This window comes from Ammospiza caudacuta, chromosome 21 (genome assembly GCF_027887145.1).
Source record: "Ammospiza caudacuta isolate bAmmCau1 chromosome 21, bAmmCau1.pri, whole genome shotgun sequence".
In the NCBI taxonomy this organism is placed as follows: Eukaryota; Metazoa; Chordata; class Aves; order Passeriformes; family Passerellidae; genus Ammospiza; species Ammospiza caudacuta.
This window is the reverse complement of record NC_080613.1, coordinates 3,350,853-3,595,543: the sequence shown is the minus strand read 5'-3', so window position 1 is coordinate 3,595,543 and position 244,691 is coordinate 3,350,853. Positions and strand designations below refer to the sequence as shown.

Sequence of the window (244,691 nt, the reverse complement as noted above, 5' to 3'; positions counted from 1 at the left end):
ACAGCCAGCAAACACAGCCACCCCCACGCTGTGTTTGCTCATTGGGAGGGGGGATTTCATCAGCAGCTGCTCTTGCTGGGGGAAAAAAATCAGAATAATAAATAAAGCCCCATGCCTGGTGTGTCCCCATCCTCCTGGGACAGGCCAGGGGCTATGCAGGAAAAAAAATCAGGATAATAAATAAAACCCCACGCCTGTGTGTCCCCCCAATCCTGGGACAGGCCAGGGGCTGTGCAGGATGGAACCAGCTGGGCTGGCTGGGGTTTATCCTGCTGTTACTGGCCCTGGAACGCTGCTCCTGCTCTGGTTACTGCACCTGGCCCTGCTGGGAACGCTGGATCAATGGCCCATTCATTCCTGAGCTGTCAGACCCTGCACTGAACAACCCCCAGCAGCAGATTTTGGCACAAAGCTGAGAAAAGCCACCCACCTGCCAGCTCCAGCCACTCCCCAAGGCTGAGTGTCCCCAACCTGGGCTGGCAGGGATGTCCCCAGAGGCAGCACAGAATGGGAACAGAGTTTTGCACTGCCCAGCTCTTGGCCGCAGGCTCCAGGGCTGCATTTGTGCCATCTCATCCACCCAGGGCCAGAATGGGGCTCAGCAGCAGGCACCCAAACCTGGTATTTAATCCATGGTGAATGTTGAGAGATGCCCTGAGCCCAAACAGCCACGAGGACAGGGCTCATCCCAGGCAGGGCCAGCACCTGGACCAAGGCTTAACATCTGGCTGGGCAGCACCTTCCCACACCAGCATCCCAAATTCAGTGCCCAGCACCTTCCCAAAGCAGCATCCCAAATTCAGTGCCCAGCACCTTCCCAAAGCAGCATCCCAAATTCAGTGCCCAGCTCACGTCCTGATCCTATGATAAAACCCCTCTGCTCACTGTACATCCCCTTCCAGCTGAACCTGGGAAAATGAAGCACTGGGGACTCCAATGGTGGCAAAAATTAATGTTGTTAATTAAATGACATGGCAGCTCACAGGGACAGCACATCCCTGCTCAAGGTGAGGCCTCCTGAACACCTCAGGGGTTTTATGAGCAACTGTGCAGCTTTTTTATTGCTCTGGAACATGCTGCTGCCTGCAGGGCCAGGTGGATTGTGGAATATGATATCCAGGAGTGACTAAAAGCCATGGAAAATCAGCTTCTTTCCTTCACCCTGCAGGGTTCAGCTCAGAAAAGGAGTCACAGGGAAACTCCTACATGGGACAACTGCACGAGTGGCAGCTGCTCCAGGAATGAGAAGGAGCCTGGCAGGAACAGGAGGGATCTACTCCAAATTTTATAGGGTAAAAGCACTTACTGTTCATGCCAGGAGTCAGGAAGGATCCATCCCTGGGAGCACCCATCTTCCCTGGATGGGCCAAGCCACCCCTGAACCAAGGGATTTTAGTGACAATGACCCTGACACCCCTGGCACATTAAAAACCATGGCTGGAAAAAAACCTATCAGCAAAATTACACTTTATTTTGGTTTTTGTTTGTTTTTTTTTTTTTTTTTTTTTTCTGTTGGAGAATTTACTTTGATGAATTGTAACTTAAAAAAGGCCTGGAAAAACCACATGCAAAAGGGTTTCTAAGTAGCAGCTAAAGTTTCTATTCCAGCATTACAAGCTATTCCAAATGATTTCCAAATTCCCAGCTATAAACTATTCCATTAAACAAACAGTTTTATCTTTAAACCCCCCTCCACCCTACCCCAGTTAGTGCAGTGCAAAGGAAAAAACCCAAGGAATTTACATATTATTTTCCAACTTATCCCATTGCAATTCCCAATGATCTTGAGACGACCTAAAATAATACATCCAATTTTCTCGCCATCATAAAAAAAAACATTTCCCTTTCTTATTCACAGATATATTTGTGGCAAATGGCTGAATAATTACTTACAAACAGAACAATCTCTCTTTTTTTAACAAGTTTCTTACACCAGTAAACACAAAGAGGGAGAGCTCTCTGGGGGAGGGGACTTGGCAGGGCAGGCAGAGGGTGGGGGTCCCTTTGGGGTCCCTGGGACAGGGCTGTGCTCTCCCAAGGTGATGCCCTTACAAAATTGGCCATGTTCAAAAGGAAGGGCTGTAAGGCTTTGGGATGTGAGGAAGAACAGGAGCCACCAGGATTTTGTGTGTCCCACCCACCCAAAATGCCCCCTCAGCCCCTGCAATGGCAATGGGACCCTCTGCCCTGCACAGGGGCAGGGAATTGTCAGCTCCCTGCTGGCTGCTGCCCTCAAACCGAGCATGGAGGGGCTGGCTGGGAGGGGATAGCACCAAACAGTACCTTGGGAATGCCCTGAGCCCCCCTCTGTGTCCCTGTCACCTCCCCTCTGCCCTGGCCAGACCCCGCTGCACCCACCTCACACCCCACGAGTGGGGCACTCCCAGAGCTCCAGCAGGAATGGGGAGCAAAGCAGGGGGGCTCTGGGCTTGTCATTGTGTAATTCCCAAGTCAGCATCATTCCCTTGTTCTTGAGAGATCCAAACTCTTTCATTTCTTATCCCAAGCACAATTCTGCTGCTCTGTTTGCAGACCCCCATGGCAGGGGCTGAGGGCAGCAGCACTGCTCACCCAGCCAGCACTGGCATCTCCCAGACTGGCAGCAGGGTCCCACAGCAGGAACCACCCCAAATGCCAGGGGAACAACAGCAGGGCATGGAAGCACCAGCTCAAAATGCCAGGTTTTCAGAGAGGCAGCTCCTGGGGCTCACACACAGGGAAGCTGTTCCCTGCCATGCTCCCACACGTGGCTTTTGTTTGTATTTGCACTTTGGGAAGGACAGAGGGTGCTCAGGACACAGTGGGAATGTCACAACACACGGACCTTTACTTGACAGCAGCAGCAGGAACAGCCTGTGGGAGGAAGAGGAAGAGTGGGGGGCAACGCTGCCAGCCCCCAAAAGTGCACACAGCTGGGAAGAGGAGATGCTTTCACAGCTCAGGGACAGGATTCAGGACTTGATAGCATAGCCCTTGTTCAGGTGGGTTCATCCTGAGCTCATGAGGTGGGAATTGTCACAGCTGCAAGGAAAATCAGGCTGGCTTGGGGAGGACAGACCCATGGACACATCCTCTGCATGTACCTGGTGCCTTGGTGGCCTCTGAAACCCTTGTGTGGAGAACATCTCCAGTCCTGCAATGCACTGGGACCTCCTGCTCACCAGTGGCACCAGTCTGCTCCCTGGGCACCTCCCTGCCTGCAGCAAGGCTGGTGGGACTGAGGTGACTGTGAACAAAATGGGCTCGGGGGTGCCAAAATGGCTTTGTCCCCTCCTGGCTGACCTGGAGCTCCACTTCCAATGGTCACAGCCCTCTCCAGGCGTCCCCACCCTGCCCCTCACCCTGGCCACAGCACAGTGCTGCCCATGGCTGCCAGGGCCACTGCCAAAATCCTGACCTGGGCAACCCCCTGAGTGCTGTGGCAGAGGGTCTGCACTGCCTCCTCAGGGCTCCCTCCCCTGGAACCCCCAAATTCTCACCCAGGCACAAACCCTCCAGCCTCAGCCTCCCTCCAGCATCCCCAGGGTGGCTTTTAGAAGCCCCTGCCACAGGAGGGGTGCAGTGCCCACGCCCTGCAGGGCACCCAGAGTCTCTGAGCTCTGTCCATCGGGGAGAGCGCGGCTCTCCAGCGGCGCCGTCCCACAGCCCAGCAATCTTCTGTACACGGAACAGGGGGCCAGGCTGGGGCAGCCTGCACGCAGGGGGGGTCCTGAGGGGCTGCAGGGACAGTCCTGGGAGGTGTCCAGCACGGGGACAGTGTGCTCAGGCTGCAGCTGCTGGCTCTGGGCGCTCAACGACTTCCAGCGGCCACGGCCGCGGTCACTGCACGCCCTCCTCCTCCACGTAGGTCGAGGGAAACCAGCCCACCTGTGGGGGGACAGGACAGGTGAGATGGCTGGGAAACTCAGGGGGAACAGCACAGAGCCTGCTGGAGCTCAAGGATTTGGAGAATTCAGGGTGGAGTTGTTGGGGTGTGCTGTGCAGGGCGAGGAGTTGGATGTAGCCACATTTCACAGAGAAAAACAAGGCACAATTCTTCCCAAGAATATTTCTGTGATTCACATTCTGTGAACCTCAGAGAAAGGAAAAACACCAGTAAACTGGTGTTTTTAATGAGATCAATTCTTATCTCATTTGCTGTGCCTGTGTTGTGCCAAAGTAGAATGCAACATGGAGATTATTTACCCAAAGTCATGGTGTTTTGTTTCCTTGGCCTGTCAGGGCCAGGTGTGTGTGTGGGGACTTGTCGGGTGACAGTCACAAGATTCTGGGCAGTTGAGGGCCTGGCAGATTCAGTTTAGGTGTAATGTAATATAATATAGAATAATATAGTATAATAAAGTAATTAATTAGCCTTCTGATAAGATGGAGTCCTCCTTGTAATTCCTCTCCTTCATTGGGGGCAAAAATACCAATTATAGTTGGACACCATGATCCTTGTGGGGCCCTTCCAACTCTCTTTTTATAAGGAAGCTCCTGTCCTGTCACTGGGATTATTGCCCTGCCTTTAAATGCTGTTGCCAGTCCTGGATGTGGCAGATCCTGATGGTGTGAGCCCTAATCACCCTAATTTGGGGTGATGTGATCACCTTGGACACACTGCCTGCGAGGGATCAGGCAGGAAGAATCTGTCTCCAGTGCTACAGAATCTGTGGGATTCCAGGCCAAGCCATCAGGCTGCTGACCCTTCCCCCTGCAGGGCTTGCAGACATCCTCCATGGGTTTAGAGAAGATCAGACCATCCCACCACATGCTCCCACCCACCTGTGTGCTCTGGAGATCACAAAGCACCAAATGGCTACACAGAGGTGACTCTCGTGAGGTGACAACCCACCCAGAACCCAGGAAAGAGTGAGAGGACATGGGACACACCCCCTTCTGTCACTGTCATACTTTCTGGAAAAATCCCCTTGCCCAGGATTTTGCTCCTGGGAAGCTGAGAAGCCTCAGAGAAAAATAAAAACAATAATTATCTCATTTGCTTCTCCTGCGTTTTGCTGCTTTGGAATGTATTTTGAGATTGTTTACCAACAGGTGGTTGTTTCACTGGATTCTGGTGTGAATTGTTTTTAATTATTGGCCAATCAGTGCCAAGCCGTGTCAAGACTCTGGAAGGAGTCACGACTTTCCATTATTATCTTTTTAGCTTTCTGTAAGTATCCTTTCTATATTCTTTAGTATAGTTTAGTATAGTCTTCTTTTATATAATATAGTATCTTAAAATAAGACACTATAATAATATAAAATATAATATAAATAATATAAAATCTTAAAATAAGATACTATAATATTAATAATATCTTAGAAAGCTAAATTAGCCTTCTCTGAGAACTGATGGAGTCAGATTCATCATTCCTCCCTCATCTGGGGAACCCCGCGAACACAAGACCCTTCCCTTTGCCATCCTGACAGCAGGGAGGACACCCCGCTGCAGGAGTTGCCCTGGAGGCACTCACCCTTCCGTTGGTCTCCCCCTTCCACCATCCCTGGTCCCCTCCAATCCTGCTGTAGATCTTCACCACGTCCCCCTCGCGCAGCGACAGCTCCCGCATGTCCCGCGCCGCGAAGTTGTACCGCGCCACGGCCGTGCCTATGACCCGGGGGGTGAACACTGCCAGGGGACAAAGCACAGCCTCAGCAGCGGCCCCGCGCTGGCTGAAGCCTGGGGAAAGCTTGCAGAGGTTCAACCTGGGTTTTTCACCGTGGTACTAAGAGGTGGAGCTGCTCAGAGGGAGGGGTGGTGTCACCCAAGCTGCTTGGGTAGGGTGGTGGGGTTGAACTGGGTTCCTGATGGGTTTGAAGGGTTCTGTGGGCTTGGGAAGCTCCTCTCTGGTGGGGATCACTGGGGTGAAGGGCACTTTTGGGAGGTGGTAAAAGGAAGGATTTCAGAGGATTACACAACCATTAACAAATCATGGGGAAATCCTGTTCAGCTCTCAGTGTGAGCTCTGGGAGACTGCCTCATGGAGCTGCCACCTCCCAGCACCTGATGGAACCACTTTGTGAATCAACTTGGATTTAAGCTACCTCAAAACCAGAGTTACTGGGAATGGACTCTCCTAGAGGTGTTGAGTGAATCCTGTGTGCTCTGCCATGAGGAGGAACCAGCTCCTAACCTGGAACCTCCCTGCTCCTGTCCCTTGGTCCCATTAGAGACCAAATGCTGCCAAACCTGACACTGAGCAGCACCTTGGGATGAGGAGATGACCCCAGGAGCCATCCCAGGAGCTGAGCTGCACCAGCAGCCCCAGGGATCTCCATCGCTTCAGGAAAGGGATGCTCAGGGGAAGCACAAGGAGGGAAAAGGCAGGGACAGCACTCAGCATTCCTGCCCCAAGGTCTGGGCACAGGGAAAAAAGGCTGGAGAACCACAGTGGAGGGGAGGGATGGGATGGGCAGAGGAGGAGAAAAATGCACATCCTCTGAAGTTCACCAAAAAAACCCCAAAAAAACATCCTTAGGGGATGCTGCACTTCACTCCCCTCTTTCTCCCAGGATTTCCAAGGGTTAATTTCAACTGTAAAAGTGTGCAAACCAAGGTTGAACAAAGTTTGAGGGAAAGCTTTGCCCAGGTTTTCAGCTCTTGAGGTGGAAGGAGATGAGGATGATGATGGTGTTGGACAAACAATGTGCAACCACTGGAGGGTTTGTCCATCCTGGCCAGGCAGCCAGGCTGGAGGATGGACAGAAATCATGGCAGCTTTGAGCTCTGTCACCAGGAGCTTGCTCAGAGCCCCTTGCTACACAGAAAACTTTCAGCGCAGGTAGAGAATCTCAAAATCCCACATTTGTGCTTGAAAAATTCAGTGCTCTTCCCAACCACAGCACCAAGGAAGGCACATGTGGCTTTGCTGGTGATTTTCTCTGTCAAGACTGAAAGATAAAAACTTCAATGGGAAGAAACTCTGGCAGGATTTTGCTCTGATCCCATCGGGAAGGAGGATGACAGCCTGGAAAGGATGACCCTGCACTCCCTGTGGGGACACTGAGCCCCAAACCACACCTGAGAGCACAGGTGTGACACTGTCCCCTCAGCAAGGGGCTCCTGGGCAGCCCCAGACAGCAGAGCTCAAACCCTGGATGTTCTCCTGGAGCACAAGGAGGGGCAGGCTGGGACAGGGTGAGATGCTGATGCTCAGGGTGACACACATGGGATAAGAGGTGGAGCTTGAAGTTCATCATGAGATCCCAAAGTGCTACATCCACTTTTTTTGGGTTAATTTTAGCCCCTTTTCTCAAACAGCAACAAGTCCATCTCCTCCCTGCCTTCATTTTGGGGAGTGCATTTTGCTGCCAACCAAGCCAGGGTTAATTAAGCTAATTAACTGATTTCCCAGGGCAGCACTGGGGACCTGTGGGGATGGAGGGACAGGGGGGACCCCAGAGGTCCCACTGGTGATGGCTTTCAAGCTGGGGATGGTGGCAGGGCTCTCCAGCAGGGAGAGGCACTGGTACCTGACCAGAAGGGACTGGAGGAGCTCTGAGAAGAAAAGTTGAGGCCCTGAGGACTGAGAAAAGAAAAGTTGTAGGAAGCGCAGGAGGCTGCAAAGAGGTTAGAGAGAAACAGAAAGAGGCAGAACACGCATTAAAAAGGAAATTAAAATAAAATATTATAAGGCACAATGCTTTAAAAGCTGATGGAGGGATACAGGGCAAAGCATGCAGAGGGTCTTGTGCAGGGGCTCCAGGCTGGGACAGCTGAGAAAAGGTCTGGCCACAGCCCCACAGCCAGTGGGGGCTCAAAATTCATCCTAAGGTTGTATTTAATGCAAAAAGGTACTTAACCAACTTTTAAAACCTGTCTTACTTTGATATTCTTTTCTAAATATACCAGGGAGAGAAATATTTAGAAGATATTTTTCCCCACAAAGCAGTGGGGAAAAGTTCTGCACTCAGGCCTTTGGATAAAACAACATCTTGCATTATTGCACTTTTTTTCTTCCCATTTATTTTGATTTTTCCTTTCTTTTTCTTTTAGACAGACTTACCCTTTCACCCATCACCTCCATTAAAGGAGTCTCACTGGGATTCAAACCACCACAAGTGACACTGGAACCAGATCCATTAAAACACAAAAATCTCACGTGGGTGGGAGAGACAGGATAAATCCCGCATCACATCCCTGCTCCCAACCAGAGGATGGGCAAACAACAGGGTGGAAAACCACAGGAGAGGAACCAGCCTGTCCCAGCAAAAACTGTCCCTTCAGAGAGCCCCAGCTTGGCCAGACCCCATCACCTCCAGTGAGACCCATCCTGAAATGCCATCAGCCCTGAAGGACTTATCTGCAAACTGAGCAGCTCAAACCCTACAGAGAAGCTGTCAATTCCTTCACCCACTGCTCCTAGAGCTGGCAGGAAGGGAGGGACAGGTTTTCCATGAGAGCCAAGGGTGTTACCTGGGGAGCGAGTGAAAGTCCTGGAGGTAGAGCGCTCCCGCGATTTGTAGGGATATTTCAGAGTCGTGTCCAGCTGCTTGAAGCTTTCCTTCAGAGAGTGGCTCTGGTAGTACTCAACCAGCTCCTGGGGAGGAAGGAGAGGCACCTGGCTGTCTCTGCCACCCCCTTGTAGCAGACACAGAGCTACAAAAGGGAACAGAAACCCACCAGCAAGCTCTCGAACTTCTTGGCTTCCGTGATGTGGATCCAGTTGTCCTTCTCCACCACCTTGATGTGCTTCACCTCCTCATTGAACCTGCCAATGACAGCAAAGGCACTCAAAAACAACACAGCCACGTGCTCCAGCTCTGGCTCATCCTCTGTGGGTGAGAAATGTTGAATTATTGAGTTCCTAAGTGGGGAATTACTCACTTAATACTGATGGCAAAGCGCTCGGCCTCGGCCGGCCGCTCCCGGATCAGGTAGGTGCCACTGACGTGGGACTTGAGCAGGTTGTCTGTCTGGTGCCTCTCCATGTTCCCTGCAAACCTGAGCCCAGAGGTTAATTAGTCAATTTAATTCATTAAAATGAACTTGTATCTTTGAACAGGCATGTTTTTAGATAAAAAGAGACATCTTTTTAAAGGCATGAAGGATAGAAGGCAGGTGGAACAATATTTGAAAAATCCTGAGCAGGAAGGGAAGTGCCCTGAGATATACAAGAAGCTGCTGAGCCATGAAGCACACACAGAGAGTGGCCTCTTCCCTTTGAAGTACCTGACACCTGGAAAAACCCACTAATTGGGAATCAGCCTCCAGGTTAATGAGGCCTCAGCAAGAGCTGGAAGAGCAGGGCTAATTTATATCCATGAATTCATAAACCTGGCTGGAGCTGGAGAGAAGGAGCAGCAGGCAAGCCAAGCACAGCCTCTCCTGCCAAGGCAGGCGTTGCCTCCTCCCTCCCACAATCACTTTCTGGGCACAGAAAATGGGAAGAGAAACCAACATCTCCCTTTTTGCCTCCTCACCAGTAGAAATCCCCATAGCTGCTGCCAGGACTTTCAACACCCCCAAACCACCACCGTGGCAGCTCCATGGCCACAGAGCAAGCTGGATGCAGAGCTCTGCATGAGGAATTCCTTGCTGGGGTGGACTGCTGAGCCAGCAGCACCCAAAAGGCCAGGCTGGGCTGTGTCTGTGCCCACTCACCAGGGGTAGGCCGTGTAGTCGATCTCCCGCGAGGCTGGCCGGCTGTTGGGGGGCTGCAAATGGAGAATTTGCTCATTAGTGCAGAGCCAGCAGCTCCTCAGGCTGTGCAGCACGTGTGGGATGCTGCTCTCCACGGGAGCCTTCCCTCTGCCAAGCCATTCCCAGATTCTGGGCTTGGGCAGAGGAGGGCAGTGTTGTAGCTGAGCATTTCCCTCCCTGCTCCCAGCTGTGTTTGTTCATTTACCTGAGTGGTTTTTAATTGGGAAGCAGCTGACAACATTACAGCAAGCAGCTAAAAGCAATTAAAACAAACCAAATGCAGTTCTGCTGCACTGGGCCTGCTCTCCAGCACTCTGCTCCTGGGTCAGAGAAGGAACAGAGCTGGAAATGATGATGCCAAGCCCAGCCTTGGGAACAGGGCTGCACCATGGCAGGAGAGATCCACCTCCACTGTGAGGCAGAGGCCTGGCTGAAGGCCCAGGGAAGGGCTGAGGCCTTGAGGGGAAGGCTGAGAAGAGTGACAGGGACAATCCCACCCAGCTGGCAGTGCCAGCTCCATCCCTGTCTGGCACTTACCCTGGCATCCACGGGGCAGGGCTTCACTGAGGAGCTGGGGAAATAACCCGACTTCTTGGTCTGCAGCAGCCTCCCCTGCAAGGCCAAGCTGGGCATCAGGCTGGGGACAGGCCCCAAAGTGCCTCCCAACCCCCAGCACACCCCTGCACCAGGAAAGCCCCAGAATCAAAGGGATAATGTGGAAATCACTGGTTTAGGAGTTTCACCCTCACCTCCCACCACGGCGAGTCGGGGTCCCCCCTCAGCAGCTCCATCACGTCCCCAATCTGAAAGGTCAGCACTGGCTTCCCAGGAGGGGCTGGGTTCCCATGGTAATTCTGAACAGCCACCATTTTAGGACCTGGCAGAGAAGCACAACAGTTTCACAACCTTGTCCCAGCTGAAAAAACCCCAAAGAGAATCCCCACTCCTGAACTGCTCTCCCCATCCCTGACAGGGCACAGCAGGCAGGATTGAGGGGCAGGAAACATGAAAGCAGAAAGGAATGGTGTCCACAGTGAGTGTTCCTGGCTCCTGCAGTTACATGCATGATTGAGTTCCCTGAGCAAAACAAACCCAGGGGGGACCCAGCCAAGCTGCAGCTCCAGTTCCCAGCCCTGCACCTGGATCTGAGCCTCACCAAGGAGCTCAAACCCAGCAGAGGAGTGGGAAATCAAGGAGAGGAGCCCTTGCCAGGCAATGCCTGGCCAGCAGTGACCCCACAATAGCAAAAGGGAGCAGTGAACACTCAGCTAGCCCTGAAAATCAGCTGGACCTGGGACTCAGAACGCCCCTGAAGCTCCCAGGCAAAGTCCACTTGTCTCGCCAACAACTGCACATTAAATAAACCTCCCCCACTGCACCAAACCCACAGTGTTTATCCTCAAAATGCCTCCCCACCTCTGCCTCTCCCCTCCCAGCAAGAGCACTCTGTGCTTGTTTTGTTGGCTTTTGTTGTTTTTTTTTCTCCTAACCACAAATTTGATTCAGGTTTCTTTTTGCCAGGCTTGGCTTTCCTTCCATCAGAAACAGCACAAAAACAAATTGTTCTTCTCCTTTGAGCCACAGCAGGGGCAGGGCAGGCCCAGAGCTCCGTCCAGGCAAGTTTTAAACACAGGAAGATAAAAAGTTCTTGCAGGAACCTTTGTGACTGGTGGCACATCAGAGCACACTGGACATGCCAGCAGGAGGATGCTGCCCATCAAATCTCCCTGCCAGGACATGCCTGCTCTGCCCTGGAGGTTGGTTTGGCACCAGGATGTTGTGCTAGGCTCTCCTGGGTGTGATGGGCAGCAGCTTTGCTGGCCAAGGGGCACGAGAGCACCAAAGAAATTGTGGGGCAGCAGGGATAGAGAGACCCCAGTGCCCCATGGCTGGCCATGAGGGGGCACAGGACCCTCTGCAGGCACTAAAGCTCTCTGCTGGCTTTGGAAGGAGCCTCCCCCTCTCCCACACACCCAGTGTGGGGGGTTCCTGCAGCCACAACCTGTCCCTGCCCTCTGTCCCACAGCAATGCCCTTACCAGGTCCTGCACCCACTGAATCCTGCAAAGAAAGAGGAAAAAAACTCAATGAGGACACACCAGCCTCAGGTCTCCCCACCAGCACCCACCCAATGCCTTTGGGATGAGAAAAATCCCTCCCCAAATCTCCCTGGTACCCCCCCAGCCCATGGTGCTCACCCCAGCTGGGTGCTGGCACCTCCTGAGGGCTCTGGGGCTGCTTAAACTGGGCCAGTTCTGGGCTGGAGAGGAGGCCACTGGTCCCAGTCCTGTCCCAGTTGTCCACAGTCCCGTCCCACTGGTCCCAGTCCTGTCCCACTGGCCCCAGCCCTGTCCCACTGGTCCCAGTCCTGTCCCAGCTGTCCCCATTCCTGTCCCACAGGTGAGACCCCCCTGAGGCCAGGGCTGGCTCTTCCCATGAGCTGGACAGGGACCCAGGGGTGAGGAAAGGCCAAAGCACGTACCTGGTCTGCTGAAGAACCTGCAAGAGAAATGGAGGGTAAAGGGTTAATTTCACAGGAACAAACCCCATTTTCTGCTTCTCCTGATGCTCTGAGTGTCACAGAGCAGCACCAGGGGGTGAAGCTGAAGGCCAAAGCAGAGTTGGGGACACTTGGGTCACTGCTCTGCTCTGGGAGGGACTGAACCAGACAGGGCCATTCCCTCATTGCCACCAAGTTCTGCAGTTCTGTTCCTTCCTCCCTCCATTCCTCACCCAAAATCTTTCCAAAGCCCCCCTGTGACCCTTCCTGGAGCATCACCATGGTTGTGCCCTGGTTTGGCACAGGGGAGTCCCAGCTTGGCCCAGTTCAGAGCAAGGACACAAATTTCTGCTGTTTGGGGAGCTCTCTGTCCATCAGAAATGCTCTGCCTGCTGCAGACCCTCCTGCTTTCACTGGTAAGTGATGAAGAACTGATCAAAATGAGCTTCATCAGTTCATCTTCATCAACTGATGAAGAACTTCTCTCTTCAATTCCCACCCACAAGAGCTGGAGATCCCACCCTGCACAGAGCTGCTGGGATTCCCTGCCATCCATGGGATTAACTCTTTATTTTGGAGAATTTTGACTGCTTTGTTTGTATTTTAAACCACCAACCAACGTGAATTACAGCCCTGGCAGGTGGGCTGGGAGCATCCTTGTATTCTTTTATGCATTAACAAACATCATTGCTTGATAAAGTGAATTTCTCAGATCATTCAATGAGCTGCTCATGAAATTACTCACCCATCTTGCAGGGAGGAATAATCTCCAAGCACTCCTTGTGAGCACCTGCTCCACATTTGGGGCAAAGATAGCCCTGGTAGAAAGTTCCTCTGTGCCACCAAAAAAAAAAAAATTTAAAAAGTCAGAAAATCCTAATCCAGCCTCAGCTTTGGGATTTTTCTTTCTGTGTTTTACTGTAGAAGGTTGCTGCTCACCTCAGGAACATCCTGCAGGCTTTGCAGTTGGTTGTCTTTTCGAATGTGTACATCTGGAAGTTGTGGTGATTTGCATTGGCTTTCTCTGGCTTGATGTTGGACCTGAGGGAAAGGACCTGGGGGTTATCAGCCTGTGGCATTGCAGTCACAGCCTGGACACCACACAGACATCAAATCCAGTGTGGGAGGAGATCAGGGCTTGGTTGTGGAGAGGATTTTGCCCATTACCTTCTCCTGGGACAGGAGTCATGGGTTTTGTTTGAGTTAACCATCAAGCCAAGCCCTGCTGTGCTCAGGACCAGGTCCTGCAGCACCACCCTCCCTCCCCACCCTGCTCCTGCTCCAGGGTCTGGTGTCCTTCCAGAGAACCACAGAAAGCTCTGGGTTGGACATTTAAAATCATCCTATCCCATTCCACTATCCCAGGTCACTGCAAGCCCTGTCCAGCCTGGCCTTGGGCACTCCCAGGGATCCAGGGGCACCCACAGCTGCTCTGGGCACCTGTGCCAGGGCCTGCCCACCCTCTGGGGAAGTGAAGGAAGAAATTGGGAAGGATTCCTGCCCAATATCCCATCTCAATGTCAGAAATGCTTTGCTGGGGATGCTCAGAGAACAGTTCCAAGCTCCATCCAGCCCCCATGATCTTCCCCAGCCAGAGCTGCTCTGCAGTGCCCTGATGGCCCAAAACACTTTTAGACACTTTCCCCCCACTCCTGGCGACCGCACCCAGGGCTAGAGCAGCCACCCATGCTCACATGGCCATTTCAAACTGCTCCATCCACTTCCTCTTCATCTCCTCAGTCTTGCAGAAGAACTGGAAGCCCTGTTTCCCCTGCAGGTGGATCAGGTAGAAGCCGTAGGACCACTGCAAGAGGAAAAGAGATCTGATCTCCCAGCAGAACACACCACAGCTCCACTCACACAGCTCAGGCACTGCTCTGAGTGCCTGTCCCTGCCCCCTGAGCTGAGCCATGGCCAGGGACAGCAGGAGGAGGAAGCAGAGCTCCCTGTTTCTCTAACACATCCCAGTTAATGACGCCTGCAGCGCTTTGGGCGCTGTGCACTTGGAGCAGGCAGCATTTCATGGTGGCAGATGAGAGAAAACCCAGATTCTTCTGCTCCACTGGATCCTCCCCAGCCATTCTGTCTGGGGCTGACAGCAAGTGACAGCCCAGGAGGAGCATCTGAGCTGCCCAGTGCACATATGCTCAGCCTGTCTCACAAACACACCACAGCCACAGGGATGCTCTGCTTACCATTTTTCCATGGGACTGGAAAGCATAGGAGAGCAAAGTGGAGAGAGATTTCATTAAAACACAAAGCCAGGAGAGCAAAGTGGAGAGAGATTTCATTAAAACACAAAGCCAGCAGCATTCCCTCAGCAGCTCTTGGCTGTTCTCACCCCCAGTGTCCCTTATCCCACCTGCTCTCCCCATGGCATGGGAGTGCATTCAGCTAAAGGGGCTCAGTCAAAGCAAAAACTGGGAGGTTTTTCATCCATGGCTGCAGAGTGAGCATCAAAGCACAGGGAAATGATGTTCCTTCAGTGCTTTGAGTGCCAGTTTTGGCAGCCTGGTGTGCAGAGCTGCCTTTCCAGGCTCCTCCACCCTGCAGCTTGTGGGAGAAAGAACATCGTGGACCTTCCCTCCCTCCTCCCTGCCCTCCTCTCCTGCCCATCTGATGTTTGCTCCCTGACACTGGGCCAGAAAGCAGACAGCAGCTTCCTCCCTCCTAACTCCAACCATCCCAGCCTCCTCAGGGCTGCTCTGCCAGGACACAGGTCAAGGATCCAGCCCAGCCCCACATTAATAAACATTTCCCAACTCTATTTAAGGCTGCCTTGAAAGTTGAGCATTTATTTTCCAGCTTTTTTTCCTCTTTTAAAAGGCTAATGGGAACATACTACCCTGAAACAGCTCCAAAATGGTCTCCAGAGCTAATCCTTAGTCCACCTACCTTCTTAATGTCCTTGTTATTCATGGGGTCATCAGTCATCTTGTGGAAGAGCAGCTCAATAATTTCCTTCAGCTCATAATTGTATCCTTTCCTCTTGCAGACGATCACCACTTTATCAAATAAAAATAAATACCTGCCCAAAGCAAGCAAGCCAGTCAAACACATCATTAAAAAATCCAAGGGGAAAGATTTGTAAAGTTCTGAGGAGCTCCCCAGCTCAGCGTTCAGTGTCTGTGTCCTGCTGTGATTTCACACTGATGCTGGGCTATGGCAGTGAAATTCCAGGCAGTAATAAAAGAAATGAGCTCAAGGGGAGTCATTAGATGAGGGCATTTTGGGGACACTGGGGACAGGGGCCACTCACTCACCTGTCCTGCTTGGTGTGGTTCACTATGGAGCGCACCTTGAGCTCCCCGTCGATCTTCGGCCTCCCAAACTCCTCCAGCTTCACTTGCTGCAGGAGCAAAGCAGGGCTCAGGGCCTGGAACGCTGCCCTGGGCAGGGGGGAGCCCAGAGCTGGCTGGATTCACCCCCCAGCCCTGCCCAAGCCCCTGGGAGCAGCAGCACCCCCAGCCAGGGGAGGGAGGATGCTGCAAGGGGAGCCTGGCCATGAGAACAGCACCCCAGGAACCCCCAGAGCTCCAGCACTGGCACCCAGGACAAGGCCCAGCACTCTAAGCATTTTTTCAAACCCCTCCCCACCTGCAATCAGCTATTTTTCAGAGGCTTCCATAATAATTAAGGATTTTGTCTCTGTTAAATAGCCATCAGTTAAAAGTTCATTGTTTCCAAATGAAGTCAAGGCTTAAAGCCCCCAAACCCAGCTCCCCTCCAGGTCTGCTGAGGCACAGCAACAGGGCTGAGTGTTTGACACCTCTGCAGTTTGGAGGATGAGTTCTCCTTAAAATACCTGGTTGAAATTTTTGGGGATTCGGTGCCTCTTTACATGAGCCCTTCTCCTCCCCTTTCAGTTAACCTCTGTCCTCTTAAAATCAAAAGAAAAGCTGTTTTTAAACAGAAGCCAGACAGGCATCTTGAGGAACTTCTGTGTCCTCCCTACACTGATAATGTGAGAAAAAGCTGAAGAAACATTTTTAGGGTAACACCAGCAAGAGAAGCCACCCTCCAACCCAGCCAAAGCTGGATAGAGCATCCACTTCTGGACCATCAGCAAATCATGAGAGTCTGAACACATGGGGATCTTTCAGCACATCAGAACAATTACCAAAAAAACCCAAATACATAATAATAATAAATAAATTAATTAATAATAATCAATTAATTAATTAATAATAATAAAATTAAACTGGGTTCAAGAGGAACCTTACCAGGTTTTCTATAGAGCTCTGAAATTCACTTATTTTCTTCAAAGTCTCTTTGTCCCTCTTGACCTCATTGATGTACATGGCCAAGTCCTTTATAAAATAAAAGGGTGAATAGTGATTTTTACTTTACAGGAGAACAAACATGAGCCTGGCTCCCTGAATCCCTCAGGAATCTGAGCAGGACCCCACTGCAGCCTGGGACAGAGGCAGGCAGGTGCTGCAATGTTTTCCATTTCCCAGAAGATGGCAATGCATGAATCCATGGCAATGCAGGAATCCATGGCAGCACAGCGACCCCAAACCCCAAATTTTCATCCATCAAAGAGAAGGAACCATCCCTTCCACTGGAACAACTTCTTGCACCTTTCAGAGTGGATTTGCTGTGCCTGTTTGCTTCTTATCTGCTCCCTCCTTGACCTCAACAACAGCTCTTGTCAGCTTGGATTAAATCTGAGCAGGGAATTTTTTAAGACATCCCCCCCAGGTCAGACCTGGCTCAGCTCCCCAACACAAGGAGGGTTAATCACATCCCATAATCAGAGATCTATGTGACAATACTTGTAAAATCACCAGGCCAAGGGCTGGCAGGGATGGTGATGAGAAATGACACAACCAAAAAGATTCTGAAGCAGGGAAACACAATCCCAGCATCAACCAGGACTTGAAACAACAACATGCAAATGTTGGCTCTGGAATTTCACTGGGAACTCAGTCCTGCATTCTCAAGGCAGAGGATTGGTACCAAACCAAACCCCACTACAAATTTTTTTTTTTTTTGTGCCCTTTCCTTGCAGAACCAACTATTCCAGCAAAATAAAAGGGAGCTGAATCCCTTTGGGAATGTCACTGCATCCACCCCAGACAGCAGCAATGTCTGCTGCCTGCCAGCACAGCAGACAGAAAGGCTGGACTTGTGATGAAAGACATCATTTGGAAGTTAAGCCTTGGTTTACAGATCAATTAAAACCCAACTGAATGGCTCCCAAACCCCCCGAGCCCAGCGCGGTCGGAACTGCTCCCACACTCTCCTGTGATGGGGAGGAGGAGAGAGAAACCTCCCTGATGCTTATCAACATCTTCCTGCAGCAAATGCTGAGTGTGCAGCAGAGCCAGAGCAAACACACATTTATTTTTCAGCAGTGCTGCTGGGTGATGAGGCCACGAGTGGGGTTTAGCTGCTGTCACCAGGCCCAGCGTTCATCTGAGGCCACGGCAGCAGGCTGGGAATGCAACGTCCTTGAAAACACCTCAGCTCCACAGAGAGCCCCAGAGCAGCCCTGCATCCCTGGGCTGGCAGCAGAATGGCTGGAAAGGTCACCCAGCTTATGTAAGGGCCAGGAAATGCAGCCCTGTTACAAAAGCTGCAGCCCAGGGGTGGAAAACAAAGCGACCACGAGCACAGGGATGGACCCTGAGGTGCTCCCCAGAGCTTCTGCTGACAATGAATCTGCTTGTGTGGGGAGACATAACCCAGCCAGAAAACGTTTGGATCATTCTACAATTTTTTTTTTTTTTTTTTTTTTTTTTTTGTTGCTGATGGTTTTTCTGAGATTTTGGGGGCTCCAGCTTGTTGCAGACATCTTTTATGAAAAATCCTTTCCTTAGGATTTTTCCTCCTGAGAAGCTGAGAGGCCTCAGGAACAAAATGTAAACAATGGAATGCAACAGGTGCATCTGGGATTGGTCTCATGTGGTTGTTTCTAATTAATGGCCAATCACCGTCAGCTGGCTCGGACTCTGTGTCCGAGACACAAACCTTTGTTATCATTCCTTTCTATTCTTAGCTTAGCCAGCCTTCTGATGAAACCTTTTCTTCTATTCTTTTAGTATAGTTTTAATGTAATGTATATCATAAAATAATAAATCAAGCCTTCTGAAACATGGAGTCAACATTCTCATCTCTTCCCTCATCCAAGAACCCCTGAACACCGACACATCAGCTAAAAGCTGAAAAAAAAACAACTTGAAGCAAAGTGCTGATGCCAAAAGTCATCAATTGTTGAAAACACATCTTCCCTTTAATAAAATAAATATTAAAAAAAAGGTGGATGAAGGATTCCCACCCAGCACCTGGCTACCAGCACCCAGGGAAGGCTCCCGTGGCTGCCACACTCCCTGACTCGCTGATTCCTCTGGAGCTCCTCCAAATCCCTCCCAGCAGAAACAAAAGGCGGATCTGGCACAGCCTCTGCACACACAGCAGCAACCAGGGCAAAGTCCTGGCTTGTCAACAAACCCCAGCTCCCCCTCTGCCCCAGGGGGGACAAGGGATCTGCTGGGAGGCCACCACACCAAGTGACAGCCAATGCACACAGGTGTGGCCAGGAGCAGACCTTGCCTTCCCTTCAGCTGCTCCTGGATGGATTTTCCATCCAAAATTTTGTTCCACAGAGCAGAGGGATGCTGAGTTCTGCTGCAGCCCAAAGCCAGCACAGCCCCCTCCCCACTCTCACCCTCCTGTACCTGCATTGCCTCCAGAGCCTCCTTCAGCTGCTGCTTCTCTGGCCTGTCTGAGGAATGGCTGAGCAGCTCCTGAAAATAAAAATAAAATAAAATAAAATAAAATAAAATAAAATAAAATAAAATAAAATAAAATAAAATAAAATAAAATAAAATAAAATAAAATAAAATAAATGCACAATAATAAGAACAATAATAAAAGTAATAAAAATAAAATAAATATGTATAAAATATATAATTATATAAAAAACATAATATAAAAATAAAAATAATATAGAAATAAAAATAACATTAAAATATATAAAATATTAAATATATTACGATAATATATAAAGATATAATATAAAATAATAAAGAATAAATAATAAAACTAAAATATAAATAATAACATATCAATAGAAATTAATATAAATTCAATAATAAAAGTAAATATAAATTAATAAAAATAAAGAGTTTGAATGTGCTAGGAAAGGTGCCCAGACCCTGCTTGCACCGGACAGGGTTTGCCTGAGTGTTGGCAGGGTGGTGACAGGGATGTCAGGGTGGCTGCAGGCACTCCAAGGGTGACTGGAGGCGTGCCAGGGAGGTGCCAGGAATGCCAGGGATGCCTGGGTGACAGCAGGAATGCCAGGGAGGTGCCAGGGATGCAGGGATGCCCAAGCTGTGGCTGCAGGACAGGGAACACACCATGGGCTGGTGCTTGAGAGATCTGTTACATGGAGCTGTCTGGAGGAATTTCACACATAATCAGATTATATGCAAGCTTATTTTATATTCATTAAGTGCCTCTCGTGGGTAGCAAGTGCAGAATTACCCTGGGTCATTGTACTTCAGGAGACAGCACAAATATTATGTTGTGTTAAGTGGCTCTAGTAATTATTTTATTTGAAGGGGTATAAAGATCCCAACCCTTGCTCTGCATTTGGCAATGATTCACCCTCCACTGACAGAGGTGAAAGATGCTACAGCAGAGAGAGAAGTGCCAGTGCTGAAAAACTTACTTTTAACAGGAGGTGATACTTCAAAACCCTTTGCATTGGAACCACCAGCAGGTCTTGCAATTTGAATTTCCCATCCTGGACCTTTAGTGTGCATTCCTAGGAAGGAGATCAATAAATCAGCAGTGAGAAAACAACAGCTTCACGCCTAAAATAATGTTTTCAGAGACTAAAAGAAGTCTCTGAAGTCTTGAGAATGTTTGTTTGGCTCCTGTAAGCTCAGTTCTGATGCCCACAGACCTTGAAGCCACCCAGCCAGGGCTGGGTCCCACCACAGAGGTCATCAAGGGATTAATTCCAAGGGCTGGACCCTCAATTCCAGCCACTGCCATGCAAATGAGCCACTCCAGCCTAATGAGATGCTGCTCATTAGGGCAGTGCATGAATGCTCCCAGACCTGGGGAAATGTCAAATGAAACCCATCCGCCTCAGCCACCTCCTCTCTGGGCCAAGCTGATCTGTGAGGGGCTGGCACTGAGCATGCAGCCTGTGCTCTGGAGTCACTGATGAGCATTAACTCATTAAGATGAGCTAATTGTGGTTGCAGGAAGTTTTGTCACCATTACTTTGCCCAGACCCATTTTCAGCCTCTCTGTGTGACTTGACAGAGCTGCCACAAGGGAGGGAGAGACAGCAAAATCAGGGAGCAAAGGATGCTCCAGCCTTGGTGTGAGACACAGAGAGCACATTTTACACAATTCCCAACTGCAGTTTTACCCCTGAATTGGGTTCACACAGGGAATCAAAGCACATTTGCACAAGGTGAGGTAACATGGACAGACAGCCTGGCAAATTCTGATTAGCATCAAGAGCAAAGCAGGAATTAGAGCTGGGTGAAAACAGCAGCTCGAACAATGCAGCCCTTCTGAGGCTCCTTTGATTCCCTTCATGTCTGGATCAGACTGAGGGGGCCAGGGCAGGAATTGTGGTGTTTGCCTGGGGATTTGGGTTTGCCTCTGAGGGTCCCCAATGCTGCTGGTAGCTTTGGAAAACCACATGGGTCCTGCTCTGGGGATGCTCAGTTGTTCTTTGCACAACTCACAGCCAGTCCCACTCAAATAAAGTCACTGGTTTAACTTGGATACACTTGTGGAGTGTAACTACCTTATATCCACAAAGTAAATTCATAATTACTGTTAGTATTCTTGTTACCAACTATTTCCTAACTACATTATAATACATTTTAAGCGTTAAATACATTATAAGTGTTTCTTGGCCTATCAGCTTTAGTCACACCATGCTGTAAATGCCTTAAACCCAATTATCTAAAACTACCCCTGGTGGGTCCTACTCCAGTGCATCTTTCACAGTTCTATTTCTCCAAAGTATCCAGTTTTATTTGCAAGGCCACCCTTTGAAACTTTTTTTCTGGTTCCATTCCTCTCTCAGCAATGTCTGTCCCATTCCAGGGCATTTCTAAGTCAGCATTTCTCATCTCAAAGTCTGCATACAGATGCGAGCTTTCTGTCAGGCTTTGAGAATTCTCTACAAATCCATTTCCCCCAAATGAGGGTGTGGAGTGTCCCAGGAGCAGATCAGTCCTTGTGGCAGTGTTGCAGGACAGAGCAGAGCCAGTGCCACCAGCTCAGTGTGACAGACAGGCCACACACACTGCCCCAACCTTTCAGAATTTCAAAATTTAATTACACCTCCAAATCCATAAAAATTGCTTTTTTAAATAAACCACTTGTTACTGATTTTGATTCCCAGAGAGCAGTTGGATGCAGGGTGCTTTGTTGGGAGGAAGGACAGAGTGAGGGTCTCATGAGGAGAAAAGGGAAAAACGAGGGGTCAGGACAGCACAACCCCCAGCTTTGCCCCCTCTGTGACAGCACAAACACACTCTGACACCCTTCTTCTCTTTTGGTCAATCAAACATTCCCCAAGCACCGTGCTCAGCTCCAGCAGGTCCTTCCCAAAGCTGTGACAGGGCTGGGGACAACCCTCAGCCCCCTGCTCACCTCCACCTTCTGCCTGACGTCCTCCCGGTTGGCAAGGAGGTGGTTCAGGGTGTTCTGGGCATATTCCATGTGGCTGCAGTACTTGCCATAAATCAGCAGCCTGGAGGGCAGGAAAATCACAGGTTTAACTGGAAATGCTGGCAGTTATAAGCTGTTATAAAAGATATATAAATGTGTGTACAGCAAAAGGTGAGGCAAACAGCTATTCCCCCTTTTCCCTGCTTAGCAAAGGATAAACACTCTTTTATTGTGTGGCTTTTTGACATTTAGATTTTCAATGTTTGAACATTTGGAAGCTTCCAGACCCTATGGAGGTGATGCAGCTCATGATGAACAGAAGGGGCTGGGTGGCCAGAGCAGAGGAGCCTGGGTTTGGAGAGGTAGATGAGATAGGGGGATGAAATTCTTTCTTGTGAAAGTGCTGAGGAGCTGTCAGAAGTTCCTCAGAGAGTTCCTGGAATTATCCAAAGCCAGGCTGGATGGGGCTTGGAGCAACCTGGGATGGTGGAAGGTGTCCCTGCCCATGGCAGGGGGTGGAATAAGATGAATTTTAAGGTCCCTTCCAACCCAAAACCATTCAGTGATTCTATGATGGTTCCATGTCACATTTTAGAATCACATCTTCTTGAGAGAGCCACAGGGACCTAGAGATCAAGAGTCTGGGTAAGTGGGAAAAGAATGTTGTCACAGCCCTGGGAAAATCAGAGGAGCTCTGCATGGACACCCTGGGCTATAAATTTAAACCCTGACAAAATAGAGCAGTTTTGTCATGGATTCCCCCCTTTCCCTCATTAATCCTGCCTGACAGGGTTGGGTTTTCTCCCCCTTTCTGGCTGTTAACTGTGCTGCTGCTGCTAAGACACATCTTCCATCACAACCTGCACCTCATCCATTATTATCTGGGGGCCTCATCTCTCCATGGAGATGACCTGGGAACCACTGACCCAGGTGCTCCATAAACATGGGACATTCACACCCTGCAGGGAAGAGAATAAGAGATTTATGGAGCCACAGCCACTAAAGATTATTCTTCCATCTTTTCCCCCTGACAATTTCTGCACAGGCACAATAATATCCACCTTGCCAGCATGGGGAGAGCTTCAAAAAGGCTTCAGGAGCATAAATTCAAACCTGTGGCTTCCACAGGAAGAGATTTACAAACTATTTCCTTAAAAAAGGCCCCTGCAAAGCCAAGGAGCGATGCATCATCTTGCCAGAATGTCTCGAAGGGTGTGGAGGAGTTATTTGTCATGGACTGATCTGATGGAGAAAGGTCTCATATTCAGGGACCAAGAAGGGACTCTGGAGGTCCATGTTCCCTTCTTGGTGGGGCAAAACTGTCTCCCCAGTGAGTTCATCTTTTCCTCCTCCTGCACTGAAATTTTCTTGCTGTAAAATGTGTTATTCCTGACTTTCCTGATGGAGGAAAGGACTCTGCCTGCTTACATCAGCTTGCTCCAAACTCCTCATCCCCAACAATCTGATTTTAGGGATTTCTCCAAGGCAAACCCCTCCTCGAGCAGCAGTTTCCCACAGCACTGATGTCCCCTAAAATCTCCATGAACTGAGGAGAGCTTCAGATCCACCATCACCACCTAACAGCTGCTTTTTCTCCTCCCCTCACATCTCTTTCAGGTTCTCCCTTAGGAAGGGGGTCAGCTGCTTCACCCATCTGCAAGGAACTCACCAGCTCCAAGCATTCTCCCAGCTCCCACCAGCATGTTAACAGAGGAAAACATTGATTTAATAGCTCAAAACCCAGCCCTGTGCTCCTGTCTGGGCAGCAGTGTCACCTCCAGAACCCCTCCTGTGCCCACAGCCCTGCCCCAGGGATGGCACTGCATGCAGGGGGCTGAGCCAGGAATCAGGAGATCAAAATCACCTGAGTGACTTTTATGAGTGTTTTGAAATTATTTGCATTCCTCTTTGGAATATTTTTGTAATTTAAGCCAGAAATAAAAAAGCCCTTTATAAGGAGAGGCCCCCAGAATGATGGAAGATGTGACCTCACGGTGTGTTATTAATGCAGATGGTATTTCTGGAGTTATTGACTTCTGAATGGCATTTCTGTGTCTAGACACTGGTTTAATCACAGTGAAATAACAGCCTGGCACCGTTCCACAATGAATCACCCTTTGATTAGTATTAAGGATATTAAAGGCTTTTATCAACCTTATCTCTGTGTGCTGGGGTGCTCCTGCTTGCAGCTGCCAAAAGCCAGGATTGATTCTGTTTGTGAAAGAAACTTTTACATTTATTCATCGTGCAGAAGGTGCAGGATGAGCTCTGTGCCAAATATGAGATTCTTTGAGGGTGAGGAATCACTTTGATCAGAGCAGGGCTGATCTCCCCTGCACAGGAGTCACCCCACCACATCACAGCCCTTGCAGAGACCACACAAAACCCCTGGAGGTTTTGCTCCATTCCAGCTCATCTTTGTCCCCACAATCACATTGGGTATTCACTCTCCTACAGGATGCTGAGCTGAAGGAAAATCCAGGGGTTTGCAGGAGCAGGGATCCAAGGGATCCTGGTGGTCACAGGGGAGGTGTCCCAGTCTCTGCCCCGGGTGACCTGAAGTTGTGGCTGGGTTTTGCTGCTTAATGTCAGCTCTCAGTGATGTTTCAGCTGCCTGAGAGCAGTTTGCTATGGAATATGCAAACCTGGGCTACTGTGAAAGGCATCTCTGGAATCACAGAATTATTAAGGTGGAAAAAGACCTCTGAGTCCAACCATTAACTCAGCACTGCCACTAAACCACGACTCTAAGCACACAGACACACAATTTTTGGACACTCCCAGGGATTCTGACCCCATCACCACCCTGGGCTTGACAATCCTCACAGTGAAGAAATTTTCATTAATATCCATTTAAAACCTCCCCTGGTGGAACTTGAGGCCATTTCTTTTTGTCCTGTTGTTACCTGGAAGAAAACACAGATCCCCACCTGGCTCCAACCTCCTTTCAGGCAGTCGTAGAGAGTGAGAAGGCAGAGAACAACAAAAACTGTGTTTAAATCTCCCAAAATAACCCAAATCTGTTCAAACTGGAGCTGCCTGAAGCCTGGCATTCCTTTACCTCTCTTTGAACTCCAGGAACACTTTTGCCAGGCTGCTTCCTCCAGACATCATCGAGACATCGATGGCTCTCAGGAAACTGAAGTGCACTTTAATGAGGTCCTAAAACCAAGCAACAGCCAACACTTTACACACATTCAAAGCAGGTGGGCAAACAGAGCCCAGAGAAATGCACATTCCTGCCTCCACCGGGCAGGGGTTTCGCTCTTTCAGGTGTTTGTAAAGAAAAGTTGTTCTGGTGAGGGGCCTGGAGGACAGGGTGTAATTCCAGCAGGGAGAGATGCCCCAGGAGGGCAGGGAGGAGGATTTGGGATGGAAGAAATGGAGGAGATGAGGTTTGAGAAATGCCCCAAGGAGGAGAGGGAGGAGGATTTGGGATGGAAGGAGTGGAGGAGATGAGGTTTTGACCTAGACCCTATGCAAACCACAGTAGAAATAAATCCCTTCATCACCCTGTGCCCAAACCAGCTAAAATCCAGAGTCCTAGCCCTGAAACACACACTAGATTGAATTGTTTTATTTCCTAGAGTTCAAATATTCCTCTAAAACTGAGTGTTAAAGATTGTCTCCCAAAGCAGTTTAAGCTCCACACCACACGAAAGGCTGGAGCTCTCCAAGTGAATGCACAAATCTAACAGGAAATCAGAAAACCTCCTCCTAAGCAGGGAGAGGGCTGAGCTGCTGTGAAAAGAACAAAGATCTGAGGCACAATGCCCACGGTGTTACCTCCAAATTGATAAAAATAGCTTCCATGTCTTGGGGAGTCAGTACCAGCCTCAGGGGGTTCATGTAGTTCTGCAAGAGAGAAATGGAAAAGGGGTTGAGGCGCTGGAGAGCAGGGAATGAGGCTGTGTGAGGGATTTATTTTTATTTTATTTATTTATTTATTTGGTTTTATTTATTTATTTTAATTTCTGCTTCACCAGCTGAGCTCACCTGGGCAGGTTTTGATGAGTTTAACCATTTGCAAAGGTAGAGGATGAGCAGGGATGGGAGTGGGATGCAGGAATTCCATGAGTGCACCATCCCTGAGCTCCCACAGCACCTCCAGGGGTAGGAAAGTGCCAGACCCCCACCCATAGGTGCCCACAGCCCCTTCCCCTGCTAAAGCTGCAGCAGGGGAGGGTGAAATGCCCTCTGCAGCCCTTGGCTGCACTGAAGCATCTCCACAGCCCTTTATCTCCCTGGAATTCTGCCCTTGAGAAGGCAGCAATGATGTGATTACATGGGCAATGCCTTTCTGAACAAATACATATTAATAACAACATCTACTGTTCTGTTGTGACTTGGAGCTGCAAAAAACCCCAAACACAACAGCCCAGGAGGGGAAATTCCACCCATGACACCACCAGGACCTGCAAAGCTTTAATTTATATGAAAGCAATAATTTAACTCTTCATTCTCCTGAACCAGACAGCTGTGGCTGTTTCCAAGGAAGAAGGATTCCTTGGAAACATAAATGACAAATATATTGGGGCATTTTCCTGGAAAATGGGAAATGTCCTTCCATTTTTCTCCAGTTTTGCTCACAGCTTCTTTGGGGGAACTTTCAGCAGACAGACAGAGGGAAAGAATGGCAAAAGGGGAGGAAACAAAAGCATCAGGGTGATTAGAAATGGCAGCTTGATTTTCATTATTGTTCTTCCTTCCTGCTGCTTTCCTGGGAGCAGGAACCACCTCCAGGCTCCATCCATTGCTGAGGTGTTCCCTTCCATTTGTTTTTAAAAGAAAAGGAGCCACAATAATTCATCAAAACCAATTAAACCCCCACGAATTTAGGCAGCAGAACGTTCCTTTTAATCCAATTAGCTTCAACGGCAAGCCAGCACAGCCTCAGCACTCGGAATAAAGGAATTATTCCGTGGCAATCAGAGTGATAAGAGATATCTGCAAACACAGCTCTTATCAGCAAACCCGGCCTGGCTGAGCCAGGAGTGGGGGATTCTCACCCCAGGATGGGGGGACACAGCAGGAAGGTTTTCAGCCTGGTTCTAATCTGAAGCAATCACAATAAAAGATGCTGGTTTTGCCTCCTGCACATTTCTGCTTGTTAAGATTTTGTGGATTCCCCTCCTCTCCCATTTTCCTCTATCCTGCCCCTCGCATCTCCCAGCTTTGGGAGCAAGAACCAACCCAGCACAATTGATGTGGGATCCAGGGCTGCAGGGATCAGCTCTCACCTTTTCTATGTCTTCAAGGGTTTTGTAGTATTTGGCCTCAGTTTCTTGGATTTCTAGCAAACAGCAATTCCTTTTGTCATCTTCTGTCATTCCCATTTTCTAGGGGAAGGAAAAATAATTCATGGTCAGATGGTCCTAAGGGTGGCAACCTGATGGGGCTCCAGTTACAGCAACCAAGCACAAGTTTGGCAAATCAGGAGAGAACCACTACTGGTTTATGCTAAAGGGAACTATTTTTATCCAAAAAATACAAGGAGGAACCCTGGCTGTGTTATTAAATATGTTTCAACATGGAAAAACTGCATTTTTTGCATTTATTACAGCCACACCACCAAAGGCTATCAGCTGAAGAAGAATAATAAGAGATAAAAGCTGATTTTTTTCCCTTTTTAAATTTTTTTTTATTGCTTAAGATGAAACTCACAACAGATCCTAAGTGGGTCACAAATAATACATCAGACTCATACAAATCCCTGGCCAGGGTTGCCAATTCTCCTGATTTTAGGTCAAATCTGATAAAATGTGCTTTTCCCAAAGCCCCAGCTCTGTAAAGCTGGGCCCACGTGTTGGGAGCTGCTGCACTTGGCAGGGCAGAACGTGAATTTGGGAGGGAGTTCAGTTCTGGGATTTTATGGATCATGCACAGAAACAGAGCCCCTCTGTCCTCCCCCTCAGGACTCACAGCTGCATGAAACCCCAGATTTTAATCAATTCATCTTACCTGCATGTATCTAATCTGAAGCATGCAGAAATACAAGAAGCCATTAGCATCACACACTTGCTGTTGCAACAAATGTTACCCAAAACTGTTCAATTTTTGGGGCAGATTTATTAAAAATAGGCTATTTTCTTCATGGAAGGGAATGGGAATCACAGCTCCCAACTGCCCAGCAGAAAGCATAAAATAATGTGGAGGGGACAGTGAAAAATTGCCAATTCCACTGACCTTAATCCTTTATTACCTGGCTGCTGGAGCTTTCCCCAATATTTCCCATTTATGCAAGAATTTAGAAATTCCTACCAAAACCTTCCCCTGGAGCACTTCTTGGGCCAAGTAACTTTTGCAACTGGTGGCAAAAACCACTGGAGCTGTGCTGCCTTCAAAACCAAGCACTTTGGCAGCATCAGGGGAATATTTTGGGCCAACTCATTGATCCAGAGGGGTTTTGGTGCACAGGGAGCTCCTGCACACCATGGAATGAGGAGTTTGTGATCTTTGAGGAACCAGAGCACATCCACGGATGCAGCCCTGCATTCCCAGGCTCCAGCCCTGCCAGGGATTGAATTGATCACTGAATTTGTCCATTGATCCTGCTTTGTTCCAGGGAGGGGTGAACAAGGGGAGAATAATTAGTGGCTGAACAAAGCCCGGGGGAGGCAGATATTGGAGGGAGGGGAGGAAATTTGGAAGGTCACGGGTAAGGAGGTGGCTGTGGGCACCTTGGGGAGGTGCAAGGGCCACCAACACCTCCTTGGCTCATCCATGGAGTGTGATATTTGCAACAGAGCCCTTGGAGACATCCATGATGCTGTCCATGCCTCACACTCAGGCTTGTTAGAGGTGACAAACGGGGTGTCCCCAATGCCACACTGGTCCCTGCTGCCCCAGAAAGCTCCACTGTAAACATTTTCCTGCTCCAGGGAGGAGCAGCAGGCCCAGAGAGCTGCTGGATCCCTGACACACAGATCTGTCACCCTGCACTAAAAATACCAGCGGCACCTCTGGCTGACGGAGCAGGCTGGAGTGACACAGCCTCAGCAGCAAAATCCTATTTTTAGCTTTTCTTTTAGGGCTTATTAGGTCTCCCTTTCCCCTCCTTCCTCCCCACCTCCTGCAGACGACAGGCTGGGCTGGGAAACTCCTTGTAGAACCCCTGTGGGCTGGTGCCATCCCAGTTCGGAGGAGCGACTCAGCAATTCCCTTCCCTGCAGCATCACCTGCCAGTGGCAGGGAGTTATTTCCATCCTGGAGCCCCCTCCCTGCCCCTCCCAGCGAGGTGCAGCTGTGAGAACACAGCTGGGCTGTTACCATGGGCTGCTGCACCTCCACTCTGATGATATCCTCGTAGATATCATCGCCCTCATCCTCGCAGGGCACGCAGTCGTAGATGTCCTCCCCCAGGTCGTGTTCGCTGCAAGGAGAAGGAAAAAGAGTCAATGATAACACCCAGGGGATTTCACTGGCACTTCAGCAGCAACAAGGAGGGAGGAGAAAGCAAGAAAATCCTGTGGGAATTGAGCCCTGCTCTGTTTTTCCCGGATCAGTGCCTGCTGCACATTTCTTTCCGCTGGCTGGAGGCTGGAAAAGGCAGAACGCTGCTGGACACGAGCAGGGATCACAGCCAAGAATGGCTCTGTGCCCCGTGCCAGGCTCTGTGCCCCGTGCCAGGCTCTGTGCCTGTGCCAGGCTCTGTGCCCACCATGCCCACAGCACCACGGGCTGCCAGCTCTGCCCCTGCAGAGCCTTTTGCTCAGCACTAATGGGCCCACTGAGATGGATCTGCTAGCCAAGCACCCAGAGGGACCATCTGAGCCACCAGAGTCTCCAGCTCCAGCTCCACCTGCCCCAAAGGTGCCCACAACCTCCCCTTCAGCTCCTCTTCAGGAGCAGGACAGATCTTGCCTCAGTGATTTTGTATCATGCTCAGAGAATTCACTCTAAGGTTGGATTTTGGTCTGCTTAAGGCACTGTGTTTGCTCTTGATTTGATTTTTCTTTTTCTCCTTTGTGCCAAAAATACCATCTCCATCCCCCAGCCAGGGCTGCAAAGTGCTGTAGGAGCCCAGATTCACTCCAAGCAGGAGCAGATATTATATTAAACACTCAAGCAATGTCTCTGAGCAGTAGGAGAAGCATCCCAGCCCTGATGAGCCAACCCTGGGCTGTGCAGGGCCCACAGCAACGCCAGCACCAGCCCTGAGTATCCCACCCAGGTTTAAACACTCTGCATCCTGTTTCTGAGTGATGCACAAACCCCCACAAAGCCCAGTCCCTGTCCTGATGGGGAAGTGGGTGATTTTTAACCCAGCATTTCCCGGAGGAGCAGGAGGCTCTCCTGACCACCACGAAACAACCTGCTCGGTGGGCAGGGGCCAATAACAACATTTACAGCAGGGAGAAATTAAGCAGCAAAATGTCACATTTTGAGGACCAGCCCCATCACTTTGGAGCTGCCCCTGCATTCCCAGGCTTCAAAGGCATCCCAGGGCTGTAGAGCCCAGTTTGTGCAAAAGGTGATGCTGTTCAGTAATTAATTATCATCTGAGCCTCCACACCCCTCCCAGGGGCTCCTCAGCCTCGGAACACTTTTGAAAATTCAGCCCATATTAAACACCAATTAACAATAATAATTCCAGTGCTTAGATCTACAGGTGCTGGCTGCTAACAGCTCCCACTGAAGTCAATCCCACAGGATCAGGACAGTGTGAAATGCTGGAATATCAAACAGCGCTCGCATATTTTACGAGCTGTGCCTTTCAACAGCGGCATTAATTACACACAAATAAATTTAGGTGTAAAGCTGTGCTCCAAGTGTGACACTCAACATCTCTCTATTACATATCAGGGAGCAGCAGAGCACATCTGCCTGCAAAACCAGGCTGCTTAAATACGGCCCTTTCTATTTATACAAGCAGATTTATTCAATAAAAGTTTGGGGATTTTAAATAAATACACTGGCATGATGTATCAATCCCATTCTTCCCGGGTGATGCATTGCAGCTGCTGCAATAATGCCCACTAATAGCTGGTGATCCATCTTCCCCCTCCCAGGCATCACTGTTATTATCTGCACCAATATTTATATTCTCAGCTCTGCTCCTCTTCCAGAGCCAGTCACTCCCAGCTCCTGATGAATCTCCCTGCCCACACCTCTTGGGTTGCTGGCTGCCTCTCCACACATCACTTCCATGGCTGGAAGGGTTTTGGGAATGTGTGGTTGGGTTAATGGCACGGGCAGGAGCCCAGCTGGGTGTGGAAATGATGCCTTGGGAAGGCTGAGATAGAGCAGAGGCTGGGCAGAGTTAAAGAATAAAGCAGGGATTTATTAAAAGGATCTCCTCAAGGGATGCACCTTGGGCAGCACAAGAGCCCAGCCAGGGCTGCACCTAAGATGAACCAAAATGGGCACAAAATGAACCCAAGATGAACCAAAATGGTCACAAAAATGAACCCAAGATGAACCAAAATGGGCACAAAAATGAACACAAAATGAACCAAAATGGCCCCAAAATGCATGACTGCTCATGGGGTCTCTCACTTTGATCAGTTCTGCTCCATTTGCATCTTGCAGTTCATTGTCCAATTCCAGATTTACCCCATCAAGTCCCATCTTGCTTGTTTTTCTCTCTCCAGCCCACGGTGTTTGTGCTCTTGGGGCTGAGATTTGGATCATTTGTCCTTGGTCCCAGCTGGAGCAGGAATTGTTTTGTCTCCCTGCTCTGTGCACAGAGCTCACCATCCCCTCATATGAAGCTCAGAACTACACACCAAAGCAGTACAGAATAATATAATAACATAATATATCTGAAAAATATAAAAGCTAAACCCTGAGGCATCATTTCCTCTTAAGGCATCAACACAACCAGGGGTGTGCTGCTGAAGTGACTCTCACAGAATCACCAGGGTTGGGAGAACCCTTCAAGAACATCTGGTTCAACCTGAACCCAGCACCAGCAGCCCTCAGCCATGTCCCCAAGTGCCAGATGGGTTTTGCTCAAGGGTGGATGCCCCAAGGCCTTTCCCACCAGGAAAGAAACACCTCCCAAAGGACAATCCAGCAGATTTGCCCTCAGAAGTGCCAACAATTTGGACACAAAGGCTGCCCCCACCACGTGGGGCCACATCCTGACAGCTCCATTCCCCTAATGAAGGGGCTGAGCCTCGCTGCTCCACCCCTTCCTGGTGCTCCACAGCACAACAAGCCCTTCTCTACTCCAATTTCTGGTTTTAGGAAAAAAATAGGAACTATTCCCACATCCTGGGGACACCCAGAGAGACACCTCCACTCCAGAGCTCTGGGGGGATGCAGCAGAGCTCCTCAAACCCAACAGCCGTGGCAGTATTACAACATCACCATGGTCCAGCAGTCTGTTATTTATTAAAACACATTCTCAGTGCATCTCTGAGAAACACCAGAGGCTGGCAGCTTTTATGGAGAGCAGTAAAGCATGAGGATCAGCCTCTCCTGGAGCAGCCAAGCTCCTGCAGGGCCCTGTGGATGTTGACATCTCTGCTTTGCACATATTGATCCTCACCTGTCCCCACCTTGTGAAAATACACACCCTCCCTGTGCTTAAAACAGGGATTGGGATGATTTTAGCCAGTGGAAAGCTCAGGACACACCGAATTCAGGCAATAAATTCAGCATCCCAGGCGTGTCACTGGCAGAAGGAACAACTTGAGCAAGGAAAGCCAGATCACCTCATTCCTCACAAAGAAAAGCAATTTACTCCTTCAATAAAAGCAGCAGAGTCTGTGAGCTACCCGTGGGTATCAGAGCCTGTGATCTACTGCCTGGATTAGGAGATTCATTGACAGCTCTGGGGTTAGGAAAGGGATTTCAGCCGCCCTTCAGAGGGAACACCAGCACGTGCAATTACTGTTATTAGGATGAATGCAACCAGCTTTGGGCTGGCAGCCTCTTGCCGAGCCAGAAAAGCTGATAATGAATAAAGCTTTTCATATCTGAGGCAATTTCAGGCTAAAACAATGCTTTTGGCTGAGCTCTGCCTCACTCTGCTGTGCACTGACACCCACCCAGGCAGGCAGAGCCGTGCCAAGGAGCAGCTCCCAAAACTGAGGGAATGGTGCCAGGATGCTGCCTTGGAGTAGGGGAAAATGAAGGATAAATCCATAAAATCACAGCTTGTTTGGGGCTGGAAGGGACTATGGGAACAAACAAATTGTGATCAATAAATGTGCCCCATAAATGACATGCAGCAGGTCCTCCACGCTGAAGGAACCCTGCACTCATCCCTGCAGCGACACTGGGGAAGCCCTGAGGGATTTCAGGGCCACTGAAGAGCCTCTCCAGCCATAAAAGCTGCTGTGGGGAGTTGATGAGTTTGTACCAGCCTCAGGAATTCAAGGACAAACCCTCATGACAAACCCACCACAGCAAAACTCCGTCCAAACCACGCTGAGGAAAGAGCCAGAACCACCAGGAACAGCAAAAGAAAGAGCAGCAGGGGACAGAAGGAGCTAAAATAAGACAACCAAGAGACAACCCCAAATTTCCAGTCCTGTGACCAGGGTAAAGAGCCAGAAGATCTCAGAGCCACCACAGGTCCAGGCTGGGAGATTTGCAAGGTCTCTGAGGCAGCTGTGAGGCTCCAGCCCATCCCAATCCCCACTTTCTCATCCTCACTCTGCACTCACAGCTATAAATACACAGTTCCTCCAACCAACCCCCTCATTCTGTCAGAGAGGACAAGCAGAACCCTGAATCTGCAGCACATCTGGCAGGTTTAGGTTTCAGGGTGAGGGAGTGCAAGATGTGCAGCTGGAGGACTCGAGATCTTACAGGGTTTTAATTTCTCAGATTGGACCTGGATGGAGACACAAATCTGGAAAGAGCAGAAGCTTTTTCCCATTTATTCTTGGGTCTTACATTCCCCATTCCAAGTGGAATTTCTCAGGCTCTGATCCTAAGAAAAGTGACCAATATGATCCAAGAAATGGCACAAGCAGGACATGTAAAAATCAATAGGAGTGACACACAAGGGACAGACACATTTACAGGCACTCTGGCTCAAGTGCCCTGCACCACAGAGCCATTTATTTGAGGGGCTGTCTTGCCTGCTTTGTCCAACATAAAAATAATGGGAAAAGTGGCAGCTCACTCATCATCTCACCTTGGCTCCTGTGCTCGTAACTTTTTTTAATGCATTTGAGAAATTCTGCTGATCACAGCACTATTTTGGAAAATGTGAGGGGGACAAGAAGTCAAAGAAGCAGGAGAAACTTCAGCAAGAAGCTGAGCCCAGAAGAGGCATCACTTGAGAAACTGTGGCCTAGCAGATCTCCTTCCCCTCTCCTCTAGGATGGAAAGGTTGGGAATACACAATTATCCCAATAAATTTGTCAGGGATAAATTGCTGCAGCTTGAAACAAGAGCAGGGGACATCAACATCAACCTGTGGGACAAAGCTCTCCAAGGGTAGGGTTTGGAGGGGACCTGCTTTGCCTAAAACACTTTTTTGGTCCTTTATGCAACACTACAACTCCTCTCCTCACAAGAAATTATTTTCAGAAGAGAAAACAAAGGTAAAAGTTATGCAAATTAAATGTTTCACATCAAACCATTCACAGAACTTCTGCCTGATTCTGAATTCTTCAAGCAGCCAACAAAGAACCCAAAACCTGCCCTGTGTCATCTACTTAATTGTGCCAGTGCAGAGGAGAGGGTTCATCATAAAGAAGGCTCTGGGGCTGCAAAGAGGGCCAGGATTAATCACTGCCATAAATTTAATGAGACAAAATAACTGGAGAGAGCTCAAGTGGCAGCGGAGAAAATTTAGGTGAGATGTTAAATATAACTCTGAGGTACCAGGATGGTTTGGAGCAGCTGAAAGAGCCATAAAGGGGGATGGAAAAGCAGTTGGCAGGGCAGCAAGGTGGATAATTGCCTCCTGCCATCAGCTGCCAGCAGCCACAGCCATGTGGGAAGCAGCAGCTCCTCTCCCCAGGGACCTGCAGGAGCATCCTTGGGACAAGGGTCACTGACAATCCCTGATTTGGGGACACAGAGGATGAACCCACTGTGCTGCTATTGTAAAACCCAGCTCATTTCATGGACAAACACCCCCCAAATGGCTGCAGGAGCATCCTTGGGACAAGGGTCACTGACAATCCCTGATCTGGGGGCACAGAGGATGAACCCACACACTGCTGCAGCAAAACCCAGCTCATTTCATGCACAAACTCCCCCCAAATGGCTGCAGGAGCATCCTCAGGACAAGGGTCACTGACAATCCCTGATTTGGGGACACAGAGAATGAACCCACACTGCTGCTGCTGCAAAACACAGCTCATTTCATGCACAAACTCCCCCCAAATGGCTGCTCCAGGGTCTGGCATGGGGCAGGCTGGAATAAATCAGGCAGCAGAGGCCAATTGTCCCTTTCCAGCCCCTCACAGCATCGATCAGCAGCACTTGCAATGCAAGCAGCCCCTGCCATCTGCCCAGGCTGGCTGCAAGCTGCCATCTGGCCCAGGGCACAGCAAACTGAGGGGCCAGAGGGCTGGAAACAGGGAATTTGAGAACTTCCCAACTCCCCTGATAGCCTTTTAGCTTCCCTTCCCCTTCCCATCACCAATTGTTCGGGGTTTTTTTTTAACTAAATAGCTGTTTCCAGGCAATTATGTGCCTTGATCTGTCTGGGGCTGGGATTAATCCCTGCACCACCCCAAAGGTGAAAGCACAATGGGGTCAGCAAGGCTTAAAACACCCTTTAAACACACAGAACCCTGTGGATGCCCCATGATTTCATACACAGCTTGTTCCTGCAGCCCCTTTCCAGGCCTGGTTTTTGTCCCACAGCTCCTCCCTGCTGGGACAGCTCTCAGGATAAAGGTTCTCACTCTTTAGAGCATCATGGGGACATCAGGGACAAAGCCTGGTTCCTTCTGCTCCCCAAATTAGCACCTCCATCACAAACATGTTCATATTTTAAAGGCTCTGCAGCACAGGAATTCAAAACCTCAACCCGAGGACACCAAACTACTCCACTCAAGCTGAAATGAAGCATTCTGACATTCTCCTAAAAAAAACCAACTCATTTACCCCTCAAAATATCTTGTTAGAACCAACTCAGAGTTTATCCTGAGCTTTTTCTCCAAAGAGAAAAGGCTGAGGGGTTCTCAGGGAGTTTTTGGGGTTTTTCCAGCTATGAGGGGATTCTGACACTGTTTTGTAGGCCGTGTTTCCATGCACAGCAAGGGCAGGCCTGCATGAGGGAATCTGTGCAACCCCTGCTCATTTCAACATGCCTTTCCCCCACTAGTCCTAAATAAGATGTTAAAAAGAGGATTTTGCAGAGAATGGGCAAACAGGGAAAGTTAAATTTGGAGATCTGGGACAGAACAGGGAAATCGGTGGAAATAAACCTCCAAATTATCTGAAGGGCATCACAGCCCCTCTGACCATGGGACAATTTGGGAAGTTTCCATCTGGACACCTTGTGCCCAGCAGACTGGAACAAAGAACCAGTTTGGGAACCCACTTCCAGCACCAAATGACCAAAAAAGCTGGGAACAGATTCCCAGCACCAAATAACCAATAAAAGTGGGAACCCACTTCCAGCACCAAATAACCAATAAAGCTGGGAACAGATTCCCAAATAACCAAGGGCAGCACCCCAAACCCACTGAGCTTTCCAGGCCAGCACTGCCATCCCCACCAATACTCCTGTGAGAGTCCCCACACAAATCTCTCTCTAATTAAAAGCACATCTATGTGTGAGAAAGAGGAATTTTAAACTCCAATATTAAAGGGATTTTGAGAACTTTCAGAGAGGGGGCACAAAAATTGCTATTCTTGAAAAGATCCCTTTCTGAGTTAAAATTTTATTAAACTGCAGCTGCTGGGAGCCAACAGCAAGCAGGGAATTCCAGGGCACTCCATTCCCTCTGCTGGTAATTTATGATTTACTTTTGTAATAACTGAAGCCATAAGGAACTCATTGGATTAAGGAGCCTTATTATTTATGTTGTGGAACAATAATATTTAACTGCATAAAGCCACACATCCAGCCATGCACTCCATCCCTCCATATGAGGCAGACAGAGCCCTGGCTCGATGGGAATGCTGCCATTGAATTCCAATAGTGCCTGCAGTTCAAGGTTGATTTTAAAAGCCTGTTACATCACCACCACAGGCACAAAAACCAGATAAACACACACAGAGACAGCAGCAGCATCACCCCATGTCCCACCAAGGACAAGCAGGACGGGTGCCACGGCAGGACGCGGCTGCCACAGCCCTGGAAATGTCCAAGGCCAGCCTGGGATAGTGAGAAGTGTCCCTGCCCATTGCAAAGGGGTGGAATCAAATGGTTTTCAAGGTCCTTTTTCAACCCAAATATTTTCTGATTGCCCCAGGGCCAAAAACACACATGGGGATGCGGCTCCAAAAAATGCCATGGGGGCAATAAGTACCTCACTGCCTTGGATCACCTCAGAGGATGAAGGGGTTTGGGATTCAGGATCCCCTGGGTTTGGCCCCTTTCACCCCACACCAAGCCACTCATCAGCTCAACCTGATTAGAAGTGACATCTCCCAGGGTTTTCCCACCAGAAAAAGATGGACTTTTGTCAGAGCACAAAAATCTCCTGGCCAAAGGATCAAAGCAGCCGTGCTGGCTCTCCCAGCCCTGCTGTCAAACTTTATGTGCCTCTGCTGGAAAAGCCACAGGAGCTTTTCCCTCAGCCCTCCCAGGAGGAGAAGGTGAGGCCACTCACTCTGCCAGCTCCTCCAGGCTCCGGTACACGTCATCGTCATTCTCCGTGGTCTCCTCTGAAGGGAAGGGCCTGGCAAGGGAAGGAATGACAGGGTTAGATTTTATTTTAGTGCCTCACCCCTCACAGCAGAGCCCCTGAGCTCAGCACAGCCCTGAGCATCCTGCTGAGCAGCACAAAATGTTCACTGCAAAGCTGGTTTGGTCCCAGCCCTGCTGCTTCCCAGGGCACAGATGGCAGGGGTGCAGGTGGGGAGGCTGCTGGGCACACAGGGCACACTTGGGCACTAAAATGAGCAGCTGCATGGGCTGACAGCACAGCACCTCAGAGCCCCTGTGGTGCTGAGCCTTGCTGCTGAGCTGGTGCTGCACAGACAACTCAGGAACCTTAATTCCAGCCTGGTGCTGGATTTGTTGGGATGGAGAAACACCTTCTCCTGCAGCCTTTGCACCTGTGAGCTCCTTCCCTGCTCAGGAATCTTAATTCCAGCCTGGGGTTGGATTTGTTGGGATGGAGAAACACCTTCTCCTGCAGCCTTTGCAGCTGTGAGCTCCTTCCCTGCTCAGGAATCTTAATTCCAGCCTGGGGTTGGATTTGTTGGGATGGAGGAACACCTTCTTCTTCTCCAGCCTTTCCACCTGTGAGCTCCCTCCCTGCTCAGCCAGGCTCTGCACTGCCTCTCTGGAAGCATCTCCCAGCAATGCCAGTGGAATGACTGAGTCCCTATGAACCCCAGGATTCCTCATCTCAACAACTTTGTGGCAGCTGAAAAAAGTTAAACCCCTGGAGATGAGGGAAAGGACACCAAAAGGGCAGAAAGAAAGGAGGGGAGAAAGCAGATGAAAGGAGCGAGGGAGGGAGTGGGGGGAACGCAAGAATTCCTTGGCTCGTTCTGAAGCAATAACCAAATATGAAGCAATAACCAAATAATGTATGAGGGAGATGAGAAATACTGTTTTAATTAAAGCCCACGTATTATTGCTGGCACAGGGCCAGGCTGGGCTGGGGCTGGAGCATCCTCATGGGCACAGGGACAGCACAGGGACACAAAGGGGTGGCAGCAGCTCTGCCCATCCCTCCTGGGCATCCTAGAGGGCAGGTGGGGCTCCCCAGGCTGGAACCACTGTGGAGGAGCAAAGCTGGCCACATCTGAACCCCCAACTACCCTCAGGAGCAATTCCCTCCTCTCCCCTCCCTGCCCATGATAGATTGCCTCTCCTGAAAGATTTAATACATGGCCTGGTTAGCCCCTGAATTTGCTATTTCTGGATGCTTTCACTGGCATTAATTTGCTTTCTCTCCCCTGCTACACCTCAGCCTTCCTCAGGTGAGCAGCTCCACTCCAAGCAGTTTGAAATAGAGCTGAGACCTGAAGCCAGCTCAATTAAAACCCTGACCAGGAGGGGAAAGAGCTGTGCTGAGCCCAGCCATGGAGCAATTCCAGCCATCCCAAGGTGTGTCCATGGCCAAAGTGGCAACAAGGGAGGGAGGAAGGCAAGGATGCAAAGCTCTGGCAGGAATACAGAACTCAGAGGTGACTTCTGGTTAAACATCACTTGTCACAACAACAATAAAAAATCCACCACAAGGCACAACCTCCTTTCTCCCACATGCGTTTTCTGCTCTTATTCTCTGAGTATTTCCTTCCCCAGCGCTCGCCACACCAGAGAGAAAGGAGTAAAGGAGCCATAAAAAATGCTAAAATCACATGGACACATGTCCAGCCATAAATCTGGGCTTGAGGTGTAATTGGCTCCTGTGACACAGCCCCCCATGTAAGACAAGGAACAGAAAAGGGAGAAAAATGTTTTCTAATCAGAGTTTCATGGGGATGCAGCTGCCCTGGCCCTCCCAGCTTCACCTTGAGTGCTGGTGAAGGCCCAGAGTGAAAGTCAGGGCAGGGGAGGAATTAATAACCTGTGTCCCTGCAGTGGCAGCTAATGGCTAAATAAGGACTCAGAGAATGCAATTAGAGGGAGAAGTCACACCAGGGTGAGGATTACTAAATGGACCATCCAAAACCCAGAGCTGAAGGGCAGCTTTTGGGACAAAGCCTTGGGTTTTTCCTTTGTTCATCCCTTGCTCTTCCCCAGGAGTTCTAAGTGGAACGACACAATTTAATTTAGCTCTACCAACAGCCACAATTTGAAATATCTCCCTACTTTTGACTTAAGCTCCCTTTCACATCCATTTAGGTTCTTTTTTTGACTCTGAACACACCTGAGCTGGCTGCAAAATCAGATTGGATTTTGGTAGGGACAGAGTGGGTGAGAGGAACTCTGCTCTCACTCCCACCCCATCAAGGGAACACAAAGAAAAGCCAGCTGGGAGATCTTTCAAGCCAGTATTTGTCACCAGCACAGGGTTTTTCACTCAGAACCATCCCACAGGTCCTGCCCTTGGCCCCAGCCATGCAGGGAGCAGCATCTCCATCCAGGTGATGGATCTGCACCTTCCCCAGCCACGAGCTCCCCAACAGCAAACTCCTGCTTTGGGACCAATCTCTGTATCCTCTTTTTTTGTTTTGGTAAATTGAGGAAAAATGTTGTCAGTCACAAGAAATAAAAGCTCTGGGTTCCCTGGGAAATTGTCCAAAACCCTCAGGCACATTGCAAATCCTTACATAGAGCTGGGAATGCCCAACAGCAATGAGTACTGTGAGGCCACTGAAACCCAACAGGTCTGCAGAGGCCCCAGTTTATTAAAATTCATTTGAAAACGTCTCTTATTTCATATCTTTAGCTGAGCACCAGCTTTCCTTCCTCCACCACCATGCAAATCCACCTGCTGAGCCATCCATCCTCCCAGCCCGTGCCAGGCTGCTGCCAGCCCCACCCTGCTCAGATGAAAAGGAAAAGCCCCCAGTGCATCAAACAGAGCTGGAACAGGCTCTTAGGAGATAATCAAGCTCCCAAAGTGGACTCCTGCCCAGACAGACCCCACAGCAGTGCACAGCATCACTGCAGAGATCAAAGCAGGGAAGCGAAGTGGGATCCATCTGATGGGTTTGTTCAGGGCTGAAAAGGGAAGAAAGGACCAAGCAATTTGTTCTGGAGTTTGCAGTGAGCTGCTCCTCTGGAGGGCAGGATTACAGCACACGTTGATGCCAAGCACCCCCTCGATCTTACAAAACATTTTTTGGTCATTTCTGGATCTCCCAGAGGACACAGGCAGAGCCAGCCACAGCAATCACCCACAGGGACAATTCATTAATATTTTATGAGGCAACTCATGCAAAAAACCCTCCCTTGCTCTCAGGTTGCCCTGTGATCCCTCCCACACCCCATCCTCACCATCCACCCTGCCCAGGGAACCTCTCAGCACTGCCTGGCTGCTCATTGCTCTGAATTATTAAATGGGAAGAGCCAGGTAGGCTGCAATTCCAACAGCAATAAACAGGAGGGTTTGTTTATTTATTTATGAGCATATTTCAGCATCTGGGCTGCCTTGTCCTGGCAATAAAGCCAGCTCCTCACCTCTGCAGGGAGCAGAGGGGCAGGGATGAGGCAGCAGCTTCAGTCTGATCCTTTTGTACAGCAGCACCTTGGCCTCATACAATAAATCCATGCAGGACAGAGCAAGGACCCAGCATAGTTTATTTACCATTTTTCCACTCTCCACTCTGATTTCTCAGGGTCAAACACCAGCTCTGGGAACAGCAAGCTTGGTGAGAAGCAGAGAGGGAGGAAATGTCCCGCTCCATCCCAAGGAGCTGCTCCCAATGGAGGTGGTTTGCCAGGCAAAGAAGCTTTCCCGACTTATGCAAACCCCCTGAGGAGGGTAAAGGAGGTGATTTATCCCTTCCTGGAGGGGGATTCCACCCTGCCAGCACCAGCAGGATGATCTGCCCCCGTTTCCCTGAGCCCAGGGATAACACTTGGGTGTTTTGCAGAGCAGGTGGAGTGTGTGACACCCGGGAAACCTGAGCTGCTCCCATCTGCTGTCCCTTCTGCGAGCCATTTCTGCACTAATGGCAAGGAGCAGAGCCTCAGGCTGGTGCAAAGGAGCTCCTGCAGCTCTGCTGGGATGGACAGGGCTGTGCTGGATCCTCCTGGCACAAAAATATTCCCATGGTGTGGAGCCTGAAACTGCACCCCGCAGGATTTCCAGCACCCCTGGTTGGGTGTGCAGACCCCCTGATATCCCTGCTTTGAAGGCAATGCACAGAAATCCCACAGGACACTGATTTAATCAACATTTTAGGCTTCAGGCTGTGTTCCCATGGGAGTTTGGGAGTGGGGTTCTCAGCCCCACACCTCCCATACTTCCAGAAAAGTCCTTCTGTCCCACTGCTGAGGTTTAATGCTGCTTCAATCCCAAAATTTCAGGCTTTGGGTGTTCCCAGCACATTATTTTGGTAGCTCCAACCTTCCCCTTTTTCTTTTTTCCTCCTCTTTTTCTCCAGGAGGACGAGTCACTGGGGTCACCTCATTCCTGTGCCCTCAGTTCTGGAACCCTGAGCACTCCTGGAGCTGCCCAAAGAAAATCAGGGATTGTTCCAACACTTTTACACACCACTGAAAATGCTCCCCTTGTTGGCTTAATGGAATTAGGCAGAGTAATTTATATAAAAAGCAGCATTCATTTACCAAGAGGTGGCTGGGAGCTGACCTGGAGCTGCCCCTCCAAAATTTGGTTCCCACCTGTGATAAGGAGCAGCACCAGGCAATGATCCTGGTCCTGTGAGGTAAAACCACCCTATTAATGCCCCCAAAATCCATTTATATAAAGCAGAATAGAATCAATTCTCCCTGTGCAGAACAAGATCCATCAGAGCATACCAAAAGCTGCTGAATTTAATTAAAATCACACTTTTCTGTGGCATTACTCATCTCTGGAAAGAAGCACTTCACAGGGAGCCAAATTTTAGACACATCCTCTGAAAAATTACAGTTTGCTTTTATTTGTGGTCTGGAACTTGCAGAAATTCTTGCAGGATGAATTCTGATGGAAATTCAGCAGGGAAAGAGTGAGTTACATCACCAGCTAAGACAAAGATGAGGATGATGATGATGATGATTTTGCAGGAGAGCACTCTGAGCAGTATCAGCACCCAAGGGTGAGCTGCAGGCCCTGCTTTATCCTCAGCTCCAATCTGAACTGAGCATTTCTGGAGATGAGAAGACAAGAAGATAACAGCTCGTAGAATTTTATGTTTCGACACATTATCGCGTTTTTAAAAAGCCCTCGTGTACCAATGCCTCACTCCAGCAAGAGAAATTATTTTCTCCTCACTTCAGCTCCACACTGAAGAGAACAGATGGATAAAATCAAAAGTGGAATCCAGAAATGTCTTTCTTGAAAAGAAAGGAATAAAAAAGATCCAAACTCTGTGGGGTAACAGCACAACCAACCAGCAGGGAATGATTGGCCCAGTAAAGACCTGGGATGCATCTCACCAACAGCATCCCCTGCCTCACACTGGAAAACACCTGAAATCCTGAAATTCCCATTTTTAACTTGCAGCAAAGCAGCACAAGGAGATCTTTCAGCACTCTGAGTTTTCCTGCTGTACCATCCTGTGAAACGTGTGCCAATAAACAGAAATAATTACCAAAATGAACCTTTTTGTTTGATTCCAGCACAAGATAAACCCTCTTGCAGCACAAACAAGCTCCAGACAGCCCATCCTGAGGGACACCAGGAATCCCTGCCCCAGGGAGGTGCAGAGACACCTGGGCTGTCCCAGAGCATCCAAGTGCCCCTCTCCAGGCACATTTATCCTCATCCCCCAGTGCTGGAACCTCCCAGGTCCTCTATTTCAGAGCCTGGAACCTTCTCCATCCTTGGAGCATCCTTGGGACAAGAGCTGCATTTTGGGGAGGTGCTGGAAAGGTCCCACAGGGTGGGCAGTGACACAGGAGGAGGCTGAGGGAAGCACCAGTGACACAAGAGGTGACCCCAAAGCCCAGCAAGCCCCAGCTGAGCCCAGCTCATCAGAGCTGAGCTCATCAGAGCCGTGCTCATTAAGCAAAGCTGCTGCTGGGAAGGGACAGAGAAGCTGCCTTTGCTTGTGAGCAGATGCTTGTGGGGTGACCTCAGCATCCCCCCAGCCTACAAAGCAGGCGTGCAGGAAAACATGTCAGGGATATTTTTTCAGGCTTTCTGTGAGGATATAAACTTGCCAAAAAAAAATCTGTTAATTTTTTTTTTTTTTCCTAAAGTGGGAAAGGAGCTGCTTTTCAGCCAAGGATTCTGCTTATCAACAAATGGAGGAGCTTTATGGTGACTCCTAAAGGTTTGGTGGGGTGAGAAGAAACAATCCCCACCTGATCTCCTGCTTGTGGGGTTTGTGCTTCCACTTCCACTCTGAATTTGTGCCAAAACTGGTCCCAGTTCCAGGAGAGCTCTGCAAAACCAGCAACTGCACCCATTTCCAGACACAGATCCTCCCTCAGCCTTCTCCATCCATTTTATAGCAACACTTAAAGTGTGTACAAGGAAAACACAACGGCAGTAAAAGAATAATGGGCCGAGTGCAATTCCAGAGAGCCCTTGGCAGGGAATAAAACAGGCCTTGTAAAACCAACCTGCAGGAGAAGAGGAGCCCTAACAACCTCCCCATCAGGAGACACTTGAGGACTTAATTGTCAGTGCCTTTAATTGCTTGCCATTTTCACACCCAGCTGGATCTGCCTCCCATCCCCAGGGGAAGGGGGAGCAGAGACCAAATCTGATCTGCAGGAAGCCTGAGGATGCTGGAGAATCACTGCAAAGGCCATAAAAATCTTCCTCATCTCCCTTCTCTCCTTCAGGACAGCGAGGGGAATTTCCTGATCAGCTCCAGCTTGTGACACCACATCTTCTGCAAGATGGGGGCTTTGATGGTGGGATTGCTGCCTTAAGTTTTTGCTTTTATGTTTTTCACATTCTGTGCTGCTTTAGTGTGTAATTCTGAGCTTCATATCAGGGGATGGTGAGCTCTGTGCACAGAGCAGGGAGACAAAACAATTCCTGCTCCAGCTGGGCACCAAGGACAAATGATCCAAATCTCAGCCCAAGAGCACAAACAATGGTGGAACGAAGAGAGAAAAACAAGCAGGGTGGGACTGCATGGGGTAAATCTGGAGCTGGACAATGAACTGCAAGATGCAAATGGAGCAGAACTGATCAAAGTGAGAGACCTTGCAAGCGGTCGTGCATTTTGGGACCTTTTTGGTTTTTAACTGCCTTTTATTAACTGTGGTGCCTTCTGAGGAGAGCCATTGAGAGGTTCAGTTCATAGAGAAAGGATTTACTCAGATTTAGGGCCTCCACAAAGGCCTCTGAACATGCAAACCCCTTCCCGTCCTCAGCTGGGCTCTGCTGTGCACACATGAAAAATGCATGCAGGCAGCACGAGCCAATATTCCTGAACCTCCTGCTGGGCTTGCAGAACTCTGCTTCCAGGAAAAACACAGATCTCAGGGAGATGAATAAACACGTGCCCCCTGCTCTGCTCAGAGCTCCCTTTCAGCCCCCAAAGCACGAGGAGGATGATGGAGCCCAGAGGACGCCAGGATGTGCCACAGGCAGCAGGAACAGCAGTGGCTGTGGCAGGAAAGTCTTAGGGGAAAACAGGAAAAAAAAAAGCTTTAAAAATATAATTATAATCCTGGTTTATTGGGACCTGCAATAAGAAGTCTTGCTATCCTCCAGAGAGCTGAGTTTGCTCAAGAAAACTTGGAATGAAAATGCAAAAAGGGAATGAGAATGCGAAACGGGAATGAAAATTCTGGCTCCAAAGGCCAGGAGAAGCTTTGCACGACATCCCTGTGCAAAGAGCAAGCTGCTGCAGGATCCTGCAGGCTGGCTGGGAGGTGCCAGCCAGCGTGGGAATGGGGTAATGGAATTAGGGCTGCAGTGGAAAATCCTAGCTACATAATAAAGGCTCCTTGTTCAGGGATGGAGCACAGTGGAACTTCTCCCTGGAAGTGCTGACAGTCTTCCAAAGAGATGGAGAGAAGGATGAGAATCAATAACAAATAAATCTCCTCTCCTGAGAAATGATTTTTCAGATTCTGTGCTGCTTTGGTGTGTAATTCTGAGCTTCATATGAGGGGATGGTGAGGAGAGCAGGGATTCCCTTCACAGAGTAGGGAGACAAAACAATTCCTTCTCTAGCTGGTGACCAAGGAAAAATAATCCAAAATTCAGGCCCAAAGAGCAGAAACAATGTGGGCTGAAGAGAGAAAAACAAGAAGGATGGGATCTGCTCTTTGTGACTGTGTAGAACTATTTGGGACAACAGAGGGATCAAAACCCCAGCAGAAAGTTCCCAAATTATCCAAATCTCAGGCCCAAAGAGCAGAAACAACACGGGCTGAAGAGAGAAAAACAAGAAGGATGGGATCTGCTCTTTGTGACCATGTAGAACTATTTGGGACAACAGAGGGATCAAAATCCCAGCAGAAAATTCCCAGCCCATCAGCACAGAGCCTGCAGGGTTCTGCTTCCTGCAGGATTTGTGCAAGCAGCCCTGGGATGGGGACAGGGCAGGCACAGAATGGTCACAGCAGGGCTGGAGCTGCAGCTGCTGCACATTAGGCACATTGCAAATAAAACACTGCATTCAGGATGGAGTTTCTGCCCTGGTTTTGCTGCTTGTTTCTTGGAAGAAGCACTCTGTCATCTCCACAGAGTGCCCTGATAGCTATCTGCAGGACTCTGGGAAACACAGCTCCTCTGCCAAGGTTCCTGCAGCCAGAAATTATTAAGATAGAAAGAGTGGATTTCTTTTTTACACTGAACAGCACACAAGATTGATTTTTATTTTTCTCCATGCCATGAAACTTGTTCAAGGACAAGGAGCAGGCTTTGGGATTTATTTCACTGTTAATTTGTGTGATCCTGATTCTCAGGCCCCTAAAACAGGGATTGGAGCAGAGCCACATTCATGCTGTGGGGCTGAACACCATGCAATCCACCCAGCATCCAAATTTCACTGTATTTACCGTGGTTTTAAGCACTGTGCCTAAGCCAACAAGATTTTTTCCCAATTCCAAGGGAAGCATCTTCACTGGGAGAGGGAAGAGGATGGACCCAATGAACTGATGCGAGCAGTCCCTTCAGGGAGCCAGAGATGCTGCTGGTTCCCACAAGATTAGATTAACTCAGATTCATTCACTGGAGATTAATTTGTGCCATTGAGGGGTTTGTGATGGTGCAGCAGCAAGAAATCACCTAATTTAAAGGAAAGGAGATGCAGCAATGGACAAAGCCGGGGCTCTGTGGCTGCAGGGGACAGTGAGATGGCAGGGAACACTCCCAGGAGGGCATTTTCCTGGAATTACAGAATTCATTTCCAGTCTGTTCCATTTTCCAGCTAAAGGAGTGACAGCATTGTCTGTTCCTGCAGAGCTGGAGGAGAAACAGGGTTAACACACAGGAAAACAGGGTTAGAAGCAAAGGCTCATAAGCTCTGTGCTATTCTTGTGTAATTACGGTGCCAAAGGCTTCCAAGATAAAGGATTTTAGTGGGAACTGTAAATGCCAGCTGTAAAATGAATGAGAAAAAGCCACATCCCCACAAGAACAGCAAACATCCCTTGTCTCTGCATCCCAGCTATGCCCAGCCCTCACACAACCAACAGGGGCTCAGCAAAGCCTTCCAGCGGATGGAGCTCCATCCTCTGAGCTGGATCCAGGACCCCCCTCCCTGCCTTGGGAAGGGCTTTGCCAGGGGTCACACCTGGAACCATCCCAGGGATGCCCCAAGCTTTAAACCCAGCTACAGCAATGCTGTGATGGCCCTGCCAAGGGGAGGGAATGATGAGGAGGACTCCATGGATGTCAGAAGGCTAATTAATTACTTTATTATACTATATCATTCTATCTATTATAATATTATACTATATTACACTATATTATAATATTATAATATAGTGTGATGTAGTATAATATTATAATACTATTATACTATTATATTATAATTATTTATTATTATTATTATATTAGAATATTTTTAGTAGTAGTAGTAGTATATTATATGATATTATTCTATTTAAAACTGAACCTGCCATGCACTCAACCTGCACACAACTACCCAGAATCTCATGACTGTCACTCACAGTCCTGACACACTCTTGGCCCTGACAGGCCAAGGAAACAAAACACCATCACTATCGGAAGGCTAATTAATTACTTTATTATACTATTTTAGTCTAGCTATTATAATATTATACTATATTACCATATTATAATAATAAAATTATTATTATTACTACAACTACTACTACTACTACTACTACTACTACTACTACTACTAATAATAATAATAATAATAATAATAATAATAATATTTCTATCTAAAACTGAACCTGCCAAGCACTCAACCCTGCACACAACTGCACAGAATCTCATGACTGTCCCCCAACAGTCCTGACACCCACACACACTCTTGGCCAAGGAAACAAAACACCATCACTGTGGGTAAACAATCTCCATGTTGCATTCTGCTTTGGCACAAACACAGGCACAGCAAATGATAAGAATTGTGCTTTCTTTCTCTGAGGTTCAGAGAATGTGAATCCCAGAAGCAGTCTTGGGAAGAATTGTGCCTTGCTTTTTTCTCTGTGAAGGGCAATGTGGGGCTGCACCCAGCCCTTGCCAAGGCACTGCAGTTTGTGAATCCCCCAGCCTCCAAACCCCTTGGATGTTCCTTTCCCTTAAAACAAAAACCACTGCAGGACTCAGGGCTATCACCACAACAAACACTCCTGAACTCACAGCACATCTTTCTCCCCCAGACCCTGGGCCCTGCCTCTCCCCCAGCCCTGCTGGGATCTGTGTTTAACAGATGGGAAGGCTCTGAGCTGGTTTTACACGTGAAAAGCTGTTCCCCTCCAGCAATCTCAGCACAGACAAGGCAGGGAAAATATGTTCCAACAGTGGGAATGGTGGCAGGGCTGGGTGGCAGGGCTGGGAGTGGGGCAGGGATCCCATCCTTCCCTTCATCCTGGCTATGCCTGCCTTGGGATGCACCACAGATCCCCACCAGAACAGCAGCGGGACACATGTGGAGAAAATCCAATGTGTTCTGTAGCTGGGGGGTGAAAACACACACATTCCATCCCCAGAAAAACGAGCAGAGGTAATTTAGGCTGCAAACTCATCCCTGTTATAGCCGTGGCCCTAATGAGATGTTCCCAGATTAATAATACAAATGCACTCTAACAAGGAAAAGCAATTGCAAAGCAATTTTGCAGGGAGCTGAACAAAGAGCAGGATAACAGCTCTGCTTAATAGGGGCTGTCTGCTGCTGTTAATTCCTTCTGCACTGCTCCCTCAGAGGAGGAGCAGGCAGCACACCCTGCAATCCCACACCAAGGATGTGCTGTGACACAGCCAGGGGACATTTCCCAGTTATTAGGGGCAGAAAGGGCCCTGGGCTCTCCTGCACAGGGGACAGTGGGGACACTGGGGTGATGCCACAGCTCCTGAGCACTGCTGGCTTTCCTGGGATCCCTTGTGGAGTTGAGCAAAACCTCCAGATAGAGACAGCAAAACTCTCCCTGCTGCATTCGCCAGCACGAACAATTCCTCATGTTTTCACTTATTTCATCTGCAACTATTCCTACCTGCATCCCAAAGGTGTCTGTTTAACCCCATTATGTGCAGCTTCTGAAGAGTGTGAGGTGATTAAATACAAGGAATATGGAGAGAGGGAGAGAGAGATGTTATTTTAAAGCATCGTATTGAAAAGATCTTACCTAATTCCTTTGGTTTGAGCAATACTGTGGAAGGAGAGCCTGGATACTGCAGACAGCAAAACTCTCCCTGCTGCACTCCCCAGCACAAACAGTGTACACAATTCCTCATATTTTCACTTATTTCATCTGAAACTATTCCTACCTGCACCCCAAAGGCATTTTGGTGTCTGTTTAATCCCATTATGTGCAGCTTCTGAAGAGTGTGAAGTGATTAAATACGAGGAATATGGAAAGATGTTATTTTAAGGCATCATATTGAAAGGATCTTACCTAATTCCTTTGGTTTGAGCAATGCTGTGGAAGGAGAGCCTGGATACTGCAGAGATCACCTGGAAATGAGAGAAAAAGAGGCTGGTGTGCTTACTGAGTACACAGGAAGGTTTGGTGGGAGCCCAAGGACCCCCAGCCTGGTGCTTGGAGCTGGGATGGAAATGTTCCTGTCCCCCCCTCAGTGTCACAGTGTCACCATCAGCACCCTGCTTTAGCTTCCACCACTGAGCACAAAAGACATTTAACCCTCAGGATATTACTGAACAGCTTCATCTGAGGAAATTCCATCCCCACACTCATTTAATGAGCCCAGACCTGCCCTGACAGGTTTCATGCAACACTAAGAAGCGTTGAGAAAACCCTCTTATAGTTTGTGTTTTATTACAAAAGGATTACAACTCCTTCCGTGGCTCTCCTCGCACAAAATGATCTTATTGAGGCAAAACTTGCCAAGGCTGAACAGCTCTGGCTTCTTGCAATTCAATAAAGATGCATCATCAGTTTGTCAGAGGTGGGTGCAGACCATCGCCCTTTTCTGGCAGAGAACAGCCAGGGGTGATTCAACACCAAAATATTCTCATCAGCACTGCAATCAGAAGCAATAAAACCACCAGGATTTTCAGAAAAACTCCCATTTTTTGATGGAAGTTTTAATTGCTATGGGGAATTTTCAATGAAGAGGAACAAAGAATGGGTTTGAGCTGGATTTTAAGTGTGTTTTACCCTTGTTCACATTCACCATTTCAAAGCTGAGGTGGTAAAAACAAAGCTGTTGTTTTTGGGCTGGTTTCCAATCTCCTGGGATGGGACATGGATAAAGGGCTCCAGGTGTACAAACCCAGCCCCTGGGGGCTGCTGCTGCCTGGGGCTGCCCTGCTTCCAACCCTTTATTCAGGAATTTTGCTTTGGGATGCTCCCCTGGCTTGCTGGGACCACAACCCAGGATTTTCCCCTGGGATGAACTCAGAGCCACATTTTTATCCCAGGACATCAATGACAGCCTCATCTCACACCATCCTTTCCCTCCACACTTTTTTGCAACTTTCATCCCTCTCATTTTTCATGTGCCATGAATGCCAGCCTGGCTGTCAGCTGTTGGTGTGGAGCCAAAGCCAGGGCAGCAACCAAAAAACTGGGAAATCACCCGAAAAAAGTGGGGGATTTCCACATGGAAAACAGGGAATAGAACATCCCTGAGAGGCTCCAGGGCTCAGAACACCTCGAGTGGTACCTGGAACACCCAGCCCAGACAGGGCACAGAGATGGAAACTCCCCTGGCACTCCCAGCCCTGCTCCAGGGGGCTGAAAATAGCACCAGGGAAATCCTAGACTGACTGAATGAGTCTCTCCATGCTCTATTTTTAGCCTTCTGAAGCAAAAATCCAGTTTATGAATCAGACAGTGCCACCGCGGGGTTTGACTTCCAGGGAAATGGAAGAGAAAAGTTCCCAGTTCTCCTCCCCAGCAAGGCTCCCTCTGCTCTCTGCTCAGCCTGGCACATCAAACCTGGCTCTGCTTCCAGTGAGGAGCCAGCACAGCCCAGTGGGGATCCCAAATCCATGGATCCCAAATCCACTGATCCCAAATCCACGGATCCCAAATCCACAGATCCCAAACCCAACCCACGGATCCCAAATCCACATTCAGGTGAGAAAGTCAGGAACCAGTGAGAAAGTCAGGAACCAGGACAGCCAAGTGAGGATCCCAAATCCACTGATCCCAAACCCCAAGATCCCAAATCAACAGATTCCCAAACCCACACTCAGGTGAGGAAGTGAGGAGCCAGCACACTCCAGTGAGGATCCCAAATCCACTGATCCCAAACTCACAGGTCCCAAATCCATGGATCCCAAATCCACATTCAGGTGAGTAAGTGACGAGCCAGCACAACCCAGTGAGGATCCCAAATCCACACTCAGGTGAGAAAATCAGGAGCCAGCACAGCTGAGTGAGAATCCCAAATCCGTGGATCCCAAACCCACAGATCCCAAACCCACAGATCCCAAATCCATGGATACCAAACCCATGGATCCCAAACCCACGGATCCCAAACCCACGCTCAGCTGACAAAGCCAAGCCACCCAGTGTGAGGGACCAAGCACAGAAAGCCTCCTTGAAGCATCTCCAGAAGGGCTGTCCCAATATCAGGAATATTTTTCCCAACATCTCCTAAGATCAAAACAAGCCAAGTGCCAGCCCAGCTCCTCACAAAGCCCAGCCCCCAGCCAGGGAAGTGTTTAGGATCAGTAATCCTCTCCATTTCTACAGGATTAAACAACATTATTAAAACTAACTCAGCCCTTAAGCGTTTGCTAAACTGTGTCTCATTTTGCCCTGTAAAAAACTTCTTATTTGCAGGCAAACCCAGGCCTGATTCTGGCTCTGGGGTTAGGTCAGGACCTGTCCCACACCCACAGGGCAGCAGGAGGGTCCCTGACCCCAGCTGAGGCTTTTCCCTGCTCCTGGAATCCCAGGACACACCAAAACAACTCAAACAGATATTCCAACCTGAATTTTGCTTTGCCCCTGAACACTTTGGGCAACTTTGCCAGGGCCTCACCACCCTCACAACCAGAAATTCCTTCCCAATATCCACCTAATCCAAATCTCTGTCAATTTAAAGCTATTTCCCCCAAAAGTCAACCTACAAGTCATTTGAAGATGTTGTTTGGAAAACTGTTCTCTTATCTGTGCATTTTTCTTCAGGAGATGTGGGGCTGTGGGTTTTAACACCAGGGGCTTATGCAGATTATTGCTATTATTATTACTTCTTCACCCATTTCTCAATGCAATTTCCTCCCTGGAAACTGCATTCAGCACACAAAATTACCATAAAAGCTATATATAACAACCCAGTGACAATAAGGTGGCAGGAATATAAATAGGAATATAAAGGTGCCACATGCAGGTGGTGCACAGACACTTTTCTCTACCAGTGACCTGCAAAGGCTTCATGGGGATATTTCTGGTGGTTTTGCCATGAAAAGTGAGGGATGCCCTTCACATTCCTGAAATTCCAGTGAGTTATTGTATTTATGGTTCAATCCAAGCACCCAGCTGATCATTTACTGACCAGAGAAATCATTGCTGCAAAACAACAGCACCACAAAGTCAGGCACGAGCCCTGCAGGTGAGTTTGGGTTTAAAGAAGCCCCTGAGTTCTGCACTTCATGGGAAAAACAAAGAAAGAAAAGAAAGAAAAGAAAGGAAAGAAAGGAAAGAAAGGAAAGAAAGGAAAGAAAGGAAAGAAAGGAAAGAAAGGAAAGAAAGGAAAGAAAAGAAAGAAAAGAAAGAAAAGAAAGAAAAGAAAGAAAAGGGAAGGAAGGAAGTGTCGGAAGGAAGGAAGGAAGAGAGAGAGAAAGAAAAGAAAGAAAGAGAGAAAGAAAAGAAAGAAAGAAAAGAAAGAAAGAAAAGAAAGAAAAGAAAGAAAAGAAAGAGAGAGAAAGAGAGAAAGAGAGAAAGAGAGAAAGAGAGAAAGAGAGAGAGAAAGAAAGAAAGAAAGAAAGAAAGAAAGAAAGAAAGAAAGAAAGAAAGAAAGAAAGAAAGAAAGAAAGAAAGAAATTATAATTATAAAATAAAAATAAAAATAAATCTAGAAATAAAAATAAAAATTATAACATAAAATTAAAAATGAAAATAAAAATATGAATAAAAAATTAAAATTATAAAATAGAATTAAGATTAAAAATAAAAATAAATTAAAATTAAAAATTAAAATAAATAAAACAAAATAAATATTTTAAAATATAGAAAATAAAATAAATAAAAATAAAAACAAATAAAATAAATAAATAAATAAAATTAAATAAAAATATAAAATAAAATAGATAAAAATAAAAACAATCAAAATAAAATAAAATAAAATAAAATAAAAATCAAGACTTAAAGTGGAAAATTTTGGTCATTGGTCATCACTGGTCATTTTGGAAAACACCAAAGTGAGTAAAGAAATGGGATTTTTGAAACTAATTAAATAAAAACCACAATAGCCACACTACTTCAACAAAAATATTCACCACTTTTCTTCTTTACTCCCAACACTTTCTTTTAGGAATTGCAGATTTTAAAATAAACCAAAGCCAAATATAAAATAAATTATTATGTTCACTGCTCTTCTACTTCCTCTGGCATTGTTTATGGCTGATGGTATCTTTGAGCATCAAGAAAACTTTAAAATAAACTTTTTTTTTAATTTGATAAAACAAACTGCCCCAGCTGGGCTGGAGAACACTTTGCATAGGAGGAACTTTCCAGCTCTGGGCACTGCAGGGAGCAGGAATCGCGGAGGGCTCACAGCCAGCACGGAGCATTTCCAGAACAGATTTCCTTCTAAGCAAACCATGAGCTCTGCCCAAAACTGATAACTCTGGGCAGAGATTTCTCTGTGCCAACACTGATAACTCTGGGCAGAGATTTCTCTGTGCCACCTCTGCCCATGCCCTGCCAGGGAGAGGGGTTTGCAATTACAGGGAGTCATTTTCTGCTTTGCCCCTGAACTCAGAAAGGGCAGAACAAATCCTCAGGCCAAACATCCCCAGCCTCAGGCAGAAACTTGACCCCAAAATCAGAAATAAACTGATGGTATCTCTGAGCAACCAGAAAAATCTCTCAAATAAACTCTGTCAGGTCTGGAAAAACAAAGCAGCTTGGCATGGGAGGAAGGCAGAGAGCACAAACCACAACCTGCCTGCTCTGGATCAGTCATGGGTGCTCTTGTCTGGGGCTAAACCTGCAAGAGCTGATGTCTTGTGAAAGCTGAGATAGAACAGAGGCTGGATGGAGTTAAAGAATAAATTAGGGAATTATTAAAAGGATTTCCTCAATGGATCCACCTTGGGCAGCACAAGAGCCCAGCCAGGGCTGCACCCAAGATGAACCAAAATGATCCCAAAATGCACCCAAGATGAACCAAAATAGTCACAAAATGAACCCAAGATGAACCAAAATGGCCCCAAAATGCACGACCAGTCATGGGGTCTCTCACTTTGATCAGTTCTGCTCCATTTGTATATTAAAGTTCATTGTCCCATTTCAGCTTTAGCCCAGGCAGTCCCACCCTGCTTGTTTTTCTCTCTTTGTTCCACCATTGTTTGTGCTCTTGGGCTGAGATTTGGATCATTTGTCCTTGGTGCCCAGCTGGAGCAGGAATTGTTTTGTCTCCCTGCTCAGTGCACAGAGCTCACCATCCCCTAATGTGAAGCTCAGAACTACACACCAAAGCAGCACAGAATCTGAAAATACAAAAGCTAAACCTGAGGGATCAACCCCAAGCCAGCCCTTTTCCCTGGACACAGAGCAGCCAGGACTGCTGCTGCTGCTGCTCCAGCAGCCCAGGAATTCCCTGGGGAATTCCTTCAATCCCGTCTCCTGATGGCAGCTGAGCATCAGCCCTGGCTGGGCAGGAGCAATCCAGGGTGTGATGCTTTCCTGGGCTGCCAAGAGTGGGCACAGCCCCATGAAAGGATCCAATCAGATGGATTTTCAGATGGATTTTCCTACACCCATCCTCTCAAACCCACATCCACCCAGCTGCCTGCTGAGGATGAGGCTGCTCAATAATAACTGGTTTGGACAATTGGTTTGAGCCCTTCCAGTGCCTGCCTGGGTGATTTCCCCTGTGGCTCCACTTCACCTGCCCAGGTGTGCCACAGCTTCTCCTCCCACTCCCTCTCACGCCAGGTGTGGTGTTTGCTGGCATCCAGCTTCTGGAGAGGTGCCAGCTGAGCTGATTTGTGCTGATACACATTTGATAAGGATTTCAAATTAAAGCCAGTGGGGTTTTCCTGTGATGGCACATCCAGGCTTTTTGTCCCGGTATTTACTGCAACAGATGGGGAAGTCTGGGCATGGCAAAGCCTCTTCCCTCCTCCAACAAACACCAGGGATCCTTCCCTGCCACTTCCATTTGCTTTATTACTGGTCCCAGAGCTCTGGCAGCTCCTCCTCTTCCCCAGCCCCATTAGCTGTAAAGTGCTTGAATGGGCTTTTAAAAACAACGTTATTAAACCATCACTACTTTGCATTAAACCCATGATTTGGCCACATTACGCGCTGGGGATGCAAATATTAAATCACTGCTGATTTCTAGTGGGAACAGGACTCATGCAGGATTTTAACAGGTTCATTTTGGACTCTTTCGGGCTGGCATCATGTCTAAAATCACGAAGCCTTTCAAGAGTGAGCAGTAGTGCAAAACCAGCATGATTCCCTTATCAGGAGGAGAAAAGAACAATTCAGGTGGATTTATGGCTACTGCTCAAAAATCTCTGCACTCTGTCACACCACCATAAGTTATCCAGGTGCACACCCCACATCCTCCATATTTAAGACACCAATTTGTCTTTTCCCATCGCAGACCAGCTGAGGAAGGAAGGGAACACTGCCACACATTTTTGGTGTCCCTAAACCACGATATCTGTGTGTCAGAGGTGTCCATGTCCTCTGTCCCCACCTGGCCAGGGCAGGTCCCTCACCTTCCCAAGACGCAGAGAAGATCCAAAACCAACAAGAGAAGAAGGCAAAGCAGCTAAACACAGAGAAACAGCCACAAACCAGCCCAGCCACAGCCCTGCTAAGCTCCAAACCCTGGAATTAATGCCCTGGAACTCCAGTGCCTGCTTTGTGCTGCTGAGTTCCTCTAATACAGCAGCAATAAAGAGTTATTCTGCTCCTTAATGGGCTCTCTCCTCCACTGAGGCACTGCCTCGTTCAGGACTTTTATTATCTCTCTGTGATAGCAGCGAGGAGCTGCCTTTGATGGGACTTTAAAAGCCTCAGGGGAGGAAACCCAGCAGTTTCTCAAGTGAGCCAACACCAAAATCAACACAGATGAGCTGGGAAAGAGCCTCCAGCTGAGCAGGGCACAGAGATTGATCTGATGGCCCTGGAATAGTGGGAGCAGTGAGCTCAGCAGCACCCATGGGTGCTGGATGTGCTCCCTCCTGATTAAAGATAGTACAAAATTGGCTCTTAAGGAAAAAAAGAAATCCGGGGTATGACTGGAGAGGTTTGCATGGCTTTGTGATGGTTACAAAAAGAGCTTAACTCCTGGTGGTAGAAGGTGAGGCAGGGGCAAGGCTCTGCTCACAGCTGTCACCTGGGCTGTCCTCATACCTGGAATTCTGCCCTGGCCTGGCACAGGTCATCAGAAAAGCTGGGGCTGCCCCATCCCTGGAATTGCTGAAGGAGCTTGGGCAACCCGCACTAGTGAAGGTGGCACCAGACGGGCTTTATTGTCCAAATCCTGGGGTTTTATCACTTGTCCTTTGGGAAAGGAGGGTAATGAGGCAGGGGAACTGGGCTTTTTCCTGCAAATTACAGGGGAGAAATCCACAAACAAAACTGGCTTGGCTTGGAGCTGGGCTCAGGTGAGCTCCAGGCAGAACTTCTCACTCCCCACCCCGACACAGCCCCTCTGCTCTGTCCAGCCCCTTCCCCTGCCCCTAATGAGCTGTTCCCTAATGAAGCTGGCAGGATGCCCAGCTCTGAGCAGCAGAGGAGGGGGCTGCAGCGTGGGAAGGTGTGGAACACACCCGTGGGCAGGACGTGGGCGCTGACAGTCCCTGCTGAAAGCCACCAAGCTGTGCTGGGCACTTGGCCCGGAAAGAGGGGCAGGAAAGGGGGGAAAAATCCTTAAAAATCCTAAAAAAAATCCTTTAAAACTCCTAAAAAATCCTAAAAAAAAAAAAAATCCTAAAAAAAAAAAAGATCCTAAAAAATCCTAAAAAATAAATCCTAAAAAAAAAAAAACAACATAAAAGCACTAATTAGCTTCAAATGCTGGTAAATGGGTTTATACAGGTGCTGTGCAAACCCTGAGCTGCCCCAAGGACACCTCGTGCCCAGGTGTGGGAGCAGCAGCAGGACAGGTGGTCCAAACCTTGGCCAGGATGCTCTGGATGGGTCTCTGCAGGCTGTGGAGAGCCTAGAAAAGGCTCAGAGCCCACCCCATGCTAAGCATGATATTATAAATATCATACCTGTGCTTGCCATGGATGTAACAACCAGGAATAATCAGGGAAAGGGTCCTGCAGACAACTCCTGACCCCACAGCACTGATGCAAAAGGAGAAGATGCACAGACAAGCACAAAAATGGCCCCAATATTTGTCTTATGCCATAGGGAACACCAGGACAGGCTAAACTTTGTCAGAAATCAGCTGCTCCTGCTAAACATTTGAATTCAGTGAGATTTAATTCAGTTTACTCCCCACATTGTGGGCCAGCTGCTCCACAACTTTGTGCTAAAGGGCTCCAGGTCCTTCTCTGACCCCAGCCCATAAATCAGGGTGCCCAAATTGATGCACCTAACCAAAATTCTCACCCTGTGACCCAAAAAAAGCCACCCCAACAAACTTTTCCAGGGAAAAACCCCTGTCAGAGGCAGCCAAAGTAAAAAACTGCTCAGACAGAGCACGGAAAAGGAGCAGCTCACGTTAATTCCTGGTGGTAGAAGGTGAGACAAGGGCAAGGCTCTGCTCACAGCTGTCACCTGGGCTGTCCTCATACCTGGAATTCTGCCCTGGCCTGGCACAGGTCACCAGAAAAGCTGGGGCTGCCCCATCCCTGGAATTGCTGAAGGAGGCTTGGGGCAACCTGGACTAGTGAAGGTGGCACCAGATGGGCTTTAATGTCCAAATTCTGTGGTTTTATCACTCCATGACCAGACTCTAAATTAAAAAGCTGCCAGCCCAGCCCATCCCACCCCTCTCATCAGCTCCACCCTAAGATATTCCAAGTGAATTCCAGACATGGGGACTTCCAAGGGTTCCTTGCACTAGGCTCTCCTGCAAAAACATCCCCCCCTTTCCCCCAGTATTGATTGGATTTGTTGAAACAGATGGAGAAAACAGCTAGTCAGATGCAAAACACGGATATCCAAACCTGCTTCCAAGAAACTGGCTTTAATCTGTATTAAATTTAATCCCTTTTGATCAAGGCCTGGGATGGAAGCAGAAAATATTACAGATTTTCACATTCCTCTGGGTTCCCATTTCCTCTTGGCCCCAAAAGGGAGCTGGGAGGTCAGAGCAAAACATGTGGAGCACCAAAAAAAAAAAAAGAAAAAAGAGGTTTAGGAAGGTTTTTTGCATGTGCAGGAGAAATTGGAAGCATCCATATGAAACCAATCCACTTGCACAAAGAGGAATTTACCTACAGGAGAGAGAGAGAGAGCTCAAAACTCTCCTTGCCTGATTTCCTTCATCATTATCCCAGGTGCTAAAGGAAAAAATGCAGCTGTGTGTAAAAACAACACAAAGGAAAGTGTTTAAAAGCTTTTTTTTTTTTTTGCATTTTGCAGAGCCCCCAGTTTCTGGAAGGGCCAGAAATTCAACTTTTCTGCAGAAGCCTCCAGGTTTTTGCAGAAAAGTTGAAATCTTTTCGAGCCCCAGAGCTGTGGGAGATGCCCAGGCCACCTGCAGATGGACAGAGCAAGGTTGGATTTCTGGATGGAAATTTCCCACCTCAAGGGACTCAGCTGCAGTTTAACCCTTCACAGGCTGCTGTGCTCCAAGCCCTGAAGCTTTTCCATTGATCCCTCAGGTTGGATTCTGCATCCTACAGCTCTGCTTCACTGCCCCCATCCCATCCTACCTGCAAAGCATCAGCTCTGCCCCAGGGAGCCTCAGGGAAGCCAAGTCCCTCCTAAAACCTCACTCTCCATTCACTTAAAAAGAAATTTTTACAATCGTGTCGTTTATTGCTATAATATTTTTGCTTATTATTATTATCTGCTTAAAGCATTTTCTTGCTGGCACTAAGCATTGCTATATTACAACAGTAATTTAATGCTGTGAAGGTTCAGTCAGTGGAAAGGGCATAAATTACACCTGACAATAGTTACAAGTCATAGTACAATAGTCACAATAGTTACCAATACTGCACAATCCAAAAAACACAACTCCTCCTCTATCCCTCTTAACAAAACTCCCAAAAAAATGTAATCCTTAAGTAATATTACTACCAAAAATTCAAAATTCTCTTCACCCAGCCATACTAACAAAACTCCCCCCAAAAAATTTGTTACTATAACAACACCCCTACCAAAAACTTCCACAAAAATATCCAAAACCAAAAATATCCAAAATCCAAAATTCTACACTACATAGATAATTTACTCCAAGGCTCCTGCAGCAGCAGCTTAACCATCCCAAGGATGTTTGAGACCAGCTGTGTTTTACAAATCACAGAAAAACTCGTTTAAGCTCAAAGGAATTCCTGTAATTCCAAGGTACACAAAAGAGGCAGGAAGCAACCAGGAGCGTTTTAAGTGCACTGTAAAAGGCAGCTTGCAGAATTTGCCTGGGATTTGCTGCTTTGATTTGCTCAGAACCTGGCACTGCTGTGTTGGCAGGGATGGGAGACCTTTCCCAATGAAGTTTTTCTTTCCCTGCAGCTGCTCAGGGCTTGTAGCAGGAATCCCTCTTGGTTCTACAGATGGAGGGGCTGCTGCAGCTTCCTGCACAAGCACAGACCCACCTGGATGAAATATCTTCACTTTGGGTTTAAAAAAAGGAGGGAAAAGGTTTAAGTTTAAAAAAAGGAGTGAAAAAGGCCCAGAAGAGAAGGAAGGAGCAAAATAACTCGATGTGCCCATGAGCTGTGGGAACACACAACCAGGAGAGGGATGGAGCTCTCCTCTGCCTGTCACAGACATCTTTTATGGAAAATCCTTTCCTTAGGGTTTTTCCTCCTGAGAAGCTGAGAGGCCTCAGGAACAAAATGTAAACAATGGTTATCTGCTGCTGTGGAATGCGACAGGTGCATCTGGGATTGGTCTCATGTGGTTGTTTCTAATTAATGGCCAATCACAGTCAGCTGGCTCGGGCTCTCTGTCCGAGACACAAGCTTTTGTTATCATCATTCCTTTCTATTCTTAGCCAGCCTTCTGATGAGAACCTTTTCTTCTATTCTTTTAGTATAGTTTTAATGCAAATAAAATAATAAATCAGCCTTCTGAAACATGGAGTCAGATCCTCCTCTCTTCCCCAATTCAAGAACCCCCATGAACACGGTCACATCTGCCTGCACCCCTTTGCTAAGCACCTCAAAACAGAGTGACACTGAGCAGAAACACTCAGGAAGGAGAACAGTAGGAGGAGAAGCACAGGAAAGCAGGATGAAGCTCATTTCCTTAGCCCTAATCCTCTCCCAGACTCCAGGGAGGAGCAGCACCTTGTAAACATGTGGGGTTTGTTATCATTGCAAACAGAATTCCCCCAAAGGCAGGGGAGGTCTGAGCTGCTCCTTGGCCCAGATCAACACTAAATGCCTGTTGAATATTGTTAAATATCCACTTCTCAGGCACTGGGGACACTTGGACACAGCACCAAGGCCCATCACATCACCAGGGGCTGCTCCAGGACCCTCAAAGCTCCTCACACTGAGACATCTCCTGGTCCTACAGAGCTCCACCCTGGATTGTTTGCAAGTGCCAGGTCCTGGTTTCATGAGTCACTAAAAACCTCTGATAAGATCACCTCAAGCATCCTACAGCAGTTCAAGTGTGGGGCACAAGGAAGCAAACTTCTCCTTTCTAAACCCAGGAAAGTTGAGCTCAGTTATGACTTCAGGTACAGCAGGTACAGCCCTTCCTCCCGAGCTGCAAGAGGCTCCCAAAGCCACGTTCAGACATGAAATCAATCAGGGAATCATTTACCCATCCCCTGCACCACTCTGAGAGTGTCTGCAAGCATCCAGCAAGTCTGGAAAACAACTGACATGAAATTCAGCCCTCCAATATTACCAATTTAGCTGCTCTTATTGTCCCTCCCAAAGTTTCTCTAAGGAAAGGAGGAGTGATGCAGGCTGCCACTCATGGAGGCAGGCAGGAGAACATTCCCTCTGCTCCCTCCTCCTGTCCACAGGGAAGATTTCACAGCAGAAAAATGCCCAATTTCTCCAGGTTATTGAGAGCCATCACAGGGATCCACTGCTCTTGACACAGAAAAAAAAAAATATTCAAAGCTGAGGAAAGCTCTGGTTGAACCTTCAGCTGGAGTAAGGAGAAATTCCTCATCTATTTTCACCAGGCTGTTTCTATCCACTCATTTTCCCTGTCCTGAGCACCTAAAGCAGAGGGATGAGCCAGGATTCTGCTGCTGGCCTGACCCTTCCCTCAGCATCACCCAGCTGGACACCTCTGTCCCCTCCTGTCAGTCCCCAAAGTGTCACCTCTGGGTCTCCTGGAAAAAAACTGTGTAAAATTCCCAATTCCTAGGAAAATTTGTGTTAAATTCCCAATTCCTAGAAAAACAGGCAGCCAGCAGGAGCTGAACCAGGATGTTCAGAAGTCTCAGGGTAGGGAGGAGCAGAGAGGAGAAATTCCCAGCTCCTGAGGTGAGGTCAGATCACCTTTTTCTGTGAGTTTGCCTCATTTTTTGGGAGAAAAAAAACCCAACCAAACCTACAAATGTTTAAATTCTTATTCTGTAAGAAGGGGCTAGTGTTAAATATCAGAGCTCCTGATCTGTGTGTTTTGTTCTTCCTCATTGCTCAATTCCTGCCCAGTTTTCCAAGAACTGTTTCAAAAGGAAGAGGAAGGGAAAGGACAGCTCTACCAGGCAAACAAACACCACCAGGAGCTTTTCTCTCTGCAATTATTCCACGTTTGACACAAATGAAGCCTCTCCAGACTGCCAAGACATCCCTGTGCTCTGGGTGCTGCTCCTCCTCTTCCCTGCCCTCCCTGAAGGAGATAAAAGGATTGGGTTTTATTTTATTACAGATTCTGCTTTGCTGGTGAAATACCTTCCAGAAATAAATGTTATTTCAGAAATTAAAAAAGGGTTTTCCATCAATCATAGCCTGAGCACAGAAACAACCCTCAGTTCCTCTGTGATTCAGTTCTCAAAATAGCAAGCCCTGAATTTCCCAAATCCGTGATTCACTGGAAGCATCAAGAGGTTTCCAGACAAAACTCTGTCTGGAGCAGCCTCCTACTCCTGGGCAGGCAAATTCCTGGCCTGGGCTTTCCAAAGAGAATGGCACATGGCATAGAGACCTCTGACACTGCCACATTTTTTCCTTTAATTAATCCTGTGACATCAATTAATGCATTTCCACCTGCAGGAAGGCAGGAGGGAGCAGAAACCCACAAGGCATTTTCCAGAGATGCCCAGAAACCACCTCCCTCCCTCTCATCCTGTAACAGAGGATAAATACACCCACAAAGTGCTTTGATTTGACTGAGGATTTTAAATTTAGCTGCTGCTCTGCCTCTGCAGACAGCACATTTACTGCTCTAGGGGGACTGAAATGCACTGAAATGTGCATCACTCCCAGCAAAAGGGCCCAGAAAAGAACTGCACTGAAAAAACATCCAAAATTGGCTCCTCTGGCAGGGTGTCAGAGCTCACAAATGACAGGGTGGAAGGGGAAGCTGGATGCATTTCCACAGTCACTACTGCACAGAGGGTGAGACAAGATGATCGAAGGGTCTCTTCAGGCCTAACAAATCCATACAGCTGTAAAAAAAAAATAAAAGGAAAAAATATCATAGATTAGATCTTGTCTGTCTCCAAGAAAAAAAAAAAAGGAGTCAGGCATGATGTTTTCAGGCAGTGATTTAAGGAATGCAAATGGCTTTGTCAAGGATGCTCAGGCAGATCCTCCAGTGTGAGCTCAGCTCTGCTCAGGACCTGCAGGGAGCCAGGATGGTGGGAAACAGCAGAGAGAGCAAAGACAGGGCCGGGGAGCCCCATCCCCACATGGAGCAGCACACGGGGGGTGTTGGCATCCCCAAGGAACACCATCCCCACGCCCTCAGCATCCCCCAGCTCCGTGTGCAGCCTCACAGCAGCTCCCCGAGTGTCACCAGCTGTTTATCAGCTGCTAAAAACGCCTTTAAAAATTAATAGGAACAGATTGAGCAAGTGTGGAACACGCAGAGAGATGAAGCTTTGAGGGATTTCGACATGAGACGTTCAAACCCAGTGGGCTGGGGAGAGCCAGACTTGGTACAGGAGAGAAAATTACAAAAATACACTCACATCATCACACAGAGAAAGGGAAATGTAGCTTCAAGCACCTCCTCCCTGCCCTTTAATCAGAGTTTAGAGACAAAGAGCAGCTGGGCTGTGCACTGTGGTCAGCCAGGGGTTGTAGGGGAGGGGAAAAAATGGGATTTATCCATGTGTGAGTACAGGCTCCCATCACCACAGCCCCCTGATGGTTCTAAGGGCTCAGGTTTGAACACACAATGCTGATAAAGGTCATCAAGATGGATGAGAGTCCTTGAAAACACCCTGTGCAGGAGGGAATGAGGATCCCACCAGCCACAAAGGGAAAAAAAACAGTAAAAAAGGAACAGGAATTGCTGGTGCCAGCATGGCAGAGCTATCAATTAATGTCAAAACTCAAAACTGCATCCCAAAGGCACTGATGCAAATGTGAGGATGAGATCAGAGAAGTGACTGCTGTCACCCCAGGTCTGAGCAGGTCAGAGGGTCAGGGAAAACTCCCTGGAGCTCCTGTCCAGAACAAAGAGATTGTTGTAACCAAACAGGTAAAACTGGTTTCTGTCCCATGGAGCTCCTGGAAATGCCTGGCAAGTATTTACTTGTGGGAAAGGAACAGGAAACTGGGATTTTTTTTTTGTTAGCATTGGCATTTTCTAACTGCCAGGAAGAGCACTTTAAAATCTTACCACTGCACGGGGCATTTCACAGAGCACAAAATCCCCAAAAATCCCAGGTCAGGGTGAGCCTCTGCTCAGGTGTCCTCATGTGGGGCATGAAAATCCATGCTGCAAATAACTGTGTGTGCTTAAAATGGCAGCAATGTCTGGAATTCCCAAAGGAAAAGCTCAGCCTGGTGTAAAATTCAAAATTGAGGAGTGGGATAGAGAAAAGATAAAGAGCTTTTTGTTCTATCCATATTGAGGAGCATTTTGGTTTTGTCCACTGAAAAAAGGCAATGTTTCCTGTACATCCACAAACAAACAAAATATTTGCGAATTTTAGATTTAAAAAAAAGCCAAAAAAGGTCCCTGAAAATTGAGTCTTAATGACTTTTTTTCCATCTGCTATTAAGGCTGGTTTTTTATACAAAACATCTTTTTTTCATGCCATATTCTGGCCAGATGTAGACGATGTGCTTGGACTGCAGAAAAGTGCCTTTGATAGCATTACCAAGAGATAACCAGGCTTTGCAAAAAGCAAAACCCTTTTATTTGACATCAGCCCCTCAGCTCCTCACCAGCATCATCTCAAACCAGTCCGCGGGGAGGGACCTGAAAGGTTTGAACAATTCCCCATCAAAATCAACTCCGCTCGGCTGATGAGACTTCTACCAAAGCATCAAGACAAGCACGAGACAGGCTGTGAAAGAGGGAAAATCCATTCTTGTCAAAATGACATCCCCCTGAGGAGCGCAAGCCCCACAGAAGCGTTTGCGTCGGTTTTGGGTCCTGCGCTATGGCGGGGATAGGAATGATCATGTTTGACTTCTTGAACAATTTAAAATTCACATGTTTGGCTTTGCAGCTGGAGAAATCAAAATTACATGTTTGAGGGGCTAAAAGGGAAAAAAAAGGGAAAAAAGGGGGAAAAAGGGGGAAAAAAAAAGGAAAAAAAGAGGTTTGACAATGTATGGATATTTATGCGTGAATTACATCCGTGAAAAGAACGTTCAGCTGAGCAAATTCCCTCCCCATTGCTGGCTGGAAATGGGGTTTGGAGTGCTGGGACTGGTCAGGGAGGAGCTGCAGTGGTGGGTTTGGGTGCAAAAAGGAGGAGCAGCTGCTCCAGCTCGGAATTCACTCATCCAACCCCACCTGAAAGGAAGAACCACCCCAGGTGTGATGTGTGCTGACCTGGAAAGGGATCTGGGCTCTCCCTGGGGGAGAGGTGAAGGTGCCAAAGCACAAACCCAGTGGCTCTCACATCACCCACACCCTGGCAAAGGGTCACCTGAAGCAGCACAAGCTCTGCTGGGTTTCACCCTGCACACAAATGCACATCCCACAGCTGAGGAGAGAATTTTAAATGGAATATTAGGAGAGGAAGCCCAGCCAGGCCCATCCATGAATCCCACAAAACAAGCTGACATCCCATTGAGTCCTTCCAACAGCATCTCCCAAATGATCCTGGAGAGCCTGGTGCTGCTCCCGGCCCTGCTGCAGGATTCAGACCCGTGGAAATGCCCATCTCTCCTCTCTGGATGCTGGCCCTAGCAGCACATCTGTGTTCCTGCCTTTGTTTGCCTGGGGCCACATCTGTCCCCAGAGCTGCTCCTGCACTGCACGGTGCCATCAGGCTGTAAGTGATCCCTCACTGCAGGAAAAACTTCAAATAAATACAATTACAAATCAAGAAACAACGCAGTGCAACCTGTTAAGGGAACAGCTGGGGTGCTCCATGCCTGTTGTCGCTGGGATTTTAACTTCAGAGCATCTCCCCACGCTGGACACAGATGAGTCACTGGTGAATCTGCATTTGGGATGTAAAATGTGGAGCTCTGCACTGCTCCATGTGGCACCCCCCTTCCCAAACCCCCTCTAAAGCTGCGTGACACTCAGACAACAGAGTGGAAATGATAAAAGCTTTGATGGGGAAAAACTATGCAGAAAAAGGGCCAGCACTGTATTAAAGTATATTAAAAAGCCAGCACGGAGAGCAGTTCAAACAGCTCCCTGTAAAGCAGCTCAGCTCTCTGGGGCTCTGTTTAACAGACATCCTTTTATTAGAAAAAGTCGCTGAAGAAGGTGGTTTAGCACTTCCAATAAAGGATAGGTGGATGGGGATGGAGTTGTCGTTGTTTTTATTTTGGTTTTTTTTTTTTCCATTAAGATTACAGAAGGGTTTGGGGCTGGAAAAAAGGGAAAATCTCCAGATCCAGGATTTTGTTTCTGCCTCATTCATGAATGCATCAAAATCTGAACTTGGGGGTCTCTGACTTGGAGGGTCCACCAGTTATCCAGGTGGTTTTAGCTGAGGAACAGGCACTTGAATGATGGAAATAAAGAAGGAAATACCAAAAAAAAAAATAAAAGAGTGATGAAAAGAGAGACTCTGCAGCCAGCCCAGCATCTCCCCTGCCCCACACACTCCTCTGGCACAGCTGGACACAGCTGGCTGGCACATGGGGTGAAGAACACAACATTTCATCCCAAAAATCCATATTCCATCCCAAAACTCCTCAGACTGGAGTGCAAGAGTTTAGCAGAAGCTTCCAGCTGCACCATTTTGCAGAAAAAAAATCGATTTTATGAGCTCCACAGCCATTGCAGCAAACAAGGAAGGAACATCTTCCCTGGCAGGGCAGGAGGGTTCCTGAGCTCTCACAAGTGGTGGCTGAGGCTCCTCATCACACAAGAGCTGCCAGTAAAAATCCAACCCTGCTCCCTCCTGCTAAACCTTGGGTCTGCTCCAATTTCCTCACTGTGGCACGTTATTAGTGCTCATTACCATCAAGATTTCAGAGTGCAAGAGTGAGGTTGGGTTTGTTTTCCACCCAGTTGTGCTTCCCTCAAATCTCAGCACAGCAAAGAGATGGGGAAAAAGGCAGGAAAGGAGAGAGGAAAATATCTAAAGGATTATGGAATAATCTTGGAAAGACCACGGGATTGTCCAGGCCCTGAATAAGGCAACACCAACATGCACCCCAGTTTTTCATCAGAACATTAAAAAATGATGCAAAATTGCCTTGGAGATCAGAGAAGGATGACCAGGGAGGACATCTGGCTTTAACCAGCTGATGTTTGCTCCACACACCTCTGTCTCCAGGGCACACCTCAGATCTAAGCTCAACATTGCATTATCTAAACTCAGACATGGCAAAAACAGGCTGGAGGTTTTAACACCAATCTCACTGCTTTGAGCATGAAGAGAATGGGAATTGAGACATGTAAAAAATAGCACTGTTAAAAATAACATTAAAAATGCTCCTATTTGGGCCCTCAGGCCTGCAAAGAAAGATGTTTCATTATCCAAGTTGAAGAAATTAATTATGCTTTAATCATTTTGTCACTAAAAAAGGCAAGTCTTTTTGGCTTAATTTGCTCTTGAAGGGAAACCCTGAGCCAAGCTCCACTCCTCCTTGTTCATCTCATCCAGGATCCAGCCCAGAGCTCATTGGAGCATCTGGGATCATGCCCTGGACCAGCCCCCCAAGCTCTGCACCCCTCCATGTCCCAATTAATAAATAACACCATTAATAAACATAGCATCAGGTCTGTGTGCAGGCAGCAGCTCCAAGCATCTCCTCTCTCCATCCAAAACAAGCGAGATCCTAATTTCAGACACAAAAATCAAATTATTGTCACTTTTAAAGGGATCAGACAAGTTTGGCATCACAGGAATGAGTTCAGCATCACAGCAAGAAGCTGCCCTGTTGGGGAAGATGGAACAGGAAAGCCTTAGAAATATGATTGTCTGGCAAAAGATTTGGAGAATATGGAAACTATAAGTGAGATTGAAATGAAAGCAAGCTTTGAGATATCTCAGTTACTGAACAACTGGAAAACAATGGTGTGGCCAGAATGAAGGTTGATGGAACAACACCCTCTGCTTGCAGACAGGTCCAAGGGTCAGAGCAGACCCTGCCAGCTTGGCAGAAGGGGTCCAAAGAGGAGTTTTTAGGGTTTAAAATGTAACACAGTATGGTAATGTAATGATTATTATAGGCTGTATGTAAATGCTATAGGATTTGTGCATTGTACTAGATTGGTTAGTGAGAATCAGAATATTCAACACAGAAGAAGATTTATTGTATTGTAACGGGAACCTCGCTCTCTTACCCCTTTTACTCTCTCACCCTCTCATCCTCTCTCCCCCTCTCTTCTCTCAGTCTTGCTCTGAGCTGTGGCTGCAGCTCCCAGCAGGGCCCTGTACCCAGGCCCTTTGCAATAAACCCCAAATTCCACAGCCAGAAGAAGATTTATTGTATTGTAACAGGAACCTCGTCCCCTTTTACTCTCTCTTTACCCTCTTTACTGTTCCTCACTCTCTCATCTCTTTACCATGATCCTGCCTTCTCTCTCTCTCCCCCTCTCTTCTCTCAGGCCTGCTCTGAGCTGTGGCTGCAGCCCCCAGCAGGGCCCTGCGCCCAGGCCCTTTGCAATAAACCCCAAATTCCCAGCCCTGGCTGCAGAGATCTCTCATCTCCGTCCATCCCCACCATCCTACCCCCGATGCTCCCACACTGCTCCCCCTTCCTTGGGGTGCTCCGGGTGTCATTGGGACCCCCCTGGCCCTGGGGTGGCCTCCAGAGCCACAGCCTGTGCTGGATCCACTGCCTGGCACTGCAGCCTGGTTTCCATAGAAACAGGGGGATAGCACACGGCAGCTAAATCTTATTTACTGAGTTAAAGGAAAGGGCTGCACAAGCTGTAATTTAGTCCTGGGGTAAATATGACATTATGAGAAATACAAAGGTTTTCACCATGGCAAGGAATGTGGCTTTTCACTGCTGGTTTTTCCCTTTAACATCAATTATTATAATAGGATTAAGATAAATCAGTGCACACCTCCTTTAAAAAGTTCCGCTGCCTGAATTTTCTAATAGATACTTACATATAATTTTTTTTATTAAATGCTAAAATTATTTCCTCTTCCCCAACCAGAAATAATCCCATTAACAAATGAGGAAATCTGCATTTAGTAACAGATTCTACCTTGGCCGTAACCATCATTTAAAGCAAACATCATGACCCCAAGTCTAACAGGATGCTCTCAAACTGCAAACTCTCACTTTTTTCCCAACAGATATATTTAGACCAGACCAGAATTTCTGTAACAAACCACTTATGGACACCTGGTGGAAATGTTGCTTGTAAACATTTAATTTTGGGTGCATCCCTTGCTCTCTGCTAAAGAGGAGGATTCCTTGTGTGTCCCTCAAAAAAACACCCCCACAAAATCTGTCAATGCTTTGAATATTAAGATTTATAGGTTGGAGACATCCCTCAAATCACTCTGCCTTGCCCTGCACATTGACAGGCTTGGAATATGTATTATTTGGGATGAATAATACATGATGGCACTGAAAATCCAGTCCCAGCTGAGCTCCAGCAAGAAGCTAGGAAGGTTTCTGGGACCACACTGAGCTGGCTGCAGGGAGCATTTATCTCCTTGCTAATGAAGGGAGGTGCTGCTCCAGCCTGGAAAAGGGGGCTGGAAAATCCTAATTAATGAATGGTATTCAAACCCCAGCACGTCACTCTGTGTGACAGCCCCAATCTCATCCCATCAGAGAGCCTGGGGCTCACTCCAGCCCTGGCTGATGGGAACAGGCACAGTTTAAAATAAATAAAGCAGTGGAAATATTTCCTTATTGGGGGGGACAGGAGGGTGAAGTGAGGAGAGGTCACTGAATAAAGGGCACCTGCAAAATTTGGGGAAGGATTGTTTAATCCCTTTTAACTGGGCTCAGCCATCCTAAAAAAGCCCCAGTTTTGGAGGGCAGTGGAGGCTGCCCCCAGCCCAGCCCTGTGCCACATTTTCCATGTCACATCATCCATCTGATCACAACCAGAGCAGCCCCAGCCCAGCATTTCCCTGTGCTGGACCAGCCCCACAGCCCAGGCTGGGCTTTCCAAATTGTCCTTTTTAAAATGACCATGGCAGTGGCTCTTCAATGCAGCCTGACAGAAGCAGCTGATGTTTTCTCATTAGCTGAGCTGGGATGACATTGCTCATGGCTCTGCCAGGGTAATAAAGGAACCAGCCAGCAAACAAAGCAAAAATCAATATGGATGAGTGTAATATTTGTCATAATGTCTTTATTGTGCACAGCCTTCCTCGTGCAGCTATTCATAGACACATTTTCTCCTCTTTTTTTTTTTTTTTTTTTTCACAAGGAATGAATTGATGGGAAATATTCTTGTTCCACACCAGAAAACCCAACACTGATTCATCACCCCTGAAGAGCTCATAAATTAAACCCAAATATGAGCAGAATAAACCCAATATCCAGCCTAAACTGGTGGAGCTGATTTTTCAGACCCATCCTGAATGCCCAGGTGCTGCTGGTGGCACTGGGGACACCCAGGTGACACTGAGGACACCCAGAGCAGGGAGCAGGAAACCAGCTGAGCCCCTGGAAGCAGCAGAGGAAGAGAAACCACATTCCAACAGGAAACCCTGCAAGCAAACACAGCAGCAGCACATCCTTTCCAAAGGCATCCTCTCCATGGCAGCCCTGACCCCAAATGACCCAAAGGGAGGGGAAATTGGGAGCTCTGGGGGTGAAACACAAGGGGTGAAACAATTGCAGCACCTCCAGCAAGGATCAGCTCACCCAGAAAGAGGAAAAACTTCCAAATCTCACCAGATGCATCAGCCAGCACATCCTGGCTTTGCTGCCTTTGCATTATTTTTTGGTCAAGTTAATGATTCAAAATTAATTGATTTTTGGTAAGAGCAAATCTTTTACCAAGTCCCTCAATCCAAACCTCACCACCAAAAGACACCTGGACACTTCAGAGCACCTGGCTGGATGGAGAAAAAGCTCTTTTTATTTTAAAATCTCCATTTCTGCTGCTGCAAGGCTGAGCTTGCCTGCAAAATAACCCAGAGCCAATCCCCAGCCCTGCACCAACAACCAGCACCCACTTTGATGCTTTTGATTTTAATTAGTCCCAACCATGGCACAGCTGATTGTCCCCAAAACAGGAAAATCATGGCTTTTTTCCAAGCAACTGGTTGGGTCTTGGTACCTCCAGCAAGGGGTTTTGAGTTTAATAAAGGAGAAAAGGAAAAGCAATGATTCCTCTGTGGCTTTGCTGGTGGTGAGTAAGCAAAAAGGATTGATTAAAAATGAGCAATGAGAAGAGGAAGCACCTCTGTGCTCCATAAACACTCAGGATACAATGGTTTATACTGTGCAGAAATGGAACTCAGGGAAATAAATGAGATCCTTCTGAGCCAAAGGATGAAGCAGCAGTGCAGGAAGAGACCCCTGAACTAAACAGGAACAAGATAACAACGAGAAGGATGAAAAAGAAGATTTTACCTGGCTCAGAAGGATGGAAAAGAAGATTTTACCTGGCCCAGAAGGATGGAAAAGAAGATTTTACCTGGCTCAGAAGGATGGAAAAGAAGATTTTACCTGGCCCAGAAGGATGGAAAAGAAGATTTTACCTGGCTCAGAAGGAATCAGGCTCTGCAGGACATTCCCAGCTGCTGCCTTTCTAACACAACACATATAATATTCATTTTGGTATTTGTGATAAACCAATCATAAAATAGGCATTTTTCACAGATCCATGACCAAACCCCCATGCAAGAAACAGAAATCACCAAACTCCCTGTGCATGGAGGTGGGGGAGGTTTGGGGAGGCTCTGGCAGAGCTCAGGTTCTGCTCCTGCACCAGCACCAAGCCCTGGTTGGGGCTCATCCCAGGGGAAGGAACAGCTGGAAAATGATGGATTTGGGTCTGGAAACAGCATCTGATCTGGGGGGACTGAGGGGGGCACAAAGACAGGGCAAAGCAGAGGGTGGGAAAAGGCTGGGGGTGTCTGAGCCCAAGGTTCTCTCCAGGATTTACCCCAAAGCAGCTAATCTGCACTAACAGGAGTCAAACAAAGAGTGATGTCACCAGCTCCATCTGCTTCAAATTTGCTCTGAGCTTTCAATCTCCCTAATTAAAACACAAAACATAAAAAAAGAGAGATAAAAAAACCCACCAGCATTTGCTGAATGAACCCAAAGCAAAGCAAACATCCCTGAAATGCTCAAAACATTGGCACTGGGAAGCTGAATGGAGTTATTAAAGGTTGTAAAATACAGCAGGGTGGCATGGCACAGGTAAACAGGTAAAGTAGTATCATAAGATGTAGAGCTTATAAAAATAGTAAAAAAAAAATTAAAAAGGCAAGAACAGAACTCATAAGGCCACAGCAATTTCCATTATATTCTATTTAACCTATTCATGACTGTTTCAAGATAACCAAATAAAAATTCTATTCAAAAGAAGGAAGCCTGCCTGGCAGAAATAAATAATAAAGAGACAGAAAGTATTGCTTTATGTACCCTGCTGGTTTGGGAGGTGAGCACCCAGAGCAGGGATCAGGGATCTGCTCTGGGGGCTGATGCTCTGCTCCCCGTGGCCTTTCATGGCTGTGCAAATGGAAAATCCAATGAGGGTGACATCACATCACGTCGTCACCTCCAGTGAGGGCTGGGGTCAGGTCAGAGATATTTTTTTCCAGTGAGCTCTTGAGCAGAGAGGAGATTCACTGGCACCCTTGTCCTTGCTTTTCTATATTTTACATCATTTTTCTGCTATCTCATGTCTCCTGCTTAGCCCTTATCACATTTCTGCTGTCTCTGAGGCCTGCCTTTTGCAGCTTTCCCAAAACCTTCTGAATTTACAGATTCCCACAGCCAGAGATATTTTTTTTCAGTGAACTCTGGCAGCCAGGTCAGTGTCTGCCACAGCACTGGAAAGCTTTGGGCAGCTTGGGATTCCCCCAGGAACACTCCTGCAATCAGGAGAATCAGCCCAGCAGCACCTGGCAGGCTTTGCTTTGATTTTTTTAAAGATTTTCTGAGTTTTCTAATGTCTACATTCTCACAACGAACTTTTTTACACTCTTGATGGAAATAACTTATTGCTCTGCATTCTTTTACGGAGGAAGATAAATTGGATGGATTGTTGGTTTGTTCAGTGTCATTGGAGAGGCGGCACTTTCACCCTCCAATCCACTCTTTGGGAAATCTATAAATGTTAGAGTTAGAAAAATAAAACCCCCTTTTTTACCTTGGAAAGAGCAGCAAACCCACATTGTGCTGTTTTGTGTCCCACAGTGACACCCGGGCAGCACCTGCTGAGGAGCCACCACGCTGTTTGCCCACAGAATTTGCCCCAGTTTCACAGCAATCCTGGCAAAGCCCAGCTCCAAGGTGCATTTCCCAATTTCCACAGCTCCCTCCAGCCCCAGGAGTGCTCCCTCCATCAGGTGCTCACACCTCCCAGTGCTGAGGCTGCAAATCCAAACAAGACCAAATCTGCCAAACCGTCGGAGCTCTCACAGCCTGAGGCAAACCCTCCTGGAGATCTGCTGGAGCATCAATATTCTCCAAAAAACTCAGCATGGGGCTTGTTTCCTTAAATCACAAACAATTCCAGGCCCTTGCCTCCCTAAAATTTTAAACCTATACAATTTTAAAATTTCTTTATTATGGACACACCTGAATTTCAGCAGCTGGTTCTTCTCCCCAGATAAAAGCCCCTTTCCCAAGTTTATCCCACAAAACCTCTGGGCATCAGCAATATTGGGATACAGAGCTGCTGCTTCACTGCTTTAATATCCCACAGCTCCTTGGGATCTGATTTATAACTACAGCAGAAAACCTTATTGGAATCAAAACTAATTTATAGACTCAGGAGGGGGGAAAAAACCAAAAAAAACTGACATCTTCTAGATCACACAGCGTCGCTGTAAATCAATTTCCATTCTGTGCCCCTGGTGCAAGCTGCTTCCAGCCTGGGTGAATAAATGCCAGGAGTAATGAGTTTGGAAACAACCAGGAACAAAGAAATGACAGCCACTGAAAAAATCCTCCTCCTGCCAGGAAAGCCCAAGTGCAGATTAAAGCAATTACCAAAACCCAAGTGATGAGGCAGAGGAGACGGGGAATTTCAACAAGGAGCTGATTTTCTGTCTTTTTTATTTTTGTCTATTTTACCTTCTCCTTCCAAACAAAGCCACAGCAGATGCTCAGTCCTCTCCTCCACAGGAGCTCCTCATTGTTGGAGGGGCAATTTTGATGAAATTTGATGAAAAGCAGCAATTTTGGATGTGGGTAATGAATGTCCCAGCGATTTGGGGCACGGAAAGCTCCTGGAAATCAGGAGAGGGCTGGACATGGAAAGGAACAGCAAAGAGCCACCCCTAAGGCAGCCAGCACTGCCAAATACAGCCTGGGCTCAGGCAGCAAATTTCCTGCTGGAAATCTTTTCCCTCTGCTTCTTTCTGCCCTGTCCTGCTCCAGTTTGGAGATTCACCTCACCAAAACTGCCTCATCTCCCTGAAGGTTTGGGTTTTGGAGGTGAAAAATGTAATTTCACAGTCAAATCCAGCTGGGGAAACACCAGAGCAGGGCACGAAATGCACCACAGCCACCTCCTCACACAGCAGCACCGGAAATATCACCAAAATATTCTAATTTTTCAATTTTCACACAGCAGTACTGGAAATCACATTTTTCAATACAGCAAAAGTGGATGAGCAGTGGACAAGAAGTTTTGTGGTGCTCTGTATCCACAGGAGCACAACCAGCTGAGAAACACAGCTTGCAAACCTTGCCCAAAAACCTGAAAATCCTCCCAGTGTGAGCTCCTGGGTGCAAGCAGCCCTGCAGAAGGCCTGGCTGTTGCCAAGAAGATGCTTCCAGTGCCATCTGCTCCTCTTTGGAAGCCTCATCTCCATGGGCAGAGACAAAACCCTTTGTTCATCAAACCTGTGCTCCTCAAGGCATCTCCTGGTGCTGGCAGTGCCTCCCTCACAGAGATTTCCACTCACAGAGAGGTTTGGGATGCTTGAGGATGAAGAGAGAGGGATGTAAAACCATCCACTTTTACTATTTCCAAAGATTAAATCCAAACACAAAGTCTGTCCGACAGCAATCAGCTCAGGAACAGCCAGAAACACTGAGATAAAAACTGAATAAATTCCCAAGAGTTTATTGAATAAACTCCCAATCATGGATGAAAGCAGTGCCCAGGTGAGACTTTGATGCCCAAAGCCCTCCATGGCAGAGGACACTGGCACTTCCAGAGGCACACATCCCACCTGGGGATTATTTGGGGCTGTTTCTGTCAAGTTTCCAAAGAATTTGGCAGCTGCAGCCAAGGATCCCAACAGCCCCTGATAAGGAGCCATGCTCTGACCACTGGAACCGCTTGATGTATGGGACTAATTTGAATTTCTGCATCAGAAATGCAAATTCAGCCCCGGGGCCATTCTCCTGCATGTGGCTGCTGGCACACACGTGCTCCAGAGGTGAGTTCTGTAGAAAATAAGAGCAAAACTAATTACTGCTCCCAGAGCTCTGAAGCTTTTGTTGCAGGCTCAGAAGGGAAAGGAACAAAAGACTGGTGTGAAAAACCACCAGGGTGAGTGGAATTTGTCTTCCATGCAGAAAAGCCTGGCTGAGACAGATCTGCTGCATTCAGGGCAGTGAGAGGCAGTGCCAGGTCCCATCTGTCCCTGTCTGGTGGGCAGGGAAGGGGGGATGCTGGGTGGGAGGAGGTGGGTGCCAGGGCAGGGCTCTCCAAAGCACCCAGGGGTTCCTCAGAGCACCCAGGGGTTCCTCAAATCATCCAGGGGTTCCTCAAATCATCCAGGGGTTCCTCTCACCTCAGATTTCTCCAGGACTGGGTGCTCTCTGGGGTTTATAAAACAGGATTCTCCAAAACTTTGGTGTTTATAAAATAGGACCATCCAAAGTTCTGGGGTTTTTAAAACAGGACTCTCCAAAGTACCCAGAGATTCCTCACACTACAGATTTCTCCAGGGCTGGGTGCTCTGGGGTTTATAATACAGGACTCTCCAAAAATCTGGGGTTTTTAAAAACAGGACTATCCCAAACTCTGGGCTTTTTAAAAACAGGATTGTCCAAAGCTCTGGGGTTTATAAAACAGAACTCTCCAAAGCAACCAGTGATTCCTCACACTGCAGGTCTCACCAGGGCTCTCCAAAACTCTGGGATTTATAAAACAGGACTCTCCAAAACTCTGGGGTTTTTAAATCAGGAGTCCCCAAAACTCTGGGATCTGTAAAACAGGGCTCTATAAAGCACCCAGTGATTCCCCCACTTCAGATCTCTCCAGGGCTGGGTGCTCTGGGGTTTATAAAACAGGAATCTCCAAAACTCTGGGGTTTTTAAAATCAAGACTCTCCAAAATTCTGGGCTTCTTAAAACAGGGCTCTCCAAAGCTCTGGGATTTCTAAAATAGGACTCCCCGAGTTCTTAAAAACTTTAAGAACACCAGGGTTCTTAAAACAAGACTGTCCAAAACTCTGGGGTTTATAGAACAGGACCCTCCAAAATTCTGGGGTTTTTAAAACTGGACACTCCAAATCATCCAGTGATTCCTCAAACCACCCAGTGATTCCTCACACTGCAGCTCTCTCCAGGACTCTCAAACTCTGGGGTTTTTAAAACAGGACTCTCCAAAGCACCCAGTGATCCCTCCCACCTCAGCTCTCTCCAGGACTCTCAAAACTCCAGGTTTATAAAACAGGACTCCCCAAAATTCTGAGGTTTTATAAAACAGGACACTCCAAAAGTCTGGGGTTTCTAAAACAAGATTCTCCAAAGCTCTGGGGTTTAGGGTTTATCAAACAGGACTCTCCAAATCATCCAGTGATTCCTCAAACCACCCAGTGTTTCCTCACACTGCAGCTCTCACCAGGGTTATCCAAAACTCTTGGGTTCTTAAAACAGGACTGTCCAAAACTCTGGGGTTTCTAAAAAAGGACTACCCAAAACTCTGGGGTTTATAAAAAAGGACTCCCCAAAGCACCCAGTGAGAACTCACACGGCAGATCTCTTCAGGGCTGGGTGCTCTGGGGTTTATAAAAAAAGACTCTCAAAACTCTGGGGTTTTTAAAACAGGACTCTCCAAAGCACTCAGGGATTCCTCAAACCACCCAGTGATTCCTCACACCTCAGCTCCCTCCGGGGCTGGGTGCTCTGGGGTTTATAAAACACTGATGTGTAAAGAATTTGGAGAATTTCTGGGAATGAGCCAGGTTTTTTTAAAAGAAGGAACATTCCTCAGGCAGGAGGAGAGGCAGCAGCATGTAATTTTTGATATATTTAAAATGTATTTTTTAAATATTTTAAATGCAATTTTTATATTTTAAATGTAATTTTTAATATATTTTAAATGTAATTTTCATGTATTTTAAATGCAATTTTTAATATATTTAAAATGTATTTTTAAAATATTTTAAATGCAATTTTTATATTTTTAATGTAATTTTTAATATATTTTAAATGTAATTTTCATATATTTTAAATGTAATTTCAAATATATTTTAAATGTAATTTTGATATATTTTTAATTTAATTTTGATATATTTTTTATTAAAAGCTACTGTGCCCAAGACTGGCTTGTGTGACTGAAGGAGAAACCCACTCTGTGCAAAGCCTGGCAGAAGTGCAAGGGAAGCATTTTCCCAGTGATTGACAAGATAGAGCCTCCCCCTGATTGACAGGACAAAAGACTTTTGTTTTCAGCTGATAGGCAATGCAGTAATTTTCTTTAAACGGCATCTTTTCTCCCCAGGTCCTTCTGGAAAAAGCACAACCCACAGGCTGAAGCCCATATTGAGCTGTATTGATCCCCTGCCCTGGGGAGGAGGCTGAAAGGCAACGATCACCACATTTTCCATGGTCCAGAGCCTGAAGAACCCAAGAAAATCGATTATTTGAGAGCCAAGGCTGCTCCTGTAAGAGACACAATCCCTGTGCAAACAGGAACATCTCACCCCATCACCCTCTGGGTGAGCAGAATCTTCCATGAAAGCAAATCCTGCCCATCCCTGCCTGTTCTCCTCTTTTTCCTGCCCTCACCAGGAAAAAACCAAAAATTTTGTGCAGCAAAAAAATCCAAATATCAACTCATGCCATGAGTGCTCTGGTGACAGATTCATGCTGCACATCCCAAACTCCACAAAGTGCAGAAGCCCTGACCCTGCCGACACTTCCATGGAGAAGAAACTCCATGCATGGAGAAGAAATTCCATGCAAAAATCTCATCCCAAGGTTGAAATCTTCCCCTCAGGAATGACCTTTCCAGCTGGGACTGCTGAAAATGGGGGTCACCCCCTTCATGTGACCTCCAGGGCTGATAAAAAGTGGGTGTCACCTCATTTGTGTGACCTTCTCAGACATCCCATGGCTGAATTATTCATTTTGGGGGATGCCAGGAAGGAGAGTGGGATACCAGCAAGGTTTGCTCCTCCTGTACCTCTGTACAGTTCCCAGCTCTCAGAATAAAAACCTCAAAATTATATATTAATCTCAAAATTATATATTAATATAATTTTAAATGAAGACAAAGCACGCTGTGTAAAAATTAAAGAAAATTAATCTCAAATAATATGATTTTTAAACAAAACTATCAGATGCAATCAAGCCAAAATTAGGAGTTTTTTTAAATGAAGAGTTTGTCTGGAGAATTAAAGAAGATGAGAAATCCCCTTGCATTGCTGTGACAGTGAGGAAGATGCTTTGCTCTGCTTTGAGTGCAGTTATAATATAAATAATAAACTGAGTTATATTTATAATATAAATAACACACTAAATCATTTAGCCCAGGGAAAATGACTAAGAATATATAACAACACAAAAAATCATTTATCCCAGAGAAATCCCACCACGTTCACCTGAGGGGACGAATCTGAGTGAGAATATGGGACAAACAAACCCAACTCTCAGAAACCAAATGGAACAAATAAAAATCTGCAGGTTTATCACCAAAATCACAGGATTAACGCTTATTTTCCTGAGTCACCACCCAGCCTGACCCTGCCAAGGAGCAGAAAACACCCAGAGGTAGGAACTGTACCAGCAGCTCTCTGTGAGCCCTGAAAAAATAAAATAAAATAATAAATAAAATAAAATAAAATAAAATAAAATAAAATAAAATAAAATATCCATAAGCAAAGGAACAAAAAAATTATGGTTTGCCTGTGAATAATGACTTGGGACAGGGGGAACAGAGACACCCAGGCCTGGGTAATGGCACAGCTCACATCTGTCTCCATCACTCTGCATCTCCCTGAGAAGTTCATACATATTTAAAAAGGCCAAGAGCTCCATCACTCCTCACTTCTTACAATATCACAGGATTGGAGTCCATCAGGGAGAGAAAGGCAAAGAAAGAAGCACAGGGGGGGGAAATGTCACTGATTTAATCCTGGTCCTGTCTCTGAAGGGGCTTTGGGGTTGGGGTGGGGTGGGATGGGATGTAGAGGTTTGGATGAGATGGGATGAGGAGATCTGGATGGGTTGGGATGAGAAGGTTGGGATGGGATGGGATGGGATGGGACAAGGAGATTTGGGATGGGATGAGGAAGTTTGGATGGGATGGGATGAGGAGGTTGGGATGGATTGGGATGAGAAGGTTTGGATGGGATGGGATGAAGAGATTTGGAGGGATAGGATAAGTATCTTGTATATAAACCTGTTTTGGGGGGTTCTCTGCCAGATGGGTGGATAAAAAGGCAAAGTTTGAGCACAACTTGAGGCTTGTGATGCTGAAAACCAGGAAAATTAAGGGCACTGCCCTGCAGGCTGGAGAGAGCCTCCATGGAGCTCCATCCTTCCAGGTGGACACGAGGTGACAAAGGCAGCACTGCCAAGGAGTTCACCACACTCAAATCGAACCAAAAAACAGGAATTAAGGCAAAGCACAACCCCATCTCCAGAGGGACAAACCCAGCCCCTGTGTTCCCATCCCACACGGAAGCCTAAACATTGAATTTCTCCGTGTCAGCTGTTTTTTAACCAGGCAAAAGCCAGATGGAGCAGGAGGGGACAAAAAAAAAACCACTAAAACACTGGTTCTCCATTAATTTTAAAGCTGTTCAAGAACTTATTGCTCCACACTGGTGCATCCACACACACAGCATGTGCAGCTCTTTTCTCTCTGCCACGCTCCAGCAGCTCCTGTGTCTTTAGGGGCTGGGGTCCCAGCACTGCTAACAGGGATTTAATTCACCCTCACTAATATTTTATCCATGGTATTAGGTCATGTTTTCCCTTTCCACTTGAAAGGCAACCCCAGTTTTCTTGGCAGCAGTGAAATTAATAGAGAAATCATTAGAAAGCAGAAGGGCTGGGGCCGTGCGAATCGCGCGGCGCTCGAGATTATTTCCAAACAATCAAATTAATTGGTGTCATCAGCCACGAGCAGCAGCACCCAGAGAGCTGGCATTAAAAAACATGGAAGATTATTGACAGCCCCGTGCCTCCTCATACATAAAACATGGGGTGGAATTGTTTTATTTGATTATTTCCTATGCATGAAGGCTCTGCCCTGCACGGGGGGTCGGAGCAGACACAGCTGGGATGGTGATCCCACAGCCAGGAATTGGCTGGAATATCAGGAATTGCTCCTGAGGCTTGAAGCAGAATTAACCAGGATGATTTTTAGTGAAAGTGGCTCCTTTTGGACAGCTGAGATGCAGGGATTCGCCTGTTGCAGGCACTTTTAGGGAGTAAATCCTACTCATGTTCAGCTGAAACCTTACGCAAATATCTCCCAACCCTCCAAATTTCAGGTTTCCATCTCCCTGGGCTCTGCCATCCCCTTGGTGACCCCATGGAAACCACACTAACAGCAGCAGAGGATTTTGAGCCTAAAAGTGTAAGATTTTGGCCCTGGCTACACTATCTTCCCCTCAATATTCAAAAATTGCTGAAATGCTGTGAGTGCATGAGGAACAGATCCTGGCTATCCATGGGTTATATCAGTATTTATAATATAAATAACACACAAAGTTAAGTTATAAATAATAAACTAAGTTGTACTTATAATATAAACAACACACTAAGTCATTCACCCCAGAGAAATCCCCCCGTGTTCACCTGGAGGGACAAATCTGAGTGAGAACATGGGACAGGCACCCACCTGAGAGAGGCAGATGGGGTGGGATCATCTGAGCAAAGCAGAGTGAACAGACAGTGGTTAAAAAAGAAATAAAAAATAATTAATCCCAAGTCTTGAGAAGGCATGTGTGAATGCGTTTTGTTTTGGAAGAAAAAAGAATAAATAGCAGCCTCAAGTCAGGATAATATTTATCCACATGCCTCACTTTGAAGTTGAGCCCTTGTTGACTTCACGTGGTGTGTGCACACACTAAAGTCTCCTCCAGAAGAGGCTTTTCTGAAAGCCCAGCCTTGAGCAAAGGGAAGAAAATAAACCCTTCAAAACCAGGTACTAATGGAGAAAAATAAACCTCATCACCAGGGGAATTACCACTGTCCCTCCCAAATCCAAAAGAGGATTTAAACAGCTTTATCTCTTCACCTTGTGCAGATCTGTGGAGCTCACACGGCTGAATTCCGTGGCAGGAAAAGCAAACTGAGAGGAGCAGCCCAGTTAATCTCCAAGATAAATCCCCATTCTCCTGGTTGCTGCCATAAAGAGGAATTTCTCTGTGCTGCCTTTTCTCCCTGCCATCACCTGGGCAGCTCCAGGCAAGGAGACAGGCAGCAAAGCCCTGGAATAAACCACCACATCCACCAGCCCTGCAAAACCTTCCCAGTCCCACAGAGCAGGGAGTTTGTCTCTTGTCTGCAGTTTATTTCTGTTTTCTGAACAGCTCCATGCATTTCCCTTCAGCATTCCTCAAGCAGAAACCACCAGAGATGGGTGGCAGATTCTGCCCCAGCCTTGGCACCCCAAATCCAAATTTCAGGAATTTAAACAGCCCTGCCTTCCCCCAGATACAAGCACTGCAAGAGCCAGAGCCTTCCTTTCCCCCTCAAATGTTTTTTTTTCCCCCCAAAATTCCAAGCTAATCACACATCACAGAAAATCATCACCATCAAAAACCCTCCTTCACTTCACCCTCTGCAAACAACAGGAAGAAAAATGTTTCCCTCTCCATTTTTTGCAGCTCTTATTTCTCTCCACGGGTCCTCCAACTCATTTCCTAAATCCTAAACAGGATTTTAAATTCCAGCCTGGCACCCTTAATGAACACAGCTGGGTAATGTCTCTTACCTGACCTTCCTTTCAGGTGGGTCACTCACATTTATGGTCTTGCTTCATTTTGCCTTAAGTGTGCCCTTGTTACCTCATTTACTCATTTATGTTTCACAGGAGAACAGGGTAAAAAATGGATTTAATGGACCTAGAAATAGCAGGGAGGAAAACCACAAAAGAGACACGAGAATCTAAAGATCTGCTTGTTCTCCAGACAGCTCCCACCACCAGGAACTCCATTTTCATTGATTCTTCCCTCCTTACAAGCATTTCTGTGGCCAGGCAGAGCTGGAAAAGCATCTGGGGAGAGTGAAGTGCCTGAAGTTAAACAGATTTTGGGCCAATTTACACCCTGTTAGACCTGCTAGAAGTGTTTGCTGTAGCTCATGCTGAGACTTCAGAGAATGCACAGCTCCCAACACAGAGCTCTGCTTCCAAAAGGCATCACCTGGGCTGCCTCCCATTTCAGCTGCTCCCAGGTTTCCCATTTCTGCTGCTTCCAGATTTCCCATTTCTGCTGCTCCCAAATTTCCCATTTCTGCTGCTTCCCAAATTTCCCATTTCCGCTGCTTCCCAAATTTCCCATTTCTGCTGCTTCCATATTTCCCATTTCAGCTGCTCCCAGGTTTCCCAGCACTGCCCTTTCCCTCATTTTGAAGGTCCCTGGCACTGTGAAAGCACAAATCCCAAAGCTGAGCAGCCCTGCCCAGCTCTCTGAACCTTCCCTTCCTTTTAAACTCTCAGCAAGGTGAGAAGGGATGAGCTGGGGAAGGTTCAGGCTCTGCTGCTCCTCTGAAGGGTAACTGCCCTTCTGTGAGCCATTCAGAGAGGAGAGGAACATTAAAATCACACATCCATGGCATCCCTGAGCTGGGAAAAGACCCCCCAAGATCACCCATTCCAAGAATTCACCCAGCCCACACTGAAATAATGAGGCAGGGGGTGTGGAATTCAGGGGACACTGGAGGCCCCTGATGTCCCCAAAGCAGCTGGGGAGGTGGGAAAGGAGCCCCCAGCACATCCCCAGAGGGAAACTGAGGCTGGGGCAGGTTCCCAGAGAGGGGCACAGAGGATGTGGATGCTGTCACACAAGTGTCACACACAACTGTCCCCTGCCCTGTCCCACACTCGGCAGAGTCATGGGGATGAGTTTGGGCTCTGTCAGAGCAGCTGATCCAGAAAAATCAACTGGGATCCATAAAATGCCTGTGCAGCCCCAAATCCAGGAGGATTCCTGTGGGGTTCACCCTAAAGGAGGGGATTCCAGGGCAGCCAAAGCCACTGTGCTTCCCCTCTTTGTCCCCTTCCCCTCTCCATCCCAGCCCTGCTGTAACTCCTAGGGCTGAGGGGGAGCCCAGGCAGCAGCAATTTTTCATTTTCCAGCCCAATTCTGCTCACTGGATCCACCACAAGTGCTCTGGAATCAGGACCTGTCCAAAGCTGCCCAGCCTCCAGCATTCTGAACAAAATCTCCTCCCTGGCATTTTCCTTGAAGCCTCAGTCCTGCAAACCTTGCAGTTACTCATTAACTGAGTTTTCAGCATCGTTTTTCAGGTTTTTATGCCCTTGGAAATGCAGAAAAAGCCTGAAGCATTGCACAAGTACTCCTTTCTCACTTGGAAAAAAACCAAAAACCCAAAATCTCTAGAAACAGCCTTGCAGTGGTGCTGGTTTTAAAATATTTCACTTTGCAAGTACCTAAAGCACAGAATTCTCTGCAAGTCCATGCTCCAACCAAGGAGAAGAAGAGCCAGGAACCCCTTCCTTAAGGGACGGCCATGGTGAGAAGGGAAAGGACATAAAAAAACCCACAAAACCCCAGTTCCCTGCAGGGCTCAGGGCTGGACACCCCCAAATCCCTCAGCCCCACAACTTTCCTGCCAATCCCTTCCCTGAGCTCCTCCTCAGAGCTCTGCACCCACAGCTGTCCCAGCCTGTCCCTGTTTAGCCCCCCAAAAAAATCAAAATCCCATCTGGCATCTCCCCAGGAGAAACAGCCCAGTGAAAACACAGCCCAGCAGGATGGCAGCAAACAAGTGTTAACCCTTTTCCCTCCCCAAATCCCTCCTTTTCCATCTCCTGCTGGATTTTAGGGTCCCCAGCCAGAGGAACAAGCCCCACATGTCCCGGTTTGGGGCTGGGATGGGGAAGTTTGGTGCCAGGACGGGCTGAACATTTCATCAATGCACAAATGGAATTTGCCAAGAGGCATTTTAGGAGTCAATTCTTCACACTCCAGTAATTAGAACAATATTATGGGGGGGGAAAAAAAAAAAGAAAAATAAAAAAGTGTGAGGAGGAGGGCAGGCAGCAGAGCTCCCAGGGGGAATTGGCTGGAGGAGGAAAAGGCTGAGCAAACACCCAGAGTCAAGTGAGGCCCCAAGGCAAGAGCCCCTCACAGCCTCCCTGCAGGTTGGACTTCAACCAAAAACCTTCTCCACTTCCCACTTCTCCATTTTTCTATGCAGGAGTGTTTTTAAATGATATTTCTGATTTCCAGATCAAACATGAGCCAGACCCAGCTCCTTCAGCCCCTCATCAAGGTCAGTGGGGTTTTCCTGTTTTCAGGCAAGCAAATTCAACTCAAGGTCCTTCAGACACTCCCAGTGAGTAATAAAGCTCTGTTCTTTTATAAATTAATCTCTATTCATTTCTGAATAAATCTCTATTCTTTTCTGAATAAATCTATTATTTTAATGAAGAAACAGACATTGAAGCCAAATCCCACCGAGCACCCAGTCCCCAAAAATCAGATTCTCACAGAACAGCTGTCATCTGCACCTACAAAAAAAATCACAACACCCCAAACTGTTGCATCATCTGAATACACAGAAAATCATCTCTATTTTAATAGGATCCCAGCTGAAAAAGGAAACAAAACCAGACAAACCCAGATGTTGGTGGATCCATCTCCAACACCTCCCTGGCCCTGGAGCATCCTCTGCAGGGAATTCCAGCATCCCAAACTGGAGTTCCCAGCACAGAGCCCACACAGCCAGCTCCACTGGGGCATTTCCAAAGCCCAGAAAATTCATTTTTTAAATAAAACCTCATTTTCTGTGCTTGTGAGAGGCCAGCCTGGGAGCAGGGCTGGCGTGGGGGCTCAGGACACTGCACAATGGTTACTCAGAGCTGCTGAAAGTGGCACTCAGTCAGTTCAGCTCACATCTGCAGCGAGCTGTGAGCTCAGCCCTGCTGCTGGAGCACAGAGGTCCCTTTGATAAATCTCTCTGTACAGGACTGCTGCACTATTTCCGCATGAAAGAAATAAATTCAATTTTTTTTCCCAATCATCTTTGCAGCCCACTGGCTTGGAAGAGTGAGTTTCTCTCTGCTGCACTCCGTCAGGCTCAGGTACAGGATCTGCCTCACACCCTGGCTCTCCAAGCTTTTATTTCTATCCTCCAGTTTTTTATCTTTATTTCTATCCTCCAGTTTTTTGTCTTTGAGCAGAATTTTTCACAGAAAATCACACCCAAAGCTTGCAAAAAAATCCTCCCACTTTTACTCTCAGTGCACTCAAAATCCTCCCACTTTTACTCTCACTGCACTCTGAAATTTCTCTGTAAATTCTCCATAAGTGGAACAATTTTCCTCTTTTTTTTTTTTTTTTAATTTTTTCCTTGAGAAAACTCCTCAAAGTTCCATTTCTGCATCCCTTCTCTGCAGAGATGTGCACATTTTAAATCAGACGCACAAAACTAAGAGAGGCTGAAGAGGAAAACCTGTGTGGGGTGACATCCACCACAGCCCCAAGGTGTTCAGCTGTGATATTTCCAGGTATTAACTTGCACCAAGAAAATTCAGTTTCCTACAGAAGCTTCTTCCCCCTCTTTATTTTTTGGGGTTTTTTTGGGGTTTGGTTTTTTGGGTTTTTTTTTTTGTTGTTGTTTTTTTGGGGTTTTTTTGGTTTTTTTTTTCATATTTAAGATGCTGTGCTGTGATCACTGGAGATTATGGAATGCCAGAACTTTCAGCCTGCTAGTTTCACTTTTACTAAACCTCATTTACACCCACGTGTTAATCTGTTTCTAGAAATGTTAATTATTATTTGTATTATTTGGCCTTGGCACAGCCTCATCGTGAGATGCTGAGGGTTTTATTGAAGAAACAGAAATTTTTTTATTCTTCTTACTGAATAAAAAATTCCTTTTATTCCAAGTGATTTCAGCCAGGATGGATTTCCTCCCTTTCCCAGAGCACATGATGCTGAACAGTTGAGCTCAAGTGATGAGAGATAAATTCAGCACACAAAGCCTGGCTTTGCCTCTTGGCATCTTGCACCCACAGTGATGCTCACTGCACCAAACCTCAAAAATCCCATGACATCACCAAAGGAGGCTCAAATGAAACCACAAAATAGCCAGAAATTGTTGGATCACCCCCCCAAAAAAAAGCCTGGTGTCTCCTCTCCCTAATTTTTGGAGAAACATTTGTAGGTGGTTTAACACTCACAGGTTTTTTTTCCAAAGTAAAAAAAGATTATTCTCTCCCTGATCTTGTCTAAAATTAACAAAAGGAGAACTCCAAAAGGAATTAAAATTAACAAAAGGAAAACACCAAAAACCAAAACAACCCCCAAAACCAACAAAAATAAAAAAAAAACCAAAAAAACCCAAAACAAATTTTAAAAAATAAAAACATAAACAACCAAACAAAACACACAAACAACAAAAAACAACCCAAAAAAACAAAACAAATTTTTAAAAAGAAAAAAAACCTAAAAAAACAAACAAAACAAAAACACACCAAAATAAAAAAGGACCAAAAATCAAAACAACCCCCAATAAACAAAAGAAAAACAAACAAACCAAAAAACCAAAAAACCTAAAACCAAAACAAATTAAGAAAAACTCCAAAACAAAAACAACACAAACAAAAAAAAAAACAAAAAACCCCCAAAAACTCCAAAAAACTCCAAAACCAAAACAACTAAAAAACCAAAACAAAAAAAAAACAAAAACCCCACCAAAAACCAAAACACCCAAAAACCAAAACAAACACAACAAAAAAACTAAACAAAAACCCCAAAAAAACCCCAAAACAAATTTTTAAAAAAGAGGAAAAAAAAACCAAAAACCAAAACAAACAAAAAACCACCAAAAAACAATAACAAGAAACCCAAGATAAAAACAAAACAAAAACAAAAATCCAAAACCAAAACAAATTTTAAAAAAGAAAAAAACCAAAAAACCCAAACAAGACAAAACAAATAAAAACAAGATCAAAAAAACACCCCAAAAACAAAACAAAAACTGCAAAAAAATCAAACAAAAAACCAAACAAAAACCCCCAAAACCAAAACAAATTAAAAAAGAAAAACAAACAACCCAAACAAAACAAAACTTAAAAAAAAACCCAGAAAACAAAACAACCCCCAAAACCAAAACAATTAATAAAAGAAAAAAACCACCAATAAAACCAACCAAACAACAAAACAATCACCCAAAAAACAAAACAAAAACAACAAAAAACCAAACAAACCCCCCCAAAAAAACCCCAACCAAAACAAATTTAAAAAAAAACAAAAAGCAAAACAACCCCCCAAAAACAACAAAAAAACCAAACACAAAAAAACCCAAACAAATAAAAATTAAAAAAAAAAAAAAAAAAAACAAACAGAAAATCCCCCAAAACCAAAACAAATAAAAAAAAGAAGCTCCTGTATGGAGTTAATCATCAACTGAGGGCAGGCACAGCCCTGCTCAGGCATCCAGGGCTGCTTTCCCCAGCTCTACACTTCCCTGTGAAAAACACCAGGGAATCTATAAATGTAAACATTATAATAAATATCATTTATTTTTATATTTTATATATAAATATAAATAATAAAATCTACACACCCTTCTTTTGGAGAATTCTCCTCGTTTCCCTCCCTACTTACCTTGGTGACACAGGAATCCCAGCCAATGCCACAGAGCCACAGCCACCATGACATGGGCAGCTCCATCCAGGCTGCCTACTACTACTATTATTATTATATTATATTTATTATATTTACATTTTATTTATTATATTTACATTATATTTATTGTATTTATTATATTTACTATATTTACATTATATTTATTATATTTATTATATTTACATTATATTTATTATATTTACATTATATTTATTATATTTATATTCTATTTATTATATTTATTATTTGTTATTGATATTTATTATTATTACTTTTTATTTTTATTTATTATTATTACTTTTATTTGTAAAAATACCCTGGGGCAGGGCTGGGATGGGGCACCCAGCTTGGCTGGCCAGCCCTGCTCTGCTCCCAGACACTTCACACACTCCGTGGTGCAGAGAGAAAACACACTGCTTTTAATATGTTCTTGGCTGCAGGAGGTCAGAAAAAATCCCCTGAAAGTCAAAATGAGAGAAGAGGAGCAGCAGGTCACAGCTGGCAGTGCGTTTACAGCAGTTGTATATCTGGAATTTCTGCAGTTTCTGCTTTTTTATATTAATTCATATAAATCCCTCTCTCTTCTCAGCCCAAACCGTGTTAAAAATAATAAATTAAATAGAAAAACAGTGGTTTTCTAACACTAAAAAAAAAAGGCACCCTTAAAAACAGGGCTGGAGGCTGCTAGATGGGGTTGGAGATGCTGGAGGGAGGGGAATTCTCAGCAGAGAAACAGAAACACCAACTCTCGGTTATGAATCCCTTAAATAATTCTGACAGCACTCCCCACCCTCCTGTCTGAAAGCGAACAGAAATTGGAGTTTTCTGACTCTCTGGCAGCATTTGGGGTGGGGCAGAAAGGGATTGTGGCAGCTGAGCCCCTCCAGAGCTGTCCCAACCCATCCAGTGGATGCCAAAGGGGGAATCCCTCACTTGGAAGGGGCTGGGGACAAAGTGAGGACAGCCTGGATCCCCCCAGGGCTTTCCAGGACCTCCAGCAGCAGGAGGGATGGAACACTAAAAAATACCCTGAATATCTGGAGCAATTTTGGAGCAATTACCCCAAATTTACAAAGGGCACCTCTTGCTTGAACTCTGATTTCACTCCCACCCCAAGGCAGCCACTGGAGCGTGCCAGGCTCAGGACACCTCCCCAGCAGCCACATCCTCTCCCTGGCACTGCAGCCACCCAAAATAAATCTCCTTTGAGTCCTGGCCCTGCCCCACACCAGCCAAAATCTCCCTGGGCTCAGCTGAGAGGAAGAACTGATCCAGAGCCTGCTCCAAGCCCTGCTCCAGCTGTTCGGGGAGGAAGATCCGAACAGGTGGGTTCAGATCTCTCTCCTCAACCTCTGGAGCAGAACCGGAGTGAAAAACACAACTTTAATTCCTCCATTAGCAGGAGGAATGGAACACTAAAAAATACCCTCAATACCTGGAGCAATTACCCCAAATTTACCAAGGACAGCTCGTGCTTTAACTCTGATTTCGCTCCCACCCCAAGGCAGCCACTGGAGCGTGCCAGGCTCAGGGCACCTCCCCAGCAGCCACATCCTCTCCCTGGCACTGCAGCCACCCAAAATAAATCTCCTTTGAGTCCTGGCCCTGCCCCACACCAGCCAAAATCTCCCTGGGCTCAGCTGAGATGAAGAACTGATCCAGAGCCTGCTCCAGATGTGAGGTGGGTGCAGATCTCCCTCCCCAGCCTCTGGACCAGAAGCAAAATGAAAAATACAACTTTAATTTCAGTACCAGCATCTCCTCCTCCTTCAGCTGCCCTGTGAATCGCTTCCCCTTTTCATTTTTAGCGTTTCCTATCTGTGGGGCAGGGCAGGGAAGACCCTTATCTTGCCAAAAAAAGCCTTTTTCAAAGAGAGCAGGAACTTCAAAAGGAATTCAGGGTGATTAAATCCACGTCAGGAGGGCAGAGAGGAGCTGGAGGCTAATAAATGGCACGCTCCACAGGTTTATGAATATTTGAACTATATTTCTTTTCTAAAAAAATTGTACATTACTGCAAGTTATTTAAAATGAGTAACTCCTTTTAATGAACCTGGCTACCATCACGCTGACTAATAGAGTAATAAAGAGTTTAATCCATATTTATGTACATTTTATGTCATTACAGTTGCTGCCAATAAATTAGCAAGTCCAATAAGAGTTTGATTTTATACCATCACTGCTACTAAATGTGTAACAACACACACTACACGAGCACCAGCTTTTTATTTTATTTCTTTTTTAAGAGCCAGGCTGTACTAACAGCAAGCCTGGAGAATCAGGCTTAGTTAGGAATGAGGCAATATTAACTGAGGTTTTACTCCTGCATCCATGGAGAAAACACTTCTGCAGATGCCACTGGTGATTTATAGAGAGATCTGAACCACTTTAAAAGGATCAAATATTCAGAAATAATTAATATTGAAGGGGCATGGGTAGAAATACAGGCACCAGCATCTCAGGTCACTTCTGCAAACCTCTGCCATGAAACACAGGATTATTGCTTTATCATCCACACCACAGCAGAATGACTTTAAAACTGGACATGGGGGAAAAAGAGCTGCCTGCCAGCAATTCCAACTGGCCATGAGCAACTGGAATGGGCCTTTGGGCTGCCCTGGGGAGCTGGGGGACACTGCAGATCACAGGGAATGAATGGGGTGCACCCATCTGGCAGAGCCTGAGCATCCATTGCCCAGCATCCCACAGAGCCAACTTGGAGATTCCAGCTCCACTGGGATTTTGGCTGGAGAAATCCACGTGGTTCATGACCCCATTTCACCCTGCTGACAGCAAAAAGCATCTCCTCAAGCTCAAAACTCAAGGAAGAAGCAAAACCGGGAGCAAACCTGGATTTGGGAAACCCACAGGCAGAGCTGGAAGGGGATCCTCTGCTCCCACGGCAACTCCTCCTTGCAGGAGCCAAAAGGAGTGATGGAAACATGGAAACCTCTCTCAGAATAACAGCTGGGCAAGGCAGGACTGAGGGATCTGATTTTTCAGCCTCTTTAAAGCACCAGTGGTTTTCTAACACTAAAAAACCCCAAAGATTCAAAGCCCTTTACGCAGAGGTTGGCATCAAGTCCCCGCCTTCCTCCTCAGTAATTACACTCCAGCAATCCCAAAAACTGCTGCTAATTGCTGTCCCAGTGGCCTTTTTGGTTTGGAGGAGAGGAATAACTCTCTCCCAGTGGCATCCAGAAAGGAAACACCCACCAAAATCCATCTGCAATTAAACTCTGTGTAACTATGACCCACCAGAAACGCCTCCTACACGGTGTAAGTGTCTTGTAACCAAAAAAACCCCATTGATCTGAGCAGTGAATAGCTTCAGGAAGGACTTTTTGTGTGTTGAGGAGACGAATAATTCTCCCTGTGGCATCCAGAAAGGAAACACCCAACCCCACTCCACCAAAATCCATCTGCAATTAAACTGTGTTACTGTGACCCACCAGAAACGCCTCCTACACGGAGTAACTGTCTTGTAACCAAAACAACCCATTGATCTCAGGAGTGAATAGCTCCAGGAAGGAGTTTTTGTGTGTGAAGTCTGTGTTTGGCCAGTGGGGAGGTGGATTAGAGGCTCCTTTTGCTGTGACTCAAAACGGAAAGGGAGCTCTGGTCAGCAGCAGATTTTTCCCTGTTTATTTGCTTTGCCACTGTTGAACACAGATCTGAGGGTAATGTGGGAATGAAAGGTGCTGGAGACAATGGGAATGTTTTGACAGGCTTCCAGAGGGATTTAGGGTGGTGCAGAGCTGGACAGCTGATACCTCCACCAAGCTGATAAAAAAGAAAAAAATGAGGTTTTTGTATAGAGAGTCTGTGCTTCCCACATTTTCTATGGTTGGTTGAGGATGAGAGCAACGTGAAAACAAGCACGATGCAGGCAATAAAGCACATTTGGATCTCTTGGAAGTTTATGACACATTTCTTTCTCAAATCTCCTAAAAAAACAGATTGCCCTGAGCAAAGAGGGAGTGGCAAATCACCTCCCCAAGTCACAAAGCTGAATGCACCCCCAAAAAATGACCAGGGGGAGGGAAGAGCAGAACAAGGAAAAGCAAACTGTGCTCATCAGCTGATGTGTTCCAGCAGTGTTTAACACCAGGCATCAGAGGCAATTTGAAACTGCACAAAGCAAGAGACAATGTGACGATAAAGCAGCATTTTAATTAGCAGCAGTTCCTTCCCCAGCCCAAAAGGTTCCTTCTGTGCATTCATATTCCCAGAACAACAACTGCCTTCTTGTATTCCATAAATCAAAAAAAAAAACTCATAAAACAAGGCACTGCAATTGCACATTCCACATAATGGTCCAGAAATAAATTAGGCAATAAATATCAAATAATATATCCCCACCAGCAGTGAAAATCTACTCTTTGGATAATCAGAAGGGAAGATGCCTTCCAGCAGCTTATGTCTGGCAGCTCGAAACAGGTAAAACAATACAGAGCTTTAATAAATCTTTTATCACCTTTTCTGCTGAAGAATATAGCAATTGTCCTGGGTAATGGCTTCCCTGAGCCCTGCATCCATCAGCCCTGATGCAGTTGGTGTCAAAGGCAGGGGATCAGAGCAAGAGCCACTTGTCAAAACCAAGGCAGAGTTTTCCTTCTTTGATATTTGGTGCCAACCATCACTTAGAGCCAACACATTTCTGAGAAGCTCAGGGCACTCATTTCACCCTGCCATGAAACCCCACAGACACTCAGTGGCCATGAGACAAAAATCAGGGGTGATTTCAGCAAAGTTTATTTTGCTCTGCATCTCTGGCAGCAGATGGGGAAGGACTGAGTGAGGTGTGGACCCCAGGCAAGGTTTGGTTCTTCTCAAAAACACATGGGGTCATTGTTAGGGATGTATTTTATGAAAAATCTTTTTGCTACGATTTTCCTCCTAAGAAGCTGAGAAGCCTCAAAAATGAAATGTAAACAATAATTATCTGCTGCTGTAGAATGCAACAGGTTCATCTTTGATTGGTCTCATGTGGTTGTTTTTAATTAATGGCCAATCACAGTCTAGCTACCTCAGACTCGCTGGTCAGTCGCAAGATTTTATTATCATTCCATTCCTTTCTATTCCTTTCAAGCCTTCTAATGTAATCCTTCTTCTATTCTTTAGTGTAGTTTTAATATATAATTTTCTTTTAATGTAATATATATCATAAAATAATAAATCAGCCTTCTGAAACATGGAGTCAAGATTCTCATCTCTTCCCATGTCAGAGTTAATTCCACATTTGCAAATTCCAGCTTTGATGACCTCGAGTGAAAAACACTACCACAGGTCACATCCTTTAGAGACTGATCCCAGAGAGTTTTTCATCTAAAGCAGAAAACTCGATGGCTTGGTCACCCTTCACACAGCAGAATCAACCTGTTTTAGGTTTTTAACCCCTAAATTTAGGGTTTTAACCCCTAAATACACTGAGAACACAGCAGAATCCTAAATACACCACAAGCATGGGGGAACTGGTGCGCAATTCTCAGAGGCTGCTCAGAACACCACAAAATCTTTGTATTTTCACCCCAAATCTGGAGCACAAACCCAGGGAGCCCCAGTGGCAGAACCATCCCTCCCCAGGAGCTCAGCATTAACTCTTACCTTCCCAAAATCCCGCACATCAAAGAGGTCAAAGGGATCAAAGAGGTCGCTGTTCCTTAACCCAAACTTGTCGTGGCACACCTTCAGGAAGGTCCTGATGTTCTTCAAACACAGAAACTGTGGAGGAGAAAATGGAGGAAAAGAAGGTGAAATGAGTGAGACAGGCACAAATTACAGCTGAGATTTCCTGAGTTAAATGCAAGACAAGCGAGCATCGGGGAAGATGGAACAGGAAAGCCTTATAAATATGATTGCCTGGCAAAAGATTTTGAGAATATAGAAACTATAAGCGAGATTGAAATGAAAGCAAGCTTTGAGATACCTCAGTTACTGAACGATGGGAAAACAATGGTGTGGGTGGCTGAAGGTTGATGGAACAATCCCCTCTGCTTGCAGACAGGCCCAAGGGTCAGAGCAGACCCCACTAGCTTGGCAGAAGGGCCCAAAGAGGAGTTTTAGGGTTTCCAAAGAGGAGTTTTTAGGGTTTAAAATTTAACACAGTGTGGTAATGTAATGATTCTTATAAGCTGTATGGAAATGCTATAGGATTTATATATTGTACTAGATTTCTTAGTGAGAATCAGAATATTCAGTACAGAAGATTTATTGTATTGTAACAGGAGCTTCACTCTCTTAACCCTTTTACTCTTTTACGCCTTTGCCCTCTTATGCTTCTGCTCTCTTTCCCCGTTTATTCTCTTGCCCTTTTTACTCTCTTATGCTTTTACTCTCTCACCCTCTCATCCTCTCTCCCCCTCTCTTCTCTCAGGCCTGCTCTGAGCTGTGGCTGCAGCCCCCAGCAGAGCCCTGCACCCAGGCCCTTGCAATAAACCCCAAATTCCAGCAGGGCCCTGCACCCAGGCCCTTTGCAATAAACCCCAAATCCCAGCAGGGCCCTGCACCCAGGCCCTTTGCAATAAACCCCAATTTCCAAGCCCTGGCTTCAGAGATCTCTCATCTCCATCCATCCCCACCATCCTACCCCTTGTTGCTCCTACAAGCAGGGAGTGAGAAGCTCGCCCTGCAAGGCCAGCAAGAGTTTATTTGGATTATCCCCAGTTGTTTCTGAGGATGTCAGACTCTGGTGCCCTGTGAGGGCTCCTGTGTTCTCAGCTGTGCTCCACGAACACAAGGCCCCTTTGAAAAACAACATCTTTCTCCCAAGGTAACGCTGCAGAAGGGCTGCAAAACTCAAGAACTCAAGCCAGGACGTTTCCCTTTCAAGGTCGAAGGCAAATGTAAATTACAGCTGATGTTGCACAGAAGCCCAGGGTTGAACATTTAACCATTTCCAGCACAGTACCATTTGGCTCCCTACAGAAGGGACACATGTTACAGCAACAGGACAAGGGGAATGGCTCTAAACTGGCAAAGGGCAGGATTAAATGGATATTGGGAGGGAATTCTTCCCTGTGAGGGTGGGGAGAAGTTGTGGCTGCTCACGTGCTGCAAGTGTCCCAGGCCAGGCTGGATGGGACTTGGAACAACCTGGGATAGAGGAAGGTGTCCCTACCCAGTCTGGATGATCTACAATATCCCTTCCAAATCTTTGGTTATCCAGCAAGGTTGACTGGCAGAGCAACATCAAGTTTCTCTTTTAAAAAATCCCGTCTTTACAGCAAACAAAATTTTTGTTTATCAAAAATTATCAGGGATTCCAAAGCCGGAGGACTCCAAATGGTCTTGCTCCTGGCAACATGGGGGCTTAAGAAGAGAAAAATAAAAATCTGCTTCATTTTTCCAGCTGCATCACCTACATCCTTCATCTGCTGAGCCAGCCAATTAACTTCCCTTCTTTTTACATCCTCACTGCAAAATACCTTCAATTTATGGCTGTATCTTCAGGCAACCCTTCACTTTTCCAGCAAATTCCTCACAGATACCTAACAAACATGTTAGAATCCTGAGGAAATCCATCCATCAAGGGGGTAAATCACCCCCGTGTGATCAACAGGCAGAGGAGCCAAGCTGCCTTTGGGTGGATTCCTCCTGCTTTTGTCACATGGCACAATCCCCGAGTTGCCATCAAACACACACCGCCTGCAAACTTCACCCAGGGTTCAAAGCAAAAGAAAATAGCTTAATTTTCTTTTAATTAAAAGAATCAAAGCACAGTCTTTGGGGCAATGGTACCTCCACAGACGTGGTTCGTTAGTGCTGCTTTGGGGATTAGACATGAGGGTTTCCAGCCTGGATTAGCAAAACCACCTCATTAACAGCAGGCTGCTGCACCTACACAAAGCAAGAAATAACCTTTTACCCCTCTGCCCCTCCAGCAGAGCTGCCCCAGCACGGTGGGCACAGGACAGTCCCATCACATCAGAGCCTTCTCATCAGACAAGCACGTGCCAGAGGCAGGAATTGAAAACAAATCTGGTTTTCTGGGGCATTCCTCTATCTCACATAAACACTGCAGTAAATATAAGTGTCTAGACTGGGAGGTTTTTGGTTGTTTTTTCTCTTTTTTTTTTTTTTGAATTGCTTTACAGGCTCTCTTGCTGACACTGGTTATTTCACAACTTTATCTCTGCAAGAATTTGCACCCCAGGCTGCCTGTGCTCGCTGCACTGCAGTCCCATTGATTCCAAAGTTCCAGCGTGTGCTTATTTTAAATCCTTTTAAGCCTCCAATTTTGAAAGTTAATGGCACAGGGTGCAGCCACAATTACACACAGCAAGATGCAAACCTCCTCTGCAGAGCTGCCCTGCCCTTCTGCAGCATTCCCTCCCTCCCCTGATCATCCATCCCAGGCTGGGCAGCACCAAACCACAATCACAGAATGGCTTGGGATGTTCAGGATTATCCATTTCCATCCTCTTGCCATGGGCAGGGACTTTCTACCATCCCAGTTTGCTCCAAGCCTGGCCTTGGGCACTGCCAGGGATGGGGCAGCCACAGCTGCTCTGAGAACCTGTGCCAGTGAAGGAAACAAAGGCCAAAAGTGATGTTCCACATCCAATTCAGAGGTGGAAACCCCCTCACCACAGCTGGTAAAGATATAAAAAGAGGAGGAGGCACCTGCTAAGGTGGCAGCTCCAGGTGACATCGGCACAGAGCCACCACACCACCAGCCAGGCCCTGGACAAACATGGACAAAAAAGCCCATCATCTATTCAAAGAGCTGCTGGAAAAGGCCTGGTGGAATCCACAACAAACTCAATTAACCAGTTAATTAAGGAGCTGGCAGCAAGGCCACCACACTGCCCACAGGAACAGCCACCACTGGGGATGACAGCTGCAGGTGGGTTTCACCCTCACTCCTGGAGCACCACAAGTCCAAGTGGGGACACCCAGCACAGTTCACTCCTGGCCCTTTTTCTGTGGCCAATCTGCAAAGTGCCATCTTGTGCTTTTGATTTTCCTGGCGTTTTGAGGTCGCTGCTGATGGAAGATGATTAATTCTTGGCTCAGGACTGTTACTCAAGAGCCACAGGTTAAAATTAGCTCCCATTTAACACGGGCTGTGCTGAGGCCGTTTTATTCACCAGTCAATCACACCTTTGGACAAGCAAACATTTCACAGGAGAGAAAAGAAATCAATGTTTTCCATGGGGCTCATTCAGCACCTGTCAGGCCCAAAATCAGTGCTGTCATTTATCTAATTTTAGTGAGGCTGGAGCTGAGGAGCAGGGCCCTGAGAACAAGGGAACACCAACATCACAAATTCCCAATCCTGGCACCCTCCTGTGCATCCAAAACAGCTTTGGGAGCCACCAGCCATGGCTCCAGGGAATTCCATGAATTCCACAGTCACCAACGTTTCCATGGCCAGCAACATTTCCAGGCTCTGGGACAGCCCCAGGACAAATCCTTCACAGGGGAGAACACCCTGGGCACTGCAAAGCCCATCAGAGAGGGAAGAGGGACTGGAACAGGGATGGGATTGTGAAAAACAGAGCAAGAAACTCATCTAGTGAAACAAAACACCCTGAAGGCAGATAATGAATGAGAAAAACGTGGTCAGCTCTGCCCCAGGCCTTGCAGGGTTGTAAGAAGCAGCACTAGAGAGAGGCAGCAAAGGGCCCCATCACCTGCACTCAGCCAGTTTCACAAGAGCTCTGCTTATTTTTAACCACTCTGCAGAGTCATAAAGTGAATAAACTGCTCTGAACTCCCCCTGGGAGCCCCTGGCCACCCTCCTGCACATTGGGGTGGCCAACACCCCCAAGGCCTGGGACACACTGGGAGCTCCTCAGCAGCTTCTGGGACGCTCTGTTTAATAGAAGGTTTTCATGATTTTCTCTCTTTTACTGAATTCAGTGAGTTTAGAGACTCCTCAGATGATTACAGGCCATACAAAGGGTTGTGCTGCTGAGTTTTTGTGCCACTCAAACTCAGAAATGCACTGGAGGTGCCTTCAGGGGAGGTCAAAAAAGGGGTAATTTGGTGTTTGAGTAACTCCACTTTGCACTGGGATCCCAGCAGGGACATGCCCAGCCACCCCAGATGTTTCTGCAATTGGAAACTCCAGCCTGGGGGTGGGAGAGGACTCTTGGGGAGGGTGTGGGTGACTTTTCCTCACAGCCCACACTTCAGGCCCCTCCCTGCACTCCCCAAATGACTGGGCACCCGTGGCACCTGCACTGACAAGACAGGAGCCATTTCCAATGCAAATTCACCAGAGAAGAGAAAACTGCTCGGGGTGGGCTGGAAACACATCCCAGACCTAAAGGCCACACATGCACCCACCAAAACTGCTTTGTTAATGGAGAAACACAACCATTTTTGTTAAAAAAGATCTCCAAGATCAAGTCCAACCATCAACTCAGCACTGCCAAGCCCTCCAGTAAGGGGCTTGGATTGCCCCCCAAACCTCCCATGGCTTTGTTCCTGCTGGCTTTGTTCCTCCCCAGCTTTGCCCCATTGTCTGTGGTGCAGAGGCAGCACAAACCCTCTGCAGAGAATTCCCCAACGCATTTGGATTCAAGTCAGAGCTCATCAATTACTCCAGATGGACAGATTAAATTTCAGGTTGTTGGACAGCAGATTTATCTATTGAGAAGTGGAGAATGAAATTATTTCTCAAACAGTTTAGCACTATTATTTCCCCCTCCCTTTGCCTTTCAAAGCCATTCCCATTGCTGAGCGCTCCAGGGCTGGGCAAATTCCACTTAGGGAGGCTGATTAATGAGCCTAAAACACTGATGAGGGCTGACCTCTCCACAGCTTCTCCTTCTCACATCCCCTCACAAGCACCATTCATCCCTAGGAAAGCACCTGAGGGAAAGCAACCATGGATTTTAGCAATCACCCATAGCAGGGCAATGGGGGAAAGCAAGAAAAGGGAAGAAAATCAGCCAGAGCACAGGGGGGATGAAAAATTCCTGCACAAACTCACCAGGAGCTTCCACCTTGCCCAAGAGAAGCACAGAAGGGTCCAGCAGCAGGGCAGGAGAGGCTGCCAAACCCTGCTCTGGTCCTGCTCATCCTCAAAGGGACAAAGATCCACCCCAGTCACTATCCTCAAACCTTCACTCATCATTGTCCTGGCATGGCTCAAAGGGACAAAGACCCCACAGGAATCATCCTCAAACCTTCACTCATCATTGTCCTGGCATGGCTAAAAGGGACAAAGACCCCCCCAGTCACTCCACAGGAACTTCCCATCATGGGCTGTCAAAGGGAAGAGGTCTCCCAGTTAACAACATAAAGCCCATTAAATGGAAACCAGAATATACATGGAATTGTGAAAAAATAATTAAAAACTACAAAACAAAAGTAAAAAAATAACAAAAAGAGAATCTGGAGTAACCTGGTTAACACCCAGATGTCCCAAGCCTCAGCCGCACAGGCAGAGGACTCTCAGTTATCAATATAAAACCCATGGACTGGAAACCAGAGTATACACGGAATTGTGAAAAAAATAATTAGAACTACAAAATAAAAGTAGAGCATTTACAAACAGAGAATCTGGAGTAACCTGTTAAATACCCAGAGGCAGAGGACACTCAGAGGGTGCTGCTGTCACCCTGCCATGCCCAGGGCTCCAAGAACTCATTGTGTTTTATCCAAGGAAGTTTTCCTGACTCCTGAGCTCCTCATGAAGACTGCCAGGCTCATTTCCCCCATTACACATGGGGGAAAAAAGTGGAAAAGCAAAAATAAAGCTGTAAGTGTGGCTAAAACCCCCATCCATCAGGCAGCTGAGATGGGTAACTCCAGATAATGACTCAGGACAGGGCTCTGGTGACACAGGGATGTCCCAGGCAAGCCCAGATGTTCCCACATTCCCAGGGGAACGCCAGGCTCTGTCTGTCTGTCCATCCATGCTCACCCCACAGCACTCAGGGGCTCTAAATGAGAGGAAGGAAGCTGCAACTTCCCGAAGAGAAAACGCTGGAGCTGCCACTGCTGACAGTGCTTCCCTCCTTTGTGGAGCCCTCCCAGGCCTGCAGGGGCTGGGAAAGGCAGGATAATTAAGGTTTCAAGGCTTTAATTGCAGTGCCTGGCAGGGTTTCACCCACAGTGCTCACAAGGGCTGAAATTGCCCCGAAAACCCCAAATCCAGTGGGTCCAACAGGTTCAGCACTGGTGCAACCCCCCCAGGCACAGAAATGAGGTTTGTGTCACCCAAACCCTTTCCACTGGGGCTCTGGAAAACCCCAATCAAATCCCTGTGTGGCTGATTGTTCTCTAGAAATGATCTTTTAGGATATCTCTAAGAGATTTGAATAGCCAATCCCAGGGATAACAGAGTTCCTGGCAAAAGCAGGTGGGCAAAATGGATCTTTTAGGATATCTCTAAGAGACCTGAAGAGCCAAACTCAGAAATAACAAGAGTTTCTGGCAAAACCAGGTGGGCACAGCCCCTTTCTGGCAGCCCTGGTCTCCAGCAGCTCCTGGGGGATGGATAGCAAGACAGGGAGAGAGGCTTTGCACCCCTGAGTGTGGGCAGGGCACCAAGGATCACCCAGAGGAGAAATCCAGGAACTTCCAGGGTTCATCATTTGCCCCAGCACATCCATCCAAGGTGGTTCTTTTGGGCTTTCCCAGCACATCCATCCAAGGTGGTTCTTTTGGGCTTTCTCCCAGAATTCAGGAATTTCAGAGTGCTGCATGCCAGATCTGGGTGTCTGCACTGCAGACTGAGAAATCCAGGCTGGGCTTTCCTGAGCAGTGAAATCTGGGGCTGCAGAAAGAAATAAAATCTGAGGCTGCAAAAAGCCTGGGAGCAGCAGGGCTCAGAGGCATTGCTCAACCTGCCCACATTTGGCATCCTGAATGAAGAATTCCCTTCCACACTCCTCACACCCAGCCTCTTTCTCTTATAGCTGGAGGAAACACAGCTCTATTGGGAAAATCAATTTAAAAAGGGGAGAAAAAAGAAAAAAAAATTAAAAAAGAGATGTTTCAGCTCATGATATTGCTGTGATTCCCAACCTCACCCAGGATCACACTTCAGCCCGAAAACACAACCACAGATAAGAGATGGGACATGTGAAAAACAAACCCTGCTGGGAGCTGATGGAGAAATGAGATAACTCCATGCGTGGGAAGGCTCCTGCAGAGAAAACTCCAAACATTTGGGCCAACCCAAGGCTCTGGGAGAGGACTTGACCTGAAGCATGACAATGAAATTACAGCAGAGCACTTGAGGAAAGGCAGGAATTGCGTAAGCCCAGCTGGGGTTACGCTGCAGGGCTGCTCTTCCAGGGAGCTTTCCAGGCAGGAATTGCCCTCCTGCTCCTCAGGCTGGCCCAGGGAATGGGACCCTGATGGACTCTGCACAGGGCAGGGATGAGAACAGCTCTGGTGCAGCTCTCAGATGAGTCCAGAGCAGCCAAGCCAGCAAATAGAGCCTTGTCAGGTCAAGCTCTGGGTGCAGCCTGCAAGCCTGGGCTCATGCAAGGCATTCCCACAACTCATTTTTGTCTCTTTAAAACCAAAATGCCCTGAAAAAATGGTGAGGAGCCAAGATCTGAAGCATTTGTGAGCCACAGGGTGGGATTGGAGGGTGTTTGCAGCAGGGGACTGCAATGCCATTCATGCAAAATTGTCAAAACAGACAAATAATAATCAAACATGCAAGCTGAATTAAAAATCTTTATATATCAGTTATGGAGGAGTAGATTTTAAATATTCATTGATATCTGGACATGTTCAAGGCCAGATTGGACAGGGCTTGGAGCAAGCTGGTCTAGAGGGAAGTGTCCTTGCCCATGGCCCCAATGAGTTTTATGGTCACTTCCATAAAATCTGTGATTTTATAATCCCCAAACACCCCTGAGCTAAGATTAGCCAAGGAAAAAAATCATTTCAGGGGCCTCACTGCAGACTCTGCTTTCTTCAAGCACCTCAAGAAATCTGATTTTAGAAATTCTGCCATCAGACCAGCAGCATGCAATCTTCCAACATGCAAAAGACTTTTCTGGGAAGAGCTTGTATGGCTGCCATGGCATTATTCATCCATGGCGGGGAAAATTCAATTTTTCTGCACACAGTCACGCTGTGGGGTGACTCCTTCCCAATTAGCCTCACTTCACTCCCACAAAGCCTCCAAAATTACAGCCAAATGTGGTGTTCTCCTCAGTGCAAGAAGTGCCAGGGTACCTGCCAGGAGGCAGAGCAAACAAACTCCTGCCACATTCGTCCCACAGAGCCCAAGCACAGCATCACCCACAGGGAAATCACCCCTGCAAAGCAAACCCCCAGCCAAGGAAAACATTCATAACTCACAGCTTTTACCTTTGAAATGGGTGATGGAGGAAATAAAAGCCTGGAAAAACTGCAAGCCTCTGTTGTGGTGTGTCACTGTCATATTTTCTGAAAAACCCATTTGCCAGGATTTCTCCTCCTGGTAGGCTGAGGAGCCTCACAATATTTATCTCCTTTGCTTCTCCTGTGTTTTGCTGCTTTGGAATGTGGTGGGAGATTGTTTATCCAACAGGTGGTTGGATCATTCAAGGTTTGATTGGTTTCATGTGAATTGTTTTAGCTTAATGACCAATCACCACCAGCTGTGTCAGGACTTGAAGGAGTCAGGAGTTTTCATTATCATTCTTTGTAACCTTATGTCTGTATCCTTTCTCTATTCTTTAGTATAGTTTTAGTATAGCATAATATAATATAATACAATATCATATTTAATTGATTTAATATCAGAACTCCCCTGGCAGCAGGAGAAGCCCCCCATGAGTCTCTACCAGCTCCATAAAGCTTCAGAACACATCCCAAAAACCCAAATACACCAACCCCAAACCCATCCCTGTGGCCAGGAAAGGAAAACCCACCCACAAGCACAAACACCCATTTTTCTTTCCACCTAAAGCCCTCGTGCTGCCCTGGGCAATTTGCATTCAGGGTTTCAGTTCCTCTCCTTGCAGCACTGCAAGGAAATTAATTAACTGAAGAGTAACTGTGAGTATCACAGGAAATCTGAAGGTTAACCATCATCTCTAATGTAGGCACCAGATAAAAATCAGAATGAACTTTGATCAAGGGGAGGATGAAGAGGCCACTGGCATTACTGTGATGTTGGTTGGTTGAGTTTCTTTTTTATTAGGATTTTAAGATTAGAGGCTGTGTTTTATCTGTAAGATTTCAATTAAGCATTTTCAGCCCTCGTGGAGGAAAGAGAGAGGTTTAATTCCTTACTAGACAGTATCAAGCATCATTGCAATCAGTGTGACATCAGTGAAAAACAGGTGAAAAGCACAAGAGCCATCACTTCTCCATCCTGGCACCTATTTGGAAGGAAATCCAAATTCTGGGGAGGATGCTCAGAGCCCCAGCAGGGGCAGGGCTGTCCTAAACCAGCCCAATTATCCCAACTCACACCACAGCAACAAAACAGGCAACAAAAAGGAAATCACTTCCATTTCAAGTTATTTTTTTGCAAGGGTGGAACTGAATGAGACTCCAGCCAGAGCTGAGTCTGGTTCTGGGAAGTTCCCTAAAGCATCAAGAGATTTTTTTACCACCATGAATTAAAGATCTTTCTGCAGTGAGCAGTGCTTAAATTTTGGCATTTTTGCCGACTCCAAACCTCCCTGGGTTTGGGCAAAACCCTGTCCCTCACCTCTTCTGAATTAAAACAAGGGCAGCTTCATTTCTGCCCAATTTATTTCGATCTCTCCTTGAGGATGTGACTATTTTACCTTATCTGGAAGATTTTTTTTTTTTCCCTCCCTTGCCAAGAGGTAAAATTTACTGCCCCAGCAATGCAGAACAGTTCCTGCTCCCCATGATAAAAACAGGCTACAGAAAATTAATCTGCTGGCTACTTAATTTGTAAAGCTGCTTAAAAAGGTCAGGTCCCCAGCTCATAAAAACCACCCCTGAGAACAGATCCCAGCGATTACGGGAAACAAGGCTCTGGATATTTCTATAAATTAATGCTCGGGGAGGATAACAAGATAACAGGACCCTCTAATTTAACACCCACATCCCATTCCTGGCAGCTCCACACACTCATTTATTACAGTAACACATCAGGGGTGCACCCAAAGCTGGCACCTGGGGCTAGAGGGGGTTGGAAATCCTCCCAAAATCCTCCCAAAATGCTTTGACCGAACAGTTTCCAGCCCTGGATTCACATTTCTGTAAAGCAATTCCTCCTTTTTAAGCCAGGCTAACAGGGGTTAAACACACACAAGCAGAGAAATTTTTTTTTTTTTTTTATCTTTTTTTTTTCTTTGCTAAAAATAAGGAAGAACATCATTCTGTGTTTTGTGAGGGGGGGCTATATTTTTTTCAATATAGGCTTTGGTAAATTATTTAATAGGAAGTTGCATGTTGGGGATTAATCACAAATATTTGTGTAATTCTGCACTGATTTAGTCTGTTAAGCAGGAAAACTCCACTGGAAAATCTCCCTGTGAGACGATGGGAATATCCAGGTTGGCTGTCTGAGAATTCCTGAATGGAATTGGGTCCTGTCAAACCCAATTCCCCAGGACATCATTTCCTCTGGAACAACCTGCTCCAGTGCAAGGTGTCCCTGCCCTGGGGCACTGCATGAGCATCCAGGTCCCTTCCAACCCAAACCAGTCTGGGATTCCATGGAACAGGATTTAATGAGAATTTCCCAGCCAGACAGGAGCTCCAGTGCAAGGTGTCCCTGCCCTGGGGCACTGCACGAGCATCCAGGTCCCTTCCAACCCAAACCAGTCTGGGATTCCATGGATTTAATGAGGAATTTCCCAGCCAGACAGAAGCAGCTCCACCAGACAGTGCACAAGCAAAGCTGCCTGTTAATTGGAATATCTCAAATAAACTCTGGGAGCAAATTGCATTTGCAGAGCGTTAGGGAAGGCTGGGCTGCTTTTTGCTGTGCCAGGCTAATTAATTTGGTACAATTTGAGGATGCAGATAAGGCCCCAGGGACATGTTGGGCTGGACCATTAATGCTGAGCTTCAGCCAGAGGGGTGAAGAGGGGAACTGGCAGCAGCATCTGATTCCTCCTCGGCAGCTCCACTGCATCTCCTTCCAAAGCCACCCACTCTGCTGGACTGGGCTGGGAACTGTCTGCACAGGAAAGGACATTTGGAGCTTAATGGGAGAGGATCAATAAGTCTAAACAGGCAGCAGCCCTAAAAAAGCTCACTGACCCACGAATTAAAGTGACTTTATTGACACAGTTAAGACACTATCAACACCCAGTCAAATGCAGACTCTTCATTTCCTCTTTTTTTTCTTTTTTTTTTTTGGCAGCATCCCTGCTTTAATTTCCTAAGTACCACCCAACTGAAGTTAATTTTTAGTACAGCTGCATGTATGACTTCCTTCTGCTTTAAATTATCCCTTCTCTTAGCAACTGCCTCCATCAACACACACACACACACAGAGTGGAACTCAGGGAGGGATTTTTTAAGCCCAGAGTTAAGGTGAGAGACCAAGCACCAAGGTTTTTGTCAGACTCATGTACACTCAGCTCTGAGCAGGAGCTATTAAAAAGCCTGGTTTAGGAGCCAGCAAAATGCATTTAAAAAACCATCCAGCAAACATTAAGGCAGGTCTGGCTCCTGTGGAAATGGCTGTGGCACACATTAGGCTGAGCTGTTAGGAATAAATTGTTCCTCTGCATAATGCAATGGAGACCATGCAAAGAGGGGAAAATGAAGGCTCCACAGTATTTTACAGGGCTATAAACAGCCAGGGAAAATAAAACATCCCTCCTAAGGTGTAGCTTCCAATGCAAAAAGCTCTTATTCAAAGCAGAGCTCCATGGGGGAAAAGCTCTCCAGCTGCTGAGTGCCTCAGGGAGGGCAGCAGAAATAACATGTCATGTAAAGTCATCGTGACCTGTCACTTCTGCTCACACTCAGGGAGCAGATGGAGGCTTTTCCTGGAGCACACTCCACCAGGAACAGCATTCCAGGCCAGGGCTGGGGCAGGGACCAACATCTGCCTGCTGGAGCTCTGGCAAGGGCTCCAGGGAGGAGAGGCTGAGGAGCCAAGCACTGCTCACATCCCTGTAAAACACTGTAGATGATGATGACTGGATTCAGCCTAGGTGACAGATGGAAGAAAAGGCCAGGATTTTTCGGATTTGTGTTTGGTTGAGACCCATTCATCCCCCCAGGGCTGCTGAGAGGATAGCTAGGATGGTTAAGAGAGCAGGATTTAGTGAGGGCAAGGTTATGTGGAGTAGAGTGATTGGGGGGAGTTTTGTGATAGTAGATAGGAGGAGGCCAGTGGAGAGAGGAGAGCCTTGGAGTACTTCTGGGAATCAGAAGTGGAATCATTATCTACAACAATCATTATCTACATCAATCATTATCATCTACAATCATCTACCCTGGGGATGGGCATTGGAGCCTCCAGGGAACAAAGCTGTTCCACCTCTGGCTTTGGAACAGCACAGGTGGAGCTCCAGAGGGTCCTGGCAGCCCCTGGGGGTCCCTCCCAGATCCCAAATCCCTGAGTTCTGTGAGCCCAGGGACAGTTCTGTGAGCCCAGCACTCACTCTCACGCTCCTGATCCATCATTCCCCAGCTTGGCAGGAAGGACCAAAGAGATTTCATGGAATTTTTAATCCTCCTCCACTCCCAAATGCCTCCTTCCACCCCAGGAAACTTTCTTCACACTGCACTGAATAATGCAAGGAACATCCTGGAAAAGTGATGCAACCATCTGAAATGCAGTTCTGGTTTCCTGCCATGTCAGCTCTCCCCTGGTATGGAGCTGCTGGGCTCACTCAGACACTCAACTTTTGAACTCTTGTCCCTCCTCCAGCACATGGAATGAGCTCCCAGCTGCTCTGTGCCCAAACCTCTGGACAAAAACACCTCCATATCTTACAAAACAAATTTCAATAGATCAAGGGAGATGCTGTGATTTGCTCCAGAAACTCAGGGAAATCACCTACAAGGTCCCAGTGGGTTTCAGCTGGGCACAGATGTAAATGGCAGCTATTTGGGGTTTTTTGGAGGTTCCTTTGATGGGGGGAGTGTGCAAAGTCATTTCAGGCCCAGATAAATCCAGCTGGGAAAGGTTCAGCATTGCCTATGGAGTAGCTCAGTGTCAAAGCCCAGCTCTGAACGCTCAGGGAGGAACTCCAGGGTTGCACAACCACCAGGATGGAAGGAATCCTCCTTCCCCACCTCCAGGCACATCCCACAGCCTGGACAGCACCACCACCACTCCCAACATGAGCCCAAATCCCCAGGAAAACAGCAGAGGTGCCCTGGGACAGGAGCCAGGCAGGAGGGATGGTCACACAGCACCTCCAAACTTCTGCCTGTGCCTTGGACCCCTTCATTCCTCCAAGGTCTCACAGCAGGTCAGTGTGACCCCAAAAACTGCTCCCAGACCCTCTGGAGGGCTGGGAAATGCAGCTCAGCTCCCTTCCAGCCTCTGTTCAGGTTTGGGGGTGCCCCTGGGCAGCCTGGAGAAGGGACAGCACCCAGGGAATGCTGTGGAGGGCACAGAGTGTCCCACAGCCTTCCCAAATTTCCTGCAAAAGGATCCATGTCCTAAATCTGGGACCCAGCACCACCCCAGGAGCAGGATGAGGAAGAGGAGGGGAGGAAGAATTCACACTTCTGTCCCCTTCCCTTCACACAGCCACACACCGACATAACATAACCAGCTATAACCCAGCAATAAACCAGCAGCTGAGCCCTTCCTGACCAAAACAAATTGTGGATTACAAAATCCAGCCCAGCTGTCTCTCCCCAAGCCCCAGCAGGGCAGAGGGACAACAAATCACCCTCACAGCCAATGGTTCTGCTCAGGCACAGTGAGATCTGGGTGCTCTGCATTCCCACATTAGCTGGATAACCTCTGCCCAGGATCTGTTTGCAAAGGGCCTGATACCAAGTGGAGCTTGGACCTGGGAATCCAAAAATAATCCAGAAAGCAGCGCAAATAACTCAAAGTAGTGCAAACAGTAACAGGTAAGCGGCGTTTTTGGGCACTCACATCCAGTGCTGGGCAGATTCCTGAAGAAGCAGGGTGTGGGAGCAGCCCACAGCTTTTCCCAGCTGCCTTACACCCACAAAACTGTGAAAATCCAACAGTTGTTTGGATTTATTTTCCCCCAGAAAAGTTATAACAGGAATAACAATGCCAGAACACCCAGGGATGGGAATGACCCCATCACCCCTGGGATTATTGGTTCTCCTGAGACTCCAGGGAGCACAACACAAGGAGAGCAGGGCGGGAGGCTGAAAATCCATTTCACATCCACAGACACTGCAAATGTCAAACCCCAAAGACCTGAGCCAGCCCTGGGTGGGATGAGCAGCCAGAGCCAGGAGGATTTTTGTCCAATTTTTGAGTAAAAGCCTCAATGGGTGGAGGGAGGAGAAGCTCCACATTGATCCCTCAGCACTCCCAGCCCGGCTGCTGACGTGCCAGAGACAAACCCAAGCAGGCATTAAAGCACCTGGAGCACAGACAAGTTAAATATCTCTTTTGGGGAGCAGCAGAGGCAGGTAATGACAGCCCTGCTCAGCTGAATAACGGGTTTCTATAGAGCCACCACACTCCTGACAGCCTGGCTGTGTCACACAGCATCCTCACAGCTGCTGGGAGAAGGGCTGTCTCTCAAAAATAAAGCTCTAAATCAGAGGGGAAAAAAAGCAGCAACAAAAACAACAAAAACCCAAAACCAAAAGAAACAAAGCAAGCAAATAAACAAACAAAAAAAACCATTAAAATCAGAGAAATAAAAAAGAAAAAAACCCAACCCCCCCCCCCTCAAAGGAACTAACAAAAAAAGGAAAAAAAAAAAAAAACAAAAACAAAAAATAAAACCCCTCTAAATCAGGGGGGAAAAAAAAACCCAACAACAACAAAAAAACAAACCAAACAAACAAAAAAACCCCAAAAAAACAAAACAAACAAAAAAAAAACTCTCTAAATCAGAGGGAAAAAAAAAACCAAAAAACAAATAAATAAAAAAAAAACAAACCCCAAAAAACCAAAAAGAACCCCTCTAAATCAGAGGGGAAAAAATCAACAACAACAAAAAAAACCCCCACAAAACCAACCAATCAAAACAACAACAACAAAAAAAACCAAACTAAACAAAAAAAAATTTAAAAATTAAAAAAAAAAAAAACAAAAACACAAGATTTGAGCAGTTTTGCATCTGCTCAAAGAAAAAGAGATTTTCCTGTGAAGAGACTCTGGAAAATTTGGTGGTTACAGGGGTTTATTCCTTCCCTCTGCCCCATGTCTTTGGTAATTCCTCTCTGCCCCTCTGGATTTATTGCAGTTTTACTCTCACTCCTTTCATTCATATCCATTTAAATCAGGTGTTTAAGATGGTTTAAACACATAAACCAGATAATTCTGTTCACTTAGTTCTTGTTGCTGGAAGCCCAAAGCTGAACGTGGGTTGGCTTCAGTTTAATTTTTGTTTTATTTTACAAATAGGGGAATCCCTCCAGAATCCGGAATTTCACCAATCATCACTCTGGGTTTGTAAATTTTAAATCCTGGGCATTTTAAATTCGCTTTCAAGTCTGTGAGGCTTCAGAGAACACTTCAATCACCTTCTCCTGCATTTCCCCAAAGCAACAAAAACAATGTTTGTCTGTCTTTCCTCAAGGAGAAATTGAAGTGTCACATCACAGGATGCCAGGGAAACACCAGGGGAGGAAGAGCCATGGAAATATTTAACCTCAGTGCTGGATCCTGAGCCCTGAGGATGATGAGGGATGGAGAGGGACCAGCACAGGGAACACATTTGGGAAGTGCCAACACAAACTTGGCCAAAGTGCAAGGAAAAGAGATTTTGACGAGCACAAAGTGCAGGGATGGCACCCACTGGATCAGGTCTCAGAGAGCAGAGTTATTCCCAGGGATATTGAATATTCCCCACACACACAGCCAGCCCAACCAGGGCTCATCTGGCAGATGGAGCCTTCCAAAGGAACCCAAAGCCAGCAAAAAGTACTCCTGGCTTGGGGTGAAATGACAAAACAAAAGACACAGGAGCCTCAGATCACATCAAATCCCACAGCCCAGCCCTTCCCACTGCACAGGAACAGATTTTGCCCACGCTGCCAGAATTACCAGAACTATGAAAACTCAATGAGGCTTCATCTTCCATCAATAAATTCATTTCTTTTTCTATAGAGGCTCTCCCCCAGCCCTGGCAGCTGTATGCTAATTCCCCCTCAGCACTGCATTATTATCACTTGGAACAGATGTTGCAGCCACTCCAAAATCTGGAGGTTACAAAAACTATTAACCTAAGCTGGGCTGAGGAGGAGGAACAGCTCAGCCCTGTCCTTCTGTCCTTCTGCCACTGCCCCCAGCCAGGCTCTGCTCCAGCTCAGCAACCACAGCAATGAGGGGATCCCAAACTAATCAACAAAAACACCCCAAGATATTATAATTTCTATAATATAATATAATATAATATAATATAATATAATATAATATAATATAATATAATATTATATTATATTATATTATATTATATTATATTATATTATATTATATATTACATTCTAAAGTATATATATTCTATTCTATATATTAGATATATACATTTTTATTTTATACAGAAAATAAAATATAGTATATATTCATATATTTTATAAATAAATGATATATATTATATATTATTTATATATTTTAGATATAAATTTATATTTTATATAATACAAAATATCTTATTTTTGTGGTATACTATAGTATGTTATGCTATATATTATATATATAATATATATTATATATAGTATATATATATATACTATATATATTATACTAATATATACTATTATACTATATATAGTATGTATATTACATTATATAATTTTTATAATATAATATTATTTTATATTATTTATAATTCTTACAAATTTCAAGAGATCAAGGAAGACTCTGTGATTTGCTCCAAAAACTCAGGGAAATCAGCTACAAGGTCCCAGTGGATTTCAGCTGGGCACAAATGTGGATGCAGCTATTTGGGGGTTTTTTTGAGGTGTCTTTGATGGGGGGAATGTGAAAATAAAATCATTTCAAGCCCAGATAAATCCAGCTGGGAAAGGTTCAGCATTCCCCATGGATTTCTTTCTCCAGAGCGGCCCAGTGTGGCTCCTGGAGTAATTAATGCCAGAATCTATTTATGACCTTTGAATAAATTGTTCTTTTCTGAAGGGAAAGCTGTTAAACATGTTCGCAAATATAATTAAGAGGGGAAGGGGTGGGGATGACAAAAATCTGGAATTAAATCTCTCCTAATTAGAAATGCTTCTTGCAAGAACCTGGCTAAAACCCCACTCTCAGGCAGATACTGTAGCTTCATTAAGGCCTCCTCGTTACCCTTCCCGAGATAAACCAGCTGCCAATACCAGGAAAATTCACTTCTAACCTAAGAAAAAAAAAATATTTAGGTGTTCTCTATGTGGGGAGAGCTTGGGGACGTGCACCTGAACACGCAGAGGGTGGAAAATGCAGCAGGGGAGCAGCAAAGGGTTTGTCTGGGCTCTCAGCCTGCCCCAAAGGAACAGGTTTGGCTGCTCAGGGTATCTGACCACGATTTCTGCATCTCAGGTGAAGTTCCCAGCAGAGAGACACTGATTGCATCAGCTCCAGGCGGCCAAAGCTGCAGGGAGGGGCAGCAATTGAGGTGGGAAATCCCTTGGAAGTGCCCTCCTGCATCACTGTGAGCATCCCAACTCCTGGGAGCCAAAACTGATGGGTGAGAGCCAAAATGAGGGATGGGGACTCCAGGCAGCTCATCAAAATGCAGTTTGTTGTATCCATGGGTTACAGCAGCCCAGGGTCCTGGTGACAGAGCTGTGCCCACAGCTGTCAGCTCCAGCTGCAGGCAGGCCTGGAGACCCTGAGTTTGGGTTACAGTGCATTATAGACTTTTCTTTTGGTTACAAATGCATTTTATACTTTTCTTTTGGTTACATTGCATTATATACTTTTCTTACTTTTCTTTTGGCTACAAATGCATTATATCCTTTTCTTTTGGTTACAATGCATTGTAGACTTTTCTTTGCTGAGCATCTTAATACAGTAGGACCAATCTGTACCTTAACTTTTATCTACAGCCCATCATAACTACTGTAATCACCATATTCATGTTACTGTTCTCCAGTCACTACAAGTTAGTACATTACAGTTTAAGCTAGTACATTTTTAGTTTCCTACTACATTATTAGTTTAAGCTAGACGTTGTTTTTCAGTTTTCTTGCAGTGGAAAATTCTGAGAGCTTTTTGCTACTTGCAGCATTGCTGACTTGTTTGCCTGTGCTCTCTTCCTGCTTGGTAAAAACATTTTCTTGTTTGGGGTGGGTTTATCCTTTGCTCTAAGCCATAAAAACCCCTTCTAACTCACACACCCTTTGCCTCCTTGGTTACCCAGTGAGACTGGCTCAGCAAGTCTTTCCTTCTATATCAAAATTTGCTTCCATCTCTATTCCTTCATCAGACTCTGCATGCAAAAATCTTTCTGCCAAGCACACATATCTGTGAGACTTTCTTGTCAAACTTTCACCCTTCCCAACAGATGAGGAAGGGTTAAAGTGAGGTGACAAATCTGTGATGTCTGCCCTGTGACCTGGAATGGGATCATTCACATCTGGCAAGATCCCAGGTGACACTTTTAATTATTTCAGAAAGCCCTTCACAAAAACTCCTCTTTTCTGCAGAATTCTTTGTGCTCAGGCAATCCCCATTCCCAAAGTCTATAAGGCATTGTAACCAAAGGAAAAGTTTACAAGGAAATTTTATGGTTTATTTTCTGTCTAAAGCCACAATTCTCCCACAGCTATGGGAGGAAAAGCCTTGTCTCTTTTTTTTTGTTGGTTTTGTTTTGTCTCCTCCCCTTTCCAAGGCTCACCAGTGATTTTCTTGGAAGATCACTCACATGAGAAAGTGCTTCCCATAAACACAAAATGTGCACACAAGGCTGTCCCAGTGCTGTGCACATTTCCTGTCCCGGGGCCATGCCACTCAGCCTGGGATTTCCAGGCTTTCACACACGCCATGTCTTAAAGAAATACCACTTTATTTACATATAAATATATTTTATAAATATATAAATACATAAACTTTTATATATTTAGTTATGTATAACTATATATTTTATATATTTATTTTATATATTTAGTTATATATAAATATATAACTTTTTATACATTTTATATATATTTTAAAATATATATTTTATATAAATAAAATATTAATATAAATTAAATATAAATATGAATACTATATAGAATGAATAGATATATAAATATAAATATATAAAATATAAAAATAAAGTATAGGTATGAATAAAATATTTTTATAGAAATATATAAAATACATATATATAAAATATAAATATATCTAAAGATATAAATATATATATCTACATAGATATACAGATATATAAAATATATATAGTACTTATTTATATATATAGTATTTATATAAACACTATATATAAATATAAATATATATAGTATTTATTTCTAGATATAAATAAAATATATATTTATATATATAAATAAAATATTTATATAAAATATTCATATATTTTACACAACCCTCTAGCCCATATTATATATATAAAACATAGTTACACCATCACAGATCTCCCATTCTCATTGCTTCTGCCCCAAACCCAACCTCCCAGGAGCAAGGCTCAGCTTTAGGACAAACCTCCATCCTGCACGGATCTGAGTGCTCTGAGAGCATTCCCAGCTCTGACAAACCCCAAGGAGCCAAACTCATCCTGGAAAGCCAAGAACCCCTCCCTGCAGGGCAACCCCGGTGCCAGAGCCTGCCCTGGGTTCTCCTGCAGGGCCCGGGAGCTGCCCCAGCTCTGGCAGCAGCACAGGAACTGCCCTGCTCCCAGCCTGGCTGCACGTTTGTTTTCCAGGCACTGGGTGCCCCCAATTTCCATGGATTTCACAGATAATTCGGTGTTTGCGGTGCTGAACACAAATCACTCCTCCCCTTCCCCAGGCACAAACCTCCTCTGTTCCCCCTTCAGACACACCAGATGTTCCATTGAGCTGAAAACCACCATCAAACACACCAAAATATGTCAGTGCCCCAAAAGGGCCAATTCACTCCCCCCTCTGTCACTGACACATTTTCTGAAAAATCCTCTTTGCCCAGGATTTCTTCTCCTGGGAAGCTGAGAAACCTCAGAGAAAAATGAAAACAATATTATCTGATTTGCTTCTGCTGTGTTTTGCTGCTTTGCAACGTGGTTTGGAGACTGTTTATCCAACAGGTGATTGTTTGATTGGTTTTATGTGAATTGTTTTGACTTAATGAACAATTATGGTCAAGCTGTGTCAGGACTCTGGAAGGAGTTACAAGTTTTCATGATCATTCTTTGTAACCTTCTGTCTGTATCCTTTCTGTATTCTTTAGTATAGTTTAGTATAGCTAATATAATATAATATAATATAATATAATATAATATGTAATATAATATAAAATATTATATAATGTATAATATATATGTAGTATATAATATGTAGTATATTATATATTATATATCATATAATATATAATATATAGTATATAATATATAATATGTAATATGTAATATGTAATATATTGTATAGTATAGAGTACACAGTATAAAATATAATATAAAATAAAATATAAGACATAGTATGTAATATAATATGTAATATAATATTTAATTAGCCTTCTAAGAACACAGAGTCAGATTCATCATTTCCTCCTTCATCCAGCAAATTCCACACCCCTCCATCAGTGTTCAGCCAAATGCTCCAAGATAAAGAACAAATTTCCTCCATGGGAACCTTTTAACCTTCCCCTTCTCCTCATTTACCAAATCCTGGAGGTTTGGGGGCCAAGCAAGGCCCCAGTGGGGCAGGCACAGGGTCCTGGTCCCTGCCAGAGCTCCAGGGACAGCCCAGAGAGGCACAGAGCCCTCCCAAGCTCCCATCCCAGGGAGCCAAACCAGCTCCATCACCTGGAGCACAGCTGGGAGAGGGCACTGAGAGATGGGAGATGTTCCCCAGCTGCAGCAAGGCTGGAAAACCCAATCCTGAAAAACCCAGTGAATAAAAATCAGATTTTTCTGGTGGGTCTGTAGCACAGAGTGCACGCAGTGCAGAGCCACGAGGAGCAGTCAGGATATGAGTCAGGCTGGGGCTGTCCAGGGAGGCAGAGGAGGCTCCTGCAGCGGGATCCTGGCTGCCCAGCAGGGTTACAAAACAGGAACAGATCCCACAGTGCCTCCTCAGAGCAAAGGGTGCTGGCCAGAGGAGGCACATCCTCTGTCCTGGGGCAGGAAGGGCTGGCAGCTCTCACACAACTGCTTGGGGACTGCAGGGAAATCTCCAAAAAGATCCAAAGAGATCCAAAGAGGTGCCCAGAAATTCATTCTGTAGGACTGGTTAGACCAGGCTGGGGAATCTGATGGCCACACATGATCTGCAGTGACCCTCCTGAGGAGAACTGGGGTTTTCAGAGCCTCCACAGAGCAGCAAGCTGCATCTACACCTGGTATTTTCACCATTCCTTCCACAGTGGAGCCCTTGTGGCTTTAGGTAGAGCACAAGCACCCCCTGACACGGGAGGGGGGACTCAGACAGCCCAAACACCCATCACAGAGAGAAAACCCCAAAAAAGCCTTTCTCAGCTAAACCTTGGGTTAATTCAGACCAAACTCCAGGGCTGGGCTAGTCCAGGATCTCAGACAAACACTCCCAGAAGCACAAAATGTGCAGGGAAAAATCAAACCCCAGGCACAGGGCTCAGCATCTGCACAGCCACAGATGCCAGGGATGGGGATGAGACACCTGGAGAGCAGCACAGATTTGTTAAATGTACAAAGTTCTGTGCTCTGTTTGCAGCCAGGAGGGAGAGCCCAGCCCTGTCTGTCCATCCCATCCCTGTCTGTCCATCCCATCCCTGCCTCTCCATCCCACCCAGGCTCAGTCTGAAGCAACATTTCTGTCCCTGCCAAAGTTCAGGTCCCTTCTGGCTCCAGATGAGCTGAAGGAAAAGGGTCTGGGGCTCCCACACCCACAGAATTTGGGGTGCTGGGTCCCATCCCAGCAGGCTGAGGTGGGGATGCTCAGCCCTCCCACAAAATCCACCCCAAATTCCCTCATTTCCCCAATTCCTCAGCCAGCCCCAGCAGCTGGGCAGTGCCAAAAATCCCCCTGCTCCTGGCACAGCACCCCGAGCAGGCTGGACCAGCCAAGCACTTCTTACAGCTCATCAACAGGGACAGGAGGCAGCTTGAAAAAAACCCAACCAAATCACATTTTTCTTTTCTTTTTTTCTTTTTTTTTTTTTAAGGCATCCATTCATTCAAGAGCCCGTTGCTGGTAGGTGTTTAATGCAGGTGTTTAGCTCTCATCCATCATTCAAGAGCGTGAAGAAAATAAAAAAATAAAAGTTTTCACTGCTTTTCAGGCTGCTTGGCACAGCTCACAGCATCCATCCAACACCCTGCACCTTCTCCTGCCCCACCAGAATATTGAATATTTATGAGCCTTCAGCAGCAGGTTCAGTTGGATGCTCCAAGCTCAGAGGGTCACAAAGAGGCTCCCAGAAGGGTTTGGGGTCTGAGTGGGGCTGGGCAGGAAGAGTGGCAGCAGCTCACACAGAGTACCTTTTTTTCACTTTTTTTTTCCCTTTTTTTCCTTTTTTCCCTTTGCAAGTCTCAGCACATCCCAACGGGAAGTCAGTGAGACACAGTAAACAGGGATATGCAACCAGGCCATTTTTCACTTTTCTTTTTTTTTCTTTTTTGGAACAGAACTCACTTTCAAAAAAGCAGAGAATAAACAAAAAGCCAGAGGAGCTGAGCAGGGTAAATCAAGAGTAGCTACACAAACCTTGCTCAAAGAACCCACAAAGCCCTGATAATATTAAATTATATTTAACTGCTATCATGACATATGGAAGCAATTACAAGCACTGCAGCTATAAACCCTTCAAGTGGCACATTAAAAACCCCAAAGCCTTGTGAATAATCACCTGCCCCAAATCCTCCAGCATCCCCCACCTCCCCTGTACCTGGGGGAGGCTCAGAGCCACCTGCTCCTGCAGAGGCACAGCAAAGCAGCACCTCCATCACCAATAAACCAATAAAATATATAAATACATAAAGGATTTTGATGGCAAATTGAGGAAAAAGAAGAGGTAAATGTGACAGCTCAGGCAGCGTGGGGCTGCAGTTTTCTGCAGAGCAGTGGGCAGCCCAGCCATCACTCCAATTAAATTTGCTGCCTCTCATCAGCCCCCAGGGCCCCAATCAAACCTCCAGGTGCTGCAGGGAGGGCTGGATTCCCTCTGGAGAGATGTCAGGATGCTCCCAAATAACAATCCCTAACGAGCTGGCCATCGCTGCTAAATCCAACTCCGTGCACCCACCAACACATGCACTCTGTGGCTGCTCCACTTCCAGAATCCAGGAGGTTCAGGAGCAGGAAAATGAAGATTTTCAGCAGAGACCATGAAGATTTTCAGCAGAGACCATGAAGATATTTTGCAGAGATATTTTGCCCAGACCAGCCTTTGATGGGGGGTGATATCCATGGGAGTCTTGATGTTAAATCACACCACCACAGCTTTGTGCAGGCACCAATTTTCACCTTTCTTAACTCACAGAGAGTGCTCAGACAGCCAGGACGGGGCAGTGGGGCAGGATTTGGGGTGTTATTGCTTCTTCCTCAGTTGTTTCCCATTGAATTAACCCATTTCAGAGCAGAAATGCCCTTCAGAGCATCCCCAGGAGGGATGAGACTGAACCAGAGGAGGGACAGAGATCTGGAATTCTGCAGGAAACTCCCAGATCCCCCCCAGTTTTCCTGGATAATTCCTGATCAAATCCTGCAAATGTGTCTGGCACAGCTGATGCAGCCCCCATGACATTTCTGCTCCAACCAGGCTGCCCTACCAACCCCCAAACAACCCAAGGTACCAAACCCCCAAACACATCCAAGGCCCTGTCAGGAAGGATTAATTTTATCTAAGACAAATGCCAAAAAAAAGGAAAAAAAAAGGGAAAACCTCACAAAATTCACAGCACCAATATTAACCTCACCCAAACATGCAGGTGTTTTAGTGCACATATTTTTTTTTAATGCTGAAACAGCAGTGGAGAGTCATTTAATTTGTATTTGACCAGAGATTTAACAAAATTAAGATTCAAAGCTAGTTATTGATGAAAATGTAAAGTTTAAAGATCTTTGTCTCACACAGTGGCAGAGGGCTGGGATTAGGAATGGGAATGGGGAGAGCAGTGGGATTTTGGGGATGGCAAAGCACCTCTGTAAATTCCAATGTCCTCTGCACCACACTCTGGCTGGGAAATCTCCCTGAATGACACCCCCAGAAACCCAAGCACAGCTACAGACACAATGATCAATAGGCACCAATCACCCCCATGCCATTCCCAGCTCTCCAGAAACAGAAACAAAGAGCAGAAATGAAGTTTCGCTCCATCCACACTGCCCTCACGTCCAGTGACTCTCACAAGAGAGCTGCGACTCAAGATTGTTTTTCCTGTTTATTTTCTTGGCCACTCTGGAGGTTCTTGGGGTCATCCCATCCTCCCAGGCCCCACCAAGGAGCAGATTTGGGGTCACTGAAACTGAATATGAAAATAAAGCAAACTTCAGACTGCAACTAACGGGGTGATTTGCCTCATTTATTTAATTAAGCATTAAGTATTATGCTTAATAACCCCCTACTGCTGCATGGCCAGCCTGGCCTCTCAGCTCAGTCATCCTGAGCTGATTTTACTTATTTTTTTCTATTTTTTTTTCTAATTTTTTTTCAATTTTTTTTTCTCCTTTTTTTGCAATTTGTTTAAGCCTCCATCCACCAAACCAACCAGGAACTGGAAACACTTCCAAGCACAGGGAGGTTTTATGAGTTTGGGGACGTTTTGGGAGGACAGGGACACCAATCCCTCCACACTCCAACCTCAGCTCTCATCACACCTCCAACAGCTGCAAGGAAAAACAAATCAGCACAGAAAAGGATTTAAAAGAAAAAAAAAAAAAAAAAAACCACACAAGTGCCTGGATCTTGAAGTGTTTCTGTGCAGTGATTTGATTTCACCTCTGGCCTTTGAAATGCTGCTCACCTCGGGCAAAAATCTGTTTTTCATTGCACACCTGCACACCTCACTTAATTCAGAGGGAAAGGTGGATGACAGAGTATTTTACTGGCTGTTTCAAGTCTAGCACAAGTGTCTTGTCCCCTGGCACTTCACCTGATTAATAACAAAATGAGCTCTCCAGTGAGGCAGACAGCTGGTTAGCCAGTCCAGCCAGCCAGGCAAAATGTGCATTTATCATCAAAAACAGCCTCTGAAGTTCCTCAGTGCACACCCCTGCCCCGTGTCTGAGCACATCACAGGTGGCAAGGATGGATTCCTGCACAATTCCCCTGAAATTTGGCCCAGAGACACTGAACTGCCCCCAAGAGCCACAGCAGGGCTGGGGCATCCAGGGGGGCTCAGGCCCTCCATCATCCCCATCACCCCAGGGCAGCAGAAGTGCCTTTAACCACCCTGGGGAAAAGCCAAATTCCCAGGAATTAGCAAAAACATCAAATATAAAGGCTGATTCCAGAGTGGTTTGGGTCCCATCCTGGCTGAGGATGAGGCATCAGCAGAGCATCCACTCCCACTCCAGGTGATGCTCTGCACTCCTGTGGGCTCAGCTCTGTGCTGCTCCCCTCAAATGATCTGATTTTCAGAGGCACCAAACCCACCCCAATCAGCCCTTAGAGCTGTGAGAACAGCCAGGTGGGATAAGCAAAAAAATGTATTACAATTTTATTGTAATGAACAATTTTATTACAGACAGCAGGGCTGGGAACTGTCCCCTCCAACTAGGCAGGGACAGCAGGAGCCTCCTATCCAAACCTCATCCCAAACCAGCCCAGCATCACAGCTCCCACAGAACCAGAGCTCATGAAAAGCCCTCTCAGATCCAGCCCAACCCAGATTTGGTGCCAAATCTGCCACCAAACCACGTCCCCAAGTGCCACAACTCCAAACCCATCCTGACCTCCCCACCACAGGGCAACTGCCACACCAAAATGAGCCTTGTAGGATTACTGTATTCCCAAAAAAACCCCAAAAACACAGCGTGCCATTCCCAGCACGTTGTAGGGAAGCTCCTGCACTGCAGTTTAAATTTGGAAACATCAGCCCGAGCGGAAAGCAGTCTGATCAGTTCAGAGGCTGGAAAGCCAAGAGGAAATCTCCCAGCATTGTTCCACCCAGGGCAGAGGCATCAGGACGTGTTTTTATTTATTTACTGGGGGATGGTTTCACCATGGGGCTGGGGATTCCCATCCCGGTGCTCTGCAGGATCCTCATCCTCACAGCAAATCGCACTTTGCTCCCCAAAAAAGGGGCTCCAAATTTGCTGTCCTGAGCCACAGCAGCCACACGTGGCTGTGTCCTGCTGGGTGAAGGGGACAAACTGGAAAAAAAACCCATCAAAACATCGTCCTGGAGGGAAACTCCAGCGGAAAAAGGGAGAGGGATTCACTCTCACAGCACAGGAACTGAGCTCCTGCGGGCACAGGGGGTTTATTTATCCCTGAAGTCACAGACAGAAAGTTTCCCTGCAGATCTCACCTCTAGAATCTGTTGTTCAAAAATAAAAGCCGACGCTCTGACATGAACTTGTCAACACGCAGGGGCTGCCGGCGGGCAGGGCACAAAGCCCTATTTCGTTCGTTCCGATCGATTTCACTTCCCGATTCCCATGCAAATACCCGCGGCCCAGCTTGCACAAACACCAGCGGAGCTCTCAGACACAAAACAACCTGAGCTGAGCTGATTTTACTTCTTTTTTTCTTTTTTTTTTCTTTTTTTTTTTTTTTTTTTTTTTCTGTTTGTTTAAGCCTCCTTCCATAAAACCAACAACTGGAAACGCTTCCAAGGATGGAGCCCCTTTTAAAGGAGCCAAATGGGAGAACAGGGCAAGGGTGGAATGGGGTCCCTGCCCTGAGGCCCCCATCCCCATCAGGGATGCAGCACCGGGGCTCGGGCACTGCTCCGGCCTCGCTCCCTGCCCGGCCAGGCTCGGGGCAGCCTCACAGAGCGCCAGAGCTTCTCGTGTTTTCATAAATTTATTCATTTATTTTGCTTTGAGTCTTCCCAGCCAAACTTTGGTCCCGGCGCCCGCTCCTCCCGCACATCCCAGACGGAGCAGCGCCTCCATGAAAACCCCCAATAATCCCATCTCCTCCATGCCCTGCTATTTGCTTTTGTTTCGCCACGGCTGTAAACACCAGGGGGATGTTTCCCTCCTGCCCCGGCTGCTCTCACTGCCCCGGAGCCTTTCCCGGAGAGAAACCGGGGGATAAAGCCTGGGAGGGGCTGCGGGGTGGTGGGGAAATTAACCCACAAACATCAGAGCAAAGGAGACAGAGGAGTTCTTTTACTTATTTCGAATAAAGGGAGAGGCTATGAGGCATTCCCTTATTTTTTAACAGAGGAGGGCTTTTACTTTATCCGAGTAAAGGGAGAGGCTATGGGGCATTCTCAAATTTTTATCCTAATTTCTCGACCGCATTTGAACCGGGGGGGGTGAAACAGAGGGTCTCCCACCCCATCCCATCCCATATCCCACCAAGTTGTGCAGAGCAGCAGCCGCATCCCGGGATCCAGGTGCTCCCGGGGGTTCCCCACCCGGCCACCCCTCCATCCATCCACCTCTCCGCTCCTACCTGGGACATCTGCGGCCTGAAGTTGATGTCCTTGAGGTCGATGGAGCCGGGGGACAGGTTGTGCAGCAGCTGGCACAGCAGCACCCCGTCCCGCAGCGCCTGCGCCAGGTCGAACACCACGGCCGAGGGCCAGACCACCCGGTGGTTCGGGGGCAAAACTTTGCAGTCGATGAGCCAGCGCCCGCACTGCCGCCACTCCTCCATGGCCGAGCTCCGCCGGCCGCCCCGGCCTTCCTCTCCCTCCTCCTCCTCCTCAGGAGCCGCGGGCAGCCGCCCGAGGGGCCGCGGTGCTGGGCGGCTCCGCGCTACCGCCCCGCTCCATCGCCGCCCGCCGGCCCCGCCAGCATCGCTGCGCGCCGGGGCTGCGAGCGGCAGCGGCAGGAGGAGGAGGAGGAGGAGGAGGAGGAGGAGGAGGAGGAGGAGGAGGAGGAGGAGGAGGAAGGAGGGCGGCGCGGAGTTTTCCGGCGGAGGGCTGCCCCTGCCCCCGCTGCGGCCCCACCGCCTGCGCCGGGGTTAGGCGCGCCGCATCCTCCGGGAACAAAGCGGCGGACGGACGGACGGACGGACGGACGGACGGACTCGGCGGGGCCGCCCCCCCAGCGTAACTCCGTGGCGGTGCCCGGTGGAAACTTGCGCTGTTGAGGGAGCCCAGCTGGTGGCCGAGCCGGGCACCGCCGGGGGGCCCCGGGCACCGAGCAGCGAGAACCGAGCAGCCCCCGGCACCGAGCAGCCCCCGGCCCGCCCCCGGCACCGGGCACAGAGCAGCCCCGGTCCGCCCCCAGCCCGCCCCGCCGCCCCTTTGTCTGCGGGAGCCCGGGGGCGGAGGGGCTTTGGCGACGCTTTGGCTCGCAGCCTGCTTTTTTTTTTCCCCAATATTTTTCCCTTTTCCCCCCTCCCCTTTTTTATTTTTCCTGCTTTTTGTTTTGTTTTGTTTCGTTTCGTTTTTTCCTCCCCCCCTCTCCCTTGTATCCCTCCCTCCCTCCCGCTCCTCTCCCTGTTCCGGGAAATCCGCCCAGAGCCCCGGCGCTGCTTCGCTGTCCCCGCTGGCCGAGCCGGTACCCGCGTTTTGTGGGGTGCCCTCCCTCCAGGGCTGGGGCAGGAGCGGTACCGGGGCTCCCCCGGTTCCCCTGGGGCAGGAGCGGTACCGGGGCTCCCCAAGTTCCACTAGGGCAGGAGCGGTACCGGGGATCCCCAAGTTCCACTGGGGAAGGAGCGGTACCGGGGCTCCCCCGGTTCTGGAGCAGGAGCGGTACCGGGGATCCCCAAGTTCCACTGGAGCAGGAGCGGTACCGGGGATCCCCAAGTTCCACTGGAGCAGGAGCGGTACCGGGGATCCCCAAGTTCCCCTGGGGCAGGAGCGGTACCGGGGCTCCCCCGGTTCCCCTGGGGCAGGAGCGGTACCGGGGCTCCCCAAGTTCCACTGGGGAAGGAGCGGTACCGGGGCTCCCCCGGTTCTGGAGCAGGAGCGGTACCGGGGATCCCCAAGTTCCACTGGGGCAGGAGCGGTACCGGGGCTCCCCCGGTTCCCCTGGGGCAGGAGCGGTACCGGGGCTCCCCAAGTTCCACTGGAGCAGGAGCGGTACCGGGGATCCCCAAGTTCCACTGGAGCAGGAGCGGTACCGGGGATCTCCCGGTTCCCCCAGGGCTGCGGGCACTACAGGAGCGGTACCGGCGCCCCCAGTTCCACTGGAGCAGGAGCGGTACCGGGGCTCCCCCGGTTCTGGAGCAGGAGCGGTACCGGGGATCTCCCGGTTCCCCTGGAGCAGGAGCGGCACCGGAGCCCCCCCCCCCCGCCTCCCCGGGGCCGCACACGCTCACACAGACCCCCGCTTTGTCTTCCCACTCGTCATGCCGTGTTTGGGTTGCAAATACTGCAGGGGAGATGTTTAACCCAAACAAGGCATCGCGTTCCTTGACTTTCAAACGGGAGGACAGCTCCTATAATTAATTACCAGCGCATTTATTAAAAACCTCGACGCTCAGGCATTAACTCCTTGGCAGCAAACTCTTTGAAAAATCTCTGATTTTCACCAGTGGCTTCCTTCCAAATCAGCGCGGCTTAGAACAGCCTCTTTTCAAATCTGTTCTGAGTTTTGTTCCGAGATCCTCTCCCCAGAGTTTGCCGATTCATTTCCAGCCCGGCTTTTCCAGATAGGCAGAGCCGGAAGCCGGGACTGGGACGAAGGGAAGCTATTAACCTGCATGTCAAACAAATGCAGCACTAATCTCTTCCAAATGGAGCCGAGCGGAGATAAAAGAGAAAGAGAACTCCACAGCCATGATCCTTCCTTTTCCATCTAGGAAGGAGGATCTCTCCGACCAACAGAAAACAATTCCAAGGAAAGTTTGGGCTTTTTTTTTGGTAAGAAGGGATTCTTTCATGGCGAGGTGCTGGCTGTCCCTCAGTGCCATCCAAGAGGAAGCAGCATCCACACAACTCCAGTTTCACCATCAGAGCTGCCTGGGAGTGCCCAGATCCCAGCCCACACTCCCCATACCCTCAGGAGCTGCTTTCTCACAATGATTTTCTTGCTCTTTCAGCTCTTCACCAAGCGTTTCTGCCCTCCAACAGCACCCATGGGCAGGGATCACGAGGCTACTGAAGGCAGTGGAGTGGTGCCAGGGATAATTTTGGTTGAGTCAGAACCAGGCTGCCGTGTGAGGTCAGGTCTGTAGGTAGATGACAACAGAGGAGCTGATTGTATGTGCATAATTAAAGCTGCGAGGCACAGCTTGGCTTTCTCACTGAGTAATAAAAAGCATTCTTGGCCCCTGGACACTTGGGAGCAATCCCTGCAGCTGCAGAGCCAGGCTCGGCGTGGGAGGTGTTGGAGCAAGCACGCTCCTCGCCTACCTCTGACAACCCAAAGGGCTGATGGCAGAGATTGCCGAGAGCAGGAAAAATAAAAACAACCAAAACCTGCGCAGCCAGGCTCGGGAGGGGCTGGGATCCAGCACACGCTGGTGAGCTGTGAGCTCCAGATTGTACAAATGTAGTGTTCTGCAAGAGGATGGGGCTGTGGAGAGGAACAAACCTCTTGTTGCCCGATTGATAAATGACACAAAACTCGGATAAGTTTTGTGGGTGCTTTATTAAGGGCCCGGGGAACTGGGGGACTCACGTCCCAAAGTCCGAGCCCCCAAATTCACGTATGGGTGCTTCCCTCTTATACATGCGATTCACAACAAAGTCTCCAAGAAACAGTTTCCTGTTCCCCTTGCCTAGTCTCTAAGAAACAGTTCTCTGTTCCCCTTGCCTGGTCACAGACCCTCATTTCTTTTCCAACACTCTGACTGAGCAGCACCTGGATGTCACTCATCCATTCCCCTGCTGCTGCCTCCTTGGTTTATTGGGAAGGGTCCTGAGCTAAAAGGGAGCTTGAATAAATTATAGAGGCTGGTGTTCCCTCTTCTGTGTCTTGGCACTGCTGGGAATGACAGCCAGGGAACGACAGACAGCCAGGGAATGCCAGCCGGCTGACACCACCCTCTGCTGGGGAACTCTCCGCTCAGACTTTGCTCCTTGGGCTTCTGTTTCAGCTTTTCACTCAGAGAAGCCCAGAGGTGGCTGGATGAAGATGCTGCCGGAGGGAACATTTCTGTGCTTTTTCTGTGATTTTTTTTTTGGTGCTTTTTTACCCCCAAATGTCTCCGTGCGCACGGACAAGGAGCCTGGCAGGCAGCCCCCCAACATAGCTCGGGTCCCAAGGCACAGGGAGTGGGATCTGGCTGGAGAGGTGGTGGCACTTTGGGAATGTCACAGAGCTCGTTGGGGACATCCCAGTCCTGTGTGGAACAGGCAAAACTAGTGGGAGGAGACGAAGAGAAGGAATGAGGAAAGGAAAGGAAAGGAAAGGAAAGGAAAGGAAAGGAAAGGAAAGGAAAGGAAAGGAAAGGAAAGGAAAGGAAAGGAAAGGAAAGGAAAGGAAAGGAAAGGAAAGGAAAGGAAGAAGAAAGGAAAGGAAAGGAAAGGAAAGGAAAGGAAAGGAAAGGAAAGGAAAGGAAAGGAAAGGAAAGGAAAGGAAATGCACTAACATGTATGAGGACACCATGCCTTACAAATCAACCCCAAAATACCCGGGACGTGACTGCATTTCCAAGAAAAGTGTATTTTCTGCAATGTTAGGTGTCACTCCAGAGTTCTCCACAGCAGCCACAGTGCAGCCCCTCTGAAAACACCCCTTAAACACCAAACCCACACCAGCAGGAAATCCTCTTTTCCCCGTTTTCCCGGGCAGGCAGTGTGTGTGGATTGCCATTGCCACCTCCTGGACGGGCCCAGGCGTGCAGCCGCGTGTCCCGGAGCCCTGCTGGCCGCCAGGGCCGTGTCCCCAGCCGGAGCCAGGGTCCCCAGAGCCGGGGCTGCTGGCAGGGCAGCTGTCACACAGCATACGTGCCATTTGCTGCATGCCCTCCCGTTCTGCCGTCTCCTTTTCCCCCGGCTATTTTAGGGAAGCTGTGCAAGCCCCAGCTCGGCAAAGCCGCTGCTGGATGATCACCAGCCGGGGGGGAAACCACAGGGCCACCAAAGCGTTCAGCTGCTGGGCACAGACAGCAATCCTCTGTCTGCCTCGCCACACACCCGATCGACCTGCCCAGACAAGGTGCGCCCTGCCACAGCCCCTGCAGTTTTCCTGCTGGAGCTGCCCCTGGAGGCGGCCGTGGAAAGGAGCAGGAAAGTTCACCCTGGCACAGCTCCATGCAAGGCAGGAGGGATGAACTGGATTCTCCTCTTGTACCTGAGCACTCAGCTCAGGAGCTCTTTGTTTAGCCTGAGTGCATCTCTAATGGTAAAGGGTTCTGGCACCAGGCAGGTGGGGCTGACACTTCCCTGGGCTTTTCTCTGTGGAAAATGCTGATTTTGGGATGTCCCAGCTGGGCTGAATACCTTTTTGCTCTTTGTTTAACCTAAGTACATCTCTAATGGTAAAGGATTCTGGCACCAGGCAGGTGGAGCTGGCACTTCCCTGGGCTTTTCTCTGTGCAAAAAGCTCATTTTGGGATGTCCCAGCTGGGCTGAATACCTTTTTGCTCTTTGTTTAACCTGAGTACATCTCTAATGGTAAAGGGTTCTGGCACCAGGCAGGTGGAGCTGGCACTTCCCTGGGGTTTTCTCTGTGCAAAAAGCTCATTTTGGGATGTCCCAGCTGGACTGAATACCTGCTCAGGTGCTCTTTGTTTAGCCTAGTACAACTCCACCGGTAAAGGGTTCTGAGCCCAGGCACCAAGCAGGTGGAGCTGGCACTTCCTTGGGCCTTTCTCTATGGAAAAGACTCATTTTGGGATGTCCCAGCTGGGCTGGATACCACCAGCTCGTGAGCTCTTTGTTTAGCCTAGTACAACTCCAATGATAAAGGGTTCTGGCCCCAGGCAGCAAGCAGGTGGAGCTGGAACTTCCCTGGGCCTTTCCCTGTGGAAAATGCTGATTTTGGGATGTCCCAGCGGGATGAATGCCAGCAAGCACCAGTGAACAGCTCCCGGCACTGCTGGGACACCCTCACTAATTAAGGATCCTCCATCCCAATAGGATTCCCATCAAAACCAGGGTCAGAGCAGTTGGTGGCAGGTTCCAACCCTCCTCCCTGCCCCTCTCACAGGTTCCAATCCTCCCCCTTGCCCCTCTCACACTGCACCCACCCCCTTACCAACCTGTGTCAGTTTGGTGACAACAGAGCCAGGAATTTCACAGACAACACCAAAAGAGCCTTAAAAAAAACCCTAAATCTTGCCCACTAAAGGATTCCCCACCTTTTTCTGCAGCTTCCACGAGGGCTGGCTTCCCTGCACTAGCAGGGAGCAGACTAAGCAGCAGAGTCAGGATATTTCTGATAATAAACATTTAAATAGTGTGGTCATTCCTTTTGTTTGTTTGTTTTTTCTTTGCTTCCCTCCTCTTTGTGTTTGGCCTGGATCTCCTGGGAGCAGGGAACTGCAGCATGCCTTCCCTGTGACGGCAGCAAACCACAGCCTCTTGTTTGTGTCCCTGAGGGAGCAGAGGAACAACCAGGAGTAGCTCTGGAGTAGCTCTGGAGTAGCTCTGCTGAATGCAGGAGATTAGATGGCGCTGCCTTCACAGCAGATAAGAAGATTGAGAGCTTAAATTTAGCATCATCAGGAAAAGAATAAGCCCTGCAGCTCTCTTCAAAACATATTTGGGGCTGTGCTGGCCAGGGGCAGGCGGGATAAGGAGAGGAGCTGGGGCAGAGAGAGGAGCTCAGGGTGACAGTGGCATGGGGCTGGCAGCACACAGGGGTGTCCCACCCTGTCCTCACCCTCACTGGGGAGCCCCACGGGTACAAAGGGGGCCTGCACCCGCCAGAAAGGAGAGTGGGCTGGAAATCCCACGGACAGCACTTGGGAGGAGTCCCCCAGTTCAGCGCCAGTGCTCCCAGTATGGGCTCAGCACAGCTGGACTGGGTGTCCCTGTGCATCCACAGCTGGGTGACAGCCCTGGGACTCTCACACCCGCTGGGGGGGCTTCAGTGCCATCCCCGGATCACAAATCCACCTTGGGGTACCCCACTGCCATTCCCAGCCCCACACATCCAAAGTGGGGAGCCCAATATCACACCCCATATCCCTGAATCCACCTTGGGGAGCCCCACTGCCATCCCTGGGCTTACATCCCCACTGGGGTACCCCACTGCCATCCCTGGACCCCCGCATCCAAAGTGGGGAGCCCAATATCATATCCCAGATGCCCACACCCACTCGGGTACCTCACTGCCATCCCCAGACCCACAAACCCATCTTGGGGCATCCCATTCCATCTCTGGACCTGCAAACCCACCTTGGGGTACCCCACCGCCATCCCCGGGCCCACACACCCCACTGGGATACCCCACTGTTATCTCCGGACCCACACACCCCACTCGGGTACCCCACTGCCATCCCCGGACCCACAAATCCACCTTGGGGTACCCCACTGCCATCCCCGGACCCACTCACCTCACTTGGGTACTCCATTCCATCCCCGGACCACAAACCCACCTTTGGGTACCCTACTGCCATCCCCAGCCCCACACATCCAAAGTGGGGTTTCCAATATCACCCCCCATATCCCCGCACCCACTCGGGTACCCCACTGCCATCCGTGGACCCACAAATCCACCCTGGGGGGCCCCACTGCTACCCCGGACCCACACACCCCACTAGGGTACCCCACTGTTATCTCTGAACCCACAAACCCCACTCGGGTACCCCACTGCTATCCCTGGCCCCACTCACCCCACTGGGGTACCCCATTCCCTCTCCGGACCACAAACCCACCTTGGGGTGCCCCACTGCCATCTCCAGACCCACACCCCCCACTCGGGTACCCCACTGCCATCCCGGAGCCCCGTATCCAAACTGGGGCTCCCAACATCACCCCGCATATCCCCGCACCCACCTTGGGGTACCCTCTGCCTTCCCCCGCCCCCCTCGGGCTGTGCCGCCCCCCGCTCCCTCCCCGGTGCCCCCGCCCCGGCCGTGGCTCCTCCCGAGCGCATCACGGCGGGCGGAGCCTGCGCCGGCCGAGCCGAGCTGAACCGAGCCGGGCCGGGCCGAGCCGGGCAGCGCAGCACGGTGGGGCCGGGGCAGGGCCGGGGGGCGCGGGGAACCCTCGGGGGGCGGTGCGGGAAGGGCGGTGCGGGACCCGCGGCTCGGGGCGGGCAGGGCCGCGGCGTGCGGGACACCCGCGGGGGCGCTGGGAGGCTCTGGGGGCGGGCGGGAGATGGGGGGCACGGAACGCGACGGTGGCAGGGCGGGGACCCCCGGTGCTGCCCCTTGGGTGACGCTCTGTGCCCCGCAGGTGCCGTCCGGAGGTGCCGGCACTGCCCCTCTCCTCCCCAGCTTGGGTACCGCAAGCGGGGCCGAGCATCTTCTCCTGCATCTTCTGCATCCCTGCATCTCGTGACGTGCGGGCTCCGTCTATCCGCGGGGAGAGGCCGAACACGGGCCTGGGAATCTCTGACCTCCGACAGCTCTGGGAGCCGTTCTCCAGGGAATTCAGCTCATCCGGGCCTGGCTGCTCGCGCCTATGGAGGAGCTGCACGGACTGACAACAAACAGCACGTGTGGGCCCTGCCCAGCATGGAGCACCCTGCAGTAGCAGCGCTGGGTGAGCTCTCAGAAGCCCTGGAGGGGTTTTTAGGCAAGGCCAGGCTGCCTGCTGGGATTTTAAGGCCTTGTTCTGTCTCCTGAGCGGTGCCAGCAGCTCGTGGATCCCGAGAGCTGCGCCCTGGGATGTTCTCCCTTGAGAACACCTCCCTCCAAGCAGCAGCCATCGCCCTGGCCAGACCCAGCGGGGATCATTTCGGGAAGGAGCCCCTGCAGGTGGAGCTCTGCTGGGGCAGATGAGTGAGCCGGTGATGAACGGGAGGGTTCCCCTGCCCGAGAAAGCCCTGTCCGAGGGCTACGCCCGCCTCAGGTACAGGGACACGTCCCTGCTCATCTGGCAGCAGCAGCAGCAGAAACTGGAGTCGGCTCCCCCCAACACGTACCTGAGCCGCAGCAGGAGCATGTGGTACTCGCAGTACGGCAACGAGGCCATCCTGGTGCGGGACAAAAACAAGCTGGATGTGCCCAGGGACACGGGCCAGTCCAAGTTCTGTGCTATTATGTAATTCCCCCCGGGAATCCACACGTGGAGAGGAAGCAGAGCTGGGGGAGGTGGGTGTGCACCACCCTCTCACCGCCCTGCGCAGGAAGCAGCGCTGCAGGAAGGCTGAATTTGATTGTTTGTGTTTGGTTTTGCTGTTTATGGACTCCCATTCTGCGTGTGTACAGCAAACTCAGCCTTGCTGGGGAGCTCTCAAGGCTGTTGCTGCCCAGCATCTTGGCAGGGGCTGTGCTGGACCATGTGTTGTTTCTAAGTGGCTCGTGTGCCCTGAGAAACACCCGATGGCACTTGGGCACCATCCCCAGCCACCCTTCCTGGCCAGTCCTGGGGCATTTCCAGAGCTCTGGGAATGCTGGTGGGACACAGGAGCACAGATCTGTTCCCATCAAGGCTGGGGTTTTAAGAAGTTGATCTCCAAAACCATCTGGCCATTACTTGTTCTGTTTGCCCTTCTGTCTTTAATTGCTGCCCTGAAGTGGTCTCTCCCAGCCAGGGAATGGAGTGGTTCACTGTGGGAACAGGGAGAGAATGTGTTGAGAATTTAATCCAAGCCTTCAAAACACCTGGTAGGAAATGTGTGCTGGAGTTTTCATGCAAAGCCAAGGGCCCTCTCTGATTTCCCTCATGCAAATAACAGAAGCTGTGGAGTCAGGGGAGCTGACTCCTTTCAGACCCACCTGAAAGGGAGGGACAGGCCCAGGAAATCAACAGCAGGAAACCCCTGTAAATACACACATGTCCTAAGGGACGTGAGGAAACTCCTGCAGAGCCCAGAGCCACTCCTGGGATGGGCTGCAGGAGGAAAGAGGCCACTGGAGTTTGCTTTGCATTCGAGTTTTAATGCATGCAGTAGCTTGGAAGGGTTTAACTTCTAGTTCAGGTTGGATTGTAGGTTTGGTGCATGTATTGTAGAAGTTGTGTCTGGGATTGTTGCGATTAACTGGAGGATTTTAGGAGGGAGAAGCACTGCCCTGCTCGGGCACAGAGGCTGCTGCTTTCAGGTTTAAGTTTCTGCTGAATCCTGACTTGCTCAAGGCAAGATCACGCTGAGGAACTCAGCCCAGCAAGCACCTGAATCTTTGTTAAACACAGAACTACCACTTCCAGGGGTGTGAATTATGTACCCAGGGTTCAGCATGGAAATTCTTCAGGGTTCTGCCCTTTCTGTCCTGCCTAGGCCATGTGTGCAACCCAGCAGTGCCTGGGCACAGGCTTAGCTCCAGGCAAATCAGCATTTGATGTCAGCTTCAGGATGGATTATTTACCTGCCTATTATTAGGCACACTCATTAATTCTGTTCTATTTATCTAAAACCTCCTTTGTGTTGTTTTCAAGCACTTTATTTAATTTATTTTTTTTAATACAATGAAGAATCTCTTCCACCTCTCCCGTGTGGGTGAAATGCTACAAACAAACACACAGACACTCAACCTTGCTGAACTCAATGTACTGAGCAGAACACACCTGTCCTAGAGTGAAATCATAGAGGTTTGGTGTACTCAGCCCTGCTCCACAGCACTGCAAACAATAGGCAGCTGGTTGTTTTTTTAAAGCACTATTTCTGCATGTGTTGGTGTTTGATACCTTGTGTGTGTGTGTGTGCTCATAGATTTAAACCTCGCTGCTTTGCAGACCTGTGCATTGCTCTGCACACAAATAACCCTCTTGCTTTTGTCAGGACTAGCTCTGCAGGAGAAACAACCCAGTGAATAAATGTTTTTTCAAGCGAGTGCAATGAGATCCACAAAGCCAGCGAGGCTTGGCAGGGTGCTGGGGGAGCAGTGCCAGGGATGTGTGACCCACCTGGGCCTCCAGCTCCTGGCTGAGTGAACAGGGAGATTATTCACTCCAGCAAGCAGGGGGCTGGGCCCTGAGCTCCCCTGGGAACTGCAGGTGGATTCACCTGGAGAGGGAGGTGGGTTCCAGGCCAGCCCTGGGGAGCACGTGAACTCTGGGAGTTTTAAGGAACAGCACATCCCCCAAACCAGCTGTTCATTTTTCTTTTCTTATAGAAAAAGAAATGCAACACTTTATTTTCTTTTTAATTTTAGTGAGCAAGATGCTTATTTTGGGTATAATCAGTCTCTTTTTGTTAACGTGGCTGGTAAACCAAAATTCAGTTATTTTACAGAACAAGACTAAACCCGTAAGAATGTGCATAAATTCTTCCAGGATGGAGGCTGGATGTGACAGTGCAGGAAGAAGAGGATGAGTTGTCCTTCCATCTCTGTGAATGTGACTGTAGTTTTCCATTTCTGTGTGTCACTGGTCACAGCAGGGCTGTGGATGGCTGCTGTGGCTGTTCTGTGAGCCAGCTGTGTGGTGGTGATGCACTTGTTTCAAACACTGTTGTAGCCTCTTTGATAAAGTGCATTAAAATGATTTGAATGCAGCTTTGGGAGTGGCTCTTTTCCCCCCTGGCACAGGTGACAGCTTTTGGCATTTTCCTTTTGGGAGGGAGGAATCCCCTCAGTTACTGGTGGGGTTGCCAAGCCACACCACTGGGCTGGGAGCTGTGGGAGGCTCCTCCAGCTCCCCAAGGCCAGCAGCACTGTCCAGATAAGCTCTGGATGTCACACTGAGTGAGGGAATTATGGAAAAGACCTCAGAGATTGTCACATCTAGCCTGTGCCCAATCCCCTCCTTGTCCCTGAGTGCCACATCCAGCCCTTCCTTGGGCACCTCCAGGGATGGGGACCCCAAACCTCCCTGAGCAGCCTGTGGCAATGCCCGAGCACCCTTTCCTCAGAGGAATTGCTGCTGCTGTCCAACCTGAACCTGCCCTGATGCAGTTTGAGCTGTTCCCTCTTGTCCTGGCAGTGACCAAACCCCACATCACAACCTTGGTTTAGGCAGCTGTGGAGAGCAAGGAGATCTCCCCTGAGCCTCCTTTTCCTCCAGGGTCTCTCACCTGCTCCTCACAGGACACTTTCCAGAGCCTTCCCCAGCTCTGGACTCATTCCAGCCCCTCAATGTCCCTCTGGCAGCCCCAGGATTCAAGGCATGAGCAGTGAGAGTTGAACTTTGTGTCCTGTGTGTCCTCAGCCTCCTCCCAGCCTGAAGAAACAGCTCTGCTGGCCGCCTCCAGAAATAACTCACCTGCAAATGCCTCAGGAACATCCTCACCTGCCTCACAGGAGACTGTTTAGGGGACAGATGGACAAACAGCCCCTGGGAGCGTCCCTGCTACAGGAGCAGAGTGGAAGAGCTTTGCTGAAGCCTTGGAGGGGCAGTGAGCAGGAACAGGGTTAGACAAAGATTAACCTTGGGGCAGCCTGGCTGTGCTAACCCCACCTCACACACAAAAAGCAAACAGCAAAACCAACCCCAACCCTCTGTGGTGACCAAAATAGCTCCTGGCCCCCACACAGCAATGCCAGGACTGTGCTGGCACTGGCACAGCTGCTCCAGGCTCCCCTTCCAGGTCACCCTGAGCTCACCAAGTCCCTCTGCTTCCTGCAGCTCCTGGAGGCTTCCAAGAAGTGAAATTTGATTTCTTTTCAGTCCAACTTACCTCAATCAGGAGCAATTCTCACAGAATTTAAGACCCTGCAGGCTGCAGGGAAGAGCTCAAGCCCTTCCTTGGCTGCTCTGGGACATGGGAGCAGCTGAGTTTCCCTCGCCAAAAAAAGGGGATTTAAAGGAGTTTTATTGCAGGTACTGAGCTGTGATTCAGACACCCCAGAGCTGCCCCACTCTGACATTCCCCAAAACAACTCCCAAATTACTCCAGGACTCGACACCCTGGGGTTTGGCTCCTGGCACTGCCCAGTCCACACCTCGAAAAGATGAGGAGAGGGGAAAAGATGGGATCAAACTGCACACACCAAACAATTTTTCTTTTTATTATGAAAACAAAACGAATGCCCCAGGACCAGGGTCCGTGATTACCAGTAACATCAAAGATTACTTTCTAACTCTTTTTTTTTTAATTCGGTTTTGTTTGAGGCCAGCAATTTGCAATAAACAAGCTAAACTACTTACATTGACTCATTTCTTTTCAATAACTGACATTTACAGGAATATACTAGAAATGGCACTAAAAAGTTTTAAGAAAAAGAGTTACGGTAAATTTGCATGCACATCATACAGAAAAGTAACAATTTCTTTTTTATTTTTAAATATTAAAAAAACCCCAAAATAACAAAACAAAAAAATACAACAACAAATCTTTCTGGATTGGTTATGCCAGTATCAGGGCTGTGTTCTAAGTGGCCTGTGTCAAATCCTAGCTGGTGGTTTAATTTATTTTTTAAAAATGACATTTTAAAAAGATATGCAAATACCATTTTCTTTACAAAATGCAGCTCAAAGCAAGATAACGCTGCTGTGTAAGGAATCCTAAATTTCTCTTTACTGATGCAGAGCCTGCCCACAGTTAGCCCTAGCGGTAACTGCTCAGGGTTGAGAAGAGACTGAGAATTTAAAATCCAGTACTAAAAAGGTTGTGGTTTGTCTTTGTCATGCCCCGATCCCTTCCCCTCAGCTCCAACCCCAGCTTTAAAAAAAAAAAAAAATCATTCCTTTCAAAACAAGGAAAAAAACCAGAATTAAAAACTGCTCTAAAAGTCCCCAAAGCAGAGAAAGAACTAGATTAGGTAACTGCAGTCTGCTTCTACCACACAGAGAAGAGGGAAGAGAGCTCAGGGGGAACTCAGCTGTGGATTTCCACACACAGAAATGTTTGTGTGTGTTTGGGGGTCACCACCCTGCCAGCAGTGACACAGCCCTGAGACATCACTCCCACACTCACCAGCCCTGGGGTAGGCAAGGTTCAAACCACACCAGTACAAGAACTGCAGTGGTTCTGTTGTGTGGATGACACAATCGGTGTGCAGAGAGCTGAGACTCCTTCGCTCGCTGGGATGGGATCTCCCTCTGGTCCCACGGAGCCACGAGACAGGCTGGGTTTACAATCAGAGAAAAGGTTCACAAAGTTTTTTGTTTTTTTTTAAAGGTGCAGTAATGCTGGTTGATTGAGAAAGGTCTGGTCAGATATTTTGTCAAAACAGGAATTAGTCCGAAAAAAGCAGTTTCAATAAAACTCTGTGTGTATGCATACATATGAAATCATACTGATTTCAGTGAAGTTTCCCCTGGAAAACAAAGTTAAACTTTGTTCATTCAAGAAAAATTCTACCATAAAAATTTTAATTTTTTTTTCCTTTTTTTTTTTTTCTTTTTTATTCTTAAGTTTAAAAATGTCCTTCAAACGTTGCGTGTTTGATGGTTTCCAAGTTATTTTGTGACATCTGGACTGACGTGTCATGCAATAAAAACCAGTTAAATAAATGCTCTGGTGCTTCAGTTCCCAACTCATTGAGGACTGCTGCTACTTTCTCTGGACAGGAAACATCTTTTCTTTCCTGGAGAAACTCAGGATGTACAAGAGGCACCCCCATGGACATGGTGGGGATAAAGAGCACTACAAACAAGCTGGGAATGGAAAAGTGTGAGGACAGCATTTGGAAGGGAGGAGTCACCAAATTCTTCCCTCAGTCATGCCAAAATGGATTTCTCCTTGCTCCATTTGGTTGGGAACACCTCATTTCCGTGCAAAGTTTCCCAAGAAGTGGAAGCCCAAGTTGCAGCTGGTGGATCAGAGATGTGCAGCACATTGTTCCCATTCCGTGGTGGCCTTGGCAGATTTTCCAGGGATCCTCCTGCAGGATGGAGGATCCCCCACGCCTTCTCCCATCACATCCCACCTGGTTCTCAACCCTCAGGCTCCAGCTTTCCAAGGAATTCTGGTGGGGCAGCCCCCTGAGGGATGTCTGTGTGTCCCAGGGGCTGTTCCAGGTGAGATTCCAGAGCTGAAATTCCCAGGATTTTCTGTGTCGCCTCCAGTTTGTCCTCCCCACCACAGCTCAGGGTCAAGCAGGCAGGAAAAGGTCCCAGGAAGGGAAAATTGGGAGTTTGTTTATCCAAAAGCCATGGCAGTGAATTGGTTGCAATTATTCCTTAAAATATTCCTTGGTTTTGATCATTCAAGTTGCAGGCAACAGGAGAAACACAGGTGAAACCCAACCCCGGTGAAAAGAAACCCAAGCTCTTAATTAGGTGAATATTACATTTCCTCATAGTAAATTCTGAAAATATATTACCAGGGATCTGGCTGGGGGAAGGTTTTGTACGGGCAGAACTTAAAAAAAAAAAATAAAATAAAATCAGAACTGAACTCCATTGTTAATGGAAAAGAAAAATCATGGATTTCAGTAAAAATCAGAACATTTTTCTTTCAATTGCTGTGAAAGGAAATCTGGGCTGGCCTTGAGGGGCCTCCAGGACCACTCACCTGCAGGGAAAATAAAATCTGGAGCAATTTGCACCACTGGGAGAGCACAGAAGGTGAATTTTAGGGCTACCCCACAGGGGAGAGGCAGTTTTAGGGGCTGGTGCTGGAGATGCAAAGGCAGAACTTTCTGTTAAATTCTGTGTATTTTTTTTTCTTTACAATAAAAAGAATTTACAATAAAACTTCTGCCCCTCAGAGTACAAATTTGATGTAGTTATAGAATTGGTGTTTTCCTAAAATTGAATTAGAAAAGGATAAAACCCCCATTGTTCTACCAAAACAAAAAAAGAGGGGAGGAAAAAAGACCATTGAGAAAATAAAATTGTATTGAAGTGTATGTCTCCAAAATCTGTACAAAACAGGAAAAAAGGGAGCTGGGGTGAGAAGAAGAGGAAAAAAATTTAAAAATGAACACACCAAACATGACAGAGCACCAGACACACAAGAGACTGGACTGTAGCACCTGTAGGTAGGAAGTCCAAGGTATATAAATAAAGTTGTGGATTTTTATTTGCTTTGTTGTTGTTTGTTTTTTTTTTAATCTGGTTCAAACCTCATTAAAAGTCTTCCTGTCTGCTGGCCTGCAAAACCTCAGCTTGGCTTTTGTTAGATTTTATTATATTTTAAACGACCAATAGTGTTTAATAAATAAAATCATGGTATATACATGAAATTAGGGACATTGAAACCAGGGTGTATTTGCAGCAGTGCAGGTCAAAACGTTAGGCTGGGCTGAAAAAAAATAGCAAGCTTTAAAAAAAAATAGCAAGCTTTAAAAAAATAGCAAGCTTTAAAAAAAAAAATAGCAAGCTTTAAAAAAATAGCAAGCTTTAAAAAAATTAGCTTTTTTTTTTTCTCCTCCCTCCCCTCTTTCTTGTTTTCATTGAGGTAAAACATTTCAGTGCCTGGAACTTGAACCCTGCCTGACACAGGAGGAGCACTCCCCCTTTCTAGGAGCTCACTCCTATGAGGAGAGGGGAGAAAAGCAAAGCAAACTCAAAAGCAAAAAGCCCAAGCACACACAGAATAATCCCTCTCCACTTCCCCTGCCAGCTCAGCCTCAGCTGGAGCTCAAGTGCTGCTTTATTTTAAGCCCAGCCTGAGGTGTTTGTCATGGAGAAAATGCCCAAGATGTGCCCAGCAATGGGCACATGACTCGTGCTGGGCACTGCAGGGATCACTCCAGGCTCCAGCTGACAACTCCCAGCCAAAAAAACCTCCTGACAATTCCATGGAAACTTTCATAGAGAGCGCCCCATTTCCTGGAAATGATCTGTTTAATGGTAAAAATAGCATTCCCAAGAAACTTGAATGTGTCCCTTGCTCCCTTCTTCCCAATGAACCCCCAGGAAAAGTGAAGCTTTTGAGTGGAAAACCAAGAAATGCAACCAATTTCTATTGCTTGTGTGCTTATAAGTTAAATTCATGCTTCAAGACCTTCCTGAACAGGTGCCTATGCCTCTAGCAAGATTTAAAAAAAAAAAAACATGTTAGCAATCCACAGTACATGAGAATTTTTTTTGATTTTTTTTGTTGTTTTTATGTAAAAAGATGATAGCATCTGACATTTTCATCACACTGTAGACTTGGAGATTAAGAATACTAGTGCTAATAACAAATACACCAACTAGTTCAAAAGCTAACATCTTTCAGATACAGTACCATTTTACAGAGATTTCTTTAAAAAAAGATGGTTTTTACCTTGTGTGAGCCAGGCAGGCTTATTAAAAGAGAATATTCTGGGGAGAGTGAAGGGCTGGGAGGGAAATGTACTACAAACCTTGCAGAATTTTCTATTTATCTCCTGCTAAGAGCTCAAAGTTCTTCCATTTTCGACCAATTTTCTCCAGATAAATGGAAATTTTAGAGACTTTATGCAAAGGGAACTATTTGTCATAAAGTCTAGTCACACACACACACACTCAAAGATCTTTGACCTATTAAAAGAGAGCCCCCCCCCCCCAAAAAAAAAAAAAAAAGGAAAATACCTTTTGTAACACTGAGTTAAAAAATAAAATAAAAAACAAGTCAGAGAAAAGAGAGAGGGGATAAAACCTGACCACCGTGGCCCGAGAGCAGGGGTAAGGAGGGGAGGGGACACTGCAGAGCAGGGGTGTCCGTTTGGGGGTGTGTCCGTGTGTCCCTGCTCATTCCGAGTCGCTGCTGTCCGAGCTGGAGCCGCTGGAGCTGCTGCTCCCGGACTCGGAGGAGGAGCTGCTGCTGAGCCGGGAGGGGCCTCCGGAGGGAGTGGAGCCGGATTTCTCTGCGGGGACAGGCAGGGATGGGTTACTCACAGGGAGGGGACAGGCAGGGGTGGGGTCACTCACAGGGAGGTGGGGAACACGAGGGTTGTTCTCCTTTGTGCCCAGTTTGACCCACGGGGCGGCAGCGCTGCTGCCCAGTGTCACAGACATTTTATGGAAAATCCTTTCCTTAGGGTTTTTCCTCCTGAGAAGCTGAGAAGCCTCAGGAACAAAATGTAAACAATGGTTATCTGCTGCTGTGCAATGCAACAGGTGCATCTGGGATTGGTCTCGTGTGGTTGTCTGTAATTAATGGCCAATCACAGCCAGCTGGCTCTGACTCTGAGAGTCACAAGCTTTTGTTATCATTCCTTCCTATTCCTTGCTAGCCCTCTGATGAAATACTTTCTTCTATCCTTTTAGTATAGTTTTAATATAATATATATATATCATAAAATAATAAATCAGCCTTTATTTTAATATAATATATATCATAAATCAGCCTTCTGAAACATGGATTCAGATCCTCGTCCCTTCCCTCATCCTCAGACCCCTGTGAACACCACCACAGCCCTGAGCTGGCTGAACAATGCTGGTAATCCCCAGTTGTCCTCTTCATGCTGTATAACAAGTTTTGCACCTTTAAGGCTGGTTCTGAGAGCAAAGTAGGAGAGAAATGCAGTGTGGAGTTTGTTTTCAGACACTGCACTCACTCCTCCACATTCCTGCTGCTGGACTGCGCTGTCTGCAGACAGACAGATGTCACAGACATATTTTATGGAAAATCCTTTCCTTAGGGTTTTTCCTCCTGAGAAGCTCAGAGGCCTCAGGAACAAAATGTAAACAATGGTTATCTGCTGCTGTGGAATGCAACAGGTGCATCTGGGATTGGCCTCATGAGGTTGTTTCTAATTAACAGCCAATCACAGTCAGCTGGCTCAGACTCTTGGTCAGACATGATTTTATTATCATTCCATTCCTTTCCTAACTAGCCTTCTGATTAAATCCTTCATTCTATTCTTCCAGTACAGTTTTAGTATAATACATATCATAAAATAATAAATCAGCCTTCTGAAACATGGAGTCAGATCCTCGTCTCTTCCCTCTTCCTGGGACTCCTGTGAACACCACCACAGACAGACAGACAGCAAGACAGAGCTCTCCTTTGCTTTTAGTTAGTTTTTAGCTAGCTGAAGCAGAGAAGTTCCCTAAACTGTAGATTTTATTTTTCTTTAGACCTGTTTAAACCTACTCTAAACTGAACACCCAAAAGAGAACCTACAGCTCACACCTGTAGCCCACCAAGCCAAGCCTAAGCCACAGCATTTTCAACACCAAAAAGATTGATAAGAGATTAAGTCCAGCTACAGCCCACAAAAGAGACTTTCTGAATTTATAATCTTTTTTAAAACAGCAAAAAGTTTTATTGTTTAATAATATTTATTTTTTGTACTAGTAAATGCTTTGCTTATTAAATAAATAGGTTTTTTCCACTTTTCTCCAAATAAATATTCTCCTGAATCAGCTTAAAAAAAAAGCTGATTAAATTTACTTTTTAGAAGAACTCCTTCAAAAGTTTTCTCCCAAATTTACCCTAAACTGTGGAAGTTTGGGATGCACAGAGGAGCTCTGCTGTGGGGCAGTGCCACCTCTGAGCACTGGTGAAAGCTTTATTTGCACCAGGGGAACCTTTTGGAGCATCCTGAGCAATGTGGGGGTTTGGGATTGTTTTAACCCCCTGTGTTAGAAGCTCTGTGGTGTGGGCTGCACACCAGGTTAACACAGGGAAGAGTTCCCTCTGGAGGAGGAATTGGCCCCCAGACCGGGCAGCCCCACACAGCAGCTCAGAGGGAACTCCCTGAGGTCCCTGTCACAGGGACCAACCCAAGACAGAGGTTTTGACCCTGTGACAAAACCTGTTCACTTTTGGGGTGCTGTTTTCCCATAAAGCCAAAGCCATTACCTTTCTTTGCAGGCTTCTTGTTGTTGTTTAGCTGCCCACTGACGTCCTGTAACCGTTTTTCTAGTTCTTTCTTCTTTTCCTGAGCTAACTCTTCTTTTGACTTTGCTGCTTGCTTTTTGCCACTGGCAGCTGTGGGGGAGGAAGGCAGAGTTTCTGAAAGTGCAAAGGATGCAGGGGGAAAGAGTGGACATCACTATTTTACAGGGCATGTACATCTGTGTGCACACTCTGCAGTGACACTGCCAACATCCAGTGCTCACACAGCAACTACACATCCCAGAGAGAAGACAACACCTGAAGTTGCCTTGCTCATCAAATCACCACCATCCTGTTAACATGCAATTTTTTTTTTTAAGAGAGATCTTCTGGAAAGTATTTTAGAAGATAGAAATATCCATTTAATAACCTTGTCATTACAGGTTACTTACCAGCCAGTTATATGGTCAATAATTACAGATTTGTAATTACAGAATTGTTACATGGGTTTTCTGCCCTGTAAAATAAAGTGTCCCATTAAAGGTTGTCAGGAGAAAAGCATCTGCCATTAAAACTTCCGATCCCCTCACGCAAGAATCTACTGTGGTTTATGTTGCTCTAAATAGAAAACAAAACAAACAAAGGCAAATTAAAAACCAACTGAGGCAAAGGCTGGCAGACAACAGGAATGTAACTGCATCAGGATGAAAAGGGTGAGAAGGACCAGCAACACTCACACTGGCAAGGAAAGGAAATATTCCTCCAAAGGAGGAGTAATTGAACACAGGTGTTGGCCAGGATTGGAAGCACAAGACAGGAGCCAGATATTTTGCCTGATCCAGCAAGGAAATACCTACATTTCTGTGAGCTGTTTTAAAAAAAAAAAAAAACAACAAAAAAAGAAAACTGGAAAGCACAGTCCTAAGAGGGAACACTCAGCACAGGAGTCCAGCCAGGCTCAGGCATGCCAGGCTCACAGAGTGGATATCTGAGGTTATCTGTGTTACTCTGTGCTCTGGTTCCAAAACTGAAGGATGCTTCCCGTTCTGAAAAATCCTTTCCTGAGCTAGGCCAACACTGAAGGATTCAGGGGGAAAAAATAAAGCAAAAAGAAAGGTCAAAGTCTGTGCTTTGCTTAGGCCTTCCTGAAAATCCTGAGGAAGGAATGGAGATGCTCTGCAAGAGCAAGGAGTAGCTTTTGTATCATAATTTTAAAAGCAAAACTCCCTTAACCAAGAGGGTCAGGAGCACTTCAGGTAAGTGATCCTACTGCTGTCCAGCTGGAGCTAAACTCTCCAGGGGCTGCAGGAATTCCCTTTGTGGACAAATTAAAGTCTATCCCACACTGAACCACACACTCAGCAGCAGATTGATATTCACCCTCTGGACTGACAGAGGGTGAGGCCAATGTGGTGATCAGGACGCACAGCAAGAGCAGTTTTGGGGTGAATACACAACTCAGACACACCCAGAATCCAGAGGTAACCAGGTAACCTTGTGCAAATCATTTATTGCCTTGGTGGTTTGGATCCCAGCCACGTTTTTTGTTTCCTTCCTAATTAGATGCTAAACTATTCAGGATAAGAAACTGATCCTTCCAGATGTATGCATGTAACACCTGACACAATGAGACTGAAACCTTTACAGGGCCTTCCAGAGCCTGGGTAAGTAATAAAGGCATCCCACAGGTCTTGCAGAGGAACACATTGGCTCTCCAGGTCTCTGCAGCAGGACACCATGGGAAGAAAGAACAGAGAAAAACAGGAAGTTTCTGTACATTTCCTTGGGAGAAAAGAATCTCTAAAAATTCCTGCCACCACATACCCACCAGGTGGATAAGAGAATCTCAATACACATTCCCTGACTCCAGAGCTGAGCCCAAGAGCTGCTGGGGGGAACACGTGCCCCGGGAGGTTGACTTACAAAATGGTTTCCTTTGTTTTTTCTGTAAACAAGATTTCACGTATCTCTCCAGTTCTCGTAATGTTGTGGGCTTCAAGGTTTCAAAATCTATTTCAATCTCGTCGGGATTGGAGTCTCTGAGGGAGGGTTCTCTGGACTGGATGATGTGAACCACCCTGCCCAGCTTCTCCCCGGGCAGGCGGTTGATGTCCAGGCTGAGCTGTCGCTTCTCGTCGTAGGTCATGGGCAGCCCTTCCTCCTCCTCATCCGAGTCGTAGGTTGCAGATGCCTGTTTGCCTCCTTTCTTGGGCTGCCTGGGGAGGTTGTCAAGCATGAAAACATTCATGGGGACACAGCAATGAATTCTTTTTTTTTTTTTTTTTTTCCCCTGACTCCCTCGTAACAAACATCCCCGTGCTCTTGGCTTTGAAGCTCTTGTCAGATGGCTGGAACAGCAGCACAATTGCTGAAAAAGTTCAGCAGCCTGAGATCAGCTGTTGTGTTCCTATTATATTTTAGCCCTGTGAAGTGTGACAATGAGCCCAAGTAGCAGCAGGGGAGCAGCCATGAAATGGCAAGTTCTTGGTGGATGCACAAAAGGCAACCCCCCCAAAACCTTATCTGAGAGCAATCAGGCAGGGATTCAAGGAGCTGGACAGTAAAAACACAGTGGTTCCACTGCCAGCTCCCAGTTAAAGACTCCCTGGAGTTGTCTGGGAATGGGAACAGTATTCAGCAGCAAATTAACAACTACTGAGCTTCCCCAGGAATTAGGGGCAGAGCTGGAAGCTCTTTGGCTCTCCCCTCAAGGCTCTCACCTGTTAGCTGTGGTTGTGCTGTTCGCTTTCTTAGCTGGGGCTTTCTTCTGTTGGGCTTGTTTTGGTGGTTGAGCCACCTTGGGTTTCTTCTCCTCCTCAGCTTTGACTTTGTGCTTTTCTTTTTCCTTCTCTTTATCTTTCTTTTTCTTCTCTTTCTCCTTCTTCTCTTTTTTTTTCTTTGGTTTGTTCACTGGCGCTTGGGACAGTGCAGCCAGCTGCTCATGGACGGCTTTAAGCTGGGGAGAAACATGGGAAAAACCATCAAGGCAAGGTAACTGCTGCCTCCACAAAGCCTTCCCTCTACATCCCAAGGTGTAAGTATAGCCTAAAGCCAAAAATCAAGCAGCTCATACTCTGGGATCCCAGAAGGAAGGAGAGCATCAGCACTGAGAAAAATCATCCTGAAGAAAATCACTGTTACATCCAACATGCACTGAGTGCACAGCTGAATGCTTTTCCCCTTAGGCTGGGGATGCTTCCCTGCACGCCAGCCTAGGTGGGATTTTTTAGGACACAATTCCTGCTGCTGTGCTCTGTCTAATGCAAGGACACACAGCTGGGATGGTGCAGTACCTGCTCCTGGAGCTCGGCCAGCCGAGTCGCCCGCTCCTCCTCGGAGTCGGAGCTGTCGGAGTCTGAGGAGCTCTCCTCACTGCTGTGGCTGCTCTCTGTGCTTTTGCTCACCACTGGGGCTGTTGGGGGAGGTGGAGGGGGGGCCTCTGCAGGCTCATCGGGCATTTTTGCAAACCTCATCTCAAAGACATCCTGCAAAAAGGAGGAAAATTGGTGACCAAAGGAGCCTCGGCCACAAACAGCTCACTCTGGTCTCAAATACATCGGGGCAGGTGTACTACAAGTAAATAATAATATACAAAATATGGTTGCCCATCTGAAAAGCCCAAGAAAATCCTCCAATTACTTTAAATGTAATATTTTAGGAGCTGAACATGGCACTGGGTCCATGCCATGTGAAGAGCACAACAGTTCTGCAGAGAGCACGAGGCTCTTTCCAAGGGCTGCAAGAATCTCCCTTGTTGGTACCAAGAGCAGATCCACACCTGGATCTCACCTTGTAGCTGAACTAAGAACACTCTGGAAGATGCATTTGGCAACACCTTTACCTGGAGCTTCCTGGCCATGGCCACCACCTCGTGGTCTGGAGGATTGTACTTGTAACAATTAGAGAACATTAACCGAATATCTGCTGCGAAACCTTGTGCATCCTGGTATTCCCGACTGTCCATCTTTTTCTGCAAACAAACAAGCCAAAGGGGAAAGAAAAAAGAAAAGCCATAAGCAAAAGGAATTTGTAGCAACTGCATGGAGCACACAAGAACCTCAGAAGAGCCTCAAAAATCCCATCTAAGAGCATGGAAGTTTAATATGGGTTATTTGTTCCTAAATAACATTCAGAGTTTCTGCTTTATAAAACAAGCAAACACCAGGCAACTAAAGAAGATGATATCTCATAGCAGTTTAAACACTAAGATTCTAAATTGGCCTTGTTTTCTAAGTAGTAGAATATAAATCTGTCAGGGTCCACATTCTACAAGAAAACATTTAGAAATTACTAGAAAAATAGTTTAGAAAAATGGATCAGGAACTAAGAGAAACAAGGATCATGGATGGAAAGGGCAACAGTCAGCAAGCAAGTTCCAATTACAGGAGTACCTAAGTGTGTATTTCTACATATGCTTGGATATATTTGCCTTGTAAACCTGAAAGGGCAGAAAAGATCATGAAAATCTAACTCTGATTTCCTGCTAGCAGAGGGCAGGAGGTTTGCTCTGCAGTTCCTACAGCAAAATAGGCATTTACAGTGAAACTACAACTCCCACGCTTCATTTAAAGTCCAACTGATAGAAATGGATACAGGCTTCACCCTTTATGAACCTACTCATTATGTAATCTCCTAGAGTAGTGAGGATAAATGTCAAATATTTGTACCTTGTTCCTTTCTCTTATTTTTCAGCTCTCACTTCCAGCCATTTCTCTTGCTGTTTGGGACTCAATGACTTGGGTTTGGAGAGCAGTTTATAGCATTTCTAGCACTTAATTGATTTGATGCATATATTACTACTATGTATAAAACCTTAGCTCCAATTACTCCTGCTGAAAGGAACCAGAAGCTAACACTAGGTTTCATTTGCATTTAAAAGACCTGGGTTAAAAGAAATTCTCTATTTGCCAGTGCTTACAGGCTTCTCTTTTGTATGTCTTGGGCACCTGTGTGCCCAGAGAAGGGAAGGGGTGACTGACAGACAGGCTGGGGACATGATGGGGACAGACATCCCCATCCCAACAGCAAGCAGGGGTGCTCAGGGTCTGTCACCCACTCTTAACTCAAACAAAATTCCCATTTTTCACACAACTACAGAAATTTCACAGCTGTGATAGACCTTCTAACTGTCTTAAAACACTGCAATGACTCCTGGAGCTGTTTTTGTTGTGAGAAGGGCAGAATTTCACCTCCAGGAGTTCAGCTTCTGAGGGACCTGGTGCAGGGTGGTGACATCCCTGCAGCCTTGCTCCCTGCTGTGCTGCAGCCAGACATCTGTCAAACTTTTGTCAGGAGACCTCATTTTCCTGGTGAATAAACCAGGAGACAGCCTGGAAGGCACAGCACAAAAAAGCAGAAAGGGAGATAGGTTTGTGGTGCTCCTGTCTGAAAAGGCTCTCAGACCAATTCCAAAGCAAAACATATGTTCAAACCAAAGGGCCCATTTATTTAAAAATACATCTTACTGCATGAAAGGCCTTTTTATATTTGTTTGGCATACTCAGGGCCTGATTATTGCCTATGAAATACATTCCAGTGTCTGAGGCTTTGCTTTTCATCCAAACTCAACAGTTTTCTAGCCCTACAGTTTTTAATCTGTGGATTTTTGTTTTGTTTTCTTATAAAGAATAATTAGCTTAACAAAAGAAAGGAAAGCACTTTAAATAGGTGGGTTGGAATATCTTGTTATAAATACACTTGGAGATATCCAGCTGCTTACAAATAAAAAAAAGTGGTTATATGTACAACTGGAAATCAGGAGTCAGGCAGGGCAACTCACCCATCCTCTGTCCCTCAGACAATCTCATTTTTCCCTCAATCAATTGTTTTAACCATCTTTACTGTTCATAAATTGTGTCCCTTGCTCGAAGTCTTGTCCTGCCCACAGAGGACACAAAGAATGTCTCCTCACTTTTAAGACCCTGAACTCAGCTGCTCTGAAATTGCAGCAGTTCACTGCAGGAAAATTAAGGGGTGAGCAGAGTTACATCCCAGGAAAAGGGCTTTATTCCAAAAGTAAACACACCTTGTGGAAATCCTCCTGCACAGCAAGGCTTGCTGCTTTTTCACCACTGAGTAAAGCAAAGGAGGGACATGACACTGCTGGCACCTGGCAGCCAGAGGATGGAGCAGAAGTTGTGCTCCAGGTCCCCCAGCCCCACAGAGGGGGACAGGGATGTTCTGCAATGGTCCCTGCCTGCCTGGGGACAGGGCAGCAGCAGCTGCAGCCTCAGTGCATCCCCCTCCTCACAGGGAATTACAGCTGCTGCCTCTCTCTCCTCACACTTCCACCCTTCCCTACTCCAAGCACTTCTGCCCTTTCCTTCTCTGATAAAGAGAATTGAGGTGGAGATGAGCTCACAGATCCTGTCCCTGCAGCTGTTCCCATTACAGCACAAAATTCCAGCACATCACTCTGCCCCTGGCACAGTCACAACAGCCAACCTGCCTCCTGCACCACACACAGAGCAAACAACCTCCAAATCCTCCTGGAGACACTTCTGCCAGGAAAAAAAAATGCTCCTGGACATGAAGGATATTCTCTGAGGAAAATCAAACCTAACAGCCACAGAAATAAGAGACAAGATGTGTTACAGCTGCAGCAATGCTTGTGTTTTACTTTCTCTCATAATTCCTCCCAGGTTAGTTTGGAGGCCCTCAGATGTGCTCCTTTATCACAGCCATTGTCACTTGGGCAGAATTAAATCTAAAATCCTCTCAGAGCCACAGAGAGAGTCCCTGACACTGGAAAATGACAGTGCCTGCAAATGGCAGGTTTCTGTTCCACACAGTGAACAGATTATGAGCTGCATCTCTGAGAAGTCACACCATGATCTGCAGGCCGAGAGCAATGACAATAAAACACTCCATAATAAACCAATACCAGACAGCACTTCAAACAACTTAATTAAGAAAAATACTACCATGTGGAATGAGAAACCCAGAGTGTTTAGGTGTAAAAGACTCCACTGGGTTTGCCATCAGCCTGTCTCAAATTTTCTACCCCACACCAGTCAGGTGCAGAGGGAGGATATCACCTGCACTTGCCAGAGAGGGGCAGAGGTGTACAATTTTAAAAGAATGAAGTCAGGACCTTGAAGAGACTTAAGCATGAAGAAATCATCAACCCAAAAAATCACAACTTTGCACTTAGATTTTTCACAGCACAGCACAATAATCTCTTGCAATAAGAAATCACCTAAGCACACATGGAAATATTTGAGAGGGTCAGGATTTCACTCTGTCCATCTCTAATCTTCCTGCAATCACCTGGGGCTTCAACTAGCAGGCTGCAGGTATGTGTGGAGACCCAGAGGACCCCTGGGATGGATGCATGGCACATCAGAGTGTGACACGCTGCTCCTGGGTACCACACAGGATCTACCAAGGAATATGACAGGAATCACAACCACAGCTGCCCTTCTGTCACCTGGGCATTCAGACAATCCCAGGCTGTCTCAGTGGAAGTAAAACCCTTCTGGCAATGCCAGTAAAAGCCAGAAACATCTTCACCTCTGCCACCATGGAAGTCTCCCCTCCATCAACACAGAATGCAGTGTCTGGCTCACAAGAAGATGGGAACTACAAAGATATGGCTTTGCTTCATGGAGGGATTCAGCAAACCTCCAAACCTACTGGGAAAAACAAGAATATTGGACCATACTCTTGAGGAGACAAGTATGAACCACAAAACCAGCACACATCTCCCTGAGTACCATCACATCCCTGTTGGAACTGCTCAGTGTAAGCCAATCTGCCACCACCAAGTAGGCAGGCAGCAGCTTCTGGAAATGGGATACCATCAATTGAATCCTATGAAATAAAGCACCTCCTCTTCTCAGAGTGCAACACAATCCTAAGAACACCAGTTAAATACCTGGACTATCCACAAAGAGGAGAGGGGATTTTGTGGACATCAATTGCTTTGCAGGGCAGAAAAAAAAAAGCTGTCCCAGGTTAGGGCAAAAAAGGGAGAAGGGAAGGAAACAAAATATAAAAATATCCAGCTGGTATCCAAACAGGTTCAGTTTCCACCCTTTCCCCTTCCCCCTCCCACAAAGGAGCCAGTCCTCTGCTAGCAGAGGGACCCCTTGCCAGAAGAGGTGGTAAATGAGGACGTACTTTCACAGTACTGAGATCCATGGGGTGTTTGATTATATCGTGATAGTCATGTAATTCCAAAGCCTCTGCATCCACGGGCTTGTAAAAGGGCCATGCATAGGCTGCATGCTTCTTGGAGAGCATCTCCTTGAGGATGCTGTCACAGTACTTGAGGTGCTCAGAGAGTTTGCCCTTCTTCCCTGCGTGCTGAGGGACCTCTCCATCCTCCAGGTCCTTCTTTGGTGGTTTGATGGGGCGGCCGCCGCTCTCCCTGCGCGCGATGATTTTGGCCTGTTTGGGGTCCGACAGCGGCGTGGGGGACTCGCTCCTGCTGGCAGTGATGGCAGATGTGGTGGGCGTGGTGGTGTCTGCTTTCCTCTTCACTCCCTTTTTCTGAAACGGCACAGGGACAGGCTCCATGAGGACATGGCCTGCAGAAAACCTAGCACAGCTCATCTACAGGAATGCGTCACTCTGGTGACGGAGTGACAAAAGTATCCTCTGTCCCCTTAAAAAGGAAATAAGCCCACAAGTTTCTCTCATCAATTAGGTGAAAAGACATCTCATAGGACTTGGGGGGCTTCACCTCAAAATTAAGGATAGCTAATAGGCAGGACTTTTTGCCTTCTGTCCAAAGCAATTTACTAGAAAAAGAATAGAACAAAGAAACTAATTGCTTTTGTGAGGTGTTTACCAGGGGCAAGGATCTCTTGCACCTGGCTCAGTTTTTCTCTGTAAAGAGTTTTGTTATTTTGCCTTTTAATAAAAGCTTTTTGTTTCCAACACTACCACTGAAGCCATCCTGCTCATTTTATTCCTTCTAAGGTAACTGAGCTATCTTGGGTGTGAAAGAGATCTCCAAGAGATTATGAGACCTGGCTTGAGGAGACCCATATTTCACTCATCCTTAGTTTTGCCTGTCCTCTGACAGAAAAAAACCCAGTTATTTCATTGGGATAAATGGGATTTGTGACTAGAGGCTCCAACACTGCACATCACCTGAGCCACAGTAACCAACCATTTGCATGGCTCTAACCCAAGCCCAACCATGCTGTAAAATGTGTTATTTCCCTGAGAGGGAAGCAGGACTCTTACCTGGTGTTTGCCAAGGGAAAGGAGGGCACCCAGTCAATTACTGCAGCTCAGCTGATGCATAGGGCCTGAGCAAGTGTCAGTAACTTAAGCACATGTCTCAGTCCCCAGTGGCAGGATCAGGCTGTAAGTTCTGAACCAAAGCATATTAATCACCAAAGACCCATGAATCCTCACTCCCCTGTATTTAGTGGCTGTGCTAAGGTAGATTTTGCCTTAAGCAAATAAACCCTCTCACATAAATTCAAGCTGGGACTGTCCATTCAGCTCTCTCGTGCTCCTATCAAGGATTTATTTCTCTGGAGAGGAAGATAGGGAGGAAGAAGTTCCTTAGAGAAATCTAAGGGAAATCTTAAGTAAATCCCAAGCAGAATTAATTTTGCAGTGTGTATTTGGCAAACTCACTTCTGGGCTCATCCTTGAGTTTTAAAATAAAATTGATTCTCAGAAGCAAGTTATTTGGACAGAAACTGAAATGTGAGACAGGAGGAGAGCCTAGCTGCAAGATCTGCCAATTTCTCTAGGAATTCCCAAACTATTGGGTTAAAAACCAAAAGAATTCTGTGCCTCTGCTGGTCCAAGCAACCTCACAACCAAAACTGTTGCAGTTAATTCCACAGTTTAGATAAAAAGATCCCCAGCTTTCTCTGAGCTATGCTTTCATAATTTTTAAAGCAATTCACAACTTGCTAAGAGAATTTCAATTATTTAGGTAATGTCTTCATTTACCCATAAATTAACATAATAAATAGCAAAACACCAGTGACAACTCCCAAAAGATTACTCAGTAAGGAAGACAGAACTAATGCACCCAAAAGCTGCAGGCAACATCAGTCTCCTCCAACTGGAGTGACAGGCTTGTCTTGAACTGGCTGAAAGCAGAGAGGAACATTCCTAATGCTGGAGCCTGCAAACCTTAAAGGAACATCCCCAGTAAAATCAGGAGCTCAGTTACAGAGGGAAAAGGTGCTTTGAGATACAAACCTTAAAATAACAGCCTCAGTAAAATCAGGAGCTCAGTCAGAGTGGGAAAAGATGCTCTGAGATACAAGCCTTAAAGGAACAGCCCCAGTAAAATCAGGTGCTCAGTTAGAGAGAGAAAAGATGCTTTGGGATACAAATCTTCAAGGAACAGCCCCAGTCAAATCAGGAGCTCAGTCAAAGTGGGAAGAGATGCTTTGAGATACAAACCTTAAGTGAACAGCCCCAGTAAAATCAGCTCAGTCACAGAGGGAAGAGATGCTTTGGGCAGCAAACCTTAAAGGAGCAGCCCCAGTAAAATCAGGAGCTCAGTTACAGAGGGAAGACATGCTTTGAGCTATTTGGTGTAAAATGGGGAGAATTCCAAGAGCCCTGGAGCAGCAGCACAGGGGAAGGCTGTGAAAGGAGAGGCTGGAACTGAGCAGGAGCATGCACAGGTGCCATCACCTCGCCTGGACTGTGTGAAAAGAGGCAGAACCGTTCTCACCCCTCTCCACCCCAACACCCAGCACGAAAGCAGGACAGCAGTGACCCAGCAGCGAGGGCTGGCAGCGCAGCCCCTCTCCACCGCCCGCCTTTACCTTGACGACCGGGGGCGTGGGAGGCACCACGGGCATGATCGGAGCGGCGGGCGGGGGCGGGGCGGCGGCGGCAGGGGCGGCGACAGGCGGGACATTGGCGGTGATGGTTGGCACGGGGGTGGCAGCGATGACGGGCGTCTGAGACACGGCTGGAGGGACGCTCTGGAACGGCGCCGGCGGGGACACGGAAGACACGGCCACGGCTTGCTGCGCTCCTGTCAGACCAGAGGGGAAAGGCGCTGGTGGGTACAGATGGGAGGGTACTGGAGCAAACTGGACTTGGCAGAGAGATCCGGGAGAGCACAGAGGACACGGTGGGATTTGCTCGGTGCTGTTACACCGGTCAGCCACACGAAAAATAATTGCAGCTTTTCACATTGAGTGTTGCTCCGGGACAGCTTTCACCCCTTGGATGCTCCCAGAGCTGCACTGAGCTCAGGAGAACAGCAGGAGATGGAACAGTGGGAGGTGTTCACACCCTGCAAATGGCAACAACCACTGCCCTGAGCCACCTGAGCAGCCAGGAGTGCAAAGCACTTCAGATTTGCCACAGTGCACAGGGTGGGATTCTTGGGGCTGTGCAGGAACAGGAGATGGGCTCAGTGATTCCTGTGGGTACCTTCCAACTCTGTATTTTATGATTCTCAGTAGAGCTTAAGCATCCTGATGGCCCTGACATCCCTGATGCTGCACCTGCACTGCCAAAGCCCTGCCTAGTGGTTTAACATAAAGGGGACAAACCTACTACCCAATAACCAAAGCAGCAGTCCTCCTTCTATGTTTCAACATCCTTTGATAAAAAGATACATCATCATTAATTTCTCTGAGCTTGGATAGATTTATAGCTCCATTTAGCACCTGAAATGTGGGAAAACAGAGGAACAATTGACTTTCCCAGAGCAGCAATCAGACCTTGTTTAGAGGAAAAAAAAATTACTCTCATCATTTAACTCAGCCCACACAAGGTCCTTTATGAACTGTTTTACCACGCTTGAAAATTTTAGTCCTAAATCCATTTAAAATCAATTTTAGGTAAGCTGAACTAAACTTAATTTCCACTGATATGCAATGGTGTATGTAGCCTTTTGCAATGGTTTAATAAATCCTTTAATTTTATGATGTTGCAACCATGTGTGCAAAAGGAAAACATACAGAGTTTAGGGAATAAGCAGAATTTGAGTCCAAGTCTCTGCTGTGCCAGAATTCTGCCAGGACCCACGGGGAGCTGTGTAAACCCAAATCTCTAAAGACTTTCCATGCCATGCTCTGGCACTGGCAGCAGACTGGCATTTATGAACATCTTGGGTTGTTTTTTGCATAGAGAAGCAACAGCAATGCCTTCCCTTCCTGAAGTGCTGCCTGGATGGGCAAATCACAGATGGCAAGATTGGTGTGACAAATGCAGGGTGGCCTTGACGACCCCTGAAACCCTGAGTGAGCATCTCCAGACACCTCCCACCTTCCTCCCCATTGGTTTAACTGTGAGACCACGCTCTCCCTTCCCAGCCTCTCCACCATCTGCAGAGTCCAGCAGCTCAGGAGGTGTCCCAGGCCTCAGGAACAGCTCCCAACATCCCCTGTCCCTGCATGGATCCCTACCTGTGCTCTGTGTGCCCGCTGAGGGCTTGCGACCTTTGCCTTTGGGAACTGGGGGTAGCAACTCCACCTCCTCCTGAGGCATCTGGGCAACCTTCTGCAGAAATATCTTCTCCAGGGCTTGGGCCATGAGGACAATGTCATCTGTGGGCTGCACAAAGAAGAATATGAGCCTTTGTTGTATCATTCACATATCTGTGAAGACCAGGCTTAGAAAACACTGAGGCCCTTCAAATAAATTATGGTATTCAAATGCTGACAATAAACAGATTAGCTCTTCTCCCTCCTCCTGCCACTCTCCTGCTCTTCTATTCTGCTCTAGCATGCAATAATTACAGCCCCTAAGTGTGCTGCATCCAGAGAATGAGCAGGAGTTCAGAAGGAGCCTGATAAACCAGTATCCAGTGCAGCAGTGTGGAAGCAGCAAACTGGAACGGATGAGCTGTCCTTCCCTGCTTGCCAGCAGGTCCAAGGGAAGAGGCTAAATACACATTATTCTGTGGCTCAAACTAATTAATTTGTTTGTTTCAGCTGTTCTCCAGTCTGGGTCTATGATGACAAATGACTGGAGAAAACAGAACACAAAGAATTTTAACAACCTAACAAAACAGCAAATGAGCCAAACCCAAAATAATAATAATAATAATAAAGCAATTTAAATGTGTGTAAGTATGAACATATTTATGGAGACAGTCAAAGAAGAGTTATGATTCTTGAACTCCTTTCTGCTGCTAACAGATAGTATTTAGTGTCAGTCTAACACACAGCATTAAAGCACCTCAAAACACCTGCAGAGCACTGCATTAAGTGCAGCTCATCCCAGAAAACTCCTAACTGACAATAAAAGGAATAAAAACTTGCTGCATAACCCCAAAACAGAAATCTACCTATAATTAAAAGGCATATTTGCCGTTGTAACTAGTCTGGGGGAAGAAAGAGGCAGCACAAAGACAGCTTTGTGCATTTCAAGTAACATGGTTGCAATTAGTGGCATTTCAAATCCTGCAAGGAGGGCCCAGAGCCGGCCCTGCTCAAAACCTGCACAATAATGGGGTAGGTGGGTGTTTTCTAAAGGCTTTTCTGGGTTTTTTTACCTTGTTATAAATGTAACAGTTTGTAAACATGGTGTTGAAATCCTGCATACATTCACTGGCACTCCAGTAATAGTTGTGTTCCAGGCGCTTCTTGATCGTCCCCATGTCCATGGGGTTTTTAATTATTTTGTGATAATCCTGTTGGAAAACCAGGGAAGATGTTACATTTTCTGATTCAGTTTTGCTCACATCTCCCTCTAACCCCTGATTTCTTCTCATCCCCCCTCCTAAAAAACACCCCACCAAATTTTGTGGAAATTGTAAATGTAAATATATATTAGTTTATTTTCTAATTTGTATCTTTTTAGTCTTAGCATTATTATGAACTTGTCTCCAAAACACACAACCTCCAGTCTGGGAATCAGCATTTCTGCCTCCCTTTTTAAAAGGCTGCCTCTGGCACTCACAGAAGTTTATCAGGGCTGCCTAAAACTATGCTCTAAGTTTCAGTCTCTAATTTTAAGAGCACTTTGGCCTTTAAAAGATTTCCACCTGTTAACCCAGTTTCTCCATGGGCTGGTCTGGAGCACCTGTAGAGGCTGTGATTAGGGGATGCTGTAGGGCTGTGCAGTGTCATTTTCTTGTTCTGGATTAGAGCACCAAAGCCTCTCTTGCTGTTCATGAAGCCACTGGCTGAGCCCATCAGGCTGATATTTCCCCTCTAAGCAATCCCAAAACTGGTACTTCCCCTCTAAGCAACCCCAGGCACTGATATTTCTCCTCTAGCCAATCCCAGGCACTGATATTTCCCCTCTAAGCAATCCCAGCACTGATATTCCCCCTCTAAGCAACCCCAGGGCACTGATATTTCACCTCTAAGCAATCCCAACACTGATATTTCCCCTCTAAGCAATCCCAGCACTGATATTTCACCTCTAAGCAATCCCAGCACTGATATTTCCCCTCTAAGCAACCCCAGGCACTGATATTTCACCTCTAAGCAACCCCAGGGCACTGATATTTCCCCTCTAAGCAATCCCAAAACCGACCTGACCACCACAAAGCTTTCTATGGTGAGAAGACAACAGAAACGTACCGGCAAATTGAGTTTAATTGCATCAACAGGCTGGTAGAAAGGCCAAGCAAACTGATGCTTCCACAAGGTCTTCACCACAACATTTTGCATATATTGCAGCTGGTTGGTTTTCCTGCCAGGTTTGTTGGGATTTGTCACCTCTGGAGGCGGGGGATTGACGGGGCCCTGAGGAGCCTGGATGGCTGAGGCGACTGCCGACATCTTCCTGCTCGGGCTCTCACTCGCTGTCACTGCGGCAGCAACGGGGAGATTTTCTTTCTTCCTTTATGCTCCCTGAATGGGACTGACATCCCATTTCCAGGGTGCAACCATACAACCTAGAGCAAACTACAGAGAGAAAGAGGGAAGGGTGTAAATAGAGGTTTTTGAAGCAGGCAGGTTGTGACATTTCTTCTGTGGACAGTATTTAAACTTAGGCTCTTCACCCTCTTTACCCCATTGGCTTTGTTCCTGTGGCACAGTTTATCTTGGAGATGGGAGCAGTTCAAGATCCAAGAGACAGTGGAACTCCCAAATTCAAAGCCTGCAGACACAGCAAGCTCCATGGGACTAGTTCTTGCTTTAGCTGGCTCAGAGAGCATCTTCATGTCAAGAAAACACTTAGGGCAACCCAAGAATTCACTCAGGGAGCAAAGCAGATTCCATGAATGCACTGATGCAAGGTGCTAAATCCATAGCTTCCATCTCCATATCAACTGAACTGCATTGTCTCTAAACCCATGCTGCCTGGCCCCCAGTCAGCTCACAGGGCTCTGCTGAAATCCCACAATGAAGCAGACAGCAGCTGCCAGAGGATCTCAGTCCAGGGAAATGAAAGAAGGGGCAGAGGGAGATGCTGTGAAATGCTGAGAGTGAAAGGTGTCACCAAAACACACCCAATTTGAAGTGATCTGCACTTTGAATCTCATAAATGTCTTATTATGTCTTATTATGCCTCTTCCTGCATGCACCTGACTGGTTTTGACCCCAGTTTTATATTAAAGTTAGAGATCCAGGCTCAGATAATAACTGGTGTTACACTGATATCCCGTGACCTGGCTCAGACAGTGCTGTCATGTTCTCTCTCAAAGACACATTTGAAACAGAGGAGAATACATAAATTGCATTATTGTATTCTGGTTTTCCCTCTGCAAACTGCAGAGGTAAAAATAGCCCAGTATCACTGAGCCTTGTGTAGCATATGGTAAACAGCTTTGCTATGTCATCTTCCATAAACATTGGATATTTCAGCTCACATCAGGACTGCAGCTACTCTTCTCATGGCAAACAGACCACAATCACTTTCCAGAGGCAGATTATTTCAAATATGTTTAGAAATCCATACAAATATACTTTTTGGTTGAACAGAGAAGCATGAGCAGGGACAGAAGGAATGTAAAAGCAGAGAGACATCCTAGGAAAAACCCAAAAACCTCTGCATTAATACAGCCCTAATCATCTCTACTGAATATCTGCACTAAATATAGAACATCAACTTACCCTGTGAGCTGCTGATTAGATGAAGGCAAAAAGTAAACACATACCTAACTTGGGGAAATTTTACCAAAATAGCTGTGTACAAACAAACAGATCTGCAGCAGAGAGGGAGGGAACTGCTGAAAACCTAAACCAAACCCCTGTGTGAATACATGTGATTATCTGTGCAGGAAACAGCCAAGTCCAGTTCTGATGCTGCCACCATTTGTTCAACACCCACTACATTCCAAGGATGGAGAAAAATGCCAGCAGGACTCTCTTGTATAGCTCCAGAATCATGGTCCCTGTTTTTTGATAACTCAGGAGCCCAGTTTAGCTCCAAAAGGATTGGTTTTTCATGTGCTCATGCTGCTGGTGATCAGCAAGCAGACAAAAGGGGTGCTGGCATCCCCTGGACACGGAATTTCATAACTAGAACGTTATTTGGGATTTCAGATTTGGGGAAGGATTTTCTCCCAGTGTTCCATCAAGTCAAAGCAGCAGCAGAAATACTGCAAAATTCAATCTTCAGATCGAGGGGGGTAAATAGAGAAAGAATTAAAAGCAACAAAAAAAGATAATTAGGAAGTTTCACTCAGTCTCCTCCTGGGGAGCTCCCTGCATGCATTCAGGTTTCTGAGCAACATCCATCATCCCAGAGAATGCAAGGCTGCCTGCAGGTCCCTGGTGACCACCACTGAAACATTTTGTTTGCTGTCTTCTTGATTAACAAACTGAATCCAGTGCAAGGATTGAGGGGGAATAAAACACCCACAGAGAGCAATTCCTACTGCTAGAGAGCATTTGGGTCACAAGTTTCAAACTATGAAGTGTAACTTAAGTCTTCCCTTTAAATAACCTGAGGCTAAATATGAGTCTCTTTTCATTTCAATTTCCTCATGTCCTACCTCTCAAACTCCAATTTGATAAGGATTTTTAATTAATTTGTATTAAATCCCTGAACTGTCATTCAACAAACCACAGATCCATAGCTCCTATCTCTCTCAGACTTTTTCTCCCTGACCTTAGCCAAGGCTTTCAATATCTTCACCCCACAGCTCCTCACCTGTGCCATGGAGATAGTGGCAGCTCCTTTCTGTCCCCACCCAGCAGAGAAAACTCCCTGGCACAGGCACTGCCTCCCCACAGGGCCATTTTGATCCTCAAGCTTAAACAAGGCTTGTACAGTCCACATAAAAGCATGGAACAGTCATCAGTGACACAACTCAGAAAGGATTTTAATTAAGAACATTACCAAAACAAGGAGGGGCAGAACCATGACAGCCAACTTGGTCAGTTCCCTGCTCCAGCACACTGAATTTTACACCCAAAAGTGGCTCAAACCTCCCAGCAGCACTGGCACAGAACTGCTGGATCTTGCAGAAGACAGAAATAGCTACCTGGACTATCTGGCAGCACTGGAAGTACTGTCCTGCCATAAATAAAGCTTTAATGTGCCTCACTGTACCTTTAACCCTTGGTCCAGCAGCTTCCTCACTATTTGCTGGGGAAGCTGCTTGGATATTGGATCACTTTGTAAATTTTAAAACTAAGAATTTGCTTCTACAGCCATTCTTTTACCTTTAAAAACTCAAAATGGTATCATTTTTATGAATGCAAAAAGCAGCAGGACTACAAGGAATCTGGAAGATGAGGGTAAAAATGCTTTGGAAATGTCTAAAAGGCAATGACTTTGAATTAAAGATAAATTAATGCCTGATAAATCTAGCCCATGTGAAACATCATTTATTAAGAGAGAGAAGTGAGAGCTCTGACCATCTGACATCCCAAATTACCACACAAATCACCCAAGAGGACACTTTAGTAGAGCCACAGACAAAAATTAAGCAAGCTTCTACAAACTGTCCCATAATTACAGGTAGAATTGAACTACACAGCTCTTGTCTAAGCACTCCAGCACCCTCTGAAACTGCACTGGTATCAATAAATATTTCAACTATTAGGGACAGTGACTCAGGACATCACTGTACAAGCCTGGAGTGCAGACTGTCAAAACCAGACACAACGTGCACCTTCCAGTGAGGGGCTAAGGTGAGATTTCTTTTATCCCTGCAGTAATATCTTCTTAAATTTTAATTTTTAAATCACTACTTATCCTGCTCCTCAGGCCTATAATGTTCAAGTAGCAGGAGTTATTCTTGATTTTTCTGTCTGCAGAAGTGGTTTTGATATTGCAAGTTTAGAATACTGAAGTGCTGTCATACACAAGGAGTGAACACTGCTTTTCCTTCTTATTCAATTTGAGATAGTAATTAAAAAAAAAAACCCAAAACCTCAAAGAAATGAGGTTTTAAGTCTTGGAGTTTAAGCTCAGTGTGGCAAACCAGGCATCAAAAAACCCAGCTAGGTTGGATGGATTTTTTTCTTTTAAAAAAAGCTTTTCTTCCATTGAATCCCTCACACAGGGTCAGTCAGCAGAGAGACAGCAGGCACGGAGAAAACATGTCAATAATTCCCTGCACTAGCAGGAGAACATTTTCCTGTCTGCAGAGGTGGGGACTGTTTTAAAGCAGCTCTGAAGCCCATGAAGAGTGCAGTGTGCCAGCTCTCCTGCTGCTCCAGCCAAGGCTCTGCCCCTTCCTTTGGCAGTGCCCAGCATTTAAGGGATGCTTTGCTCCTGTGCAGGACCCGATGGGGTTTGTTTTGATTGCAGACTTACACAAGCTTTATGGCAGTGTGATAAATAAGTATGATTCGTGCTAATAAAAATTAAAACAGTAATCAATATTGATACAGTAATTAATATTTAAAAATAATAAAACAGTTAAAGGTTGTAATACCAAAAAAAAAAAGAGAAGCTCCACACCCCCCTTCCCAGCAGACATTCTCAAAGACCACAAAAGAGAAGCTAAATATACAGTTGCTAAAAATGACCAAAAACCTAATTAAGTCCCAGAAAATACTAATTATAAGAAATTTATTACCTTAATATGTAAATGCAGCAGTACGTTAGTCTTAACTTACATTATATTAGCTTAGTGCACATGTGTAACCCAGAAGTAAATCAAAAAACAAAAAAAAAGAGAAATCTTCATCCCAAACAACCCCCAAAGACTTGTGCGACCACCAAACCAAGTAGTAATGCATGCATAATAAAAGTAATAATAAAAACAAAAATAAAAATATAACAAACCAAAAATGAGAAAAAATAACATTAACATATAGCATATAAAAAATAATCTTCACTTAATAAACTTGTATGTAAAGTAACAAAAATCCCAAAACTCTGCCCTCCGTACCCCGCAGTATCTTTTGCTTATGCGCTATTATTAAAACCTAATTATCCCTTATTCATATGTTTTCTAAACTATTCAATTCAAATTACTACTACCTTAAATATTATTTAATTTCTTTTGAATAAAATAATTAAACAAACATAACAGCAGCCTGGCAGTCCCACTACTTCTTGGTTTTCCCCTCTCCTTGGTATAGTATTTCTGCGTGGTTACTTGGACATTGATCAAAATCTGGCAGAATTCCAGCTCGGCAAAGCAACAGCCACATAAATCTTCCCATCAGGGAAAATTATCGAGTTTGAGAGATGTTCCTTGACCTCGTTGTTATCTGCACATTTTTATTTACATTACAGTAGCACACAGAGGCTGGGCAGAGACCAAGGTCCCTTAGCAGCTCACACTCTGCACACACAAAGACCCTGCTCAATCCTCAAAGGGCTGCTGCTCACAACTCACACTTCACACCATGGTGAGGTGACTTGCTCACAGCGCCCCAGGCAGCAGCCAGACCCAAAATTTGCCAGCAGGGCAGCCAGAGCAGTGTCCTCCAAGCTGCTCCTTGCAGCCTCCAAAGCAGAGTCTGAGTCTCTTTTTTCCCAACAATTGGAAGTTTGGTCAGATTAGCCACCATGTGAGAGAAGTAGGCCAGCCTTGGTCATCTTACTTTCTCTGCAGGAGAGGTTTAGCACTACTGAACCTCAATACAAAGTCAGGTAAGGTTATTAATAAGGGTTGTACCCATTTCATTCCATGGCTGTGGAAATTAAGGGTTACATCAATCTCCTCAGAAGGAAACAAAACTCGTGGATGCCTCCTTTTCCTCCTCCTTCGCATTCCCTTCCCACCCCACAGAGGAACTGAACTTCAGGCAGCTTTCAGTACCTACTAACATGTCAGCAGGGATGGTGTCTTCAAACACAAGGGATGTGCAATTTGAGAGCAAGACTTGAGGACAGATGAGCTGCTTTATCAGCCAACCCTGCCCTGGCAGACAGACACACTACACACAACATGCCACCCCCTCAAGACACTGGGATTTACACTTTGCTTCCCTGCAGGAGTGGGAATTTGGCTTGCAGTGCTCCTATGGCACACTGCAGCACTCTGAAAGTCCACTCAGCCATCCTTGCTGTCTCCCAAATCATTAATTCCACACATCACAGATTTGCTTTTCATGCATATTATTTTGAGCACTGCCTTAATAACATCCTGAGACTGGGAGATGCAACTGTGTCCTGAGCTCACCTCTGCACAAGGGAGGGGAAAAGATCACAGCAGATTAAGTCAGTTCCTTGGCTTTTGACTTGGTTGGCTTAATGCTCATTAGATTATGCAGATGGCTTTCCTACCCTTGCTCTCTCCTTGGCTATTATAAGAGCAGGTGTTTCCTCAGTAAGGAGCCTAACCAGTAGGCAGAAATCAGCCAGGAGTAACTGGGAATTTATGGGGTCTTTAGTTTTGATGCCTACTCAGTGCTCCCTGCAATTCACGCTGCTGTAAGATCTCTGATGAGATGCCTTCAAACCCAGGGGTAGCCAAAAGTCACTCTAATAAAAGCATTAGAGACTTACAAACACTGTTAGGCACCTCAAATAAAGTGACGAACTTTCTGATAATTTGAGGCCAGAGTATTTCTCTCCCCCAAGTCACTAATGCCACAGGAAGCACCTTCTGATCAAGTCTGAGCAGGAATTTAGCTGCATGTCACACATAAATCAAATGGGGCTCAACTGATTTCTAAAGGCTGCAGTTTCAAATGCAGGGAGTGATGCTTAACACTAAACCAAGTTCATTCTCATAGCTTTGAATTTGGCTTTGAGACCAGTTTTAAGTGACCAATGTCAGTAATGAATTAGGCATGGTTGACCCTCCTTTGCACTGGGGAGGACAGAATGACCTCTGGACAGCTCTTCCTGCCCTGCTTTTTGTGGAAAACACAGAGACAAATTTCAACTCAGACTATGTTGGTTTTGTGCAAGCTCCTGAGTTACAGGGGTTTGTTAAAAAGGCTGCAGGAGGAAGGAAAAGTGAGTGGTTACTCAGCTCACTCTGTGTTGGATTCCTGACTGAAGGAGCTCAGCCAGCCTTGAGACCTGACTGCAGTAAGGTCTGGACTCAGATAAGCTGAACTGCATTTGTAAAAAATCAGCCAGGAGGTATTTCAGCAAATTAACTGGGTGGCCTATCATGGAAAAGTTAACTTAATGCTCAGCTGTAATAAATGAGATCTATGAACAGGTTCCAGAGTACTTGGAGTAGCTGGTGGCTCGCACATCCAAATCAGCAGGATGGGAATGGGGAGGTGCTTAACAGGAAAATGCTGGTGGTTGTGCCTCTCACAAGACACACAAATTACACCTTTATGGCAATGGAAAATAAAACTGTTGGGCTTTTACATAAGAGATTTGGCATAGCTAGTGAAGTGTTTGGGATAACCACATGTCTGGGCAGACTCTGCTCGTGCCATTTTTCCCCCAGAGGGGAAAGGTGGAGACTCAATGGAATTGAATTATCTTGTGTGACCCACAGGGCTGAACCCACAGCACCTAACAGGGGGCAGAGCCAGGGAGAAACCAGACAGCCAAAATTTACAGGGGAAAGATTCTCTTGGAGCAGATTTTCTCTCCTAGCCAGTGCACTGCACACTTATTTGGCAACTCCTAACACCTGTAGGGGTGACTGCAGCCCCCCAAAAGCCCCCATGCAGCAGCAGCCCTGCAGCCTGGGACATCAGGCAAAAAGGAAGCACTGGGAAGGTGCTGGCACACAGCCACACACCATCCATGCTCTCAGCGTGTCAGGAGCAGGACGAGGGGCAGGAGAGCTCAGGGAGGCAGGAATGTGGCTGAGGGCACACTGGAAGTGCAGTGCAAACCACAACACAGGCAGCAGCCCAGGCCTCTGGGATTCAGGAACCACTTCAAGCCTGATCCTGCAAAGTGCTCAGCAGCTTTCCCCTCTCACTCAGCTGCAAGGTCTCTGTGGCTCAGCACCTCACCACAGAGGGTTCTGCAGACTTATCCCCTGCAAGATACAACTAATTGGTCAATCAAGATAAATCTCTTTCTAAGGAAGATTTAAGCACAGGCAGGAACAAAGTTAAGCTCTGCACACTTTGTGGTTTCTCCACCTGAGTCAATTCCTTTTCCAGCTGTTAGAGAGAGGTAAAGTGATAAGGGAGGTTCAGTGCTGCACATCTGGAGCTGGAGACTCCTCTCAGGCTGATCAGAAGTGTGGGTGCTGCCACTGCCTCAGTCACAACAGCTGGGAGAGCTGAGGGTGTCAGTGCCACCCAGAGCTGCAGAAGAACAGGGTCCCAGCAAGGGAAATCCCACTGCACAAGGAGATCCTGATCTCTGCCATCACATTTCCTATAACAGCACAAAAAGAAACTGCAACCTGATCAAGAAGAGGTATCTCCATGTTTATATGAAAAATGCCCAAGGAGTGGAAAACTTCTGGTGACCCCCAAATTCAAGGCTTGCTGAAGGGCACAGCAAAAAGACTCCACAGACTCAGTCACAACTTCTGCAGGCTGGGCAATTCTGCAAACTCAGAATTGGCACAAATTGCTGGATGCCTTCTTTGTTACTCCACCTCTCTCTGTTTCTGGAATTACTATCACTTTAAGCTTCACAGAGGGACAGAATCCACTCTTCCACTTCTACTCACCTCTGGTTTTGCATTCAAATCCACACTTCAAGGACAATCAGAAATACAAATCCATTTTCTCACCTGGGTTTGAACCACAATCACCCTTTCTAAGATCCTTCACATCAGCATCACCAACTGCTTTGAAAGTGGGAGACAAACTGTGTGACAAACCGATGTTCCTTCAGCTTGAACTTGCTTGTAACAGGGAATCTCTGAATTCCTGCTTGCCCAGCCATCAGAAAATGCATATGGAGCAAAAGAAAAATCTTGCTGAGAGCTGTTAAGAAGAAACCAGCCAGCTAAAAGTGCAGGAGCAACAGGTCCATCCTGGACACACCACCCCAGTGACAAGCAGCAGGCTGAGGCTGTTCATCATTTCAGAACTGGATGATAATGCTGAATAGTCTTAACCTGATACTCAGGGGCTCCAGCAGAAGTCAGCCTGGGGCTGCCTCTGCTTGTATTCCTTCAGGAAACAAAACTGGTGGATAGAAACAGATATAAACACTACCAAGCAGATAAACTGCAAGAGGAAGCAGGCAGCTAACCTACCCCCTCTGGGCGAAAACAAAACATAGAGAAAGGCAAGAGGAAGGAGGGATGAACAGAGTGAGGAGACAGAAGTGAAAGCTCCCTGTTTCATTCAGTTTAAAAATGTGATTGACCACAGGCTGCTGTTAAATGCTGGACCACACCCAGAATACTTGTCTGAACTACAGGCTAAAAGCATCATAACCCATCTCCTTCAGGGCTCTGCCTCCATATCTGATTTCCCACATTTCCCCTATTCCTTTACAGCCTCCCTTCTCCAACAGTGACACTCTTGAGCACTCATCCTGTGACTCCAGCAAACCATTCTGCCAATTTCAGGTCAGCACACTGTATTTCAGGTAAATTATTAAAAACCAACCAAACTAATTGAAATGAGAACAAAAAAACCCACACACACTCTGGCCCTGTCCCAAGTTTCAGCCAATGCATGCACAGCAGCAGCATTTAGGTACAGCCAGTAAAGCAGAACGTGGCAACACCCATACAGGGTCCAGAACTCCTAATGGGATTATTTTACATCTGCACTCTCGTTTTCTGCTTTTTAAAGGATGTGATGTGCACAGTTAAACATCTGAGTCCTGAAAAAGTCAGCCCTTCCTCTTTTCAATCAGCCTATGGTGCTCTGTGTACTTTTACTGTGTACTGAGCACAAGGAAAAGCCTCAAACTCGCTCTGTTTGATTCAGCATGCAGTGAATAAAGGACACAGAGCCTCTCCACAACAGGTTTTGTCATGATTGTTTCTTTCTCTGCACTCTGATTTCCAAAAAGAGAGATTATTGGACAGAAAGCTTTTTGAAGAAAAGTCTAAAAAAAGGAAAAGAAAAAGCCACAAGAGCTCAACTACTTCCCTGCTGGGCAGAGCATCTCTGAGCATCTGCTGTACCTGCACAGAATTACAAAACCTCCTGCTACAAGCCAGCCTGCTGACAGGTCTGACACCCCAGGCTGCAGGCTGGTTATCCCCCACTTGGAAAATGGGGATATCAATATTTCCACTGCCATCTGCAATTAAAGTCATTAGCCTTTTCCCACACATTTACAGATTAACTCCTTCTCAGTGTTATGGCTGCACCAATTTTAAAGAAAGGGGAAAAAATAATCAAGAACACAAAGGAACTTGTATTTACAGAGTGTTCAAATACTATCACTGGGGTTTTTGGAAACAAATTCCTGACTAAGTACAACACTCCTTGTCATTGGAAGAAAGTGCAAAGCTAAAACTGCCATCTGCTTTATCCCTTTGCCCACACTGCAGCACTCTTTAAAAACATTTCTAAAAGATAAACCACAACACCCAAAAGGTCTTTAGTGGCACCTGCTAGGGAGGGGAGGTTAGATACAGTCAAATTCCACTTCCAGCTGAGTTTAAGAGGCTACAGAAGCAGGAAGATCACCTCCTCTTTACAAAACTAAGTACAGAAAGTACTCTGAGCAAAGTATAAAATACAGAGCCCTTGCAAATAGCATTTAATTCCTCTGTATTAGCTATTTAAAGAGTTGTTTCCTGCTCTGTGGAGCCAAGAACCTCCACTGCAGTTCTCCCTTACACCACCAGTTCTGCAAGGCCATATATCAGCATTATTAATATGATTTACAAGTGCTACAGATGTTCTCCTTAGGGGCAGCTCCATGCAAACATAGACAGACTTCTAATAAACAGACCCAGATCCATCTGTTAACTTGTTTGAAGCATTTCACTGTACAGAGCAGAACCAAAGTGATTCATTACAGAAAATATCTTCATCAACAAGTTCCCTTATACACTTCTTGTGCTCCAACACTTTCTCCTACTTAACTTTTAAATTTGTTTTTATGTATTTAAATGATTAAAGTTACTATTTTGAAAAAGAACAATTAATTTCAGGACAGAAAGCATTACAAGTGTAGTAAAAATGGATGAGCTGCCACTGGTTTAAATCATGCTCTGGGTTTACAACTACAGCACTGCACCTTTCCCATGCAAAGTCCACCTAAAATCAATACACAACAATCAAGTCAGTTTAAGGGGATGAAGGATGAAATGGAAGGGATTGAATTACCATGACATAAATATACTGCTTGTTAGCTGAGCCACAGTAACGTTAGAGCTGCTAATGGGGCAGGGTAAGAGCCCCACACACCAAGGAATTACTGCAGCTCTGCAGGTAGAGCAGCCACTTGTCACAGCAGTCACCCTCCCATTGAAGACCACCACTCATCCCCTGTGCACACTCCCACCAGCTTGGCTTTATCTGTTTCCAAAGCAATTGAAGTGCCCTGTGTTTGAACAAGCACATTGTCCCGGAATAACTCCGTGTGTTAACTTAAAGCAAACACAGCCACACAAGCACAAAAGGCTCTATGGGCTCTGCTACTTCCGATGAAAAGTGATTTTGCTAAGGTTGGGTAGATCCATAAACTTGCTCAGCTATGCAAGGAAGTTCCAGGTCAGCTGAGGTGTGAACAAACTGTGGTACTTAAGCTGCTGTCGCTCCCTTAGAGAGCATCAAAGCAGTTTCTGAGCTTGAATTAAATCCCCAAACGGTCTGTAAAAAAGGGAAAAAATTGGATCTTAAAGTTACCCCTCCCTACGCAGGGAGCAGAGGCTGCTGATCCAGGAAAAGGGGGGAAGGTGCTCCCTACTGCCTCAGACCCCCAGGGAACAGTGCTGAGGACAGATGGACAGAAGGACACAGCCTCCCCAGCACAGCTCCTGCTGAGAGCACCCACGGCTTAGAGCACACAAGCCCTAAGCTGCTCAGAGCTCCTGCATATGGATGAAGCTCAAGTCCAAGGAAATATGACCATGGCAGTGCGGACACGAGTATCCCCATGGATTCCCTTGTGGCTTGTTCCTGCCCAGGAAAGGAATACACTGATCCAGAACACTCCCACTCACTCAGGTAAGCACTTACCCCAGGGGGAACTCAGAGGAACATTCCCTCTCTCTTCACTGAAGTGCTGCACTTCAACATTATTTCACAGACCCTGAGCACGACTGTAGTAGCAAGAGAAAAGCTGTAAAAAGCAGTGCTTTCCAGAAGGAACAGCAAAAAGCAATGCTTTCCAGGAAGGAACAGCATTCTCCACTAAACTCAGACAATTCTTACACATGTGCTCCATTTACCACTTTCACTACAGCTCACAGCACAACACAGTTCCTAAACCAGCCTTGGTAAGCAAAAAGGCAGCTACATCCTACAGCCCCTCCCAGCAAAAAGCTCTGGACTGCAAACTCTGCACTTGCTTATAGGCAAACCAATGGACCAGGGCAGTTTTAGAAAACAGATTAATCTCAGCATGGCCATATCGATGGGTTTTGAGAAAGGGAGATCCCCAACCAGGCACCCTCTGTGAGGTTACACAAGGCTGAGCCGAGCAGTTGAAAAGACAAAGTACCAGAAGAAATGTGCATTCTCTTCAATCCAAGCAGGGTTTGGTTCCTGCAGGAGAGTCAGCCACAATGAAGAACATCTCTGCCTGTACCTCTGTGCCAGTGCATGCTCTGCATGGATGGCACTGCAGCTGTGTCAGGAAAGCTCTCCAAGTATAAACCTCAAGAGTGGAACAGCAATCCTTTCCTGCCCCTGCTTCTCTCTCTTTAAAGGAAAGGCAGGAGCAAACAGGATTATTCCCAAAGCAGACCAGTGTCAATCACATCCGAGTCTAAATCTCAAGGTTTGACAGTAAATGGGATCAGTGCAGACAGGGAAATTTCTTCCAGATCTTTCCCTCAAGCACAGAAATTTCACCTCAGATTGTTTTTGCTACACCTGTTGCAATGCTGGTGGAGAGGAGAAAACCCTGCTCCCAGAAAAGAAGAAAAACTCCTCTGACCAGGTCATCCACACTGCTGAAACCCTTCCAAATGTGACAACATCTGCTGAAAAGAGACCAAGGCCTGGAAAGGTGCATAAGGAACACAAAACAGAGGTGAGTAGTTTCTTCAGTCAGTATCTAATCAAGAAGAAGGGAAAAGGACTGCTAGAAAACACAACACATTACAGAACATTTCTGCACTGCTCTCCAGAAGAATTTACATCCTCCCAACACTGGCTTTAGCAACAAGTGGGTTAAAGAGTTAGTGAAAGAAACAAAGTTTTTCACCTCCAACAAGCACTAATGATTGATAAAACAACCCTGATGTCGCAGTGAGATCCTGCGGAATGAAAAGCTGGAGATGCACAGACCCTTCCAAAATATCCTGACAGCTCACTGAGCAGCACAGCACACAATGGCTCCCTCCCAACTCCCACAACTCCACTGCTTGCAACACAGTTCTGGGCTACTACTAAAGAAAAACGTGGCAAATTGAAATAAAACAAAACCAAATCAAAAAAACCAACACTACATACAAAACAAAACATATGGCTCATGGTAATGATTGGGAAACCCACTGAGGATTAATGAATTTTGCAAATTAGCAAAGAAGGAGCAACCAGGATTAAAGAGAAACAATCAACAACACTGAGATGCAAAACACTCTCTGTTCATTTATTTAGCAAAGTGTAGCTCTGCCTGTGCTGAAAGCACCTGATAGCTTACCAAAGAAGACAGAGTAATATATTTTGTAAAAGTAATTAAGCCTTTGAAATATGAGACCATAGTACATCACTCAGCTGCTGCCGAGGAGAGGGATTTGACTCCCAAGTTGTTTGTGCTGTCAACAAGAGAGATCAGGCTCCCAGATTACTCCCGGGAGGAGGAGTGAGATTCTAGGAGTGCAGCAGGGCTTGGCTGGAAACCCACACCCCAGTGCACAAGTGCCTCCCCTCCACGGGAAATGGTAAATACTAGACAGCATCATTCAGAACATGCAGCAGGTAAAAGATGTGCCTGGGAAAACTCTGGGAAGCCCCAGCCCAGCGTGTGCACTGCCTTCAGCCTCACAGGGAGAAACCCTCAGCTCAGGCAGGCATCCCTGGCCTGCAAGTGAGGTTTGAGGACACCAAAAACCCCCATTGGACTCACTCCACCTTAAGTGGTGAGTTCTAAATACACAGTTCTTAACTCAGCAAAGAGGCCTCTTGCAGGATTATTAAGAACTGTGATTTCTGTCACTGCACACAGCAGTGTGAAGACACAAGCAGCTATGAAGCCCACAGAAACATTTGCATTTGCAGACACTGACTAATAACAAAATCAGCCTTCTTTAAAGACAGGCACTGCAAGGGCAAGGCTGCCCAGCACGCTTACTGAGCTGGAACTCAGCCTTCAACATGCTTCTCCTCTAAACACTTATTAAATGACAAGAACTAAACTTTTTGTAAGCACTTTGGTGCTTCTATGACACCAGTTTTATTTCCAGAAGCCTAGTTTTTATGTGAAGATAACAGAACAAACACTCCAGAGTCAGCTTTGAAAACACCCCTCAGACACTTCACATTGCACGTGCATTCTTTCTTAATTTAAACTCTGCATGCATAGGTCACTACAACTAAAAAGCCTTTCAGTGCAATAGCTACTGTCTCAGCACTGGAGAGACAATATTGCAATCAAGCTTCGGCTGAAGATTGTATAAGACTGTTACCCCCTGCCCAACCCTTTTATTAAACATTGTCTCAAAACACTAAATAAGCACAAGTATTTTTATCCAGCGCAGACTAAAGAGAAAGAAATACACAATCTTAGCATTTCTTCTTTCCAAAAAGGAAGGCTTTGAGGTCTGGAGTTACTCTGTTTCAGCAGGAGCCTCCCAGGGTATTATTAAAAACTCCCCAAACTTCTGTGCTAAAAAAATGAGGCAGCCAGCAGTCTGCTAGTGCTGTGATCTGCAGATCAGGAGGCAGGACCTGCACTCACAGAACACTCAGGCACTGAGGGAGTTGTAAGCAATACAGATCATGGCTTTTTCTGCTTGTAAAGCAACCAAACTGCTTTGGGGACTTCTTGTTTGTTTTGATCGATGCATATTTATTCTGCACTTGTCACCCAGATCCTGCAGCACATATGGTAGTCACCAAGTCCCCTCTAATACCTTGGCTTAGCACTGTGTGAATTAAAGACAACAGTTTCAGCTTTAAAACTAAACTTCCAGTTTCATGTAGACACACCCCCAGCACACTCACCCCGTACACATTAAAAAAATTAATAAGCATATTAAAAACGTGCTTCTCTATTCCCAGCAAGGAACAGCAGGTGTGCTTTGCTAATTATGTCAGCTCCTAACCTGCTATTATTTACCAGTGTCAAGGAACTTAAGATGTAACAAAAAAAAAAAAAGGCAAACAAACAAAACAAAACAACCCCACAACCTACATATAAAAGTTCGAAATATTAGTGAAGCCGCACATTTGCTCATCAAAACAAGTTTATTTTAGTAACTTTTGGTTCCTGAAGAAATCAACAGAAAGGAACATCCACACTCTGGGACTGTCACAGAACCTGACAGAACACATTCTCCACGTTGTCAAAAGTCAATTGTGGAGGAAAACACGTTCTGAATTAACACCCTGCGAGACCCAACCACGTAAAGACGCACACAGAACCGCGACCTGAACACTACAGCTTTGTTTGAAAGTGAAACCAAGCAGGCTACAAATAATGCTCTATCCCCAGCGCCCAGGGAGGTGCCAAACCCAAACAAGAAGTATAAACGGAGGAGAAGGACGGCTGAGTTTTGAAGTTTTACATTTTATTATCGGTAGCATTATTTATAGCGTGACACTTCTATATATAAATCTGCGATCTGCGTTTCTTTTTACACCTAGAAAGCGTATCGAGTTTAGGCAGCGAACCCTTGGGTTTCCATTTATTTGCAAAAGTTTGGTAAACACCGGATATTTACACGAGCGGAGCAGCTGGGTACACACACACACACATACACAAATAAATGCATGCGGACGCGGACAACACGCGAAAGGCGCACTTTCCAGCCCATCATCCGCTGCCTGCTCAGACCTTTTTCCAGCTCCCGAGCCAGCGGGGAAATGGCCGGAGCAGGCGGGCGCTGGCCCAGGGCTGGGGCCGCCCCGGGCTCCGCTCCGCGCCCGACACAAACGGGAGCCGGGACCCGCGCACCGCCGCCACCGGGGGCTGGAGCCTGCCTAGCACCCCCCTTCCTCCGCGCTATTTTTTAAATTTTCTTTTTTTTTTTTTCCTCCTCCTCTTCCCTCCCTCTTTTTTTTTTTTTTTTCCCCCTCTTTCTTTTTTCCTTGTTTACAAGAGCCCTCCTTTTCTTCGCCCCTAATTTTCCCCTTCAAAAGATGGCGGGCAGAGAGAGCGAGCGAGGGAAAGCGAGCGAGAGAGGGGGAAGAAGAAGAAAAACCAAAAAAAAAAAAAAAAAAAAAAAGAGAAGAGAAAGCAAGCAAAGCAAGCCCGTCCTGCGTTGGGGCGCGGGGCTCGGCGGGGCCGCGGCTGCGGCCGGGGCGTCTTCGGGCGCTCGGCGAGAAGGGGAGGGGGGAGCAGAAGATGGAGAAGAAGCGGCAGAAGAAGAAGAAGAAAAGGGTGGGCAGGAGCGGCGGGGCCGGGAGGAAATCAATGGCCAGGCTGCAGCCAGCCCCGCCGCGCTTTGTTACAATTGTGGCGGCGCACAAAGGCTGCGGGGAGCGACGCGGGGCTCTCGCAACAAGAAGGAGCAGAAGAGAGGAGGGGAAAAAAAAAAAAAATTTCAGCATTGGCCTTTCCCAAGTGGGTTTTGCTTTCCTCCCCCTTCTTCCCCGGCCCCCCTCCCTCCAGAAACCATGGCCCAGTGCTAGCAATGCACACCCAAGCATCTAACAAATAAAGGGAAAGATTAAATAGATTACTTTGCCCCGGCAGCTCCAGCAACGTTTGCCTTACAGTCCCTCCAGTTGCTCTTCTTTTTATCCTCGGCAAGGCAGTATAATAGATGCGCTACAGCGCCCGAGCGCTCATGCGCCGGGGCGCAAGGCCATGTGGGCACCGTAGTCCCGGGCCGGGCCGGGTGAGAAGCGGCGGCCGCAGCCCGCACTACAAATCCCAGAAGCCGGCGGGGCCCCCCCGGCCCCCCTTGGCCTCCCCGGAGCGGCGGGCAGGGGACGGGAACGGCAGGGGTGATGCCCCGGTCAGCGGCGGCGGGGCCGCCCCACGCCGTGGCCCCGGCGGGGGAAGCGCCCGGCGGGGCTCGGCCCGGGGAAGCCGCGGCGCGGGGCCGCGCGGAGGTGGCGGAGGGCGGGTGTCCCCCGGGCAGACATGGCCGGGGAAAATCCCGGCTTCCCCCGGCCGCCCGCGTCGCGCCTCCCGAGCTACGAGCAGAGCCTGAAAAGTGCGCCTGGAAACGCGCGTGGGACCCACGCGTGCTGCGGGAGGCCGAGCTGCAATCACAACTGCTCTCGCCCCCTTGTTTTTTTGTTGTGTTGTTTTGTTTGTATTTTCTTTTTTTTTTAATCGCGGTTTGCATTGGGTAATGCGCTCTCGCAGGTATTACGCAACAACTAATACGAGCTGCAATAAAAATAGCCCGCCGCCGATGCACGCTGGAGTAGAGAGCGGCCAAAGAAAATCCATCAAGGAAACCCACAGCCCGATGTAGTTTGCACTGGTTGGTTCATTTCATAACATTGTCAACTGCTGAAAACAACAGAAATTAATCTAACGTATACAATAACAACAATGTGAATTTCACCAGCACACCACCATAAAAGCATCAACAAACATCAGCGCTGTTAAAAACACTTCCAAGTAACAGACACACACAGCCCATGTCCTAAAGCAAATCCACAACTGCAAACAGAAGTTAAAACAAAAAAATTGTTATAAGCCAAAATATGGTTGAATTGCTGCAGAAAAAAAAAATATAATAGAGCTGTTGGAAAATAAATGAGGGGAACATTTGAGTGCCAAGATGGAATAAGGCAGAGTGAAGGGATTTCTCTGTGGACACGTGTGCCAGCAGAGGCTGCCACGCTGCTGGTTCAGACAGCCACATGCTGATGCCAATTAATAAGTCAGTTTATTGTAACCATAAGGTGAAGGCAGTTTTACTAAAAGACCTTATTTCCAGAAGATTAGCTTTAGAGAAACACAACCAATGGGACTGAAATTTCTCCAGAGGTATGATATAATCAGAAAGATTGTACAGGCTTAAGAGAATTCCATTTAGCCAGGCTTGCAGCTGCCTCAGGATGGAACCAATATTGTGCACATGCCTTAGCCAAACTCCCCCCAAAAATGCTTTTTGGCACTCAACTTCAAGGCTTGTGCAACTTCAGGAACCAGAAACTTGCTCACAACTCTACCACTCTTGGATACATTTACTAAGGCAGCATTTGGTGTATCTGCATCAACACCCAAACCCCACTCTGGGTCAGTGTGTGAGACTTGGGTTTCCTTCCTGCCAGCTGACCCTTTTGACTTGACCACCAGGTACCTCAAAGTCACCTCCTCACCCAGAACATGTGGTCTCTGCAGGAGCAAAAACCATGCAAACAGTAAGAAAAAATTATATTCTGGGTCTACTTAAGGACAACCACCACACTTCACAAGCTAGTGTTCACAAGCCTGATTGCCAAAAAAGAGGAAATCCCTTTAAAACACCACCTGAACTCTGCCCTGCCCACAATGTCCTGAATTCCAGATATCTGTGAGTAAGGGGAAGGACTTTGAGCACTTTTTACCATTGTTCTGCTCTAAGCCCATTTTTAAGGCAATCTAAAAGATCACAAGTGTATCAAAGCATTGGAAAGCTGAAGGCAGCCAGGGCAGTTCTTTTGACTGCACTGTCCTGCTCCAGGATGTCCCTGATCCCACAGGGATAACCAGAGTAGGAATTCCTGAATGCCATAACATACACAGACACCAAATCATGAGCATGACCAAAGAGCCCCTAAATGAAAACTGCTGCAGTTCTAGGCATGGAGGCTGGGAAAAGTTGGCAGCTGAAGCTTTCCAAGGGAGGGGGCAGGGAGAAATGGGCTGAGTATTCATTATGAACACTTGGAAAAATGGACTCCATGCACTCTAAAGACTCTATTTCAGCTAAATCATAATCTGAAAGCTTGGGGTTTAAAAGTATTTATATTTTAGTTTAAGACAAACTCGTGCAACAAAAGAAGTGTTGGCTGCAATGTGAGACTTGGCAGAGCCACAAGGAGCTGAACAGGGGTCTCCTAATGCAAAGTGTTCAGCAACCCCAGCAACAGACACAGAGCAGAGAGAAATTGGGGAGTGCAGGCAGAAAGGCAGAGACAAGAGAAGCCAGAGAGCAGAAACTCTGTGAGAGCATTAAACTCTCCAAGCCAGCAGGGCACTCACCTCACAGTGAATGGGCACAAGTTCAATATTGGGGTTTGATCCTCACTTCAAATCCACTGTCAGGAGCACGATGATGAAGGGTGCATCAAAACTGCAACCCAAAAGGAGTCTCCAATTACACCTTATCTGCCTTATCTCACCCAGGGTGGGTGTAAGAGAGTTTCATCCCAAATTGTCATGTTCATTATGCAGCAGGCTGAGCAGGCAAAACAATTCATGTGGGAAAGCGTCCCCAGAGATTTCACCACTATCAGCTTTCAACCTGGAACACAGCAGTCGCTCACACACCTACCTGTAGGTCTGCAGACTTGTGCTTGAAGAACCCTGCTGCATCCTCCAAGGGATTAGGAAAGCAAACATATTTTGGGATCCCTAAAGCCTTCTTTATGCAAGGCAGTGAGTTTAGATAATGGTTTAGCCAAACAGGCACAGGCTGACTCAGTTTGAATAAGCCCCTTAGGAGGTACAGTGAAATCAAATCAGAACCATTTAAGCTCAAGTTACCAAAGCCAAAGTAAAAGCACTTCAACCGAGGAAGAATTGTAATCTTTAAATTAAATTCTGAACTGATTTTGTCACACAGTTTCATGCACAAGATGCAGCAGGCTGCCTCTTCTGAGACACCTTAACACCAGCTTTTCCATAAAACAGAAACCTACAGCAGCAGCTCTTTATTTCCTCTACTCCCCAAGCTCAGAGGAGCATCCCAGATTCACCCAAAGCTTCTCAATTGGCCTCTGTGGTCTTTTATACTGCACCTCCAGTTACCCAATTAGTGTCTTGTTAATGAACACCTACCATGTATTTATTCCTGGCTGTTACAGTACTTTTTAACTTGTAATGCCCAGTGGTATCTACATCCATCTCAGAAGCTTTGTGCACAGGATTCAAAAAGAAAAATGTTATTTGTGCAAAACCAGAGTGGTTTTCAGGGCTGTTAAACATTGGCACTTTTTGCCTCTCTGGTCATGAAGTGTTGAGTGTTTTGAAACCCAGAGGGGATGGAAGCAGAAAAGGAGATACTTTGTGGGACAGATGAGTTTTGGGAGGATGGATCACACTCAGTGCCTTGTGTGACTGCACCCAACAGTATTTAGCAGGAATCAGGGGCTGCTGGGAACACCATTTTTTCTGATCTTTGCCACAGGTACTTCCTTCAAGCTTCTGATTTTCACCTGTGCCTGTTCCACTATCACAACCACAGATTCCCACTGCAAGGGGAGATTACATGACTCAGATCACTCCAGTGTCAGGCAGAAGGGTGTTGAACACAAGGGGATAAATGCTCTTATTATAACAGAGACTCATCTTTTCCAATGATCATCTTCAGTGTAGTGGCAGGATTTCCTCGATTGAGTAAGTGTTATTCAGTAAGTTAAGGATGACAGGATTAGGGCAGAGGTTTGAAACAATAATTGCAGTTTGTTCTTCTGTAGTACCTTTCATCTGTGGAATTCACAACAATGCAATAATCCTCCTAACAGCTTTCCTAAGTAAGGAAATATTATGACTCCTGTTTTTCAGCTGAGGAAGCTGAGAGGGAATATGATGATGCAGAGAATCACGGGCAGAGGCAGAATTGGGACTCAGCTCTTCTGACTCATTCTTTGTAGTTCTGAGAGCCTGGACACACCAGTTGGTGAGGCCACCCTGGCTCCTCACTCCCAGGAATGTCAGTGCCTGCAGGGCTTTGGATCTTCAGTGTTCCCTCTTCATCTGGAGAGGGGTGAGCAGAGCCCCCAGACTGGGAAGCCAGGATGTCTACAAGCCCCAAAAGGCACAGGAATGTGCTCTTTGAAGGGAAGACAGGAAAGAATTGAGCAACCCAAGACCTAAAGGATCTTGTATGTGTTCATCTGCAAAGAGGAGTTTTCATTGTGATCTGAATGGCACTCTCAAGTCAGCCAATATCCAGTGGAGGGTCCAGAGGAGATTTAAAGTTTTTCCAGATTGAGTGTTCTCAATCCAGTGAAGCAGAGTTGAAGTGCTTCCACTGCAATGGACAGGAAGGGCATGAAGAGCCCACAAAATCTCTTGTCTATGATGTGTCTTACCAGGAGGCAGCAAAAAGCTTTATTTGGAGGAGCTGGAGACTGGGATACAGTGGGCTAAGTTTTATATGTAAGGAAAGAGGCAGAGCAAAGGCCTAAACTGTTGTGAGAGAGAAGGACATGAGCACAGAATTTGGGAATGGAAAAGAAACTGCCCAGAAACTTTGGGCATAGTTAAAAAAGTTCCTTTGGAAATTACCTGCACCTGAATGGTTTTGCTGGACATTCAGTGTGATGTGGAGACCCAGCACCTGCTGGGGACACAGTGTTTGCACAGGTAAGCAAGGCTGTGAATGGTGTGTGTTACTGAGCTGGCAGATTAAACCAACAGACACTGGAATATGCCAGAGCCCTCAAGGATTCCTCTGAGTTTCCTTACTTCTCCTCCTGCCCCCTCACAGAGACTGGAGAGAATGGCAGAGAGATCCTCTAACAGTAACACCTTCAAACATCTTGATCTGTAAATGACAACGAGTAATAAATAGATTTCACTAAAACTATTTCAGGGGTGTGAGTGGATTGCATTGAACTGTCCCCTCACTGTGGCTGCAGCCAAAGAACAAAGCTCCTGATTCACACAAGTGCTGAGAACCTGCTGCTCCAGTTGAAGTGGCTGGGAGAGGCAGGCTGTCATCACGTCTGGCAGTCAGAGCGTGTGTGACTCAGCCTGGGCTCTCAAAGCAGCAGCCTCAGTGCAGGAGCTTGGCTGGGGCTGCCACTGGGGGGGATTTGTGCTGAATGAATTGCACATTGCAGGACTCCCAACCTGCTCTTCAAAATCATGTTTCTTAGCAGGTCTTTACTAACAAGGGTTTGATACATGCAGTGTTCAATAGTCTTACACTGAAATGAGTTCTTCAGCTTCTTCCAGGCCCCTCATGCCTGGATTAAGTGTTTGTACACATCCCTCCCAGGGCAGGAAGATTCCAATCCTACCTGCTCTCCACTGGGCTAAGATTTCCTAGCTTTAAATGAACAAATGTTGGCAATGATGCAAGCAAGGCTTAGAGTGTAGTGGGGGAGGTAGAAATATCATCCTCGAAAAGGTTCAGTGTTTGTTTTTAAATCCCAGAAGAAACATATGAATGTGATGTATCTGGGATTTAGGGAAGGAAAAAAGCAGAGCAGAATGTCAGGAACCACCCAGAAACAGCTCTGTGTCAGGGATCAGCTGCTCTTTAGAAGCCTAAAAGATGCAGCAGGTCTCTCCTGAGCTCTTCCTCCCTGTTTCTGGAGCAGAGTGTAACACACAGCGAGTCTGTTCTGCACTTCCTCTGTCTGCTGAGGGGCCCAAGCAAATAAAAATGCGAGCTGAGATTGCTAATTGTGCCAAAACATAAACATGGGCTCACACAGCTTGTGTGATTACTCACCACTACAAACCTCAGCACGAGCGGGTTTGCAGCAGGCAGGTCTAAAGAACAGGTCCAGGCTGTAGTGAAGTTCCTGGGAGCTTTTCCACAAACAATAATGTCCTTTGGGTCAGCTCTGGGTTAGCTCTGGCCTCAGTGCAACCTGGGACAGAATCACACATTGGTCACAGCAGGAGCCACAGCCTGAGCTCCTGACAGCCTGGAAAGCACCCAGAGGAGCCCAGTAACACTGGGAGCAGCCACTTCCTTCCAATCTGAGTAATTTTCCTCTCCTTTTCATCACCATGGGAAGCTGCTCTCCCACCAACACCTGGGACAAGTGTCTTTCCCAGTGCACTTGGCACATCCCCAAGCTCAGGTTGTTTGAAGCAAAGGGAGTGAAAGATTTGGTGAGGGAGAAGCCTGCCAAGCCCCACACTTTTCCGGAGGTTGGACAGATGTCACATCCTGCTGATCCCAGCTGTGGAAGCCTGGCCAGGGAGCAAGAAAGACCCACACAGATTCGTAACCATCAAGTGAAATTTAATCCAAATTTTTGTCTGTGCAGAGCCCTGGGGATGTTCTGCAGTCCCACAGAAATGCCCCTGCTCGTGCTGTTTCTGCAAGCTCCATGCTATCAAAAACCCTGCCTGGCATGGAATCAGGTGCTTGGCCAAAGGGAGTTTATCATACTTTAAACTAGTTTAAAAAAACATCCAGGACACTTAGAGGCTAAGGGGTTGTTTAGAATTACACTTAATTTGTAGTCAAGGCTACATTTTTCAAGTTCCAGAGAGGTATTATTCACAGCAGATAAGGATTTTTATACATGCAAATATATGTGTTTTCTACACACATACAACCATATTTACATGTATTTTCTACATATAAAAACATAGAAAATATATATTTTAAAAATATATAAAATATATAGAAAAATATCAGACAAAAATTCCCAAAGCAGACACTGAGAAGCAAAATACAAACTTATCTCCAACATGAAAGAAACAAAAACCACCCTGCCACAAGCAAGTTCTATAAATAGCATTATACTGCTGATTTGCATTCTCCCATTTTATTTCATATTGTTTAAAATACTGAAAACATTAAGCGAAAGCCACCTGGAAGAATCAGCACCAGGGATTTAACTGGATTTGTTCCCTAATATTGTTCAGGGGACTGTGCAGCTCTTCTGTGTTTTACCTCCCTGAGTTTAGAGGGCAGGGCTAATTCTCCAGATTTCTGCTGCAGGATTCCAGGCTGGAGGAGAAGGGCCTTGGCTTTACTACACCACAGTTTTTTTTTTCATCTTTTCCTTTCTCAACTGCCACTAGAACTCTTGGAAGCCAAAACTCTTCCTGTGTTAAAGGGCCAGTGAATGACACATGTCTCCTTTGCTTCCCTCTTAAGTGAAAGCAGACTGCAACGTGTGGGTTCAGAAATAACCCACTGCTCTCCAGAGAAGTGATTAAACACATGTTTAACTGTAACTGGGCTGTTTGGTCTTGATGAATTAAACACTTTTCTGAATCAGGGCTTTTTGTGTGACGATATACTGAGAAAACCACCTTGCCTCAGATACCCTCGTGGTGTTAAAATGGGTCAAACATCAGCATTTAGAGTCACAGAATCACTTGGGTTGGGAAAGACCTCTGGGATGGTTGAGTCCAACCTTTGATTGACCATCACTTGATCAATTAAATCATGGCACTGAGTGCCACATCCAGTCACTCCTTGGACACCCCCGGGGATGGGGACTCTGCATTGGGCAGCTCCAATGTTTAATGTTTCTCCCTGATCCAATGTTTTTTCCATGAAGAAATTCCCGCTGATATCCAGCCTGAACCTCCCCTGTTGCAGCTTGAGGATGACTCCCCACTCCCTGCCGTGGAGAAGATCCCGACCCCCCCTTTACAGACTTTATTATGGATATTACAGCCACTGTTATATCCATTATTACAGCCATTACTGCCGTGCGAATGGGCATGCCCTTCTCACAGCCGCTTTTATCGCTGTACATCCAACGGGGCCAGCTGCGGTCGCACCCCAACGACACCTAACCCCCTCCAGCCGAGCTCAACGGCCCCGGGGCGGCGGGAGCAGCGCCGTGGCCGCCGATCCCGGTGTGTACGGGACATCCCCACACGGGAATGCCGCACCGGCAAGGATGCGGCCCGCACGGGCAGGGCGCTCCCCTCAGCGAGCGGGGAGCGGCAGCGGGCGCGGGGAGGGAAGGAGTGAAAGCAACAAGGCGAGGGAAAAGAGAGAAAAGAGCAAAGGGAAGGAAAAGAAGGAGGGGACGGAAAAGAAGGAGGGGAGGGAAGGGGCGGGCAGGACGCCACGGGGATGGGCTCCGCCCGTGCGCGCACTCGCGCCGCTCTTTTGGCTCTCGGGCCGCGCCGTAGCGCTCCCGGGAGAGAGCGGCATTGTGCGGCCTCCGGCCCCCTCCGCGCAGGCGCCGGGCCCCATTCCCCGCCTGGCGGACCCGGACCCGCCGCCGCCGCGTCCCCCCCCTCCCCTCCCGCGGCCGCGCTCCTCCCTCGCCGCGGAGGAGGCGGCGGCCGCCCCCCCTTTTTCCCCGTCCCCATCCCCCGGTAAGTCACCGAAAGAATCAGAGGGGCGAGGCGGCGGCGGCTCCTCTCCTTTCCTCTCCCCGTCTGCTCCTCCTCGTCTCCCGCACCGCCCGGGGCTCTCCTCCCGCTCCGCCGTTGCCCGCGCGCGCCGCCGCCGCCGCCGCCTCCCCTCAGGCAGCGCGCGCCGAGCCCGCCCGCTCCCCCCCCCCCCCCCACCCCCCCCACCCACCCCGGGCCCCTCCGCGCGCGCCCTGCCCGCCCCCCCCCCCACCTTCCCCTCACCCCCTCCCCACATTCTCGGGGTCCCCCCCCCCCACATTCCCGAGCATTCCACAGCGAGGGAAGGGCCGCTCGGGGCCGGGGGGGCTCGGGGAGGTGTTATCGGTACCGCGGGAGGGGATGCGCCCCCCGGGCATGGAGCCCAGGCGGGCCCGGCAGCGATGCTGCTGCGGTGGTTTGGGTTTGGCAGCTGCCGAGTTGCGAGATGAGTTCCAGATGAAAAGGAATGGGAGATCTGCTCTGGGAAAGTTTAATTTGCTCTCGTGGCCCTCACATTGGCCGGGGAGTGTCCCTGAGTGGGGATGGTCGGGATGCAGGGCTGTGCCATGTGCTCTGGGATGAGCCTGCTGTGCTCCCTTCCAGCCTGGCTCATTCTGGGATTCTGGCATCTCCCCACACCCAGCACAGCCGGCAGGCGACTGGTTATCTGGGCAAGGAGATGCTTGGAATGCCGGGGGATCCTGGGAGCAAACGCTCCCGTTCCCCAGTGTGCTGCCAGCAGCAAAAGGAGCTGCGAGGTGGCGAATGCACTTAGCAGGCAAATCCTGACAGTGTGAGCCGGGGGTGATTGTGTTCCCGAGCTGAAATGTGGCTGAGCTGCAGCGGAGCAGCTCAGTTCCCTCTGCAGCATCAGCCCCGATTACGGAATCCTGGCGCTGCACTCCATCAGGTCTTGTTACAGAAAGCCACTCTGGAGAGGCTGATCCAAGGCTGCTGCCAGTCTGGGGGAGTCTCGGGTGGAGAATGGGGTGGTTTGGTGCTCAGACCTTTCAGCAGGGAAATATGACACCAAAATATTGAAAGGAATCTAGTCAGGTCTTGCAAATACCAGTTATTATTTGTGTTCATCATCATCTCATATTCCCTAATAAATTAAAATAGCAAGGCCTTGCCTGTTCCTTCCATCTTCCATACAAACTACTGTATTTGCCCTGTGCTAAGTACTTGTTACAAGTGCTTTGGGGTCTGTGAGATGAAAACCCTGTCACACCTCAAAGCTATTGTGCTGTACGTGTGTTTGGAAAAATCTTTTCCAAGGAGTGATCAAAAGCTGTGGCTTGAGTTCTTGGTCTTGCACATAAGTAGGTCTGAAGGCCTAAAATCCTGCTGTGTTGCTCAACAGATAATAAATAGGGGTTTTCATGCTGGTTTCTGGCAACCTGCACTTGGACCAATCTCACTCTTGTGCATGCTGAGAATCTTTTTGACAGCTAATGAGAATATTTTGTTTTTCTTCCAGGTTTTCCTTTCAGCGTGGTTCTCCTCTCAGTGGCAGGAGCTGCCTTTTGAAGCAGCACATTCATTCTCCCCTTCAAGCACCCATAAGTCTCATTTGCCAGCTCCAGAACCATGGCAACAGAAGAAAAGAAGCCAGATGCAGAATCCACCAAAACACAATCTACTCCTTCCTCCTCGACCAATCAGAGCAAGGTGTGTGTGGGGCCCCAAAAAATATCCCTGTAAAAAACACCTGGAATTACCTGAACACTCAGCAGCCAGATCAGAATCAGGGATTTGAATTCTCCTGTAAATTGAGATCTTTTCCATGTGGCTGCTTCTGCTGTTGTCTCATGCTGAGGATTTTATGGGAAAAGTGGATGGAGTGCAGCTCTGCTGTAGTGCTAAGTGTTCTTTTATAGGTTTTGGGGAAATTCTCACTAGTGAAATATTTCTTATCATTTTGATCATGACAAAGGCTGTTTGTCTGTGTCCTTGGAATGCCTGGAGGTGGCTGGAGAATTGGTGAACCTCTAGTTGTGCAGTGGGGAAACAGTTATTCAGATTCTTTGAAGCCTGGAGATGCTCAAGGGAGGTGTTATTGTCTAACCATGAAGGTAAAAGTGGGATTTTGGAGGTTTTCAAAAGGTAAAAGTGGGATTTTAGGGGCAGGAGGAGTTGGCCTGTGGTTTAATTCATGATCAGGGTGAAGATGCAAACACTTGAAAGCACTGCACAGATCAATACCAAGAGTGTCACTTGGAAGTGCCAGGCACTTTGTGGTTGGGCTGTTGGATTATTCTCACTTGTTTGTTGCTGGCTTGGGTGGAATTTACCTCAGGAGTGATTTGGTGTTGTGCTTGGAACAGTGAGGCCCCAGACTGAAAGGGTGTTTGGTTTTTTCTGAATTTGGAGGGGAATGGGAATGTAAGTGTGATTTAATGCTGGAATCTGTTGTGGTGAACGTCCTCATGGTCCATTCCCCTGTGCTGATCAGAGCTGGCCACTGAGATGCTGAATTTGGGATTTAACTCATTCATGGGTATTTCTCTTCCAGCCTGCCCCAGTAAAGCCAAACTATGCTCTCAAGTTCACGTTAGCAGGACACACAAAGGCAGTGTCATCAGTCAAGTTTAGTCCTAATGGAGAGTGGCTTGCCAGCTCCTGTAAGTATTGCCTGCTTTTGTCTCATTTCATACACAAATGTGGGCCTTGAAGAAGGGCTTGTCTGAGCCTCCATCAGGGATGCCATGTCATGACATGGTTTTTCTTAAAAGAGTGATCCCAAAGCTGTCACTCTTTGAGATAATTTCCTTTAAGTTCTGTTACTTTGAGCACTGGGTCCCTGCATTGCCAGGAGAGCCCTCACCTGTTCAGCTTTCCTGACTGAGCAAATGGGCAAAAACCAGCACAGGATTATTTCCTGTGCAGAGAAAACCCTTGTGCTTTTGTGTATCACTAGAAGTGAACATTTAAATTAAACTTTGTGCACAGTATCTGCAGGCAGAACTTTCCTGTGGAAAATAAGGAAGGTGCTGCAGAGTTGATGCTCTGTCCTGTGCCTGTGGTGCTTGGCAGTCAGAGGCTCTGATTGCCCCAGTGAAGTGCAGAAGGTTGTTATAAATAGTGTTTCACTGCTTGCTCTCTTAAGTGATAGAAAAGTCTCCTTTCTGTCAGCTCTGGTATTTCCTGAGGGTTTCTTTGGTGTTCAGCACTGCTTGACAGCTTTGCCCTGAAAATGTGCTTCTGTGACTGTCAGTGATGCAGAGAGAATCTATGTGTAAGGAAAGGCCAGTTGGAAATGTTGAATATGACAGTGAGGGTCACTGCAACATCTTCCAGACATGGGAATGGCTTGGGGCTTTGACTTAACTGCAAGCAACCTCAATAAAACCAGTGCACTGTGCCATATAAATCATTCTTAGTGTCCCCATCAGAGTTTCCCTCCCCTTTCCCCTGAAAATGTTTTCCAAACTCTATATCTGGCAAATAGCAACTTTTTTCTCTGGCTTGCTTTGCAAGTTACCATGGATAATATGTCTGGGTTTCTGCAGGCATCCATTCAGTCCAGCTTGTGGTGTAATTATTGTTCTTTTTTGGGGCAAAAGCCTTTCAAGCATTCCCCTGAACCAGCACTGCTTTTACCACTGGCAATCTAAAACAAAAGTAGAAACCCAAGTTGTCAGGAGAGAAACTAAAGCTGCTGGAGTGTCTCTGCATTCCAGGCAGCTTATGTAACCTCAGCTGCTGCAGAGGGCTGTGTAGGAAGCTGTTCTTCACCAACTCAAAATCACCTTCGTCCCTGAGGTCTGCCTGGGGAGGGAGAGCTGCCCAGAGACAGAATTAACTTATTTCCTTTCACCTGGGAGGGACAGCTCTGCTAGTGCTCTTAATTAACCTCTGAACTGGCACATTCTTTTCCAGCTGCTGACAAACTCATTAAAATTTGGGGAGCATATGATGGCAAGTTTGAAAAAACAATATCTGGTCATAAGCTGGTAAGTATCAGGTGGTTTCTGTGGGAATTTACCTGGGAAGAATTTTGCTTTCTTTTCCTCATTCAGAAATTTCCATTCTTGGTTAAGTTCTACCTGTAACCAAGAATTTCCATTCTTGCTTAGTTCTGCCTATGTAGAAGGTTTGTTCCTCAGTTGTTTTTTTGTTTCTATAGTTCTGGAATTGCTGCATTAATTTTGGGGCAGGCTGGGAATATGGGTGCAGTGCAGGCTGCATTCCCAGTGCCCAGCCAGCTTCTTGTGTCCCTGAATTGCAGGAGAAGCCACCTCAGACACAGGGCAGAGCATTCCTGGGTGAAAATCCCTGTGAATTCTGACACTGTGTCCTGTTCCATCTTTCCTTTGTATAAGGAACAAAACACTTGCCTTTTAAGGAGATTAAATTTTTCTTGTGGGTTTGCCTACATAAACACAACACTTACTCATTCTGCAAAGTTCTTAAGAAAACACAAAACTTCCAAGCTCTTTGGTTTTTTTTTTTTTTTTTTTAAGTTTTTACATGCTGAAGTTTCATGAGCAAAAATGAAGATTTATCAAAAGAAAAACCACTGGAATCTTCTCCAGCCTCTGGGGACTTGGACTGTAAACAGCAGCCATTTGTCATGAAGAAAAGCCATTTACTCAGATTAATTTATGAGCATTCTATTTAGGAATTCCAACAAAGGGTTTTGGTGGCCACAGTGAGAACTCTGTGAAGGAGCTATGATGTTCTCAGAGTATGTGGCTCAGCTTAAAATTGTGCCAGAGGAGCTCTTAACCCAGCAAAATCACTGAATTCCTGACTCTCAGTGCTGAATTTTCATTCAAGCTTCAGCTGGGAATGTGATCTGCAGTCTGTTTTCCACTTTTCTGTGTGGCTGAACAAACAGAGCTGAGAACAGAATTGTTTTCCTTTGTTTTAGGGGATCTCTGATGTTGCTTGGTCATCAGATTCCAACCTCCTTGTCTCTGCCTCTGATGACAAAACTCTCAAAATATGGGATGTAAGCTCGGTAAGGGCAGGAATTATTATTTATTTACCTTCATTTTTCTCCAGCATTGGCTTCTCCACTTGTGTTCCTGCTTGTAACAAGCTGGTGGATGAGCTGTGAGGATGAATGAATTGTGCTGTGTGCTCTTGGAAAGAGTGGGATGCTTGTGGGTACCATGAGGAGCCTGTTATGCTCTGAGAGAGCTCTAAAGCCTGATGATGGAGACAGAGACAGAACCACAGCAAAAAGCCTCTCAGATGAAACCTTTTTGTAACTTTTATTTCTGCTTTTTCCTCCCCATTCTCTTGTGACAGAACTGGATAATTTGGTTGAGTTTTGATTAGCAATATTAAATGGTTTGGATCGTCCTGAGCTGCATAAAGAGTTTGCACCTCATCTGCAATCATTATGATTGTTTTATATTTTTTTCTGCCCTATTTTGTTGCAGCTGGCCCTTTGCCCAGCTAAATCTGGGGTTAGAGATGTTTCTTTCTGTGCTGCACAGTGATTAACCTTAATGTGCTCTCTCTGGGTGCTTTTATGGTGCTGGGTGATGCTGTGTATTTAACTCTGCTGAATTTTATTTCAGGGTAAGTGCTTAAAGACATTGAAAGGGCACAGTAACTACGTTTTCTGCTGCAATTTCAACCCTCAGTCAAACCTCATCGTTTCTGGCTCAGTGAGTGGTTTTTAATTTTTTTTTTCCTTTGTGGGAAGCAAGTACTGCACACTCTGTCACTTGTCACTAAAGGGACAGACAGGTTCTTTAGGGATCCTTGGCAGAATGATGATGGTATTAAATCATAGTTACAATTACAGCTTTATTTTCTTAACAGATTATTATGATTAGTGTAGCACACTAATTTATGATTAGAATGGCACAGGATTTCTGCAGGCAGGATTGATGTAGTACAATTTATAATTAGTGAATACAGAATTTCTAGTACAACTTCTGGTTTCTAATCACCTGGATTCTGACTTACCTAAAGGATGACTTCTAATCACCTCTCCCTCTGCAGATTGGGTCAGATCATGGTTTGAAAACAATATTAAATAAAAGAATATGAATCACACAGCTCATTTTAATTGTGTTTTCCCTTACAAACACAGCTTGTGGGCAGGTGAGCTGTGCATTGCCCCTGCTGTGCTTGCTTGGGGAAAAGCCCTTAGTCCATCCTCAGTGTCCTGCATGGATGGGAGTGGAATGGGGATGTTAATGTGATTTAATGCTGGGATCTGTTACAGTGAACATCCACAGGGTCCATTCCCTGTGGGGACATGGACACAGGGAATTCAGGGAGGTGTTCCCAGCCTGTTGGTTGTGTCCTGGGCTTTCTGACCCAGCTGAGGTTGATGCTGTGAGTGCCTCAATCAGGTGTTGATTAAACCCCCTGGTGCCTCTCTTGCCTCTCCAGTTCGATGAAAGCGTGAGGATATGGGATGTAAAAACAGGGAAGTGCCTCAAGACGTTGCCTGCTCACTCTGACCCAGTTTCAGCTGTAAGTCCCTCCTGATCAGTGAAAATCACAAAAATGCTTGTTGTGTTAGCAGAGCTCCTCTCCTGCCCTGTGGAGGGTGAGTTTGTGCTGTCACCAAGCCCTCACACAGCACCCAGGCTGGGCTGTGGTTGTTGCCAGGGGCCATTGCTCAGTGGGAATGAACTGAGTGATGTTTTCTCTAAGATCAGTGTGGATTTTGGTCCTGGCTGTAAATGTGGATAGTGCAGACATGTGCCAGGCATGCCTGGGTGTCATTCTGGGACACTGATTTGTGGTGCTTGATGCTCAGAGAACAATCTGTATTTCTCTTGCTTTTGTGTTGTTCCAAGTCATTACTGAAGTTATTCCACACAACACTCCTGTTTTAAATCTCATTAATTTCCTAGGAGAAATGAGCTTGGAATGCAGCAATATCCATTGGAATTAAGGAAAACCAGAAGGTGTTCAACTCTTAATGTCACTGAAATGAAAAACACTGAAAAAAATCTGAGCCTCAGATGTGTTGCACTGTGGCTGTTCTAACATGGTCATTCTGCAATGTGTAAAAGATATTTCACACTTACAAATGTCTTTTAATAGTAATAATTCTAAAGAATCATTCTTTAGATATAAATAGCAGAAAATTCACCTTAAAACATCCAAATAGCAGAAAATTCACCTTAAGTAGCTACATAAGAGGTTCTATTCCATGCCCTTAAAATAATCAGTTTCTACCTACATGTTTTATTCTGATACGTTCCATGTCAGAAATGGAAAATAAGGAGCTTAAACATTTGATCTTTATGAACATGAAGTTGTTATTTTTTTTAAAGTTATTGGTTATTAATAAAAGTTATTAGTTCTTAGTTTTAATAATTAGTAATTATAATATTCCAGGTGCATTTTAATCGTGATGGATCCCTGATAGTGTCAAGTAGCTATGATGGACTCTGGTAAGTGGTTATTTCTTGTCTGCATCACTCTTTGAACCTTTTGCATTTAAAAAATACTTTAAAAAACAAAACCTTGTATTTGTAATGTTAAAATTGTAATAAAAGACTTCATGCCCAATAATAATTATTTTTTCTGTGTTTTTACCAGTCGTATCTGGGACACAGCATCAGGCCAGTGCTTGAAAACACTGATTGGTAAGTAGAAATATTTCTTGTCTGGGCTGTATTTTTCACACAGATTTTCTGTGTTTTAGTGAAATATTAAAAACAAATGAATGCCAAAAGAAGCCCTCTGTCAGTGAGACAACACAGCTGTGCACTTTGTAACCCTGCTTTTCATTTTGCTGTAGATGATGATAACCCTCCTGTGTCTTTTGTGAAATTCTCACCAAATGGCAAATACATATTAGCTGCAACTTTGGACAAGTAAGTATGGGAAAAAAAAGGAGAATAACACACAGATTTGAAATTTGGAGTATTCAAATCATGCTTTAATTTGCTTTTTGGCTGCTATAGTAATGATAATGCATGATTCATATATAGTGTTTTCTGTGGAGGAGAATATGAATGGCATGACAGTAAAATTGATATTTTGGGGTTAACTAACTCTGCATTCCAAAGCCAGGCTAAAATGATCCATGAAAACTTTTAACTCTGGTATGGAGAAACGTTTTCCAGCTGCTAGGAACTTTTCAGATTTAAAAAAAAACCCCAAGAACTAAAATCTTTGATTTTGTTTTCCAGCACTCTTAAACTTTGGGACTACAGCAAAGGAAAGGTAATTCTTTCTATTTAGGTAGACTTAACTAAGCTTTCAGGAAAATTGGATTTTACATGTGATTTTTAAACAGTACCTCTTTTAGTGGAGAGGATAAACTTTTAGCAGAGCCAGTTGCAACAGGACAAGGGGTAATGGTTTTGAACTAAAAGAGGATTCAGGTTAGAAAGTTTCTTGTGAGGGTGAAAAGGCCCTGGCAGCTGAGGCTGCCCCTGGGTCCCTGGAAGTGTCCAAGGCCAGGTTGGAGGGGCTTGGAGCACCCTGGGATAGTGGAAGGTGTCCCTGCCCATGTCAGGCCTTTAAAGATCCCTTCAAACTCAAACTGTTCTGTGATTCTGACTAAAAATGTCTTTGAAAAGAAAAAAAAAATGAAAATACTTGCCTTCTGCATAGCCCTGAGACATTAAGTACAGCAATATTTCTGCATTTTTCTCTGCATGAAAAATAAATTGCCTTTCATCTCTCTCACTGTTGTAATGGAACAAATTTAGGGCTTGTTTTGTGTTTTAGAGTAGAGCTGCACTCTGCATCCTCTAGATCTCCCTTTTTGGCAGGGTGAGGATCACAGTTTGATGTATTCAGTCTTTTTTTCCTAGAGAGTTTGTCCTTGACTGAGAAAACTCTCCCCGCTGCATTAATGTCCTGTGGCTCTTCCCTTCCAGTGCCTGAAGACCTACACAGGACACAAAAATGAGAAGTACTGCATATTTGCCAATTTCTCTGTCACTGGTGGAAAGGTTGGTGTTGATCTGATTATTTATTGTTATCTGTGTGCAGTTTTACTGTTCCTCTGTAGATAAAAGAGGATTTTGGGGCTGAAAACCTCCTTTAGTGGGTGCTGGTTTCTATGTCTCTAGGTGGGCTCACTGTCAGGTTTTCTGAATTTTCCTCTTTCTCCCTTTCACATGCCAACAATGAAATCTTTATTGAGAAATAGCACTTGGATATGGATCAGAAAGATTCAGATAACTTTGTTTTCTCTCTGCCCCTGCAGTGGATTGTGTCTGGTTCAGAAGACAACCTGGTTTATATCTGGAACCTTCAGACAAAAGAGATTGTACAGAAACTACAAGGACACACAGGTGAGGGAGAGAATTCTGGTTTTATTGATAAAATATCCCTCATACCATCAATGCTGAGCGTTTTCTATCTTACATCAATTTTTACTCTCAGACCCATGAATTCTTGACTGGCTGAAGCTTAATTGAATCCTGGGAGTTTTGCTTCTTTTTATGGGCATTGAAAATGTTTTATTCTTCACCTGTGAAGAACTTTGACATCAACTTGCAAAGGAGATTTGCTTGAGCACAGAACTGCTCAAGATATTTAAATGTCTCATAAATTAATGACTGTGAATGGTCTGTTTTGGGGCTGGATCCCAGTGGATTTTTGGGCTGGATCCCAGTGATTTTTTGGGGGGAGGCTGGATCCCAGTGATTTTTTTGGGGGGCTGGATCCCTGTGGATTTTGGGGCTAGATCCCAGTGAATTCAGGCTGTATCCCAGTGATTTTTGGGCTGGATCCCAGTGAATTCAGGCTGTATCCCAGTGGATTTTTGGGCTGGATCCCAGTGGATTTTTGGGCTGGATCCCAGTGAATTCAGGCTGTATCCCAGTGGATTTTTGGGCTGGATCCCAGTGAATTCAGGCTGTATCCCAGTGGATTTTTGGGCTGGATCTCAGGGAATTCAGGCTGTATCCCAGTGATTTTTGGGGCAGGATCCCAGTGATTTGCACTGTAAGGAAAGCAGTGGCAGCAGATTTTAATTTTCAGGCTCTGGAGATTAAATGGTACCTAAGGATTGCCTGGGGTATTGGAAATACCTTCCGTGACAAAAAACTGAGCTGGGTTTTGATTCAGCTGTGTCTGACATGATCTGGTAGAAGTAAGAACTGGAATCTAGAGAGTTCTCACCTTTTGAAACCTGTCAGACACTTCCCCACTGCCCTCAATTCTTTCCTGCTTGTATTTCCTTTCACAGAGTAGCAAAAGTTGTAAGATATTTACAAATAACACATTTAATTCTGCTACAAGGAAATAAAACACAGTTGCTAATTTTCAGAAATGCCTGTTATGAAGAAGACTGAAATAATTCAATTTTTTTATCTTTTCTTTTTGCTCAGATGTTGTCATCTCCACAGCTTGTCACCCAACAGAAAACATCATCGCATCAGCGGCGCTAGAAAACGACAAAACAATTAAACTGTGGAAGAGTGACTGTTAAACGTTCCAGGATTGCTTTAGAGACTGTCAGGAAAAAAAAAATTCAACATGTTTTTAAAAAAATGATTAAAAAACAAAAACACCCATAAATCCAGTTTGGCAGGAAACCTGAAGAATATTTGCTAAAGTGGTTTCTGTTAGTCTTGGCCCAAAGAAAACATCTTAGCTCTGCTAGAGCTGGGCAACGTGGTGGAAAAAAAAAAAGAAACAAAAAAAGATGCAGTGTCTCCTTTTCTTGCCTGATGTTTTGGCAGACAAATGGATGATTCTGATGTCGGGTCAGAAGTGTTGGACACCCCAAAGATACTGTATTTTCTGATGGCATTGCTTCTGGGCACTGTTGCTGCTTAAGGAAGAGCTGCCAGTCTACTTTGTACCAGTAAGTTAAGTCACAGGCCTAGAGATGTGTGGAATTTTTTTTTAATATGTCTACTTTTTTTTTTTTTTAATTTTTTAATTTTTTTTTTTCCCAGAATGTAGTTTCTAGTCTCTTGGGAAATTTCTGTATTGTTTTAAATAGGAGTACTGCATTTTTAAGGGTGCTTCATTTTAAAACACTCAGCTCAAACTTTGTGACCAAATAAAACCATGCAGTTCCAGATTTCCCTCTTCCTGCCCCTGACTTGACTCCTGTGGTGGAATCTCTTACCTTCTGTATAGTTGCTTACCTCTTGTTATGTGTGTTTAATAGATGCTGTTCTAGAGCAAAGTTACAGTTCTTCTGTTAACCATTAAAATGAATCCTGCTTGTAGTTGTTCTCAGCATATTTTAATTTTTTTTTTTAATTTTATTTTGCCTCTTCTGGTTCTAAAGCCAACTCACAGAACACTGTAAAGTTATTTCAATGTAAAAAGAAACAAACCCAGACTTTTTGTATCTTGGCAATCCATGGTATGACGCTGTATTGCAAATGGCATGACTCTGTATCTATCTCAGCATTGGTATTTCTTTCCCTTTTTGTCATATCCATGTGGTATTTACACATCCAGAAAAATACCATGTGCCATAATAAAAAGGTGGGATTTTATGTGTATGTTTCTGGTGAAGAGTGTGCTCATGTGAAGTGTCTGTGCCCATGGGAGCTTCTCTTAAAATACATTTTGAAGGGGAGATGTTTTCTATAGAAACTCCAGTGAGGGAGGATGAGGAGCAGCAGCATGGAGAGAAAAATAGGAACAAACACAAATCCAGATTGATTTAATGAAGGGAAAAGGATTGAGCTGCAGAGACAACATTGCTACAACCCCTCACAGAAAGCTTGAGCCAAAGGAAATGATTCCTGCTGCTCTCCTTGCAGGGATCCAGGATTTACCTTGTGCTGGATAAGAAATGCAGGGATCCACAAGTTTTACTGCACCCAAAGGACTCTGCTGCAAAGGGATGTTTTGCTCCTGGTGAAGCAAAATCTCATTTTTTTCCTGTATTTACCTCATGTGCTTGGTAATAACAAAAAAATCAATTACAGCCCAGACCTCTGGGGTGCTGCTCTGAGGCTGCCTTGCTTTGAAACCCTTGGAGGGAAAGAGCTGCAAGACATGAGGCATAGGTTTTCTTTTAAAGTATAAAAATAGAGTTCATGTTGAGCTGCTAAAATGGCTGTTAATAATATCCCTGCCTTTGGAGGGTTTTCATTACCCCCAGGAAGGGACACTGTGTCTAGACTTGGTGTCACTGCTAAAATGATCAACTCAGGATTGTTTTCAGCCTTATTCTTGAGGGCCAGTGCAACTCTTCAATGCAAGATGTGGCTGTGCTGCTTTGCAGCATGGAGGAGGTGGAATTTCACTCCAGCAAAGCATTTTACTGTTGATTCAGAAATATTTCCTGGCATGGTGCTTCTCCTGTCCCTGTGTGTGAGTGGCTTTGCTTGCCCAGCTGTGCTGCCACACAGAGCTGAGGAGGACAGAGATGAATTTTTCTGCTGAAATCTCACGAACAGGGCTAGAAAAGCCCCTAATGTAAAGGATCTGCTGTAAAGCTGCTCTTCATAAAGGTTGTGTTTAAATCCTTAATATCCCACCTGGGATTAATGCTGGGGCCTGTTGGCATGAGCTCTGCTTACCTCTAATTCTGTGCAGCCTGGCATGGCTGTGGTGGTTGGAGGGCCAGGATTAGCTCGGGCACAGCTCTGGAAATGAGGATTCTGTGCTGGCTGGAGCAGGGGAGGTGTAACTATTTTATGAGAGTGGCTGGTCTGTGTTACATCATGCTGAGGGCGGGTGAATTACTGCTGTGAGCTCATCTCTGCTGCGCCGGCGGCTTTTGAGGGAAAAGGCGAGCCGGGGGACTAAAAAAGAGCCTGCTGCGCTTTGTTTAGGGTCTCCCGGAAAGACAACAAGAGTGGGAAAATAGAAAAAAAACATGGTTAGATGCCACGAAGTAGGTGGCAGTGCCTTAACCGTATGTGTGTTGTATAGGCCACTAGGGCCTCTTCCATCCTTATCAAGGGGAGTGCTAACCTTCTCTCCTTTCATACAACACGGTCGCTTGTTTTCACCCGACGCTTTATAAACCTCCAGCAGCCTCCATCTCTATAGAACAGAGTGAGCCGACCCTGCTATTCTTTTTCCCCTCAATCCGACATTTTTTTCTAATCCCCATAAGAAATATTTTACTCTGCGCCCCAAATTTGACCTAAAACTCACAAAAATATCGGTTAAATCGCTAAAACGCGCACTTTCCGCTACCCTCTTAATATATTCATCACATTTAACCAATCACCGCGCAGAAGGCGGAGCTTCTTCCCTTGCCCCGTGACGCGCGGGGCGTGGTTTCGCTTTAGCCTCGCTGATGGAGGCGGGCGCTCCAGGGGTCGCGGGTTCGAGTCCCGCCCCCGGCGGGGCGGTGCCGCGGGGATGAGCTCAGCGCGGGATTGCCCTTTCCCGCGTAACCTGCGCGGGGTTTGAGCTTTCCCGCTGGATATCCCGAGGGTTTGGGCATTCTCTCCGCGTATCCCTCGCGTTTGAGCATCTCCCGCAGCCGGAGCAGCGGTGCAGGAGGGAGCCCATTCCCATTCCCGAGGCGTTCCCGCTGCCACGGAGCTCGTAAATCGCTCCGAGTTCCGCCAGCGCTACTGACGAGTTCTAAGTTCCACATATGAGAGCAGTGGAAAAGGTTGTGTGGGTTTTTTTGCCTTTTCTTAAGGCTTTTCTCTTCGGTATCCCAATGGAATCAAACCAGACGAACACTTCTCTAAGTGAGCACTGCAATACCTCAAACCAGGACGACTCTCCCATCATCCCGCTGCAGGTGCCACCGATGCCGCCTCCATCCCCCGACCCCCGCGACCCTCCCGGACCTTCCCGCTGTGTTCCCGGTGGGAAGGAGCAGCGGAGGAGCCGCTTTTCGGATGAGGCTGCGGATCCAGGTGCAGCGCCCAGGGGTTTGCGCAGCCCTGCCAGCTGTGCACAGCTGCTGCATCACAGACTCACAGAACGGCTCGGGGTGGAAGGGACCTCACAGCTCACCCCGTTCCCACCCCTGACAAGGGCAGGGACACCTTCCACGCTCCCAGGTTGCTGCAAGCCTGGCTTTGGACACTTCCAGGGATGCTGCATCGCTGCCACAGAGCCCAGGCTGCTCCTGGCTGCCCCTTCCAGATAACCGATGAGTTTATTAGGGGATTAAATGTTAGTTTTCCCTCCTTATTGAACGCTCTGATTTATGCACGCGTTTAAATCAATCCCATTTCCTGCCTTTTACCCCTTCTCCCCCAGGCTTTCAGGCTTTACTGTGTCAGACATTTGTTACAATCACATTGTTTCGAGGCAAGCGAGACACCCTGGGTGGTTTAAGGGATTTAAATCCATGAGCTGCATTTCTTGGGCACTTCTCCCAGGTGCCAACTGCCCCTCCTGAGCTGTAGATGCCCCTCCCTGGGCCAGTTTGTGCTGCCTCTTGGTGAAATACGAACCAGCATCCCTGCTAAAAATGCTGCTGGAGATAATTCTGAGCCTGCCTGGCTGGCACAGGAGGTGCCTGGTGGGCTGGGGGTGCCCAGGGTGGGGGATTTCAGGTGCTGCTAGCAGGCAGTTGCTGGATGAGCTACATAAGCTGCTTATTTTGTCATTTTAATTTTTTAATCCCGCGCATTCGGTCGCGCTCTCTTATTAGTAAGCATTATCTCCCCAAGTCCCATTAGCTCCGCTCAGAGCCGGGGCTTTGCTTGTGGGGACAGCTCTGGAGGGGCCCACAGGGGGCTGGGGGCCTGCTCCTGCAGCTGGGGACATCCCTGGTGTCCCATGAGGGTGTGACCCTGGCCCTGCAGAGCCATCACTGCTCAGTCCCTCTCTCTGCTGTCCCTCTGTCCCCTCCCTAAGCCCCACCAGCCCCAGCTCCCTCCAGAGCTGATCCAAGCCCTAAGATCAGCTCTAACCCCCCCCCGCCCTGCTTTATTAAGGCAGCTATTTTCTGGTATGTAAACACAAATATTCCATTCAAACCCTCTTGCCTCTCCTTCAGGTTTCCCCCTTAACCCCAGGGCCATCCCCAGAGCTGTGCTTTGTTAGAGGATCTCAAGTCTTGGATTTAAAATTAGTTTAGACTGCTTTCTCTTTAATAAAATTATTCCTTTCCTCTTTAAATAGCACAATATGTCACAGAAAGCCGGTGGGTCCGTTCATGAAGATGAGACAGCTCAGAGAGGAAAGAGACAGGCAAAAAAAAAAAAGAAAAAAAAAATAAAGTAAAACCATACATCTCCCCAAACCCCTTCTGCCTAATCCAACTGAATTAGAGGATTTTGAAGTGGATTTAAAACTAAATCTTGATTAGGGAGAATTTCTCTCCAAGAGCTGCTGCATGGTGGTATTAATGGGAAGTGATCGTGGACAGAGGAAATAGGACAGAAATAACCGAGGGTAGCACATACGCACTCAGGTCTGTGCACGGACTGAGAGAGTCGGGGAATTTCTCCAGAGGAACAGCGAGAAATTCAACACCCACAGCAGGAGCCTGGGTGCCAGGGGCTGGCTGGGCAGCCAGGTCTGGTCCCTGCTGCACCCCGGGCAGGGCTGGCAGGTGAGGAGGCAGCACCGAGGATCAGAACGGCCTGGGTGAGGAGCCGGGAGGAGGGGGTGTCAGCCCGCTCCCCCAGAGCTCATAGGGTGAACAGGGCTCTGGGGGACCCCCGAGATGCCCCCCCTGCTCTGCAGACACATGGCTGGAGGTGCCCATGGGATCCTGTCGCTGCTGACCGTGGTGTTCGTCCTGCCGGAGGGTGAGTGCTGGTGTGGCCGTGCCCTGGAGTCACGGTTTGTATCCTCCCCTAAACCCGGCCTGCCCAGGTGGGATTTGTCCTTTTCCATTCTCCCTAAACCCCACTTGCCCAGGTGGGATTTACCCTTTGATATCCTCCCTAAACCCAACCTGCCCAGGTGGGATTTGTCCTTTTCCATCCTCCCTAAACCCCACTTGCCCAGGTGGGATTTACCCTTTCCATTCTCCCTAAACCCAACCTGCCCAGGTGGGATTTACCCTTTGATATCTTCCCTAAACCTGACCTGCCCAGGTGGGATTTATCCTTTTCCATCCTCCCTAAACCCAACTTGCCAAGGTGGGATTTGTCCTTTTCCATCCTCCCTAAACCTGACCTGCCCAGGTGAGATTTACCCTTTTATATCCTCCCTAAGCCCCACTTGCCCAGGTGAGGTTTATCCTTTTCCATCTTCCCTAAACCTGACCTGCCCAGGTGGGATTTACCCTTTCCCACCCTCCTTAAACCTGACCTACCAATCCCATGTGGGATTTGTCCTTTTCCATTGTCCCTAAACCCAACTTGCCAAGGTGGGATTTATCCTTTTACACCATCCCTAAACCCGACCTATACTCTATTCTTTTAGTATAGTTTTATTATATATCCCCAGGTGGGATTTGTCCTTTTCCATCCTTCCTAAACCTTACTTTCCCAGGTGGGATTTATTCTTTTCCATCTTCCCTAAACCCAGCTTGCCCAGGTGGAATTTACCCTTTTATATCCTCCTTAAACCCGACCTGCCCAGGTGAGATTTACCCTTTTCCATCCTTCCTAAACCTGACTTGCCCAGGTGGGATTTATCCTCAGGGTGAATTTAGGAGCACTCCCGAGTGGTGCAGCTGCGTGCTGGTGATTTTAGGATGGAGTGGTGTCACTGTGTTTTGTACAAAAGGGCAGCGTGCCAGGATTTGTGATCCTTTGGGCTCCTATTCCCTGGTTTGGCCGGGCAGGGACTCCCCTTGCTGTGCCTGGCTGTGTGAGGATGCTCCAAACCTGTGGGAGCAGATTTTGAGCCCCCAAAACCCCCTGTGGGAACACAGGAGGGCTAGGAAGGTCCCTGGGTTGGTGTTCAGAGATGAGGAAAGGTAATAACAGCAACCTGATTAATCAACAGAGGTTGCCTTAACCTCCACAACAGAGGTGGATGGTGTAAATTGATATCCTTTCAAGGCTTTTTGGTTTGTGGGTTGTTTTGTTTGTTTGTTTTTTTTTTAGGAACCTGAGAAATGGTTTAATTCCCATTGTGGCAGTTTTCAGACACAGTGGCTGCAGGGAAGGGCTGAGCTGTGCAAAGCCCTGGGGACACGCTGAGGCCATTGGCCCGGGGTCACAGGCACCACGGTGGCTCTGAAGGAGGATTTCCCTTTTATTTCCAAGCAGGTTTGCCTTCCTGACAGACCCTGTGTGATAACATCAGGGGGAAAACCAAGCCACGCTGATAAACCCATCCCTATGGAGCAAATAGTGCCAAAACAGGCACAGCTAAACTGGAGAAAAATGGTGCAAAAAAGAAAAGCTGTTTCTAGCAGGCACAGCTAAACTGGAGACATTTGGTGAAAAAGGGAAAAAGCTGTTTATAGCAAGCACAGCTAAACTGGAGACATTTGGTGAAAAAGGGAAAAAGCTCTTTATAGCAAGCACAGCTAAACTGGAGAAATTTGGTGAAAAAGGGAAAAGCTGTTTCTAGCAAGCACAGCTAAACTGGAGACATTTGGTGAAAAAGGGAAAAGCTGTTTCTAGCAAGCACAGCTAAACTGGAGACATTTGGTGAAAATTTGGTGTTTCTGAGCCTGCCTTGAGCCCCGACTCGGTGGTGTCTGTGGTTGTGAGGTTTCACCTGCTCTTTCCACCCCCTGTTTCAGAGCTCGCACAGTTTGATCCCAGCTCAAATCTGCGGCTAATCTCTGATTTCGCACTGACCTCTAGTGGGAGATGATTCTGTATTTTCGGGCCCACCGGGTAAACAGTGACGGGCAACTCCTGGCTCGGGCTTAATGCGACTTGGCAAGGCAGGGAGCGCTGCGAAGCCGTCGGTAGAGAGCGGCTCGGAACGAGATGAAGCCTTTTCCCCCCGGGAAAAAATAAAATGAAATAAAATAAAAATCCAGCCGTGTTCCTTCTGGTTCTTGTTTAGTGTCTGGACTGCAGTGCTATGGCTGCAACATCGTGGTTGGCACCAAAAACGTGGACATGGGGTGCTCCAAGCCTGAGGTGATCACCTGCTCCCAGAGCCACCAGGGCTTCAAGCACCGGTTCTGCATTAAAACAGAGAGCGGTGAGTGCAGCCCTTCTTCAGCCCCAAACCTGTCACCCTGATTTTTTTAAAAATTAGAAATTTAATATTTTCTAAGCCTTCTCGTCACTGACGTGTTTTGTGAAAAATTCTTTTGCTGGGATTTTTATCCTGAGAAGCTGAGAGGCCTCAGGAATGAAATGTAAACATTGATTATCTGCTACAGGTGCATCTTTGATTGGTCTCATGTGGTTGTTTCTAATTAATGGCCAATCACAGTCACACAGAATCACAGAATCACAGAAGTTCAAGACTGGAAGAGACCTATAAGATCATCAAGTCCAGTCCAGCTGTCTCAGATTCTCTGGTCAGTCACAAGGTTTTATTATCATCCCATTCCTTTCCTTTCAAGCCTTCTGATGAAATCCTTTCTTCTATTCTTTTAGTATAGTTTTAGTATATAATTTTCTTTTAATATAACATACATAATAAAATAATGAATCAGCCTTCTGAAACATGGAGTCAAGATTCTCATCTCTTCCCTCATCCTGGGACCCCTGTGAGCACCACCACACCTTCTGATGTTTACATTCTTGTAGTGAACTTTCTCACACGTTTTCTGTAAATAACTCATTGTTTTGCATTCTTTTATGGAGGAGGAGAAACTCGATGAACTGTTGGTTTGTCCAGTGTCATCAGAGAGGTGGCACTGTCACCCTCAAATCCGCTGTCATTTTGGGAAGTTTATAAATGCTGGAGTCAGGAAATAAAGGTCCCTTTTTGTGGTGGTGTTTGCAGCGGTCCCAAGATGAAAGAAGGGATGAGAATCTGGACTCCATGTTTCAGAAGGATGATTTATTATTTTATTATATATATTATATTAAAAGAAAATTATATATTAAAATAAATTATATATTAAAACTATACTAAAAGAATAGAAGAAGGGTTTAATCAGAAGGCTTGAAAGGAATAGAAAGGAATGATAATAAAATCTTGTGATTGATCAGAGAGTCTGAGACAGCTGGACTGTGATTGGCCATTAATTAGAAACAACCACATGAGACCAATCACAGATGGACCTGTTGCATTCCACAGCAGCAGATAATTATTACTTACATTTCGTTTCTGAGGCCTCTCAGCTTCTCAGGAGGAAAAATCCTAGCAAAAGGATTTTTCATTAAACACGTCTGTGACGCATTTTTTACCTGGGACGGAGCAGCGAATTCCCGTGGCGTTGTTCCATGTCCTACAGTGACATTTTCCCTGACGTCCCTCCCTGTGCTTGCCTTGCAGTGGTCCTGGGCATCCTCCTGGCCAGCGGCTGTGCCACCTCCCGGCACTGCCAGCAGCAGGAGCTGCCGGGGGTGCGCATCCACTGCTGCGACACCGACCTGTGCAACGCGTGCCCCGGAGCCCCCCGGCCTCGGCCCGGGCCCCTGCTGCTGCCCTGCATCCTGGCTGCCCTGCTCCTCTCCTGAGCACCCGTTCTGGGCCTGGGGGATGTGGGGTGTGATCCTGGGCTGGGCGCTGGCAGCTGGGGTACCCCCATCGCTGCCCCTGCATGCCCACCCTCCTGGCCCCTCTCTGTCACGGAGATATTGTGTGAAAAATCCTTTCATTAGGATCTTTTCTGCTGAGAGGCCTCAGAAATTAAATGTAAACAATGGTTATCTGCTGCTGTGGAATGCAACAGGTGCATCTGGGATTGGTCTCATGTGGTTGTTTTTAATTAATGGCCAATCACAGTCAGCTGGCTTGGACTCTCTGGTCAGTCACAAGATTTTATTATCATTCCATTCCCTTCCTTTGCCAGCCTTCGGATGAAATCCTTTCTTCTATTCTTTAGCATAGATTTAATATACAATTTTCTTATAATATATATAATAAAATAATAAATCAGCCTTCTGAAACATGGAGTCAAGATTCTCATCTCTCCCCTTGTCCTGGGATTCCGGCGAAGGCCACTGTGAAAAACGCCAATCACTTGTTTTTAAAATTGTTAAAGTTTAATAGTAATAAAATGGTTATAAAAATAGTAATGCAATTAGAGTAATAATAATTTGGACAATTTGAATTAGGACAATATGAGACAATAGAAACAAAGAGTTACAGATGTCCGGGTACCTTTTTCTGGGCAGCACGAGCCTGAAAAAGGACCCACGTTAACAAAGGATTAACCCTTAAAAGCAACAGCCTGTTGCATATTCATACACCTCATCCATGATGCATAAATTCCATTCAAACACAGGATTCTGTCTGGGCAGTGTCAGCTTCTTCCTCTGAATCCTCACAGCTCCTTCGGGGCGGGAAGAAGTTCATTTCTCCTGATAATGGGGCAATAAATTCCCTTTCTCTGAAAGACTCAGGTGTCCTGTGGCTGCTATCTTAGTGCCAGTCCTTTCTTTTAAAAAAGTACTCTACATAGCACAGTTTCTATTTTAACATTTTGTTATAACCTAAAACTACATTTAGCACACTGCTTAAGAGAATTAATACAGCATTACTTTCTAACACACAACACATTTAACATTTATTTTAATATTTGCAAAAAGCCAATCATAAAATATATGCATTTTTCACAACCACCACACCTCTCTCAATAAAATACGAATTTTTCACATCTAAAAATATATTTAACACACTGCTTAAGAGAATTAATACAGCATTATTTCTAACACACAACACATATAATATTCATTTGAATATTTGTGAAAAGCCAACCATAAAATATGAATTTAACACACTACTTTAGACAATTAATACAGCATTTCTTTCTAATACACAACACATATAATATTCATTTGAATATTCGTGAAAAGCCAAACATAAAATACACATCTTTCACAACCACCACACCTCTCAATAAAAGGTATTGAATGCTGTGGAGGTATCAGTGATGCCCCCATGGGGAGGACGAGGCTGCTCCCCGAGATTTGGGGGTACCCGCAGCATCCCGGGGAAGGGGGAACGCAGGGTTGGGGGTCTCCCCATGCCCCCGAGGGGATCGGGAACTCGGCTGAGCCCCGCTCTTCCCACGAGAGGGCATCCTCCACCCTCGCTCTGCATCCCAGCTCGGGGATGGATGGATGGAGCAGCAGCAGCCCGGCTCGGGGATGGATGGATGGATGGAGCAGCAGCATCCCAGCTCGGGGATGGATGGACGGATGGATGGATGGATGGAGCAGCAGCATCCCAGCTCGGGGATGGATGGATGGATGGATGGATGGATGATGGATGGATGGATGGATGGATGGATGGAGCAGCAGCATCCCGGCTCGGGGATGGATGATGGATGGATGGATGGATGGATGGATGGATGGATGATGGATGGATGGATGATGGATGGATGGATGGATGGATGGATGGATGGATGGATGGAGCAGCAGCATCCCGGCTCGGGGATGGATGGATGGATGGATGGATGGATGGATGGATGGATGGAGCAGCAGCATCCCGGCTCAGGGATGGGTGGATGGGGCATCCCCAGCACCAGGGGTAGTTTCTGGGATGAGGGACGGGGTGAAAACAACGGGGCAGAATTTTCAGACATTTTCCCCCAGCCAAACAGGAGCTTTAAGAGCAAAATCCCACCCCATGCATCCCCAAGGTCATGGCGGGGGTTTGTGGCAGAGCTGGGAGTTATTAAACGCATCTGTCTCAAGAGCCAGCCCTGTGTCTTTATCACCAGGGAAACAGCATAAACCTCCCGATGAGAAAGGGGAAAAAATAGTTTTATTCTATTTTTTTTTCTTCAGATGAAAAAAAAAAAAATAATGCAAAAGACCTTTTCCATGCAAAACATAGGCTTTTGATGACATTTCTCAGAGGTGTGTCAGAAAACAAGCCAAAACTCTACTAAAAATATTATCTGAGGCGCCTTCCCAAGAGAAACACCTTGGGACTGATACAAAACACCCTCAGATTCTGAAGATTCAAAATGAAAGGAAATCAGAAAACAAATCCTAGAAGAAAAGCTACAAGAGCAGCAGCAGTACCCAATTCCCCCTCTTTCCCCTCAAAACATTCCTTATGATTTTCAGGGGAGCAGGAAACATTTCCTTGGCAGCTGGAGTTGTTCTGGCTACTGGTTTTTCATCTGCCTGTGCTGAGCTCTTTGCAAAAGCCCTCTCCAGTATAAATTCCCATTGATCTGGGATGGGGCAGAGCTGATGGCCCCAGGATTGGGATGGGGCAGAGTTGATGGCCCAAGGATGGAGATAGAGCAGAAGTCATGGCCTGAGGATCGGGATGGGGCAGACTCTTTTGAGTGTGCAAAATAATCCCTGTGCTTCATGCTGCCGGCCCCAGGATCAGGATGGGGCAGAGTTTAGGGCCCCAGGATTGGCATGGGGCAGTTTATGGCCTGAGGATGGGGATAGGGCAGGGCTCATGGCCTGAGAATCAGGATGGGGCAGAGGTGATGGCTGGAGAATCATGATGGGGCAGAGTTTAGGGCCTCAGGATCAGGATGGGGCAGAGCTGATGGCCCCAGGATTGGGATGGGGCAGAGTTTAGGGCACCAGGATTGGGATGGGGCAGTTTATGGCCCAAGAATGGGAATGGGGCAGAGTTTATGGCCTGAGGATTGGGATGGGGCAGAGGATGGGGATGGGGCAGAGTTCGTGGCCTGAGGATCAGGATGGGACAGATCTGATGGCTGGAGGATTGGGATGGGGCAGAGCTCATGGCCCAAGGATAGGGATGGGGCAGAGTTCATGGCCTGAGGATCAGGATGGGGCAGAGTTTATGGCCCCAGGATCTAGATGGGGCAGAGCTGATGGCCTGAGGATTGGGATGGGGTAGAGTTTAGGGCCTGAGGATCAGGATGAGGCAGAGCTGATGGCTGAAGGATACAGATGGGACAGAGCTGATGGCCAGAGGGTTTGCTGTCACAGCTCTGACCCCCAGCAGCGCTCCGGGGAGATGTGAGGGGTGAGCAGCAGCCGCGGGGCCTCCATGGCTCCATGGCTCCATCCCTCTCCTCTCCCGGCCCTGCCGCCGCTCCGGGGCGGGCGATGCTGCCGGCCCCGCTGTGCGCCCCTCGCCGGCCCGAGCCATCCATCTTACACCGTGTAAGAGGCCTGTTGCAATTAAGTAGGCTGAAGTGCTCCTGAACTCTTTAACCTTTGCCCTGGGATTGCTCCTTTTGCCCGGGGGCTGTGGATCAGCTCCATTGCACTCTCCAAACAGCGCCTGCTACTTAGCTGACATTTCTTTCTCCTGCTGGATCCTATTAGCACCCTGAGGTTGAAAATGCTACTTTGGAGTGTTGTAAGGAATGTGATTTATACTGGAAAGCAGCGACGATCTATCTTTCCCTATACACACAGCGCACATGAGGCTGGAGAGCTAAACCTACACGGCCTGAGCAAACAGCAGCAGGATAATTGGGGAGGAGGCTCCAGGCAGGGAGAGGAGCCTGGGAGGGATGCACTGGGGCCAGGGGATGCAGAGCTTGGGGCTGGGCAGGAATCCTGCTGCCCAGTGGGATCCCATCCCCACACCAGGGCAAACTGGTGCTGGAGGCTGCTGGTTTCCAGGCAAGGATTGGGGTGTCTGGGCTGTTTTCAGGGGTTCTGGTTTGGGAAGTACCCAGGTTGTTTCAGGGGTTCTGGTTTGGGAGCTGTTTCAGGGGTTTTGGTTTGGGAGATGTCTGGGCTCTTTTCAGGGGTTCTTGTTTGGGAGCTGCTTGGGCTGTTTTCAAGAGTTCTCCTTTGGGAAGTACCTCGGCTCTTTTCAGGGGTTCTGGTTTGGGAGCTGCCTGGGCTGTTTTCAGGGGTTCTGGTTTGCACAGGAGCTGTCTGGGTTGTTTTTAGGGGTTCTGGTTTGGGAAGTGGCTGAGTTGTTTTCAGGCGTTCTGATTTGGGAGGTGCTTTCAAGGATTCTGTTTTGGAGCTGTCTGGGCTGTTTTCAGGGGTTCTGTTTTACACAGGAGCTGCCTGGGTTGTTTTCAAAGGTTCTGGTTTGGGAGGTACCTGGGTTGTTTTCAGGGGTTCTGTTTTACACAGGAGCTGCCTGGGCTGTTTTCAAGGGTTCTGGTTTGGGAAGTTCCTGGGCTGTTTTCAGAGGTTCTGCTTTGGGATCCATAGTGTCCTTCTCCACTGCTGACCCTCTGATTCCTGAGCAGGACCTGCAGTGAGTCCCTGCCTGTGAGTCCATATCACAGATAGCACAATCTGCATGGGGAGCAGATGGAAATAAGAATGGAATGGTGCCTGAAGGAGGGCTGATTAGCCTTTATCAGATATGACACGCTAACCACCGAGGCTCCTCGCCGCAACACCGGGTTAAAATCTCTGCAGTGTCAAATTTCATCCTCCCTGAGCAAAGAGACACTTTCCATAGTGTTTGTGTGAATCTTCTGGATAAGCCCTGGAGACTGAAACCATCTCAGCTTCATCTGGGCATTAAAAGTCCCACCCACGTATTTAAAAAAAGCCCCAAACCCAGAAACGCAAAAGCTGACATTTACTCTAAAATGTCTTTTTCTTCCTGCATCGCTGCCTGGATCCCGTGTGAGCTGCCTCCTCCTCCTCACTGGAGCAGGGCTGGAGGTATCTCCTGGGCATTCCCACCTTTGGCCCCCCCTGGAAGCACAGGGATTATTTTGCACACTCAAAAGTGTGTGCATGAGCACACACAGGACACTAGCACAGTGTTTTCTGGGAGAAAAACCAACTAAAAAAAAAAAAAATGAAAGGAAAAAACCCCCAACCCTAAGCAGCCTCCGTGTCAAAAGCCCTTTTATAAAAGCCTCAGTAGCTGAAGAATTGCCATTGTTTCAGTCTCCAGTGAGTGCTAGTCTTAAAATATTTCCAGCTCAGAGCAGGCTTTGACATTCTGCCCAGACCCAGGAGAGGGAACAAACACGAGTTCAGAAATGTTTCTACAAGGCACAGATCCTTCTTTTGGGAGAGTCACATTCAGCATCTCCCATCCTGTGGCTGCATCCCCCCAACGTGGGGGAAACACCACAAAACACCCCTGGAAGCAGGGAGGGGAGAGAAGGCAAAGGGAGCTGGGTTGGTTTTCACACTTCTTTCATTAAGCTTTTCCCTCCTGAGCAGAAAAAAGTATTTTTTCCCCCAGAAATGCTGCACTCCAGGCTGCTCTTCCTGCTTGGATGCTGGTGGCTGTGCAGCCCTGAGTCCCCATCCCACTGGACGCCAGCAGATGGTCCAAAAGCACAAGGCTGTGCAGGCTGTGGAAGTGGAAGCAGACAGAAAGTCTGCAGTGAAATTCACCCCTTTTCAGCCTTTTTTTGTGTGTGCGTGTGCTCACAGTGATGCTGGGAGGGACAGAGGGAGGGCTGGGATGGAGGAAGCTCTCCAGGCTTCACTATTTCCACTCTGGATGGGCAGGAGGAGGATGGACAGAGGCAAATGGAACCATGGAATGGTTTAGACTGGAAATCACCTCATTCCAACCCCCTGCTCCATGTAGGACTTCTCCTGGGACAGTTTATCACCAATTTTTCATGGTTTGCCCCCTTCTCTCTTTCCAAAATAAAGAGAGGAGCTGAGATAAAACTTGTTCCACTTCTCTCAAAAGACTTTTTTGGCATAAAAATGCAGAAAGCTGCCGGAGGTTTGGAGGCTGTTGGGAATGATGTGGATGCCCTGGGGTCTGTGGGAAGCTGGTTCCAAGAGGCTGAAAGCTCCAGAGAGCAGAGCCAACCTGAGCTTATCTCAGCTCTGAGCACTCCTGAGGTTCGATAAAGGACATTGTTTACCCAGGAACAATGTGAGGTTAAAATTTAGTAAGTCCTTGTGCAACTCTTCATGGAGAGGCAGCAAGGACAAATAAACATCTCTGAAACACAGTCAGCACTCAGGCTCAGTGTTTAATTCATCCTCTGGAAATGCATCTTGTTTATAGCCATTCATTGCAGGGGCTTGCAACAGCAGGGGTCTGATCCACTCCAAATTTCAGGCAAAATAATATGATCCTCATTCTGCTCTTGTTTGTTCCTAGGAGAGAACACAAGGTCAGATCTTCAACTAGTACAAAGTTTGCTCTGAACTACTAAGTGGGGCTTTTTTTGTTTGTTTGTGTTTTAGGGGTTTTTTGCCTTTTTTTTTGTTATTGATTTTTTTTTTTTTTTATACAAAGCTTTTCCTCTGCTCTCTCCATTTCCATGCCTCCCTCTCCTTCCAGCCCAGGGTGCCAGAGGATTTGGGTTTCCTCCCTGGGTGATAAAGGCTTCTAGAAGGAATTAAGGCTGGGTGGCCCAAACCAGCAGCTCCAAGGCTGAAATTTGGGATTTCTCCTCTCTATTCCACCCCATGGAGACTGAGTGGGAGGTTTTTTGTTTGTTTATGTTTTAGGGTTTTTTTTGTGTTTTTGTTTTGTTTTGTTTTGTTTTATTTTCTGTTTGTTTGACAAAATTGTTCCTCTTCCTTCTCCCTTTCCATGCCTCCCTCTCCTTCCAGCACAGGAGGAGCCCAGGGTACCAGAGGATTTGTGTTTCTTCCTTGAATAAAGGCTTCTAGAAGGTGATAAAGGCTTCTACAAGGAATTAAGGCTGGGTGGTCCAAACCAGCAGCTCCAAGGCTGAAATTTGGGATTTCTCCTCTCTCTTACACCCCATGGAGATGAGCAGGGGAGCAACCACACGAGGGAGGTGCAGCTCCCTCCTCCCAGGGGATGCTGCGCTGAGAAATTCCCTTCTCTGGGAGCTGCTCCAGGCCCATCATTTCACAAAGCTCAGAGGGAGCAGTGCCAGCCTTATTGACAGAAACCCACATAAATTGGGTCATGCTGCCCATTCCCCCTCCCAGCTGAGCTCTCCTCGTGCTCTGGGGGATATTTGGGGGCAGGACACACACTGGCTGTGCTCACACTGCCCCAGGGCATTGCTCTTCTCCTCTAGGATGGGAGCCAAGGCTGCCCTGTGCCAAGGGCTGGGCGTGGAGAAGGGCGGATCCTGTTCCATTGAACAGCTCCATGGCACTGTGGGAGCCAGCCATGGGTCTGACCCACATGGAGCCCTCCTGTTGGAGCCCAGGAAATTCCTCAGGACCCTGTCAGGGGGCTCAGAGACCTTGGCACAGAGCCCCAGACCCCTGTGACTGTGACTGAGCCCTTGGAAAACACAATTACCAACCTTATATGAAGAATTCTGAGCCACGAAAGTTTAAGTAGAATGATAGTGAATTTATCACAGGGTGAAAAATAGGTTTTTGGGGTTTTTAGAATGGGGGTTCAGGGGGAAAGATGGAGGGAACTTGGCATGTCCAGCCTTTGTCCTTCTTCTTCTTCTTGTTCTCCATCTTCTGCTGTGATGGTGGCACTTTTGGATTGGTTTGGAGTAGAAGCTCACTGTCTAACATAGGTGATAGGTATTGGAGAGTAATTGTAAATATTGTACACCCTGGGGACAGCCAGTGAGCGAGCCAGAGCAAACTGCAGGAATCACCGACCCCTCCCAGCCTGCAAACTCGGAAGAGCAGCAAAAGAAATGAAAAACTGACTCAATGATGGCCAGCAGGGCTCTCCCAGGGCTTATCAAAGCCCAGGGACCTGGCTGAGGGTCCTAAACCTGTCCCCAAGGCCCCTCACACGAGGCTTTTCCTGAACATTCCTTACTGCACCCCCTCCGCTGATTTCAGCGCCATTAAAATGTTTTCCACCACCACCACCTCTCTCAATTATCAATGTTTTTAAAAAGCCATTCAAGAGAATTCCCCATGAAATTATTTTGATTTCCCGCCCCTCCATCTATTTCCAAACTAATGAGATTAATTGAGAGCTACAAACATTTTCCAAGGGCCCAAGGCAAGAGCGATGGCAAACACATGTAACCGTTCCCAAGGATTGCATCCATCCTTCCCAGCTCAGAGCATCCCTCCCGACACGGGGCTGCATTCTGCACTCTCAGAAGGTGCTCAGGTTTGGAAACCTTTGATATTTTTTCTCCCTCCTCCTTTGAGGAAGGAAAAAGAAAGTGCCTGAGGAATGAGAGCTGTCAGAGGCAATAATGTGAGATCTCACTCGTGGCTGGGGGGATTTTGAGGGGGTTTTTTTCTCTCTGGTCTGGTGTTAACTAGGGAACTTCAAACAGAGAAACGAGCAGGAATTTAGGAAAGTTTTACCTCTCTCTCTCAGCCTCCAGGTAGGAAAAGAAAAATGAAATCTTCCAAACCCAATAAGCTGCAAAGCAAAGCTGACAATTGCCCTGTTCCCCTCACGGGCGTTTGTCTGCTCCTGGTGTTGGATTCCTCCCATCCCGGTGTAATCAATAGGACAAATCTCAGGTGTCACTGCTCTCCTGGCCCCCACAGGCTCCTCCAGGATTGATGGCAGCAAACAGCCCTTCAGAGGCGGCTGGCAGGCTCTGAGTAAGGATAAATAAAGGGAGAGATTTGTTACGTTGTGGTGGAGCAGCCTCTCAGCATCACCTTCCCTCAGGTGCTGCTTTAAAACAGGGTGAAAGAAAACCTTAAAAAAAAACAAACAGTAAAGCCCCAAACCCTGCAGAATTCAACGTATAAACACACACAGCAGTGAGGAAGATGGTTTTGGAACTGCTGAAAACATTTATTAGCATGGAACTCCTCCATCTCCAAAGCCCAGTTTGTGCAAACTCAGGGACTGATGAGGGCAGGGTTAATTAAGGTGAAGAACGGATTTGCTCCTGTGCCATGAGGGTTTTAGCCTCATTCCCCATGGAATCATGGAATTTGGGGTGGAAAAGACCTTAAAAGTTTTCTCCCACCCCTCTCTCATGGACAGGGACACCTTCTGCTGGACCAGGTTGCTCCAAGCTCCATCCAGCCTGGATGAGGATGAGTCCCATCCAGCCTGGTAAGGCTGAAATCCGTGAGGATTTTTAGCCTCACTCACCATGGAATCACAGAATTTGGGGTGGAAAGGACCTTAAAGGTCTTCTTCCACCCCTCTCTCATGGATAGAGACACTTCTGCTGGACCAGGTTGCTCCAAGCCCCATCCAGCCTAATGAGGCTGAAATCCATGAGGATTTTTAGCCTCACTCACCATGGAATAATGAAATTTGGGGTGGAAAGGACTTTAAAAGTCTTCTCCTACCCCTATCTCAAGGACAGGGACACTTCTGCTGGACCAGGTTGCTCCAAGCCCCATCCAGCCTGGCTTGGACACTTCCAGGGGCTCAGAGGTGCTTCCAAGCCCTCTCCTCACAGGACAAGGATGGATTTCCATGGGAGCAGAGGGAAGATGGTGTGAGATGCCCATGGAGCTGAATCACACCCTTGGAAGGGTGCCCAGGAGAGGAGGATCCTCCCAGCAGCACCATCAGGGAACCTGGGTGGCCAAGGAACAGCCAGCACAACAGCCTGGCCAAAATGACCCATCCTGTGGTGGATCCCCTCCCCAGCAGCCTCTGACAAGCTAAAAACCTCCAGTTTATTAAAGATCCATTCCTGCCCTCATAAAAGCTGCCTTGTCTGGTGGCTGGAGGCTGCAGGATGTTATGGTTGGAATGTTCCTCAGCCCTTGTGTCATTTAGAGCCCCACCAGCTGTGCAAGGAGCTGCTTTCCCCCACCCCAGACAGGCAGAGGTGATGTTTTCTGTGATCTCCATGATGTCACCAGCTCCCCTTTGATGTGTGCAAGGCAGGGACTTTCAAGGCTCATTGGTCTGGGGGTAAATTTGTCTGAGCACTGCTTGGGACATGGTCCAGGAGGATGGAGGGGAAGAGGCTGATCCCTGTGTCCTTATTCATTAGGGCTGTGGTGAGGCAAAAATGAAATAAAAAAAAAAATAACATAAAACAAAACAAAACAAAACAACTAAAAAATAACAATAAAATAACAATAAAATAACAATAAAAATAATAATGAGAAGAAGGAGAAGGAGAAGGAGAAGGAAAAGGAGAAGGAGAAGGAGAAGGAGAAGGAGAAGGAGAAGGAGAAGGAGAAGGAGAAGGAGAAGGAGAAGGAGAAGGAGAAGGAGAAGGAGAAGGAGAAGGAGAAGAAGGAGAAAAAGAAGAAAAAGAAGAAGAAAAAGAAGAAGAAAAAGAAGAAGGAGAAGAAGGAGAAGAAGAAGGAGAAGAAGGAGAAGAAGGAGAAGAAGAAGGAGAAGAAGGAGAAGAAGGAGAAGAAGGAGAAGAAGAAAAAGGAGAAGAAGGAGAAGAAGGAGAAGGAGAAGGAGAAGGAGAAGGAGAAGGAGAAGGAGAAGGAGAAGGAGAAGGAGAAGGAGAAGGAGAAGGAGAAGGAGAAGGAGAAGGAGAAGGAGTCACTTCCATGAGGAAGTGCCCAGCAGAGGCTGTAGGAACAGTGTGTCCCCACCACTCCCACCCTGGCCACTTGCTGGGACAAATCCCTGTCCCAGACCTCCTCAGGAACAGGAATTTCTGCAGGTATTTATCCTGCAAGCAGCCCAGAACTGGATTAAGATAAGGTGACGATGTGGAAATGCCTGTCAGGCCCACAAACCTGCAGGGCAAATTAAGCAATCATGTTCCCAGGACATACATAAAAATAAGTAAAAAAACACTATTAATCCATAGCAACAAAAGGAGATGGCATGGCAACAGCAGCAACAGCAAAACAAAACAGCAATGAGAGGAGGGCACAGAGGGGAGAGGGAAAATCAAGCCCTGCTCTGGCTTTTTGGAGGTTTTTAAGGACCCCCAAAGGGTTTTTTTTGGGAGATGTTGCATCACAGGTGGGAGAGGCAGAGCATGATCTGGGTCCCAGATCCTCAGGGCTGGCAGCAGAGCAGGGCAGGGAGCTGAGGATCCCAAATCCAATTTGTTTTGTATTTTTTTTCTAAATTAAACCAAAACATCAACAGCAGCTCTTAATTACCTCACAAAGATGAGCTGCAGAGGAAAAAAGAACCTTTTACTCCTTAGGGCTGAAGTTCTGTGGATTTGCTGGATGAAACAACCCAGCCCAGGAGTGAGCAGCTCCTCAGGGGCAGCTGCTTTGCTCCCACCCCAAAAACAACGATGCTTTCAGCTCTCTGGAGGGCAACATCCCTCTAGGAAACAAACCTGGGCTAAACCCAGCCTGCAAACACAGCTCCATGGCTGTTTTTGAACCCGGGCAGAGCTGTGGCTGCGTGGGAGGAGCGTGATGGAAATAAGCCCTAATGGGTGTTAATTTGGAGTGGGAAGTTTGTGAGTCAGGCAGGGGTGCAGGGGAGGAGTGGGCAGCAGCCACGATGCCAAGCAGTGCTGAGCTGAGCTCCTGCTGCTTGCTGAGAAGGTTTTTTTTTTGTGCTGGGAGCACCCCAGTGGGGCTGGGAGGGTTTGGAAGGAGAAGGGGAACTGCAGGGAGAAGGAATTGCATCCAGGCAGTTTGGCTGGATCAGAAGCCCACGCTCAAAGGATGGCTGTTAACAGGAGATTTTCCATGCTGTGAGAGCCAAAGCAAACACAGTGAAACTTAATTAAATGCCTGCCTGCTAAAATAATAATTTTCTTATGAATTGAGGAAGGTAAAATAAAATGAGAGATGGACCTGATAAAGGAACTGTAATTCTCCAGGAGAAGCACATGGGTGGAGAGCACAGAAAAGGGGGTTTGCTGGTGGGGAAGGTCCTTCTCTTTTCCCTGCTGCAGATCCAGGGCTGTGCCAGCTGCTGAAGCCCTCACAGACTGCCTGTCTCCATCCCAAAGCATGGACACCAACCCAGAGCTGCTCCAGGAATGGTGCTGTCTGAATTCCTGACAGCAAGTGGAAATATTAATGCTTGTCTGGAGGAAAGAGTGAAAAAAAAACCCCCTGTGAATGGCTGGGATTTTCATTGTGCTCTTGGGAAGAGGGGAGGCACCTCCTCTGAGGGGGAACAAGGAACTTCTGCGTGCTGAGAACTTGCTCGGTGTAGCTTTGGACAGGGAAAAAAATCAGCTGGAAGAAAGCCCTCCCAAGAAAGGGGTGACTGGTAAAACCATCATCATCCAGACAACCCAGGAGAATAATTTCAGGAGGTAAAGCTGGGTTTAAAAAAAAAAAAGAAGAAGAAATAAAAGAGGCCTTGAACCATGCACCTGCAGGATGGGGTGCCCCAGAACAGGAGTGAGTGCAATGTGTGCTCCTGCTCCCAGGTCCGCAAACTGCAGACACAAAAACGAGACAGAGATTCCTGCTCAAAGTGTCTCTCTGAATGTTATTTCCATTTAGAATGGGAAAAAAAAGCTTAGGATGGAGGAGTGAATTTAATCTTTAAAGGGCTGGGAGTCTGCTGCCACTGCTGCTCCAAGCCCAGGGTGTTCAGCATCTCCAGGATCTCAGAAAGAAAAGGTTTCCATCCCTCCCTGGTCTGGGATAGCACTAATAAAATGTAGTAAAACTGAAAGAATAAGAAGACATTTGGAGTTTTCCTCTATTTTTGGGCGTTGGCTTCACCCCAGCACTGCTGGCTCCAGCCAGTGCATTTGGCTGCTTAGGTTTGACTCAGGGTTTGTGGGTTCAGTACTTTCATATACCTCAAACCCATAGGGGAAGGGTTAGGCCAAACCCCTCTTTTTTCATTAGTTTAATAAATGTGATCATCTCCAAAAAGTTCAGTTTTCTAACTTACTCCAAATGCAGATATTCCTTCCTTCCCCATAAAAAAAGCCAAACCCAGGGATTGAGAGACAGGATTTGGACCCTACTTTATTTGGCATTTACTCTTGTAGATACACTGAACATTACTTCATGGCTGAAATTAGAGAAATAAACTCACTAATAAAATAAACTTATAACTTTTACCCCTCTTTGTCTTTCTCTGGGAATCAGGAATGGCTTAGCCTGTACAATAATTATACTGTAAGCACAGCAAAAAAATGAATAGTTCTTGACTCCTGCCATTCCCAGCCCTTCCCACCAAAGGGGGAGAAAAAACTCTTGGCAATAAATTAAAAACAGTTTTATTTACCTTGAACTACTCAGCCAAGAATGCACATTATTTAGGGACTGGAATAAAAAGCCATTCACTCTAGTTCAATTGGCCATTTAGTTCAATTTGTGTGTGTTACTGCAGGTAATTACTATGGTAATAATGTACTGTAATCTGTGCTGATTTGGAACTTGTCCTGTTTCTGTATTAATAATAAGTGCCATATATGTACTAATTACCAGTTTGTTACCATGGTTATTTGCGTAGATGCCATGTTAATGATACCCTGGAAACATAAAGCAATCACATTTTTGAATTAAATCTTTGTGGCCTCTTTAGTGCTAAAAGCCCAATTCACATAAAATAATGATGAAGAAAATGAGCTCATCGGGGCTGCCTCGCCAGCCAGCTGATTAGCCGAGCTGCATAAATATATGGCTTTGCCATACTGAAAAATTAGAGCCTCCAAAACATTTTCCATGGTTGCTAAGTAACTCCCCAAAGATGACATCACTTACAGGAACACGCGCTGCCAGATCTGTCATGCACACGTATTTATAGAGCCCGGCCCCGCCAGAGGTGTCAGGGGCTGGCTGCCAGCCAGGGACAGGGGGCAAAAAATGGGCACATCCCTCCTTTCCCTCCTCAGACGCACCCACAGGCAGCCCTGGCTCCGTGCAGGCAATGCAGAGCTTTTATTTTTTGGGATTATTTAAAGCCGGGAGGGACCCGCGCGATCCCCGCTCGGCAATAATTTCACACTGCGAGGCCCGGGCTGGTTTGTGTCTTTTCTTTCTCTTCCAATTGAGCTGAGCAGCACATTTTGGGGATGATTTGTTGGGGATGTGGACTGGAAGGGACAGGCTGCTGCTGCTTCCCAGGCTGAGGGAACGCTCCCGCGTGTCACTGGCTGCTGGGCAGAGCCCTCGAGGTTTTCCATGGGGTGATGACCAGCTCTTATCCTTACAGCCTTCCATCCCACTTTTCCTGCTATTCCCACACTGCAGCCACCTCTCTGGCCATGCTGGATGCACATCACAATTAAAAATAGTTCCTTGGCAACAAAACCGTTCCCTTTTCCCCGAGCTTGGAGTAAACAATGGGTCCTTCCTACCCGGCAATTAATGGCAATTCCTTAAGCAGATGACACTGGGAGAAGGGCTGGGGAGAGCTGCAGCAGGGAGACTCTGCGAGCCTGCAGACAGCCTGTGGGTCCCAGCCTGACCCCTGCTGCTGTGGGTGAAGCTTGGTGTGTCTGGAGCTGTTTCAGATCCTTTGGGAGCAGCAAGACCCAGAGCTAAAGGAGGGAGAGGGGTTTGGGCACCCCAGATTGGAGCTGGGGGTCTCCTCTCTCACTGGCAGGGTCTGTCCAGGAGAAATCAAGGAGGTGGGAAGGAACATCCTGATGAGTGTGCCTGGGGGAAAATCCCTGTCCTGGGAGGACAAACAGCCCCGGAATCCTGGCCAAAAGCCCTGGGGAAATCACAATACCCATTGGTGAAGTGTCCTGCCTCTCAGCAAGTCAGGGATGAGGCATCCACTGGAGGGTGTCCCAAGCTTTCACCCATGAAGGAAGCCCTGGCCCGGGGTTGTGGTTTTCCTCCAGTTATCCTCTGTTTTCCTCCCTCTGCTTTGGCCCGAGGCCATCCCAGCGTTTCCCTCCCCGCTCCTGCAGAGCCCAGTCCCACAGCGGATGCCATGTCACTTGAAAAGCTACTTAGTGCTCTTTATTATCTGGTCATTATTTTTCCACTGAAGCCTGAGATAAGCAAAGCATAAATCAAACCAGAACAGGAGCCACTTGGAGCAGGTAAAGCATGGAAAAGATTTTAATCAGCGATTCTGGGCAAGAAAAGCAAAAAGAGGGAGAGGAAGGGAGGAAAGGGGGAGGGAAGAGGGGGGAGAGAAACAAAGAAAGGGAAAGAAACACCACTTGTTGTTTGTGGGATGAAGACAAATGTTTCCAAAGCCACATTTTCCACATGACGCCCAGTAAAAGCTCTTGGTTTGATTATTAATCACAGGGCAGCCTCCATCCATCACTCCATCCCTCCCTAGCTGTTTGATGTGCCACCCTCCCCTCCCACAGCCCCCGCACTGGGCAGCTGTGACAGGGGACAGCAAAGCTCGGGAACTTCTTCCAGTAAAGAAAATGCCATCAAATGTGCAATTTTCCAAATAAATAGAGGAGGAAATAAATAAGAGAGCATCAGGGAAGCTGCTGCCGTGCCGGTTGGATCCCTCTGCCTCTCGAGACTTCTGGAGAGCTGCTGACACTGGGAGCGTCTTCTGAAATGGATGGACTTTGCCTCTTGCCTCATACATCTGTTTAATGACCTCTCCTCGCAGGCACTTGACATGTGATTTATGGGATATAAATTTTACCTCTCCGCTGCTCGGGGTGTCGCAATCCCCGCGCTCCGCAAGGTGAGAGCGCCTCGCCCCGCCGGGATGGCTCCCTCAGCTTCCTGCTCCAGCAACTTTCTTCCTCAGGCCTTTCCTTTAAAACCAAAAATAATAACAATAATAATAAAAACAACCCCCCAAAAGCCCAACCCCTAACAGATCCTAAGAAAAAAATGTGTTTTTTCCTCTCTGAAAGAAAACTGCTGCTGACACAGCGTTCAAGGCTGGCGGTGCTTTGCAGAAAAAGCAAACAGCAGCATCCCGGCCGATTTCCTGCAAATAATAATAATAACAACAAATACGTATATAAATAAATAAGTCCTTAATTCTTTTACTGGCATCCGTAGCCTCTGATTCATAAATTCATCAGGACTTTCCCAGGATGTCAGTTTTGGCAAATGAGCCCTGAGTTGCTTCATGCTAATGGAGCGGTGGGCTGCCTGACCTCAGGAAATAGAGAGGCCAAACATGAAAAAACAGAGCCGGGTTCAAGGCTGGGGCTGTGAACCCCAGATTTGAGGGTGAGGTCGGCGAAGGGTCAGGCAAGCATTGTGTGCAGCGCGAGGGAGAAACGCTGGTTTCTATTTAAAGCCTTTCATGCGGCTGCCAGAGCGCTCTGGGCATTGTGTGCGGGAGCAGCCCGGCGATTGAGAAATGCGCCTTGGATGGGGATGCTGACTGCAGGAATGGGGAAAAAGATTGGAAACAGCCACGCTCACGTGTTGCCAAAGCCTCCCCTACCTTGGGAAGAAAGGGAGGGCGAGATCCGCCTGGCTCTTTTCAGCGGCTAACGCAGATGGATTTGCTCTGGCGTTTAAGGGTGATGGATGTGCCAGGTACTATTCATTAGCAATGATTTGTTGGGGCCAGCGTAGCTCGCCTGCCCATTAGGACGCATTTACTTCGCAGGTTAGTAATGATGGGTGCGCTTAATAGTTCCTAAGTATGGGAGGGCATTAAAAAGCCCTGCAAGAGAAGGCTATCGATATTTACAGCTTCAATTTGTTGGGGGAGGAAACCAGTGCGTGTGCCTGGAATGGGTGTCCGCCCCAGTTCCTGCTCCTAGAAGTGGGTATTGGTATGGAGAAGGCTGGAGCAAGGGGGAATAGCTCTGAATCAGGTTATGTTTTGACCCCAACACAACCCAGTGATGTGGTAGTGGTTGATTTTTGGCTCCTTCTGAGGGAAACTGAGGCCCAAACCCAAATTTGAGCACATAGACTCAGGTGGGTCAGAGCCCTGTTGGGTTTGCCTCTCCAGCAGCACCATGGGCCACGATCAGAGGAGCAGGAGGTCATTGACTGAGGGATGATTATGGCTATTACATCCCAATTCCCTTCCCTTTCCCTCCCCCCGGCTCAGAGCAGGCTCAGCTCGGAGTGAGACCCTGCTAACAGCCCTCAGCCATTTAGTTAAGCCCCGATTTTTCATTAAAATAGCACATATGGCTATCAAGCATCACAAGGTCACGGGGCTGCATTGTCTCAGCTTAATACGATGCCATTAAGGCTGGACCATCACGTCTCCCATACAGCAGGTTCAGCAGCACAAGATCAAGCATTGGGCAAGACTGCAATTTCCTCCTGTCCTCCTGCTATGATCTTATCAGAGTCTGACTGATCTCCGTGTACCAAATCGTGCTGGAGAGCATTAAATATCGAGAGAGGCCTCCGTGGGGAGGGTGGGTCACACCCGGCTCCCTTTGTGTCACACCATCCCTCTCCTGCCTCAAGAAATCTCACAGAAATCTCAAGAAAACTCACAGAAATCTCTGTGAGTTCATATTTTATCTTTACCATTGGTGGTGGGTTGTATTTTGAAGCCTGATCTCTAATCAAGTCTACATGGGCCTAATTTTGCTGTCCTCATATCCATGGTGCTGGCCTGAGACCCTTGGCATGGTGGCCATTCCTGCTCTCTGCAACGTCCAGCAACTCTTTTATTTGTCTCTCAAACAACCAGATAAGAATAATTCATTTCTTCCAGCTTTTATCTTCCTGTCTGAGCTACAAGTGCCTGCATGGAGTCCCTTTATTTCACCCTGCAGAGTTCCTGGCCTAGCAGGGCCCTGCTCTCCGTACTCCACGAGATGCAGGAAGGCTGGAGAACAATTATGGAGCAGAGGTAGGAAAAGGCAAGATTGGGAGCTGCCTGGTGGCTTTATTGAGCCATGCAAAGAGGTGGCACTCACTGAGTCCCTGGCACTGGCACAGGTGTGTACGTGTGCCCAGCTGGGAGGTTTTGTGCTGAGATGAAAGCGTGTAAATAAAGGCAGGGTTGTGTGAGCCCTGCCAAGGAGGAAGCATCTCACAAGATCTCCAGCAGAAGGGTTTGCAGAGCAAACACAAGTGTTGTTTCATCTCAGAGGATGCCAAGCCCCCCCTGAGAGGGGGCAAGGACCCCATGAAAGGGACATGGTGGTTTTCTTGGTGAGCACACACGGCTATGCTGGGTCACTGAGGGCGGACAGGAACCAGAGGGTGGCAGTGAGAAGAGGCTTCCTTGCAAAACAGACTCACCAAATCCCCAAAATAGATAAAAATGCAAACCCCAAGCTCTTCTGCCACCATTTGAGCCAGAAGAGCTTAAAAGATAATGAGCTAATTGAGGAATGGAGGCCATCTCCCCACAGCTATGTGTCAGCTCCTATTAAATCTGCTCCAGAACATTCACTGAGAGTACACAGCCCCTCTCTGGAGGTATTGATCATTTATTTTCCAGGCCCTGTGCTGCCCCTTCCCTTGGGCAGGCAGGGATGGAGGCTGAGGGTGGCTTCCCCCACAGACAGCCCATCAGCTGCAATTGTTTTCTAGTGAAAATAGATGTTCAGTATTGATCCCTCTCCCTCCGTGGAGTCCGGGGGCCTTCTCCTTAGTTACTCTAATAAAACACAACTAATTAAATTTGTGCCTTGCTTTTTCAATATTGCATTATCCTAATTACTAATTAAGGGGGACCACGTGTAAGGGGGAGGCATTATTCCCTGCAAAAGATCCCCCTAATGGCCTAAATGACATCTCGGGGAAGGAGGAAATCTTTCAGCAAAGGCCAAGACTGAGGCTGGGGAAAGGATCCCTGGGGGCAACTTAACGAGGAGAGGCTCTTTAACCCTTCAGCTGCTGCCCTGGAATTTGCTGAATCACGGGAAAATAGCAGTGCAAAGCAGGCAGGAAAAGGGAAAATTGGGGTGGAATTGGAAGGAATGGGGGGATCTCTGTGTGGAAAGCATGGCAGGGGAGAGTTGAGGGAGAGGATTTTCAGGAGCAGTGTGTTGCCTACTCCTACATTGTGATGGTGTTCACAGGGGTTGTAGGATGAGGGAAGAGATGAGGATCTGACTCCATGTTTCAGAAGGCTTGATTTATTATTTTATTATATATATTACATTAAAACTATACTAAAAGAATAGAATAAAGGATTTCATCAGAAGGCTAGCTAAGAAAAAGAAGGAATGATAGGAAAGGCTTGTGGCTTGGACAGCGAGTCCGAGCCAGCTGACTGTGATTGGCCATTAATAATAAACATCCAACATGGGTCAATCCCAGATGCACCTGTTGCATTCCACAGCAGCAGATAATCAATGTTTCCATTTTGCTCCTGAGGCCTCTCAGCTTCTCAGGAGGAAAAGTCCTAAGGAAAGGATTTTTCATAAAAGATGTCTGTGACGCCACATGTCCTCCCACACGTCTTGGCCTCTCTGGCCAGTCTGGGGACATACCAGAGCTGGGCCTTGGCAGGGAGGAACGAGGCCTTTCAAGCCTGTACTCGACACCCTGCCCTCGTCAGGGCTGTGCCAGAAGGGCTTTGTTCTGTTCCAAGTGGAAATAAACACACAGAATCACTGAGGGCATTCTCTGGGGCACTGCTGGCAGAGGGGAAATCTCACTGCTCTGCACTTCAGGGGGTCCCAGGGGCTCCAGGTAATGCAGCACTGGGACTTGTGCTGAGCAAGGGACACTGTTGCAGACACCTTTTATGAAAAATGCTTTTGCTAGGATTTTTCTCCTGAGAATCTGAGAGGCCTCAGGAACAAAATGTAAACAATGGTTATCTGCTGCTGTGGAATGCAACAGGTGCATCTGGGATTGGTCTCATGTGGTTGTTTCTAATTAATGGCCAATCACAGTCAGCTGGCTTGGACACAGAGCCCAAACCACAAACCTTTGTAATCACTCTTTCTTATTCTATTCTTAGCTAGCCTTCTGATGAAACCTTTTCTGATGAAACCTTTTCTTCTATTCTTTTAGTATAGTTTTAATGTAATATATATAGTAAAATAATAAATCAGCCTTCTGAAACATGGAGTCAGATCCTCATCTCTTCTCTCATCTGAAAACCCCTGTGAGCACGGTCACAGGACACCAGATTAAAGCCAGGCTTAAACCAGACTGCTGGCAGAGCAGACTAAGCTGGTCTCTGCACAAAGATCTTTGAATAAATCCCAAACTTCCTTTAACACTCCCCAGGGACTGAAGCCTGTGCTGGGCTCGCTGACCCCCTCCCAGCTGGAGTTCACCAATATTTTAATTTCATTTTCCACGTGAGTCATGGCTGTTCTGGCTCTGTAAGTCCTCAGTTCATTTCTCGCATGGCTCTTTTTAGAAACAGACTTTTCCCCCCTTAAATACGTGGCTTGGAAGTGTGAGCTGAAATTTATGCTGGAAGGAATTGGGGAAGACTAGCAAATAGGTATTTGTGGGAATAAAAAATAATATTTTGGGCATTGTAGAGAATTCCACAATGCTGGGACTCAGGAAAAGCAGCTTTGCCACAGATTTTGGCATTTACTGGAGCTTCCCAGGGCACTAATGACCCTTCACCTTTGGGATGAAGTTTTCAGGTCTCCACTTAGGAGGAGCCACCAGCATTTGACATCTAGGGAAAGTGAAGCATCAAAACAGGGATTATTACAGCATGAGCACCTTCCAAACCCTCCCCATTTCCCTTTCCATGGTGGTTCGTGTGTTGCTTTATGGAGCACTGCTACAGACAGAAATTGGCCAAGGAATCATTAATGGAAATTTCAGAAGACTCCAAACAATGTCAATGTCTACGATTTGGCATCGTGTTGGTTTCCATTCTGCCCACAAATGAAACTGATCATGGCTCTGTTTTGGCTTATTTTATCTCTCCCTTCCTCAGAGTGATTGAAATCTTAATAATCAAGGATAATATCCACGCCAAAGTTTTAAGCAATAAACATATAAACAGAATGAAGAGAAGCAGAATGCTCATGTCTCTCAACAGTGCAAATGGTTCAGTTTTATTTTGCTGTAGCAGATGTTAAGTTTCCAATAATAAAATAAAATAAAAAATCTAAGGGAGACATTTAGCAAAGTATAGCTTTACACTGCAGAGTTATCACTCCAATTTCAACTGGGACTATAAAGTTTTATGAGCTATTAAATTGCCCTAAACCTCCTTTAACACACCAGCTCTAATGCTGGAGATTAACCATTTAGGAAAAGGAGGTTACCTTGGCTGGGGATGGGGTTTTCCTGCACTCTGATTCAGTCCATAACACTTTGCTGTGGCAGAGCCATTTGCTGCCTGTGTGGTTGGTAATTTGCCCTGGTGCCCTGCAGGTAACGCAGCTGCAGGAGCTGCCACAGCACCAGGAGCATCCAGGACTGGGATGGATGCTCAGAGAGCAGAGGGAGCAGCTCAGCTCCTTGGCTGGCTGCATTTTGCTTCTCCCCATCCCTTCACCCATTCAAAAGGGATGCTCAGGGTTTCTTCTCCCTCCATTTCACAGAATTCCAGGCTGGATTGGGTGAGAGAGGGTTTAAAGCTCATCCACTCCCATGGGCAGGGACACCTTCCGCTGTCCCAGGGTGCTCCAAGCCCCATCCCAGCTGGCCTTGGTCACTTCCATGGATCCAGAGGCAGCCACGGCTGCTCTGGGCACCCTGTCACGGCCTCAGCATCCTCACAGAGAAGAATTCCTTCCCAATGTCCCATCTAACCCTGCCCTCCTTGTCAAAATCTCTCTCCAGGCTTCTTGTAAGCCCCTCTAGGTACAGGAAGGTGCCTCATGAAACCTTCTCCTCTCCAGGCTGAACAATCTCCAGCTTCCTTTTTGTTTGGGTGACAAATCCACCTGCACATGGCCTTTGACTGTGTTCTATCACCTTGCAGACGAGATCTTTGATTCTGGCTGGAATGCCCTGGGTGCTGGAGCTGCCTGAAGTGAAGCTTCCTGACCCAGGAAAAGGTGAAGTGTCAGCTCTAGTGGCACTTGCAGAGCTCTCTCCAGAGGGGGGACTTAAAAACACTCCAGCCACATCCACAGAGTGTCACAGCACCTTCCAGAAGCTCAGGGCTGTTTGATTGATTTTTAAACAGGCACAAACCCAGGAGCAGAGGTGGCCTGGATCCGTGGGATGATCCTCAGCCTCTCCAGGGGGATCTGTGGGGCTTTGCCACCTGCAATCTGCCAAATCACCCCCCTTCACCCCTTCTGGGCACCAAACCTCTGGCCAAGTCATCATTTTGCCTGTAAGGTAGTCCAGCTGCTTGGCCACATCTGGGAACATCTGTCCTGAGAGACCTGGGGCTGTCTCACGTTGATGACTTGCAGGGATCTGGCGTTTCTCCTAAAATTTCTGCTCTAGCTCCTCTTCTGCCATAAGCTCTGGAAAGCCTCTCCTGCCTGGCTGGCCTGGAGCCCTGCTGAGGGCTGGGGTGCAGGAGAGGGCCCTGACATGAAATCAGAGAATCCCAGAAATCACAGAATGTTTTGGGTTGGAAGGAACCTTAAAGATCTGTCGCAGACATCTTTTCATGAAAAATTCTTTCCTTAGGATTTTTCCTCCTGAGAAGCTGAGAGGCCTCAGGAGCAAAATGGAAACAATGGTTATCTGCTGCTGTGGAATGCAACAGGTGCATCTGGGATTGGCTCATGTTGGTAGTTTGTAATTAATGGCCAATCACAGTCAGCTGGCCCGGACTCTCTGTCTGAGACAGATGCTTTATCATTCCTTTCTATTCTTAGCTTAGCTAGCCTTCTGATGAAACCTTTCCTTCTATTCTTTTAGTATAGTTTTAATGTAATATATATAATAAAATAATAAATCAAGCCTTCTGAAACATGGAGTCAGATCCTCCTCTCTTCCCTGATCCAAGAACCCCTGTGAACACCATCACAAAAATCATCGAGTTCCAACACATTTCCACCTTTCCCTGCTGTTCCTTGGACTTTTTGGGACCTTGTGGGAAGCCACCAGCAGGAGAGGTGGGAGCTGCTCCCCAGGAATGAGCAGGGACACAGAGGGCAGGGAAGAGAGAGGCTGGGCCATCATGGCTTGGGGTTAACGTGCACAGAGCCAGGGGACGGAGAGGCGCTGGGAGAGGGCGGCTCCTTCCCGGGAGGAGTTTGGAAAGAAAGGGTAACCCCTGCTCTATTTTTGAAAGAAAAGTCTCAGAGGCCTTCTCCTGCATCCTGAAAAGGCCAGGGATCTGCAGCAGCACGGGGGGGCTGGCAGCCCCAGGGGTGGGAAATGCCTCCTCCCAAAAGCCTGATCCCATTTCCCCTGAGATAAGATCTGCCAGGACTGGCTTTTTCCCCCTAAATTTTTTGAAGGTATTTCCTACTTGGAGCCTTTATGGATGGTTTCCCCTGGCTGAGGGCTGAGCAGTCACCTCCCCAAGCCAGGCAGGGTGGCTTCCCCACACCCACACTGCCCTTAAGAACCTTGGGGAGATGCTTCAAAGCCTCTGGTACCTGTGAGGGGAACCAGCCAGGCCCCATCATCAGTCTCCTACATCACAGCACAGCCCACATTCCAGGTGGGGCTCCTCTGGAGAGCCTTTGCTTTCTTCCCAACCATCTGCTGTGGTTAGAATCCTGCCTGGGACTTGAATTCATGTACAGGTTGGTGCAAGAGCCCAGCCTGTCCTGGGGAGCAGGAGGAGGTCTTCCCACTTTGATCCTTCCTGCACTTTGAGGACATGGTTCACCAGCTCTGTGCACACTGCAGCCTTTTTCTTCCTGATTAAAAAGATATATTTTGCTGTCTGAGGTGCCTCAGACATCAGCAGAAACTGCATTAAGAACAGCAGAGTTTTCTCTTTGAGTTCTCTTTAACTGCATTACAGTGCCATGAAGTTAAACATTACATAGGAACATAAATAGGGTTGGACTCGATAATCTTAAAGGTCTGTTCCAACCTAAATGATTCTGTGATTCAATCCAGCAAGCCCCAGGCTTCAGAGAGGCTCTGACTAAGCCAATCTTCAGTGGTGCAGATGTGTCCCATGTCCTGTGTGACAGAAAAACAAGGTTTAACTGATGTAAGCTTGTAGAATAACAGGGCAGTCCATCTAAAATTAGCTGGAGGTTGAAACTTTTCAAGCCATTCTTTCTTCTGCAACTGGGGAAGAAATCCCTCAGCTGTAGCACCCTACTTTGCTGTGGGTATTTCTATTGAGCAACTTGTGAGGCTGACTCAGAGAGATTTCCTAACACCTCTTCCCTGCCTGCACTCCCCAGACAGCAAACAGCAGCTCTGGGAGACACAGAACCACTGTTCTCACTCATCCCAGCTGGGCTGGCCAGCCTGGAGCCACATGGAGATCCACTGGTTCCCTTCCCAAGGCTGAGAGTTTCTCTCTGCCATTTTAATTACCCTCAACGGGATGAGGAACACCCTAAAAACTCCACATATCCTAATAATGCTTGAGCTCTCTGTTGTCTTCTTCCCAATGTTGGGTTGAGGCAGCCCTGGTAGAGCAGCCCAATTCTTTAGTGGTTCCTACAAGAGGAATTTCCTGGGAAGCAGATCCCAGCTGGAGCGGGGAATGGTCTCATGTGGCAGCCACAATGTCCCAGCTTGCTCTGCTGGGTGTCCCCACTCGTGTGTTGTCCTCTGTGACCATGGTGCTCACAGGGGTTTTCAGATGAGGAAAGAGACGAGGATCTGGCTCCATGTTTCAGAAGGCTGATTTATTATTTTATGATATATATATTACATTAAAACTATACTAAAAGAATAGAAGAAGAGGTTTCATCAGAAGGCTAGCTAAGAATAGAATAGAATCAGACAGAATGATAACAAAGGTTTGTGGCTCGGGCCCTGTGTCCAAGCCAGCTGACTGTGATTGGCCATTAATTACAAACATCCAACATGAGATTAATCCCAGATGCACCTGTTGCATTCCACAGCAGCAGATAAACATTGTTTACATTTTGTTCCTGAGGCCTCTCAACTTCTCAGGAGAAAAAAATCCCAAGGAAAGGATTTTTCATGAAAAGATGTCTGTGATAGTCCTCACTCTTGGTCAGAGAGAGCAGCAGACCCAACATCCCACCAGGTGCTCTGTTATGAAACCTTCAGGGTTAAAATAATGGCAGGAAATGCAAGGTCCTGTCCAAACCATGGGCAGGCAGCATTTCCAGCCCCTTCACCTGCCTCCTGCAGCTCCTCTGCTCTGCTCCTGCTGTATGAGGATGGAGAATGCAAATAGCATGGTGAGAGATGTGACCTTTTGGCTGAATGTCACCAAGTCCTGCAGCACTGGGAGTGTTTGCACTCAGCAGTTAGCTTTAACCTCTCCAGTTATTTATACAGATCCCTAAAACTCCATGGGATGACTCAAGGATGGCTTTGACCTTGGTTGTGCTGGTGGTTTGATGGGCTGCAGCCCTTAAACGTTGTGTTTCTACCAACAGTGTTGGCCTCTCAATTTAGCAATGCCTAGCATGGACCTGGGTCTGCCCCTGCCCTGAAAATGCCATTGTGGAAAGGTTGGGAGAACCAGCCACAGGCTGGAATGGAGCCCTCCAAACCCCTGGTGCGATGTTTGGTGTTGGAAACACAAAATCTAAGGGATTGAGATTGAAATTCTTGAGGGATGCTTTAATTAATTGTGGGATTATAGAGTCACAGAATGGTTTAGGTTGGGAGGGACCTTAAAGCTTATCCAGTTTCACCTTCCGCTATTCCAGGGTGCTCCAAGCTGGCCTTGGACACTCCCAGGGATGGGGCAGCCACAGCTTCTCTGGGCACCCTGTGCCAGGGCCTCTCCACCCTCATAGGGAACAATTCCTTCCAATAACCCTAACCCAACTTTCTTTCAATTCAAAGGCATTATTTTCCAGTTTTATGCCATTAATTGATGAATCAACTTCAAAGGCACCTCACAGCATCCCTCTGAGTGTGTGAGGAACTGGGAATGACCACACCATGTTCCTCCAGAGTGCAAATATTAGAAACCAAGCCCAAAACGGATCTGCAGATTGGTGCTGCAGAAAACCCTGTCCTCACTGCAGGAACATCAGTGCTCCCTCAGCCCTCACCTCCCTGTGAGGGGGTTCCCAGGCTGAGTTGGTCACAAACTTTTTTCCTGTATGGATTTCATGCTGTTTGAGGAAAAATCTGCTGTCTGGAGCTCCCTCCTGCCTGGCTGCTGGGCTGCCCCTCTCCAGTACCAACGTGTGGCTTTTCTGCTCTGCTCTGGCTGGAGCTGTGCTGAGCCTCATCCCAGCAGACAGGCTGACACTGCTGCCTCCAGACCATGTCCAAATCCATCTCTGCTGTTCTGCAAGCAGCCGAGCCACGAGCACAGAGACTCCCAGCCCTGGGAGGGGGTCTGGGCTGAGATTTGGAATGGCAGGGATGGAGCAGGGTGGGATTTGAAAGGGGTTCCAGCAGCTCAGCCATCCCTGTCTCTGTCCATGCTGTCAGGCTCCATCCTGCCACCGTCACTTTGACATCCAAACCCTTCCCTCCTCCTTTTCATCCCTTATTTTACATGCCACAGCCATCCTGTCGCCTGCCTCTCAGCGATGTTGCTCAGAAAAATTAGGGCAACTGCTGCACTGGGTTTTTATTAGTATTGCCAAACTCTTTCAGCATTTTTAGAAAGGGCTTGAAAAGCAGCCAAGTCGTTTCTCCTTCTCCTGTTTCTTTTCCTCCGCCTCCTCCCTCACCACCGCCCCCCTCCCCTCCTCCGTCTGCGGATGCTTTGGGATGAATTAATTCAGACGTGCGGTTTTGAATGTTTTTGGCTCCTGGTTATCGAGCCATTCAGCAGCTCGGGGAGCCTCCCCCATGGGCTGTTACTGAAGCAGACAGAGAGGGGCGGAGGAGATGGCAGCGCCCTGATTTGTTGGCTCTGTTCGTTCTGTTCCTGCAAGCCGTCCATGGGCTCGGGTTTCCCCGTCCCGACTGACATGGACAGGCAGCAGCCAGAACGCTCCTCCTGGAGCCAAACCCTGCTCGGCATTGCTGTCAGTGCCACTTCGGAGTGCCTGCTCCAAAAGAAGGTGCCCCATGCTGGGAAGGTTGGGATGAAATGGTCTTAAAGGTCCCATCCAGCCCAAAGCATTCTGTGAGTTCAGAAACAAAAATGGAAGCGTGGAAACAAAAATGAGATGTTTGTCGAGCCATCCATGGGCTCAGGTTTCCCCATCCCAGCTGACACGGACAGGCAGCAGCCAGAACGCTCCTCCTGGAGCCAAAACCCACTCGGCATCGCTGCTGCTCCAAGGTCTAGAGAAAGTGTCCCATGCTGGGAAGGTTGGGATGAGATGGGTCTTTAAGGTCCCATCCAGCCCAAAGCATTCTGTGAGCTCAGTGGGAACAAAAATGGAAATGTGGAAACAAAAATGGAAGTGTGGAAACAAAAATGAGATGTTTGTCGAGCCGTCCATGGGCTCAGGTTTCCCCATCCCGGCTGACATGGACAGAATGCTCCTCCCGGAGCCAAACCCCGCTCAGCATTGCTGCCAGTGACACCTCTGAGTGCCTGCTCCAGAGGAGGGTGTCCCATGATGGGATGAGATTGTCTTTAAGGTCTCATCCAGCCCAAAGCATTCTGCGATCTCAGAAAGAAAAATGGAAAAGTGGAAACAAAAATGAGATGTTTGTCCCTGTTTTGCCTTTGCCTGCCCCACTCCCCTGTCCCCAAGCCAGGCTCTGGCACCACTGTCAAGTGTCCCCAAAAGGTATTTTTAGCCCCAAGGGGAGGCAGAGCTAACTCAGCAATGAGCACCTTCTCTCAGATCCTTGGGCTGGATTAGATTTCTCCTCCTTGTGCCCCAAAGCCCTGGTCCAAGGGCAGCCCTGCTGCTCCCCCAGCCCCACAGTGACCCCATGCCAGGGCAGGCTTGGTGGGCACTGAGCCATGGGCACAGCCCAGCTCACCTCTGCCAAAGGATGGATCAGCTCTGGATCTCCTGGAGCCTCCCAGAATACAGAAAGAAGCAGAAATAACCACAAAATCCTCCTGAAAAGCACTTCCTACCCGTGCCACTCTGGGGGGGGAGCACTGAGACTCTTTAATCATTGGGAGGATGGTTAGAATTCATTCTTTTCTCAGCTTTCTAGTAAAATTTTAAAAACCCACCTGAAAATCTCATTACTCCCTGTCAAGGCTTTCTTTGAGTATTCTTCTGCTCTGATTTCATACTGGGCTAATACCTAAGAAAAATATTATCTCTCTGTTTGGCTTCCTGCCACCCCAGCCGTGTTTGTGTTTCAGTGGTGGACAAACCCACTCCAGTTTATTTATGTAGTGCTCAATCCACCCCTCCAGCACTCCCCTTGCTCTGAACTCGAGGCCCAAGTACAGTAGGGCCCACTGGAAATCCCTGGAAATGGCTTTAAAGCATTCCCGTGTGCAAGGCATGGCCCTGCACCAGGCAGAGCTCTCATCCTGGAGCTCTGCTCAGGCATCTGGGCTTTAAACGGCAGGGGGAAAGTGCAAAACTCTTTTTTGGTCAAGGTTGCTGCCTGGGCTGTCCACAGCCAAGCTGACACTGGCAGTGCCACAGTTGTTCCTGGCAGAGCTCTGGCTGCTGTCACAGGACAAGGTGAGAAAGTTAACTCCAGGTAACCAAGGCTGTGGATTTACAGTGCAGCAGCTGCTCCCTGCCCCTTGAGGGACACATTTACTCCTTGGAGGATGCCAAGAGCTCCCTGATCCATCCTGTGGGGAAGGGAATGAGCTTCCAGCAGGGAGGAGCAGGGACACAGACAGTGCTGAGCCAATCTCCCAACCCCTCAGCGCAGGGAGGGCTTGTGCAGGGAATTATCATGAAATGCTGCGCTGAGAGCTCTGCTGGCAAATTCTCTCAGCTGTCAGGGCTGCAGTAGCTGGGCTGGAGGATGCTTTAATGCACTCATCTCACACAGAGCACTTGATGCCTCTTCTCCATTTGAGAGGGGAAGAATAGAGAGGAATGTGGGAGGGCAGCAGAGCGGTGCTGCCGCATTGAGTGTCTGAGGTGGGCAGCAGGCACTCTGCGAGCAGCCTTCCTCCAGCTGGGCTCCTCTTTTGCAATTCCAGTGTCTTGTTTGTCAGTAATTTATATTGACAGAGTCTTTCAAAACACTTTAGGCTTGTTTACAACATCGAGCAAGAACATTTTGTCTCATGTCCTTTCCATTCTTGAAGACGATCCTCTCGTCCGTCCATCGCCCCCTGTGCTGCTCCAGAAGCTGCTCCCTTGCTCTCTGCAAACCTGATGGGCTGGAAAAGAACCTGCATATCTACTTGATGGGATGCTCTTTCCTGTTTAATTGCTAATTAGGTTTTCCAATCAGAGGCAAAGCACTTTTTCCATGGTACAACCCTCCCTGTTCACTCTCGTGTGGTGTTGTTGCACGTGGAGTTGGTTGTGAGGTGCTGGGAGCCAACATGACAGAAACTTGGGCACGTTTGGGACCTGCTCCAGCATCCAATGGCATCATCTGAGCTGGAAGTACAGGATACCTCCTACCATGTTGGCTCTGCTGTTTTCTTTTCAATCACAGGAGCAAATCCATTCCTCTCCATCCCTCCTGCTTTCTGCAGCTTTTTGCAATGCTGTGGCTCATCTGGATGCCATGGTCCCTTTTTCCCTGCACATCATCCTAACAGCATTGGGAAGACAATTCTTTTGGTGTCCACCCACAAGCAATGACCAGTTTAAAACCTTCTTAGAGTCTCCTTCAGCCTTGCAGGCAGAGATTTTTGAAACACATGAGGGAAATGAACTAAAAGATTTGAACTCTCCAGGCAGACAAATCCCCTCTGCAAAAGCAGCTGCTCCTGGGGCTGGCAAGGCAAGAGCTGGCCAAGCCTGGCAGCCCTTCCCCTGCCAGCTTTAATGCAGCCAGCTTGAGGGAACAGCACAATCCTGGGAGCAGAGACACCATTGGATTGTCTGGCAATCCCTGTGCAGGGTGTGCTCAGCCTGCAGTGCCCTGGTCCCTCTGCCTGTGCCCTGTTCCAGCCAGGATAAAGCCTGGACATGTTTGACTGCCCAAGCCACAATAATTCCCTCTTTTTGCACTTACCTAAGGAGGCCACGGTGCCCAATTATTTTAGAGTCTGCTGTTTAACATGCTCTCAGCCTTGATTAAGACTTTTCATCTTCCAGGCAGAGATCAAAGTGAAACCTTGAGTTTTGCAGTGCTGCACCATGGGTTGGGGCTGGTCTTGCTGCTTCCTTGTGATTATGGAGCTGTCTGGATGGCAGAGCAGCAGGGAGGGAGTGCCATGTCCCAGTGGGCAGAGGAACAGGATTAAAGACATTTCATCAGCCTCCATCCTCCTTTTTTCTGTCCTTCCCACCTCCTTCCTTCCTACCCTGCTCTGCCTGGATGGATGAGCAGGCCCACTAATCCTGTTAACATTGAGCAGCATTTCCAGGAGGGGATACATTTATTGAGCTCAGGAATTAAGCATTGAACAGTGCTTTGGCTTTCTAATCCTGGCCTTTGGCATGGCTTTTAGCCACTTGGTGCAATCAGGAGCCTTATACCAAAATCAGTAAAGCAATGGAGATCTTGGCAAGCTGAAGTTCTGGCCTTGGTCGGGTTTTCCCCATCCATGAATGTCCCATGTTCCTCCCTGGAGCAATCACAGCAGCATTCTCCCAAATATATCCCTTACAGAGAGGGACTCACCTGGAGGGACCATTTCCAAGATTATTTACGGCCGTGTCCCCATTAATTTCTCTGCAGGGCTAATCAGCCATAAAGCTGCTGGGAGACTGATTTAAATACAATAAGAGGGGGGAAAACGGGGTGTGAGGCTCCAGGAGGCTCCCCCACACACGGCATCTGGCTGATGAGAGAGCCTGTCAGGAGCTGCCTGAGTGCTGGATGCTCCCTGCCACGATAACTGCTCCGAGTGGATGAGCTCTCTGTCAACAGCTCAATAATCCTCACTGCAGTGTCAGCCAACACTCCTGCAACCAAGGGCTGATAACGAGGGGGTTAGAGCAGGAAAATGGGCTGTTTTGTCAGCGCAACGCTCTTGTCATCAAAAAGATTCTGCAAAATTTTGCTGGCTGCTTCAGAGCTCCCCCCGATGATTCGCCAGCCCCGTTTGTCCCACGGCCTTTCTGCAGAGGCAGCAGCAGTGACAGGAGCCCCTGCAGGAAGCAGATGTGGATGAGTCTCCTCTAAACTCAAGGAATTTGCCTGGTTTTCATCCAGAAGATTTTCTATCTCTTCCCCTGCTTTTTAAACTCTTGCTCTTGCGTGTGTACAACTTCAAATTCTTCCTTGTGAGCTCAGGAATTCTGCTGCAGTGAGGAGTCCCGCAGCTGAGTGGAGAAGCCTCCTGTCTTGCCCTCAGAATTGGTGGGAGTACCAGCAGTGAGGATCCAGGATGTGGAGCGTGTCCCCCAGAGCAGCTCCCAGCTCTGCCTCTGGATGGGTTGATGCAAATTTGTCTGGTTTTCATACAGAAGATTTTCTATCTCTTCCCCTGTTTTTTAAACTCTTGCTCTTGCATGTGTACAACTTCAAACAATTCTTTGTGAGCTCAGTCCAGACAGGAATTCTGCTGCAGTGAGGAGTCCTGTGCTGAGTGGAGAATCCTGTCTTTTCCTCAGAACTTGTGGGAGTACTGGCAGTACTTGTGAAAGGGTTAACACCCCTAATAATAGAGACTTTTGGTCTCTATCTGGACTTGAAGATCATAGAGAACTTTCCCACCTTTCTGGATTCTATGATTCTGAAGTACACCCAGTGTGGGTGTGAGCTCTTGTCCCCATCACTGTCCCCAAAGCCCACAGGGAGTGTTCACCCCTGAACCTGCAGCAGAACAGTTTGGGTGGATCAGGATGTGGGGCACGTCCCTCAGAGCAGCTGCCAGCTCTGCCTCTGGATGGGCTGATGCAAAGCTGGATACCCCTGGAGTGGAAGGGGTTGAGGAGGCTGCTGTCCTTCACAATGCCCAGTTCTTCACCCTGGGCTTGTCCCAGTCCCAGCATGGACCATGCTGGTCCCATCACCCACCTCACGTGCCAGAGCTGGATGAGGTGACCAAACCCAAGCCCGGATCTGGGGCTTGGCAGGACACCAGCCCACCCTCATTGCACAACAGGAGCCATCCCAGGGGATCCTTCTGGGGAAGGAGAAAGCATTAATGCTTGGGGAGCAAATTCCTCTGGCTGCTTGAGGCCGGGACTCAGCACTCTGGAATTCCAGAGCGATAACACGGCACGAGAATGTTTAGAGAGGCTGCGGATGCAAACAGCAACCCCAGGCTGCAGCCCAAAACTCACAGCTTCGAGCTGCTGTTGCAACAGGGAGTGGAAGGACAGACTCCTGGGGCTTATCCCCTGGTCTGGAAGGAGCTGCTGCCCACTCCATGGTGCTCCCTGTGCTTTGCAGGAGCCCAGGATCTGCCCCACTGTGTGCAAAATTAGCCCCTCATTAGCAGTGCCTGCAATCCCTCACTGCAGGGGGAAATTGAAGCAGATGCCAAATTGCCACCTGGAGCAAAATTTTATTTTAATTTTTACAATTAAATTACAATTGGCTGGAGACAGTGGCAGCTTTTCCTTCATATTAGCTGGGAATGGAAGCACTGGGAGTGCTGCAGCACTGGTCCCAAACCCTGGTCCAGCACAACTCCCTGCATGGAGCATCTCCTTCAAACTTCATCATCTTTCACCCGCAGGAACCTTGCCTTTCATATCATAGAACATAAATAAATATAAAATTGAAATGTCCTTTAAAGTAAAATGCAATTTAAAGTTCTTATTTTAAAGTAGGAAACCACTCCAGATTTAACTTAGATTTCTTCCCCCACTATTGCAAAGGAATTCGGAATATTTTCCCAACTCATATTTTAACATTTGGGGATCTCGAAGAATTTTTCCTAGAGTACATGAAAATGTTCAAAGTGGCATCAACATGGCCTTCCAGGGAACTCCAGCCCCTCAGGCATGGATTCATGATAAGCAATAAAATGATTTGGGCTGGAAGGGACCTAAAAGATCATCTTATTCTAACCCCCATGGACACCCTGATCATGAAACTTGCCCTGGGTCTCTCACAGCTTTGCTCAAGCAGTGATGCAGTTTGGATCAGAGCTAATTAGCTGAAAACCAGCCTGATTGTGTGTGTATATGATGCAATTCCATTTCTGACTGCAGAGAGATACATTCTGTCACTTCTTGCTGGGAAGTTTTTGAGGTGTTTAAGACAGAAAACATTTGTGGGCAGATTTTGAAATGTACGCCCACAAAACCCAAACTCTGTGAAACTTTCTATTTGTGGGGAACACACTAGTGTTAATTCTTTTTTGCTTGTGTAAACTCTTGGTTTTATGGAGAACAGTCCTGGGATATTGATTTGAAACAGAATTTTTATAAATATATGTGGCTCTACAGCTTCCATCTTGTTGGGTAAATTCCCCATAAATCCATACCCACTTGTACACTCAGTCAGAACATTCTGCTAGAGCAGCAGGGAAAACCAAAGTCACTTTTGCCTGGCTCAGAAAGAGAAACCTTGAGGACTGCCAACATCTGCTTTCATCTTGGAAGGGCTGAGGAGAGTGGGGAAAGGGCTGGGAGGATGAGGATGTGATATGGGAGCAATCACAGCCATGGATCCCTGTGAAAAAACATGATCAGCTCTAAATTATTCAGGTTTATCCTCAGTGAGACTGAGTCATCCTCCCAGGGCAATATCCATGGTCACCCCATGGATCAGGGCTGTCAGACCAGGCAGTGACAAGAAATGGCACCAGCAGGATTTTGGAAGCTCCTGCCCCATTTCCCAGGACAAATGGTTGAAGGATGGCAGCAATAAGAAGCGAACAATCCCAATTTCCTGATTTAATCTGGCCTCACCACGGGCACGCCCCAGCTCTGTGGCACAGCTGGGTTTCTCAACGTGCTGGTTTCTGCACCAAGCCCATGCCCTGCTTTCTTCCCTTCTGTCTCCCCATCACAATGTCTTGCCTGGCTGATTTCATGCTCAGCAGCAGCAGCACTGCTGGTTTAAATGCTGGCAGCTGGCAACATTTTCCCTTGGAGCCAAAAAACAAAGTGTCTGCTCTCCCAAGCCAGCCTGGGAACGTTGGCTTTGCTGGTCCAAGCACAAATATTTCTGGCAGGGCAAGCTCACTGCAAGTTTGGAGCTGATCTCACTCGTTTCCTCAGAGCTAAGGAAATGCAAAGGGATTTGCAGTGAATTCTCCACAGCCTCATTTTTAAGGTGAGGACTGTTTAAGCAGAAGAGAACTGGAGTTCTCAAAAGCTCTGCAAAATCACGAGGAGCTTCTGATGGCACAGTGGCACCAGGAGCTGTTCCATCATTGTCAGGGATGAGCCACTGACACAAAAGGGGTAGCCACTGTACCTTTTTACATGGCTTCAACATTTGTGGAAGTTTGGAGTAATTAATTTCCCTTTAATGGAAAACATGATGTTTTGGGAAAGACGAGCTGGACATAAAACCCTCTAAGTCTTTATCCAGGTGAAGTAACCTCATCTTCACGTCTCATTTTTGGAAAAGGTGTAGGGATTGAGGTATATCCAAGGAGCTGAATGCTTAACCCAATTAGACTCCACTGGAAAACCTGATTTAACCCCACACCTCACTTCAGATGTGTCCTTTGGCCTCACAGGAGCCAACAGGACTTCTGGACATTGCTTAAACTTTAACTGATTGTTGCATGTGTGGCCAAATCAAAAATCCGAACATTCAGCTGCAGTTTTTGGGCCAAGCTGAGCCCAAGCTCTGCGTTCAACATCTGCCTTTGCACCAGCACTGGGCAGTTTGTAGATCTCCAAGCACTTTGCAAAAACTTTAAACATTGACATGGACTTCTTGTGGGAGGGAAAAATGAGCTGCAAAAGGTTCCCTGGAATGGTCTTAGCAGAGAAGAAGATTCAGCAGGTTTCAGAATGGTTCTTGGCATTTCTGGGGTGGGATTTTGTGTCCAAATATCTCTTAGCCCTTCATGACCTCTTAGGTCAACCCCTGCATTTTGGATTGTAGGTCTGAACATTGAATTGGAGAGGCCATGAACCTCTTGGGAGCCAGTGGTGGATCTGATGCCAGGAGCAAAAGCTGATCCCATTTCTGGGCTGGCAGTGGGTTATTAACAGCCAGCAGAATCCCAATCCACTGCTTTTAGTCCTGAGGTCATGCCAGTGTCAGGTACAGCAGGTGGGAAGGGGCCTTGGGAATGTGTTTCACAGGTGTGGGTGGCTGAAGGACCAGAATTTGGGAACTGATGCTGAAACAGGCGGGTGTGTTTTAGAAATTGCCAGCTCTGGATTCCCATGAAGAGATGCCACACTTTGGAGCTGCTCCTGCAGGCTGGCACTGAGCTGAGCCAGCCCTGGATGTGGCTGTGCTTGTGCTCCTGCTCTGTGCAGGCAGGTGGAGGTGGAAATCTCTGGCACAGCTGGAGATGGAGGTGGCAGGGTCAGGAAGGGCCTCAACACAGACTCTGTGTGAGTGTGGGGACACAATCCTGCGCCGAACTGACCTGCAAAGGCACAGAAAACAGGAATAGAAACCATCCCGTGACTCACGATGTGTCTGTGGGCTAAAGCTGCCAAGCTGCAGCGCCCGGGCTCAGTCTCTGAGTCTGTGCTGCTGCATTTAGAGGAGAAAAAGCCTTTGACAGCAGCAGGTGGGAGATGTTTCTCCATTCAGCACCGTTTGTTGTGATGCTCCTGTATGGTCTCCCTGTGAGAGCTCTGTCTTGGTGTTATGGCCATAAACATAATGTAGGATAACACTAATGAGGGCTTTCATGGCATATCCATGGCTATCCAAATCCGTGTGCCAGATCTCCTCATTTCCTCAAGGCTCCTGAGGCATTTTGTGCTCATCTTCAGCCTCTGCTCTCTCTGCAGTCTCTGGACATTTCAGTTATAATTACAGAACTGCTTAAAAGGCCTCCTGGCCTCCTCAGTTATGAATAAACCTGACCCTCTGGGAAGACTAAGTCCAGAATTTCAGAAGAAGGTCTTGAGGACAAGAGCTTGGAAAAAAAGAATAAAACCTCTCTGTCCCATGAGAAATGCTGTGGCAGGGCAATCTAAAGCCAGGATGAAATTCACAGTCTTGGGAATTCTTTCCCTGAAGGGAAAATTCAACATTTCCTTTGCTTCAGTCTGATCAAAACGTCTTGTTTTGACACGGCACAGCAGCCTGGGAGCACGACAGTCAGATCAATATGCTTCCATGCCATCTAAGGGAGTGTCATCTTTTCCAGCTCCAAATTAATCTGGATTTAGTCCTTCCCCATATCTTATTTCCATAGGGAGCTCCCTGGCCGTGCAGGATTTTTGATCAGCAGTTCCATCCCCAGCAGCATCCCCAGGAACATTCCCCGAACTCTTCTCACCCCGTTACCTGTGTCCTCACAGGGCAGCCTGTCCTCACATCCAAATTACAGGGAGCTGGGTAATTTTCTTACCCTCAGCTCCCCTGCTAATTGCTCCTGGGAGGATTCTGGTCTTTGTGAAGACCAAACCTGTTCTGCTTGTCCAGCCTTCCTCAGCCCTGTTACAAAGAGCCATTGTGGGCACTGTCTGTCCCATGCCTCACACTCCTGGCTCTCATCAGCCTCAGGAGAGGCACCTCTTGCCCACTGAGCCAGGAGATAAGGGCTGATTTGTGTGGAGTGGGAGGGAAGCATCACCTGCGCCCTTGCCAGGTTTCGTGGTACCGCTCCTGGCTGGGCAGGGAAGTTTCCAGAACTCCATGGGATTGAGGAGGCTGAAAAGAGGGGAGCTCTGCTCTCCTCTGCTGCCTTGTGAGGGGGATGAGGGTGAGTTCTCAGGGATGAGGCCAGCCCCCCCAGAGGATGGTGGATCCAGAGGAAAATATTCCTCCTCCCTGGGCTGGTAGATCCAGAGGAAAACATTCTTCCTCCCTGCCTTGCCTCACCTGGGTATGAAAAGCAAGGACCCCTCCCCTCCCTCCCTCCCTCCCTCCCTCCCTCCCTCCCTCCCTCCCTCCCTCCCTCCCTCCCTCCCTCCCAGCTCTGTTTGTGTTTTGGATTTTTGGACTCCCCCAGCCCCCCTTGGCTGTTTTCCCCACACTGTGATGCTGTAAGTGGGTTCACAAACATCCCCTCCAGCTGGGCAAGCCCTAGCAGCTCCAAACTCCTGATTTGTCTGGGAGCTTTGGCTGTGGGGTGGGTATGGGCATCACAGAGCCAAAAAATGCAGTGGGGGCTGCTCCAGGTGGGTCCTTTCTTATCAGCCCTGCATTCAGCCCTCAGTGTGAATACAGCAGGGAAAACCAAGCTGGTTTATGGCTGCAAAGAGCCTTTCTGTTCTCCAGAGTGGCTTTTGGTGCCTGTACCTGCCTAGTGTGAGCATCCCACCTGTTAACTTGTCCAGTTACACCACCTTTGGGACTGGAGGGGACCAGATGTTGGATCCGGGTTCATTTTCTGTCTTCTGTGCCTTTCTTCTTCCACCAGAGGAGGAAGGTTGTGCATGGCTGGGTACCAAAATCACTGAGAGCTCTGGCAACCCGGCGGCTCCCAGTGTCACAGGGGACAGGCTGGTCGGGGTGAATCTGTCGCTGGGGACACAGGATTTGCGTGCTAGGGGACAGCAGCTTTCATGCCTGGCATCTCAGCTGCCTCCTCCAGCTCCTGCCATCAGCTGGGGGCACTGGGAGGGAAGGAAAACCAAGAAAGCTCAGGCCTGGGCGCTCACGCATCACTGGCCAAGTCACATCTGGCTGATGGGGACAGCGGGGGCCCAGCCTCTCCTGGGTGACACAAGGCCAATTCCAGCAGAGCTGGGCCAGCCCTTGCTCTCTACTCCAGTCATATGGGAGCTGCCAGACAGAAATACACAGAAATGCACAGAAATGCAGCCTTCCAGGGGGGATCCAGCAGATGCTGAGCTCCTGAGGGATTGCTGCTGTGGCACCAGAGGTTCTGAGGGTAAGTGACTCCAAGGAGCTGAGCAGAGCAGTAACCCTGCAGAAAGGCAGAGCCTGCAGGGCTGCACTCCTGCCTTGCCAATGCAGAGCTCAGAGTGAAGAGGAGAGGAGGGATGGCAGGCAGGACCTTTCCCAGGACCCCAAATAATGTTTGCAGATTGCTGTAATCCGTGTTGTGATCCCTGAGGGGAGCCTGGCCCAGCCTGGGCTGGGTGCTGAGCAAAGGAGCACATTCAAGCAAGAAATCAATTGAAATTGGGCACAAAAAGAGCCAGGGTGTCAGAGAGGAGGAGATGAAGAGCTTGTGGTGGGTGGGAAGCCTCGAAAGTCACACTGAGCAGTCAGGGCTGTGTGGGGGCTGATGTACAGCAAGCTGGGCTTGTTCATGGTGCCTCAGCCCTGCCTTGACCACAGACACAGGTCCTGGCTTGAGGCCAGGGCTGGTTTGAGCCTGAACAGAGTTTCTGCTTGCAAAATACCCAGCGGAGACACCCAAGAGGGAAGTTCGAGCAGCCTTGCAGCCAGCCCTGAGCACTGCTGCACTGGAGAGTTCCTCAGGGCACTGCCTGTGCCCAGGACATGAAATTCTTTCTTACTCTGGCTTTGTAATTGTGTCCTCTGTGGACATTTGTCCCTTTGATCTTCTGGCTGCTTAAAGATCTCCACAGTGGCCGTGTCCTTTGCACACTGACAGCGTAGCACTGGACTTCACCCCCAGGATGCTGCTGCCAGCACCAGGGCAAAGCTGGCCTTGTGCAAACAGCCAGAGGCACAGAGCTTGCCATGTTCCTTTCCTGTGCTGGCACTGTCCAGGTTGTCCCTGGGCTGGTCACTCCCAGCCTGCCCAATGCCATTGATGGCATTGCCATGGCCAGGGAAGGGGTGTGGGAAGACATCGCCAGGCTGTGGAAAATAATTGGATTGTGGCTAATGTGGAACAGTCCCTACAATTGTTTCCTGATGTTGAGTTGCTCCTGGCTGGGTTCAGAGGGAGAGAAAGCTCCAAGGTTGGTGGGGGATCTGGAGCTCATCTCAGAAGGGCAACGCTGAGTTCTTTTGATCAAGAAATTGAAGGTAACTCTCATGCCCCCATGTCCTGGGGGAACAGAGACTCTGTGTTATTTTGCCATGGAGAGCTGGAGCAAACTTCTTCCAGTCCTGACTGGGTGGGAACAAAAATAAGTGGCAATGTGGGTCCTCCAAATAAACATTGCACATGTGCTGCCATAGCGGAGGGAGCATGTGTCTCTGATTTACATGCAGTCTGGGAAGTGCCACATCCGCCTTATGTTTGGAATATTTCAGCTCTCCAAGGGCTGAATTTAACCCCTGCCCTCTCCTCTCCCAACAGAGCCTGCAGCATCTCTGCTGTTCTTTCTCTTGGAGTGAGCTTGCAAGAAGAGCTCAATGCTGGCGGGAGCACAGTGAGGCTGACAGAGTTTGTGCAGGTCTTGTCACGCTGTCCAGGCATGTCACGACAGAGATCCAAGGGAAGAGAAAACTACAGGAGCCAGGAAAGGCTTTCAAACCATCCCTGCTCTGCTCTGAGCTCTCCGGGTCACTGAATTTAAGGGCTGCTCCCACATACCAAGAGACCTCACTGTTTGTTGGGTAAACCAGAGGAGCAGCCATGTGTAGACATGATTTAAGAGCCATTCCTTCTTCCAGCATGGAGTAGAACCCCTGGATAGAGGGACATTGAAGGATATAGCCCAGGAGGGGGAAGTAAAGGCAGATATTGTTCTGAGCTTTTCCTCTGCGTGTTTCCAGAAAGGGCTTTGGCCTGGAAAAGGATGTCAGGACAGGAAGGATATTAAGTTGGCCTCAGCTCTCACACAAACAGCTGGAGTGACCTTTCTCTAGCAAAACACCAACTCTTGCAGGATGGATTTGTTCTGAAGGGTGTCAGCATTGGAAGAGTGGGGCCATTCCGTGTGCAGGGGGTGGATACATAAATAGAGAATTGCTAGATTAACAGATAGGTTGGTTAGTTAGTTAGTTGGTTAGTTAATGGGGGGGGTACAGAAACAGACACAGACCGATGCAGCCTTCCCAGGGCCTTTAGCTGCCCTCATTCACAGCCCAGGTTTTGTAGGTTTGGGTGCCTCTGGAAGGGGACTCTGTGTATCTTCACCCCGCTCCTGAGTGTGGCAGTGTTTGCACAGTGTTATTGGCTCACAACTGCTCCTGGCCTCCCTCCCTCCATGCCCAGCTCCCACACGCACGGGGAAACTGAGGCACACAGCAGCAAAGCATCTTCTGAAGGTGGCAGAACACACGGAGAGCAAAGCCAGGCCTGGCAGAGCCAGGGGCCCAGCCCTCCATTGTCCCCCTGAGTGCTGCCCCTTGCTGCCTTGCCAGTTAGAGTCTCTGTCACACTTCTAGGAAGATGTCACCGCCTCTAAAGGGTGTCAAACGCCCACCTTGGGGAGCCGGCATGGCGTGAGTCACGCAGGAAGAGCTGCGAGGTGGGAGCTGGGCACTTTCCAGGAAAAGCTGGGTTCCAACCACAGAAGCCATTTCCTTGCAGGCTCGAGCCATTTTTCCCCTCCCTGCCAGAAACAACTGCTTTGCACATGCTGGGCCCTCCTGAGGAGGGGATTTGCTCCTTCATGTCCCCTCAGCAGAGCTGTCCCTTTCCCACCCTCTGGGCTGCTCCCTGAAGGAGCTTGAGGACAATCACAGCACCATCTCTGCTTCATTTCTCCTCCTGCATCTTTTCTGGTTTAACAACCCCTCTCTGCATCACTAATCTGATCTTTTTGGTTGGTTTTAACCCAAACTAGGCACCATCCACTAGGAAAAATCTCCAGGCCACACTTGGAGAGGTTTCCTACAGGCTCAAATGTCTCTGAGGTGAAAAATCCATGGCTTCAGGCTCTTCCCACCAAAGAACTCTTTCTTTTTCAGTGCTCTTCCCACCCATTGCTCTAAGTGCAATTTTTGGGATGTTATTCTCACTTCTGGACTGAATTTATCCTCAGAACATCACAAGATTTGTAGGAAAATGCTGTTGGAAGACGACGGTTTGAGGCCGCTCTTGAGGGAGGTTGTATTTCCTTGTAGCTGAGATCTGTGGGGGTACAAATGTTAATTTGGATAATTCCTCATCCCTCATGTCCAGGGGAGGTGAAACAAGTGAAAAACCCAGCTCAGTTCTTGGAACAGTATTAGATTGCATTGTTTTTCGTAGCTGGGCCTGTATGTGTAGGCCTAACTCAAAGAACAGTTGTGTTAATCTGAGTTTAGCTGAGATTAATTCTCAGAAATATTGTCAGAAATTGTCAGAAATACTCTGCAAACACCAAAATCCAAGTAATATTCCCCAGCTGCATCTCGCTGGCCCAGCCTAGCTTTCTGTGAGAGACCCCCTTTGTTCCCAGGCCTCCCGACAGCCATTGTGTGTGCTCCATAAACATCAAATGGAAGAGACGCTTTTAATGTAATTATAATTTAAGCATAAAATATGTCACTTCTGTAGGATTTTGTTGTCTGGTGCGTAATTACTTTATGGCACTATAAAAATATATTGCATTATGATGCCTTGCTGTGCTTTGCTCGAATAATTTATAGCACAGTAATAGTGTGGAACAATATTCCAGACCATTGTATCCAATCTTGCATATAAATAAAACTGTGGAAAATAATGATCTTGGTTAAACGTTCATTTAATTATTTTGCAGGCTTGGCTAAGGGTTTTTATCCCTGTTTCATTCCCACATCCTCACCAGTTTATATTCAAACTATCTAGAGGGAGAGCTTTTAAAGCTCACACAGAAAATAGAGCTATATATGGAATTTTTTATATGTACTGCCATTTCCAAACAACTGGGGAAAAGAAGCGTTTGCTGCAGGGTGACTGGAATTGCAAAAAATTTCCAAAATTTCTCCCCAAGCAATATGTTGGAAACTTTTTCAGTCCAAATCCACTGAAACATTTTGGTGGCCTAAAAAAACAACCACCTTCCTTCTGCTTTTGAGGTTCTCAATATTTTCATGCCCTTCAGACAGAACTTTAGTGACTTTTTGAAGCAAGATGTAGATTTAAAAAACCCAACCCCCTTCTTGCCTTAAAAACAAGGAACTGAAACTTTACTCTCTCTTCTCAGCATCCGTTCTTGGGCATCTACTTCGACCACAAGTGGCAAAATGTTTCCCACCTGCCCATCCTCATCCTATTCCTGAGCTCCTGCCCAGATTATTCTCCCAGGAATCCCATCCCATTCTGGATCATTGCTTGCTTTGGGGCCCTCACTCAGATTTGCTCAGTGGAGGATGCTGAGGGTCACATCCACCAAAACCATTTTATTCATATTTTGATGTTATATTTAGCAATCAAACTGTGGGTGGAGTGGGGAGAAATGTCAGGCAGGGGAACTCCAGGCAAAGCAAGACTCACTGGCAGGGGGTAAAACTGAATTTACAGCTCATGAAGGACTGGGAGAACTCACTGGTACCACAGGGCCTCTCTGGAAGAAAGCACAGATAATTTTCCTTCTAATCTCCATGTTTTCCTCATATGTGAAGCCACATGGAGATGCCCTCCCTCACCCATCAGGATCTTCCCCACAAGTTCTCTCCCTTTCCTTCTCCATCCTCTTCCTCCTGGAGCTGGGGCAAGGATCTAAAAATAGTGGTGAGCCCCGTATATGCATCTTCAGCAAAGAGAGTCATAAATGCAGCCAGGACTGAAAATCAATTCTTTAAAGCTGAAATCAATAACAATAACTAATATTAATAGTGATTATCCTTTCTTTATTGCACTTTGCAGTTGGAAATGAATTGTTTTTAAGGATTAGCGGCAGCTGAACTCTGTAATGCAATGTAAGACTGAAGATTTACTATGAAAACAGAGCTTATGAGGAAAGACCCATTACTGCTGATGGAATACACTTTGGAAAAAATCCTGGCTGCTGCTGAGCACAAGGAGCCTCAACCTGCAGTCAGCAGTGGGTTGAGATTCCTGGCAGGAGACAGGGATTTTTGGGCTCTAACCCTGTCTGGTTTTCTCTAAGTCTGACTTCTTCAGTTCCCAGACATCCCAAATGCATTTTCATTTTTGAGTATCTTTTATCTGAAACAGCTTCAGACATGCAAAACTTGGGGGGAGAGAGGAGGAAGAAAGGGAAGTGTGTTAAGCCACTCACACATATATTTATATATTTATCTGAGTCAGTCATACCTATATGAGACAGCAGTGTCTAGAGCTATCTGCTCTGCCTGTCAGACTTTCCAAAAAGCTCAGCAGATCAGGTGAGCACTTCAGGAAAGTCTGGTCTCGAGCATCCCCATGGGAGCACCCCCTGTGCTGGAGCACTTCTGCAAACTCCCCTCTCTGACAATCTGGTTTCAGGTCTGTGTGAAACTCCTCTCTCAGAGAAAGGGCAGGCACCAGGCTCCATTCTCACGTCTCTTCCTCTGCTGTGGGTCAGCCCTAACCCTGCTCCTTCCTTCTTCTCCTTTCTCTACAACTGATGGATATTTCAGATGCTGAGAGTAGATTTTATTTGAATTTCTGTGCCCGAAGAGCAGGAGCCCTTTTCAGAAATAAGGTCCATGGTGTTCAAATTATGCTCAACCCTAATTTCTCCTTGGATAAGGCAATGTCTGCTGTGGGGCCATGGGACAACTGGAGCTGGGTGGGGAGATGGGGCTTCACCCAGGTTGTGGCACTGGGGACGGAGTGTGGCACCTGCCAGGGTGGGAATAACCCATGCACAGCATTCCTGTCATCCCAGCCTGGAGAAGATGGAAGAATCTATCTCAGTCCTGAAGGTGGAGGAATCCACCCATCACCCTGACGTGGATTTTCACAAGGGGATATTTGTGCTTACTAAATGTGGACCTAAAGTTTTCCTACAACTGCCTTGCTCCAGGCCTAGCGTTAGCTCAACCACAAACTCCAGAGGGATGGAGCTGAGGATGACACAGAAGTTCAGAAAAACACAGTGAATAATTCCTGCCTCTGTTGGAGTTGATGGCAAGGCTCCCGTGTTTCTCAGGTACAGTGGGATTTTCCCACTTGGGCTGACACCTCCTCCTCCACCACACATGATCTTGAGGCCATTTGGATGAGAAGCTCCTAGACCTTTGATTTGGGGTTGTTTACTCGCTTTTCTTTGAACACTGTAAAATTTTTTACTCTGAGCTCCATGGGCAGAGTGAAAGCCTTTTGCAAACAGCCACAGGTCAGCTGGCCTGAGCTCCTGATCCTGTGGAGTTATTGATCTCTGCTGAAGGGGATGGACAATTTTCACCTGGCAAGGTTCTTCTGTTTTTATTTTAAAAACAACCTTTTCTCCAGAAATAAAATTGGACTCTCACCTCCATTTTTCTCTGCTGTTTCAGTTCATGATTGCCTTCCAATTTTAGAAAGGTTTTCTTTAGATTTGGCCGAATGATTTTGGGTTTCAATCAGAAATAGACTTCAGTGGTCACCTCATTCTGGAAACCGGAGCAATAACCACATCCAAAATGAAGGTAAATGTGGGTTGGCCCTTGTGGTTACCCAGAGAAGCTGTGGCTGCCCCTGGATCCCTGGAAGTGTCCAAGGTCAGGTTGGACAGGGCTTGGAGCAATCTGGGATAATGAGAAGCGTCCCTGCTCCTGGCAGGGGGTTGGAATGAGATCTTCCAGGTCCCTTCCAACCCAAACCAGTCTGGGATTCTATGAACATGGGTAGCTCAACATTTTCCCCAAAAATTGTTATTCTTCTCTGACTTCTCTCATCTCTCTCCTTTCCACTGAGTCCCTTCAGGCACCTCGAAACAGAAGCACTGGGAGCTTCCCCAGTTGGGTTGAGCAGCTCAAGCTTCCTTCCCTCGGTGCCATCCTGCAAGGATTTATTGGTGCTCCACTGCTCCTGGCATGTGGTGTGCAGATGTCTCCAGACTGGCTCAGCTTTGAACTTGCTCGAACAATTTGATTTTTTTTTTCAGTGGTGCATCATTGCTAATTTCCTCCGACTCATCCTTTGAGGGCGGGAGTCTGGAAAACATCTTCTTTTTCCCAGCTCAGAGTAGAAAACCCTCCCAGGAT

The 244,691-nt window shown here is 47.4% G+C and overlaps 5 protein-coding genes and 1 non-coding gene across 7 annotated transcripts; 3 read left to right on the top strand and 3 right to left on the bottom strand.

Annotated features, from left to right (window-relative positions):
* Window positions 1–2,804: 2,804 nt before the first annotated feature.
* Window positions 2,805–121,995, bottom strand: VAV2 (vav guanine nucleotide exchange factor 2). Its single transcript, XM_058818479.1, has 27 exons — window positions 121,727–121,995; window positions 93,625–93,741; window positions 49,440–49,498; window positions 37,483–37,551; window positions 29,051–29,153; window positions 27,022–27,120; window positions 25,568–25,636; window positions 24,843–24,943; window positions 21,764–21,863; window positions 19,806–19,901; window positions 18,808–18,876; window positions 16,348–16,434; window positions 15,388–15,473; window positions 15,020–15,152; window positions 13,819–13,928; window positions 13,064–13,165; window positions 12,870–12,958; window positions 12,107–12,123; window positions 11,664–11,685; window positions 10,375–10,502; window positions 10,163–10,237; window positions 9,587–9,639; window positions 8,810–8,926; window positions 8,606–8,693; window positions 8,399–8,522; window positions 5,457–5,611; window positions 2,805–3,867 (listed from the first exon to the last, which is right to left on the bottom strand). Exons 1-27 carry the CDS (start codon window positions 121,928–121,930, stop codon window positions 3,820–3,822), a joined length of 2,520 nt encoding a protein of 839 aa, XP_058674462.1. The 5' UTR covers window positions 121,931–121,995; the 3' UTR covers window positions 2,805–3,819.
* A 7,247-nt stretch (window positions 121,996–129,242) lies between these two features.
* Window positions 129,243–132,694, top strand: BRD3OS (BRD3 opposite strand). Its single transcript, XM_058818338.1, has 2 exons — window positions 129,243–129,292; window positions 129,519–132,694. The coding sequence occupies exon 2, from the start codon at window positions 130,063–130,065 to the stop codon at window positions 130,330–130,332; it is 270 nt and encodes an 89-aa protein (XP_058674321.1). The 5' UTR covers window positions 129,243–129,292; window positions 129,519–130,062; the 3' UTR covers window positions 130,333–132,694.
* Window positions 132,695–138,632: 5,938 nt separating this feature from the next.
* Window positions 138,633–180,502, bottom strand: BRD3 (bromodomain containing 3). 2 transcript variants are annotated; one of them, XM_058818459.1, is made up of 12 exons: window positions 180,406–180,502; window positions 155,286–155,612; window positions 154,250–154,387; window positions 153,159–153,306; window positions 151,560–151,774; window positions 148,927–149,298; window positions 144,647–144,775; window positions 144,099–144,290; window positions 143,526–143,761; window positions 142,729–143,021; window positions 140,830–140,958; window positions 138,633–138,886 (listed from the first exon to the last, which is right to left on the bottom strand). In XM_058818459.1, exons 2-12 carry the CDS (start codon window positions 155,484–155,486, stop codon window positions 138,771–138,773), a joined length of 2,169 nt encoding a protein of 722 aa, XP_058674442.1. In that variant the 5' UTR covers window positions 155,487–155,612; window positions 180,406–180,502; the 3' UTR covers window positions 138,633–138,770. The 2 variants fall into 2 exon arrangements, with proteins under 2 accessions (XP_058674442.1, XP_058674441.1); XM_058818458.1 differs by lacking the exon at window positions 180,406–180,502 and adding an exon at window positions 171,933–171,998.
* On the top strand, window positions 180,232–191,825 carry WDR5 (WD repeat domain 5). Its single transcript, XM_058818460.1, has 14 exons — window positions 180,232–180,396; window positions 181,895–182,085; window positions 182,930–183,038; window positions 184,297–184,370; window positions 185,291–185,380; window positions 185,949–186,038; window positions 186,775–186,858; window positions 187,735–187,790; window positions 187,939–187,985; window positions 188,141–188,216; window positions 188,535–188,568; window positions 189,231–189,305; window positions 189,563–189,650; window positions 190,692–191,825. Exons 2-14 carry the CDS (start codon window positions 182,005–182,007, stop codon window positions 190,790–190,792), a joined length of 1,005 nt encoding a protein of 334 aa, XP_058674443.1. The 5' UTR covers window positions 180,232–180,396; window positions 181,895–182,004; the 3' UTR covers window positions 190,793–191,825.
* A 1,320-nt stretch (window positions 191,826–193,145) lies between these two features.
* On the bottom strand, window positions 193,146–193,273 carry LOC131567044 (U6atac minor spliceosomal RNA). The gene has a single exon (XR_009275618.1). It is a non-coding gene; the product is annotated as a U6atac minor spliceosomal RNA (small nuclear RNA).
* A 684-nt stretch (window positions 193,274–193,957) lies between these two features.
* Window positions 193,958–199,757, top strand: LOC131567018 (uncharacterized). Its single transcript, XM_058818498.1, has 4 exons — window positions 193,958–194,159; window positions 195,906–196,010; window positions 198,181–198,321; window positions 199,573–199,757. The coding sequence occupies exons 1-4, from the start codon at window positions 193,958–193,960 to the stop codon at window positions 199,755–199,757; spliced, it is 633 nt and encodes a 210-aa protein (XP_058674481.1).
* The last annotated feature ends 44,934 nt before the right edge of the window (window positions 199,758–244,691 follow it).

Bases quoted from the DNA above. Each gene is read 5' to 3' on its own strand.
- BRD3 (XM_058818459.1), bottom strand. From the start codon at position 155,486: ATGTCGGCAGTCGCCTCAGCCATCCAGGCTCCTCAGGGCCCCGTCAAT. The intron at 144,291-144,646 runs GTAAAGGTGTTG...TCCTTTTTGCAG, and splicing joins CCATGGCCAGGAAGCTCCAG to GATGTCTTTGAGATGAGGTT. The intron at 143,762-144,098 runs GTACTGCACCAT...GTTTCTCCCCAG, and splicing joins TGGCCGAGCTCCAGGAGCAG to CTTAAAGCCGTCCATGAGCA.
- VAV2 (XM_058818479.1), bottom strand. From the start codon at position 121,930: ATGGAGGAGTGGCGGCAGTGCGGGCGCTGGCTCATCGACTGCAAAGTT. The intron at 18,877-19,805 runs GTAAGTTTTTCA...TTTTATTTTCAG, and splicing joins AGTATCACCTCCTGTTAAAA to GAGCTGCTCAGCCATTCCTC. The intron at 8,927-9,586 runs GTGAGTGGGCAC...CTCTGGGCTCAG, and splicing joins GACTACACGGCCTACCCCTG to GTTTGCAGGGAACATGGAGA.
- WDR5 (XM_058818460.1), top strand. From the start codon at position 182,005: ATGGCAACAGAAGAAAAGAAGCCAGATGCAGAATCCACCAAAACACAA. The intron at 186,039-186,774 runs GTGAGTGGTTTT...TTGCCTCTCCAG, and splicing joins ACCTCATCGTTTCTGGCTCA to TTCGATGAAAGCGTGAGGAT. The intron at 186,859-187,734 runs GTAAGTCCCTCC...ATAATATTCCAG, and splicing joins ACTCTGACCCAGTTTCAGCT to GTGCATTTTAATCGTGATGG.
- LOC131567018 (XM_058818498.1), top strand. From the start codon at position 193,958: ATGGAATCAAACCAGACGAACACTTCTCTAAGTGAGCACTGCAATACC. The intron at 194,160-195,905 runs GTGCAGCGCCCA...TAGGGTGAACAG, and splicing joins GGATGAGGCTGCGGATCCAG to GGCTCTGGGGGACCCCCGAG. The intron at 198,322-199,572 runs GTGAGTGCAGCC...CTTGCCTTGCAG, and splicing joins CTGCATTAAAACAGAGAGCG to TGGTCCTGGGCATCCTCCTG.
- BRD3OS (XM_058818338.1), top strand. From the start codon at position 130,063: ATGAGTGAGCCGGTGATGAACGGGAGGGTTCCCCTGCCCGAGAAAGCC.